This window comes from Phacochoerus africanus, chromosome 16 (genome assembly GCF_016906955.1).
Source record: "Phacochoerus africanus isolate WHEZ1 chromosome 16, ROS_Pafr_v1, whole genome shotgun sequence".
NCBI lineage: Eukaryota > Metazoa > Chordata > Mammalia > Artiodactyla > Suidae > Phacochoerus > Phacochoerus africanus.
The window spans coordinates 7258705-7488737 of record NC_062559.1 but is presented as its reverse complement, the minus strand read 5'-3'; the positions used below and the strand labels follow the sequence as shown (position 1 = coordinate 7488737).

Genomic DNA, 230033 nt, shown 5'->3' with positions numbered 1-230033 from the left:
GATGGAAATGCTATAAAATTCGGTTGTGATGATCATTGTGCAACGATAAATGTAACACAATTCATTGAGTAGTGAAAAAAAGAAATGAAAGTGTTTTTATTCAGGGATTATGAGGAAGCAGAACTTGAAGTTGACTGTGTATTTCCCTAAAGGAGGGTGTTGGGTAATAACCAACAGTGTGAGTTTTCTATGTAGGTAACAAATCATTGCATAGTAGGTCAAACCAATGCCTATTTATACTATCATGGTTCTCTGTGTCAGAAGTCTAGGATGGGGGGGATGGAGGACTGGGTTCTCTGCTCAAGGTCTCATGATGTTAAAATCAAGGTGTCATCCTGTGACATTCTCTTCTAGAGGCTGGCTCGTCTGTGCTCATCCCTATTATTGGCGGAATTCAGTTCCTTGGGGTGGAAATACTAAAGACCTGGTGTTCCCATTGGCTGTCAAGGGGTGGGGGTTGCCCTCAGTTCCTCACAGTCTCTCCCTGGTCCCTTTATCTTCAAAGATAGAAGTGCACATCCTGTTTATGCTTCAAAAGATGCTCTGTCCTCCCCTTCAGCTACCGGCTGGAGAAAACAGCTTTTAAAATCCTTGTGTCATCACACAATGCTTGTATGTGGAGTTCCTTTTGTGGCTCAGGAATGAACCTGACTAGTATCCATAAGGGCGTGGGTTTGATCCCTGGCCTCTATCAATGGGTTAAGGACCCATCATTGCCTTGAGCTGTGGTTGTAGGTTGCAGATGTGGCTCTGATCTGGTGCTGCTGTGGCTGTGGTATAGGCCAGCAGCTGCAGCTCCAATGTAACCCCCAGCTTGAGAACTTCCATACGCCATGAGTGTGGCCCTAAAAAAAAGTAAAAATAAAAAAATAAAAGCCTTGTGTGATTAGACTAGGATAAGCCCACATGGATAATATCCCTTTGGCCAAATAATGTAATAATTGTAGAAGCGATATTTCATCATATTCATTGGTTCCAGACACACCCAAAGGGGAGGAGATTAACCACAGGCAAGGATCACTGGGGAAATTATGCCAAGAAAATCAGGACATGAAATTCAGAGAGCAGTTATTCAGTTAATTGCATTAAGTTAGAATTCAAAGCTGCTCCAGTCTTGGCCATGCAGTAGGTCAAGTTCTTAACCTACTGTTTTATCAGGGACATGATATGAAGGTGGAATGAAGTGGCTCTTGGTAAAGGGACCATTGGGGGGGGGCTGGTTTAGAAGGGGCAGGTGAGGAGGTGAAATAGATCCAGTTCCTACTGAAAGGATATCAAAAATATAAAATTAGCTTTGTCCTTATGAATTTTGAAGCAATCTAACACAGAAATCATTTATCAGTTGTTTAATTATTGGGGAAGAAAGCACAATCCTTTGATATTCCAATGAGTCAGAAAAGCAATGACTTCAAGGTGAAACCTCAGGAAAACAACACGTATTAGGATGCAGCTCATAGGATGATATTTAATGTGATCAGCAAGTTTGTGAAAGTTTCCTAGAGAAGAAGTTTGGGATAATCTGGATATCGCGGAGTCTTTTTTTTAAAATTTATTATAATTGATTTACAATGTTCTGTCAATTTCTGCTGTACAGAAAAGTTACCCAGTCGTACATATAATATAGACATTCTTTTCCTCACATTATCCTCCATCATGTTCCATCACAAGTGTCTAGATATAGTTCCATCCATGTTGCTGCAAATGGCATTATTTTGTCCTTTTTTATGGCTCAGTAGTATTCCATTGTGTATATGCACTATGTTTTCCTAATTCATTCATCTGTTGGTGGCATTTAATTTGTTCCATGTCTTGGCTATTGTGAATAGCGCTGCAATGAACATATGGGTGCATGTATCTTTTTCTTTCTACTTTTTTTTTTTTGGTCTTTTTAGGGCTGCACCCATGGCATATGGAAGTTCCCAGGCTAGGGGTCAAATTGGAGCTGTAGCTGCTGGCCTAAACCACAGCCACAGCAACATAGGATCTGAGCTGCATCTGTGACCTACACCACAGCTCACCTGCAATGCCGGATCCTTAACCCATTTATCGAGGCCAAGGATCGAAACTGTGTCCTCATGGATACTAGTCAGATTTGTTTCCACTGGGCCACAATGGGAACTTCCTATGCATCTTTTTCGATGAAAGTTTTGTCTGGATATGCCCAGGAATGGGATTACTGGGTCATATGGTCATTCTATATTTAGTTTTCTCAGGTATTTCCATACTGTTTTCCATAGTGGTGGTACCACTTACATTCCCACCAACAGTGAAGGAGGGTCACCTTTTCTCCACATCCTCTCCAGCATTTGTTCTTTGTTGACTTGTTAATGATGGCCATTCTGACTAAAAATACGGAATGCTTCACGAATTTGCGTGTCATCCGTGCTAATCTCCTCTGTATTGTTCCAATTTTAGTATATGTGCTGCCAAAGTGAGCACTGGCTCAGAGTCTTGAGAGGCAAATTGTCCTTGCGAAATGACCTACTCTTCCATGAGGAGACAACAGGGAAACAAATATTCATGAGTGAAGCAGGACTGAGTTGCCACATGCTGTCATAGATGGAAAAAGTGAGAACGATGAGAAGAGGAGAGAAAAGATCCTTTCCTAGAGAGAGAGAGAAGAATTCTTGAAATGGTATTTGTCTTTTCTCTTTCTCTCTCTGTAAATTAGTCACTGTTCATTATTCCAAGATGGGGACTGAGGGCACAAGAATCCCACCAATTAAGTAATGAATCCTAGATCTGTACTCTCCACCAGGATTCCTAATTTGAACTTAGATCCACTCGAGACATCAACTGAAAGCTTCGCCCTGGAGGTTAAATGCAACATCATCTTTTCCCCACAAGCTATATTTCTGGTTTCCTGATTTGTCGAAAGGAAGTAGGAATTATTTACATACATGAGACTGAAAATGGAATTATACCACTTTTCTTTCCCTCCATGACCCTGGACATAATCCATACTCAAGTGCTTTTATTTCTAACTCCTATAAATGTTTTCTTATCTATTCTTAATGAAACCACTGCCATGTTTACATGCTCTCTCTCTTTTTTTAGCCAGTTTTGCAGATCAATGTACTACCTCCTGGAGCTCCTGCTGTGGCATAGTGGGATAGGCAGTGCCTCTGCAGTGCCAGGACACAGGTTTGATCCCAGCCAGGCACAGGGGGTTAAAAAGGATCCAGTGTTGCCACAGCTGCGGCTTAGTCCGCAGCTGTGGCTCAGATCTGATCCCTGGCCTGGGGAATTCCATTTGCTGAGGGGTGTCAAAAAAGAAGAAAAAAGTACTACCCCTCTATTCATCTCTGGCTCCAGCCTCATACCATCCAATGCGATGTCAGCATTGAACTGAAGTGCAACTTTCCTAATTGCAAAAATCTGACCTTGTCACTTGCTTCTACAACATCCTCAAATACCTCTCTATAGGCCACCAACATCAAAGCTAAACTTAATAGCATGGTAACATGTATGACTCTCCCTGCGATATTTTGAAAAGACAGAAATTACAGTCCTTTACCAGGAAGATATCTTTGTAGTAGAAAGCCAAGTTCTCACTAGTGTCTAGGCTAATGATACGCAGGCTTCTATGTTTCCTCTTGAGTCACCAATCTCTTTCCATGGCAAGCCCATCACAGTTGGCATTGGGAAGACATACCCATGTGTTGTGAGTAGCAGGAACGGGTCAGGGCTTGAGAATCTTCAGGTCTTTCCATAGGAGGAAGCAAAGAAAAAACCCAAAAGACCTGACCAGATCCAGCCTCTGATTGACACACAAGATCAATACCCCCTTTGTCTCTGCAGTTTACCAGCTCTTCAAGAACAGCACCTATATGTATTATGCTGATAAGTTCTCTTTTTTCTTCGATCCATTAAATCTTTTTTTTTTTTTGTCTTTTTGTCTTTTCTGGGGCCACTGCCGTGGCATATAGAGGTTCCCAGGCTAGGGGCCTAGGGGTCTAATTGGAGCTACAGCTGTCGGCCTACGCCACAGCAGCGTAGGATCCAAGCCGCATCTGAGACCTACACCACAGCTCATGGCAACGCCAGGTCCTCAACCCACTGAGCAAGGCCAGGGATCGAACCCGCAACCTCATGGTTCCTAGTGGATTTGTTAACCACTGTGCCACGACGGGAACTCCCCATTAAATCTTTTTCTAGTTTCCAAACTTGACATGGGCCAGGAGAGCCCTGGACATGGATGTGAGTTTTTGGAAGAAATATAAGCAAACCAACCGGAGGGGTAATGTGGGGTGGTGAGGAAAACTTCCTATATAGTTAAGGCTTTCTGTGATCACAACCTAACTAGAAAATCCAGCCACACTTTCTTTCATTACATTCTTTCTTGACTAGAATTCTGTGTTGCTCAAGTAATCTTCGAACATGCAGCACATCCTATTTACCTTGGAAATAAGGCATGTTTGACAAACCCATGTTGATCTTCCAATCAAAATATTACTTAAAACAATGGCCCAATGTGAAATGCATTCTGTTTTCCCAAGAAGACTATGGGTTCCTTCTCCTGTATTCTCACTATACTTTACCCATCCTCCCTTTTTGCAGACACAAATTATAATATTTATTGGACAGAGGAGTGGATAAAGAAGATGTGGTACATATATACAATAGAATATTACTCAGCCATAAAAAGAAATGACATAGTGGCATTTGCAGCAACATGGACAGACTTAGGAATTATCATGCTAAGTGAAGTTAGTCAATGAGACATCAGCAACAGATGCTATCACTTATCCGTGGAATCTAAATAAAGGATACAATGAACTTCTTAGCAGAACAGATACTGACTCAGAGACTTTGAAAAACTTAGGGTTTCCAAAGGAGACAGGTGGGGAAAAGGGATGGGCTGAGGGTTTGGGATGGAAATGCTGTAAAATTGCATTGCTAGGATTGTTGTACAACTACAAATGTAATAAAATTCATTCGGTTAAAAAAATTTAAAAAAAGACAAGTGAATAAAAGTGTTTATTTGGTATGGTGATCTTTCCATGGAGCTCTAACATCTTTAGGGTGAGAAGACAGGTCTCTCCTGCATTCCTTCCTCAGTATCGTCCTCTGGACAAGACACACAGGTTCAATGAATAGTCGAACTTAATCAGCATGTCTTTGGTGTTCGTGTCTGTATTCTCATGGTCTGAAAGAGCATCGCCACGTAATCTATATTCGTGATACGTCCATTAAGCGATAAAGAATTCAGCAATGTCTAAAAGGATTTGATCTTGGGCTTTCCTCCTCTCCTCCCCTGAAAAAAAATTACATTTCGTAAGTATGATCAGTTTCCAGCCTTATCTTCCTTCTCTGGCTAAAGGTCCCTGAGGGCGCAATCATGACCCCCTACCCCATCCCCAGCATCCTCATCCTAATCCTTGGAACCTGTGAATGTGTCACTTCGTGTGGCAAAAGAGAATTGCGTTTGCACATGTGAGTAAATTTGCTCATCAGCTGACCTCGAGAGAGGGAGAAAAGCCTGGCTTTTTCCAGGTGGAACCAATTTAACACAGGCGTCTTTAGAAATGGCTGGCGGCAGTGAGATGTGGGGAGGGTTTTACTGCTGCTGACCTTGAAGATGGAGCAAGGGGGCCAAGGAACGTGGGTAGTCTGCAGGAGTTGAAAAAGACAAAGGAATTATTCTCCCTGAAAGCCTCCAGAACATCACATGCAGCCTTGCATGCCTTGATTTCAACCCAAGTAGAACCGTGTGTCGAACTTCAGACCTACGGTAAGACAATTCATTTGCGTTGTCTTGAGCCACTAAGTCGGTGATAGTTTGTCATAGTCAAAAACTAGAAAGCTAATACAGAACCCTACCTCCAAGCTGCTGGAGACAGGCGGGCGATGAAGAGAAGCGTAGGAGCCAAGGGCTAAGGACTGGGTTTTGAATCGGATGAGGCCTTATTTATTTATTTTTATTTTTTTGTCTTTTTAGGGCCGCATCCATGGCATATGGAGATTCCCAGGCTAGGGGTTAAATTGGAGCTGTAGCTGCTGGCCTACACCACAGCCACAGCAATGCCAGATCCCAGGCGCCTCTGCAACCTACACTGCAGCTCACGGCAACACTGGATCCTTAACCAACTGAGTGAGGTGCATTCTTATGGATGCTAGTCAGAGTTGTTTCCACTGAACCATGAAGGGAATTCCATCTTTTTATTTTTTAATTGAGATATAGTCAATTTATAATGTGTTAACTTCTGGTGTACAGAAAAATGATTCAATTAGATCTATTTACAAATTCTTTTCTATTATAGTTTATTAAAAGATATTGAATATAGTTCCCTGTGCTATACAGTAGGATTTTTTTTCTATTTTATATATAGTAGGGTGTTAATCCCAGATTCTAAATTTATCCCTTTCCCTCTCTTTCCTTTTTAGTAACCAGAAGTTTATTTTCTATGTCTGAATCTGTATGTTTTATAAAAAAAATAATTTGTACCTTCTTTTAGATTCCCACATATGTGACATCATATGATATTTATCTTTTTCTGTCTGACTGACTGCACTTAGTATGATAATCTCTAGGTCCATCCATGTTGCTACAAATGGCATTATTTTGTTCTTTTCTACGGCTGAGTAATGTTCCATTGTACACATGTACCACATCTTCTTTATCCATTCATCTGTCAATGGACACTTAGGTTGCTTCCATGTCTTGCCTATTGTAAATAGTGATGATATGAATATTGGGGTGCATGTATCTTTCCAAATTAGAGATTTCTCCCAGGACATGTATACCCAGGACTGGGATTGCTGGGTCATATGGTAACTGTAGTTTTTGAAGAAACCCCCATACTGTTCTCCAAAGTGGCTGCACCAATTTACATTCCCACTAACTTTTCTCCACATTTTCTTTAGCACTTGTTATTTGTATAGTTTTTGATGATGAGCATTCTGAGGTGATAGTTTTATTTTTTAAAATTTATTTTATTTATTTTTTTGCCAGACCTGCAGCAATCGGAAGTTCCTAGGCCATGGATCAAACCCCCACCACAGCAGCTGCTGCAGTGACAATGCCAAATCCTTAACCCTCTGTGCCACAAGAGGACTCCTGACTGGTGTGAGGTGATATCTTATAGTTTTGATTTGTGTTTTGCTAAAAATTAGCAATGCTGAGTATCTTCTCATGTGCCTGATGGCCATCCAGATGTCTTCTTTTGGAGAAATGTCTATTTAGGTCTTTTGCCTGTTTTTTGGTTGAGTTATTAGGTTTTTTGTTTGTTTGTTTGTTTTGATGTGGAGTTGTATGAGCTGTTTGTGCATTTTAGAAATTAATCCCTTTTTTGTTGCACATTTGCACATATGTTCTTCCATTCTGTAGGTTGTTTTTTGGTTTATGATTTGCTTGCTTTTCTCAACTGCTTTCTTAACACATCTTGCCACAGATTTTTAATATTGGTGATTGTATTTATTTTCTGTTGCTTCTGTAACAAGTTACTATACACTTAATGGCTTAAACAATACAAATTTATTATCTTATAGTTCTGGGGGGCAGAAGTTCAATCTGGGTCTCACTCAGCTAAAATCAGAATATTGACAAGGCTCCATTTCTCTCTGAAGGCTCTTAGGGAGAATCGGATCTCCTGGTAACTCCCTTCCTCCAGCTTCAGAGTCAGCAGTTTCCGGCTCTCTGACCCTTCTTAGGGACGCTAAACACAGCTGGGAAGTGTTCTCTGTTATTAAGGACCCATGTGATTAGATTAGGCCCACCTGGATGGTCCAGGCGCCTGTCTGTAGCTCAAGGCCAGCTGATTAGCAATCTTAATTGCATCCACAAACTTAATTCCCTTTTCCAACATAAACATTCACAGAATGTGGGGGATTTGGACTTGAGCATTTTTAAGGGGCCATTACATTGCCTACTGTAGTAATATTCCACTAGAAAGCACTAGTATATCCCATAATATAAACGTACATTTCAGATAATGATAAGAGAAGTTGATAAAATTGAATATGAGGAGTTCCCGTCGTGGCTCAGTGGTTAATGAATCCGACTAGGAACCATGAGGTTGCGGGTTCGATCCCCGGCCTTGCTCAGCAGGTTAAGGATCTGGCATTGCCGTGAGCTGTGGTGTAGGTTGCAGACGTGGCTCGGATCCCACGTTGCGTGGCTCTGGCTTAGGCTGGCAGCTATAGCTCTGATTCGACCCCTAGCCTGGGAACCTCCATTTGCCGTGGGAGCGGCCCAAGAAAATGGCAAAAAGACCAAAAAAAAAAAAAAAAACTGAATACGATATCACCAATGAAAAGAAAACTCAATACACAATTATCTCTCATGAAGTTTTCTGAAGGTTCATCATAAAACATAGAAAAATATACAGGATAGCGGAGTTCCCGTCGTGGCGCAGTGGTTAACGAATCCGACTAGGAACCATGAGGTTGCGGGTTCGATCCCTGCCCTTGCTCAGTGGGTTAATGATCCGGCGTTGCCGTGAGCTGTGGTGTAGGTTGCAGACGCGGCTCGGATCCTGCGTTGCTGTGGCTCTGGCGTAGGCTAGCGGCCACAGCTCCGATTAGACCCCTAGCCTGGGAACCTCCATATGCCGCAGGAGCGGCCCAAGAAATAGCAAAAAAAAAAAAAAAAGACAAAAAAAAAAGAAAAATATACAGGATAGGGTGACTTCCTCAGAACCGAAATGGCCTGAGAATAAGTAAAATAGGATTTGAAGTATGATGAAAATTCTGTAGTCTATATCTGAGCTCAGGATCACCCATAGAAAAAAATATTGCCATACACTTAAAGAGATAAAGGTATTCTACTTGCAGGGGGGTTAAAGAAATGGTTCCTCTGGAGTTCCCTGGTGGCCTAGTGGTTAAGGGCCTGGTGTTGGCACTGCTGTGGCACAGGTTCAATACCTGGAAAGAAAGAAAGAAAGAAAGAAAGAAGGAAAGAAAGAGGAGAGAAAGAAGGGAAAAAGAGAGAAAGGAAGAAAGAATAGGAAGACAGAAAAGAAGAAAGAAATAGTTCCTCAGTTGGGTAGAAGTAGCTAAATTATTGTTGTCAAGAGACTGTCTCCCTGGAAGGATGGATGAGAGATGCAGCAGATTGAGTGGTGCTAGAGGAGAGGCTAAGACCAAGGCTGAAGAGGCACAGGGAAAGACAAAGATGGATTGTGTAGAGTGAAATGTATTAAAGTGCAAAAATGGAGGAGGTGTTTCAGAGCTCCTGGCCATGTACAGGATGCTGTTCCCCCCGCCTCCCTGAGTCTCTGCATTAGGGATACAGAAATCTGGCCCTCACTGGGGAAGTGAAGGTCCCCAAACTCTTGAATGTGGTGGCCTTGGGAAGGAGTGATCCAAGGGAACGTTCCAGGAAGGAAGGATGGGAAGGTACAGGAACTGGCTCCTAGTTCAAGGGTAACAGGGGCTGAGGTCAATAGTATCACTCTAGTATCTTGGTTGATTTGAGAAAGAAGGGGCCGGAGCAGTCTCATAGTCAACAGGAGGGGGCGGGGGAGGAGAAGCATGTGCTGAAGGAGAGTGAATTTGCTGGTAGGGACATGGAAATATAGAATGCGGCTGCCTCCTAAGTCTTGGCTTAATCTAATGTGGAAAGTGCTTGGGATAAACTATAAATCTCTGAGCTGTAGTTGTTCACCTCTCTGATGTTAGAAGCACCATGGAACCTGGGAAAATCCAATGGACAGGGTATAACTAGATAGTTTGGTTTTGTGGATATGGGTAAACTATGAAAGATTTCTAAAGATAAAATTTGGGGTGACAAGTTTCACGAGACAATACAAATTATTTACTTGGGGCAGGTTCTTGAGAATGAAAACTACTTTTTTTTTTTCTTTGAGAACCCCCATACCCATAGCTAGGACTTGGCGAACTTGCTAAGACAACACAGTTAGGGCTGAAGCAGAGCCAAGTTTGCTCCCATCGTCTTTTCCAGAAAGAGATGGCACAGAAATATAAAACAAGAACACTCCTCTTTAGAGCCGAATGAATGTCATGGCAGCAACCGTGTTCCCCTCACTCCATGGAATAGGGACCGTTGGAGCTGAACCTCCACTGTGAAAGGGGTTGGGGGCAGAAAGCTCTCTCTGAGGTTTGATGAGGACCCACTTTTTGTCTGGAAATGATAATGATTTGCAAAATACAGGAGGCTCTGCAAAGCTCAGCTGTGGCCAGAAGCAATTAGAAGGATGGGGCAGCCGTCTTCCCTCTCTCCCGCTCCCCCAAGAATAATTTGGTCCCAACAAAACCTAAGAAGACCGCCAAGATGTTCTAAGGGGGAAATATTCTGGGCAACTCCAGGGAGGTTATCTCAACGCAGGAAAGACAGAGTGACCCAGAAAAGGGAGAAATATGTGAGCTGCTGGAGGAGCTAGGAAGATGCCGTGACACCCCGGGAACTGGCAGAGCTCCCTGTGACTGGACCCAGAGCAGGAGACACAGCCTGGCTGCAAAGCAATACCCAGGGACAGAACCCTTTCGAGTGGAACCCCATCTGGTGACAAGCAGCAAAGGAGCAGTTGGCTGGTAAAAACGTGAGGTTATTCAAGAAGGCAGATGTTGGAGTTCCCGTCGTGGCGCAGTGGTTAACGAATCCGACTAGGAACCATGAGGTTGCGGGTTCGGTCCCTGCCCTTGCTCAGTGGGTTAACGATCCGGTGTTGCCGTGAGCTGTGGTGTAGGTCTCAGACGCGGCTCGGATCCCGAGTTGCTGTGGCTCTGGCGTAGGCCGGTGGCTACAGCTCCGATTCAACCCCTAGCCTGGGAACCTCCATATGCCGCGAGAGCAGCCCACAAAATAGCAACAACAACAACAACAAAAAAGACAAAAAAAAAAAAAAGAAGGCAGATGTTGACCTCTACCTTTCACACTTCCTTTAAGAGGCGAGAGAAGAGGAAAAAATACATCCAACACCAGTCTTGAGGAAAGCAGCTACCCATACCCATGGCTAAGTTTAATCTGCTAAGGAGAGAGCCCTGAGTCTAGGATCTTGAACTGGATACAGACCAAAAAGTAATCATGATGGGGATTTGGCTAAGTTTTTTACATGGCACTCGTTTATAAGCTAGTGGCTAAAAAAAAATATATATCTGTGGATAGACTAAGACAGGAACAGATTTGTAGTTTTTCCTACAGAATAGATAGGAAGACTTCTAAAATAGGAAAGGTGTAGTTTTGATGACAAGGTGAGTTTCATATTCTCACATTTCTAAGTGATAATCAAGATATATCATGCCAATTTTCATAAAGATCCAAAATGAAATATTTTTCAGTTTTGACGCAAGTGTGCTAAAAAGCCACTGTCAAATGTATAGAAACAAGCAGCCTTAAGGGAAGGCAAGGAAAACTGCAATGACCACAAGCCACTCCAGCAAGCCTCTAAGGAAAGGGGTGTGGTTTCTTGCTGAAAAGGGGGGCGGAGTAGCTGCAGAAAGATTTCAAGGAAACTTAAGGGCACCAGGGCTGACAGAGCCTGAGTGTCACAGCCATGGGCCCCCCGCTTCTGGGCTGGGTCCAAAGCTGATCTACTTTTCAAGGAACGTTGATTTGGTTGAAAAGGGAGATATTCCTGATGGCTACAATGTCTCTCGGAAAGAGAAGCCAAATTTCCCCTTGATCCTGGAGTCGGCCAGCGCCAACCAGACTTCCCTGTACCTCTGCGCCAGCAGTGTATCCACAGTGTGGCACAGCCAGCTGCTCTCTGCACAAAAAGGGCAGCCACAAGAGCAAGGAGGCTCAACCCCACCAAGAGGAAAACTTCCCCCACTATGAGCACCCTCAGAAGACCTTCCTGGACTCCCCCAGCTGTGGGAACTCTCAGCAAGGCAGCTCTGAGATGCGCCAATGTGCCATTCTTGTACTGCGGGTACCAAGGAGCTTTTCCAAGTTCAGGCAGGACAAGCTACCTGGATTAGGGTCTAGACCAAAGATGGTCAATTCCTTTCCTAGAAAAGGCACTTTAGGGAGTTCCTGCTGTGGCTCAGTGGAAACGAACCCAACTAGTATCCCTGAGGATGCAGGTTGGATCCCTGGACTTTCTCAGTGGGTTAAGAAGCTAGCATTGTAGTGAGCTGCAGTGTGGGTTGCAGATATGGTTCAGATGTGTGTTGCTGGCTGTTGTTGTGCCTGGGAACTTCTATAGGCCCCAGAAAAAAGAAAAAAAAGGCACTTCACACAGGAAGCAATCCTCTTTCCTTACTGACCAGCATTGTTGCCCAAACTGAATATTTAATTTTCAATCCAATGGCTCAACAAATTCCATCCTACATTCCAGGTCCTATTCCTTGATGTTTCTGAGTTGTTCACTAGATCTCATACCTCCCATTCTCTTCATCTCTGAGCATGGTCTGCCACCCACCCAAAAGCTCCAGCTGGGATGTAGGAGGCGTCCTCGGCACCTCTCAGATAGTTTCCTTTCACGGCTAATCCAGCACCATCCCCTGCACACTTCTCAGCATTAAATTTCTTGCAAATTCCACTATTTTTTTTTCTTCTGCTTTTAAGGGCCACACCTGCAGCACATGGAAGTTCCCAGACTAGGGGTTGAACTGGAGCTAAAACTGCCGGCCTATGCTACAGCCACAGCAAGATGGGATCTGAGCTGCTTCCGTGACCTCACTGCAGCTCACTGGCAATACTGGATCTTTAACCCACCGAGCAAGGCCAGGGATCGAACCTCCACCCGTATGGATACTAATCAGATTCATTTCCTCTGTGCCACAGTAGGAACTCCTTATTATTATTACTATTTCAACTTCACTGATGACACTGGTCCAGAAAAATGTTGTCTCTTACCTGGATTCCTTAACCACCTTCAGATTTACTATCTGTCCACCCACAATCCACTCCCAAGCTTAAAACCCATCAGTGTCTCATTAACTGAGCTAAAGTCTCAAGTTTATGTTACTTTACAAGGCACTCAGCACCCGCCAGGATGTGGTCCTTGTACCTGTCTCTCTTCCAGTTTCATCCAGCTACCTAACTGCTTTCCATTCTATCAGACATGGCCCACCTCCCTCAGGTCCCCAAATATGTCCTTTGTTGACTCACTCCTGGGTCCTCACCAACCATCTTTACACTGCCTAGAGCACCCTTCCTCTCCCCCCTACCTGGATTTCTAACAATTTTTCCTCATACCAATTCATAAATCATTTCCATCAGGAAGGTTTCCTTGAATCCCCAACTGGCTTAGTTCTTCTGCTATGGGCTCTTGAGGCAGCCTGCACTTTTGTCCAAAGGGCAATTAACACAGTCTATTTTTTGTTATTAAAATGTACGTTGAGGGAGTTCCCAATGCGGTGCAGTGGAAACAAATAGGCTAATATCCATGGGGATGCAGGTTCAATCTCTAGCCTGGCTCAGTGGGCCAGGGATCCAGCATTGCTGTGAGCTGTGGTGTAGGTGAAGTGGGAAGGGGCCATGCCCTCCCAGATCAAAGGGAAGGAGACCTGCAGCACTGCCAGCATCTGTGCTCACATGCAAGTTCTGTAGTGATGAGGCATAGTCTATACCCTTGAGCACAGGCGCATCTATAGTTATCTGCTTAAAATTTATAGCATACCTGACTGGGGGACAAAAAACTTAGATATAGTGGGAAAACAAGTGGGATACATAAGGCGGTGCCCTGCTGTGTTTGGGGCTCAGCCTCTGGATGCTAATTGGCTGAGCCAGTACTGGTACAAAAAATGCTGCTTCCTGGGAAAAAGCCTTGGTGTCTTGTTTCTCTGTACCTAAGCCCCGCTGCAGATTCGGCTTGGATCTGGCATCACTGTGGCTGTGGTGTAGGCTGGCAGCTGTAGCTCCAAATGGACCCCTAGCCTGGGAACTTCCATATGCCTTGGGTGTGCCTAAAAAGCACAAAAAAAGACAAAAATGTTGAAGTTAATGAGAGCGGGGACCATGCCTATATTGGTTACTTTTTTGTCTCCATACAAACCAGAGGGACTGAGGAGCTGTGTTCACTGACTAAAGGAATCAGTCTTAGATCATCTTCCCAATACCCCTCCAAATAATCCAGGATCCAAGCCTCCTGCAAAGTCTTCTTCCACACACACTTTGGGGGGATGCCAGGGGTTTTCACATGGGTGTGTAAACAAGATAAATCCTGTACTCTCATAGAGTTTTATTCTTCCTCTACTCTAGCCACTGTTTACTCCATGCTACATGTCACCCTGACAAGGATGTTGCCTCTCTTAGGTACCACCATATCCAAGGATGTTGCCTCTCTTAGGTACCACCGTACCCATGGAATTCTTTTCTTTTTCTGCGAGGCCCTGAAATACATGCCAGCCACTGCAATTGCTTCTGCTCTGTATCACTTACCAAGCGATGCAATAAGCAGACCCTATTACTGCTCCCAGCTGGGTCCCATCATCGCCCTGGATGTATTTTCCTGCAGAGTGGCACCTAGTGATGAAGGACCAGAGGAAGCATCTTGTTCACCCGTTCCCTTCCCCTTCCAGGTGCTGGAAAGGCAAGACTGCAGGTCTCAATGTCTTACTTAGATTTAGCTCAAAGGTTGATTCAATTACATACCTTCCCCACCAACCACTAAGATAGTCATTATAACCTGGGATGAGGCAACACAGAGAGCGTCATCCAAGACACAAATTCGGGCAAAAAAACCCAGCTGAGCTTAGAATCTGCTCATCTTTCCAAGAAATGTGGCTGTATTTCTGGGTCAGTCTACTCTGCCAGGACCTGATCCCACTCTTACTCCAAGCTCAGCTCTCTCCTGGGAGCATCCCATGTGGTCATACACGTGGACTTTTAGGGACCATTCGCTCCTTTTTGGTCCAAGCTGGGTTTTCATTACACCTTTATCATAGTCTCAATATAATAGAATTCTAACTAAATCAAAGATGTCAGTGGAGGTGTTAAGACCAAGGACTGTTCCTGTGAAATAGAGCCTGTGTCCAACAACTTAGTCTTAGTTCCTGGAAGTCATCATGAGTGACCCCCATCCTGGAGGAGCCTCTGAGAAAATGATGGAGACAGCCCCCTTCATACTTCTGCAGAACCCACAAATCTAGTGCCCTCCATCACATCTGGGCCTAGAGCTAGAATACCTTCTTTCTCCACTTAGACTTGCCTGAGGCACCAGGTTTCTCTGCCCTTTGTTTTCCAGGACCAAGAGAGCTGTGGTTTTAAACTTTCTTTTTTTTTTTTAACTTTTTAATTTTTTTTATTATTCTTCAATGAATTTATCACATCTGTATTTATGTAATGATCATCAAACTCTTTCTTAAAGGAATCCGGTCTCAGTCTTCTTTGTGGAATCTTTCTTTCCCCTTAAGGCCTAACTTCCACCTCAGTCTCACACATGCTAAAAAACCCACAAAATTTAGTGATTTTTGGAGTTTGCATTGTGGCTCAGGGGAAACAAATCTGACTAGCATCCATGAGGATGCAGGTTCAATCCCTAGCTTTACTCTGTGTGTTAAGGATCTGGCATTGCTGTGAGCTGTGGTGTAGGCTCGGATCTGGTGTGGTGTGGCTGTGGTGTAGGCTGGTAGCTGTAGCTCTGATTTGACCCCTAGCCTGAACATCCATATGCCATGGGTGTGGCCCTAAAAAGCAAAAAAAAAAAAAAAAAAATTAGCGATTATTTTTCTACAGTTAAAACATGCTATGGTCTGGATGTTTATACGCCCTCCCAAATGTGTGTTGAAATTCTAATTGCAGGTGTGGTGGCATTTAGGAGACGGGGCCTTTGGGAGGTGATTAGGTCATAGGGGTGGATCCCTCATGAATGGGATTACTGCCCTTATAAAGAGATCCCACTGATCTCCCTGGCCCCCTCCTCAAAGTGAGATTACAACCTGAAAAACGCCCCTATCAGATAAGGTAGTCACTCTGATCTCAAACTTCCAGCCTCCAGAACTGTGAGAAATACATTTCTGTTGTTTATAAGCTACCTGATCTGTAGTATTTTGTTACAGCAGCCAAACAGACTAAGACAGAACACTAGCCACAATTTTTCAAATCTTCATTTTCGGTTCATTTACTGTCCATGTCCTTGGTAGGCTTCTATTTCTATACTGTTCCATTAAAAATGGTTTTCGTCAGTATTCCCTCCTTTTCCCTCTTCTTATTACTTTATAGACTTGCCTTGAACAACAGCATCTACATTCATCACTTTAATAACAATCTCTCTTCCAATAACTCTCAAATTAAGTAATCTAGCCAGATACCCAATCTGAGCTTCAGCCCAGTTTCCGCAACTTTCTACATGGTAACATCACTTGAAATTTCCATCATGTTGTGCAAACTTAATCCCCCTGCTAGTCTTCATGAAAGCCAATTCGTCCAGGTTTTTTTGTTTGTTTGTTTGTTTTCCCCATTTCCAGGGCCGCTCCTGCGGCATATGGAGGTTCCCAGGCTAGGGGTCTAATTGGAGATGTAGCTGCCGGCCTACACCACAGCCACATCAACTGGGGATCTGAGCTTCATCTGCGACCTACGCCACAGTTCACGGCAACCCCGGATCCTTAACCACTGAGTAAGGCCAGGGATTGAACCCACAACCTCATGGTTCCTAGTCAGATTCATTAACCACTGAACCATGACGGGAACTCCTTTTTTATTTTTTATTTATTTATTTTTTGCATCCAGTTTTTCATGTGAGTAACCGAAGAGTTTTGGAGGACAGTCAGGAAGTACTGTTCTGCAGCAATCCTTAAAAACTGGTTCCTGAATATAATTTTGATGTGCTTCATAGTCAAGAAAAAAAGAAAAATGATTAAAAGTAAATATACCCAAATTGCATGCAAAAATTTTAAAAAAGACTATGCATACATAGAATGACACACAGTACATGAACACACATGCACATGCATACACACACACACACACACACACACACACATGAAATGTTAGATTCTCCTAGACCATCCGGGAATCCAGGTCTCTCTACCTTCAGGTGAAGAAGCCACAGTTTTCTCCCAGTTCCTTTGGAATTGGCTACATGTTCCCCAAGTGGAAGAAACAGACACGAGCTGTGCCCTTAGAAACATCTGTAGGAAAAAAGTGAAAGGGAATTTATAAAAGATGCAAGTATGAAACAGAAAATATAGTGTAGACCTGGGTTCAGCTGGGTGGACAAAGGCATCTCAGTGTTAAGACAAATTTAAGGAAGGTAAAGAGAGCACAAGTGTCACACAGCAGGATGGGTGGGCAGAATAACGGTGTGTAAATGAAGAAAGAATTAGCGCTCCCTTCAGGAGCTCAGCTGGTAGAGCGAGGACTGTAAATGAAAGAATTAAAGAGAACAGGGTATGGAATTTATGGCCATTTCCCTTCTACATCATAGTTTCCCACAGCAGGTTGACTTCATCGTCCAGAGCTGCAGGGGGTCGGGCAGTCAGTGCAAGGTCAGGGTGAGGGAAGCTCTGGCGTCCCTCTCGTAAGTAGTATCATCGACGGTGGAAATCTTCATTTTATTTTATTTTTTGCTTTTTAGGGCTGCACCCCTAGCATATGGAAAGTTCCCAGCCTAGGGGTTGAATGGGGGCTACAGCTGCTGACCTGCACCACAGCCACAGCAACACGGGATCCAAGCCACATCTGTGACCTACACCACAGCTCACAGCAATGCCAGATTCTTAACCCACTGAGCAAGGTCAGGGATCAAACCCACATCCTCATTGATACTAGTTGGGTTTTTAACCCACTGAGCCACAATAGGAACTTCTGAAGGTGGAAATCTTTATAACAGGAAAGTCAGTGGAATGAATATAAACTTGCAGATTTGGGTTAATTGGTAAAAGCAATTTTGAGGAGGAGTTCAGGGAAACACTAAGAATGATGAAGCTTCATTCATTCTAAGGATCTAAACTCTGGGAATGATTAGAAAATTCAATCCTCATACATTAATGAAAATTTGTGGTGCTGAAAAATAATGTTGTGTAGAGACGTAAGAAGTTGAAGCAAAAGATCAGGATACACCACTACAGCCTGTGCAAACAGAGGCCACCAGTTACACTGCATTCCGAGTTGACCAGTTGTACATAAAAATCCCTTTCAGGGCTATGGAGAAAAGGAGCATGCCTTCCAGTCTTCAGAAGGGGCTTTTAAGTGCAGGCAACTGGCAGACATACCATCACAGGCTTACCCCCTAGGACCTGGGTCTTATTTCAATAACACCAGATCTAACACAGATACCCCACCATGAACTCACTTGCCATGAGCACTGGGGCTCCTCTGTTGTGTAGCCCTTTGTATCCTTAGAAAAGCAGCACAGGTAGAATGTCCTCGAGCTTGTTTGGCAGACCCCCCACATTCAACTGGTCTCTGGTGGTTGTACGTTGACTCTCTGGAGCTCTCTCTCCAAGTACCATCCCTCTTTATCTGCCATGTCCATGGACACTGATGCCACTAAAATCCCAGTTTATCAGGTTTCAAGATCAGGAAAGGAGGTAACTGAAATACGTACTATGACCAATATATAATGATCCAAACAAGAGCCAGGAATGGGGCTACAACTTTAACTCCCTTGGTGCCAAAAGTACCAACAAATCGGAGTCCCTAAGAGACATGGTGTCTTTTAACATAAGGCTGCACGTTTCTCCCAACCTGCAGGCATCCAGTCCCTCTTAGACACTTTTGCCAGGAGTTAACACACAACCCTGCACAGCCGCTTCCTCTCTGTCCCGAAAGGCTGTCACAGGGGAGAGGTGACTCTGCCTTCCTGGGCCCTGCCCCCACCAGGGGAAGCTACCACCCACAGAAGCTTTTCTCACTGCTCCCCCCCCCCACCCCAACACACCTGGGAGACATTTGGAACTCCAGGCACCCAGTCAGCTGGAGTCCAGCCCCAGGTCACATACAGGACAACACCTGTGGGTGAGCTGTCACTGTCCTCTTTCCTTTCTTCTCTTCTGCCATTTCCATAGGGCTGATAAAAGGAGTCTTTTATTACCAAAATTGTGTAGAATTTCTGGTGCATGGTGATAATAAAATTAGAACAACTTTTAATTGGGTTTTATTATTTTTTTACATCAGTGTATATTACTTTATTCATATTTGGCAAGTCCAGATAAGATCCTTTGTAATAAAAAGGGAAAAAAAGATTCTGGACCATGGTCTAATCCAAAATTACATTTTGCATTTAGTTATTATGTCCCTTTACTCTTTAATCTGGACTGTTCTTCAGTCTGTCATTATGTGGCGCAGCTGGAATAAATCTGGCTAGTAACTATGAGGTTGCAGGTTCAATCCCTGGCCTCGCTCAGTGAGTTAAGGATCCAGCGTTGCCATGAGCCATGGTATTTTGCAACTTTTTATCTCTACATGAATGAGAAGTCTTATACCTTTAAAGGTCAAACCTGGGAGGAAGAGCCTTGAGAAACAGCTATTACTTATAAGTCAGGCTATAGGCAACATTCTTTTACAAAGATGCAGAGCCAGCTTGACTAAGCACAGGCAACAAAGCACAAAGGTTAGAGCTAAAGGAATAGATGTAATGTACAGTCAGGTTTGTTCTTGATTGCAATATTCTGCAATACAAAATGTCAACCTCAATACAATGATGTCTGCAGGATGGCTGGGAGCTACTAGAAATCTGATAAAAATCTCATAACTGCTAAAGCCAATCATTTCAAAAGCAGAGGGAAGCACAACAGGAAGACAGAACTTGAACCAAAACACAAAGCCAGACATATTTCTTCTGAGCACGTCTGGTTAAGAGATTCACCAGGAATCCAAGGCAAAGGAATTGATGGTTAATGTTGGAATTGCACAGGAGTTTTTTGCTTTTCCTTCCCAGCAGATAAGCTGAGCCTGATGTATTTAGGTGAGGTACCTTTTACAAAAGTATTACAAAGCTTAAGAGAAGAAAACAATAGAGATGATATAGGATGCTCGATAATGAAGGAAAGTTTAATATTCATGATAGTTAAAGAGAGCATTTTAGTTTTGTAGGTTGGAACCCATTGAAAAAGAATTCCAGCAGAAATATTTTGAAAGGCAAATATAAAAAGACAAAGACTTACATAAGCCTGATAAGTAAAAGAAATCTTATACCTATGAAGAATTTTAACATAGTGCCTGAGACAAAATTAGTCCTCAGTAGGTAATGGTAGTTGTTAAAATAGTCAATGCTTTTAAGGGCTACATTTACTGCATGGTTATGACCAGTTTATGTATCCTCTTGTTGCCTTCTTCCATAACCCTGCGAAACTGGTACTTTTAGTCCCATTACACATATAAGGATGCTGAGGCCCAGAATTTGCCCACAGCCACAGCCAATAAGTCAAAGAGCAGATATGAAATCCAACCAGTTGAGCTCCAACATCTGAACCAATACACTAACTCTAAAAGTTACTGTTATTAAATAATATTGTATAAATAACTATACCTGCTGTGAAGGAAGTATATGTTGAGAGAGAGAAGACAGTAAGTATTCCTAATCAGAGTTGGTCAGGAAAAAACCCCGACTTTGGAGGGTTATTTTCAGAGACTTATGGGAGGACTCATGGGTCTCAGCATATGGTCGTGCTCACAGCTAAGATTATTACGCAGACCTCATAAGGATTCACAACTAGATCATAAGGGGAAGAAGACCCAGGTGGAGTTTGGAAGAATCCTTGTGAAATGTCCTTATGCTCTTATGCCATCCTAGCAACGTGCACACTTTCACCCCAGCAATGACAATGCAGCAAACTGTGTGTATTGTTTCTGCCCAAAGAAGTCCATTAGAGACTCAGCATCCCAGATATTTTGGGTGGCTGATACTAGGGGCTGAATCGTGTCCCCTTAAAATTCATGTGATGAAGTTCCTAGCCCCAGGATCTCAGACTGTGGTTATATTTGTAGATCAAGTTGTTAAAGCAAAAATGAATATCAAGTGGAGTCATTGGAATGGTCCTTTTTCAATATGACTTGTGTCCTTATAAGAAAAGGAAATTAGGTCACAGACACACTCATACAGAAGAAAGACAATATGAGGACAAGGGGAGAAGACGGCCACCTACCATCCAAGGAGAAAGGCCTCAGAAGAAACCAGCCCTGCCAACACCTTGATCTTGAAATTCTAGCTTCCTGAACAGTGAGAAAATAAATTTCTGTGGAGTGGCCCAGTCTACAGTGCTTTAGGATGGCAGCCCTATCAGATGAATCCAGCTCAGCCACATAGACACCACCTGCCTAGCACATACTGAATTCCAGACTCAAAGAAACAAAGCAGGATTTGGCATAAACTGTTTTGCCTGTGCAAGCAGTCTAGGCAGAATGAACCACACTCACCTGTTAAGAAATGGTGAGCAAACTCTCAAAATCCAAGTTCCCAGATCAAGTCAAAGGCCTATCTTGTAAACAAGTCCTTCTACAGATCACCGCTAGAGACAGAGTATGGTAACTTTTTTCTACACACACACACACACACACACACACACACACACACACTCCCAAGAAGAAAGGGGCTGGGTCTCACTTTAGCACGTCTGCACTCTCTAGAATCTAGAGGGTAGTGGAGGGATAATGACGGAGGGCGGGACAATGACTTCTTAGCCGGTCCGTCTATAGCCTGGACCTGGGAGAAGACTCATTCAGGCCTTGAACCTGCCATGGGAACCAGGCTCCTCTGTGACTTTTGTTAACTGGGAGTCGGTGAGTCTGGAGAGTTGGTGACAAAGCCCTGTCCTATTAGTTCTAGAGCTTGGATACAAGATTTTTCCCTTATCAGGCTTCTTGGTAGCCTCTTTTTTTTTTTTTTTTTTAAACTCCTTCATCCCTCTTTCACAGGCCTCATGGATGCTAAAGTAACTCAAACTCCAAGATATCTGGTCAAAAGAATGGGAGAGAAAGTTTCGATAGAATGTGTACAGGACATGAACCACGAGAGAATGTTCTGGTATCGACAAGACCTGGCTCTGGGGCTGCAGCTGCTCCATTTGTCATATGATGCTAACCTTGTTGAGAAAGGAAATGCTTCCTATGGTTACAGTGTCTCTAGGAAGAAGAGGGAGGGTTTCCTCCTGACCCTGGAGTCTGCCAGCACCAACCAGACATCTGTGTACCTCTGCACCAGCAGTGAATCCATAGCACTGCACCACCACATCCTTTCTGTACAAAAAGACAGGTGCAGGAGGGGAATGACTCGGGGCTGAGTCTTGCTGCTCCTATAGCAGGTGTGTGCCTATGAAAAGGCAGGTAGACCATAAGGAGGAACCAAGCCCACGAGCCCTCATCTTGACCAGGACAGCAGGAGCTATATCTCAGGCTCCACTCACCGTGCTTTCCAAATTCCAAGTTGGGGGCCATTCAGCGTTAACCTGCCCAACCAATGTGTTGTCCCCAACCTAAATTCTTTTTTTTTTTTGCCTTTTCTAGGGCCTCTTCTGCGGCATATGGAAGTTCCCAGGCTAGGGGTCGAATTAGAGCCATAGCCACCGGCCTATGCCAGAGCCACAGCAATGCAGGATCCGAGCCGTGTCTGCAACCTTCACCACAGCTCAGGGCAATGCCTGGTCCTTTTAACCCACTGAGCAAGGCCAGGGATCGAACCCTCAACCTCATTGTTCCTAGTCAGATTCATTAACCACTGCGCCACAACGTGAACTCCCCCAACCTAAATTCTTAAGACTCTACTGTGAGCCAGGAGGGGGAGGCCTCTCTCAGATTCACGCTGAGGAGCCCCCGCCATGCCAGTGGTTTCCTTTCCTTCCTTTTTCTTTCCTTTCCTTGTCCCTCTGACTGCACATTTGCTACTGGGCTCTGTACTTCTGCTCTTGAGGAAGGCACTCACCAGATGGCAGCCACACATTTCTAAACCCTTTCTTTATTTTTATTTTTATTTATTTTTTTGATTTTTGTTTCGTTTTGTTTTTGCTTTTTAGGGCCACACCCGCGGCATATGGAGGTTCCCAGGCTAGGGAATCCAATCAGAGCTGCAGCTGCCAGCCTACACCACAGCTCACGCAATGCCAGATCCTTTACCTACTGAGCGAGGCCAGGGATCGAACACTCAACCTCATGGCTCCTAGTCGGAGTCAGTTCCCCTGCACCATGACGGGAACTCCTCTAAACCCTTTCTTTAGATGAACTTGAGTGTCCATGTGCTGACTCCAGAGAGAGTTTGTGGAATTTGAATTCTAGCCTTTCAATCAAAAAGCGAGAAACAGTTCCCATCGTGGCTAAGTGGAAACGAATCTGACTAGCACCCATGAGGATGCCAGTTCAATCTCTGGCCTCGCCCAGTGGGTTAAGGATCTGGCATTGCTATGAGCTGTGGTGTAGGTTGCAGATGTGGCTCAGATCCTGTGTTGCTGTGGCCTTGGGGTAGACTGGCCGCTACGGCTCTGATTTGACCCCTAAGCTCTGATTTGACCCCTAATCGGGGAACCTCCACATGCTGTGGGTGTGGCCCAAAAAAGACAAAAGACCAAAGAATAAAATAAAATAAAATAGTAAAATAAAAGAGGGAAACTGATAAAAACAAATTTTTCTTGAGGTTCTCTGAATGGTCAGTAATGTTTCACTGGAAAATTCTGATCAGGGAAGGAATAAACTATATGATGCAGGAGGTGGTCAGAATCAGGCTGCACCTGTACTCACAACCATCTGGAAAACATCTGCATTTTTTTCCTTTTTTCTTTTTTTTTTAAGAGGAAGCATCCTCTTAGTAAATATTAAGTGACCCTGTTCTGTTTGGGAGACCAAAGGAAATGTAAAGGGATTAGAAATTCTAAACCGCAGGGAATTTGCAGGACCATTAATGAGACAAAACAGGCATATGAAAATGTATTTTGATGCAGTGCTAAATTGTTATGCAAAGATACTACTTAGTAGGGTTTATTTTGCACCACTACCTGTAGCATTTCCCACAGAGGTAGAGCAGCGTGCACGTGCGTGCACACACACACTCACACACACCCCATAGAAAGGGGTTGCTGAAATACTGCTATCCCCAGCATACCGCATTTCCTCTATTATAAGGTAAATTGTTTTTCACAATTTAATTTTTCTAAAATACTGGCAAATCCTCTAATCAACATTCATTTCCATCGCCCCAAAATAAAAAGTATGTTTTTAACAATACATCTTAGATGGAATCTCAGAATCTAAGAAATAAGGAAAGTTAGTCTTGCAAGAATTATTTTCTAGAGGTCCCTCTAGAAAGACCTCTAGAGTGTATTTTCTTTGGGGTATTAGGCTTATATTCCTCGGCCTTCCACCTGCTTTTAGTCTACTAAGGCATAAGAAATTGCAAAAGCAAGGCAATCCTTAATGGTCCTGGTATTAGCTTTTGAGCTTTGGGGTCACATGGCCATGGACTTGAGTCCTGGCTCTGTCGCTTACTCTCAGATCATATGAACTGGCCTAGGTTATATAAGATATTTGTGTCTATTCCATACAATTTCTTTCCTTCCTTTCCTTTCCTTCCTTCCTTTCTTTCTTTCTTTCTTTCTTTCTTTCTTTCTTTCTTTCTTTCTTTCTTTCTTTCTTTCTTTCTTTCTTTCTTTCTTTCTTCTTTCTTTTTCTTTCTTTTTCTTTCTTTCTTTCTTTCTTTCTTTTACTTTCTTTCTTTTTCTTTCTTTCCTTCCTTCCTTCCTTTCTTCCTTCCTTCTTTCTTTTCTTTTCTTTTTTTTCCTTTCTTTCTTTGCTTTTTAGGGCTGCACTGGGGGCATATGGAAGTTCCCAGGCTAGGGGTTGTATCAGAGCTACTACTTCCAGCCTATGCCACAGCCACAGCAACTCAGGATCCAAGCCTCATCTTCGACCCACACCACAGCTCATGGTAATGCCAATCCCCAATCCACTGAGCAAGGCCAGGGATCAAACCTGCACCCTCATGGATACTAGTCAGATTCCTTTCTGCTACACCACAATGGGAACTCTTGTAAAATCTCTTTATCTGTAAAAGTGGAATAATAGTTGCATAAGTAGCCTGATTCATAGATAGACTGAAATAACATGCATAAAGTACAGAGTAAGTGCTCAAAAATTATCTCAGCTTTTATGCATGTATAAGCTGTTTCAGGAAGCTACCCGAGAGAGGAAGTCAACTGGAAGATGAAAAAGGACCAGAGGGATGATCTGTCCCACAGTCCATGTTGAGCAATTGCATTAGAATAGAAGAAACCAGAGTTCTGTTGTGGTGCAAGCGGAAACAAATCCGACTAGGAACCATGAGGTTTCCGGTTCGATCCCTGGCCTCACTCAGTGGGTTAAGGATCTGGCGTTACCATGAAGTGTGGTGTAGGTTGCAGATGCGGCTTGGATCTGGCATTGCTGTGACTCTGGTGTAGACTGGCAGGAACAGCCTGGGAACCTCCATATGCCACAGGTGTGGCCCTAAAAGGACAAAAGACAAAAAAAAAAGAAAAAAAAAGAATAGAAGAAACCTTATTACAAATATCCAGGGGTCAAGTAAAGAGGAACCAAACAGTGACGACTGTGGAGACCAAAATGAAGGAGGAGATGTGAGAAATAATGGAGATAAAATGCATGTAAATTGTGAACTGATAAATGAAGCAGGTGAGAAGAAAAGAGGCAATAAAGAGGAATCTCTGAGCCTAGACAACGAGAAGGGTGAGGATACCATTTATTGGAGGAATGAATTCAGGAGCAGGACTGGTTTATTGGAGTACATGTTGGGGAAGAATTATGAGTTCAGTCTGGGACCAGTTCAGACTGAATTATGAGTTCAGTCTTCAGTGAAGACTCAGCAGATGGTTGAAATTCTGAGTTATAAATTTCCCTTATAATCTAAAATTTACCTTTAGTTACCTGAGATCAATACTGCATCCCATTCTTGCTTTATACCCAGAGAGTGGCACACCTATGGTGCTTGCTAACGATGGATGAGGAGGTGGCTGGTATGGACGGATGGCAGTTGCCCACTGGGAGTCTCCTGAATGAAGATGGAGCCTAAGTGAAGGACCACCCTTCTCCACCAGGGGGCAGACAAAGTTTCCTCACTTTCTGCAGAAACTCAACTTCCTCTAACGGGAGGGGAGCCCAGAGCCAGCAGGGATGAACTACACTGCCTGTGAGAATACAGGAACTTGAATTTGGCTTCTTGGTGTCTTTTCTCAGGGAAGAGGGGAGGCTGTCACCTGAAGATGTTGACTCTCCTGCTACTTCTCCTGGGACTAGGTATGGCCTTCTCTGGCGGGAAAGTCTGGGGTCAATGCTGATGCTGTGGAGAGGAGTAGAGGGTCTGAGGCCATCAGTCAGAGGATGGGGGAATTGTTGAATTAAAGGATGCTGACACAGGAACAGCTGGAAAAATAGGGGGAAAAAACAAAGGAGGTAGTGCTGTAGGGTTCTTTGGGAGCCAAGGAAATATTGGAGCGAATAGTAAAAGACTTTCCTGCCTGGGGACAAACTTGTCTGCCCTCATGGGTTTCTCTGTCTCTCTGAAACTAGGCTCTGGATTCGGTGTTCTCCTCTCTCAAAACCCAAGCAGAGACATCTGCCAACGCGGGACCTCTGTGACGATCCAGTGTCAGGTCGATAGCGAGTTCACCTACATGTACTGGTACCGTCAGCTTCTAGGACAAAGCTTGACACTGATGGCAGCTGTGAGTCGGGACTCCGAGGCCACTTATGAGAGTGGATTTACCAAGCAAAAGTTTCCCATTAGCCGCCCAAACCTGATGTTCTCAATTCTGACCGTGAGCAACGTGAGCTCTGAAGACAGCAGCTCCTACTTCTGCAGCGCTGGAGACACAGTGCTGGGCACAGATCAAAGGTCTCAACAAGAATGCCAGCTCCCTGCTATGTGCCTCCCCTCTAGGTGGGCCCGAGAAGCCTGAGAGGCAGGCTGGAGGGAGGAAACCACAGCTCTCGGGCAGATGCAGCTGCTTGTGTGCAGGTGGAGAGGAATGGGTGTGAGAAGTAAGCTGGGGATGGGGAGAAATTCTATAGGACCAGCTGCAGGGCCGTATCCACAGACAGGAAGGATGGCTACTGGAAGCTGAGAACAAAACTCCTTCCAGAGGAGTGTTTAGAAATAGTAACAACCAGATACAGTTTGTCTCCAGGTGACAGCAGTACTCTGAGTATTTTATCTCAAGCTATCTTCAGCCTGATCTCCATCAGTATAATTCAGAAAGCCTTAGTTATCTTGTTATCATATGGGTCCATGACGCTGATGGCATGATGCTGATTGTTCTTGCTGAGTAGAAATTCAGAAGCCCTCTAGATGCCTCAGTATGACACATACATACCAATCCAATGAAAAATCTGCAACCAGAAACTAACGCAGTATTGTAAATCGGCTCTCCTTCAATTAAAAAAACAAAAACAAAACAGCCCTACAAAAATTCCAAGGTCAGCCACCTTGGTGAGCTTCTCAGCAGTCCAGAGGTATGGAACATGTTAGAATCGCCTCTCCAAAGGGCGAGACATGCTGCTGCATCTTAAGTCATCCACCATGAAGAAAGAGGGATGATGCTTTATGGAACTCTGGATTCTGGAATTAACGCACACTACCGCTCTTCAGGTCCAGTTTTGTCACAGAACAAGGCTCGCATGAAAGCTGCTCAGCTGCCTGGGCCATGGACCAAGCAGGCTCAGTTGCTCTTGAAGAGGCCATTGCTAATAGGGACCTCCTGTGGAGTCCATGGCAGTCCCCAGCAAGAGATTCACAAGGCAGATGCAAAGAGTTTTGGTGTAATGCCATACTCTCTGCTACCTGCCAATGACTGTTCTTAGTTTGAAAAGCCCCTTTTGGGAATTCCTATTGTGGCGCAGCAGAAATGAATCTGACTAGTATCCATGAGGATAAAGGTTCGATCCCTGGCCTCACTCAGTGGGTTAAACAAATGGGTGTTGCCGTGAGCTGTGGTATATGTCACAGATATGGCTCAGATCCTGCATTGCTGAGGCTGTGGCATAGGCCAGCATCTGTAGCTCCGATTTGACCCCTAGCCTGGGAATTTACATATGCCGCAGGTGCAGCCCAAAAAGGCAACAAGAAAAGAAAAAAGAAAAAGACAAGTCCCCTTTTACGAAATGCCTTATCACGGCATTCGTAACTGGATGCTCTCTGATCTGCAAAACTGTCAAGTTGGACTCAGCCAGAGTATTCTCTTATCAAGAGGAAAATGTGTGATTTAGTCCAGATTCAAGCACAGCAGGAAGAAGGTACAGTTTGATTTCAAGAGTAAGACCCAGTTTCACGGCACACACTCCTATTCCACTTCCACTTCCACCTTATCCTCAATCCACACTCAAGATTTCATGAATTCCCTACTTTCAGGTGAAAAAATCATGGGCGTGTTTTCTGGGTAGGGTTGCACTTTATTCCGGAATGATCATCATAGTTTAACACAAATTTGCTGCTTCTTTTATATATATATATATATATATATATATATATATATATATATATATATATATATACACACACACATATATATATATAATGATTTTTATTTTTTCCATTATAGCTGGTTTACAGTGTTCTGTCAATTTTTCACTGTACAGCAGGTGACCCAGTTACACATACATGTATACATTCTTTTTTCTCACCTTATCATGCTCCATCATCAGTGACCAAACATAGTTCCCAGTGCTATACAGCAGGATCTCATTGTTAATCCATTCCAAAGGCAATAATTTGCATCTATTAACCCCAAGCTCCTCAACCACCCCATCCCTCCCCCTCCCCCTTGGCAACCAAAAGTCTATTCTCCAAGTCCATGATTTTCTCCTCTGTGGAAAGGTTTCATTGTGCTGTGTATTAGATTCCAGATATAAGTGATATCATATGGTATTTGTCTTTCTCTTTCTGACTTGCTTCACTCAGTAGAGAGTTCCATTCATGTTGCTGCAAATGGCATTCTTTTGCTCTTTTTATGGCTGAGTAGTATTCCATTGTGTATATATACACCACATCTTCCTAATCCAATCATCTGTCGATGGACATTTGGGTTGTTCCCATGTCTTGGCTATTGTGAATAGAGCTCCAATGAACATGCAGGTGCATGTGTCTCTTTTAAGTAGAGTTTTGTCTGGATATATGCCCAAGAGTGGGATTGCGGGGTCATATGGAAGTTCTATGTATAGATTCTAAGGTATCTCCAAACTGTTCTCCATAGTGGCTGTACTAGCTTACATTCCCATTGTGCAGGAGGGTTCCCTTTTCTCCACAGCCCCTCCAGCATTTATATGTGACTTGATGGTGGCCATTCTGACTGGTGTGAGGTGGTACCTCATAGTAGTTTTTATTTGCGTGTCTCTAATAATAAGCGATGTTGAGCATTTTTTCATGTGCTTGTTGGCCAAGTGTACTTCTGAAAGGCAGTGGTGAAGGAAAATCTTCACCTGGGCCAGAACTTCAGTCTGTAAATCTAGAGGCCTATGTTTTATAGGTAAAATGGCCTGAAGTATAGATCAAGCTTGTGTTCAACTTCCTTTCCCAGTTTCATCTAGACTCTAGCTATTCATTCATATTTTCCCTCTTCTTTGCTTCTCTGTGCTGTGTTAGGGGTAATTCCTTTATACACTCTGTCCAGCTTGCTAATTCACACCTCAGCTCCAATAAGCCGTATCACCTTTCAACTGACTTTTGGTTTTTTTTTTGGGGGGGGGCACTCTGGCGACATATGGAAGTTCCCAGGCTAGGGGTCAAATCAGAGCTACAGGTACCAGCCTATACAGCATCCACAGCAATGCAGGATGCGGCCGCATCTGCAACATGCACCACAGGTCACCGCAACGCTGGATTCTTAACCCACTGTGGCGAGGCCAGGGATCAAACTTGCATCCTCATGGATACTAGTTGGATTGTTTCCATTGTGCCACAACAAGAACTCCTCAATTGACTTTTTTTTTTTGTCTTTTTTGTCCTTTTAGGGCCACACCAAGGCATATGGAGGTCCAAAGGCTAGGGGTCTAATCGGAGCTAAAGCTGCCAGCCTATGCTGGAGTCACAGCAACACCAGATCTGAGCCGTGTTCTGCGACCTACACCACAGCTCATGGCAATGCCAGATCCCACTGAGTGAGGTTGAGTACAGTTGACTTGTAACGTTGTATTAGTTTCAAGTAAACAGCAAAATAATTCAGATATATATAATCAGATATATGTATATGAGTATATATGAATCATATATATGTGAATAGATATATGAATAGATACACACACACACACACACACAGACATACACACACTTCCCCATTCTCTTTTTCCATGTAGATTATTACAGAATATCAGGTAGATTTCCCTGTGCTATACAGTAGGGCCTTGTTAGTCATCTATTTTATTTTATTTATTTATTTATTTTGTCTTTTGTCTTTTTTAGGGCCACACCTGTGGCATATGGAGGTTCCCAGGCTAGGGGTCTAATCGGAGCTGTTGCTGCTGGCCTACACCACAGCCACAGCAATGCCAGATCCTTAACCCAAGGAGGGAGGCCAGGGATCGAACCTGCAACCTCATGGTTCCCAGTCGGATTCGTTTCTGCTGCGCCACGACGGGAACTCCAGTCATCTGTTTTATATACCATCATGTGCGTATGTTATTCCCATCCTCCCAATTTTATCCCTTCCACCATGGTTTCCCCTACAGTAACCAAAAATTTTATTTTATTTTTTTGTTGTTGTCTTTTTAGGGCTGCGCCCATGGCATATAGAGGTTCCCAGGCTTAGGGCTGAATCAGAGCTGTAGCCGCTGGCCTACACCACAGCCACAGTAACGCCAGATTCCAGCCGTGTCTGTGATCTACACCACAGCTCATGGCAATGCTGGGTCCTCAACCCACTGAGCGAGGGCCAGGGATCAAACCCGTGTCCTCATGGATCCTACTCAGATTCATTTCTGCTGAGCCATGATGGGAACTCCCAAAGGTTTGATTTTGAAATCTGTGTGTGTTTCTGTTTTATAAATAAGTTCTTTTGTATTATTTTTTATTAGATTCCACATATAAGTGATATCATCTGATATTTGTATACCTTACTCCCTTGACCCAATAGTATTTCACAAATATTATTTCGTGTCAAAAATTATACTTTACATTAACTTATGAGACTATTTCAATGTATTGATGGCCATCCTTTAAAGATCAGTTTCTATAATAAAAATTGATAGCAAGGTAAATATTCACATGCTAGGCGACAGGGTCATTTCATTTAAAAATCAGTGGTTGTATGTGTCAATTTATTTCCATTAGAGATTCAGCAAGGAATGATAAATGCCCTCTGTAACCCCTTCAGAGGGCTGGCATCTTCTTTATTCAGGTCTCAACTCAAATACCATCTCCCCAGTGAGAGCTTTCTTGACCTTCTTACCTAACATGGCACTTGTGGACGCAGCCACTAGTCACTCACATCTATTATCACTTTATCCTATTTTAATAACACCTAATCACCATAGTCTGATATGAACGATTTATTCTTGACAATATGGGGATTGGGGCATTAACCCTCTGCACAGTCAAAAATCCATGTGTAAATTTATCCGTGGCCCTCTGTATCCATCTATGCATGCAACCAACCCCAGATAGTGGATATTTATTGAAAAAAAAAATCTGTGTATAAATAGACTGGTTCAGTTCAAACTCCCTGTTGTTCAAGGGTCAGCTTATATACTGTATACACTCTCTCTATGTGTGTGTGTATATATATATATATATGTTATTTTTTCCACTACATTTATTAAACTTACAGATTAAATTTACTGTCTGACTCTCACAGCTATACCTCCTTACAAGTGTGTGGACACCCACACAAATATACATAAACGCCATGAAATCCAAGACCTTTGGATCCTCTTCATTGCTCTCTCCATGCAGCTTAGAAAAACTGCAGGAACAGGAATTCCCTTCGTGGCTCGGCGGTTAATGAACCCGACTGGTGTCCATGAGGATGCGGGTTCTATCCATGGCCTGGCTCAGTGGGTTAAGGATCTGTTGTTGCCGTGAACTACAGTGTAGGTTGCAGATGTGGCTTGGATCTGGTGTTGCTGTGGCTGTGGCGTAGGCCAGCAGCTGCAGCTCTGATTTGCCCCCTAGCCTGGGAACCTCCATGTGCAGCACATGTGGCCAAGAAAGAAAGAAAGAAAGAAAGAAGGAAGGAAGGAAGGAAAGAAGGAAGGAAGGAAGGAAGGAAGGAAAGGAAGGAAAGGAAGGAAGGAAGGAAGGAAAGAAAAAAGAAAAAAGAAAGAAAGAAAAGGAGGAAACGAGATCATGACAATGAGGCCGTTAGGGTGGGCTTTAGTCCAAACTGTCTGTGCCTTATTGAAGGGATTGGGACACACAAGGAGAGACACCAGGGTTGTGCCCACGAGGAAAAGCCACATGAAGATACAGTGAGAAGAAAGCCATCTGCTAGCCAAGGAGAGAGGCCTCAGGAGAAACCAAGCCTGTTGACACTGTTGACAAGAACAATCAATACACAATCTGCAACAGGAATAAAAACAAGTTTTACCTGAGCCAAACTGAGGACTATAGCCTGTATCTTGTCTGAACAAAGAACATGACACAAGTGAGGGGTACATTCCTTCAAAGTTTAAAAAAAAAAAACAACCCAAAACAGATGAGCACGTACACAGAGTCGGGATGGCTTTGGCACCTGGGAAGGGAGTCTTCATCGAAGGAGTCCAAGTTTACGTCCCAGGAAGGGAGGTATTTAATCTTTATTTTTAACATGGACATTCTTTACTGCTGGTTGATGTGCCCTTTTCTTTAATAATTAGAGCAGATGTCCAATGTATGTTAGGCCACAAATGGGCTGTTTAAGTTAGCATAAAATTCAAGTTAACTCATGTATAAGCCAGAATGACTTCCCTATACCTTAATATGTGAAAATTTCTTTTATCAACATGTTCGTGGACTTCTACCTCCCAGAACGGTGAGAAACATCGTGGACTTCTACCTTCCAGAATGGTGAGAAAATAGATTTCTGTTATTTTTTAATTTTTTTGTTTTTTGGTCTTTTTAGGGCTACACACGCTGCATATGGAGGTTCCCAGGCTAGGGGTCCACTCGGAGCTGTAGCTGATGGCCTACAGCACAGCCACAGCAACACAGGATCCGAGCCTCGTCTGCGACCTACACCACAGCTCATGGCAATGCCAGATCCTTAACCCATTAGGGGAGGCCAGGGATCGAACCCGCAGCCTCATGGTTACTAGTCTGGTTTGTTAATCTCTGAGCCACAACGGGAACTCTGATTTCTGTTGTTTAAGACACCTGGACTGCAGTATTTTGTTATGGCAGCCCTAGCAAACTAATACATTGAGTACATAAATATGATGCAAAAGAATATTTAGAAACATTCGCCAAAGCAATTCAGACTTTCCTGGAGGAAAACTCTACAAAAGCCTTTGAATTTACATGTTGGAAGCCCATTAAAATATGAACCAGGAGTTTCGTGGTGGCCTAACAGGTAAGGATTTGGGGATTCTGCATTTTCACACCGTGGCTCATGTTCGATTCCTAGCTCCGGAACTTTTGCTGGCCACGGGCGAGGCCAAAAGAATAAAAGAAATGAACTAGGGAGTTCCCACTGTGGTGCAGTGGGTTAAGGATCCAGCATTGCTGCAGATGTGGAATAGGTCACAGGTCTGGCTCAGATTGGATCCCTGGTCTGGGACCTTCCATATACCGTGGGTATGGCTGAAAAAGATTAAAAAAAGAAGAAGAAGAAGAAGAAAGAAATGAACTAGATTGTTCTAACGGGGAAGGGAACTCAGGCTTTCACCTTTCTATTTAAGTAGAATGGTGGCCCCAAAACATGTGCCTGTCCCTCTACTTCCCCTACCCCAGGCCAGGAAAGGGCACAGATATGATGGGTTCTAGAGAGGCAAGCTCAGAACCTGCTCAAACAAAGCGGCCCTGAACTTGGATGGTCCTCACATTGGAGCTGCATTGGTGCCTGTGTGGACTGAACCCTCAATTCCAAGCCTTGGGAGCCTTTGAAGATCCTCTTGGACAGGTCAGCCCACAGGATTGACTAGGTGGCTGCCTTCCAAATGGAGAACTCAGTCTAGAGTTTTTGAAAGCCAAATAAAGTGGAGGAAGCTCCGTTGACCCGGCTTATCACTGAACTTGGCTTGTGGGGCTCAATCTGGATCTAATGTGATTTAGAAAAATAATTACACATGCTGTTTATTGAACTCTAAGTATCATGGAGCAAGTCATGGCTGCTCCAGTAAGAACAGCCCACATGGGTATTCCTCCTGCACTCTTTACTGGCTTTCTTCTGCTTATTCTTCAGTAGAATCTGGAGTTACTTAATAAGCCCAGGGACAAGACAAGGAGTGGCTAAAATGTGAGCAGAGAGATCATTATGTTATAGAAACCAATCTTTTTTTTTTTTTGGCCTTTTTAGGGCTGCATCCTCGGCATATGGAAGTTCCCAGGCTACGGGTTGAATTGGAGCTGCAGCTGCCAGCCTACATCACAGCCACAGTAACACAGGATCCTAGCTGGGTTTGCAACCTACGCCACAGGTCACAGCAACACTGGATCCTTAACCCACTGAGCAAAGCCAGGGATCAAACCCATGTCCTCTTGGATACTAGTTGGGTTTGTTACCACTGAGACATGATGGGAACTTCTATATTATTTTTTTTTTTAATTTTTAATTTTGGGGGGACCATTTTATCTTTAGATAAAAAGTTTTAAGTTCTAGAAGTTTCCCCATTTACCCCTCTATATCAACCTGAAGAACAGATAAAATATGCAAATGGACTCCCCCCTGACCTCCCGCCGGGCATAAAATTGTGTGTCTTCCTTGCTTCAAGGTGGGGCACATGACGGGGGTGGTAGGAGGTGGGGGGAGCTACTCTGTGTAGCCAATGAGCCAATGACCAGTCTGTGCCTCTAGCCTCTGTCTCACCCTTCAGTTTTTCTAGATTACACAGATCACTCCTTCACCTTTCAGATTCAGTGATTTCCAGGCTGAGATAGTCAAGAAAATAGTTCTTATTGGATAAAGAGAAATTGAGCATTGGGAAAATATGTAGTACAGAAAAAACATAGTGGAGAGGGAAGGAACTGAGAGTTTGGAGGAAAGACAGCCGAGAACTTGACAATCTAGGTTAAGAATCAGGGGCGGGGCTTAAGGGGGAAGTGACGAAGAGCTGAGGAGAAACACCTGAGCTGAAGCAGGGAGACCTGGGACTCAATTAGAAGCTATTGATTTGGAATTTGGCAAAACTCTGCCTTCCAGACCAATGGGAGGTCAGAAAGACTCCACTATGTAGCAACCTGGTGGGAAATGAACTTATCGTTCATAGGAAAAAGTTCTGGCATCACTTATGGATTCCTTAACCAGGTGATCCTGGAACATACACATAACGTCTTAGCCTTAGATTTTTCTTCAGTAAAGAGGAAAAAAATGGTATCTGCTGCCCACCTCATGAGGCTGTGTGAGCATCAAAGAGGAGGAAGGGACGCCAAACGTTCTTCGGTGGAGAAGTCAGGCTGCCACGCTTAAATCCTCTCCCTACAACTCATAGGCTGTATGACCGTGATAAAGTTACTTCACCTCTCTAAAGCTCATCTTGTCATCTCTGAAATGGCCAATGCCCTGGGCAGCTGGGATAATAAGAGAAAAAAAGGTCCATGCAACATTTGGTGGAGTAAGCTCACAGAAACTCTTCACTATTGTCATAATTAAAAGGCAGTGGCTTCGGATGCTTAAGTGCTACATGTGAACCAGGAGAATGTCTTAGAGAAATAGACAAAGAAATCCAAAGTTCAGAGTGAAGAGTGCCAGGCACTGCATAGACTTATTCAAGTTGAATTTGGGCAAAGGTGGATCTGAATCCACCTTCCACATCTGAGCCTAGAGGATGAGCCAAGAGTTTCTACCCATCTCTCTCTTCTCTGCCTGCTAAGGTGATTCCTACTACTTTGATGAAACCTCTCACACTGTGCTGGGGTGTGATAGTTTATTCTAAGGAGGTGTGGAAAGCCTCAGGAGAAGGCTAGTCTTAAGGATTTAGACACTGAAAGCCTGAGAACATGGGGGTTCCCTTTTAGACAGGGTCAGAGCCACAAACACCAATCCAAACATTCTCTCCCTTTTCCTAAGATAATTTCCTACCTTCTACCAAGGCTCACCTCCCCATACCTGCCCAGGGCATGCTGGTATCTACAAGAAGTTTCCTTCTAATCCTCTAGGGCAGGACTTCCTATGAGGACCCCACAATAAGAGGACAAAATAAAATAGCATATTTGGTGATATTTCAGAAAAAGACCCTATTATGGAGGCTACACAACCTGGCTTAGCTCCCCGTGGCCACAGAGAGGTACGTCACCCGTGCCTTCGATCTGACCTTAGACGGGCCCAAGGCCATGGCAAGTTAGGGCTGGTGAGGCCAGGTGCCAGGTGGAAGATTAATTCAATCCTCTATTTCTGCCAGAAAGACAAGCATCCAGAGGGGTCAGGATGTAGTTTGTCCCCTGGCTTGATCCTTCAGCTGCCATCTGCAGCGATTCCCACACTTTTCAACAATTTGCCCAGTCTTCCTGTACCCTTGATGCCATTTATACATCTGTATTCTTGGGCAAGTCCGAACCTTTCCATAATCCTCAGTCTCATTTTTAAATGGAAATCATGGCGTTCTGCCCCCCACACGACAAAAATATGTACGAAAAGTTAAACTTGAAACTCAACATAAATGAAAACCAGCAGACTGCTGCAGTTTTGCGTGGGAAAACTCTTTAATCTACAGAGCTGTCAGGCACTGGAAGAACATAGCAGTGTTTCCACCTAGATATGAGCCCCTCAGGAATTAGAGGGTGTGCAGTGGGGAAAGGGGGGAGCTCTGAACAGTGGGTGTTCTGTCGTGGAGAAACTGGCTTCCAGTTGGGCAGACACTGGCCAGGAAGACACCCCATGGGTCTCCCTCCACCACGAGCCCTACCCTGCCTTTCCCCTGGTTCACTCTATTTCCACTTACTCCATCCCTCCAACCTACTTCTGCTCTTACCACTAGACTTCTGAGTTTTCTCACTTTGTTCATCTCCAGTATATCCACTCATTTTTACCTTTCTGAGAATTCACATTCCAAGTCTGCTTGTCATGGACCCTGAGCTCCGAGGAGCTGGGACGAAGTCTCTTCATAAGAAACCTCCTCCATCTGGCTCATATCATTAGACTCAGGCCCAGACACCAGTTCCATCTCTATATCCTTCTGGCCAGGCCGTACCTCAATACATTACAGGGCCGTGTCTTAATGGCCATAGCAGGTTGCAAATTGACATCCTTTCTGGGAAAATTCACTCTGCCCTGAGCCTAGAGAAAGAGTCCCACAGCATCAAAAATAGAAAATTCCAGAATTCCTCCCCCCCACACACTTCAACTTGGTTATTAACTGCCCAACACTCAACCTGTATTGTGTGCCAGTCTCTCTACCTACTGCTGATTCTCTGGTCAGGACCCAAATTCATCATGGTTCAAACTTTTTCTATTATCCAAGGTGGGTGTGTATTTCTAGCTCGGGCTGTCAGCTCCTAGGTGGGGACAATTTTCATCACTCGTAGTGCCGTTTCCTAGGGTGACCGTGAGGCAGTTGGAGGAGAGCCCACCACGTAGGCGTTAAGACCAGTGTCTTGATAGTGAGGACGAGGAGGAATGTGCTATTGGTCTTCCAGATGCAGCAGATCAACCCCTACTTCACCTTTGGCCCCTCCTCCTGCCAAAAGCTCCCCTTCACAAGCCTGAGTAGGAAGCAGAGCCAGCTGCAAACCCCCAAGAAACTGCCTCTGCCATTGCATCACCTTTGGATGTTGGGATCCTGGTTCCCCAAGGCTTTGTATTTGACCTTCCTACCCAGGGCTGTAGACTTGAGAAGTGTCTCATGCTCACAGGTATGGCATCATGAGGATGCATCTCCTTTCATGGGACTCCAGGGCACTGAGCAGCCAAGTGCCCAGATGTCAGCCCCTCCTTAAAGTCAGCTGAGTCAGTCTCCTTGAGGTCAGAGGGTTCCTAGGGGCGCAGGTCATTCTCCTTCCTCCTGACCCTCATCTCAGCTTAAGAAGATCCAGCTGCGAAACGAGACGTCTTGGCATCCCCTGTTTTCCTCATCCCAGAATCCTCCTGGGAATCAGCTAGTCTTCCTCCCTGTCCTCAGAAGGTAAGTCTCCTTATCACCGGTAGTCATGAATCCACAGAGTGGCCAAACATAGCAGACCTGATGCAAGACCCCGGAAAGGGAAAGCTGCAGGTGTGTTTGTACTGGCAGGAGTGGTGACCCTCCGCCCTCCACTCGAGAAGTATAAAGGCTCTCCATCACCCACTCGCCCACACATCTGCCACCATGAATCCACTGCTGATCCTTGCTTGCATTGGAGCTGCGGGTGAGTCCCAGGCATGGCTTCAGGCCCCACTCGCCCTGTCCTGTCAGAGATCCATGCTCCACCGTTCCTGCTGCCTCTCCAATCCTACCTGTGCTTGGAAAGGCTATCTTCCTGCTCTGGGGTTCTCTGAGCCTTACTTCTCTCACCTTCTGCCCAACTCCATCCACTTCAGGGCTTTGTTGTGAGAGACCCAGAAGGGAGACCAGGTGGAGATGGTCTGTGAACTGAGACAGGACCTGAGGCTGGGCTGGCTCTAGGATAGCTCCACTCTAGCTGTCCATAGCCAGGGAGGCACCTGGGGGGACTGAAAGATGACTCACGCCAGAGTCCTGTTGATTGTCCAGGGGTGTGCATTGAATTGTTAAGCTTCCCAGGTGATTTCAAGATGCCCAGGTATACAGCCTTCGTGGCAAATCACTCTTCTATTGGCCAATAACAATAACACCTTTATCCTGCATGATGGGACCCTGGCCTCCCGGTGCAAATTTGAGCTATGGGAGAAGCTGGCTACAGCCAGGGCTACGCCACCAGGAGATTTTCCTGCTTAGGCCAACCCATCTTGACAAGCTGGGGCTGTAATTGCAGTGGGGAGGGAGGAGCGTTCAGTGGGTGAGAGGACTGCGCTCAGACCCTACCACATTGAGAGCACTGGGGGGTGGATACATTTCCAGTCCTTGCCCTCGTGCCCCCACCAGAAATCTGGTCCTGCAGTCCCCAGCTCTGTGCCCTGCAGGCACACAGAGTGACTGGGGAGATTTACCTCCTCCGAGAAAGCTGCGGATGCTCCCTGGTATCCCTGGGCTTGTTCCAGAATCCTAATTAACTCCGGGCTCCCCACCCCCCACCCACCTGCTGAATTGGCTTCTCCCTTCCCATCTCCACTCCAGTTGCTTTCCCCACGGATGACGATGACAAGATCGTCGGGGGCTACACGTGTGCACAGAATTCCGTTCCCTACCAGGTATCCCTGAACTCTGGCTACCACTTCTGCGGCGGGTCCCTCATCAGTGACCAGTGGGTGGTGTCCGCCGCTCACTGCTACAAGAGGTAAGTGCTGGGCCCCCGACTGTAAAGCCCACCTCCTGGGACCCTCACAGAGAGCTGGGGTTGGTCCAGGGATTTGCTGAGGCTGGGTATGATGATAGGGAAGAGAAGCAGCTATGGGAAGGGAAATCACAGGATAGGAAGCGTCTCACGCCCTAGATCCAGAGATCAAGCAGTGAGAGCTGCAAGTCATAAAAGCAAGGAGGGGCTGTTTTGGGGGTGGGAACCCCCAGTGGGAAAAGCAGCCAAGGACCTCACACAGTTAACTTTTGCCAGCTGGTTACACTTTGAAACCACCTAAGTTATGTTCAGACTTTACGGCTGCTTAGTTCCCATTTAATTCAATTTTTAGGAAGAGGGTCTGAATATTGGTGAGTTTTTAATACTCTTGCCTCTGGCAAATCCACTCTCCGGGCAGAGCTGAGAATCACTGCTTGAGACCAAGGGTTCTCAAGAACCTGTGCACCCGGAACAACCTGGAGAGCCTGTGAAAACACAGATTGCTGGGTCCTGCCCCCAGAGTGTCTGATGCCGTACGTCTGGGGTGGGGACTGAGCATCTGGATTGCTAACAAGGTCCCGGGTGATGCTGATGCTCGAGGGTCTGGGGGCCACACTCGAGAAGCACGAGGCTGGATCATAGAGGAGGATGGCCCTTAACAGAATAAGGCAGGAGGGATAAAAGTCACTGTGGGTAGGTCACGAGGTTACAGAGGATGGGGAAGTTTGTGCCCCTGGTGCAGAATGCAGGGGGGGGGGGCTTTGGGAAGAAAGGTGGCTGGAGAGGCAGATGGAAGAGCATCCCCAAGTGGATGCCTTCAGGGAGAAGGTGGCATGGGGACGTGGACAAAAGGCCTTCCCTGTGCTTCCCCTGCCCCACTAGCCGCATCCAGGTGAGGCTGGGAGAGAACAACATTGACGTCCTGGAGGGCGGCGAGCAGTTCATCGATGCGGCCAAGAGCATCCGCCACCCCAAGTACAACAGCTGGACCCTGGACAATGACATCTTGCTGATCAAGCTCTCCTCACCTGCGGTCCTCAATTCCCGGGTGTCCACCTTAGCCCTGCCCAGCGCCTGTGCACCTGCGGGCACCCTGTGCCTCATCTCTGGCTGGGGCAACACCCTGAGCTCCGGCGGTGAGTAGGACCCTCCCAACTCCATCGCTATTGCCCCTGAGCTCAGACCCCTTTGCTTTCAGTCTGCAAATTCATGCCAAGTGTCTACCACATGCAGGGATCTGTGCTGGGTGCCAGAGAGGTGGCAAAAGGTCGGGGAGTTGATCCCCAGAAGCAAGACAGGACAGATGTAGCCCTTGCTATGATCACCTCTAGGGAGGGGTCTGCAGTGAGCTTTCTGGGAGCTCACGGAGAGCTGGGGCTGGTCCAGGGGTCTGCTGAGGTTGGGTATGATGATGGGGAAGAGAAGAAGCTACGGGTGATGGAAGGTCCCTTGTTCCTTACTGGGGGGGGGGGGCGCAGGTGGAGGAAGGTGGCCTCTTCCAGCCACCTTCAGGGTTCGGCACTGACTAACCATCCCCCATCCGGGCCGGACTCACGTGTTACCTTTCCTGGATCTCTGCCTGCTCCTCAAAGTCAACTACCCGGAGCTGCTGCAGTGCCTGGACGCCCCGCTGCTGAGCCAGGCCGAGTGTGAAGCCTCGTACCCTGGAGAAATCACCAGTAACATGGTCTGCGCCGGCTTCCTCGAGGGAGGCAAGGATTCCTGCCAGGTGACTCACCCCTGCCGCCATGCCAAGACCCCTGCCCCGACATGCAGCCTCCCCTGGGAGCAGGATTTGAAAGCCCAGGGCCGTGGGGCTGGTAGAGGAGAAAACCTGGCCGTGGTCCTGCGGAGAAAGGAGGGAGGCGAGTGTGTGGCATCTCATCACGGGGACAAGGATGCAGAGGCACAGAGCTGACGGGAACGGGGTCTGCTGAGGCTCAGAACGCATGTGGCTCTAGTCCCCCTTTGCTCTCTCTTTATAAAGCTCATCCCACCTCTTCCTCCTCAGGGTGACTCTGGCGGCCCCGTGGCCTGCAATGGGCAGCTCCAGGGCATCGTCTCCTGGGGCTATGGCTGCGCCCAGAAAAACAGGCCTGGAGTCTACACCAAGGTCTGCAACTACGTGGACTGGATCCAGCAGACCATCGCTGCCAACAGCTAGAACCCCCGCCCTCTGCCATCATCATGCTAGTAAACCGACTGTCCCCGCCGTCCCGTCTGTGCCTGTTTCCTCCTCCTCTGGCCCTCCCTCACTTCAGGAGACCCCCCTCCACCCACCCATTCTGAGGTCAGGGCTCTCTTCTCCTTACAGGGGAGCGGAGTGCTGCACCTCTCAAGCGATGTTCAAGCTACATGCACCCTGGTGTAGCAGCATGTAAAGAGATGGAATCCAGAAGATAATAAGCAGGGAACAAGCGGGCTATTTTCTAGGAGTAAATGCATTTCACAGAGGCCGCCTTGGCCTCAGTGCCTCCTGGTCTTGAGTGCAGTGCTGAGGTGTGCCCCATAGGGCACTGTCTACAGCACCCACTACCTCCTCTCACTGGTACCCGTGCCTAGAGAAGCACCTTAGCCTAGTGAGTCCCTTCCACGCCCCCAGCTTGAGCTCCGTCCCGGCAGCAGGCAGCAGGCCCCACAGACTCCACTTTCCCAACCACCTCATGTGTCTGTGGAGCGGTCCCTGGGTCTCCACCCCTCTGGCTCCTCTGTCCTCTGTTCCTCCCATGTGATGGTCCTGACATGCACAAGCCGTATCGGGTACTTGAGGAGCCCGGAATTTAAGTGCGGAAGCCTGGGTGCTGGTTCCAGCCCTGCCTCTTCATCCTTTGCCACTTAGGGGACCCATTTATCCTCTTCAGTTGTCAGTTTCATCTGGGGGAATTAGGAGACAATTTGGGGGTTAACTGGAGTCTGTTAACGTGCTTAAAGGTTTCGAAAATTACCCATAGATGTTTTTGGCATATCGCCTCCCTACATCCCAACACACTCCTTGAGAAAAGCACACATGTAACCCGCCGTGCCCTGGGCCCTAGCCACATTCTTCTTGCCCCCTCAAGTGGCCGCGCTGAGAGTGCAGCGGTTTAGGTGGGTCTAAAAAAATAAGGAAAGGCTGCCCTCTGCTGTCCAAGAGGTTGAATGACTCTACTTGGCACAAGGTCTGTACTTATTTTAGCAAAGGGGCGCGAGCCGGGATGGGGATGAGGGATTGGAGGGGGATACAGCTTCAGCGGCTCTTGGGCTACTGTCAGTGTGACAGAGAGACAAAGCTGGAAAACTTCCCATCAGGATTAAAAGTAGCTATGCAACCAAGACAGGGTGGTGTTATTCTTTGTAAGGCCAGTTGAGAAGAATCCCCCAGCTAGTTGGTCAAAAAGAAAACTCTTCAGGAGTTCCCATTGTGGCGTAGCGAAACGAATCCGACTTGGACCATGAGGTTGCACGTTCGATCCCTGGCCTTGCTCGGTGGGTTAAGGATCTGGAGTTGCTGTGAGCTGTGATGTAGTTCGCAGACGCGGTTGAATCTGGCATTGCTGTGGCTGGCGCGTAGGCAGGCACCTGTAGCCCCAGTTGGACCCCTAGCCTGGGACCCACCATATGCTTGGAGTGCAGCCTTAAAAACAAAAAGCAAAAAAACAAAACCCCTCTTCTTTAGTGAGTAAATTACTGACAGGCGAAAAAGGGTGACTAAGACAGGAAAATATACGGAACTAGATCAAAGTCAGCTGCTGCTTTGATGAAAATGTACCTCCTTGTGCAAAGGGAAGAAAGACAGGGGCTTGCCAACTTCTGACTGGTAAAAGCAATCCTTGACCTTTTATTCAGGCTATAGTAGAGTATTGTGGGATGTCCTTATTCCTGAGATAAAAACACAGTCTCTCCTTTTTCCCTAAATTCTAAGAGCTGAGCCTTTGCAGCCAGCCCATGTCACCGCTAGATGGCACTTTACTGTTCTTCCTTCTGACAGCTGCCCTTTTGGGGCAAGGGACCAGCAGTGGGTCCCAGGCCTGGTGCACAAGTGGAAAGATTCAGGGTAATTTTGTGCTTAAGTGTTTATTTAAATGCTAACTAACAAACCAATCCTAAAGATTCTGAACTCAAAATATCCTGGGGACTGCTCAGAAATGTGTGTTTTCCACAAGCCTCCTAGGTAATTGGAGATTTAATTGACGCCCCTAGGTCAGTTTCTTCTATAAACTGATCGTCTCTGAAAAAAAGAGTTTGTGAATAAAACAAGTATTTTTTTTTTCAGTAGCAGATTTCAAAATATTCCTTAAAGCAGTATTTTGTTGTTTTTCTTTAAATTTTTATTAAGGCTTATTTTAAATAGCTAATATGGCTATATGGCTCAAAAATGAAAACAACACAATAAAGTTGACACAGAGAAATGTTCATTTTACTTACACTCTTTTTCCATCTGCTCTGCTCATTCTTAACAAGTGATAACTTTTATGCATACATCTCTTTTGTAAATTTCCAGCGTTTCTTTATCAGCATCAAGCAAACTAAAACATAATTCTTATCTTCCCCCTTTGTTAGACAAACAGAGCCTACAGGAACGTTATTCTACAGCTTGCTTTTAGCCAGTTAGCAATATATCTTAAAAAGCCTTCCACAAAGACGTGAAACATCTTCATTTGTGTTTAGTGTTGAATAATATTCTGTTTCATGAATGTATCACAATACACTTATCAATACCTATTCCAAATAATGCCAATATTTTATATATACTCTTTTTCATTGTATGCAAGAATAATCACAGGTTAAATTCCATAGGTGGGATTTCTGGATAAAAAAGTAAGTGCATTCAGGAGTTCCTGTCGTGGTGCAGCGGAAACGAATCTGACTGGGAACCATGAGGTTGTGGGTTCGATCACTGGCCTTGCTCAGTGGGTTAAGGAGCTGTGGTGTAGGTCACAGACACGTCTTAGATATGGTGTTGCAGCGGCTGTGGTGTAGGCCAGCAGCTACAGATCCCATTAGACCCCAGCCCGGGAACCTTCATATGCCACAGGTGTGGCTCTCAAAAGACAAAAAAAAACTGCATTTGTAATTTTTATAGACATTTCCAAATTGCTCCCATTAAGAGTTGTATTATTTTGCATACCTAGCAGCAATCAATGTGTAAAATGCACATTTGACCAGAAGCTAGCCAATGGAATGATCTTCCATAATTCAATTTTGTCAATCGAACTGATGAAAAGTGACATTTCAGTGCAATTTTACAGGGCATTTATCGTTGCAAGATTTTTTTTCATATGGTTAAGCACTATTTGGATTTTTTTTTTCTTACCTCTGTTTTTTGCCATTTTTATTGGGCTGCTGGATTATTTTCTTATTGCTTTCTAGGAGTTTATCATAACAAGGAGATCATCTCTGATGGTGAGAATCACTGATGTTTCCCCCTTATTGCCACTTACCTTTTTTTTTTTTTTCCTTTTCGCCATTTCTTGGGCCGCTCCCATGGCATATGGAGGTTCCCAGGCTAGGGGTCCAATCGGAGCTGTAGCCCCCAGCCTATACCAGAGCCACAGCAACGCGGGATCCAAGCCACGTCTGCAACCTACACCACAGCTCACAGCAACACTGGATCCTTAACCCACTGAGCAAGGCCAGGGACCGAACCCGCAACCTCATGGTTCCTAGTCGGATTCATTAACCACTGCGCCGCGACGGGAACTCCTGCCACTTATCTTTTGATTCCACATTTATTTTCCTATTTAAGCGTCTCATCATTCTGTAGGCAAGTTTGTCTTTTTTTTTTTTCTCCTAGATGTTAGGTCATAGTTTGAAAAGTAACAAAAGGAAGTGCCATCTAGTGAAATGGGAGCTGGGCTACTCAACTGGAGGTTCAATTTCAAGGTCGTCTTGTGCCGGGAAAACAAAATATCTACCGAAAACTTAACGTGTTTCTACACTTGAGGAAGAAGCGGGAGAAGACCTTGACCGTGATCACGTGGCCGTCGTGCGATTGCATTTGCAAGTTCCTGAGACTGGATTCATCTAGCTCTCCAGATCTGTGTCCCCCAGCTCTGCACCGAACTCTGCTGCCTGAGGTCCAGCTGATGGCATATGTGGTCCGCCTTCATCTCACACCTGGTGAGAAGTACAGCTCTCAGCTGTCACCTTATTACCACTAGGAAGGCCATGCCTCCACGTGGCCCATGGTCAGTGCTCCTCCAGGCCACCTTGGAAGTTCAGAGGGGGGCCAAAGAGACAGTCTAGGTACCGAGGGATTTCATTCTCGGATGGAAGGTGTGGCCTCTGAGTGACCGGCCCCGGGGCGGGCCTGGGGTAGGAGGGGCTGCTAGTGTGAAGGCATCTTGCAGAGCTGCGGATGCTGGGGAAACTGGGCCATGATGCAGAGACACACAGCTCTGGGGAGCTCAGAAATTCCCAGAGAAAGAGCGTGGCACAAGGAGGGAGCCCCACCACCTCGCACAGGGCTGGTGATGTCACCACCTCACCCTCCAGCACCCCCAAAGGAGCAGCTGCTCTGGTGGTTTCTCACAGACCCCAACTCTGAGGGGCGGACCTGTGGGAGGGGCCGTTTTTGTATAAAGCTGTAATGCTGTGGGGACTGGGGGGGCCACGGTGATTCAATCCTACGGAGAATCTTTACAAAAACCTTTCTGCCTGTCTCAATGCCCACTGTCCCTCCACCCTTCTCCCGCCTCACAGGCCCAAGAGGGGCTTGGGTTAGCACGCTTCTGTCTCACCCCATCCACGTGGCAAGCCAATGGCAGTGCACAGGCCCAGATCAGAGCTGAGGCTTCCAGGCAGAAAAGCCAGATGAAAGAAGATGCCTCTGTGGCTTCATGGGTGAAGGATTCCGAGAGACCCTTTACTCCAACCCCACTGCAGCCCCCAGCCAGGACAAGGTCAGTGGGAAGGTACATGGGAGGTGACTGTTCTATAAAGGAAGAAGCCAGCGCTATCCCAGTCCTCCACGGCCACTCACAGGCCTCTTAGACCCACCCCCCCAGGCCCACATCCCACTGATGGACCCTCCAAAGGAATCATAAAAGGGGTACAGGGCCCTCTGGGTGGACTCTGGTCATGCTCCAAGGCCCCAAGTGTCAAAAGTCAGCAATACTCTCCTGTGCAGTGTCTATAAAGCCACCAGACACCAGCTGACGTGCCCTCCGCTCTGAGCACCTCACAGCTGTTTGTCTCCTTTGTGTCACTGTGCAAACACTGAAGTCTTCTTTGGAGGAGGCACCAGGCTCACGGTTGTGGGTAAGACGTGGTGCAGGCCTTTCCTGACCCCTCGTAGGGGAAGGCGGGTTCCCAGGGCACTTTTTAGGGTGGCTGTATTCTGATGTGCTATGACTATAACTTCGGCCCAGGGACCAAGCTGACGGTTGTAGGTAAGGCCAACGTCTCCAGGGTGGGTACCACGAGGGAGGACTCTATCCTGTCGAATGTGGGGGAAAACGGATGACCCAGGCCCCAGGTCCTGGGGCCCCAGACCAGCCCTGGAAGGGTAGATGGGGTGTTTGAAGGGGGCTGCTGTCTCTGCGAGGGAAGGGAGCCACGAACACCCGCAACCTCTCCCTGAATCCCGACGGCCAAGGGTGGGTTTTGAAGTGAATCTGGGAGGCTGTGCTTTGCAGACACCTACTTTTTCGGGGAGGGAAGCCGGCTCACTGTCGTAGGTAAGCCAGTCAAAGCTGGAGGGCTGGGAACCTCTAAGGAGAGGCAGGGTCCATCTATCTCAGGTGCCTAGGGCAAAGCATGTTTTTATCAGAAAGATCTGAATTCTTGTTTTCCCCGTTCCCCAGTGGACTCTGGGGCCACTCCGCAGTGGACTCTCTTTGGTCCAGGCAGGCAAAGGGGACTACCCCTGTCTCAAGGAGCTAAGACTTGGGCACTGGTGGAGGTGGAGAGCCTCCATCCCCAATAATTTCATGGACTGGCTGTGCCAAGCCTGGCTTCCCCTACCCGGAGGCAGGTAGTATCCGCTAGAAAGGGGTCACCTTGTCCATCTCCCCTCTCCTTGGAGGGTGACTGTCACAGCCAAGGTAGATGCCAGAGCCTCTGGCCTTGGATCTGTCAGTCCTGCTAACTTCTCCCTCATGCAGAAAGGAGATGGACACAGGAGAGGAGGGTGTGGGGAGTCACGTGGGACCAAATTGGTCCTCTGACCACAGCATCAACCCCTCTGCCTTTGAAGACTTAAAATTTTGCTAAGGAAAGGGATAGGAGGGCTGCAGATAGACTTGGGGAGGAAACCATGGGAGGTGGCAGGTGCAGTTTCCCTCCCAGGCTTTAGTGTTGTGTGACCAATGAAAAGCTCATTTTCGGCAGTGGAACAAAGCTTTCTGTCTTGGGTAAGTGACGGTCTTCCCTGGGGATGGTACGTGGTGGACGCTGGAGTATCCCTTTGAGAAGGCAGGGGTCGAGAACACAGCAGAGAAGGGGCTCAGAGAGTGTGGGTGGCCAGAGAAGGTGCTAGAACCCCGAGTGGCTCTGAAGGGAAGCTAGCTTCTGGAAAGAAGGGCCCCACACCAGCCACCCTGGGGTGTTGCACTGTGGAGCAACCAGGCTCAGCATTTTGGAGATGGGACTCGAGTCTCTGTCCTAGGTGAGGCACAGGACCTGGAGGCAGGGCCATTGTCCCTGGACCGCCCTCCTTCTCTCCTCCTGGTCCTGGTGGAGGAGTGTTGAGGAAAATCCCTGATCCCTGTGGGGCTTCCGGGGAGCTGAATCTGCCACCGCTGTCGATGGCCCTCCATTCGCTTCTCTGTTTATCCTCCCTGAGTCTTCAGCGCATAATCCGCCTCCTCACTCTTTGGTGGGCTCCTCCTTCTGCTTATGTACATGGATCTGCCCTCTTCTCCTTCCACTCTTTCCCCAGAGTGTGCTGAGGCTGTTTCCCAGTGGACCCGCTTTGGTCCAGACAGGCAAAGAGGGGGCCACCCCACCTCAAGGAGCTAAGACGTGGGTGCTGGCGGAGGCCTCTGGGGGTTTTGCCACAGCTGTCTGCAGCCGTGTTCCTATAATTCGCCCCTCCACTTCGGGCTGGGCACCAGGCTCACGGCGACAGGTAAAGGGCCGCTCCCGACAAGGGTGGCCACGTCCTGGGAGGGGAGTGGGGTGTAAAGACGGGTCAGAACCTCCCCTGCCAGGGCATCACCCGCTCACTCCGCTGTGTTTGAGGAGGCTCCTCGGCAGAGGGCTCCGAGCGGGGCTTGGTCTCCAGGCTGTGCTTTCTTGCTCTTCTCACTGTTCTCCAGAAATCCTCTCATCTCTACTGTTTTAGCAGGTGTGCTGTTTAATTTATTTTCCCTTTCTTATCAGATCTCCATCCCCCCAGCCCCCATTCCAACCCCAGTCCTGCTCTATTGGCCCTGCTTTGGTGAATAGCTCTGTCTCTGTGAAAATCCTTCCCGATGCCTACCTCTGGCTCAGACCACTGCCCTGGTCTTTTTGTCTTCCTTCTCTATTGCGACTAGTGTTCCAGGTCTCTGTGTGTCTTCCCCAGCTGGTTTGAGGGCTCAGGAGGCAGTGGGGGCCGCAGCTTGATGAGATTGAGGTGGCTTGAAGGGGGCTTCTGAGCCAGCCCTAAGGGCAGAGGTCATGGCATCCTGCGTGCTGTGGCGGGGGGGTGGGGGTTCTCTGGGGGCACTGGGCTTGGGGTGCGGGTGGTGGTCAGAGGTGACAGGTCTGAATGAGCTGTTACAGGTGGAAACTTCCACCATCTCGGCAACTGACAAGCTAGAAAAAGAATAAATAGATCGGAGGTCCCATCTTCTGGAACCTCAGGATCTACACTGAGATAATAGAGGCAGGGGCCCTTCAGGAAAACCCTAACACACCATGACGACCCTGCAGACAAAACAGGCAGGCGAGGAGCAGGGCATGGACCAGATGGGTCTGGGCTGGACTCAGCCCCAGAGGGCCTACCAGACTGGCTGTCTGGGGCAGGCTGTGTCCTGCAGATGGGAGCATGTGCCAGGGATCACCATGGCCACTGGAAGGGACACAGCACTGGGATTCAAAATGCCTGGCTTCTGGGGAAGGAGAGGTTCCTGCAATTTGCAAAGAGACCTCAACTGTCCCAGGGCCACAGATTGGTGTAAAATAGAGATAACCCTGCCAGTCTCTGGAGGTCCTGAATGTGTAAGGGACTAAATTATGTGAAAATCCTTGATAAAGGACCCCTCTCGCGGTAGCCACCCTTTTCATGCCACTGTTACCACCCCTGTGCCGTGGTTTGTCTTTTTCCAAACCTATGTCTCAATTTTCCCCATGAGAAATCTTGTCCAAACTTAGATCACGTGGCGACATCTGGGTTTGCCACATTTCTGATCCACAAACTCATTCCCATAGCCGGAACAGAGCCAAAGGGAGGGCACACTACATTCTAGCAACAAGGAGGCTGCTTGAAAGGTGGACGCGCTTGTTTGTTTGTTTGTTTGTTTGTGCCATCCCTCCATGTCTTCACCTGAGAGCCAGCCTTCCAACAATTCCAGAAATTCTCTCTCTCTGCCAGGCATGTCAAAGGGCCTGGGACTTTATGAAATGATCCCTACCATAAACTGACCCTTGGACTCTGAGATTTGTTTATTCCTACTGCTGTTATGAATATCAAGTGTGGCTAGAACTAGGATTCCAAAGCAGGTGGGGAAGTTTGCTCAGCACTGGGAAGAAGAGAGGGTTCAACCCAGAAAAGTTTCTTTCATGGGATTCTAGCTATCCCGGCAAGCGACAACACAGCCTGAGTGCCTGTGAGGAGACTGTGTGAACTTTGGAAAGGGTAACAGCAAGAGGCACCTGGGCTCCTGAAAACAGGTTACACATGAAAAACAAAACAAAAGTGAGCTGGGTATCGTAGAGAAAAAAGAACTGTATCAGATGCAATAGAAAGGTCTCTCTTCTACGCAAGCATGGTGACTTCTTTTTTAAAAAATTCTATAATGGTTTTTATTTTTTCCATTGTAGCTGGTTTACAGTCTTCTGTCAATTTTCTACTGTAGAGCAAGGTGACCCAGTTACACATACACATATACATTCCTTTTTCTCACATTATCTTGTTCCATCCTAAGAGACCAGGTATAGTTCCCAGTGCTATGCAGCAGGATCTCAATGCTTATCCATTCCAAAGGCAATAGTTTGCATCTATTAACCCCAAATTCCATTCCATCAAAGTGGCATAAAGACTTAAATGTAAGACAAGACACCATCAAACTCCCAGAAGAGAACATAGGCAAAACCTTCTCTGACATCAACCTTATGAATGTTTTCTCAGGTCAGTCTCCCAAAGCAACAGAAATAAAAGCACAAATAAACCAATGGGAACTATTCAAATGGACAAGCTTTTACATGACAAAGGAAACCATTAAAAAAAATGAAAAGACAACTTACCGAAGGGGAGAAAATAGTTTCAAAATATGCAACTGACAAGGGCATGGCTACGTCTAATAGATATGTGCTAGCACTCCAAGAAACACCTACACCTTGCAAAACAGGACAATAATAATTAGGAAAAGGCAATATGGTTGCCAAGATCATGGTGCTAGGAGGAATTTTCAGTCTGCCTCGAATTCCAGGCTCATCCAAATCTACTATGGCTTCTAAGTCGGAAAAATTAGATAGGCACCAAAGAAGGCTTTGAACTAGGGAAAAAAATACAGACAGATGCATGTATTTAATAGAGAATCCCACAAGGCCCCAAGTAGAAGATACTGCAAAAAGTCAAAAATATCAGGAAATAATAACACATGAGGAAGATGTAGGCAGCAGCCAGCATGTGCACCCAAGGGGTGACCTAGAAAAGGGGGCTAAGTCGAGAGAGGAAAACAACAGAGAATAGGGATTGTGACCCCTAAAAACAGTTTCTATTACTATATAATGTTATTTCATGATGACTGGGTAACCTCCTTCCCTGTCCTCTCCACACACACACACACACACACACACACACACACACAGCCATAACACACCTCCCAGCCCTCAGAGCAGCCCTGGCCCCAACCCCCCTTCCTTGCAGAGGACCTGCAGCAGGTGAGACCACCCAAGGTGGCCGTGTTTGAACCATCGGAGGCGGAGATCTCCCGGACCCAGAAGGCCACCCTCGTGTGCCTGGCCACAGGCTTCTACCCCGACCACGTGGAGCTGAGCTGGTGGGTGAACGGGAAGCAGGTCCAGAGCGGGGTCAGCACGGACCTTCAGCCCCACAGGGAGGACTCCAGCCGCAATGACTCCAGCTACTGTCTGAGCAGCCGGCTGAGGGTCACCGCCGCCTTCTGGCGCAACCCCCGCAACCACTTCCGCTGCCAAGTCCAGTTCTACGGGCTCACGGAGGAGGACGAGTGGGAGTACAACTGGACCAAGCCCATCACCCAGAACATCAGTGCGGAGGCCTGGGGCAAAGCCGGTGAGCAGCGGGGCCTGGGCGGCTTCTGCACAGAGGGCGTCAGAGCAGAGGAAGGGAGAGACCCAGGGAGAGGGCCGGACTGTCTAGATCCGGACCAAAGGGGTGGGGCGGGAAGGCCAGAGGCAGCACGAGGGTGGACGGGGCACATGGGGCTCGTTCCTCCCCCAGGTGCTCGGTGCAACTCAGCTGTGCTGCTGGGTCCCTTCACTGCCCACCTGCACAGCTCAGGTCTGAGTGCTGGCCCTCATCCTCTTCAGGGCTGCCCTGAGTCATGAATTCCAAGGATGCTCTGGGCACAGGGGCACATGGGCACAAGAGAAGGAAGGCAGTGCTAGGACTGACCTGAGGCTGCTCTGAGCCTGGGCTGACTGTAAGGCTGGCTTAGATTTGGGAGATGGGGAGGGCATTTTGTTCTGCTTAGTTTTTAAGCACCACAACCCCCCATACATTTATTATCACATAGTTCTGATGGGTCAGGAAACTGGGAAGAGTTTATTTTATTTTGGTGTTCTTTGATGTTTTTTTAAGGCTGCCTCCATGGCATATGGAGGTTCCCAGGCTAGGGGTTCAATTGGAGCTGTAGCCGAAGGGGTACTCCACAGTGCCAGTGATGTGGGATCTGAGCCATGTCTTCGACCTACACCACAGCTCAGAGCAACACCAGATCCTTAACTCAATGAGTGAGGGCAGGGATCGAACCCGCAACCCCATGGATGCTAGTTGGGTTTGTTAACTGCTGAGCCACGATGGGAACTTTAATTTGGGCAGAGTTAAGCCGGGTCCTCTCCCTCAAGAGGTTGCAGTCAGGTGTCAGGCAAAGCTGGGGTCTAATCTGAAGGCTCAACTGGGAAAGGAGCCACACCCAAGCTCACAGAGGTGCTGGCAAGATTTAGCAGCTGGCCTGCTGAAGGACTGAGGAAGGCTGGCTTTGCCATCGGTCTGCTCTAGAAGACGGAGTCTCTCACCCGTTTCCCTCCTCTGTTTTCTTTCAGACTGTGGCTTCAGCTCGGGTAAGTGTTCCTCTCCTGCTTTCTGTCCATCTCCCATGACCTTGGCTCTGGAAGCAGAGACTGAAGAACCCACGGACCATGCTGGGGAGCAGGGGAGGGGTGCAAAAATCCCAGGGCAACATGCTCAGTGGGACCCACCCGCTTCCCCTTCCTGCCCCCAGCGTCCTATCAGCAAGGGGTCCTGTCTGCCACCCTCCTCTATGAGATCCTGCTGGGGAAGGCCACCCTGTACGCTGTGCTGGTCAGCGCCCTGGTGCTGATGGCCACGGTAAGGAGGAGGGCAGGAGGGGGCAGGCAGGGTGGAGGCGACCCTTGAAACAGAGCAACTCAGACCCAGGAGCATGTGGACCCCAGCAGGGGCTCAGAGTGAAGAGGGGGGTCACCCATCTGCCTCACAAGGCACGGCGTGCCTCTGGGAAGGACCACGGCAGGGCCACGTGGGGAAGGAGAACCGGGCTCCCTGAAAGCCCCATGTTGTTGGGAAGAGCCCTGCCCTTTGCTACTGGTCTCATCAGGGGGCCATTCGACTCCTCTCAGTCCCCACCACTCCTGGCTAGTGGCCGTCTCCCAAACCGTCTCTCTTCCAGGTCAAGAGAAAGGGTGCCTGAAGCCGGCTCTGACGTGGAGCCAGGAGCTTCCAGCCTGGTGTGGGCCTGGTGTGACTCTCCTCTCTCCATTCCTCCCAGTGCTTCTGAGGAGCTGCTCTCATCTCTCTCCTCATCCTCGGCTCTCCCCCATGGGCAGGCACCCCTGCCCACTCCTGACTGCCATCTCCCTAGCCCAGGGGGGACCCCAGCCTGCCTGAGCTGACCCAACCAATAAAAACAGCCTCTTCTGCCCGAATGCTGCCTCGCGAGTGTCTAGCGAGCTCTCGGTTCACCTCTGAACTGCCATGTGACTCCAGCCAGGGTGGAAACCAGAGGCACTCAAGGACAGTGCAGTCCCCTTGGCTCAGAGGGGCGAGGGGCCCTGCCGGTGGCTGGCACGGCTCCTCCTTGTCAGAGGAATGTAGGGATGTGTGAATTGTGGTGATGGGCGAAGAGGGAGGCTTACCCTGATCAGCTTAGCAAAACGGGGATGTCACCTAGAGGGATGTCCTGTCCTACCTGGACACAGGTGCTCAGAGGGAGAGCCCACCTACACAGGTGCGGCCACCTGCCAAGTGGTCCTGTCCCCAAGGCCAGCAAAGCTCAGTGACCCAGGTGTCTGCCTTGCTCCTTAACACTGTCTCCCTGAGAACAATGCTGGGCCTCCTTCGTCACTGTGTGATGCCTCCAGCTGAGAAAAGTCACGGACTTGGAACTCTCTCCTCAGTAGCACATGCATCTTCCAGGTGAAGAAACAACCCTGGTTGTAAACTGCACTGCAGTGAGTTGAACGGGTTTGAAAATGTCTGCTGAGCCCTCTCGGGAGGATAGAAGATACGGGTTCCTGAACCCGAGGATCAGCCCGATGGCTACCTCTAGAAATCCCTCCCAAGCTCTTTATGGCATCATTGTCACCAGGGGGACGCAATGCATGGTCCTCAGGATGGCAGGAAAGGTCCACTGTGGTCCTCCACCTCCGTAGTCGGTACCCATCCTCACTCCCGTCGCCCTGGCCCCTGAGCCCCTGGCTTGGAGGCCATTTTGCAGCCGTCTCTCTTTGGATGGACATAGGCGTCAACCCCCAGGCATCCTTGAAGACTTAGTGCTGACGCCTTCCTCCAAGAAGCATCCTTGCCTCTTCCCCCACCCCTTCAGGGCTGGATGAGATGCAGGCGGTAGTTTGTGTGCCCTCCTTCATCCTGTCACTGACCCTGCTTGGTGGAAACCACCTCTATAGCATCTACACCCCCACTTGAAGATGACAGAATTGTGTTTTGAGATAACACCCTTGGGATATGTCATCGGACCTTGGCTCAGTGTTGAGCCCAACAAGATCTCCTGGAGGAAATGAATGAATCAATGAGTGAACCACAAATGACCCAATTCCAGAGCATATGTCACCCTAAGGCCTGCCTGAAATAGCCAGCTGCCCTTCCACTCACAGGCCTAAAACCGCTGTCTCTCTGTTGCAACACACACATGCATTCTGACCTGTGTGTCTACATACCCACACACGTGCATGCATGCGTGTGCACAGTCCCCACTCACTAGGCACCTATCCTTGCAACATTTGCTATTGACATTCAGAACAATAAAGACATCCAAGTCACAGTCCCTGAGAGGTCCCTGTTCCTCACGGGAATAATTTCCCAATAGAAAGAGTTGACATAGAAGGTGCTGCTTTGAATAGCAATGCAAGCTGGCTACTGCAGTGCAGACAGAGGCTAGCACCCAGTTTCTGCTGTGATCATCTGGGGAGCGTCTGAGAAAGGGGCAGGCTCTTCAAGGGAAGAACTGGGGAGTTCCCGTTGTGGCTCAGTGGACACAAATCTGACTAGCATCCACGAGGACGCAGGTTCCATCCCTGATCTCGCTCAGTGGGTTAAGGATCTGGCATTGCACTGAGCCGTGGTGTGGGTCCCAGTCGTGGCTCAGATCTGGCATTGCTGTGACGGGCGTAGGCTAGCATCTCCAGCCCCCATTCGACCTCTAGCCTGGGAACCTCCATGTGCCACAGGTGCAGCCCTAAAAAGACCAAGATTTTAAAAAAGGAAGAATTGGTATCATTTATCCAGGCAGGACAGGAGTCAGGACAGTCAGAGACATGAAGGGGGGTTAAAAGTGCCCGGTCGGGTACCTCTTGGTAGTTCCACTCAGCTGGGCATAGGGTTCCAAGATGGAAGTTATCAAAAGTAAGGCTCGGAGTTCCCACCGTGGCTCAGCGTGCTAAGGGTGCGACTAGTGTCCCTGAGGATGGGAGTTCGATCCCTTGCCTCGCTCAGTGGGTTAGGATGAAGCATTGCCCTGAGCTGCTGAGTAGGTTGCCAAAGCAGCTTGGATCCCAGGTCCTCTGGCTGTGGTGTAGACTGGCAGCTGCAACTCTTATTCGACCCCTAGCCTGAGAACTTCCATATGCTGCAGGTGCAGCCCTAAAAAGACAATAATCAAGCAAATAAAGTAACCCGATTCTCCGTTTTCCTAGAAGCCCTCTCCGTGGTAGAGTGTTCACTGAGACATCAAGGGGTGGAATAGCGTGATGGTTGTGCTACCCCTGCGTTCTGGAAGGAAAAGTGCAGGGTTGTATTGGCTTGTACTTACATGGTTTATTTCTGGAGGGATACACAAGAACATGATAAAAATGGTTGTTTCCAAGTATCAAACATAGGATTGAACTGCGATGCGTGCATGGTTTTCGTCTGTTTATTTCGCTAGCGTTTCTCTAGTGTCTAGAAAAGAGCCTGGCACATTGCAGGCACTCAATAGTATTCATGGAGTCAACACATGAGTTTTGAAAAGGAGGGCTGAAAAGGCATGTCAGTGCATCCCACTCTGAGAGTGGACCCCATCCTTGCTACTGCCAGGAGGCCTGGCCCGTGGTCGATGTGCGTTAAATATTTGAGGAATAAATGAATGGACGTGAGCTTGGCTCTCTCTCAGGAGGCAATGGGGAGGTTCAGAGCGCTCAGGCTGTGTCCTCCTGCCCTAAGTGGCCACCTGCTCTGTGGATGCTCCTCCCACTCCGCCTCACTATAAATGTCCTTCTGTGCAGGTGGGCACACTGAGTCCCCCAGGGGAGACCTCATGACCTAGGTGATCTCCACAGAGCTGCCCGGGTTGCAGCGAGGGGCTTCCCTCCCCCCACCGCTTGCCTTTCCCCAAGCCCCTCCCCACTGTCAAGGTACCCTGACTTGGGCTTTTCCCAGCCCCACTCTGCCACCTGCACTTCCTGCCTCTGCCCATGAGGTTGAGGGAAGGGGACCCAGGGGAGAAAACATTTTTGTATCCTGCTGTAACATTGTGGGAGCTATGGGGGGGGGGGGGGGCACGGTGATACAGGTGGAGGAGTTGCTTTTACAAAAAGCCCTGCCTCAGAAATAGCTCCACGGAGCCCAGGGGGAGACACCCCCGGCTCCAGCTGGGGAGAAGAGCTGGGAGCGGGCTGTGGAGCTGCTCCTGGACATGGTCTCCCAGGGAGAGACCAGGACTCAGGGAACATCTCTGCCTGCCCGCTCTGCATTCAGCTTCCAGCTTCCAGCCAAGAATCAAGGCATCCAAGTGGGCTCATCATCCAGCGCTTTTCATCCAAGGGCCCTCTGACAAAGCACTTGCAGGTGTGGTACTTGTTAAGCACTCACAACCACCCCGGGGCAAGGAGATGACCCCATCCAGGTGGAGCGACTGAGGCCTGAGAGGTTGCAGGTCTCAGAAGCAGTAAGAGGCAGGGTCTGGCCTGGAACCCTTCCCAACCCCACCCTCCATCACCAGTATCCCTTCTGATTTCCCACCCATGGTGTTGTCCCCAAGCCGAGTTGGTTCTCTGCAGACTGGGGGTGAGCTCGAGCAGTGTCCAGATTCCTGAGTGCAGCTGGTTCTGGAGGTAGGTGGGAAGAGAGACGCTGCAGGGAGAAGGAGGGTGGTCCTCAGTCTGTGCCAGGGGATGTGGGGCAGCCAGGAGGAATTGAGGGCAGCCCCTTTGCACTGTGCTACGCTGAGCAGCATTTCGGACCAGGAACCAGGCTCACTGTGCTGGGTAAGACAGCCTCTCCAGTGGGTGAGTGAGAGTGGGCTGCCCAGCTGGGTGACCCCCTGGACCCTGGCTTCCAGGGAGTGGACTTCAGACCCTCCAGGCTGTACTCAGGGAAGGCTCAGTTTGTGCCTGAGTCCCCAGAGCTGTGTGAATGCGGCACCGCTGTACTTTGGGGATGGTTCCAGGCTGACTGTGCTGGGTAAGGTGGGCAGCTGGATTCCCTGGGGCAGGAGGGAGAGAGGGGGCAGCTGCCCAACTACATTTGGAGCTGTGCTCAGGGTTAGTGGGACTTGGGTTTGAGTCTTGGGCTTCAGGAGGGGAGAGCGCTGGTTTTTGTCCTGGGCCTCAGGGCTGTGAGCACAGACCCTCTGTATTTCGGCGAGGGCACCCGCCTGACAGTGCTAGGTGAGCAAGGTGGTGTCCTGGGGCTCCACGGAGGGGAGTGAGGCTCTTGCAAAGGGTGCTGGGTGGCAGGACCCGTTTTTGTGCTGCTAACTTTGGTTGTGAGTCAAAACACTCAGCACTTTGGCCCAGGCACCTGGCTGACTGTGCTAGGTGAGAGGGGACGCCAGGACAGGGCGGGATGCAGGGAGGGGAGGGATTTTGCACGGGGTTGGGGGGCCGTGACTCAGAGACCCAGTACTTCGGGCCGGGCACCCGGCTCCTGGTGCTAGGTGAGCGTGGGCAGCGCGGCTGGGGTTTCGTGGGTAGACCCAGGGCTGTGTTCTGCAGGTGCCCCCCAGAGCTTTGGGGCTGGCAGGCAGCTGACTGTGCTGGGTGAGTGTCTGTGAGCCAGGGAGCCGGTGGCAGGGTGGGATGGAAGGCGGCAGTAGTGCAGGGCGGGCAGATCTGAGCACCAGGTCCCCTCCCTGCGCTGGAGCCAGGCACTGGGACCCAGGAGCCTGAGGGCTGAGCACTGGCGAGTTTGCCTGCTGGGCTGGGACTGTGTGCTCTCAGGAGCGGTATTTTGGCCCAGGCACCAGGCTCACCATCATAGGTGAGATTTGCTTTCTTCTTGCTTTCCACTTGGGGTCCCTGCATCTCCTGAGAAAGGTAGGGTGGGCTGGAGGTGGGACACTTGGACAGTTGTCCATCAGTGGGGCCAGCTCTGCAAGGGATAAGGGGTGAGGGGGGGGCGGATTGTATACTAGAACAGAGACAGAGGGCAAGAGGGGCTTTGGTCTTTTTTTCTCTGAGGTATTCAGGGGCAGCGGGAGCCATAGTGAAAAGAGGATTTATGGGGAATCTGTGAGCCCCTTGATTGGAGAAAAAGACTGAGGAGGCAACCCTGGGCAGTAGGAAGGGTTGCAGGGCTGTAGCGCCTGCAGAGGGACAGGGAGCTAGAGGAACAGCCAAAAGCAGAGATGGTGGCTCCCCTGCAGAGCCAGCTCTTGGGAGGTAGGAGGAGGGTTTGACTGAACAGAGGAGGAGGAATAGGATGATGAACAAGAGTGGAACAGAGAGAGGTTAACTAGTGAGAGAGAGAGAGAGAGAGGGAGAGAGAGAGAGAGAGGGAGAGAGAGAGAGAGCGAGGGAGAGAGAGAGAGAGAGAGAGAGAGAGACACCAGGCAGTGAGGAAAAGAATCCTAACAAGCAGGGTTTGTGGATTGACTCTGGAAGCTGGGATTTAAAATTAGGTTTTAGGAGTTCCCGTTGTGGATCTGGGTTTGATCCCTGGCTTCGCTCAGTGAGTTAAGGATCCAGCATTGCCCTGAGCTGTGGTGTAGGTCGCAGAGCGGCTGGGGTCCCGCATTGCCATTGCCGTGGCTGTGATGTAGGTCAGCGGCTATGGTTCCAATTGGACCCCTAACCTGGGAACCTCCATGTGCCCCAGGGACAGCAGTAAAAATAAATAAATAAGAGATTTGAACCCCCTGCCCCTCCTGCTGAGCCCCAGACCCCTGAGTGCCAGGCTGTGTGTACAGCATACATGGGCTTGATGGGACATCCCCACTGAGGTGGAGCCACTCCCCAGGTACATCCTGCCTGCCCCCCCAGCCCCCAATCTCCCTCCTCAAACTAGGTATTCGAGTGGAACAAGGTTGAACAGCCAGCTGATGAAGGAGGTATATTAAAATGCAGATATTGGCAAGGAATTCTCCCAGGAGAACCTCAGGCCCTTATTTCTGGAAAGGGGACCTTAAAGACCCCCTGGGAGTTCCACTGTGGCTCCGTGGGTTGGGAATCAGACTGCAGCAGCTCAGCTCTCTGTGGAGCCACTAGGCTTGATCCCCAGGCAGGCCACCGTGAGGTAAGGGATCAGGCGTTGCCACAGCTGCAGCATAGGTCTCAGCAGGAGCTCAAATTCAATCCCTGGCCTGAGAAACAGCTTTCACGAACAGACATTAAAAATAATAATAATAACATCAACAAAGGCCTCATGGTGATGAGAACATGAGACCCCAGAGTGTCTACCCTCAGCAAGCGTATATTTACCTGGATTATTGGACAAGAGTAGGCTCTGTTTGTAGTTAGTCCCATTAAGATGGAGCCAGTGTGGCTCCGCTGAGCTGTTCCCAGAGGCAGTCAGGGCTCCTATGACAGACAGGCTGGAGAAAAGACAGAGATCTTTGATGCAGGTGAACTTGGGTTCTAAGCGTGGCCCTTTAATGAACTGGGACAGGTGAATCTGTGTACGGCTTCCCTCTGCTATGCAGAGTCATCAACCAACCTGCTGCTAAATCTGCTATGAAGAACAATACCAGCTCCATGTGGAGTATGCAGCAGAGTTGGATCGTAATTCCGAGGTTATGGGGAGGGAGGGGAGACCAGTGACAAAGGGGGGGGTGGGCCAGGGTTGGCGTGTGGATGAGGGATGAAGAGCTGGGTATGTGACAGAGGGGGGCTGGAATAAGAAAAGGTTGCTAATTCTGTCTGAGCCTAGGCCACCCCCCAGCCATGCACACAGCACAGAAGCTTGCCAGGACAGGCGGTCACACCCACTTGGGGAGGCCTGCTGCTCATACCCCACAGGGACTCACAAACAGGGAGGCAAGCTCGCTTTGCCCTCCCCAGGGAGCCCTGTAGTCAGAAGATGCTCTGATGATCTCAGGGCCACTTTTAGGCAGCTTGCTGGTGGGGAAAGGGTGAACATGTGGAAGCCAGGGGGCAAAGAGGGTTGAAGATGAGTGTCTGTCAGAGGCCAGGAGGCTCAGGTGTACCCAGAGGCAGAAGAACGGCTAGGATGGCCTCCTGAAGCACCCAAAAGTCAGAAAACCCCCCATTCTCATGAGCATACCCCAATCCAAAGGATGTCCTCACAGGAGCCCACAAAATATGCCACCTCTATACTGTCCTCTGCAGCAAACCCCCAGAGGCCCTTCTTAGGCCCAAGTTGCCTTCGCTGCTCAGCCCCTCCAACTCACATACATGTAACCCAGCTGAGGGCAGGGGCTTTCTGAACCCTTATGTGTGTAATCTCTACCACCCCCCCCCCCCCCCGACAGTCAGTGTGGAGATTTTCTCTTCCCAAGCAAAGAGCGATGCAAGGAAACTGAGAGACCATCTGAACTCACACTGGTGGGCAAATCAGATTTGAACTCTTGTCTTGTTCCTTCTTTTCTTTCTTTCTTTCTCTCGTTCTCTCTCTCTTTCTTTCTTCTTTTAGGGCCATACCCAGGACACATGGAGGTTTCCAGGCTAAGGGTCGACTCCGAGCTGTAGCCTCTGGCTTGCACCACAGCCACAGCAATGTGGGATCTGAGCTGCATCTTCGACCTACATCACAGCTCACAGCAACAATGGATCCTTAACCTACTGAGGGAGGCTAGGGATTGAACCTGCATCCTCATGGATACTAGTCGGGTTCATTACTGCTGAGCCATGATGAGAACTCCTGAACTCTGTCTTTCTGATTCCAATCCAGTGATCTATTTACATAATGACAGCATATCACAGTGAGGAGTAGACAGGCAGGTCTGTATGGCTGGATAAGAACTCAAATAATGTGAAAGGAGAGCCATGACTCAGGATGTTGGGCAGTGCCATTTGTAATGCCACCTTCAGGGATGGAGACACAGTAGCCAGGCCTGTCATAGGGTGAGTACACAGGATGGGCACGTGGAGGTAGAAAGATCACAGGGGAGTGGGGTGGTGACCCCCCAAAACACAGCTACATAATTTGGCCTCATGATAAGCTCCTGCCCTGCCCTCTCTCACATGCACACACTCACACACTCTGTCTGACACACACACACACACACACGCACACACACACACACACGGCCATAACACACCTCCCAGCCCTCAGAGCAGCCCTGGCCCCAACCCCCCTTCCTTGCAGAGGACCTGCAGCAGGTGAGACCACCCAAGGTGGCCGTGTTTGAACCATCGGAGGCGGAGATCTCCCGGACCCAGAAGGCCACCCTCGTGTGCCTGGCCACAGGCTTCTACCCCGACCACGTGGAGCTGAGCTGGTGGGTGAACGGGAAGCAGGTCCAGAGCGGGGTCAGCACGGACCTTCAGCCCCACAGGGAGGACTCCAGCCGCAATGACTCCAGCTACTGTCTGAGCAGCCGGCTGAGGGTCACCGCCGCCTTCTGGCACAACCCCCGCAACCACTTCCGCTGCCAAGTCCAGTTCTACGGGCTCACGGAGGAGGACGAGTGGGAGTACAACTGGACCAAGCCCATCACCCAGAACATCAGTGCGGAGGCCTGGGGCAAAGCCGGTGAGCAGCGGGGCCTGGGCGGCTTCTGCATGGAGGGCGTCAGAGCAGAGGAAGGGAGAGACCCAGGGAGAGGGCCAGGCTGTCTAGATCCGGACCAAAGGGGTGGGGCGGGAAGGCCAGAGGCAGCACGAGGGTGGACGGGGCACATGGGGCTCGTTCCTTCCCCAGGTGCTCGGTGCAACTCAGCTGTGCTGCTGGGTCCCTTCACTGCCCACCTGCACAGCTCAGGTCTGAGTGCTGGCCCTCATCCTCTTCAGGGCTGCCCTGAGTCATGAATTCCAAGGATGCTCTGGGCACAGGGGCACATGGGCACAAGAGAAGGAAGGCAGTGCTAGGACTGACCTGAGGCTGCTCTGAGCCTGGGCTGACTGTAAGGCTGGCTTAGATTTGGGAGATGGGGAGGGCATTTTGTTCTGCTTAGTTTTTAAGCACCACAACCCCCCATACATTTATTATCACATAGTTCTGATGGGGAGGGCATTTTGTTCTGCTTAGTTTTTAAGCCCCTCAACCCCCCATACATTTATTATCACATAGTTCTGATGGGTCAGGAAACTGGGAAGAGTTTATTTTATTTTGGTGTTCTTTGATGTTTTTTTAAGGCTGCCTCCATGGCATATGGAGGTTCCCAGGCTAGGGGTTCAATTGGAGCTGTAGCCGAAGGGGTACACCACAGTGCCAGTGATGCGGGAATCTGAGCCATGTCTTCGACCTACACCACAGCTCAGAGCAACACCAGATCCTTAACTCAATGAGGGAGAGCAGGGATCGAACCCGCAACCCCATGGATGCTAGTTGGGCTCGTTAACTGCTGAGCCACGATGGGAACTTTAATTTGGGCAGAGTTAAGCCGGGTCCTCTCCCTCAAGAGGTTGCAGTCAGGTGTCAGGCAAAGCTGGGGTCTAATCTGAAGGCTCAACTGGGAAAGGAGCCACACCCAAGCTCACAGAGGTGCTGGCAAGATTTAGCAGCTGGCCTGCTGAAGGACTGAGGAAGGCTGGCTTTGCCATCGGTCTGCTCTAGAAGACGGAGTCTCTCACCCGTTTCCCTCCTCTGTTTTCTTTCAGACTGTGGCTTCAGCTCGGGTAAGTGTTCCTCTCCTGCTTTCTGTCCATCTCCCATGACCTTGGCTCTGGAAGCAGAGACTGAAGAACCCACGGACCATGCTGGGGAGCAGGGGAGGGGTGCAAAAATCCCAGGGCAACATGCTCAGTGGGACCCACCCGCTTCCCCTTCCTGCCCCCAGCGTCCTATCAGCAAGGGGTCCTGTCTGCCACCCTCCTCTATGAGATCCTGCTGGGGAAGGCCACCCTGTACGCTGTGCTGGTCAGCGCCCTGGTGCTGATGGCCACGGTAAGGAGGAGGGCAGGAGGGGGCAGGCAGGGTGGAGGCGACCCTTGAAACAGAGCAACTCAGACCCAGGAGCATGTGGACCCCAGCAGGGGCTCAGAGTGAAGAGGGGGGTCACCCATCTGCCTCACAAGGCACGGCGTGCCTCTGGGAAGGACCACGGCAGGGCCACGTGGGGAAGGAGAACCGGGCTCCCTGAAAGCCCCATGTTGTTGGGAAGAGCCCTGCCCTTTGCTACTGGTCTCATCAGGGGGCCATTCGACTCCTGTCAGTCCCCAGCACTCCTGGCTAGTGGCCGTCTCCCAAACCGTCTCTCCTCCAGGTCAAGAGAAAGGGTGCCTGAGGCCGGCTCTGACGTGGAGCCAGGAGCTTCCAGCCTGGTGTGGGCCTGGTGTGACTCTCCTCTTTCCATTCCTCCCAGTGCTTCTGAGGAGCTGCTCTCATCTCTCTCCTCATCCTCGGCTCTCCCCCATGGGCAGGCACCCCTGCCCACTCCTGACTGCCATCTCCCTAGCCCAGGGGGGACCCCAGCCTGCCTGAGCTGACCCAACCAATAAAAACAGCCTCTTCTGCCCGAATGCTGCCTGGCGAGTGTCTAGCGAGCTCTCGGTTCACCTCTGAACTGCCATGTGACTCCAGCCAGGGTGGAAACCAGAGGCACTCAAGGACAGTGCAGTCCCCTTGGCTCAGAGGGGCGAGGGGCCCTGCCGGTGGCTGGCACGGCTCCTCCTTGTCAGAGGAATGTAGGGATGTGTGAATTGTGGTGATGGGCGAAGAGGGAGGCTTACCCTGATCAGCTTAGCAAAACGGGGATGTCACCTAGAGGGATGTCCTGTCCTACCTGGACACAGGTGCTCAGAGGGCGAGCCCACCTACACAGGTGCGGCCACCTGCCAAGTGGTCCTGTCCCCAAGGCCAGCAAAGCTCAGTGACCCAGGTGTCTGCCTTGCTCCTTAACACTGTCTCCCTGAGAACAATGCTGGGCCTCCTTCGTCACCGTGTGATGCCTCCAGCTGAGAAAAGTCACGGACTTGGAACTCTCTCCTCAGTAGCACATGCATCTTCCAGGTGAAGAAACAACCCTGGTTGTAAACTGCACTGCAGTGAGTTGAACGAGTTTGAAAATGTCTGCTGAGCCCTCTCGGGAGGATAGAAGATACGGGTTCCTGAACCCGAGGATCAGCCCGATGGCTACCTCTAGAAATCCCTCCCAAGCTCTTTATGGCATCATTGTCACCAGGGGGACGCAATGCATGGTCCTCAGGATGGCAGGAAAGGTCCACTGTGGTCCTCCACCTCCTTAGTCTGTACCCATCCTCACTCCCGTCGCCCTGGCCCCTGAGCCCCTGGCTTGGAGGCCATCCTGCAGCCGTCTCTCTTTGGATGGACATAGGCGTCAACCCCCAGGCATCCTTGAAGACTTAGTGCTGACGCCTTCCTCCAAGAAGCATCCTTGCCTCTTCCCCCACCCCTTCAGGGCTGGATGAGATGCAGGCTGTAGTTTGCTTTCACAAGACTGTGTGCCCTCCTTCTTCCTGTCACTGACCCTGCTTGGTGGAAACCACCTCTATAGCATCTACACCCCCACTTGAAGATGACAGAATTGTGTTTTGAGATAACACCCCTGGGATATGTCATCGGACCTTGGCTCAGTGTTGAGCCCAACAAGATCTCCTGGAGGAAATGAATGAATCAATGAGTGAACCACAAATGACCCAATTCCAGAGCATATGTCACCCTAAGGCCTGCCTGAAATAGCCAGCCGCCCTTCCACTCACAGGCCTAAAACCGCTGTCTCTCTGTTGCAACACACACATGCATTCTGACCTGTGTGTCTACATACCCACACACGTGCATGCATGCGTGTGCACAGTCCCCACTCACTAGGCACCTATCCTTGCAACATTTGCTATTGACATTCAGAACAATAAAGACATCCAAGTCACAGTCCCTGAGAGGTCCCTGTTCCTCATAGAGATAATTTCCCAATAGAAAGAGTTGACATAGAAGGTGCTGCTTTGAATAGCAATGCAAGCTGGCTACTGCAGTGCAGACAGAGAGGCTAGCACCCAGTTTCTGCTGTGATCATCTGGGGAGCGTCTGAGAAAGGGGCAGGCTCTTCAAGGGAAGAATTGGGGAGTTCCGGTTGTGGCTCAGTGGACACAAATCTGACTAGCATCCACGAGGACGCAGGTTCCATCCCTGTTCTCGCTCAGTGGGTTAAGGATCTGGCATTGCACTGAGCCGTGGTGTGGGTCCCAGTCGTGGCTCAGATCTGGCATTGCTGTGACGGGCGTAGGCTAGCATCTACAGCCCCCATTCGACCTCTAGCCTGGGAACCTCCATGTGCCACAGGTGCAGCCCTAAAAAGACCAAGATTTTAAAAAAGGAAGAATTGGTATCATTTATCCAGGCAGGACAGGAGTCAGGACAGTCAGAGACATGAAGGGGGGCTGAAAGTGCCCGGTCGGGTACCTCTTGGTAGTTCCACTCAGCTGGGCATAGGGTTCCAAGATGGAAGTTATCAAAAGTAAGGCTCGGAGTTCCCACCGTGGCTCAGCGTGCTAAGGGTGCGACTAGTGTCCCTGAGGATGGGAGTTCGATCCCTTGCCTCGCTCAGTGGGTTAGGATGAAGCATTGCCCTGAGCTGCTGAGTAGGTTGCCAAAGCAGCTTGGATCCCAGGTCCCCTGGCTGTGGTGTAGACTGGCAGCTGCAACTCTTATTCGACCCCTAGCCTGAGAACTTCCATATGCTGCAGGTGCAGCCCTAAAAAGACAATAATTAAGCAAATAAAGTAACCCGATTCTCCGTTTTCCTAGAAGCCCTCTCCGTGGTAGAGTGTTCACTGAGACATCAAGGGGTGGAATAGCGTGATGGTTGTGCTACCCCTGCGTTCTGGAAGGAAAAGTGCAGGGTTGTATTGGCTTGTACTTACATGGTTTATTTCTGGAGGGATACACAAGAACATGATAAAAATGGTTGTTTCCAAGTATCAAACATAGGATTGAACTGCGATGCGTGCATGGTTTTTGTCTGTTTATTTCGCTAGCGTTTCTCTAGTGTCTAGAAAAGAGCCTGGCACATTGCAGGCACTCAATAGTATTTATGGAGTCAACACATGAGTTTTGAAAAGGAGGGCTGAAAAGGCACGTCAGTGCATCCCACTCTGAGAGTGGACCCCATCCTTGCCACTGCCAGGAGGCCTGGCCCGTGGTCGATGTGCGTTAAATATTTGAGGAATAAATGAATGGACGTGAGCTTGGCGCTCTCTCAGGAGGCAATGGGGAGGTTCAGAGCGCTCAGGCTGTGTCCTCCTGCCCTAAGTGGCCACCTGCTCTGTGGATGCTCCTCCCACTCCGCCTCACTATAAATGTCCTTCCGTGCAGGTGGGCACGCTGAGTCCCCCAGGGGAGACCTCATGACCTAGGTGATCTCCACAGAGCTGCCCGGGTTGCAGCGAGGGGCTTCCCTCCCCCCACCGCTTGCCTTTCCCCAAGCCCCTCCCCACTGTCAAGGTACCCTGACTTGGGCTTTTCCCAGCCCCACTCTGCCACCTGCACTTCCTGCCTCTGCCCATGCGGTTGAGGGAAGGGGACCCAGGGGAGAAAACATTTTTGTATCCTGCTGTAACATTGTGGGAGCTATGGGGGGGGGGGGCCACGGTGATACAGGTGGAGGAGGCGTTTTTACAAAAAGCCCTGCCTCAGAAATAGCTCCACGGAGCCCAGGGGGAGACACCCCCGGCTCCAGCTGGGGAGAGGAGCTGGGAGCGGGCTGTGGAGCTGCTCCTGGACATGGTCTCCCAGGGAGAGACCGGGACTCAGGGAACATCTCTGCCTGCCCGCTCTGCATTCAGCTTCCAGCTTCCAGCCAAGGGAAGAATCAAGGCATCCAAGTGGGCTCATCATCCAGCGCTTTTCATCCAAGGGCCCTCTGACAAAGCACTTGCAGGTGTGGTACTTGTTAAGCACTCACAACCACCCCAGGGCAAGGAGATGACCCCATCCAGGTGGAGCGACTGAGGCCTGAGAGGTTGCAGGTCTCAGAAGCAGTAAGAGGCAGGGTCTGGCCTGGAACCCTTCCCAACCCCACCCTCCATCACCAGTATCCCTTCTGATTTCCCACCCACGGTGTTGTCCCCAAGCCGAGTTGGTTCTCTGCAGACTGGGGATGAGCTCGGGCAGTGTCCAGATTCCTGAGTGCAGCTGGTTCTGGAGGTAGGTGGGAAGAGAGACGCTGCAGGGAGAAGGAGGGTGGTCCTCAGTCTGTGCCAGGGGATGTGGGGCAGCCAGGAGGAATTGAGGGCAGCCACTTCCCACTGTGCTCCTACAATGACCTGCATTTCGGACCAGGAACCAGGCTCACTGTGCTGGGTAAGAAAATTGCTCTAGAAGGGTGAGAGAATGGGCTGCTCAGTCTGGGTGACCCCTTGGGCTCTGGCTTTCTGGGAAAGGATTTTGGATCCCACCAGGCTTCATGGACCCAGCCAAGGCTCAGTTTATGCCTGAGTCCCCGGGGCTGTGGAAACACGGGGCAGCTGTATTTTGGGGACGGTTCCAAGCTGACTGTGCTGGGTAAGGAGCGAAGATGGGGTACAGGATTTGGGGAGGGGAGAAGCTGGAAAGAGAGAGGTGGGCAGCTGCCCAACTCCACTGGGGGCTACGCTAGGGGTTTGTGGGACCTGGGCTGAGTCCAGGGCGTCAGGAGAGGATACAGCTGGTTTTTGATCTGGGCTGAGTCCAGGGCGTCAGGAGAGGATACAGCTGGTTTTTGTCCTGGGCCTCTGGGCTGTGAGCAAGACATTCAGTATTTTGGCCCAGGCACACGGCTGACCGTGCTAGGTGAGCTTAGACGCCTGGACAGGGCGGGATGCAGGGCGGGTTTTTGCGCGGAGCTGGGGGGCCGTGACTCACAGACCCAGTACTTTGGGCCAGGCACGCGGCTGCTGGTGCTAGGTGAGCACGGGCAGTGCGGCTGGGTTTTTGTGGGCAGCGCCGGGGCTGTGCTTAACAGGGGCCGCCCTGACCTTTGGGGCTGGCAGCCGGCTGACCGTGGTGGGTGAGTGTCTAAAGGACCGGCAGCTGGCGGCGAGCGGGATGGAAGGCGGGGGCGGCACAGGGCGGTCGGATCCGGGCACCTTGTCCCCTCCCTGCGCTGGAGCCCGGCGCTTGGACCCAGAAGCCAGAGCCTTTGGGCGTCGCGTGGTTTGAGTGCGGGGCTTCTCCCCTGTGTTCCTATGAGCAGATTTTCGGCCCGGGCACCAGGCTCACGGTCATAGGTGAGATTTGACCTTCTTCTAGCCTCCCATTCGCGGCCCACTGGGGTCCCCGGAGAAGGGGTGGGCTGAAGCTGGGGCCCTTGGCCAGTTGTTCATCAGTGCAGCCAAAGCTGCAAGGGAGGGGGCTGGTGTGGCGTGGGGAACTCCTGGTCTCAGAACTCGGATAGAGGGCAAGGGGGGCTTTGGTTTCTTTTTTTTTTTCTGCAGTCCTTACGGACAGGGCGAGCCTTGAGAAAGAATTATTATTAGGACTAGGATTGCTGCTTGATTGGAGACAGACTGATGGGAGGAGGGGGCATCCTGGCCTCCAGGCAGGGTAGGAGAGGGTGCAGTTGCTGCAAAGGGGAAAATGCTCTGGAGAGGCACGAAAAAATCAGGGGTGAGCACAGGATGGCTGGCCTCTGGCAGAGCCAGCTTCTGGAAGTAGATGGAGGGTTCCACTGAACAGAGAAGGAGGAAAAGAATGGCAAAGGAGAGTGGAGCAGGGAGGTGAAAGAGACAGACAAGTGGGAGTTCCTGAGGAAAAGAATCCAAGCAAGCAGAGTTTGTTGATTGACTGCTAGATTGAAAACTTCTTCCTCACCAACTAAGCCCCAGACCCCTGAGGGCCAGGCTGTGTGTACATGGGCTGACTAGGAACCTGCTCCACTTACAGGGAATTTATCCCTAGAAATTACCTCCCCTCCCCCCAGCCCGAAAGCTCCCCCCTCACACAAGGTATTCTAGGTTAAACAGCCAGAGTGCAGATATTTTGCTTGTGAGATAAGGAAAGTTCCAGGGAAGATCTTAGGCTCTTAGTGTTTGAAAGGGACCTGAAAGGTCACCTGAGGATGACAGCATGAGGCCCAGGAGGGGAAGACACCCTCGCTGCTGCTATATTTACCTGGATTATTGCACAACAGCAAGGGCTGTTTGTAGTTAGTCTCATTAAGATGGAGCCAATGGGTCAACTGGGCTGTTCTCAGAGGCAAAGCTGGGTTCCTGGGATCAGCCATGGTAGAGACAAGCAGGTAAACTTGGGTCCCAAGCCCTGGCCTTTTCATGATTTGTGGCCTTAAGCAAGGGAATCTGTGGGCTCAGGTCACACACCCAAGAAGCCAGCGGTGAAGTCAGGGCACATCCATGGAAACGGGAAGAGTCAGTTAGAAGAACATTTTCTCCATCTTCTGGGATAAACTAGACCTCTCCAGAATGAGATGTCTTCCTGGTAACAGAAGTGCTCAGAAATAAATCAACCTATAATAAACAGCAGGATAAAATGAATGTACTGGGGGCCCAGAAGCAATGAGGCAGCCAGATGAGAAGGCTGCATGGGCAGTAAATGATGCCCTAGCCCAGGCCTTCGAAGGGGCTGCAGGCCACAAGCTCAGGACCAAAGTTGTATCAAGACAACAGGGCAGAAGATGCTCTGATGATCTCTGGGCCACTTTTAGGCAGCTTGCTGGTAGGGAAAGGGTTAACATGTGGAAGCAGGGGGCAAAGAAGGTTGAAGATGCCTGAATTGGAAACACAGGGAGATGAGAGTCTGTCAGAGGCCAGGAGGCTCAGGTGTACCCAGAGGCAGAAGAACGGCTAGGATGGCCTCCTGAAGCACCCAAAAGTCAGAAAACCCCCCATTCTCATGAGCACACCCCAATCCAAAGGATGTCCTCACAGGAGCCCACAGAATATGCCACCTCTATACTGTCCTCTGCAGCAAACCCCCAGAGGCCCTTCTTAGGCCCAAGTTGCCTTCGCTGCTCAGCCCCTCCAACTCACATACATGTAACCCAGCTGAGGGCAGGGGCTTTCTGAACCCTTATGTTGTGTAATCTCTACCCCCCCCCCCCACCCAGACAGTCAGTGTGGAGATTTTCTCTTCCCAAGCAAAGAGCGATGCAAGGAAACTGAGAGACCATCTGAACTCACACTGGTGGGCAAATCAGATTTGAACTCTTGTCTTGTTCCTTCTTTTCTTTCTTTCTCTCTTTCCTTCCTTCTTTCTTCCTTCCTTCCTTCCTTCCTTTCTTCCTTTCTTCCTTTCTATCTTTCTTCCTCTCTTCCTTTCTTTCTTTCTTCCTCTCTTTCTCTCTCTCTCTCTTTCTTTCTTTCTTTTTAGGGCCATACCCAGGACACATGGAGGTTTCCAGGCTAAGGGTCGACTCCGAGCTGTAGCCTCTGGCTTGCACCACAGCCACAGCAATGTGGGATCTGAGCTGCATCTTCGACCTACATCACAGCTCACAGCAACAATGGATCCTTAACCTACTGAGGGAGGCTAGGGATTGAACCTGCATCCTCATGGATACTAGTCGGGTTCATTACTGCTGAGCCATGATGAGAACTCCTGAACTCTGTCTTTCTGATTCCAATCCAGTGATCTATTTACATAATGACAGCATATCACAGTGAGGAGTAGACAGGCAGGTCTGTATGGCTGGATAAGAACTCAAATAATGTGAAAGGAGAGCCATGACTCAGGATGTTGGGCAGTGCCATTTGTAATGCCACCTTCAGGGATGGAGACACAGTAGCCAGGCCTGTCATAGGGTGAGTACACAGGATGGGCACGTGGAGGTAGAAAGATCACAGGGGAGTGGGGTGGTGACCCCCCAAAACACAGCTACATAATTTGGCCTCATGATAAGCTCCTGCCCTGCCCTCTCTCACATGCACACACTCACACACTCTGTCTGACACACACACACACACGCACACACACACACACACACACACACGGCCATAACACACCTCCCAGCCCTCAGAGCAGCCCTGGCCCCAACCCCCCTTCCTTGCAGAGGACCTGCAGCAGGTGAGACCACCCAAGGTGGCCGTGTTTGAACCATCGGAGGCGGAGATCTCCCGGACCCAGAAGGCCACCCTCGTGTGCCTGGCCACAGGCTTCTACCCCGACCACGTGGAGCTGAGCTGGTGGGTGAACGGGAAGCAGGTCCAGAGCGGGGTCAGCACGGACCTTCAGCCCCACAGGGAGGACTCCAGCCGCAATGACTCCAGCTACTGTCTGAGCAGCCGGCTGAGGGTCACCGCCGCCTTCTGGCACAACCCCCGCAACCACTTCCGCTGCCAAGTCCAGTTCTACGGGCTCACGGAGGAGGACGAGTGGGAGTACAACTGGACCAAGCCCATCACCCAGAACATCAGTGCGGAGGCCTGGGGCAAAGCCGGTGAGCAGCGGGGCCTGGGCGGCTTCTGCATGGAGGGCGTCAGAGCAGAGGAAGGGAGAGACCCAGGGAGAGGGCCGGACTGTCTAGATCCGGACCAAAGGGGTGGGGTGGGAAGGCCAGAGGCAGCACGAGGGTGGACGGGGCACATGGGGCTCGTTCCTCCCCCAGGTGCTCGGTGCAACTCAGCTGTGCTGCTGGGTCCCTTCACTGCCCACCTGCACAGCTCAGGTCTGAGTGCTGGTCCTAGTTTCCCAAGATCATGATGGCAGTGCTGCTGACATAGGAGGGCTGTGTCTTACCACATGACTGGCTTTTCTTTGGGCTATGGGCCGATGCCTTTAAAGGCTGTGACTTAAGCTCAGTCTCTTTCAGAAGTGGAATTCCCTACTCATCCATTTCCCTCTTCCTTTTTTCTTTCAGACTGTGGCTTCACCTCTGGTAAGTAGCCCTCTTTTCGTTTGTCTCCATCTTTCATGGTCTTTGCTCTAGAACCAGAGGGTGCCGGGGGGGGGCGGGGGCGGATGGGGCATGGAGAGGAGCCCAGAGATAATGGGCTCCAAGGTATCCACCATCTCCTCCTTTCTGTCCCCAGCGTCCTATCAGCAAGGGGTCCTGTCTGCCACCCTCCTCTATGAGATCCTGCTGGGGAAGGCCACCCTGTACGCTGTGCTGGTCAGCGCCCTGGTGCTGATGGCCACGGTAAGCAGGAGGGCAGGAGGGGGCAGTGATTGAAGGGAGGGGTGGAACCTCATACCAGGTAACTTGGGGTCAGTTCCTGGCAACTCAGTGGAATTATAATGGGCTTGCCAGACTGGGGGGAAAGTGCAAGCACCATTACAGAATGTAGCTTTGGAGGCTGGGAAGAATCAGCCTAAAATCCGGCCCCAGAGTCAGCCTCCTCTGACCCACTCCTACTCTCCCATGGCCCCTGACACCCTGACTGTGTCCTCTCTTCCCCAGGTAAAGAAAAAGGATTCCTGAGACCAGCTCTGAAAGTGCATCCTGAGTCGTTCTTTATCTTCACCCTAGATTCACTGTAACATGTTTCCAATTAGTGTTTCTTAAGAGTCTCTCTCTTTCTCTGCACCTCTTATCTCCTTCCTACATGGATATGTTGCTCTTCTCCCAGCTTCCCTGAAGGCTGAGCTCCTCCACACTGAACGTGAACTAGACTAACTCAATAAAATGTCATGATTGCATCCTAGGAGTGTCCGTGGAGTTCTATCCTCTGCTGATCTACCTCTGATTTAGGGAAGGCACCACCTCTCGGGCATAGGGAGTGACTAACCCTCTTCTCTGACCCATGCTACTTTCTCCTAGTCTCCTGATGGAGGCTGGACCCGTGTGGTCCCTTCTTGAGCATTCCAGCTCCCATTATGTAGTCTGAGTCTGAGAGGCAAGGAGCTGGGCTCTGGAAAACTTGCATACTGAGGACAGATAAGGATGAATGCCAGTGAACCACAACCCCCCCCCCCCCCACCTCAGTGTACAGAGTGACCAGTGGGCTAGAATGTCTGGTCGTTTCTTAATTCCCAGGTTCAAGTTTCACTTGTTATGTATTTAGGGCTTGTCTCTATCTGTTCTTAGTACTTCCATCTTGTCTGGTTTCAGAATTTGGGCATAATATTTCGTTCTACTCAGCCTGCCATGGTTAGGATTCTAAAGAAGGCACAGGTTGAAAACACCAAGGTATAAAACCTGGAGATTTCACAGAGAGAGGTTGCCTGGTGTCAGGCCCTGGGGAGGGTTGGAGAAGAAAGGGAGAAGGGTCCAGTGGCTGCTGGGGTACTACGCTTGAGTAGCCCTTTCAACAGGCTCCTACACTTGATGGGATGGAGACCAGGCCACCCCAAACGTAGTGTGTTGAATGCACCCCCTTGGGTGGAGACCGTTCTCTTGCTGTGAACGGTCAGGTTAACACCACGAGCAGGTTATAACCATTGTTGTAGAGAACAGCACCCAGAGGCAGAGGAAATACCATCAGATGACAAAGGACATAGACCAGTGAGATATGCCCTGGGGTAGGTTAGTTGAGGCAGAATGTCAAGTCTGAGGAAGGAGCTCTGAAAGCTGGGAGGGGATGAGAAAGATGGAGTCCTTATACTAGCTTGCTTCATTCTAGGCTTCTAGCTGGGCACTGGCACACACACATGGTCCCAGCCAATCCCCACAACAATCTCAGAAGCAGGTATTTTTCTCCCAACTTCCTAGGTGAAGAAACCACAGTTCATAGGTCCAATGAGTGGTATGCTGTGAAGCCGTGACACATTCTTCTGAGGATGGTCAGTTTGGGGAGCTTTGCCCACGTGGTGACCAGGAAGGTATGATTGCTCACAAAATTGCTGGGTGACACTAAAGTAGCTGCTCCCACACTCTGGGGTAGAACCCACAGGAACAGACTGAGGATACCTTCTTGATTCCTGAGTGTATTTCTTTCCCAGCACTGCTGTAATGAAGGGACACACACTTCATGGTTTAAAGCACTGGAAGTGTAGTCTCTCATAGTTCTGGGGCCAAAAACCAGAATCAAGGTCTCGGCAGGACCACACACCCTTCCAAACTCTAGGGGAGCATCCTCCCTTGCATCTTCCCACTTCTGCTGGCTGCTGGCTTCACTGGCTCGAGGCAGCATCACCCCAACCTTATGATCTGTCTTCACATCTTCTCCCCCATATCTCTGCATGGAAGTTTCCATTTCTTTGCTCTTACCAAGTCACAAGTCATTGGGTTTAGGACACATGTTCATTCAGAAGGATTTCATCCTGAGATTCTAAACCAATTCCATCTGCAAAGACCCTGTTTCTAAAAGAGGTCACAGTCTGAAGTTCTGGGCTGGTGTGAATTCATCCCACTACACCGAGAATCCAGGACCTGGAGATGAGGGGTTCTCGAGACCCAACACACACAGGCCAGGAGAGGGCATGGCCCAGGGCAGAGGCAGCCTGGGACCCATCATGTGCCTGCACCTTCCCATCAGTCATGAGTATCTCTAGGTTTCTTAGGCCACAGGCATTTTTTTCATTTGTTATTGCTATTGGTGTTTATTTGGGGATGACCCCAAAAATCCCCAAACAAACGAGGCAGAGTTTAGACTCTAAACCAACAGAGCAGTGCCTCGTAATCTTTAAGGATTCTTCACACGGATGGGGCGGGGAGATGAGCAGCTCAAGGGACAAGTAAAACATTCCAGAGAAGACAGGGCATTGTGTGGGCCAGGAGTGGACCAGGGAAAGGGGTGTTGGAAGCAGGGGGGTTTGTGTGAGCAGAGCTATGAGGAAGAAACTGAGCAAATGTGGGGCCAAGATCGGGGTGGGGGTGGGGAGAGGAGCGTCTGCAGGCTCAGTGGTATCATCTCTGGGATGCTAAGAGCAGAGACATTAGCAGGTGGGTGGAAGTGGGAGGTGTTGCTGGTGGGCACCTGGGGTCTGTCAAGGTGAGGACTAAAGGAACAAACATCCTCTAGAGGATGGGTGGCTTGGTACATGTCCCCCTCTCCGGGAAACATGCAAGTGATGGAGAAACTCCACTTGGTCCCTGGCCCTCCTTGACCCTTGCCCCTCTTCCCAAATCTTTACAGCCCTTTCCTGTCTCCCTTGGACAACCCTGCCCCCAACATGCAATTCACAGGCACTGGCAAGTTTATCTCTTCCGCCTATGCGTCTTTCTCCAGAATCTAACTAGATCCTCCTGGGGCATTCCCATTGTGGCTCAGTGGTAACAAATTCAACTAGCATACGTGAGGATGCAGATTTGGTCCCTGGCCTCTCTTAGTGGCCAGGGTTAAGGATCTGGTGTTGTCATGAGCTGTGGTACAGGCCGAAGATCTGGCTCAACTCAGACCCCACGTTGCTGTGGCTGTGATGTAGGCTGGCAGCGACCCCTAGCCCAGGAGCTTTCATATGCTGCAGGTGCGGCCCTAAAAATTAAAAATACTACTACTAATAAAAAATAGATCCTCCTGGACCAATTTTAGCCATCCTATCCATTCTTCCTCAGGTGAAACTGAGCAAAAATGGGTTAGATGTAGAGCAGTCATATCATTTATTGTGTGAATGGGGAGACTATTGAGAGTGAAAAATAAGATACAGGGACTAGAGGAGTAGACCAGGATTGTCCTGACAAACCAGGGCATGTGGCCACTCCAGTCCCAGGAATGAGAAGCACTAAAGTAACCCCTCCTTGACCTGGGCTTGTTGACCTATCCCAATGTCAAGGCTAATCTAATCTAAGCTTCATCCCATTAAAGAAATCTATGGGCGGAATGTAGTCCAGGGGAAAACTCCACCAGGGGGAACACAGTGCAGGGATAAATCATACTTTCTGATTGAAGAGACCTAGAAGCCGAGCATCTCAGGGGAAGGCCGGTGGTCCCCCATGTTCTTGCCATTCCAAGGGGCAGAGCTGGACCCAGTGTGGTTAGGCATCCAAGAGAGGAACCTCAACTCTGTGATCTTTAGAGAGTGATTCAGAAATTAAGAGGGGAAAGGAAGCATCCAACTGACCAGTCATCCAACTGGTCATGTTGAGTGACATCCTGGTGGGGGAACGGAACTTCCATGGGAAAGGGCTGCTCCAGTCCCTGTTACTTGCCCAGGAGAAGGACATTCCTATCAACACCAGTATCCATTAGAGACCTGCAGCCTCTCCTACCGCACAGCTCAGGACGAAGCTGTACAAGGCTGGGGAGAGGAGATGCCAGGGCAGGGGACAGGGAGGGAGAGCAGGTAGAGGACCATCCAAGAGACAAAGACTTTCTCTCTCTTCAGTAAGTGAATATGAGAGAGCAGGGAAATAAGAAGGATTTGGGAACAAGAGGGTTGGGATAAGAGTGATGGCTTTTAGAGTTCCCTGGCGGACTAGCAGTTAAGGATCCAGCATTGCCCTGCTGTGGCTTGGGGTGCTACTCTGGCCTGGGTTCTATCCCTAGACCTGGAACTTCTGCCTGACACTGGTGTAGCCAGAAAAAAAATGAAACATGAAAAAAGAAAGAAGAATGATGGCTCTTGATAGATCCATTCCCTGCTCTGAGCCATTTCCCTGTTTCTTCTTCCATAGTGACCCAGAAAAGGGGAGCCTGATTAACTTCAGCTCCTAACAGTCTGTGGGACAGACAGGCCCAAGGGTCCTACATAGGAAGAGTCTCTTGCAAATGATCTGCTTAGAGACAGGTGTGGGGATGGAGAATGGGTACTAGAGACCGCTCTTGAAGTTCTATGTGTGTACAGCAAAAACATGCTCATACCGAGATGTATCACCTTTAGGGACATTAGGAGATGCTGACGTAGATGAAAAAATGGCTAAAGACCCCAGGTCAGGTTTTTTTCTTCCTTTCTTTTTTTTTTTTTTTTTTTTTTTTTGCAGGGGGCAGGGAACACATCTTTTTTATTTTATTTAAAAAATTTTTTATTAAAGTATAGTTGATTTAAAATGTTCTGACAGTTCTGGTGTACAGCAAAGAAACCCAATCAAATACACACACACACACACACACACACACACAATTCCTTTCTTATATTACATTCCATCATGGTCTATCCCAAGAGACTGGATATAGTTTCCCATGCTATACAGCAGGATCTCATTGTTTATCCACTCCAATGCAATAGTTTGCCTCTACTAACCCCAAACTCCCAGTCCATCCCACTCCCCCACTCCCCCTTGGCAACCATAAGTCTATTCTCTTTGTCTATGAATCTGTTTCTGTTTTATAGATAGGTTTATTTGTGCCATATTTTAGATTCCGCATATAAGTGACACATACGGTATTTGTCTTTTTCTTTATGACTTTACTGACTATGAGAATCTGTAGTTGCATCCATATTGCCTGAAATAGCTTTGTTTCATTCTTTTTTATGTCTGAGTAGTATTCCATTGTGTATGTGTACCATATCTTAATCCATTCATCTGTCGATGGACATTTAGGTTGCGTCCATGTCCTGGCTATTGTGAATAGTGTTGCTATGAACTTAGGGGTGCATGTGTCTTTTTAAATTATAGTTTTGTCTGGATATATGCCCAGGAGTGGGAGTGCTTGATCACGTGGTAGTTTTATATCTGGTTTTCTGAGTAACCTCCATACTGTCTGTCATAGTGGTTGTACCCAGGTCTGGTCTTAGCATTGCTCCTAAATATGGATAAATCTTTCATTTTCAGCCCTGATGACCTCTTCTTAAACTTTCATCACCCAGTTCCCTTTATTTGTGTCCATGGAAATTGCCCTATAGCCATCTAAACCTCACCATACGGAAGGCCACCAAGCTTGGGCAGCAATGGTAACTACCGTTCATTCTCATTGCTTGTGGTAGACTCCCAGAATTTCCAGAAAGGTGATTTCTGGGCTTCATGACCCCATAATGGGAAATGTCATCCACCCCACATCAGACCCTAACCTAAAGCACATCTTGCCTCAGTCTGGGGTTGGATATCCTCTCAACCTATCCTGAGGATGGTTTTTTCTCTCTTTATATTTGTGGCTCTAAAGTCCCCAGGTTCTTAGCATGCCATGCCTTTCCATCCCTCCTTGGGATTTATTGTGACAATACTTGGTCGTGCCCTGAATCATCTCCCTCCAACTGATGACATAGTCTCTGCTCATCACGGCCCTCTTCTACCCCAACTGCAGGTCTTTCTCCTTCATCTCCCTCTGTTTTGCACTTGAATTCCTAGGAGGGCTTCCTAGGGAAGGTGGAATCCCAGAGATGAGTGGATGGATCAGTACCTCAAAAAGGAGCTGAAAATGAGCCAGCAATTGTGACTTACTTCCACTGGAGTACCGTCAGTGCTAACTTAGTTGTGGAGTTCCCTTTGTGGCTCAGTGGTAACAAACCCACCTAGTATCCATGAAGACGCAGGTTCAATCTCTGGCCTTGCTCAGTGGGTTAAGGATCCAGCATTGCCATGAGCTGTGTATAGGTTGCAGATGTGGCTGGGATTTGGCATGGCTGTGGCTGTGGTGTAGGCTGGCAGCTACAGCTCTGATTTGACCCCTAGTCTGGGAACTTCCATATGCCAAGGGTGTAGTCCTAAAAAGGCAAAAAAAACAAACAAACAAAAAAAAAAAAACGAAAAAAACACTCAAAACCTTAGCTGTCTTCAGTCGGTAAGAGGAGTGGTCTTGACAGGGAGTCTTCCCATAGGCCCAGCCCCCCAACTACATCCTGATCTTTCTCTCTGACATAAGGAAGTGGGTTTTAAAACTTGAGTTTCTGTCATGGTGCAGCAGAAGCGAATCGACTAGGCACCATGAGGTTGTGGGTTCGATCCCTGGCCTTGATCAGTGGGTTAAGGATCCAGTGTTCCAGTGTTGCCATGAGCTGTGGTGTAGGTCACAGATGCAGCTCGGATCTGGCATTGCTGTGGCTCTGGCGTAGGCTGGCAGCTATAGCTCTGATTCGACCCCTAGCCTGGGAACCTCCATATGCCACGGGTGTGGCCCTAAAAGACAAATAGACAAAAAATAAAATAAAATAGTGACTTGACAGGTGATCTTGGGCTTGACCCCTTCTACCCAAGTTCTAGGCCATGCCAGAAGTTAGAGCTCACCCCTCAGTCCCTCACTCCCACAATGGGACTTGACCTTGACTGGATCTTGGAATCATAGACACTCTGAGTGGTCAAGTGGCATACATTGCAGAGCCTTGAGCCCCCTTGCCCCCATAACTGGGGCCTGTCCTGGGACAAGGACTCCCTGCCTGTCTGGGGTAGATCATTTAGTGCCTTAACAGCTCTATGAAGAATTTTGTTCCCTTTAGGTTTCCACAAATCTCATTGTAAACCACACATTAGTTTTTTTTTTTCTCAATGAATTTATTACATTTGTAGTTGTACAATGATCATCACAATCCAGTTTTATAGGATTTCCATCCCACAACCCCAGCACATTCCCCCACCCCCCAAACTGTCTCCTTTGGGAACCGTAAGTTTTTCAAAGTCTGTGAGTCAGCATCTGTTCTGCAAAGAAGTTCAGTCTGTCCTTTTTCCAGATCCCACATGTCAGAGAAAGCATTTGATGTTTGTGTCTCATTGTATGGCTGACTTCACTTATCATGATAATTTCTAGGTCCATCCATGTTGCTAAAACTGCCAGTATTTCATTCCTTTTAATGGCTGAGTAATATTCTGTTGTCTATATGTACCACATCTTCTGGATCCACTCCTATGTCAATGGACATTTAGGTTGTTTCCGTGTCTTGGCTATTGAACTACACATTAGTTCTAATTACACTCCTATGAGAGTCCTTCTTAAGACAGCCAGCATGCCCACCCCCAACCAAGAGTCTGCAAATCTATGAGAGAATAAGCAGAACCTTTAAAAGCCTGAGCTTGCACAAAGGAAAAAGCATGCAATAGGTATGAGAACTTTATGATAGCAAAGAATATGGGCTTTAAAGACAAAGAGGCATAGTTTCAAGCCTTAGATCTGCCCTCATCAGCTGTATGACCTTGGATCGGTGACCACCTCTGAGACTCATCTTTCCTTCCTATAAAATGGGTCAATCGCAAACCCGACTTAATAAGGTAGTTTCACCTTTAATTCACACAACATCAATAAACATTAGGCTTATAAAATTATTATGAGCCTAACTTTTTTCAGGCTAATCATTTCCAGCTCTCTCATTTTTTTTTTTTCACTCACAAGGCACAGTTTTGAACACTTCCTCCTCTCCACAGCCCAGCTGCTCTCTTCTAAAACATTTACATTTGTTTCTGTGCTTGCACTTTTCTAAAAGCCTGGTCTTCAGCACAGGACAGGGCACCAGGTGGGTTCTGACCTAAAAAGGGAGAGTCACCTGCTGATCTCCATACTTTCTACCTTGGTCCCATAAGGACCCCTCTTCCAGGTCTGGATCCAGAGCATCCCACTGACTCACAGAGCTCACTCTCAACTCAGTCCCCGGGTCTTTGCCACACTCACTGCTTATGGGCCTCATAGCCCCATTCCTGAGTTCAGACAGGTGGTTTTCTCTCCTTGCAGGGAGGGGTAGGGGCAGGAGCAGGGAGCGCCTGTTGAATGTTCTGTTTCTTCAGCTTATCTCTCCAACTCTCTAGTTTCTGCAGAATTCAGATTCTGCAGCTCATCTGAGTTACCCTCCATCCTCACCATTAATTTCTCTCTTCTTAAACACCCAGTTCATAAACTTCACAGCAAAAGCACAATGCAACCTCCAGCCCACATTCCCCTAAGCGTTGCCCGAGGTCCAGGAGCTACTAAAACACAGGGAACTGGTTTCTGGTCCTCCTCTGTCCACAGCTTGGACAAGTTGGACAGCTTGTTTTTCTCCTCTGGGCTGCTCTAGCCTCTTCTGTGATGGGAGGGTACTGGCTAATGCGGTCTCTGAGGAATTGTCAAGTTCTGCCCTTCGGATTCAGTGATTCAAAGTCTGCAGGCCCCAAATCACGTAACTCAGGGATTTTAAACTCTTTCCAGATGCACATCATCCACCCCTATGACACAGCCTCAGAGGCTGTCTGTGGTGTAAGGGGGTCAGTGTTGACCCCGGAACCCCAGCTAACAAGAGGCACCTGGAACCCCACACCTGGAAAGAGGTCCAGGGCTTTGAACGAAGAGAAGAAAATAGTGTTTGAAGGAGGGTGGCCTTGAATCAAAGGCCAGGAAGTGAAAGAGAAGTGGGTTGGGGCCTTTGAGAAGACAACCAGGGAAGGGATGGTGGGGTCTGAGCCCAAAGCCGGCTGTCAAGCTGTTTATCTCTGTGTGCCATCAATACAAGCAGCAACAGCCACGCACCTGCCCTTGCCCCATCTTGGGGATGCACAACAGGATGCGGTTTGACATTTACCAGGTCCTGTATCTGGGGCGCCTGTGAAAGTCCCTCCCCCCTCTCCCACCTTTGGTGCTCTGTGAATACCAGTCTGACCACATCCTGCCCCAGCTTCTTCCACGCTGCCCTTTCAACGTGGGCCTTGGGTGAGCACCCTGGTGGTGGAAATAGAACCACAGAAGAGGCTAGGGTCTCTGGAAGGGGAGCCAGGCATCTCGGCTGCACGTGCAGACCACCCCACCCCCCCAGCATAACACCCACACCTGCTGGAGGTCACTCCCTAGATCAGAGGCTGCAGGGAGCACCTTGGAGGTGGTGTAGAAGACAAAGCAGCTGCTGTAACTGCTGTGACCCCATTGGGGTCCCTGCTGGCTCCACATCACTCAGGCAACTCCCTCCCCCCACCCTCCACACAGAGCCTCCCACTTCCTTCCACTCATCTAGTGAGTGGGTGCTAATGAGTCACAGGAAAGGGAGCCCCAGATAGTCAACAGGCTGAGAAACGGCCAGTCCCCGGATATCTGAGCTGGCGTCTGTGTGCTGTCCCCGCTGGTTTCTCTAAGCATCATCCCTACCACTAAGGCCTATGAGGATGCGTGAAGGGCAAGGTCGATTCCATCTGTCGAGAAGAGGGAGAAGGAATAATGCAAGAGAGGCTAGACAAGCAGAAGGCCTGAATAAGTAGCTAGGAAGCGGGAAGCCACAGGGCAAATTTGCTTTGCCGCAGCTCAGGGAGCCATAGCATCCTCGGCTCAAAGCAGAGACTCCTGCACACAACTAGGAAGTTACCCAAATTTAGTGTCAACCAGCTTCCCATCCTGGGAGTTTCCTGAGCTTCCTTCAGCTGCCTGGAGGCCCCCGGGTCTCTTCCTAGACATCCCATGAGTGGCTAAGATCCAGACTTGAAGTTCTGGCCACGAGCATATGGCCCTGGATCTTCCATGCGCCAGTGGCCAGGGAATGACAGGAATGGGAACCATTGTCCGGGCACATCTGCAAAGTCAGAGCCGGTAACAGGGTCCTGGAAGGTCTCCTAGGAAAGACATAGCCTCATCTCCCCAAAGGGGTTTGTGAGGTTGATGAGCTCCTGGCAAGAAATAGCATACCTGAGCCATATCCCCCCTGAACAGCTGGTTTCTTTTTCTCCTGAGATTAAAGACAAATGTAGATTTCTGATTCTAGATGCTATGGGAGCTGTTATGGGAAAAAGATGCTTATTCATGAGTAGAGCAGATATCATGGCAGATAATAACTTTTTTTTAAAATAGAGGTTTCCAGACTAGGAGTCAAATAGGAGCTGTAGCCTCTGGCCTACACCACAGCCTCAGCAATGCCAGATTCTTAACCCACTGAGTAAGGATAGGGATCGAACCTGCATCTTCGTGGATACCAGTTGGGTTCATTACTACTGTGCCATGACAGGAACTCCCTGGATAGTAACTTGTTTTGATGAATTCAGATGGCTTTCAAGCCTCTCCTTAATTAGCCTGCCCTTACCTGTCAATGCCTTCCTGTCTATCTATTGCCTTAATGATCAGGACCATTTGCTCACTGCCTTTCTGGAACTTAGAATATTCATGGGGACCTCCTCATTTCTACTCATATTGACTCCTCTGTGGAGAAGTGCATTTTCAAATTTCAATACTAGCCTCCGAGTTGTGGCACAGCAGAAACAAATCCAACTAGTGCCCATGAGGATGCTGGTTCGATCCCTGGCCTTGATCAGTGAGTTAAGGATCTGGCGTTGCTGTGGCTGTGGTGGCTACAGCTCCAATTCGACCCCTAGCCTGGGAACCTCCATATGCTGCACCTGCAGCCCTAAAAAGCAAAATACGTACATACATACATACATACTAGCCTCCCCAAAACTCAACCTCACCAAAATTCTCTTGCCTTCTTTAGTTTTCCAGAACTTTCCTGAAATTCTTACAGCAGTGAAAATTCTGTTTTAACTCTCCTACCAGCTCCCCTTGAAGAGTCATGATTCCTTGGAACAGAGTTCTGTTTAAGAAGGATTCTGAGAATGTGTAAAGGCCCAACAGAAAAGATTAATATCTAAACAAGCACAACGTACAGGTGTCATGGGTTTGCCATCCAAGTATACTCAGCATTTTAGAAGGTTTACTAGAGTTTACATTTAATTTAAAAAACAAACACACAAGGATTTCATTTGGGTAAGCTGTAATCCAAATATCTTGTAAACTTAGAGAGGAAAATAATATTTGTTGAAAATTAGACCCTGTAATAGGGCTTTATAACATAAAGACGATCTCACCAAACACACTTAATCCAACAAGACAAGTTTCACAGGTGAGGAAAATAAGGCCCAGAGAGATTAGATAATTAGCCCAAGGTCACAATGGCTAGTAAGTTTAAACTAAAAGACCACGTGCCTAAAAATATAGAGACAGATCTGAAAAGGAATGGACACGTATAACTGATTTACTCTGCTATACGTCTGAAATTAACACAACTTTGTAAGTCAACTTTAAAATACATATAGAAAGTAAAAGATCAGTGGCTGCCAGTGTTTGTGAAGAAGAAAGAACTAAGTAGATGAAACACAGGGTGTTTGTAGGGCTGTGAAACTAGTCTGCATGACAGTAATGGTTAATACAAGACGTGATACATTTGTCAAATACCACAGAAATGCACAATGCAATGAATAAATTTTAATGTAAACCATGGACTTTAGTTACTAATAACATACCCATATTGGTTCAATAATAAATATACCATACCCACGAAAGGTGTTAATAAGAGCAAAGGCTGGGGAAGAAAGGGGCATATACGGAAACTTTATCTACTCAATTTTCATCTTACTCTAAAATACCAAAATCTATTAACTGAAAATAACCTGACAGCCCTGTTTCAGGGGAGATCTATTTCTGCTTATGTTCGATAACCAGCTAACATCCACACGTTAGCTTGAGACATTCTTTACTATTAAATAAATGTGAGCCAAACTTGAGTTGTAATGCATTTTTATTTCTATGGTTGTAGCACTGCTGATTGACTGCGCAAATTTAAATTTTCACACATGGAGGAAAAATAAACTTAGTGCCTTGATTTTTTTTTTCCTGCAATTAAAAAAAAAATTGTTTTTAATTGAAGTCTAGGAGTCCCCACTGTGGCACAATGGAATTGGTGGTGTCTCCACAGCTCCAGGATACATGTTCGGTCCTGGGCTCCACACAGTGAGTTAAAGGATCTGGTGTTGCCACTACTGTGGAGTAGGTTGCAACTGATCTCTGGCCCGGGAACTCCATATGCCATGCAGCAGCCAAAGAAAAAATATTGACGTCTAGTTGATTTACAATGTTATGTTAGTGTCTGGTGTACAGCAGAGTGATCCAGTTATACACACACACACACACACACGCAATTGCACACACATATATTTTTTATATACACACACATATATTTCATATTCTTTTTTTATAATGGTTTATTATAGGATATTGAATATAGTTCCCTATGCTATACAGTAGGACCTTGTTGTTTATCTACTTTACTAAAATTTTTTTCCCAGGTTGTCTCCTGGATTATCTCTCTTTTTATTTTTAAAAAGCATAGTTGATTTACAAGGTGGCGCCATTTCCTGCTGTACAGCAAAGTGACTCAGTCATAAATATATATACATTTTAATATTATTTTACATCACAGTCTGATCTATGTTATATATAGTAGTTTTTATCTGCTAATCCCAAGCTCCAAGGGCCTTGACTATTTCCTGTTGTGACCATGCCCGGCACCATCTTGAGTGTACTTCATTTTTCTTTTTAATCCCTGTGACGGCTCAGAATGCCCAGCACGTAACTGCTTAATATATAGTTGACCTTAAAGTGCAACAGGGACTCTTGAGCCTTATTCAATACTGTCTTGATTGCTTTGTGTCTCTGTCTCAGATTTTCCTCTGCAGATTAATGATACTGAAAGAAACAAATGGCTGAATTGTTCCAAAGGAAATAATGCCAGGAACAGAGTATTTTAGGACTTCTTGTGCCCCCTCGTGGAACAGAAGGGACATTAAAAAAGAAAATCTTTTGAGGAATAAGGAGGAGGAGGAGGGAGGGCTCAGGGGGTGGGAGATGAGGAAGGATGCTCAGTTGCCAAGGTAACCACAGTGTCTCTTCCCAGACATCCCCATAAGCCTTTTCCTCACCTACATTTCCATCCAAGTAATTTCTCTTTTTAGGGTTTTACCATTACATATGCCTGCCCTCTTTATCCTGTCTCTTGTATCTCTTGGATCACCATCTGCTTCTCTGCTCCCTCTGTTGCTATAAAGGAAGGAATGAGACACAGTAGAACAGGCATTAAAAAAAAAATTGAAACCCCCAAACAATAATCAACATTCCTGAGTGCATGTTTCTGATGCTAATAAAACCACACTTGTAGCCCCTACGATAACCATCCACCTTGCCCCCCCTCCCTGGCTCGAAACCTCATCCAAGCTTTCACAAGTTGTCCAGTCTCTGCAGAAAGAGCAAAGATGATGAAAATTAACTAGTTAAGTAACTGGTGTTGGGGCATCCTGCCCTTCTCATTGGCAAATGCACAACCTCGATCACCAGGGTACCCATAGGCATGTGAAAGAATAGGGGGTTAGGCAAGGAATAGCACAGTCGGAGGGCTGGAGTATGAGAACCTCAGATTAGACTTCCACATATGGTGAAATTGACTGTGTATCTGCCATTCACAGCTTCAACACACATACGTCTTTTTGTTGTTGTTGTTCTTCCTGGGAACTTCACAAAGTTCTTTTGGAGAATCTGGCTGGTTCAGTTGCCCTCACATTGGCTGCCAGTCAGAAACTCAATGACAAACACATCCTCTAGCCAGTCCTTAAGTGAGGGCTCCTGGAGAGGGTGGTGAGAACTTGGGAGAGGGCGGGGTTTTTGCACAGATGTCTGCCCCACCGGACTCAGTGTGAGACTCCAGGCGCAGAGGTAGAAGCCAGAGTTGCTGAGCAGGAGCTTCTTAGAACTCAGGATGAACAGTCCATCCTGGGGCCTGGAGGCGTTGAAGTCCTGGAGCTTTTCAGGCTCTCTCTGGTGAGTGCCAGTGGAGTAGAAGAGCAGCTGAAGGTCCCTCCCGCCGGTGGCCTGCCTGTACCAGTATAGGCTGGGGTTTGATACCCCCTTCACAGTGCACTCCAGGGAGAGGGCGCTGCCCACAAGCTGCACCCTGGTAGCTGGCCATTGATGGATGGTCTGAGCGATGACACCTGTGGGAAGCATGAAAAGCCTTTGAGAAGGAAGAACCCCAGCCCAGCTTGCCCTCCATCCCAAGAGAAGGTAGGATCAAGCCCTTCCATGGCTCAGGCATGGGGCACCATCATGGGGAGCAGACCATGAGGGCCAAGTGGTCAGTGGTCAAGGGGAGACCGAGGGCACACTCCTTCCTAGGGACTTAGGAACCCAAGGCCAGTGTACCAGCCACCAAGACTAAACTCCCATATTCATTCAACAACTGAAGGAATGTACCAAAGAGTCAAACCAACACCCGAGGTTCTTCAGAGGGTTGTGGTGAGGGTGAGTTCTGGAGAGGAGGACCCACCTAAGAAAGTTCCCAGGAGAAGGGCAAGGAGATGGCAGGGCATAGTTCCAAACAGCCCGAAGTGCAGCTAGTGTGGTTGACCTCCTCTCTGAGCAAGAGAGGTGGCCAGGCTCCTCCCACTTGGAGATCCGCCATAGCAGAATGAGCCACGTATCTCTCAGGCTGGGGAGGAAATGAGGCTTGTCTTTTTTTAAGTATCATCCCCACCCTCCCTGGGAACCGGCTTTACCCTGCACGAGTTATCTCTATTGCAATCCTGCTGAAGGACCTGTATGTAAATATACTTAATAATGACTCATTGATTTACCTGTAAGTGAGAGATGGCTATCTGGCGCCCCCTGGAGGCCATCTCTGTAACCTCCAGAGAAACGGATCCTGGTGGGGATGACCAAAGGGATTTTAGTCTATCTGAAGCTGGAAACCAGCTAAAGGACATGTCACCTGGGTAGCTGAAAGCGGGATAAAAGCAGATCAGAGATGAAGAGATTTAGGTCTTCAGGGTTGTCACAGCAAAAATAAAGCCCAGCTCTGAGGGAAGGAATCTGCTCTAACAGCCAATCAAGGGAGCAGCATCCTCTTCAACCCCAGCAGACAGGATTTGGGACCTGGACAGGCAGAATCAACGATTCAATTGAAAGCCGGCCTCTGTGGTCCACGTGCCTCTAACGGTCTCATTAGGTCTAATTTGTCCTCTAAATGCAACATGAGATTGAAGAAAATTGAGGCCTTGAAATCAAATCTGGGTTCTATTCATAGCTCTGCTTCTTAGGAACCCTCAGTGAACTCTCATCCCCAACTTTCTCATCTGTAAAATGAAAAGAAGGATTGTAATACCTACAAATGGCTGAAGATGCATTTTTTCCTAGTGCACTTACAAGTGGCTGTTGGTTTGTTTTTGTTGTTGTTGTTGTTGTTGTTGTTGTTTGGACTCCAAGGAAAGCTTGTGCCAGCAGGAAAGGTGTACCATGGGATGGTATGGAGGGTGAGGCTGGAGGATGACAGAGGCACAAAAAGCATTGCCAAGCCATCAACTCATAGTAGCTAAGGATGAGAGTCTGCTGGGCAGCTGGTGTAACCTCATCCGGCTCAAATGAGACAGAGGACCCCAAGACGCCAGGAGGACAGCCAACGGGTCCTGTGGAACCTCCCCTCCACTTTGCCTTTGCCAAGCCCTGAACTTTGAAGGATTTATTTTTCAAAACAATTATTCCATTTGAGTTGGATGTGGTGAAGTGGTTTATGATGAGTGCCTGGAAAAGGGAGCAGTAGAAGTGGCTTAACAGGGAGAATAAGCCTGAAGCAAGTCAAGCCTTTGTGATGCTTTCCCATTTCATCGGGGTCTAGTGATATAAGAGATTTGCTATACTTGCTGATGCTGCAGTAAGACAATTCAAGGTTAATGTTGGGGTTCTTGCTTCTAACAGAGCTTAGGCTGTAATGCCTGTTTTTTTGTTTGCATTTGAATGCCCCATACTTGTCAGAGAGTGTTCGGGGATTTGATCCTTTCCAAATGTGATGAATCCATTCGTGCCATTAATTTAAATAATGGTAAACCAAGGGGTAAGCATAGTGTACATTTCAGGAACACTTAGAACATATGATGAAAAATAGATATAGCCAACTGTAATTGTTCAAGCTCAGTGTTTATAAACCTGTTCATAGAACCCAATATGCCTCTATACCTGTCAGATTGGAGGGATTGAACCCAAGATGGATAGTGTAAACATGCACACACATAGCCTTTCTTCTTTTCCTTCCCTTTCTGTCCTCCATCTTTGCTCCTAGGATTTGTATTGAGTTAGTCCTGTGTGGGATGCGGTCGAGGGAGGGTGGCAGCAGATACAGGGAGGAGATATATAGACACATGTTCTTGCTCTTGATGGGAACACGTCATGCTCTCATTCGGCTGGCAGCCTTGAGCAAAAGCAGTGTGGATCCTGCAGAGCCCCTGGGAGCTGATGTAACTCATGGGCTGCCTTGGCTCAGCGCCACCACCAAGCAGAGAAAGCAATGTGATCCTCCTCCCTCAGGATGGCATGGCAGATTGGAGAATGACGAGACATAGCAGTCACATCAGAGTAACCAGCTGGCTCCTGATTCCCTAATCGTTGTCACAACTCAGTAGCTTGAAGCTACTTCCATATGGCTGATGCCATAGAAAAATATCTCCCCGTTCTCCACTCCCATCTGCAATATTGCTTATTCATTCAATTCATTCAAGTCATTCACATGTTGAAATGAGGATGAGGATATGATCCCTCTGCTCTACAGATCTCCAAGAGGGAGGAGCTTTATCTTTGGCCCAAAGACAAGCTGAACTGATGGCTGACTGGAGCTATGGCACCTCTCCCATTGCCCTTGCCCTGGACACTTTCTTAGGTGGGTGCTCTTCTCTCTGGCAAGTCTCTCTCAAACCCTTCAGTTACCATGTTGGGTTTCCCTCTCTACACTGAATTCTTAAGGGAGCAAGAAAATGTACAGAGGCTAAAAGTATAGAACATAAGTGAAGAAAAGAAATATTTGTTTGGGGGAGTGGGAAAATAATGCACTTAGATAGGTTACATTAAAATTCCCTAAAGGTGAAATATCAATGTACGGGGGAAATTTTAAGATGAAGTAACAGGGATTGGATTTACCCTCAAACCCCAAAGAACTAAATGTACAAAATGTAAAAAATGATGTTTGTTAGCCATTGGACCACAGATGACACAAAATAGTGATCCCTGAGAGAAGTGGAATGGAAGTTGATCCTACAATGGCCCCACCTTACCACCTTGAGAAGCATTTCAGGTAGTGCTGGAAAATAGAGCCTGCCTGTCTCTCTGAGTTGAGGAGTTCATAGTTCAAGGAATGGCTAAAATTCCAGAGCAGAGAGAAGAAAGCTGCAGATTAAAAGAGCTCCAGAAGCCACAGAGGGCTTTCAGCAACTCCTTCATTGTTGTGATGAGTACGTTCATGTGAGGAAACTGCCTTCGAATAGGAAAGACCAGTGGAAATGATTAAGCAGAACCATCCCGTGCTGGCTCACACAGTGCTTGGAATAGATGGTGTTTCTACCAGCCAGATGGGAGAGACCTCTTGACGTAGTGAGCATTGAGTAGAATTCTCGGAAGAGTATTCCCTCAGTAGTGGAGGCAAGTTAGCTTTAGGCTAAAGGTGATATTACACACAACTTACAAAGTTTCAAAGCAAGACTTGGAAATATCAAATTGTTTCCACAGAATTTAACTGTGTCACAAAACAAAGCTAAGAAATTTTTAAGGGGTGCAACTATCCCAGCGCCTAGCAGCATAAAACTCAAATATCTGACATCAAATTTTTAAAAATCAGGAGTTCCCATATGGTGCAATGGAGAGGAATCTGAATAGGAACCATGGGGTTGTGGGTTCAATCCCTGGCCTCACTCAGTGGGTTAAGGATCTGGCATTGCCATAAGCTGTGGTGTAGGTCGCAGATGCGGCTCGGATCTGGAGTTGCTGTGGCTGTGGCGTAGGCTGACAGCTGTAGCTCTGATTAGACCCCTAGCCCAGGAACCTCCATATGCTGTGGGTGCGGCCCTAAAAATTTTTTTAATAAAAATCAGATGTGGAAGAAAAGAGAAAATACGGTCCACAAAGTGGAGAAAATCTGCCCAATAAAAATAGATCAGGAAAGGATACAGATGATGGAATTAGTAGCCAAGGGTATAAAAAGACATGTTATATACATTCCATGTGCTCAATAAGGTAGAGGAGAGTATGCTAAAAAGAGACATGGAAGACATAACAAAGTCTGAAATACAATTTCTTCAGATGAAGGATACAGTGAGTGTGCTGAAAGATACATTCAATGGGGTTAGCAGCAGATTAGACATCTCAGAATGAAATTAAAGATAGGGCAACAGAAATCATCCAGGATGAAAACAGAAAGAAAAAGACTTTAAAAATGAAGAGTAGGAGTTACCATCGTGGCTCAGTGGTTAACGAATCTGACTAGGAACCATGAGGTTTCGGGTTTGATCCGTGGCCTTGCTCAGTGGGTTAACGATCCAGCGTTGCCCTGAGCTGTGGTGTAGGTTGCAGGCACGGCTCGGATCCCGCGTTGCTGTGGCTCTGGCATAGGCCAGCTGCTACAGCTCCAATTCGACCCCTAGCCTGGGAACCTCCATATGCCATGGGAGCGGCCCAAGAAATGGCAAAAAGACCAAAAAAAAAAAAAAAGAAGAGTAGTAGTGAGTTGGAGGACATCAGGCAGCCTGAGTTCTATAAAACTGAACAGAAAAGGAATGAATAACTAAGAGCAAAACATATCCAAATTTGATGAAAATTAGGAAGCTACAGATCCAAGAAGCTCAATGAAATCTTAGCACAAGTAACAGAAAGAACACTCTAAGAAGATACATTATCATTATCTTTTTTTTTTTGGCCACACCCATGGCTCGTGGATGTACAGTGTCAGGGATTGAACCCGTACCAACGGCAGCAACACAAGCCACAGTAGTGACAGCACCAGACATTTATCTTGCTGAGCCACCAAGGATGAAAAAAAAAAAAAAACTTATAAGCATCTAGAGAGTAAAAGTCTAACTAGGCACAAATGAACAGATCCGTGAATGACAACAGTCCTCTTATAAGAAACTGCACAGGTGAGAGGCTGGAGACAAATGCTTTAAAGTGTTGACAAGAAAATAAAAAAAACTGTCAACCTTGAATTCCATAACCAGTGAAAATATCTTTCAAAAACTTTGCAGAATAAAGGGTTCCTCGGGCATACAAAAAGTAAAATAAATCATCACCAGGAGACACACACTGTAAGAAATGTTAAAGGATATCTTTCAAGAAAAATGAAAAAAAAAAGTCCAAATGGAATTGGTAATCCAGCTGGGTGGGAAATATATAAAGAAGGAAAAAGAAAAACCTTGAACTGACAGAACATTGCAAATCAACAATAATAATAAAAAATTTTTAAATAAAAAAAACTTAAAAAAGGAAAAAGCTTGGACCTATAGTTCTGACAAATTTCATAAATATAAATATTCCCATAATGGTCAAATTCAAGTTACCAACAGTATAATAACCAGCTTATGAAATTTATGAATATGTAATAATTGGGTCTCATGAGCTGCTACATACCAACTACAGAATACTACTGATGGATGATCAATAGTAAATATGTGATAAATATAAAAACACATTTCATTTTTGTTTTTTCAAACTCTTTAAAAATAATGGATCTTTTACTTCCAGCCAAAATGAAGGACAAAATATACAAAACAATGGTTGTGAAGACATTAGACATTGAGCAACGAATGACAGGAAAAAAATGAAGTGAGCTTCATCATTGCCTAAATTAGGACCAGGTGAACTCACTGGTATTGATTTGAAGAGCAGGTATGGAGTGTTCATCTGTCAAGCACAGGAGTGGAGAGAATAAGGCAGGGGTTTAAAGTACGGGTGAGTAAAGTGTTTTTCTTTTTCTTTTTTTTGGCTCTACCTGTGGCCAGGGATCTAAGAGTAAAGCCTTTTATCCCCAAATAATTGCATCTGATTATGTTTGCAAGCCAAGAGGAATAATCTGTGAAGACAGGAAAATTGAAGATGCTAAAGAGAAAAGTTATTTGAGAAACAAGGGAAGCCTGGAGTTCCTGCTGTCACTCAGCATGTTACAAACACGACCAGTATCCATGAAGACAAGGGTTCGATCCCTGGCCTTGATCAGTGGGTTAAGGATCCGGGTGTTGCAGTGATCTGTGATGTAGGTTGAAGACATGGCTTGGATCTCATGTTGTGTGGCTGTGGCGTAGGCTGGCAACTGCAGCTCCAATTCAACACCTAGGCTGGGAACTTCCATATGCCACTGGTGCAGCCCTGAAAGAAAAAAAAAAAAAAAAAAGAAAGAAAGAAAAAAAAGAAAAAAGCATATGATGGAGTTCCTGTTGTGGCTCATAGGGTTAAGAACCCCACATAGTGTCCATGAGGATGTGAGTTTGATCCCTGGCCTCTCTCGATGGGTTAAGGATCGTGAGTTGCCACAAGCTGCCACATAGGTCGAAGATGCATCTTGGATCATGTGTTGCCCTGGCTGTGGTGTAGACCTCAGCTGCAGCTCAGATTTGACCCCTAGCCCGGGAACTTCCATATGCTGCAGGTGCAGCCTTAAACAAAAAAATGCACATAACATTTTGCTTAACAATTAACTTCAAAGAAAAAATTTCATAAAAATACATGTACATAGAGGAAGAAAATTTTGCCTGGATTTATGCGATAGTGTTGTTTATAAATGGTAAAATGTAGGAAAGATGTAAATGCCCATCAATAAAGGAATGGACAAATAAGAGTTCCCTTGTGGTGCAGAGGGTTAGGGATCCAGAGTTGTCACTGCTGAGGCTCCGGTCACTGCTGTGGTGTGGGTTGGATCCCTGGCTCAGGAACTTCAGCAGGCCATGGGCGCAGCCAAACAAAAAAAGAATGGACACATAAGTATCCATAACATAATTCCATGCATCAGTATTGAATGAAATCGAGTAGTAGGTATGTGGTACCATGGAAATCCTCCCAAGATACCCTGTTAAGTAAAAAAAAGCAAGCTGCCAAATAATATGTATAAATCAATATGACTTATATCAAAACACATTCACAGCCCCATATGCAAAGCAGTTTATGTGTATGTATGTGTTACACACACACACTCATTCATTTTTTCATCTAGTGGTAATTAGGTGCCCGTTATGCATTCCCACATAGTTATTTTGGTGAGGGATGTAAATACAGAGAGATAAAAAGGGCTGGAAAAAGCACACTGGGTTGATAATAATGGTTATTTATGAGAAATAAAGCAGGGGAGGGAAGCATCAAGAGAGCCTTTGTATGATCGGCAGTGTTGTATTTTTGAGATAAATGTATTTGTATAATGTGTATGGAGTACCATCAACTGAGCCTGACTCTCCCTCCACTTAGTTTGAGCAGGTAGCTAAGTGAATTTCGGTCATTAGCCTCTAACCCCATCTTCTTTTCTTCAGTTCCTAGTAAACAGCCTATTGAGAAGGACATCAATAAAAGTGCCTGAGTAGTTCAGACAGACGGAAAGTGAGGAGGCAGAGTGGCAGATGGATACGTGAAAGACAGAGAAGGAACAGCATGAGGGAATGAGTATGGGTCTGCAGGGGATGCAACAAGCTGTAGATTTCAGGAGGGCTGTGGACATAAGGCAAAGACTTCAAATAAGGAGGAGCAGGGAAGGGTGGTAAAAATGGTCCAAAGTACGGTGGGTCCTACCCCACCCCCGCCGTGGCTCCTCTTATGATGCTGGATTGGGGGAGCTTTCAGCGGGATAAAAAGTAGAAGGAGCAGTATTGAAGTGGGGGTGGGGGAGTTTAGTAGGACAAAGATGTCAATCGAGGAAAAAGTTGAGAAAAAATTAAAGAGTAGGTACGACAGAGCAGATACTGTATAATGTGAACAGCAATGAGGATGGGACCAGGTGCTACCAATGGAATGGCTAACACGAACCCAGTCCAAGCAGCCAGGGAGAAAGGACAGCACCCTGAGCTCCGAGTGTAGTTAATTTGGGGTAATGGAGGCACTTGGGCAGGTGGCAAAAATGAGTCGGGGAAAGTCAGAATGAGAACCGGAATGTCTGCTTGCCATCACTCCCAGAGCAAGTGCCTCAAAGCAGGAAAATCAAGGTCAAGAGAGGAGAGGCCAATGACCACACACCCACACCCACACATGCACACACATATGCATACATGCACACTTTCTTTCATACACACGCCATAAGATTCCAAATGCAAGATCTGTAATGAGTCACATCAATAGCAACCTTTATTTGACCTGTCAGGTGTGTTTATTCTTGACAGCACTACTGAGAGCGGTGAGGATATGAGAAATCTTCATTTATATCTCCCTTTAAAATCTTGCTGTGCTCTGTTCAAAGGTATGCACTTGATTATAATTGTGTCATTGTTTACTGTGGGAAGTTGAGACCGAAACAGGTTGGAAAAATTTTAGGAAAGGGAAGAGTTGTTTTAAAAAAAAAAAAAAAGAAAGATGTCTTAGGAGAAAGCAGCAAACTTCACTTGCCACTTGAAAATAAGGGACAAAGAAATTCCCAAAAGAAATTTATCAAGTAGTGGACTAAAGAGACATAAGAAATAGGCTACCTCTTCTAACAGATAATGTGTTGTATTTGCTGTGTCCGGGTGCAATCGATTTGTTTTCACATCTTCTCATCCTTAAACTAAAGCCCCCACCATCCTGACAGGTGCTTTGACTTGTTCTCTTTAACAAAGGAGGGCACTGAGGCTTGGGGAAACTAAGTCATGTGGCCCAGGTCGAACTCCATGGGCGGCATCTGGACTCCATCTAGGGCTGACCGACCTCCAAACTCCTGTGTTTAATCGTCCACACAGCTCACAGAGCGAGAGACTCACACTGCTGCTGTGCAGAGAGGTATGGCATTTCCCCCAATAGTTACTGGCTTTTACACCCTCCCTGGGTGCCGTTCTTAGCGGTGAAATATTTAACAACTTAATCCAAGACCCTATGCTGCTAGGCGCCCCCTTCTCTGCAGATAAGAAAGCCCTGGGCCAGATGAATTCGATAATTCTGCCCACGCTCCCAAGATTAGCAAGTAGATGAGCCAAGAGACCAAGCCAGGCAGCCTGGCTCTGGAGCTCTCCGTGGCGGTGGGGATGCCGAGACAGGGTAAGTGACTGATTTTGCTTCCCCTGTGGATAGGGAAACAAAAAGCTAGGTTTGGAGGCAAGAGATGAAATATGTTTTTAATTTTCCTCCTCACAAGAGTGTTGAGGAGACAAAAGAAAAACAAAATTGCATTTTCTGTTAACATATACATTTGCCGCCTAAGGATTTCAGGTATTTGAAAGCCAATGGGGATTTCACAGACTTTGCAAAGTTCAGGATTCCCAAATGAGTCCATGAACTGAGGGCCTCTAAGCAAAGCCAGACGTACTCAAAGGAGAAGTTGTGATAGCATCAGGGAATATGAGAAAAAGAAGGAAAATCAAAAATTGAATTAAAGTAAAAATAATACTAATAATAATTATAATAAACATTTATTACTTACTCTGTGCCAGACAGTGTTGTAGATAACATGCTCCTCTGGGCTGGCTGGTTAATAAATGCCCTTAAAACCTCCTTTAGAGCATAGCATCAGCAGTGCATGGATAAAAGATCAGATTAAATGACCAATAATATCTCTGTAAAGGCAGTTCGTTTAAAAATGTACTAAGAAAATTGGAATTCCCCTTGTGGTACAGCAGCAACAAATCTGACTGGTATCCATGAGGATGCGGGTTAGATTCCTGGCCTTGCTGAGTGGGTTGGGGATCTAGTGTAGCCAGTGAGTTGTAGTGTAGGTCGCAGACATGGCTCAGATTCAGCGTTGCTGTGGCTGTGGTGCAGGCCAGTGGCAACAGCTCAGATTTGACCCCTAGCCTGGGAACTTCCTTATGCCTCGGGTGTGGCCTTAAAAAGCAAAAAGCAAAAAAAGTTACTAAGAAAATACAGAAAAAAAAAAAAAAAAAGGAGTTCCCAACGTGGTGCAGTGGTTGGTGAATCTGACTAGGAACCATGAGGTTGCGGGTTCGATCCCTGCCCTTGCTCAGTGGGTTGACGATCCGGCGTTGCCGTGAGCTGTGGTGTAGGTCGCAGATGTGGCTCGGATTCCGCATTGCTGTGGCTCTGGCATGGGCTGGAGGCTGTAGCTCCGATTGGACCCCTAGCCCGGGAGCCTCCACATGCCTCAGGAGCTGCCCAAGAGATGGCAAAAGAGACCAAAAAAAAAAAAAAAAAAAGAAAAGAAAATACAGGCCTACTCTTTGAATGATTCTAGATTCTAAGATTCTAGAAAGGAAACAAGATGCAAAGGACATAACCAGTGATGCAAATTGCTTGAAGAGCTGATTAAAATAAAGTAAGGCAAACAAGTACACACACACACACACACACACACACACACACATATCTAGGTAAAAGATATCCACTTATGTAGAATTATGTGCTTATGGAGAATTTAGGAAAAAACACACAAGATTACACCAAGGAGAGGAAACAAAATTTCTAGGAACACTGTCCAAGGAATACTAGCTGATTTAATGAAGCACAAGATGGAGCTAAGGGTCAGTAAGAGATATATACTCAGGGCTCTGAAGGGGGCCTAAGAATAAAGAACCTTCCTCCACTTTTTTTCTTAAACTGGAGGTCTCCTAAAAATGTCATTACTTCATTCAATCATGTAGCCAAAAATCGGGCCTCTGTACACCTGCACCAGTTAAATCAGACTTTGAGGAAGAGAAAGAACAGCTTTATTGGTCTGCCAGGCAAAGGAGGACACAGCAGGCGAGTGCCTCAAAATTATGTCCTGTCTTAAGAGGGGGATAACAAGGGGTTTTATAGGTTTGGCTCAGAAGACAGGGTTATTGATTAAGGTGTCTGTATTAGTCTTCATCCATAGATCATTTCAGAGCCATCAAATCTGGCGTCAGTGGGTCTGTAATGGTTTCTGGTTGTCTTTGGGGTTATCATTCCTTGACCTTCTCTCTGGAAGGAAGATGGCTTACAGGGAAGGGGTGTTAGGGAGTCTTTCAACTTCTAACTAGAAAGTAAACATTAGTAATAAATTAGTGGGCCAAGGCAGGACTTAACATAGTGGAGACTGTTTTACCTAGTTTTAAGCTGTACCAATATTTCCTAATCATTAACTCTTGAGTCAGCCTTTTGAGACTGAGGGGAGGCTAAAGAAAAGGTCTTTGACTTCAAAACACAAAGATTTAGGGTCTGGTACGTGGTTTTGATCACAGTGGTGTAAGTATCTCAGCATGTCTGTGAAGCCTGAAAATGTCTATACTGGTAAGATATGTCACTGTAACCTCTCTCTTACCTGTAGACATAAATATACATTGAATATGACCCAATGTTTGGTGGAAGCAAAATGCAAAACAATTAGAGTAAGCTAGGTGTTCCTGCATTGCTAGGGTGGTGGTCTTTGGGAGAGTAAAACTCCATACTTCCCTAAGAATTTTGAAAGGTAAGCAGTTAAGATGAGGTGTGGTCCCCTAATGGGTGAATAAGGCAATAAGATATTAGTGATAAGGTCTTCCTCCTCCAGTTCTCCAAACCACCCCTCAGGTCCTTGGTGAAACAGCTGAGACAAGCTCTGAAGTAGAAGGCTGTGTCACCAAATGGAAAATACACACACACACACCCAAGAGCAAAGGAGAGGGTTGATTTCTGCATATTCTATAAAAGCCCTAGGTGTGGCCACTGCCTCTAGGTTTAATGAAGCTATAATTATGATAGAAAAATAAAACATTAAGAAGCCCCAATTGTGGTATTTTTACTAATAGCAAAGGCTTGTCGCAGTCAGGTGAACTCCCATATTTCTTCGTAGCCATGGGAGTCCAGGGAAAGAAAAGGATAAGAAGATAAAGATGAAAGAAAAAAAACTGGGACTATCCAACTTGTCTAGACTTCAAACATTTTAATGTAGTGAAAAACCGAGGAAGAAGGAACTTAAAATATTTATGTGCATATGGCATCTATCTAACGTTTATATATGGGACATAGCTGATATTATGAGAATGTTAGAATCTGTTATAGCGACAAGATAGCAAATAAAGAGGGTAAAAAAAAAAAAACTAAGCGTAGAGGCAAGTAGCTCCTGAGACATTGGCAGCATTAAGATGTGCTAAATATAGATAAATAAGTCAATAACCTCTGAGATGCATACAGCTAGATACAATGCAGCCTGAATGTGCCAAACAAATATAGAAAACGATGGAGAATAGGGAAAGGGAGGAAGGGAAGGAAGGAGGAAGGGAAGGAAGGAGGAAGGGAGAGCGAGAAGGAGGAAAGGAGGGAGAGAGGAAGGAAGGAAGGAGCTGGTTTAAGTGATACTGAAACATCAGCAGAGGGCAGAGAGGCAGGCCTTAGGAGCCGTTCCCAACCAAAGACAGAGCAGCAAACACAGGCATATAGAGGAGTGATTATGAGAATCTTATTAAAGGTGTGGCCCTGATCTACAGGGCTTAGGAGAGGGAGGGCAGCTGGATCTCAACACAGGACATTATTACAGCATTAACTATTGTCTCTAGACTGAATAAAATAATATAATTACTATCATTTTCAAACTCGAATTATATTTACGTAAAAGATGAAATCATGTTTTTCATTGATTGCATTGGGAACTGTGGGTCTAGGGGAATCCTTCCAGTCCAGCCACAAGTCCACAGACTGATTAATTGCCCACCATGGGATGTCCTTGTATTTCATGAAAGTCAACCCATTACACTTATGGATGAAAATAATGAGTTCTCAAGTTGCTAAATAATTTCCCTCACTTGATACTCTCAGCTGGGTAGTGGTAGAGCCAAGATTTGAACCCAAGGACTCCTGGAGTGAAAAAAATAGGACTTGAGAACCTGATCTGAGGGATGGTTGGAACAGGAGCTGGCAAGGAAGGGTGAGGACCACATCCTCCTTGGACCACAATGGACCTCATTCCTCCGTGGAGGGAAGATTTGGGCACAAAGAAACATAAGGAGAACAAAAAAGGTCCAAGCAGCACAGGCAGAGGATCAGCTGGTCAATAGTGGAAGATAACTTCAATGAAGTCCAGCTGTCCCCAGTTTTATAAGTGAGGGTTAATCCCCTCAAATAATCATTATGTAGCTGAGAGGAAGCCAAGTAAGGGAGTAGGGACAGCTGCAGGATCTGCTCTGCTGACCACTGGAGCTTCCTCTGTGATGTCACACACTTCGGTCAAGCCAATACGCCCAAGTTGCAGCCTTTAGCTTCCCAGGCTCAGAAACTCATACTATGACAGAAAAGATGGATCAGTCTCTCATGGATTATTCGGGTTCAAAGAAAAGGTTGCTCTATAAATTAGAATGCCAGTTTATAAATTTAAAATTCACTAAGGACAAAATGTACTTGTTCACAGGTCCTGGGGAGATGCTCTCAAGCCCGCACATCCTTTCCCTTGGGAAAAGGGCAAACAAGAAGGCTAAGTGGAAGGTCATTTGGTGAGTACAGGAGGCTCAAATAGTTTATTACGTCCTGCTGGGTTATCTTGATGCACCTGCTTATGTAAAGGAATTGTGTTAAGGACCACAAATTTATTTGTGTGCATTCCTCCATCCCTCCAATGTATTACCTTTTATTTCATCTACTCCTGCCACAGCGACATCCTCTTAGCTGTCTCCCAAGACCACAGAATCCCCCCCTGCATCCCTGTAGTCATATTAAACACAGGACACCACTCCACTGGGAAGGGGAAGCTAATCAGTGCATAGTGGCACAGTCTTAATGGATGAGTACCTAGGTCATTTATTTCTCCTGATTAAGTCCAGTAGACCCACGTAACTGTACCACTATTTATATAAAGTCTCTATTAATTACTTTTGTACCTCTAAGCAATAGTCACACTCCACACATCCTCAAATCTTTATTCCTTTAACCTTAAAAATTCATTCCTCGATTTGTAATATGATGATATTGGTACCCTAAATCTTTTCTTGTTTCTTTTCCCTTCTTCCATGCACCAAATTTGTCATCCATAATTTTCCTTCTACACTGTCCAGGTCGATATAATTCACCTTCTCTTTCGTAGCATAATCAACTGCATCGTGCTTTGTCTGTAAATCGCCTCTAAAAGTTGAAAATTAAAACTGTGTTTATAGTATTATGACTTCATAAATACTTGTTTATTGCTAAGTCACACAGGTATAGTTACAGTTATCTTCTTGTGTAACTCTTACTGATTTCCCTGGAGTTAACATTCTTCTTTCCTTAAGTAGTTATGACTTTATCAGATCAAGGATTTATTTGTCCAAGTTCTCCACCAAGTAAAATATTCTACTGTAGCAGAAACTGCTAATTGTTCCCCAGTATCAATTCTATAATTCTTCTGCTCTAATAAACCACAATTAAATTTAGTTGGGTACTGGAAATTTGGAATACATTTTTCCCCCCAGCTTTGCTTATAGAAAGGCATAGTCAAGTGACTTTATTCTAGTTACAGGACGTAAGGTCTGGCATTGCGTGCAACTTGCGCTACAAGCCCTAAAAAGAAGTTCATGTGTCCATTCTGTCCCCCTTCCTCTAGTCTGCTCCTCGGTACCTGCGTGGAATGCCTTTTACTCAGTCTTGGGTACCAGTCCTCTAGGGAGCAAAACAGAAAGTTGATTTGGGTCTTAGATCATTGCGCACGGCTTCTCCAACCACCCTGAACTACTTATATTCTTGCCTTTATGTGAAAGAGAAATGAACTGTCTTGCCAAGACCACTTTACAGCCTTTTTACCAGCTCTAGACTACCCCACTCTGGACTTCTTTTATGTAAATTAAAAAAAAAAAAAGTTCCCGTTGTGGTTCCAACTGGTATCCGTGAGGTTGCAGGTTCTATCTCTGGTCTTGCTTAGTGAGTTAAGTATCTGGCGTTGCCATGAGCTGTGGTGTAGGTCGTAGACACAGCTTGGATCCCTGTGTTGCTGTGGCACTGGCTGGCAGCTGCAGCTCCGATTCCACCCCTAGCCTGGGAACTTCCTTACGCTGCACATGTGGCCCTAAAAAGCAAAACTAAATGAAGAAATAACTTAAAAAAAAAAACCTGGTTACTTTTAAAGCCACGATTATTTAATACCTGTTACCAGCAGAAGCATGCATGACTGCAATGATATAAACTCAGAAAGGACCGCCTTGTTTTAGACACCTGCCTCGAGCATTGCCTCCCTAAAACAACACCACACTGTCCCTGCTCAGAGCTGACTTCAGGGCACAGATGTGGAAAACAAAGCAGGACACAAGGACTGCTTGAATGGGTCTGGTGACAATTACTCCTGATCAAATGTATTATAGAGCTGGATGTCAGTGTAAAACAATGACTGCCTTTAACTGACGAGGGTATATGTACTCCAGGACAGGAAGGGCAGAGGGAGAGGAAGAAAAGGGGAAGAAGAAAATAAGGCTCCTAGTGTAAAATATTCTGTGTAGCCCGCACTTCATCCCAAAGATCCTAAATTTACAGGAAAAATCAAGGCAGAGACACATCTGGGACAATTGTTTCACTTGTCCAACCCAAGTTCTCTTTGTTGCATAATTTCTGGACCTAACTTTCTAATAATTGTAATAGTGGAGCTCCCATCATGGCTCAGTGGTAACAAACCTGACTAGTATCCATGAGGACTTGGGTTCGATCCCTGGCCTCACTCACTGGGTTAAGGATTCAGTGTTGCCATGGGCTCTGGTATAGGTCACAGATGCAGCTCAGATGTGGCATTGCTGTGGCTGTGGTGTAGGCTGACAGCTTCAGCTCCAATTTGACCCCTAGCCTGGAAACTTCTACATGCCATGGATTCAGCCCTAAAAAGCAAAAAAAAAAAAAAAAAAAAAAAAAAGAATCACCTATCCACATGCAAGGTTTAAATCCATTTAAATACCCATAGCGTTTATTAAGCTAGTTCTTTCCTCTTATTCTTTCCAAAGCTCTGTCCTTTCCTTCCTGCCAACCCCAAAGCTCTGGAGGGAACCAGAAGTGTGTCCTTTCTATACCTGGCTCGTATTCCTACAAAGACTCAGTGAGAATGGGGGTGAGCAGAAAATCCCTTAGCCACAGGGATGGTGCAGGAAGGAGGTGATCGGCAGTCTTCTGGATAAATTGCTCACACACAGATGCTCAGATAAATCTGTAATTAAAAGGGAATCTGGCCAAGGGAAAATAAATTCCCTGAGGCCAGTCCTTTGTTGGTCTCTTTGATCTTCTTCAGTAATGGGTCAATCACACCACCTGCCGGAAGCTTAGCTGCTGTCCCTGTGATGTGCTTGCTTTCCTGTGTCCTAGCTAGGGCCTGGGGATTTAGCTGACTCTTGCATTCAAGAGGCCTGGATTAGGAGAGAGAACAATCATACTTAATACTTACATACTACATGTATATCATGTAGGATATACATGTAGTACGCATGGACACTGCATATATAGTATAGTATATATACTATATATAAGAAAGTGTATATAGAAGTACTTTTCCCTTCTATTCTAGGCTTTTCCCTTTTATCCTAGGGGAAAAAAAATCTGTTCTATGCTAGGCTCTTTGGCTGGTTTAGTAATTAAAATTGGCATTGGACAGATTAACAGAAGAAAAATAAATACATCTCATACATATGGGAACCCTAAAGATACGAGGCTGTAAGGCAGTCAGACGACTGATGCTGATATGCCTTCTGAGAAAAGAAGGGGGTAAGAGTTTGGGGACTTCACAGTGAAAGAAAGCAATTCACAGGAAGGCATGAAGGGCTGATATTGGCCATGACCTGAAGATAAGTCTTTCTGAAATAAAAAGTTATATCTGGTATTAGCTCTCTTCCTGTACAGGCCCTCTATCTAAATGTTAGGCAGTTAAGGGAGATATGAAACAAACAAAAACACCTCTTCCTCAGTCTGTTAGGCTTTGATCATCATCAGCCCAAAACAGTCCATATGACAAAGTGGCATAATTGGGTGTCACATAAGCCACGCCCCCTCAGTCACATCTGTGTATTTTTACATATATTATCTCATTTTACCCTTTTAATGATCCTGAGAAACAGACAGCTGGCTCTTTTGTTTTTTTCCCAATAATTCATTATTTTTAAAAACAAAAGTTATTGTATATTTAGATTGTAGGTGCCTATGAAGTATATGTTTAATGTTTACAAGACTCTAATTCCTAGGCTATATTTTACAGTTGAGGACATAAAGGCATCCAGGAGAAAGTGCTAGTGGTAAGAAAATATATTTAATGATAACACCTCCTGCGAAAAGCCTTATAAGACAGTATGGTGTTTCAGTAGGGCAATTTGTCATACATACATAAAAAAGTCACAAAAAAGCAATTCCACTTTGAGGAATTTTATCTAAGAAAATCATCAAGCATTTAACATCCCAGGTATAAGAATGTCAATTGCAGGGTTGCTTTTAATTATCAAAAAGAAGCTAAATATTCAACCAGTGAACGTTAGTAACTTAGGGTATACTATAAAATGGAATCTTTTTTGCACTTCGAAATTTGTTTTAGGAGATTATTTAATGATACAGAAAATGGCTATATCGGCATGGATAATCATTTATTGCTAAGTGAACACACAGAGCTTTTAGTTCAGGAGGAGAGTTTGAACAAAATCATGTACCTCCTCTTCAAAAAAAAAAAAATCCAGAAACTATTGAAATATAAATTTTTGGTAAAGAGCAAAAAGGAGAAGAGGTTAATATGATTGCTGAATAATAGAAGGAAAGTACTGTCAAAACAAGATTTTATGAATTGCTGAAAGATCAAAAATAGCTGCGGCCAAAGTGATATGTAAATGAGAGTGGAGAGAAACACGGCTCAGTGCAGGTACAGGAGAAAGAGCAGCTATGGACGGAGTTCCTTAAGTCCGCAGGGATATAGTCAGAATATGAGAACAACTTTAATGCAAGACAATTGGTTTAACAGTTATGTGTTCAATGGCTGCCAAGTCAAAGCCTTCTTTCCGACCTCCACACCTATGAACCTGTTTAAGGAAAATGCCTCTGACGTGGAGCTGTAAAAATGCCTTTCACAGGAGTTAAAACTGTCAGCCTAAGAGGGGCAATGGCTTCCAGGGAAGAGACTACCAGCTTCCTTATCTTTGAGCAAAGTCTGCCAGTCCACACACCATGCCCACAAAGAACATGTGCAGTCAGTCTTCTCCTGTAGGGAAGAGGCCACACTATCAGGAGAAATATGGTCAGTTACAGGTCATTCATATGTACTTCGTGAATATGCTTGGAGACTAAGTATCAGCTAATATTTGGCTTTCGAAAAATAAAAATAAAAAACAGCTGTGGCAAAGAAAATGCTATAGATTCATCAAACTATTTGTTAACATCTTGGGGGTCCTGGAAAATTACATTTCCCAGCTCCCTTGCATCTAGGTGCAGCCAGACAACTAGTTCTGAATAGTGGAATGTAAGCAGAAACATGCCATTTCCAGGCTTAGCCTCAAATCTCCCACCTGTGATCCTTCTCTCTCACATGTTGTAACAACAATCAGCAGCTTTGGATAGCTGTGTCCTGGATCTCAGAGTCACTTCTCATAGAAGAGCTATCCAAGTAAGCTTCCTCACCAGACAGACAGGCACTGGCCTTTAGGTGAAGAGAAAACTGAGGGGCTCAAGTGCTAAGAATTGGGTGATTGTTTGTTCTAACAGGTATGATTAATTACTCCTATATAGTAACATAAAGGAAAAGACTAAAATCATCAAAACAGAATATTGACTCAAGGAAACAGATAATGCAGGGTATTAATACCACTAATCAATAAACAATCTATCATAAGAATAGAAAAGAATTTTATTTGAGTCAAACCGAGGACGATAGCCTGTGAAATATCTTCTTGGTAGCACCGAGGAGAATGAGCCAGTACATGAATGAATTTTCTTTGGCTGGGAAAAACAAACATCTTAGTAAAAATTACTGCTAATCACAAAGAACAGAGATCTCAAGTTAGTGATTTTCATGTTTTTCTATGTATGGGAAGATGCAAGCATCTGCGGTCATTGAAATTCTTCCTTAGATATGCATCGTAACAGTGTAGGAGCCCAGCATGTTAATCCAAAGCATAGAATGCTTCATCCTCTTTTCCTGTCTGAATTCCCATTAAGGCACACTGTTGGTGGGTGACTGCAGTGGGACGCAACTTATCCCTTTGTATAACTGGATGAGTGACTCTTTAATGATTAAAGCAGATGTACAATGGATATTTGACAGACCATAACACAGGCTGATTTATTTGGCATAAAGTTCAAGCCAACGTATGTATAAGCCAGAATGACTTCCCCATAACTCAATTGTGAAAATTTCTTCCATCAAGGGCAAAGATGAGGACCTCAGATGAGTTTTAGGTCTCTTTTTTCTTTTCAGAAAAGTTTGAGGATATATTGCATTCGTTGATTAGCAAAAGGATAGATGAACACAATCAAAGAATATGAGAGTCATTGGCACTTAAGAACTATTATTTCAATGAGAATTTCAGGAAAAAAGCTGGAAAATGTAGACAACCCCCGCCAAGGGAAAAAAAAAAGCACACAAAGCAGATGAAAAGCATGAAGGGAAAAGTTAAACAGTAATGGGTACATCTTCTTGAAGTATACGCATAAAGACGCCGCTGTATTAGCTGAAGTGAACGATCCCCGTGATCAAAGGGAAGTAGGGTGGCTGTTGCATATCCATGTCCAGCAGGACTGCGCCTAGAACTCAGAGCATCCCCTGGGCTGCCTCTTAGCATTCCTCTGCCCAGTATTCCTATTCAAAACTTCAGCATCCCGGTGAAGCCAGGACCCCATGGACTCAGATCCTCTGGGAATGGAGGTGTGGTGCCTCCAATGAAAAAGAGAACTCTGCCTTGCTAAGGTGCTGGTGGAGGGTAGAGGGAAAGTGGAATGGGAGGTGTAAGAAGGATGCAGTGACGATTCCTTTAGATTTCATGACGAGCTGCAGAAGCAGGGACTGAGGTAGCCATGTTTTACGTTATTCAGTGCTTTCTTTTCCTCCATTCTCTGCAGCATACACATAGTGGGAAGAGCCCTGGGATAGTGGCTGCCATGTTAGTTTTCGAGAATGTCTCACTCAAACCACTGTTCCATCTGCCAACAATCAGACAACTGTCGTCTTTGATCCTTGGACTCTAACACCCCCATGAACCATCTCTGATTTCTCCATACACCAACAGAGTATATCAGTTAGGCTAGCATTAGCGGCTGTAACAAGCAAACTCTAAACTTCCTAAGGGTACAGCCATGGTAGAAGTTTATTTCTCCCTCATGTAAAGTCCTAAATCAGTGTTCCTGGTAGGTGGCAATTATCTCTCCAAGGAATAATTCAGAGACCTGGTGGTGGTTTATATTTTTAGCACCTGCCTATTAAGAAGATGTAATTTCCAAGATCCTTCTCCTCGCCTATATCAAGTCAATAAGAAGAAAAAACATAAAGTACACCTACCTATTAAGCTTCTAGATCTGGAAGTGACACAGGTTACATTTCATTACAAATGCTGAGGGAGGGACTCATCGCATGATTTCCATCCCCCACCCCCCAACCTGGGACTCCCTCTCCCCAGCTTTACTCTGCCTTTTCTTTCTCCCTGATCCTCCTCTTTCTAGCTCAGCATGCACTTGAACATCTCCAGGTGGGCCTCCAGGAAAAGTTAAGTGGTGATTTTTACATGCATGGAAAAGGAATACAGGTACTAACAGACAAGGACCATAATCTAAAGAAAGGTAACTCAGGGTCCCTGCATCCTGCTCTTAAAGATACATGCCTGTCAGTATTGTAATAAGCAATGAGCCTTACCCACCAAGTGGTTCCTTAAGGAATCTGGTTTGTTTGCACATTTGCTTCATTAGTAGCTTAGAAAGAAAGTTTTGTTGTTGTTGTTGTTGTTTTGTCTTTTTAGGGCTGCACCCGTGGCATATGGAAGTTCTCAGGCTAAGGATCTAATCGGAGCTATAGCTGCCGGCCTACACCACAGCCACAGCAACTCAGGATCCGAGCTGCGTCTGCGACCTACACCACAGCTCACAGCAACGCCACATCCTTAACCCACTGAGAAAGGCCAGGGATCGAACCTGCATCTTCACAGATGCTGGTCAGATTTGTTTCCCCTGAGCCACAACGGGAACACCCGAAAGTTATGCTTTAATACCTCAAATAAGACAAAAATAATTGTTCATGGGCTTCCCCGTGAGATTCCTGGGAAACAAACAGAAGGGTCCTGCCCAGGGAGGGTTACATTTACCACGATGATACAACTTCTTTCTTGGTAGATTGGGAGTCTATGGAGATCTGGCTCTGGGGCCAAGGCCTCTGGTGTCATTACCCACCCCACCCTCACTGAGGAAGTCAGAAGCCTGAAGTAGTGTTGCTGACAGCTGCATCTCTTTTGATTTTATTTGACATTTTATTGAGAAGAAAGTATGGTTTCCTTTAACTGCTCTCCCCCAACTCCCCTTTGGTATCCTGACATTTCCTTCTAATGGCTATTTTAAAAACAATTAAACAACCCAATTGAAAAATGGGCAGAAGACCTGAATAGACATTTCCAACAGGCACAGGAAAAAAATGCTCAACATCACTAATTATCGGAGAAATGCAAATCAAAACTACAATGAGGTACCACCTCACACCAGTCAGAATGGCCATCCTTAGTAAGTCTACAAATAACTTGGAAAGGGTGTGGAGAAAAGAGTACCCTCCTTTACTGTCGGTGGGACTATAAATCCGTACAACTACTGTGGAAAACGGTATGGAGGTACCTCAGAAAACTACATGTAGAACTACCAGATGACCCAGTAATCCCACTCCTTCGCATATATCCAGACAACACTTTCATTGAAAAATATACATGTACCCCTATGTTCATAGCAGCACGATTCACAATAGGCGAAACATGGAAACAACCTAAATGCCCACCCACAGATGAATGGATTACAAAGATGTGGTACATATACGCAATGGAATACAACTCAGCTATATAAAATAATAATAATAATGCCATTTGCAGCAACATGGATGGAACTAGGGATTCTCATACTAAGTGAGATAAGTCAGAAAGAGAAAGACAAATACCATATGACATGACTTATATCTGGAATCTAATGTATGGCACAAATGAATCTATCTACAGTAAAGAAACTCTTGGCCATGGAGAACAGACTTGTGGTTGCCGAGGGGGAGGGGGTGGGGGAGGGAGTGGGATGGACTAGGAGTTTGGGGTTAGTAGATGCAAACTATTGCATTTAGAGTGGTTAAGCAATGAGATCCTGCTGTATAGCACAGGGAACTATATCTAGTTACTTGTGATGGAACATGTGATGGAGGATAATGTGAAAAAAAGTATGTAAATATAACTGGGTTACTTTGTTGTACAGCAAAAATTGACAAAACCTTGTAAATCAACTATAATTTTAAAAAAAATTAAAAAAGAAACAAAATAAAAACAAACACAAACACCTCAACACTCACCCCTTTAATATGTGAAGCAATTTAGCCCCGCTGTCGCCTCTACACCCAAAATTACATATGCATATAATACCCAGCAAGAAAAAGAAAAATGACAGCCCACCTGATTTAAGGCCTGGATTTAGAGGGCAGCATGGGAGTAACTTGCAGTATCTGAGCATGCACATAGCAGTCGCTCTTGCCCCAAATAGCTTACCAACAGATTTCCTCCAAATACAACAAAACAAAACAACTTTCCCCAAGGAGAATTTTCAAACCAGCTGCTTAAGAGGAAAAAAACAAAACAAAACATTCTCTATCATATTCAACGAATTTCTACTGCTCGAATGTTTTTTCTCTGCCAACCAGTTTCTTAGCCTTTTTTTTTTTTTTTGAAACTCTTCAATGGCATTTAGCAGATGGAAAACTCCTAGATCACAGAGAAAGACACACATCATAAGCACACGCAGACTTATCAGAGTCCCAACAAAAACAGTCATAAAGGCCTTAATCATTTATTTACAAAGACATGAAATTATTTCTGTGTGGAGGAATAGACTACATAACACAATTGGAGAACACACTCATCCATAACAAAGTGCATTAAGAAGGAATATGTAATAACTTCAGGAGTTGCCATCATGGCTCAGTGGAACTGAATCTGACTAGCATCCATGAGGAAATTGGAAAACAGTATGGAGGTTGGATCGGTTTTCCAGGTTTTCCAAGTTGGATCCCTGGCCTTGCTCAGTGAGTTAAGGATCTGGTGTTGCTGTGAGCTGTGGTATCGGTTGCAGGTGCAGCTTAGGATCCTGTGTGGCTGTGGCTGTGGCTGTGGCGTTGTGTGGCAGCTACAGCTGTGATGGGACCCCTAGGCTGGGAAACTCCATGTGCCCTGGACGTGTCCCTAAGAAGACAAATTTTATATATATACACACATATATATAATAACATCAATATAGTTAGCATCCTATATAGCACCCTAAAAATATTTTAAGTAGCATTAAATCCACTGTCCTCACCACCACCATTACTACTAAAAAAGGAAACGTGACTAGAAGGAGAAATGCTTTTTCAATATGCTTATAGAATGATTTTGTCAATACTCTGCCAGGTGTTCAGAATCTAAAGCATTCATCAAAGAAGTTATTCTGAAAACATTAAACTTTCTAGGCGAATGAGAAAAGAAAAAGAAAAATAGGAGCAAACTTCCCTTTTTGGTTATTCATCATCCCTAGAACTATTAACAACTGCATGAAACGCTCTTGCGAATTATTAGGTGTTTAAGTCCGTAATACTTTGTTCATCTTTTCAAGCCCATCACAAGATAGTAAATTCTCATAGGAAAGGTTGTTTACTTCCAAGATTATCAGTCTTTGGGTGAATTACGGAAAATCAGAATGTGTTGCCACATCACTTTCTAATACTTTGCTCAATCCTCCCAAATTCAGATAAAAGCAAATGATGACTCTTGGAGACCATTAGGAGTAATTATCCCTTCTACAATCTATAATTTGACCACAGATAATTATGTGATGTGACAATAGAATAATTAGACTTGTTTCTCTGTGTTTGTGTGTGGCCTAGTCAAGCCACGTTTGCTAAATAATGTTTTTAAGTGATCTATTAAAATTAGTCAGCTCTATAAATGTCGTGGCTAGAAAAGATTTAGGTAATTGCTATGCATGTGGTACTCAAGATTGTATTTTAGTTTCCTCCCTTCCTACTGGAGAAAGGAATTCAGTAAAAACTTTTCTCTGGAATTATTTCAATGGGCTAGACCGGGCTGGGAGAGAAGTAAGCAAACCTGAAAACATCATGGATCACACCGCCCTGAAGAAGAGAACGCTGTTCCTCGAAAACCACACAAATCAATATATATTTACAAACGAGGATAAATATGATGAAAGAAAATGCATAGGCTTCTGCGAGTGAGGATAATAGGATTTCAGAAATTTCCCCTGAAACAGCCATCTGTGAGCTGAGACGTTTTTAGAAATTTTTTAAAGATTTTTATTTTTTCTATCATACCTGATTAGCCATGTTCTGTCATTTTCTGCTGTACAGCAAAGTGACCCAATGGTATATATATATATATATATATATATATATATATATGTACATATGTGTGTGTGTATGCGTGTGTGTATATATATATATATATATATATATACACATATATATATATACACACACACATTCTTTTTCTCCATCATGTTCCATCACAAGTGAGGTTTTTAATTATTATAAAATATACATACTCCACATTTGTCATTTTAACCACAATTCAGTGACATTGAATATATTCACAATGCTGTGTAACCATCACCCACTATTGATGCCCCCAAATTTTTCACCTAAGTAATACACATGTACAGAGTGTTTGCTGTAATTAAGCTCCTTCCCTCCCAGCCCCTGGCAGCCTCTGTTCAATTTTCTGTCTCTATGAATTTGCCTCTTCTAGATACCTTATTAAATGAGAAACATACAATATTTGTCCATCTATACCTTATTTCACTAAACATAATATTTTCAAGGTCCATCCATGGAGCACACATCAAAATGTCATTCCTTTTTCAGGTTGAATAATATTTCATTATATGTATATACCACCTTTTGTTAATCTGTTTGTAGATGACACTTGGATGGTTCCCATGTTTTGGTTATTGTAAGTAATGCTGCTATGAAAATGGATGTAGGAATATCTGTTCTAGTCCTTGCTTTCCGTCCTTCTGGGTATCTACTCAATGGTGAAATTGCTGGATCGTGTGGCAGTTCTGTGTATAACTTGTTAGAAAACTGTCCAACTCTTTTCCACAGCGGCCACACCCTTTTCCATTCCCACCAGCAATACACAAGAAGTCCAGTTTCTCCACATCCTCACCAACGCTTGTTATTTTCCATGTTTTAAATTATAGCCATCTTAGGAAGTGCAAAGTAGTCTCTCATTGTGGCTTTGATTTGCATGTCCCTAATAGCAAATGATGTTGAGTTTCTTTTCATGCACTTCTTGGACATTTGAATATCATCTTTGGGTAGATGTTCATTTATGTCCTTTGCCCATTTTTGAATGGGGGTGTTGGTTGTTATGGTTGAGTTTTAGGAGTCCTTTATATATTCTAGATGTGAAAAACTTACCAGATATATAATTGGCAAATATTTTCTTCCATTCTTTGCATTGTCATCTTGGTATCTTACTATTACTCCTCAATGTACAAAAGTTCCTAATTTTGATAAAGTCCAGTTATTTGTGTGCGTGTATGTTTACCTGTGCTTTTGCCGTCATGTTCTTGAAATCATTGCCAAATCCTATGTCATTAACATTTTTCCTCAGTGTTTTCTTCTAAGAGTTTGACAGTTTTAGCTCTTTGATCTATTTTAAGTTATTGTTTTGCATATAGTGTAAAGTAAGGGTCCAACTTCAGTCCTTGACATGTAGCTAACCAGCTTGCCCAGTACCATTTGTTGCAAAGACTGTTCTTGCCTTGTTTGGTGGTCTTGGCACACGTCTCAAAAATCATTGACTGTACAGGTAAGGGTTGATTTCTGTGCTGTGACCTGAGGTTTTAAGAGTAAATAGAAGTTACCTAGAGGACAAAAGAGAGAAAAAAAGCCCTCTTAATAGAAAGATTACTTTGAACAACAGTAAACGCTGCCTTTCATTTCAAGGAATGTGGCACTGATACCTCATTTTTCTACTCCTCTTATGTGTACTACATTAAATTGATTTGGTATCTAAAAATCTCTTTGGGGGGATATTCTGAGTTCTTTACTTTACTCTGGACTCCCCAGCAGAACAATACAAGGTAGCACTAAATCTGCTCTCTCTTGTCTTGCAACCAATGTGAGTCATAAACATGCCACTTTTTTTTCTTTCTAGTACCCAACGGGTAGTAGTGATTCAGAAAAGCACAACTCACAAGACTAGACATTAATTCTTATAAAAAGTGCAAAACAAAATCATAAGGAGGAAGAACCTAATTATCTAACAGTAAAGCCCACCTTGCCCGTAATAAAATTAGTAATTACACTATTATGAAATGCAGTGTTAGAAAAGCTCCTTCTAGGGTGTTTATGCTGTGGTGCAATGGGTTAAGGATCCAGCATTGCTGTTGCCATAGTTGTGGTATAGGTTTCAGTTGCAGCTCAGATTCTATCCCTGGCCCAGGAACTTCCATATGCTGTGGGTGCAGCAGTAAGAAGGAAGGAAGGAGAAGGAGAAGAAGGATGAAGAGAAGGAGAAAAAAAGGAAGAAAGAATGGAGGGAAGGAAGGAAGGAAAGCTCCTTCTAGGCAATTAAAAAAATTGTGGCAGGGAAGAAAGGGAAAGAGGTTTGTGGTGTCTTGTTGGTGGGGATTTAATAAGAGTTAACCCAGAAAAGTTCCCTAATTTACCCTAGTTCTGTTGAACATTTTACATTGTCTATCAAATGTCTCCTCTTCATTAATCTATTTTGAATGCAAAGAATGAATATGATCCAGTTAAGAAATGTACTCTGTTTTCCAATATGGAAAATAACATTTTTGTGTTTTCACTTAAAGTGAGGAAAGTCTTTAAGCCTATATTTTTGTTGAATTTGAAAGTGACAATCCCACGATTTTTAAAGAAATCATCTCCTCTTTTCACACGGCATCCTGTTGGGTTTATAATAAATAAAAAGCTCGTTTCTAAGTTTTATCCTTTTTCATGATTGAGGCTTTAGCTATGCAAAGATTCAGATTAAGCTTTGAAATTATTGTTTCTAAGAGCCTGGTCAGTTTTGCAGACAAGCCAACATCATTTGGGATCTCTACTTGGGTTGTGAAGTGCAGGGAAAGAGAGGGGTAGAAGAAGAAAAAAGGTGGGAAATGGGAAGGGTACCAGTGTTCTTTAAACTCCATGGTTTATGTATTTCAAAACTATATGTTAAGTATTATTTTGTACTGTTACTGATGGTTCCATTTTTATTTGAGAAATTAGAGTCAAGTGCCCCCCAAATACCATCTCATTTATTTTTTTATTTTATTTTTTCCATTATAGTTGGTTTGCAGTGTTCCATCAATTTCTACTCTATAGCAAAGTGACCCAGTTTATATGACATTTCTAGAAATGCAAACAAAAACAGTTCCTTTAAGTATATGACAAAATGTGAAAGAGACTTTTTGTTACTCGCTACGTGAAGAGATTTCACAATGTGCTTATCCCACTGACTTACCCTAGAAATTGTTCTAGAATATTATGCTTATTAGGACATTGTACTTGGTTCGACATCTGTCACTTTAATTGTATTTTCTATATTTTAATGTTTCCTTGTTATCTTTTATATATGTCATCTCTACCTGAATGAACTATATCCATTTGCTTTTACCTTTGATTGTAAGGTTAACACCCAATTTTACAGTGAATCTCACACCTTAAAACATTAAAATTCTTTTTACCTAATTATGTCAACAATAACCATTGATCTCCTTTGGTGGCGCCAAGGAAGTTCACACTGAAGACACTCCAATCTTTGCTATTTCCCTCTTGTACGTTGGATTATACGAATCTGGAGTTTAAAATCTCCTTTCAAAAAAATACTTTTTATATTTACATTGAATACTTTGTCCCCATAATTACTCTGAATTACTTAATTTTCCTTTTTTATTGCTTAGCAATTTGCAGGTTGGTATTTCGTTTTGTATTTTATTTGTCCTTCAATTTTGGATGGCTTCAGTGATTATAACCACTTTTTCTCAATCACAGCTTCTCTAATGGAGAATGCAATTGCTTACTCATCTCTTAATTGTTCTGAGTACATTTCTAGTGTGCCTCACTGGAAAACAGACTTGAGTGGTAAATGTTCTAAGAACATTACAGATCTGAGAATGAACATATCTTGCCTTTTGAAAAGAATAAGCCCTTGGCTGGGGATGCATAATATTTGAGTCTGTATTCAAGAGAGAAGCATGAAGCTGCATGTAAGAAAAATCATGATTACAGGTGTTTATTTTTCTCATGTAACAAGACATGTATGTAGTTGCTGGCTTTGGCTCATCTGCCAATAGGGAAACTGCAGTTCCAGCCATCATGTCTGTGGTAGGCAGAATAATGGTCCCCAAAATATTCCATTCTAATTCTTGGAATGTATTATGCCAATACATATGGCAAGGGGGGATTAAGATTGTGGATAGAATTAAGTTTGCTAATCTGACCTGGAGATGGAGAGAATTATCCTGGATTATCTGGGTGTATCCAGTCTAATCACACAAGATCCGGTATAAAGTAGAAGAGCAAGACCAAAGAGAATCAATGAGAAAGATCAACTCAGAATTGCTGGCTTTAAAGACACAAAAGGTCATAAGTTAAGGAATGCAGTGGCCTCCAGACCTTGTGCTAGAAAAGTTAAGGAAAGAGATTATCCCCAGCACTTCCAGAAAGAATTTGGCTCTTTCTATACCTTGATTTTTCTTTTTAGCCCAGTTAGACTTATTTCAGGCTTCTGACCCCCAGAACTGTAAAATAATACCTTTGTGTTGTTTTCAGCCACTAAGGTTTTCTGTGGCATTTGATAGGAAACCAGTACAATGTCCAAGGGAAGATTTCAAAGCAGAGGAGAAAGGACTACATCAGCCAAATCTGTGTCTTTTTATCAAAAATCTAAAAGTTTTCTCAGAACTGCCTCCAGCAAAAACCTCTTTTCTTCTCATGAACCAGAATTAGGTCTAGAATCATCTCCTAACTGTAAGAAAGACTGGGAAGCCGAGTATTTAAGTTTGCAGCCTCACCATGTCAGGTAGCTAAGGAGGAGAGTTGGGAATGGCTTTTTAAAAGGTGATCAATAGTGTTTTAGCATTTTCTTCAGAACACTCTGAAGGTATTAGTCTACTAACTTCTCATTAATCAATGTCCTAAGGAAGAAATATGAACATATTCGAATCTGACTCTTGCTAAAAGTAAACTGGGGGGGAGGGGGGGAGGGAAAGAGAGTAAATGAATAAGGTACTGACTAGAAAAATTTTACCAGAATATATCTTGGCATTGATTTCTGCTTATCATTTTTGCTTAGAAGATGATAAAATCTCTAAATGTTCAGTGTCTGACTTTTTAAAAAGTTAATTCAACTATGTAATAAATATTTAAGTAGTTAATATGTGCCCGATACTAAAATCAACATCATTAATTTTGCCCTTTTTTTTTTCTCTTGTATTCTTGATCTATCTTCTTATTCTGGTATTATTGTCATTTTAAGGTTAGAATCCCCTTTTATATTTTCCAGATGTCTTTCCTTCTGTTACTGAAAAAAAAAAAATCTATTTATGTCTCACATTGAATGTCCACCCAGGTTCATGTTATATTTCATTGGTTTGTTTTTCCTGGAGTTTTAAGTCATTTCTTTCTTTCTGCATGACTGAGATTTTATTTTGGCTTTTGTGCCTTTCTTTTTTTCCCCACTCTCTTTTCATCCCAGCCTTTTAAAATAGTTTCTGTATCTGCTTTTAACTCACTAAGAATATAAAGTGAAAATTTTTTCTTCAAACTTTTACATTGTTACACCTTTTTCACTTTGCCTCAGATGTTTAAAAGATCTCAAGTTTTGTTGTGGTTTATTCTTTTTTTTTTTTTTGTCTTTTTTGCCTTTTCTAGGGTCACTCCTGTGGCACATGGAGGTTCCCAGGCTAGGGGTCGAATCAGAGCTGTAGCCACCAGCCTATGCCACAGCCACAGCAACGTGGGATCCGAGCCATGTCTGTGACCTACACCACAGCTCAGGGCAATGCGGGATCCTTAACCCACTGATCGAGGCCAGGGATTGAACCTGCAACCTCATGGTTCCTAGTCGGATTCGTTAGCCACTGAGCCGTGCTGGGAACTCCTGTTGTTGTTTATTCTTTTTTTTTTTTGTCTTTTTGTCTTTTTGTTGTTGTTGTTGCTATTTCTTGGGCCGCTCCCGCGGCATATGGAGGTTCCCAGGCTAGGGGTCGAATCGGAGCTGTAGCCACCAGCCTACGCCAGAGCCACAGCAACGGGGGATCCGAGCCGCGTCTGCAACCTACACCACAGCTCATGGCAACGCCGGATCGTTAACCCTCTGAGCAAGGGCAGGGACCGAACCCGCAACCTCATGGTTCCTAGTCGGATTCGTTAACCACTGCGCCACGACGGTAACTCCTGTTGTTTATTCTTAATGTTGACTTGCTCTCTTTGTTATTGGTCTGATGGGCCAGTTTCCAGAATGCATTATGAATGCTGTGAGAGAGAGAGAGCAAGAGAGCGCGGGAGAGAGAGAGCAGCGCGCTAGCTATCGTCTAAGACAAGGGCACATCCAGGAGCAGGAGGACCAGGAAATGCTCCAGCCACCTCTAGAGCTAGAGGCAAGTCTTTCTGCCTTCCTTTTAGGGAGGTGGGGATGTGGATGTTTTTCAGAGAACGTGGTCTGGGACCAGAGCTGGGGGACAAGACTGCATTTGACTGGGAGAGTGGACCCTGGACCCTCTGCTCCATCTTTGCAGGTCATCCCATCCTGTCTGGATCCCAAGGGAGAAGACAGAGCATAGACCAGGGAAGGGACAGTGGGGTGGCACCCTTATCAACCCTGTCCTGTCCAGGGGCACTGACCCCTCTTATTGATATCTAGGATGTTTTCAATTCATTGTTTATATGAGTGACAGCAGAGGAGTGATTTTTCTTTTGAGATGGTGTCATAGTTACTCTAGTGAGAGGAGGCTTCTAGTGTTTCAAGTCACTCCACTAACTTCTTAGAAATCATCTTTGAACATTAAAACTATGTTTTAAAGGGGATGACCTGGGGGAGGGGAGTGGGGCTGCACTGTTATCCTATGAAAAGCCTCCATCTTCATAGACTGAAAGGAAAAGTAGATCAGTGGGATAATTTTCCCTCATTTGTGATGGAGACTGTTGGTTGCCTAATATTCTTTATCTCCTCCTCTACCAATAACAGAAATTTTTTTTCTTTTTTTGGATGTGCCCATGGCATTCAGAAGTTCCCAGGTGAGGGATGGAACCCACACTACAGTAGTGACAAAGCCAGGTCCTTAACTGGCGAGGCCACCAGGGAACTCCCAGGACTTTAATTTTATTTGGGGCACATGCACTCCCCTGTCCCTGGCACGTAGGGTGTCTCAGGTGGCACGCTCCTGGCCAATAATATATAAGGAAAAGTCAGTGAGTGGAGCATTCTTACTGGGTCGTTGGCTGATGTGCTGAGATCTGAGAACAAGGCCTCACCCCAAAGATGGAGGGGCAGAAACCTAAGTCTTTGACCTGGGATGTCCACACATTTCTGGATTCCTTGATTTGTCTAGTTTAGAACTTTCCTCTTACGTGTAGCTAATGTCAGTCTCTAACTGATTGAGCATCCTGTTAGGAGAGAAGAGCTTTTCTTTTTCCCTCTATGTGCTGATGCCTTCAAATATCTTTTTACTATTACCTGGTTAAAGCAATGCCCAAGTGTAAGACTCTGATGGGTAAATTTTGTAGATCACTCATATCCAAAGAGTATTCAGGTTTATCAATCACCACTGGTAGACAGATCACCTGCAAACTAGGTTTGTCTTTCAAATAAACCAGTACTATGGGTTTACTCTAGAAGTTTCTAAACAGGGGAAAAAAAAAAAGTTGTAGAAATTGGGCTTTTGACACATCTCCTGGGCAAAATGTTTGGAGACCAGGCTCCAGCTTTGGGGAAGATTGCACTTAGGGGGCCATAGGGTCTGGAGATGGTTCAGGGAAATGCCTGGGACCCTGTGAAATTGTGCACCTGGGGCTATAACTCATGTCTTGGAATAAGAGATCTGGGCAGCTCAGCCAGTTCCTTTATTGCTTTTTCCCAGAATTCTTATCACTGAAATTACTTATGAAGCTCTTTGTTTATAATAACACCAGCTTGCATGAGCTGTCCTAAAGGGAAATAAGAAAGAAGAAAACTGCACATCCTTGGGGAGTGTTAGATGTTGACGAGAGAAAAGCCCAAGAAGGAGGCAAAAACGGGGGAAAAAAACAACAGCAAAACAGACAGAACCAATCAAAAAGCCATCCTAAACCAACTGGAGTTTTCCACTTAGACTTCCTTTGGCTCCAAGTTTACACTGTAGATAGCTGTGTCCCAAGATAATGAATTCTGTGAGACTCAGGCTTTCGTAGGTCCTGCCCTTCAGCACAGAGCAAATTTAAATATTATTTTTATCCACTTATTCTAAAACACTTCTAAGCGCCTAATGTGTGCCAGGCACTGAACGCATTGTAGAAAAGATTTATGTCCAGCTTTAAGAAGGAATTTATTACTTTGCCTTTTAATAGCTGCAGATGGCAGCATAAGTTAACCATGAATTCTGTGCTATCACCTGCTTTTAAAATTGTTGGATAACACAGAGATTATGATCCAGGTCAATTGTCGTCACACATTCAAACCTCTTTAAATGTACAATGGAGTACAATGGAGCTTCCCTTGACGACTGGATGCCTCTCAAATTTTATTGAGGAAAGAAAAAACTTAATTTCATATTATAGGCACCTATTGGGCAATATAAACAATGAGATACAGCGTTCCCTGGTGGCGTAGTGATAAGGATCTGGTGTTGTCACTGCTGTGGTGTGGGTTTGATCCCCGGCCTGGGAACTTCCCATGGGCATGGCAGAGAGAGAGAGGGAGATGACAGGCAGTAAAAAGTAATAGAGATATTTTCCCTATAACATCAATACCTAAGGGATTGTGGGTTACTACTGGAATTTCCACATTTTATAAAGTCACTTCTATGTTTTTGTTTGATTTATGTCTTTATTTTTAACGTAATATAATTATATGCTCTTTAAAAAAGTTTCCAATATACCCATCACTTTTTGACAATCAGTCAAATTTGTTACTGTATCATGAGTTACATAATACTGCATACATTATAAAGTCAGGTTTCTTGGAAGAGCTTTTCAAGGCCTTGGAGGGAACTGATTTGGAAAGGAAGGCAATTCTCTACCACTGAGTTTCAGAGCAAAAGGAAGAAACAAATCATCCATGTAAGTGGACTTATTATCTCCATGTCCAAATGCAGAATTCCTCAGCATCATTAGGCTTATTAATTGACCTGAGAGTTAACAACCCCTTTGCCCAGTGGGGGCTCGTTGAGTTGCCTTGACGGTTCTCCACATGGCTCATTCGGCCAATTCATTAGAGCCTGTTTCTCCCAGGTGCTTGCAATGAGTTGCCTTGTTTGGCCTCTTGTGCTTTGCTTCTCATGGACCTCGTTCACAATGTTACCTAGTTTCTGATGCTCCTTAAGTGCTGTGTTTGACCAGCCCACTTGCAGCTAGTGGTTTAATACAGATGTCTCGAAGAAAGGAAGAAAGCCAGGAATGAGGTGGGACAGGGGAGTTGGAGGTGAGGGAAGCCAGATTCCTCCCTCCCACCCACCCCCTTGCCTGTGATCCTGGAAAGAGCCAGCAGGTGGTAGCAATACTTCGCGGGAAAGCCTCAGCTCAGCACTGGTAGGACAGGAACAATAGACCCCCCAATCCTGTCCCGGCTTTGAGAGGAGGTGGGCGGAAATATATATATTTTTCCCCCTCGCGGTGTCCCCTCCGTTCCTTAACACTTCCAGGCACCCGCTGCGAGTACCTCCCACCGCCTCCCACCCGTGTGGGTTGGCTCCCTCTGGGGAGCGGGCAGGGAGGAGGCACCCGGGGGTTCAGCGACTTGCCGGAGCAGTGTAAGCGCCTGGCACCGACCTCAGGACTTCCCCTTTCAGACCTAGGCTTCCTTGTCCTTGGGGAGGGTGGAGGGAGGGAGGGAGGGGGGTCAGTCCCAATAGTGGTCAAGATCCGGGGTCACAGGCGCTGAGAAGAATTTAAGCCTCCATCAGAGCCACTTTCCTGCATCGGGTGCCTATCCACCCCCCATCCCACCCCCGCACCCTCCAGATTTCTCAGTTTGTCTTTCCCTCCACCCCCTTATCTTTTCTCTTTTCTCTTTTTCTCAGCTCACGCCCACCTTAGTTCAAATCTGAGTAGGAACTAAAACGGTGGGTTTAGTTCCTAGAGTTGAAGCAGAAAAACAGGAGAGGCGAGGGCGCGCGGGTGTCCCTGCTTGGTCCTGGGCACCAGCCGCTGGCCAGAAAGAGCTGCGCCGCTCTCCCGGTGCCGGGGCCCGCGCCCGCCCGGGGGGCTTTCGACACGGCTCCCCCAGGGCCCCGCACGCGCGCCGTCCTCCGCGCCCACGTCCCTTGCCCGGCGCACGGCCGGGCCCCAGGCGAGCCCCGCGCCGCCACCCCGCTCTCCCTGGCGCGCCGGGCCCGCGGAGCGGGGGCCGCGCACTCGCCGCCGAGGCCGGAGGGCGGGCTTGGCTCCCCGGAAGAGGGGAAAGGGAGGGCGGCCGAAGGGGCCGGAGAGGGGCGGGCCGGGCGGGGAGGGACGCGGAGGGGGCGGGCCGGGCTGCGCTCGCTCCAGCCGCCGCACGGGAGCTGAGGAGCGGGCGGCAGGACCCGCGACCCGGCGTGGCGACGGCGGGCGCGACGCGGGCCCCGCACGAACCCCCGCGCGCCCCGCCTCCGGAGCAGTCTCTGCCTCCTGCCGCCCAGACCGCGAGGACCCCGGCTGCGGGGTGCGGGATCCCGGCACCCGAGCGAAGACGCGGGCAGCGCCCGGCAACCGCCGGGAGCCGCCGCTCCGGCGCGGGGCCTCGGGGGGCGCAGACCTGCGGAGCCTGAGGTCGGCGCGAAGGTGAGCCCTGGGGTCGCAGGCGGTGTGGAGGGCCGGGGGTCGGCGTGCCTGGGGACAGAGGGATTAAGCTTTGCAGAAGTAGAGCGGCCCTCCAGAAAGGGCCTTTGCAGATCTGGGGGTCCTTGTTGGGGAGTGTTTCATATCCCCCAACCCAATGCGAGATCGAGGTCTGTGAGGGGTGCGGACGGAACTGGCCAACCTGGCTCCCACCGCATTCATGCCTGTGACCAGCCGTCAGTGACACCCCCATTACCCTGCGCTCCCACCCCCCCCCCCACTGTGTTTCCAGAGACACTCCGTTGGCGCTGATATAGGGGGTCCTGAACTAGGGTCCTCGCGGAGGCTGGGCTCCCAGCCTTCCCAAGAGGATTGCCCACCCCTCTGACTCCAGTGGCATCTCTCCAATCCCGGTGGAGCTGGGAGGAGCCAGGAGGTGGGTGCACACCTGCCCCCAGCTCCCCCACCTCCATCAGGGGATGCTCCCCAGTTCCCGCTCCCCAGCCCTGAGCCCCAACTTGAAGCCAAAAGTCTGCTGCTGGTTGCTGCCCCAACTCCACCCCCTGTCTTTACATCTGGGTGCTTGGCCCTGCCTGCCCGACACCCCCACCCACCATTCTTGGCTGTCTGGCACCCTCTCTCCTCCCATCCCTGGGGGAGCTGGCACCAGCCCAGCATAGCCGATGTTGTAATGTCCCTGGCAGTGCCCATGGAGAGAAGCGGCTGGGCCTGTTCCCAATCAGTTCACCCCAGGCCCTCTCCTGCCAGGGAACTTGACTCAGGCTCTAGAAGAAGAGATGCTGGTTCAGTGGGAAAGAAGCTGTGGGATTTAGGCAGCCAGGGAAACTGCCCAGATCCTGGACGTCGGGGTGTTGAGAGTTGCCAGGTGCTCTTCAGAGGGGCCTCTCGGCTCTTGGAGGCCACTGGAGCTTTTTTGTTGCAGGAAGACTAGGGTGATGGCTCCTGTGTACTCAGATCTGGGAAAGAGGACTCCTGTGGAGTCTGTTGGTTCGTTCTGGGTGCAAGAAGATGGCTGGCCATGGCCGCTCTGTCATTAGAATACTGGGGAGCAGCAGGCGGTGATGGGCTGAGTGTGGAAGGGCCGGCTGCTCTCCCAGCTCATCTCCGTCTCCTGAGCTTGGCCCTGTGTCCCCACCACACTCCTCACTAGGTGGAAGGGGGAGGCTGGTGTTATGGGGCTTTGAGCCTGCGGTTTCCCCCTCTCCCAGCCCAGGTGTTTCTGCAGAAGGACCTCCCAGGGCAGAGCGTGGTTCCCAGCCTGACTAGGGGTGGAGTAGGGACAGACCCAGGGTGAGGGAGGAGGACGCGTGGGCATCTGCCACCAGCATGAGGACCACTAGGGATCTGCATGGATGCGCCTGCTGTCACATGCACCCCAGCACGCACTCTCTTGCTCCACACCTGTCTCACCTCATGCACCCTCCCTTACACACTTGCTCTCGCAGGCACTGGTCCTGGCACTCGTGGGCTTTCTTCCACCATCCTCCACTTCCTCATCTTTCCTGCATATGCACCCACTACCCCAGCACCCTTCCTTATGCCCTTTTCCAGAGACAAGCCTGTCCTCTGTTAGTGCACAGCCAGAGTGGCTCATTCTAAGTGGCTGTCTGGCTAGATCCAGACACTGCCTGCATCTTAAAAGCCTCTCCCAGCTCCCCAGTCAGCCGGGGAGTGGGAGGCACATTTGTGTGCCTCTGCGTGCTCTGGGGGACATTCTCAGGGGCTGGAGGCCTCCAGGGACTCAGGACTGTCCTCTGTTAGGTAATCCACAAATTGGCTTCTCCAGCCAAGGCAGAAGCACTGGAGGAAAGCCACCTCCTCACTGTCTGCTCTGGATGCCTCCTTAAAGGCCATGGGCATCCTTTTCAAGGCAGGTGGCCAGCGCTTGAAGAGAGAGCTACCGAGACTGTGTCCAGGGTGGAGTTTAGAGGGCAGAGCCTGCGGCATTAAGCTAAGCAAGGATTATCATGGAATTTCCTGGGCCTTTAGCAGCTGCAGAACACGACAGAGGACACAGGGCCTGTGATGCTGACCCCTCCCACGCTGACCTTGTGGCTAACAGGTGTGATCACCAGCTCAGCAATCACACCAGACACACCGGACACTTAAAACCACCGGCCCCTTTGCCAGGCCCCCCCCCCAGGCTGCTCTGCCTCCCTCTCTGGGCTCAGTTTGCAGTGAAGCCCCGTGCAGGTTCTAAGTGTGTAACTCTCTCTGCTCCCCGTCTTTGAAGTTGCAGGCCTTTCCTTGACATCACATAAGAGAAGCATGGTGTTATCAGTGGGACACTTTGAACTTCTCGGGAGAGAAGCTTAAAGACTCTCTAGGAATAAAAGTTATTCTGCTTTTATTGTTGACATGATTTCACTCGTTTATTCCTGGGTCCTCCTGCCTCTCCACTCTGCTTTCTTCTTGTAGATGAAAATTTCTAGATATTTTGAAACCCAGAGGGAAAGATGGGGATGGGGGAAGGCAGGGCAGAGGATACAATGTAACCATGCTGCCTAGGTTTTATGAATATTTTCCATTTAGATTTTAATTATGAGATTTTGTTTTAATTATACAAATAAGATATGCTCATTGCAACAAGAGAAACAATTTATGTATGTATGAGACAAAGTTAATAACTTCCCCCCCATCCTCCATTTCTGCCTTCTACAGTAACCAATCTTAATGGGCCATTATGTCTTTTGCCAGTCCTTCCTCTAGGCTTATTTGGCTTTTGTTATTTAATTTTAAAAATCCGCTTTGTGACTCGAGGTGCATAAATTATATGTAAGTCAGCTTGGCTTGTTCATAAATTATCATGTTAAGCATTTTAATTTGAGCACAGTTAACTTTTTCAATTCTTACAGATTTACTCATTTATTTTTAAACCTCTCATTTTTATAGAAAACAGAACTCATAAGCCATGATTTATACGCGAAGAGTCTACACATCTTTAATCTTTGCCAGTTTGTGAAAGCAAAATACAGTCCCAACGCCTATGAAACTGTCATGCTTTTGTAAATTACAGAAATGTAGCAAGCTTGTGGATGTAGTGTCACTGCTGTATCAAAAAGACATACAATGATATAACCAGAAAAAGGAGTTGAGAAAAAAAAAAAAATCTGGTCATAGCATGCAGTTTTTATCATGTGAAACTTTGCCTCATCAGTGTCATTTTCTGAGCTGTCATTGAGCATTCACATTTCTGCTGCTTCTGTTGCTTTATATTTTTAAAACCATGCACACATCCGAAATGTGACTATTTTCCTGGTTGAGGTAAGTTTTCTGCTTTTTCAGGGGTCAGAGGATTCTAAACTCTGACTGATTCCTTTTATGAGCTGGAGAAGACAAGGCATCTCAAGCCGGCCACAGGGAGGAGGGTAAAAGGCCTGGCCTGTCTCCCTCTGTGTGGCAGCAGAGATGTGATTGGCTGTTCCCAGGGCACACTCCTGGACCAAATGTGGAAAGACGTCCTAGGCTTCAGCCATTGAAGGCACCTTTGAAAATCAGGTTCTGAGTTCCTGCTTGTTTTGTATTCCAGGCATGTGATGGAGCTGCGTGTTCTTGTCCCTTATATTTTTGCCTTTGGATCTTATTTCAAAAGAATCTGCAGTGGTAGGAATTAGTTGACAGCAATTTCTTCCCTATCTTAATAAAGTTCCCTCTATCCTTATTTTTATCCTTGTCCCAGAGGTACACTCAGTTTCTTTTATATATTAAAGAATAAAAGACTTGGATTTATCTGGTTTGTTTGATATGCAAGAACTGACCTCGCTTCCTGGTCTCATTCAGCAATAATTTTTTTTCTAAAGAAACCTGTTTATCACCTTTGTCTTCTGGAGCCAAATCTAAAAGAGGTTCTCAACAAACAGCAAAAGTACATTTCTGGGCCCTTGAAGATCCTCATCCATTTCTTTTCAGTGAATATCTTTTTGTTCTTAAGACAATTTCAAAAAATTACCTGTGGTCTCCATTGCGTTCTTAGTTTCCTGATTCCTCTTGTTGACAGAAGCGGGATGACTTTAACATGTTTTTAATTGCTTTTGCTCTTTTCTGGACCTTCTAGAGACAGGCCAGCTTCACGTCATCATCAAGAGGCAATACTCAGGTGATGCACGAGCACCCTGTTGTAGCCACAAGCCACTGTGCCACTTGTATTGTGGGTCATCAAAGCAAATGCTTTGCCATTCATCTTCCGGAATGTTCCATATTACACAGCTGATATGATCTGCAGTGCATCTTTTCCTCTTACTTTTCTCTGTCTCTGGAAAAAAAAATTCACTGGGATATACCGAAAATGTTCATTATTCCTTCCCTATGGTTATTTGTCTAGTTAGACGTTTGGGAAGATAACAGTTCTTAGAGTTTCTTCTTTGTACAGATTCCAGAATTCATCCATGTCCTGCCTGAAAGAGGCTGTTCTAAAGAATATCTGCTGGGCAAATGGTATACTAGCCTTCATTGTTTTAAGAGTTTTGCTGGCATCTTCAGTTCTGGATAATAGCATTCCGAAAGACTCTGTGACTCTGGACAGAATCTGTTCTGCACTAGTGCGTCAAGCATGTTGAGCCATTGAGAGTTTGAGGGTTGTACCTACAAGGTGAATTACCTTAGCATGTTTCTTAAGCAGCCACTGTTAACGGGGCCATGGTTTTTATTTCTCCATCTCCCTGTTCTTTGAAACATAGATTTGATCTGGGAATGAGTCTGGTAGCATTGGGGACAGAATTTGCAAAGAACTCTGTTTCTTAGGGATAATCCGCCATATGAAAATGCTTCTCCCCCCCAGCTCCAGCTTTATTGAGATACAATTGACATGATATTGTGTAAGTTTAAGGGGTACAATGTGAAGATTTGGCAAAGCTGCTTCCTTGTCTGCTCTCTGTTGAACTCTCATAAATAGGGTTCTAGAAGCATGAAAGGTAGATTTCAGTGGCTAGTTGGCAGATATCCGATGCATGCCAGCCCATGCGGATGTAGAAATGGTGTCTTTTCATGAGAACAACGTGGAGATAACACTGAAGGCTTTATCTTGCAGCACAGCCAGCATTGTCAGAAAGAAAAATAGATTAGTAGGAATCGAATCATGATTATCAAAGTGAAATATAGTTTAATAGTTTGGTTTCAGCTTCATTGTGAAATGTATAATTTTTAGCTTCTAACTTCCAACTGGCTTTTAAAAAAACTTTCAATCTCTTGTCTTTTGAGTGATGTGCCTTTTGTTTTCTTCCCAGCAGAAATAAATGGCATTGACTGCTCTTGTCCATGCAACTTGGGGACTTTTGAGACTCGGTCACGAGGACAGAGATAGCTCCTCACTAATCTTAGACCAACAAACAAGGTCTGAGCCCCTTTGTCTTCACCGTGACCCCCTGGAGGCAGCCATGGCTCCTGGTCACGTGCTTGTGAGCTGCAGTGCTGTGCTTCTAAAGGCGCAGAAATGTTTTATATAAAGGGGTAGCTTATCATACAGTCCCGACAGATCATTTTGAGGACATGACACTATTTTGATTCATTTTACTAAACAGCTATTATTTACAGATTTAAATGAGATGTTAATGATTTCATTGAAAAATAGTACCTATTCAAGATTTTTAAATATAAAAACTGAAGGGGGAGTTCCCATCATGGCTCAGGAGAAATGAATCTGACCAGCCTCCATGCGGACACAGGTTCGATCCCTGGCCTCGCTCAGGGGGTTAAGGATCTGGTGTTGCCATGAGCCATGGATTAGGTCGCAGATGTGGCTCAGATCTGGCGTGGCTGTGGCTGTGGCCAGCAGCTGCAGCTCTGATTTGACCCCTAGCCTGGGAACCTCCATATGCCTCGGGTTCGGACCTAAAAAAAAAAAAAAAACAACTAAAGGGAATAGAGTGAGAGTAAAGGCACTAGCCCCATGCCCTCCTCCCTCTACCTTTTTCCCCAGGTCTTGTCTACCTTTCTTAAAGATTCTTCCATACGTATTATGTACATGCACATCCTTCTTAAGTTACCAGTCAGGAGAATATTGTATACAGCTCTGCAGTGGACAGTGTAATTTCACTTGGGAATTCTTTTCTTTTTTTTAAAATTATTTTTGTCTTATGTTCTTGTTCTTTCTTTTTTTCTCTTTTTTGCCACCCTTTGGCATATGAAGTTCCTGGGCCCACTGTGCCAGGCCGGGGATGGAACCTGAGTCCTGGCACTGCAGAGACACCTGTTGTGCCACAGCTGGAACTCCAGGAATTATTTTCATGTCAGTAACTAAACACTAGCCCTTATTCCTTTTTTGATTTGATTTTGATTTTATATGGGAGTATAGTTGATTTACAATGTGAGTTTCAGGAGTGCAACAGAGTGATTCAGCTCTGCATACGTATATATCCATTCTTTTTCAGATTCTTTTCCCATATGGGTTATTATAGAATATCGAGTAGAGTTCCCTGTGCTATACAGCAGGTCCTGGTTGATTCTCTGTTTTACATATAGTAGCGTCTATATCTCAATCCCAGACTCCTCATTAGTGCCCCCTCCCCACCTTTCCCCTTTGGTAACCCTGAGTTTGTTGTTGAAGCCTGTGAGTCTGTTTCTGTTTTGTAAATAAGTTCATTTGCTTCCCCCTTATTCCTTTTTAAGGTTGTGCCATGAACTTTTAACCACCATCCTTTTGATGAACAGTGACTTTAGAGTCTTTTCCTTTATAAACAATGCTGCAATGAATATTCTTGTTCAGACATCTGTGCAAAGGGATCCAAGCCTAAGGTCCCTAAATGACGCATTCTTAGAAGCGAAGCTCCCAGGTAGACATTGCCAACTGTCCCTTTAAGAGGATACGCCAACTTGAACCCATAAGCACAGTGAATATCGGGGAGCCTATTTCTCACACTTTCTCCTAGCCAGTGCATTATTAACCTCCTAGGAGAAAAAGGCATGCACTGTTGTTTGCACATGCCTGCCTTTCGCTGTGAGCAAACTACGGAGCATCTTTTCCTGTATATACCGAGGACACTTATTTTTCTGAAAGCCAGAGAAGAAAAAGTGCCCCTTGTAGAGAGAGGACCTTTGCTGGGGAAACGTAGGGATGCGGGACCTCCGCAGCGGCGCTCTCCCTCCTCTGTCCTGGTTCCTTTATCCAGCAGGATCTTTCCGCCTGCGTTCTTTGCATCTCCACTGGCACCCTCCCTCCCGTCATGCCCACAGCTCTCCTTCTGCAGTCCCCTCTCGCTTCACTGGCTCTCTGAAATGTCTAGAGTGTCCCAGTCTGATGGGGGTTGGGAGGTGTTGGGGAGGGGGGGACCATGTGTCCCCAGGGAAGAAGTTGCTTCTAACTCGCCTGCTTTTAAGGAGAAGAATCTTCTGACTTTCAATACAGGGTGGCTGTAGGAGGAAGGGAGGAGAGTAAATGGAGAAAGAACTTGAATAGTGCCTTCTGGAAGAAAGGGGAAAATTGGCCCTGTGCTCTAAGAGGGAGGGCATGAAAAACAGATGCTCAGATGGGTCGCCTGAAGGATATAGCAGGGGGAGCGACCCGGTGCATGGCCCTCCACGATGGCTGACTTGGCATAGGTCAGGCAAGAGTCTGCTTCCTCCTGGCCCCGCCCGTGGTTGGTGCTGGGGCAGTTTGAAAGCTCTAAGGGGAGACACAGGGCCAGGTTTTGAAGCAATACAGTCACCTCCTACTTGTTTCTTCTGGTCCTGCGTGTCTCCCTAGGAAGCAAGCGTGGCTGCCAACCTCAGTCTTGCAAAGCAGCAGCCCCGCCTGGGAGCAGGGTGGTGGCCAGGGCAATGGTGGAAGCCCTGAAGATACCTCATGGCTGCTGAGGGGCCTGCCCCATCAGGGAGCGGAGTCGCGGGCATGGTGTGCAGCCTGTGGGTCCTGGTGCTGGTGTCCTCAGTCCTGGCTCTAGAAGGTAAGAGGGTGAGGAGACCAGAGAACCCTCACCTGCTGGCAGAGACTCAGCCAACATGGGAAGTGGGAAAGAGGAAAAGGCAGGAAGGAGTGGAGACATCAAAAGGTGGGAAGGAAGGGGGCAGGTTTCAGAGAAAGGCTCTGGACAGACAGCTGTGTTCCTGCTGGTCAGTTAAATGACCCTGGGAGGGCAATTCTTTTTTCTCTAATGAAAATGGGGTGGGGTTCTCTGTGCCGGTAGAAGGCCTGGCCACTGGATGCCCCTTCTTATCTCTGGGCAGAGGTATTGCTGGACACCACAGGAGAGACTTCGGAGATTGGCTGGCTCACCTACCCACCAGGGGGGGTGAGTGTCCCTCTTTCATTCTGAGCCCAAGGCCTGTCCCCTCCCCTGCTCCCTAGAGCCATGAGTTGGGGAAAGAAACCCCAAGATGGGTGGCCTGAGAGGCCTGCCCTCCGGCATGTTCTCAGCTGTTTTGCGTGTCAATTCTAACTTTCACTGGAAGAGACATGCCCCTGCCTCCCAGCCCAGAGCCCGCAATGCCTTCTGTGCTCTTCCCTGCAGTGGGATGAAGTGAGTGTTCTGGATGATCAGCGCCGCCTGACTCGGACCTTCGAGGCATGTCACGTGGCCGGCGCCCCTCCAGGCTCCGGGCAGGACAACTGGCTGCAGACACACTTCGTGGAAAGGAGAGGAGCCCAAAGGGCACACATCCGGCTGCACTTCTCCGTGCGGGCATGCTCCAGCCTGGGCGTGGCTGGCGGCACCTGCCGGGAGACCTTCACGCTTTACTACCGCCAGGCCGAGGAGCCCGATGGCCCCGACAGCATCTCTGCCTGGCATCTCAAGCGCTGGACCAAGGTGGACACCATCGCGGCAGATGAGAGCTTCCCGGCCTCCTCGGCGTGGGCGGTGGGCCCCCGAGGGGCCGGACCGCGGGCAGGGCTCCAGCTGAATGTCAAAGAGCGGAGCTTCGGGCCCTTGACCCAGCGCGGCTTCTACGTGGCCTTCCAGGACACGGGGGCCTGCCTGGCCCTCGTGGCGGTCAAGCTCTTCTCCTACGCCTGCCCCTCAGTGCTCCGCGCCTTTGCCTCCTTTCCTGAGACACAGGCCAGTGGGGCCGGGGGCGCCTCCCTCGTGGCAGCCATGGGCACCTGTGTGGCTCACGCCGAGCCAGAGGAGGATGGAGGAGGGGGCCAGGCAGGGGGCAGTCCCCCTAGACTGCACTGCAACGGGGAGGGCAAGTGGATGGTAGCCGTGGGGGGCTGCCGCTGCCAGCCAGGGTACCAGCCTGTGCGTGGAGACAAAGCCTGCCAAGGTGAGACACCCCCCCCACACACACTTCCCTTGCACTTGACCCTGCCCCCACCTTTAGGCTCCTCTCCTGAAGTGCCCACAAGTCATTTCTTTCCCAGAAGGTCAGGAATAAGCTATTTTAGGAAAGGACCCCTCTTTTCTCCAGATTTAGGTCCTAAAGCACACAGACTTGCTCTCCTCCACTCATCTGAAACTTCTGGAAACTTCCATGGCAATCACAGGGGGTCCTAGGGCTGCAACCCTGAGAAGGAATGGAAATGAGGAATTTAAACTCCCGGGCTATCTTGGCATGGGGTCCTTTGTCTGATTTTTGCCATTTAGCTGGGCTGGACCATCCCAGGGCCAGGTGACCTGGAGGCAGGTGGAAGATATGCATACAGCTAAAGAGAATGGTGCTGCTGCTGGGTGGAGGCTGCTGGAGGCTTCTACAGAGGGAGGTTATGCAATCAAGCCAGGCACCTACATCTGGTGCTAGGCCTGCTTGTAGCCTCCACCACACCTCACTTTTTCCATCAATGGAAATGCAATTCCGCCCCAGCAAAACAGCAGAAGTAATCTCTGCCTGAAGGAGGGAAAAAGGGAGGAGAGCAGTGAAGAAAAGATGGCTCTCAGGAGGAAAGGAGGATGGGAAGGTGGGGGGCTCAGGAGGGGGTGGGCAGCATGGGCCTGAGGCCTCTACCCTCCTCTGCCCCTCAGCCTGCCCTGGGGGGTCCTACAAGGCCTTGGCTGCGAATGCCCCCTGCTCACCATGCCCTGCCCGCAGCCACGCCCCTGACCCTGCAGCCCCTGTCTGCCCCTGCCTGAAGGGCTTCTACCGGGCCACTTCCGACCCCCCAGAGGCTGCCTGCACTGGTGAGTCCCTCACTCACCCCAGGGGTGGAAATGGGATGGGAGTGGGGCCAGGAGCGGGGGAGGAGCCTAAGGGCAACAGGTGCAGCCGGTTTGCCTTTGCCCTGACGTCTTTCTCCTGTGCCCTTGCTTTCCCTTTCCCCGCTGCTCTTTTCCAACCTCACCCTCACCTGGCCCACCTCCTTCCTCTCCCATCCCACCTGAGCCTCTGCTTCCTCCCTCCTCCCCTCTGGCCCCTCCTTCCTTCCCCGATCATCTTCGCCCCACCCCCCACCGGCCGGCACTTCCCAGGTCCTCCGTCGGCTCCCCGGGAGCTGTGGTTCGAGGTGCAGGGCTCAGCGCTCATGCTGCACTGGCGCCTGCCTCAGGAGCTGGGGGGCCGAGGGGACCTGCTCTTCAATGTCGTGTGCAAGGAGTGCGGAGCGGGAGGCAAGGGCCCTTGTCGCCGCTGCAGGGATGAGGTGCATTTCGACCCCCGCCAGAGGGGCCTGACCGAGAGCCGCGTGCTAGTCGGGGGGCTCCGGGCACATGTGCCCTACATCTTGGAGGTGCAGGCTGTCAACGGGGTGTCGGAGCTCAGCCCGGACCCTCCACAGGCCACAGCCATCAACGTGAGCACCAGCCACGCAGGTGAGCCTTGTCCTTCCCTAAGCTTCCCTCACTCAGAACCCACCGCCCCCCCCCACCACCTGGAAACCCATGCTAACCCCCCCCCCCCACGCCAGTTCCCTCGGCAGTCCCTGCGGTGCACCAGGTGAGCCGGGCTGCCAACAGCATCACCGTGTCCTGGCCGCAGCCTGACCAGACCAACGGGAACATCCTGGACTATCAGCTCCGCTACTATGACCAGGTAAGGAGCAGAGAGGGTGCCTGGCAGGGCTGGTGGAAGCCAGAAGTGCCCCCACGGTGGGGGCTGGAGGTGGGGGGCCAGAAGAGGTGCCTAGGAGCCCTGCAGCAGGGGGCTGTGAGCAATGTGGGTGGGAGCTGGGGTGAGAGGGGACCCCAGCAGCAGACAGGGAGTGAGTGGCTGTCACCCCCAGGCAGAAGATGAATCCCGCTCCGTCACCTTGACCAGCGAGACTAACACGGCCACCGTGACCCAGCTGAGCCCCGGCCACATCTATGGCTTCCAGGTGCGGGCGCGGACTGCTGCAGGCCATGGCCCCTTCGGGGGTAAGGTCTACTTCCAGACTCTGCCTCAAGGTGAGAGGAGACCCAGATGGGATGGGAGGGGCCCAGAGACCATCCAGGCCTTGAACCTGCCCCCCCACCCCAAATCCTCCAGACAGCAGAGTGGCTGCCCTTTGACCCCGGGCTCTGTGTGGGGAGGGTGGTGGGTAGGTGCGTGGGGGAGGGGTATGGCTGCACTGGCACGTGGGGTCTTAACCCATCTGTGACTCTGCCCTGCTGGTTTTCCAGGTGAGCTGGCCACCCAGCTTCCCGAGAGACTCTCCTTGGTGATCGGGTCCATCCTGGGGGCACTGGCCTTCCTTCTGCTGGCGGCCATCACCGTGCTGGCTCTCGTCTTTCAGAGGTAGCCCCCCCTTTGCCGTGGCTCAACTCCACGTACTCATGATCCCCAGTCCTTGGCAGCCCCAGAGTCCGCTGCAGAGAGCCCCCCAGGAACGCCCTGCACCACCACCCAGACCCTGGGCCCGGCTCCCTCACACCACTGAGCCCTGGCAGGACATGCTGGGAGCAGACCAGGGAGGAGACGGGAGGGTCATTCCAGGACTCTGGTCTGTCCCTCAGGAAGAGGCGTGGAACTGGCTACATGGAGCAGCTGCAGCAGTACAGCAGCCCAGGTGGGGGTGGGACAGGGCTCTGGGCATGGGGGCGGGGCCCTGGGCATGGGGGCGGGGCCAGAAGTACACCAGACCAAGGCTGAGTCCCCCAGGGCTGAGGGCAGCTCCTGGGCACCACCTTCGGAAGTGAGAGAGCATGCGCAAGGTGTGTGGGCAGCCCCTGCCCCATCCCCTGATAACGGACCCCCTGCACCTGCAGGGCTCGGGGTGAAGTACTACATTGACCCCTCCACATACGAGGACCCCTGCCAGGCCCTCCGAGAATTCACCCGGGAGATCGATCCCACATATATCAAGATCGAGGAGGTCATTGGGGCAGGTACCACGGGAGCTGAGGGAGGAATCGGGGAGGGGTCCTGGGAGGGTCCCTCCTAAGTAGGGCGGGGCACCTCGAGTCCTTCCTGGACGCTCCCCAGCCTCCACCTGCTCTCCCAGGCTCCTTCGGGGAGGTGCGTCGGGGCCGCCTGCAGCCCCGGGGCCGGCGGGAGCAGGCTGTGGCCATCCAGGCCCTGTGGACCGGAGGTGCTGAGAGTCTCCAGATGACCTTTCTAGGCCAGGCTGCGGTGCTGGGCCAGTTTCAGCACCCCAACATTCTGCGGCTGGAGGGCGTGGTCACCAAGAGCCGGCCCCTCATGGTGCTGACCGAGCTCATGGAGCTGGGCCCCCTGGACAGCTTCCTCAGGGTCAGTCGGGGCCTGGCGGCTCCGTGGGGCCGGGGGCTTGTGCCGGGAAAGTGGGCCGTTCTCAGCTGTCCCAGAGACAGAGCTGTCTGCCTTTGGTCCCTCCTGCCCCACCTCCGGGGGCTTCATCCTTCATTCCCAGGCTGTTCTGGTCCTCGAAGCACCCCACCCCCACCCCGCCCTCTGGCACCAGTGTGCGCTCTGCTATGTGTCGGGGTCCTCCAACCTTTGCTGACCTCTGTTCCCTGTCCCTCAGCAGCGGGAGGGCCAGTTCAGCAGCCTGCAACTGGTGGCCATGCAGCGTGGAGTGGCCGCCGCCATGCAGTACCTGTCCAGCTTTGCCTTCGTCCACCGCGCGCTCTCTGCCCACAGTGTGCTGGTAAACAGCCACCTGGTGTGCAAAGTGGCGCGTCTTGGCCACACTCCTCAGGTGAGAGTGCAGCCTTGGGGCCCCACATCCCTCGGGCTGAGCTGGAACCTGGGGTGGGTGGATACCCCAGGTGGTGTATCTTAGTGTCTGAAGGGGCAGAGGTCACCTGTGTGATGGAGGGGTTCCAGGGACCCAGGACAGTGGGGCCGAGAGGGTGGGAGACCATCCAGAACCACCTCCTGCCCTTCCCTAATGCTGACTAGTGTCAGAGCCACTGGATCCAACTCTGTAGCGTTGCACAGATTGTAATTCTCTGTGCTTCGGCCTCTGCATCTCTTAAATGGAGGTAAGGTCATCTATGGGACAGAGTTATTTTGGGATTAAACGAGGTACTTGATATGAAACCCCTGACATACATCTGAGCACGTAGTAGCTGCTCAGTAAACCTGACCACCACTCTGATGGCTGCTATTGCCACTTTCAACCCCACCCCTCAGGGCCCAAGTTGTATGCTTCGCTGGGCAGCCCCAGAGGTCATTGCGCACGGGAAATATACAACGTCCAGTGACGTTTGGAGCTTTGGGATCGTGATGTGGGAAGTGATGAGTTATGGAGAACGGCCCTACTGGGACATGAGTGACCAGGAGGTGAGCTTTGACCCAGACACTGTCTAATTCCCCACTGCTCTTCCCCTCCAAGCCACCAGTCTTGCAGTACTCGCACATCCTAAGCCCTCCATTCTGTGATGCGTTCACATTCTAAAATCTCGTGGGTCTTGTTTTCCATATTTTTGGTTTTTTGGTTTTTTTTTTTTTTGTCTTTTTGCCTTTTCTAGGGTCATTCCTGTGGCATTCCTAGGGGTCTAATCGGAGCTGTAGCCTCCAGCCCATGCCAGAGCCACAGCAACATGGGATCTGAGCCCTGTCTGCGACCTACACCGCAGCTCACGGCAATGCCGGATCCTTAACCCACTGAGCGAGGCCAGGGATAGAACCCTCATCCTCATGGTTCCCAGTCAGATTCGTTAACCGCTGAGCCACGACAGGAACTCCTTGTTGTCCATATTTTTAAGTTCCTTCCCCACCCCACACTCATGCTCCACCTGATCCCTTATAATACAATCCCTTCCAGTAGCACCACGTTCTTCCTCTCAACCCCAGGTACTAAATGCAATAGAGCAGGAGTTCCCGGCTGCCCCCGCCTCCAGGCTGTCCGCCAGGACTCCACCTGCTCATGCTGGACACTTGGCAGAAGGAGCGCACCCAGCGACCTCACTTTGACCAGCTGGTGGCTGCATTTGACAAGATGATCCGCAAGCCGGACACTCTGCAGGCTGGCGGGAGCCCCGGGGACAGGTCTGGAGCTTGGGACTAAGAAGCCTGAGAAGGGCCCGGGTAAAGCAAACTCCGGGGAGGGGGGGGCCCTAGGGTGAAGATGGGACTTTGACCTGCCTGCCCCTCCCCCTCAGGCCTTCCCAGGCCCTTCTGAACCCCGTGGCCCTGGACTTTCCGTCTCTGGACTCCCCCCAGGCCTGGCTCTCGGCCATCGGCCTGGAGTGCTACCAGGACACCTTCTCCCAGTCCGGCCTCTGCACCTTTAGTGAAGTGGCTCAGCTCAGCCTGGAGTAAGCAGGGAGAGGCAGGGGAGGGGAGCCCAGGCCCCGGGTCCGCCCTGGGATCTTGGGGACCCCGGCCCCCTTTGATCTGCTCCTTCCCCACCCAGAGACCTGCCTGCCCTGGGCATCACCCTGGCCGGCCACCAAAAGAAGCTGCTGCACCACATCCAGCTCCTGAAGCAGCACCTGCGGCCACCGGGCTCTGTGGAGGTCTGACGCCCGGCCAGGCAGCTGTGAATGGACGATGCCTGTGACCCGGTCCTGGACTGGGTCCAAGGAGGGACACGGGAGACGTGAGCCAGTCTCCACCTTGACCTCTGTGCGAGGTGCCTGCCGCACTTAAGCAACCTCTGGGACGTCTCGTGCCTGGTCCTCTGCCCCTCCACTGCCCCCCACCCCCCATTAAGGGAAAGAAGGGATTTGTTGGCCAGTCGGACGTGTGGGGAGGCCTCCGTCTACAGCGAAAGTGGTGGGAAGGCCTTGGCACAGAGGGGCGGGGCTGGGAAGACCTCTGCAGAGGCGGATGGACAAGGGGACGGAGCAGGCAATGACTTTATTGGAAGGTAGGAGGTGGCTTCACCCCCAGGGGGCACCCATTCCCTCATTTACAACACCCTTTCCACAGCCGCCTCAGCTGTCTGCAGCTGTGACACCGGGGTAGCGGCTGGTGCCTGGGCAGCAAGCCTCTCCTAAAGTGCTTTGCTCAGACAGTGCAGCCGCATTCGCTAAGGGCCAGCGTGGGTGAGGCGGGGTCCTCCTCGTGAGGCCCTGGCTTTGGGGTGAGACGTGGGCCCCACTCCTGGGCTTCCATTTGTTCTCCTCTGCTCCCTTGACCTGGCAGATGGGAGGTCTGGGGCGTTTTGGTTTGTGGGTGCCGCTGGGCTCCACAGTGGCAGGAGGCGCTCAGATCTGATATTCCCAGCTGTCCCCGTCCTCCAGGGCCCTGTTGACCACTCCCATCAGCTCTGACTTCATGGTCCCTTGCCGAAGCCTCTCCCAGTTGGTGCTGCTGCGGGAGGTACTTCGAGACACTGAGGGGGGATGAAGGGACTGGGGGGCGTTGAAGGGGCCGCCCAGACATGGTTTCTCCATGTCATCGTCAGAGTCCGAGTTGTAGAAGGCCTGGGCATAGCGCTGGACACGCTGCCGGTTGATATCCTGTCTGTCTTCCACCCTGTGGGGACAGAGGACTTGGAGAGGCTGACCTCAGACCAGCCCTGTCTCTGGGCCCCGCCCCATCTCCCCTGCTATTGGCCTTGGTCCTTGTCTGCAGCCCGAGTGGGCACAAGGGGTGCCAGAGCTCAGGAAGCAGCTCCCTGGGGTGCAGAGGCCCTGCGGATGCCTTCGGGGCCTGGGCACTTAGCAGACCCCTCCCCAAGGAGCCCACAGGCCTGTGTGGGACCCTGAGGGGGCAGGAAGCTGAGCAGAGGGATGCCAGCCCGCTTTGCTGTCACTCACCGCAGGAACCAGCGGTCCCCCAGCCCAAACTTGTACCCGCAGATCCCGGAGCGAGGCCACAGGCAGCGAGGCAGCTTCCGTTCCAGCATCACTGTGGTGGCCACGACCTGCATGTGGGGAGAGAAGGGACATCAGAGGCTGGGTGCAGAGCAGAAGAGGACAGCAGGCAGAGTGACAACAGTTTAGCAACAGCTAGGACACTCATGGTTTCCTAGAGGTGACGACATGCCTGAGCTGGGAATGGTGGGGTCAGCCCTCTTCTGCGGGAGAGTTAATGGGCCTTAAGCCCCCAAAGCGCTTCACCCCGTGACCTGACATCCAGTCCAGGCTGGTCCTGCCAGAGGTTGCGAGACCTTGCTCCAAGGAGAGGAAGTAATAGGGCAAAGAGAAGAGGGTTCTGTAGGGCTACAGAAGATCTTGACCCTATAGATGTAAAGGCCATTGAGAAATGCAAATATCCTTTGAGAAATCTCCCATCAGTACATTTGCATGGGGGAAAAAAAAAAAATACTTCCATGAGCAAACCCTGTTTTAAGCCACCTTACGGGGGGTTTAAGATCCATTTTCTACAGGACACAGTTAAGGACCATCCAGTTTGAGGGATGTCCGCTTCTATTTTGCTAAAGTTATTTTTAAGTATATTTCTAAATGATAATTTGATCCCATCAATTCCTTCTTTTGGCCCCATCACAATGACCCGACTGAAGATCGCCTCTGCTGCTATCGGGAGTTTTTTTCTAGCATTTTTAACATGTCCAGTTTTTCTGGGTCAGATTTTGCAAACTGAAAAAGCTGTGATACTCCAGTTTTTATTCAGTAACACAATCTACTGACTGATGGTCTAGCCACTACTAAGCTTCCTGTTGATTATGCTAGAAAAGACAGATTTGAATTTTTGAGAAAACTGAGGAATTCTTTTATCGCTCCGTTGTAGTGCTAAGCCCGTCCTTCTGTACACTTTGGCATTGCTTTGTGTACAGTGTAATCATGGTCCAAACGGGTGGATGGTGAGGTCACGATATCCTGAGTGGGCCGGGCCCCTGGCAGGAAGGGAATGACTTGCGCTAACCCTCCCAGCCACCAGGGGGCTCACCTGGGCCCGCCAGAGCTCATCCCGCTCGTGGGCCACCCGCCAGTGCGTGTCACCCATCATGGCGATAAGGAGGTTGAGCATGAGCAGAGCGGCAATGATGGCGAAGGCGGCGTAGGTGACGCTGTACATGAAGGGCAGATCCACATCGTAGTTGGCGGGGCCATCGATGATGGTGAGAAACAGCTCAAAGGTGCTGAAGAGCGCCATGGGGTAACTGTAGAAATGGCCCAGGCTGTTAGGGTCCTCTGTCTGGAAGATGATAAAGAAAGCTGCTCCACCCAAGGGGGTGAGAGGTATATGTGATTAAACCACAGCCAGCTCTTTGCTGCCCCTTTCAGTCCTGTTGCCTGCCTCTCCAGGAGCACCATCCCAGCCCTCCGTGGCTCCCTACTTTGGGTTCTTATATTCCCACGCTTTCCATATGGCCCACCGGCCTGAGCCCAAGGGCTGCCTCTCCCCAGCCCTTTCGAGGGACATCTCATCCTCACACACGGTGGCCTCTGCATCCCTTTCCACCTCCCCCAGGTTTACCCAGAGGCCTTTTGGGCTGGTTTGCTCCAGCCTCTCCAGCCCGGGGGCCCCCGTCTTAATCGATTTACCTGAGGCAAAACCCAGGATGACCACAGCCATCAGCCAGCAGAATCGCATCAGATCGCCAAAAATCATCTAGAGGGAGGAGACGGAGGAGGGGACAGCTCCACACCAGTCCCTTGAGCAGCTACCCCTTCCAGCCTTGGCGAAGTCTACAGTTGCACCCTCCAGGAGAGGGCTGGAAAACGACAGCAGGCCAAGTCTATGTGGTTGGTTTCGGTAGGGCCCTTGAAGGAGAACTTGACTTTTTTTTAAAGGATTGAAAAAAGAGGAAAATCCAAGAGAGCGTAGGGGGCTCTCCAAGCCTGAGACCTCTGTCACATGACCCTTTACAGAACTGTTTGCAGCCCCTGCTCTAGGATCTTTCTCTAGGAAGCTTGGGAGGAGGTACTGACCTTCTGGATCATGACGGTGAAGGGACCCAGCATGTGGAATCCTCGGGCGAAGTACATGACATTGCACCAGCCCAGCACCAGGGCAAAGGACATGGGTACCACCTCGCCGTCGGTGTTGGAAAGCCGCATCACCATGGTGCCCAGCACCATGCAGGCATAGGTGATGCTGGGGAGGGAGCAGAGAGGGAGATCGGGATGGTCCTGGGGGTCTAAAAGCAAGGGGGTGGTGGAGATGGGACCCATGCCCCCCATATTTTGCATCTGCGATCCCCCACACAGGGTCACACACCCATCAGAGAGGGGTCTCTGGAGTCGGGCTTCTCCGGAGGTCAGGGACCCAGGGGAGGGAAATGGTGAAACCAGAGCGGTGGTGAGGAAAGGGATGGGGCGACAGGGAGAACACTCACAAGAGGACGTGGAACGGCCCGCCAAGGATGGTCTGTCCAAAGAAGCGAATGACCCCCACGCGGAAGATGTCTGGAATCTGGAGGGGAAGCCAGGGAGACACAAAGGCCCATGGGGACCGAAGCTCGGGCCGGAACCCCAGGGCCGACAGCAGCATCCCACCCAATCATGCCCACACCACACCTCTATGAGCAGAATGATCACGGCTCCACAGATGGACACCAGCTCCCCCACCAGCCGGAGGTGGTCCCCGGATGTCACATAGGCCTCCTGAGGGGAGAACCAAGGTCAGAGGGCTCAGGGCTCCCCCTGGGTACAAATCCGTGGCCCTGTTCAAGGGCTCCCCGCCAGTCACATTCTTTTTTAATCTGTTTGGTTTGGCAATGCCACATGCTGCTCTTAGGGCCCATGTGTGTCTCCATGTGCATGTGTTTCAAGTGTGCGCCTGTGTATTTAAGGCCGGGTTGAGGGGAGAAATGCGGGGGTGGGGGGGGTGGTAAGTCAGGAAGGTGAGACGTGTCTGCCAAGGGCAGGGTGCTGGCTCCTGTCCAGAGCTCTGCCACTCCTGGGGTGTCACCTGAAGTAGCTTCTGCTGCAGGAGGGTGTTGTCTCGGGGGTCAGTTTGGTTGTTGGTCCAGGGCTTGAGGGGGCGGTAGACACAGCACATGGTGAAGCAGATGATGTACAGCAGGTACCCAGCAGCCAGCCCCCAGAAGTACGGCCGCCCGTATCTCTTCCACTTGAGGCTCACCAGCTCCTTCACTGGCGTCTGGTCCAGGATCTGGCGAGCCTGCCACAGAAGGAGCAGCAGGCGAGCAGCTTAGAGACCCTGACTTCCCTCCCTGGTGGCCCCCTACCCTGAAGGCCACACTCCTGTACCTCCCGCTTCTTGGAGGTAGCAATAAGTTCCAGCAGGGACTGCTCATCCTCCGAGGAGTCGATCTCCGTCAGGTCGTAGAGAGTGGAGGTCAGGGGCCCGAGGGTCCACTGGATGTACTTCCGTTTCTGCACCAGATGCTGGAACATCTGAGATGGGAGCAGGGGAAGCGCAAAGGGGATTGTCACAGGGTGTGCGTGGGGACCTTTCTCAGAAGGAGAGCACCCCTGAAAGAGTGGTTGCCTTTCGCTCAAAGACTGGCCTTTGGGCCAGAAGAACCCCTCTCCACACCTAGCTCGTCCTCTTGCCCAGTAACTCCCTCCAGAGCTTGGGTGGAAGGAGGAGGTGAGGGGATGCAGGGCTGTTGCTCTGGGGGCTGAAAGGACCAGAGGATGTAGGCATTACAAGCCACCCTGGGGTGGGATCTAGACCTGGTGGCCCCCAACCCCTTAGAAAGTGGGCAAGAAAGGGGACAAGAGAGAGGCTGAAAAAGAAATTGCAATCGAAGCTGAAAGCAGGACCTCAGCATCAGAGATGCTGGTGGAACCTGTTCCCGTGAAAGGCCAGAAGGATAAGATGAAGGTCAGGAGAAGGACAATGTGGGATTCGGGGAGCATCCCTCACCACGGTGTTGCCCTGCACTCCGGCCAGCTTGAAGGGGGTGAGACCCTCGTGATTGGGCACGAGCTCCAGGGACTGTAGGTGGTCCCCACGCCCGTCATAGGACAGCAGCAGGTTGTACATCTGGCAGGCAAAGGTTTTGTTGGGCTGGAGGACGAGGATGTGCAACACTGTGTTTCCTGGGGGAGGACATGTGGTGTCACGTAGCCACTGGGACCAGAGTCCCTGAGGCTCCCCATGGGCTCTGCCCCAGGGTGGGGGGGCCCAAGGGCTGCTCCAGCCCCTCCGCTCACACCCCCGCATCCCCGCTCCCCCTCCAGCCCAGCTCTTACCCAGGGAGTCCTGGGCCCGGATGTCAGCTCCATGATCAATGAGTAGCCTCACCATCTCCTCACTGCCCATGCAGGCAGCAAAAGACAAAGGATGCTCCCCTGGGGATGCAGAGGGCACCAGGCATGAGAGTGCAGCTGGGGTGGGCAGCCTCTTGCTCCCCCTTTCTCAGCTCTGGGCCGGAAACACTTGTCAGCAGAGGCAGGGCTGGTGCAGAGGGTCATGGGGTGGGCAGTTGGCTCTGGCCCTCAGCCCTCTAAGGGCTGCCCTCTGCCAGCTTCCCTAAGCCTGGAGCCCCCCTCAGAGCTCCCCCACCCTGATTTGCTCCTGCCCACGTGCCCGCCCTCCAAGCCTTGGGCCTGGCTCTCACCAAAGTAGATGAGGTTCTGGGGACTGAGGCGGAACTTGAGGCCTGTAACTCTTGCAGAGACGCTGGCCCCGTGGGTGAGCAGGGCTTTCACCAAGTTCATGTTCTGGTTCATGATGGCTATGTGCAGTGCCGTCTGACCTGGACATGAGAGCTCTTTCATCTTTGGGTCTGTCCCCAGGGTCCTGCAGGGGGACCCTCCCATAGCACTATATGGTCCTCGTCACCAGGGCAGCTTTGAGGGGGGAGGGTGGGATGGGGGACTGGGCCTGGCAGGGGTCTCCAGGAATCCCACTGCTGCCTGCCTCTTCCCACTCTATGCCTCTCCAGGTAGGGCTTGATGCTCTTAGCTGCACGGAGGATGCCAAAGAAGAAGGGAGATAAAGAGGGGAATAAAAAGTTGAGGGCTCAGATCCTCTCTCGGGTTCCCCAAGTCCTCCGGCACAAAGACCAAACGCTCAGTCAGCTTTCCCTGCATCCCAGGCCCCTTGGCCCCTCACCTTCACACAGCTCACATGTGATGGGCTCCTTGACCAGCTCCGGGGCAGCCTCCATCAGCACCAGGGCAGCCTCCAGGTTGTCATAGAGGGCAGCGATGTGCAGCGCTGTCTCCCCCAGGGCTCCTGGCATTGACACAAAGGAGCGTCACATGGCTTCTCTGGAGCAGGGGAATGGGGACCACAAAGATTCGCCGCCCCCCCCCCCCAGCACACAGTCCCAGGCTACACAGTGGGGGTAGGGGTGGGAGCCATGTGCACAGGGTGGGTCCGGAGGGTTCTACTCCCTACCTTTCTGGTGGACATCGCAGGCCTCAGACTTGAGCAGCTTGGTAAGAGCCTGGACGTCATTCTCTTTGGCAGCGAGGAGGAGCGGCAACTCCCAGATCCTATGAGGGAGTGGGAGCGTGCACAGTTGAGGAGCACGGGGAGCCAGCTTGCTGCAATGGCCAGGAACCCCAGGGTCCCTCATCCGGAGAGGTGGGGCCGAGGGGGTGGTACTGAGGGCTGCCTGGTCTCTTTTCTCACCAGGTAGCTGACCTAAACCAACTCTGTCCCCTTTGAGCTTGTGTGGGAGAATGTCAGGGGCCACTTTCCTTTCCCCTGGGTGCTAGGACCAGTGTGTGTGTCTGTGTGTGCATGTCTGATCTATGCACACCAGGTATAGAGGGAGGAGTTTTATTGTTATTTTTTGTCTTTTTGGATTTTTCTAGGGCCACACCTGCAGCATATGGAGGTTCCCAGGCCTACACCAGAGCCACAGCAACACCAGATCCAAGCCGTGTCTGCGACCTACACCACAGCTCAACGGCAACGCCGGATCCTTAACCCACTGAGTGAGGCCAGGGACGGAACCCGCAACCTCATGGTTCCTAGTCGGATTCGTTTCCACTGCACCACGATGGGAACTCCTAGAGGGATGAGTTTTAGTTAAGCACTCATTCACTTACTGACCTTTGTCCTCTGGAGCAACTCTGCTTTCGCTTCACTCGAAGTCTTGAGATTACCTTCCAAGATAAGCCTGTTTTCATAGACTAAGGGTACAAGCAATTCCTCCTTCATATTTGTGGAGGAGGCGGACATGCAGAGGCTGGCAGATCTGTTCCTGCTGTGTGATGCGCCCCTTCTTGACCTCAGCAATTCCCTTTGGTCTTGGAACCTCCCTCCCTCCAACCGTGTTTTTGGGGCTCCATCGAAAAGCAACCACGGGGAGATCCCATTGTGGTGCAGCAGAAATGAACCTGACTAGTATCCTTGACGATGCAGGTTTGATCCCTGGCCTTGCTCAGTGGGTAAAGGATCTGGTGTTGCTGTGGCTGTGGTGTAGGTCAGCAGCTGTAGCTCAGATTTGCCCCCTAGCCTGGGAATTTCCACATGCTGCAGATGTGGCCCTAAAAAAAAAGGGGGGGGGGGGAAAAAAGCAACCATGGATTGTTTTTTTCTTTTTCCTGGCCCTACATCGTATTACAGTCTCTTCCTCCTTCCTACCTACTTCGCATTTATTTTAGTCCAAGAATCATCTTCTCTGACTTTCAAGTTTGGTACCTATGGTGGACTACACATCTTTTACAATATCAAAACTGACCCCAACTAAGACCCAAGGGGTCCCTACAGTTTTTTTTTTAAGTTTGCTCTCCTGGCCCAGAGCCCCTTGGTCCTTGGACAGGAGTGAATGAAGTTAACACTGAGGATCCAGAGATGGCCAGTGACGTGAACAGTAGCTCACACAGGGATAAGCCACTGTCGCAGGAACTCGGACTCCAGGAGCTGGGGGGCGGGGGGGGGGGGTGTTGATCAGAAGAGGAATGAGTGTGATGCATCCACCTCCCTGAACGCTGGCCCCAGCTCCCTGCATCAGGCCATGTAGGCAGCCACAGGCCCCATGGATTCAACGTCTCCCTCCATTCAGTCCCCTCCTCCTCATTCCTGCGGACGCTCCTCAGTCTTTGTCCTCCAGGATGAGCAAAATATTCCAACTAGTTTCCCTACCCCTGATGTGCCCCCCATCCATGCTCCTGGATGCTGTCAAGGTATTCTCTCTGAATGGCAAGGGCAATCACAATTCACAAAGTCTGGTGGGTCCTCAAACGCCCAAGGAGAAGAAGCGCCAAAGTCATCCACAGCCGCTGCGCAACTACTCCTCCACGGTCCCTTCCTCCCACGCTCAGCATCTGGGCCTCAGCGCCCCAGGACACACCATTCTCCCCATAACCTGTGCTGTGACTCTCCTTCCACCTGGAAACCACTCTGCCACCCCACCCTAGCCTATCTGTGCTCCCGATGCCCAGGAATAGGCCCGGCATGGGGCAGACGCGCATGACCGCTATCTGCAGAATGAATGAACTGTAGCCACGCCAGGCGGCGGTTTGGCTTTACGGCCCCTCCTTTTTATCTCCGTCAGCCACCCCTGAGCCAACCTTCGACAAACACATAATCTAAGTAGAAAAGAGTATGCTTGGTATGCGCGCACAGCTGCAAAACAAGCTCGCTAGGCCTCACCCCCCCACTACCCCCATCATCACCGCCACCCCTGCCCCCCCCCCGTCGCCATCCCCACCCCCCATCATCACCACTATCTTTTCCAACAATTTGCCAAACCTCTCCTTTAGAGACATTCTAGAGCAAGCACGTTGCCCCAGCACACATGCCAGGGAGTTTTCTACCCTCTCCTCTGGCCTTATTTTAACATTTTTACTGGGTGCTCTGATTAGTATCTGTCTCTTCCTTCACACTAGGAGTCCTTGAAGGCAGAGAGCAGTCACTCTATCATCTTTTTTTTTTTTTGTATTTTTAGGGTGGCACCTGCGGCATATGGAGGTGCCCAGGCTAGGGGTCAAATCGAGGCTGTTGCTTCTGGCCTACACCACAGCCACAACCACACCAGATCTAAGCCGCATCTGCAACCTACACCACCTCTCTCGGCAACGCCGGATCCTCAACCCACTGAGCGAGGCCAGGGATCGATCTGTTTCTGCTGTGCCACAATAGGAACTCCCTTTATCATCTTTTTAAACTTTCTCTGCCCTCCTCTAATTAGCTTCTAGTTCTGTGCCCATTTCAACTAAAGGTCAATGGCAAAGCCATTGGAAATGGGTCCAAGGTGGCTTCTGACCCAAGTGCACAGCCCTGCTCCCTGCTTCCTAAGACCTGAGAGGGAAGACTAGTCAGTGGCAAGCCCAAAGAGATCCCTCTTGGTCCCAACACATCTCTGATGCCCATAAATCTCCTCATAAACCTCCATTCCCTACGTGTTCTGTTTCTGGCCTCTGCCCTAGTGGCCTGGGAAGGGCAGGGAGCTACTGTTTGGACTAGGCTTGCCAGATTTACCAGCTAAAATCAAGTAGAGTTGAAGCTTAGATATACAACATATTTTTTTTTGGCCGCACTCATGGCATGTGAAAGTTCCAGGGCCAGGGATCAAACCCGCACCACACCAATGACTAGAGCTGCTGCAGTGACAACACCAGGTTACCAGATTCTTAACCCTCTGCACCACCAGGGAACTCCTAACCTTTTTTTTAAAAAAAGTAAGTATGTTCCATGCAATACTAGGGACATACTTATACTGACAACTTATTTGTTGTGTATCTGAAATTCAAATTTAACTCAGCGTCTTGGATTTTTTTTTTTGAAAACCCCAATCAGACCACACTCTGGGTAAGGAACCAGCTTATGACTCAAGCCAATGAGGATTGTAGAGACCTGGCCTCTGGGTGGCCAACTCCAGAATCCAGCAAAAATCCTTCCCGGGGAACCAGGCAGAGCCATGACTTGCAATAGCACCAGAGCGTCACAAGGGGGCAGCTGAGAAAGCCTTTGCCGGCATTCTTGGCAGTAAGGCAGACCGCCCCCCGCCCCCAAACATCTGACTTCCCTGGGGCCCTGAGCCCACCCATCCAAAGATTCTTGCAAAGCAAGCCAGCACAGAAATTGAGAACTGGAAGAAAGATCTACACATCTTCACCAGCTGTCTTCCAGACACATCCCTAGGGCTAGAAGAAGATAGAGACAAAGTATCTTGTGATTAGTGGTTAAATCATACCCACTCCCTTCCAGGAAAGAGTTTCACTTTATTTAGCAGAATCCTTAACATTACCACCAGAATCTCTTGTTTACAAACACTGGTTTAGAGCAGTGGGGCTTAACCAGGGGTGACTACCCCCTGCCGCCTCCCAGGGAATTTGACAATGTCTGGACACATTTTTTGGTGGTTATCACATGAGGGGACAGAGTGCTACTCGCATCTAGTGGGTAGAAGGCAGGGGTGCTACTAAGCTTCTTACCCAAGGCAGCCTTCCGCAACAGAGAATTATCTGCGCAACGTGTCAAAAACGCCAAGGGAGAAAAACCCTGACTTGGAGGTATAATTATGCATAATCTATCCTTTAAGGAAGGATTTTTCACACTAAAAAGAATGAGAAATTCCCTCTGAGGGTTTTCTAACGAATCATTAAAAGCTAAAACAAAAAGGTGAAGGTGCTGAAGGGCACACTGATTAAGTACTTAATGAAAGACTTAATAAAGGAAATTATAGAGCAGGTCTGAAATTGTATATAATAAGGTGTTTCCAGGATCTAGAATGTCTTATTTTGCTGGACAATCATAAAATGGAACAGTCTGTTTCAATCCTGCACTGGCGGAAACCCCTCTGTGCAATTTCTGGCATAAAACCGACTCCATTTTTATAGCATAAACAAGCTGTTGACCTTCCCCCCGGGTGACCTCTGGGCCCCAAGTGAGGATCTGTCACAGTCCTTCTCTCCCTGTCCCCTCCACCCATCCTCTCGGCCTCCATTCTTATGGATGTGTTTGCGTCGTTGCCCTCACATGTGTGTACCTCCTCACGGGTGTGCTGTGTGCACGAGTGGAATTTTGCATGTGGTTGCTGGGAAACAAGGCAGGCTCGAGAGTGTGAGGAGGAGAATTCAAATCTGAACTGTGGCTCTAGGAAGCCCCTAGAAACCTCATCGAATCAGTTCATGTAACAGATGGAGAAAGAAGCCTGGAGTCCCGAGGTGATTTGCTCAAACAAGAGGGGGGCAGCGCTGGGACCCTTTCTCGGTCCCTGTTCTTTGTGTTAATCAGTCTCTGAAGAGTGATGAGAGGCGGCAAAGGGTACTGTATTAACATGTTTGGGTCCCACTGGTTTCCCCACAAGCCCCTCTCAGAGGAGCGTGCCGACGGGGGGGAGGGGAGGGCACACATGTTCTGAAAGCTCCGAGTCTGGTCCCAGGCAGATCCAGTTCTGAGAGGAGAAAGCTCAGAGCCCCTGGACCTCCGGCTGCCACTGGAAGCTGCCTTTTGACTGTGGTCATATCCTCTTTCATCACAAGAGCCCCATGTGTTATATGTGCCTTTCAGCTTCCAAAGCAGCATCTCTTGTCCTGTTGCGTTTGCTCTTTACAACCCTGTGCCATAGGCTGAGTGGTTCGCTCATTTTCTGCAAAGGAAACCAAGGCAGCCTGGCCAAATCATTGCCAGCAGTTCACAGAGTTAAAGGCAGAATGATTGGTTGGCTAAGAACCTAGCCTCAGGCTCTCAGCACTCGATTATGCGGTTCTTCTAGTTTTATGGCTCTTCCCAAGTTTTCTGGGGTTTGGGTGGGGTTGGCAGGGGACAGCTAGATCAGTGACCACAGATGGAGGAAAGTGCAGCCAGGAGCTAGGAGGAGGCGCCCATAGGCCACTGGAAGCCACCTCCCTCCAGCTCTGGCTCTGGGCAATGGGAGGAGGAAGCCACAGCTCAGGAAAGTGGCTAATTCCAGGCTTGGAGCTGGCTGCCTTTCTAAACTCCAGAACCACATCCTGCATGTAGAAGACGCATGGGCCTGCAGGTGCACCTGTGTATGTGTGTGTGTGTGTGTGTGTATTTCTGGAGGCAGGGAGTCCCAGTGTGCTGCAGAGCCCCAGTGCTTACTTTTTTGTTTATTTTTTTAGGGCTGCACCCACAGCATTTGGAAGTTTCCAGGCCAGGGGTTGAATTGGAGCTGTAGCCGCCAGCCTACACCACAGCCACTGAAATGTGGGATCCGAGCTGCGTCTGCAACCTACACCACGGCTCACAGCAATGCTGGATCCTTTAACCCACTGAGCAAGGTCAGGGATCCAATCTGCATCCTCACAAATATTAGTCGGATTCTTAATGCACTGAGCCAACAATGGGAATTCCCTATTTTTTATAGACATGCCAGTTCACGTATATGAATACAGGAATCCATCAAAACAGAAGAAAACCCCCAGTGTTCCCTGTCTTTTGCCAGCTGCTGGGAGGGTGACCATGCCAGCAAGGAGTTCAGGGGGAGGGCTAGTTTAGGCAGTCCTGGAAGCTGCCCAGCACACCCCACACCACCCAAAATCAGAGTCTGCACTGTCCTCCTGAAAGATCCCTGGTGCTTGTTTACAGCCTCCCTAGAACACTGGCTAAGCACTTTTAACCCAAGTCAGTGCCTAGGGGTACGTTGTGCCCCATGAGCCTCCAGAGAGCAGAGAATGTCACGATCATTTCTGCGAAGCTAGCTGAGTGCTTTACACTCAGGGTCGAGTCCATCCCATCTTAGGAAATGATACAATTCAAGGCCGAGAGAGATGAGGCAGAGGAAGTGGGAGAAGGGCGCCAGTTCCACTTGGATCCCAGTCACAACGATTTAGGCAGAGAGAGCGGTGACGAGAAGCCCAGAAAAGATTTCCAGAGAGAGAGGGGCATGCTGGGCACTCCGTATTCCAGGAGAGACCAGAATGCCTTTCCTTCTCGTTGGACCCTGCCACCCCACCCCACCCCACCCCACCCTGGAATCTCCCCAACCCAACAGAGTCCCCTGTGAGCCGTGGTACACATTCCGAATTCACCCCTAGTTCATTCCAGCTCTGCCTCATTCACGGGGGTATCAGGCCCTACCTACCTTCCAGCTGTCCCCCAGCCAGTCTGGGGACAACATGAAATAAGAAGGTGCGGGTAAGAACCGAGAAGACTCTGCCCAGCAAAGGTCTCATTCAGATCGGACGGAGAGATCAAGGGCTTTGGAGACAAGCAAAAGCTAAGAGAACTCAGCACCTCCAGCTCTGCATCAGCTCCTCAAAGAACTTCTCTAAACAGGAAATGAAAAACCACAATTCGAAACAAGAAGAGTACAAATGACTAAGCTCACCAGTAAAGGCAAAGATAATCTATTCTTGTTTTATTGTTTTTGTTTTGTCTTTTCTAGAGCTGCACCCTCGGTGTATGGAGGGGGTCCAATCAGAGCTGTAGCCGCTGGTCTATGCCAGAGCCCCAGCAACACTGAATCCAAGCCGCGTCTGTGACCTACACCACAGCTCACAGCAACGCCAGATCCTTAACCCACTGAGCAAGGCCAGGGATCGAACCCACAACCTATGGTTCCTAGTCAGATTGATTAACCACTGAGCCATGACAGGAACTCCAACAAAGATAATCTAAAAGTAGGAAATCACCCATTACCAATATGATATCTAAACCAGCAAGCATGAGAAGAGGACAAACGTTGAACACTGAAAATGCATTGGAAAGGAAGAGACCAGCAAGCAGAAACAATTCTGCACACACAGAGACGGATATATCCAAATATACTGGGAACCACAGATCCAGAAGGTGTGTTTGCTTTCTTCCATTGGCTCTTTGCTCGCACGATTAGCTCGTGTGTGTCTAGCTGCCCACAGACCTTCCCTTAGGCTGGTGGACATGTTCAGGTCCTTCTGGGGAGCACCCGCCCAGAGGGGAATCAATAATCCAGGCCCCTGAGGTCCAGGAAGAAGAGGACCAAGAAACTGTGGAATCGGAGGATATGAGGAAGAGGAGGAGGGAATCCTTCAAAAAGTGTTGACATCAGGCCTTCTCAGCTCAAGCCCGTGAGACAAAGGCTTACCAGATGCCTCTACGTAATAGGGCAGAAAAGACACAGGGGGAGCCGCTCAGGGCTCCAGCCCAGGTCTGTGGCTCTGTCTCTGCCACACAGAGGCACACAGGGAGCTTCTGCCATGGCTGTCAAGCCCCCAGGCCTTTCCTGGCTCCCCCAGCCCTGGAGTCCTGAGAGTGAGATGGGAAGGGTGGACCAGGCTCCAACAACAATACCACTCTGTTGCCTCGAGATGTCATCAGCCAAACATGTGCTCAGCCCCCACTCTCCCAGGCCTGGGGGGAGAGAGGTGGGTGGCTGGTGGGAGAGCCAGGAAGCCAGAACTCAAAAAAAAAAAAAAAAAAAAAAAGCAGCCCAGCCCCAGCCCCAAATCCTTGAACAAAACAAGGAAAGCTACAGAGGCTCCAAAGAGCCTCCAGCCCTCTCCCAGGCAGGCTCAGGCACTTGGAGATGGAGAACGACCCTCGGACATAAAACCTTTAGCTCTTCCCTCTGAACACAGGTTAACCTGCCTCTTAGGGGCTCGGGCAAGGCCTCAAGAGGAGCACTTCCTTCCAGCCGGCCAGCCCCTCGGTGGGGAGAGATGCCTCAAGCCTCCTCCCCTCCTCTCCAGCTCCCAATTCTAAGCTACCCTGGAGATGGGGGGGGGAGCGCAAGGGGAGTTGAGGGCAGTTTCCAGGGGCTGGAAGCCTCAAGTGAGATTTACTTTGGACTCAAGCTCGGACTCAGGGTTGAGATCCCAAATTCCTCAACCTGCATCGGACGGCGGATTCTAAGCACATCTGGTATTTGAACCCGTGGCCCATGTCCCTCTCCCCCAGTAATAAATTCCAGGACTGGGTCCCAGCTTTGTCTCCATACCACCCCCCCCCCCAACGCAGAGTAACACAGAGCGGGGCCTCCTCAGTCAGCGGCTGCTGGGATGAAGGCACAGGGATGCGGAGGATCGCAGTTTGCCTTCTTTTGTGGCTACTGGTGTCTGCAGCTCCCCCCTGGACCCAGTCATTCATTCATTCGCACATGTGTAGCTATTTATATGTGCTATGTGTTTCTGCCCCCGAGACTGGTCTGGGGCCAGGGAGTAGAGACAGAAGGCATGGTTCTGACCCACCAGCCCCTCCGGGGGCAGGTCCATGATACCGGGCTCCTTCCAGGGCCCGGCAAGGTGCCTCGCCTTCAGGGCTCACAAGAGACTTGCCGAAGTAATGGGATCTTAAAGATGATGAACACCTGTGCCCTTACCCGCCCCCTCCCCTTCCACCTGGCCTCCCGGGGGCCTCGCCCCACAGGCCAAGACTCTCGAGACAAAATGCTCCCAGGGAGCCAGGCCTGAAAGAACAGTTTGCCCAGACAGAGGTGCCAAGCAAAGCCTGAAGAGGGGAAGCGGGGGAGAGGGAGGGGAGCGGAGGGGGTGAAGAGCAAGCCTGGGGTTGCCGGGTTGGCGGAGCAAGCAGCTTGAGGCTTACCGCTTCTGCTGCAGCAGGTTCTGCTCATCTTGGCTCTGAGCCCATGACTCCTGTCTCTGGAACCATCTACACAACTTTCTCCACAGGCAGAGAATGAGCCCCTTCTCCTTGGGCAGCGGCAACCCCATGGAGTGTAGGGCCGGCTCCTTGGGAGGCTGGGGCCCAGGCCAGACCCAGCCTGGACTCAGCCTTGGGGCCACATCGGCAGCCCCTAGGGCCGGCCCTCCCTCTCCCCGTAGAGGTCCCGTCTCAGGCCTCCTGGGCCCCGAAGGAGTCTCCCTGAGGTGCACTGGCCAGACGCAGAGACTCTGAGTGGGTTACACTTGGCAGAGCTGGGACTCCCGCCGGGCTCCGAGGCAGGAGCTCCACCTGGGAGTAGCAGGAGCCCTGCAGACACTCCCTCCTCCTCCCAAATTACCTGAGATTTAAAGAGACAGGCCAGCAGGTCTGCCTGCTGTCTGGGGCCCGGCTCAACTCCCTCTGCACCAGGGTCACCCCGCCCCACCCCCGCCCCCAGCCAGTCCAGGGAGGGGAGGCCTTCAGAGAGACTGGACAGGCCGCCTTGGACTTTGGGACACCCAGTGACCTTTCACAGAAAGACCTGGACAGGCCAGTCGAGCCCGAGAGGCTCAAGGCAGTGAGGGGAGGGTGGGAGGAGTCAGGTATGGTGCTGGGTTGGAATGTCCAGTGAGCGCCCAGGGTGCCCTGTGATTCCTCACAGGGCCTCTCTGCCCACCCCCAACCCCGTCCCGGACACCTAGCTTTGCTGGACTCTCCCAGTTTCATCTCTCACCTGGCCCAGAAGAGGTACATAAATATTGAAAACTCTTAGTCCCTCACCAACGGTGGGGCAGCGACTTTTTCTATAAAGGGCCAAAGGTAAATATTTTAGGCTCTGCAAGCTGCACACAGGCCTATAGACTCCTGACACACATGCTTTGTTTTTTTAGCCCCTTAACAGATGAGATGGAAAATCCATTCTGAGCTCCTGGGTTGGGGCACAGACTGGCGCTGTGGGTAGGATTTGGGCCCCTGGACAGAGTTGGCAGACTGCTACTCTGGAACCCTGGAGACCATCCCCCAATGCAATGTATACGGAGAGGATTTTGCCAAATAAAATACAAGGTGTTTGATTCACTTTGTGTTTCAGATAAACGGCAAAGAATTCTTTTAGTATAAATATGCCGCAAATATTGCAAATATTTTCTCTGGCAAGCTCCACAGAAAACGGCATTTATTCACCAGCTCCTGCCTGCTGGACCCTTGACTAAGTCTCCCCAAGTCCACTCACATCAAACCTGTGGGGCAGGTATCATTATTACATACGTGTTACTAATGACGGGGAAAAAAACTGAGCTCCAAGTGGTGAAGTTAATCACTCAAGGTCATAGAGCTGATTAGTAGCAAAGGCCAGATTCAGGCCCACTCCCCTCAGGTCAAGGTCAGCATCCCTGTCTTTCTGCCCTACCACCCTACTGCATCCCGTCCAGCAAAGAGCATTCCAGAAAGAAGGGACTTGCACACGGAAGAGCGATGCCAGGAAGCACAGCCCATCCTGGTCCCACAGCACAGAACTCTGAAGAGAGCAGGCTGGGCAGCGGGCGACGATCACCCTTCCCACTGGAAAAGGACTGAGGCCCTGGCTTCTGCCCAGCCCACAGCGAGCCAGGGACTCGACGGCCTGGGGCGTGGGTGGCTGGGCCCGTAGAGTCACAGGTATGTGTGGGTCACTCCCAGGCTTCAGAGTCTGTTTTCTCCTACCTGTATCTGATTCAGAAAGCTGGAAGATGCGGCAAGGAGTGTGTGGGCGCGCGCACACGTCTGTGCGCGTCCGTGTGCATCTGAGCGCGCACGTGCACCTGCGCTGTGTGTAGGCACAGGGGTGGCGTGTCTCTGTGGGCGGGGCGGAGGAGGGTCACCCTCAAATCGAAAAGGAAATTTCTGCCTTTCGTCCCTTGCCAGGCAGTAGCTCCTGTGTAAACAGTGAAGTCTGATTAGCTACCGTCCCCACCCACCCAGGGGTCAGTGGGTTCAGGCTGGGTGGGGGGAAGGTGCTGGAACCCAAACCTTGAACCCAGGAACTTTGTGCCCATTAAGACAGTGTTTGCCTGCCTGCTGTCCCACCCACCTCCTCCGTCCTGCTCTCTGGCCTCCAGGCAAAGACCCCAGTTCTGTTCCTGTGAAGGCGAGGATAAAGCACTGGGGTATTTGTTCTCTGGGGGAGGGAGGCTGCAGGAGGACCCAGCCATCATTCCCAGCTTTCCTTCCTCGGCTTTGCCCCCCCCCCTCCCCAGTGCTAGCTTTGCAGAGTCATGTGGACAGGTGGGACATTGAGAACAGACTCAGAGTGGGTGTGGAGGGCTGCAGACCAGCCTCAGTTGGGAGCGTAGGAGCTGCTGGAGGCTGATTTCTCTCTTTGGGGCCCTGTTCCTCCACCTGGGCATGACTGATATTTTGAAGCAAAGAATTCTTGAGGGTGGGGGGCTGTCCTGTGCATGGTAGGATCCTAGCGGCCACTCACCAGGTGCCAGTGGCCTCCCCTCTGCTCAGTTGCAACTATCAAAAGCATCTTTTGGGCAGAATCACTCTTCCTTGAGAACAACCAATTTAGGGCAAAAAGGTGTATATATATTTTCTTCTGGTTTTGTCCCTCTTGGTCTGTGTTCTATGTCTTTCTCTGTTTCCCTCCAGTTTTTCTCTCTCACTGCTTCTTGGTGATGGCATCCGCTCCCTTTGGTCTTAGCCTCTGCGCTGGTGAGTGTGGGGTCTGTGTGCTTGTGTGTGAGCTGTGTATGTGTGCACATGCATGTGTGTGTGTATATATATGCCATGGGTGGGGGTGTGTGTCTGTGGCCGTGACTTTGAGTGGTCTCTCTCTGGAAACTTTCAGTGTTTTTTCCCTTCTTTCTCTTCACCCCTGTGTCTGTCTCCCTGTCTAGTATCCTCCCAGCATCCTCCTGGGAGTGGGGTGGCATCCATTTAGCTGGCTTGTCGTGGCTGGGCGGACCAAGAGGCAGCAAGGATGGTGCCAGCCTGGGGCAGCGCGGTCAAAAGTACCATTCACTCAGCTTGGAGTTTGTTCCAGTCACTGGGTTCACAAGCCCTTGTGTGCCAACTCATAAAGGCCACACACCATCAAATGGCAGGTAAGCAGGTGAACACACACACACACACACACACGTCACAAGCACCACCCAGGATGGTGCTCTGCTGCGATGTGTAACTGGTGCTGGATCTCAGGCTGCATAAAAAACTTCTAAGGTCCTTTCGACCAAACATCCTGTGATTCTGAAGAATTATGAGTCCCCTGTGGTCCCATATGAACATAGTCCATCAGCCGCCACCGGTCAGGAGATCTGAGTTGTGGCAGAGCCCTCGTGCACTCTTCCCTACCAGGTGGCCTTAGAGCCTAGACCCCTTTCCTCATTCCAGGTGCTAACTGTAGCGTCATCCCTTTGCCTTTGTTTCTCACAATCTCTCCTCAACCTGGAGCCGCATCCGCACCTGAGCACTGGCACCACGGGAGACCTGGGGCCATTGTTGACTCTGACGCTATCTGATTTCTGGAAGAGACCTGGGATTGCCCTGCGGCTCCTTCCACCTCCCCGACGAGCACGTTCACCTTATTCGATGTATGTTTCCTTTTACGTCAACTGACTCGGCGCGTCATAGCAGTAGTTCAGAATTGTTTTTTGTGTGCTCATGTGTCTGTTTCCTGGTGCCCTCGTAATTGTCTGTAGACTTAACACGTCATGGGTATTGGTCCTCCTGGATGCTTACCTCTTGGCAGAGGGGGTCCCAAGGGCCGAGATGAGCCTGTGGACGTGAGCATCTTTCGCTGCCCTTGTCTAAATACCTCCACCACCGTCCCACCGCCATGCCTCTGCATGGAAGTAAGATGGATCCAGCCGTGAGAGGTCTCACTTGATTTGCAGCCTCAGAGAGTCTGAACATCTCATTTCCAAAATCCTCCATCTAGGAGGTGACCGGGAAGGGACTGGGTTCTGGTCTGGGGAGACATGGGTGTTGGCTCTCATAGTTTGCAAGAGGCCTGAAGTTTTAGAGGGAGCCCCTTGGCGCTCTAATTCGACCCTTGGGAGTTCCCATCGTGGCTCATGGGAAACAAATTTGACTGGTATCCGTGAGGATGCAGGTTCAATCCCTGTCCTCACTCCGTGGGTTAAGGATCCAGAATTGCCACGAGCTGTGGTGTAGGTCACAGACATGACTCGGATCTGGCATTGCTGTGGCTGTGAAGTAAGACGGCAGCAGGAGTTCCAAGTTGACCCCTAGCCTGGAAACCTCCATATACCTCAGGTGCGGCCCTAGAAAGACAAATATATACATCTGGACCCTCACTCTCTCCTGAGGTCTCTGCAGGCTGAGGTGAGGACTTGCAGCCCCAGTGTGGCCCCTCTGGAATAAAGCAGGATGCAAGAGGATGTCGAGACCACAGGCTTCCCAGGGCAGAACCTCTGGTCCTGCGCGCTGGGCTTCCTGGAGCCTCTTTTTCCTCTCTCCTTCCCTCTCTCTTCCTGCACAGACCCCGGGGCTCCTCCCTTCCTCAGCCAGACCCCTCTGCTCTGCCACCTCTTTTCATCTGCTTTCACCCACGTTACCTGCTCTGAGGCGCCCTGCTCGCAAGCCAGGAAGTCAACCAGGAACGCAGCTGCTGAAGTGTGCACAGCTCCCGGAGAACTTTCCAAATATGCCCAAGTGATCTTGGCTTCTGCAGGAGGCAGAGAGAGCAACTCATATGTAATCAGAACAGCTGTGTTCCAGTTCCTGCAGAAATCACAGCGGGAGCCTGGCCAAGTCACTTACCTTTTCGTGTCCTGATCTACAGAAATAAGAACTCTTAAGTCTGTGAGATTTCCTGTTCCTTTTAAGGCTCTTTCCGCCCCCCCCCCCCCCCAGCGACTCCCCTCCACTTCCACATGCAGAGTCGAACGAAGGAACTCAGAAGGGACTCCTTATCAGGAAGGACTCATCTCTCAGGTGAGATCAGTTCAACTCTGAATCATGGGCACAGATCTCTGCCAAGCAGAGTGGAGAGGGGAAAGGAGGCAGAACATGGGGACACGTGACTTTCCCCCCACCCCGCTGGCCTTATGCATGGCAGGATCCTCTTGTCCCCAGTGGAGGCAGAATGAAGCTCTGGACAGCCAGAGACAGACGGGCCTGGGGACCAGGTCTGGGGTCGTTCCGACCAGGCAGGAGTGGCTGGCACTCCACCCTGCTCTGCTCTGGGCAGTGTCCTGAGGCGCTGGGCTCTGCGTGTGAGGCCACTAAGCCTCCAGGGAACAGCAACAGTGTGGGGCTCAGGAGACAGGATCTAGCCATTATCTTAGATCATTGCTATTAAAAACCTGAGCCCAAAGCAAACCCCATTTCCAAAAGCAGGTGTTCAGACCAGAAACCAAAGCCTTTCTAGCAGCCTTGTAGTGGCAGCATTTCATTGGTCATCTTCCCCTAATTGGTCCGCACCTGCTCTTTTGTGTCTCCATCTTCCCCCACCTGAACAAACTCAATGAAAGGGCAACTGGGGCCAGTGATAAGAACTCTCAAATTCTATTTATTTAGCACAAGTGCTCACCCAAATACTCCACCACCTTTGTCATAAAAACCAAGCAAAATGCCAGACTTGGTATAAAAGTAGCAACCGTGGGGGAGGAAAAGGAAGGGCCGAGGTGAAGGCACAGAGTCTCAGCAGAACAGGGATGGAGGGAGTGCACGGGGGGCCCCTGTCTGAGGCAAACCTGACCTGGAAGGAGCTCTGTGCCACCTGCCTCTTCACCCCTTGATGGAGCGGCTGCTGGGAGAGCAGACTCTAAGGCAGATCCCAGAGGAGGGGCAGGGCGCAGCGGGAGGCTGAGAGGAGCCGGGAGAGACCAGACCAGGGGCCAGGAGGTGGTGTCCCGACTGGGAACAATGGAGAGGCTGATGCCAAACACTTTGTTCTCCAGAGAGACGGCTGTTGGGCAATTCTGGACCTAAGGAGGTAGGTCCCTGGTTAGCCACTTGCAATGACAAGAACTCAGAAATAGAGAAAAGGACCTTAGCTAGTTCACGCCTTTCCTGACTCCCCCGCCCACTGCCTAGGCTCAGAGCCCTCCTGGGTGTAAGGCCCCTGTGCAAGCGGAGTGTGGCAGCAGGGGGCTCTGCTTCTGCACATGTGGGACGTGCCTGGGGACCCTGGCAGAGCACGTGAGCTCCGATCTGCTCAGCCCCCAGGGAGGAGTCAGCACAGCACCCACAGGCTCTGCCCTGGGGGCAGTTCTCAGGCTACTGGCTCCCCTCCCTGACTCCTCCCCCTTCTCCAGGACAGGCTGAATTCCCAACTCATCAAAGCTGACTTTGATGGCTCCCCAAGCCAGGGGGAAGTTCAAAACCCAGTATGCAGTCATGGCTCGGCCTAAAATGCTTGCTCATAGGCCAGAGTGCAGCAGATGTCAGCGCCCAGGGCTGCCTGTTGGAGTGTACCTTGGAGGTGCCCGGGTGTGATTCTGTGGCCAAGGTCGTGCCCATCATCGAAGGTGGCAGATGGATGTCCTAAAATGTTTGCCGTCAGAGGTACACGAGTGCCCATGAGCTAGAACCCAGCCAAGGCAGCCCTGGGTTCCACCCTCTGTGTGGGCCCTTGCTGCAGTCTTCCTGTAGAGGGTAGCCCCCTACCCACGAAGGGCTGCATTGGTCCACCCGTCCACACAGATAGGACAGGAAACCACCAAAGGCCGGGCCTCTCTAGGAGCCCAGAAGCCTTGTCCCGCTCTGTACCGGGAACCCTTTGACCTCAATCACACAGCCTCTGAGAGAATCGGCTTCCTCGTTTGTTACATGAGGATAACAACCCTGCCGTGTTTACTCTGTAGGGCTGTTGTTAGGATGAAAGGAGATAATGAGCATTAAAAGACTTTATATGGTGAACGGTGCCATAGGAACGGTGCCATAGGAATGACTGAGAGTCATTTGCTTATCATCTTGATTTGGGTGGACATGTTTGAACCCATCCGGGAAAGAACTTTCAGACCTCAGAACTGTCTTGTCTCGGGGCCTTGAATCTCTCCATGGAAGGAGCACTGGCCTTGGAGCCAGGTACCTCTGGGTTCGAAGTCAGACTCTGCGAATGACTAGTGGAATGACCTCGTGCAGTTAAACCCACCCCTCTGAGCCTCAGTTTCCCGTCTACAAAAGGAACACAGGCACAGTCCCTTGATCTTAGCACAAGGAACTCACCCAGGCTGGGCTTCAGTAACCTGCTATAGAAGGAGAACAAGAGCTAACCTGCAGGCCTGTTGTGAGCATCAGATGAGGCAGGTATGGGAGGTCCCGGCCGTGGTAAATGCACAGTAACAACCTCTGTTCCTGTTCCTATTCCCTCAGGCCTCCCTTCTGCTGCTGCTTTTGTGTCTCAGAGCCCTTCTGGTGACCACCTTTCCCTCCGGTGGTCAAAACCCCTTATGGGACCAGAGCACAGCTAGCCTCTATTACCTCTGCACAGGGTGGGTTTCTGCATCATTCATCCCATGGACCTCACCCCCTCTCCCTCCCAAAGAGGCCATTTAAATCATTGACGAACTAAGTAGGGAGGAATCAGGACCTGTGGCCTTTTCCTGACACCAGGTGCATAACGGAGTCCATCCCGCCCCTGGTTTGGGAAAATGATGCATGTCGATGACCTGGTTCATAAGCTCCAGCTCATTCCTTGAAGCTCCACTCCAAGGTCCTCTCTTTTCTTCCCTCGACACCATCCTCACGCTGCCGGGTGAGCTGCAGCCCATCTCCCTCCCTTCTTGCCAAGAATATCACTGAATGAACACTGACCCTTTTACCTGCCCCTCCCCCACTGTGCCCCCGTCCTGCTCGCAGAGCCTCAGAGAAAAAGGCTAAGCCACCTCTCGTGGTCCTCTCTCCCATCCCAGTACCCGGCCCAGGGTACCTGTCAAACTCTCTTTTACAGAGCATCATCTGCACCAAGGAAACAGCAAGCTGTGTGGTGGGTGTGTTTCCTTTCCTAGTCCCCCAAGGCTAAGGTGGGGCCTAATGAGGGGCCCAAAGGTGACAGTGAAACAAAGGAAGGTGGCAGGGAACTGGGCTTGTGTCGGTAGTGTTATGTCCTGGGAGCAGGGGAGGGTGTTTGTCAAAACCCGGCCCGCAAAAAAAGGCTTTCGCCCTTAAAAGGTGCAGAAAGTGGGTGATGCAGGGCAGCTCAGATGAAGAGGCGTGGTGTGCGTGCAGCAGAGGGACCTGTTGCTGCAGCCACGTCCTCCATCCACCGCTGGCCCTGAGCCCCAGTCCCTGGCTGCCCTGGGGCCCAGGACAAGGCTTGATCACTGGCCGAAGCCATGGGGTTCGGGGGCTCTCCCCTTTCTTGGCCCCCAGGTTGACCCTCTGAGGGAGGGGGAGGATGGAGAGCAGAGATTTGGGGGAAAGGAGGCATGGTTTGCAGCTGTTCCTTCTAGACCTGTTTCTGTGAGGTAAGGGTGGGGTGGGGTCTGAGAGTCCCCGGGAGAAGAGATTAGCCATCCACTGGGGGCTGCGGGCTCTGACCCAGGGGCAAGAGACCGGCGCCAGAGATCAGCATCACGGAACCACAGCCTGATCTGTCTGTCTGTCTCCCTTCACCTTCTTATCTCAGAAGCTGAAAGCCTTGCCTGGAGAGAGATGAGGAAGCACAGAGGGAAGGCCTGAGAAAGGAGATGGAGGGAGAGCAGAGAGACTGCAGGAATGACTCCTTCTGTCAGTGAAACTTGAAGGGCTTCCACGCTACTTCACTGTCACCACCATGGCAGTTAGACAAGTCCAAAATCATGGCAGAGGAGGAAATGGAAACTGGGGTTTGACTTGTACCCATATCCCCGAAGGGCCCTGGCTCTCCAGTGGGGATACCCAAGGGGATGGGGAGGTTGGCAGAGCGCAGCTGAGTGCCCCTCGGGTTAGCCCAGAACCCAAGGTAGCTCCCGGCCAATGAAGTCAGAGGTGGTGGATGCTCCGAGGGGGGCACTGATGGTGTCTCTTGGAGGGACCTTGTGCCAGTCCAGCTCAGTGGACTCCACAGCCTCATCATGAAGGAGCTGGATGAGCATCCAGCAGAAGAAGAGCAAACCATTGGTACCTGTGCATTCCCACAAGGTACCCGGCACTGCACAGGTGAGTGGGGGCCCACGCATTTGTCCCTCCAGCTGCAGCCTGGCTGTGCACACCCCTCTTCCAGCCCTGTGGCCATAATTGCCGCCTCCTCAATGCTAACAAAGAAGTGGTGCAGGTGAAGGGAAAACAGGTACATCCAGTCCCACCCAGGTGGCTCTTGCCTAGCTGCTCCCCTAGGGCAGAGGGGGGGTGCTGCTTGACGTACCCTCCCCATCAGTGTGGCACCACTTGCTATTATCTGGTCAAAGTCATTCTTTCCTGGCACATCTCTCTCTCTCTCTCTCTCTCTCTCTCTTTTTTTTTTTTTTCTCATTTTCTCGTTAAGAAATAGGTGAGCTTGGCCCTGAGAAGTCAATGATCCCGGCCTCCACATCAAGGTCAAGGCATTATCGCTGCTTTTATCTCGGCCATGCGAGGCGCCTTTCGAGGCCCCATGTGCACCCTGTCTGTGCACAGGGACCCACAGAGGCAGCCCTGTCTCCACTCAGCCTATCCTTTCCCCTCTTCCTCCAACAGATGCAGCGCCCCAGAGTTCAGCTGGCATTTCTCCAGCCAGCCCCAGACTGGGGAAGGGAGCCCCGGCCCCTGCCCTTCCTTCCCTGGGCTGCGGACAGAGCAGGTTCTCAGGGGCTGCACCACCATTGCCACCGGCACCCAGAACCTTGTCCATAAAATATTTTGCAAACAGCTAGGAGGCAACCCATTTTTAAAGTCCACAGGCATTTGTGAGAATATGGAACCTTCCATCACCTCCTTGCCTCTGGCCAGTGAGGCACACAGGAGTCAGAACGTCATGATTCTCCATCCTGAAGAAGTCAAGAAAGGAGGAAGATGGCAGAGGAGAATGGGAAGTGTTTGCAGGTACCTGAAGTCTTCCTGATGTGGGAACAGCAGGATTTCTGTTATTCTGTTCCCAGGTCCCTTTCTCAGCAGCCTCTTAAATGAGCCGGGTGGCCACCGCTCAGAACAAAACTATCTGCCAGCTACTTGAACTCTTCAGCACCTGCTTCACTTACGTCACTTGCCTCGTTGCACCGCAATGCCTGGGCATCTTTCTTTTCATTTCTCACTGGGGCTTCAGCAGGCAGACCTGGAAGCTTGTGGTGGACTGCCTTCAGTGCTTCTTTGAGTGGGTACCACATGCCGGCCAGTTTCGTGAGCTTCGCCCCAGAGTCTTGCTGTTGGGATCCTCTTCGTAATATTTCAGACCCATTAAGCCAAGACCGAAGCTTTTCTCTTTCTGTCCCTTGCACACTCCAACATATATTGAAGCTGAGCAAACTTCCCAATGATGACTGAGCTTTGCATGGGTTTTTATCCTTTGCAACCTGTTTCTGCCTCTATTATGTCCTCATCTTTCATCATTGCAACCCCACACAAAAGCAGGTATTTTTTTTTTTTACCACCTTTGACAGGGAAAAAAATTTGAAATATGTCCATTGGGAGAATTACAACAAAAACAGGTCAATCATTCATAGATTTTGTTAATGAATATGTATCACACGCTACGTGTACCGGGAGTTATGCCAAGCCCTGGGAACACGATGATAAATAAGACGGTCATCACAGTCCCTTTATGGAACTTACAGTCTGTTAAGGGAAACAGACATTTAAAAAAGTAAGCATGGGGAGTTCCCGTCCTGGCTCAGTGGTAATGAACCGGACTAGGATCCATGAGGACACAGGTTTGATCGTGGCTTTGATCAGTGAGTTAAGGATCCGGCACTGCTGTGAGCTGTGGTGTCGGTCACAGATGCGGCTTGGGTCCTGAGTTGCTGTGTCAGTGGTGTAGGCTGTCAGCTGCAGCTCTGATTCGACCCCTAGCCTGGGAACTTCCATATGCTACAGGTGTGTCCCTAAAACACACACACACACACACACACACACACACACGCACACAAAGGTAAGTAAAGGAGTTCCCTCTGTAATGCAGCAGGTTAAGGATCTGACATTGTTTCTGTGGTGGCACAGGTTTGATCCCCAGCCTGGTGCAGTGGGTTAAGGATTCACTGTGACTGCAGCTGTGGTATAGTTCCCAGGGTCTTTTTCTGGCCTGGGAACTTCCATTTGCCACAGGTGCAGCCAAGAAAAAAAAAATAGGTAAGTAGAATAAAGTGCTGGACATGTTATTTAAAAAGAAAATAGGGAGTTCCCATTGTCGTTGCGCAGCAGAAACGAATCCGACTAGGAACCATGAAGTTGCGGGTTCGATCCCTGGCCTTGCTCAGTGGGTTAAGGATGTGGCGTTGCTGTGAGCTGTGGTGTAGGTCACAGATGAGGCTCAGATCGGGCGTTATTGTGGCTGTGGTATAGACTGGCAGCTGTAGCTCCACTTCAACCCCTAGTCTGGTAACCTCCATATGCCGTGGGTGTAGCCCCAAAAAGCAAAAAAGAAAGAAGGAAGGAAGGAAGAAAAAACATAAGTGGCTTGGAAACAGGACAGGCAGACTCTAACCTGGCCTGTGGGAAAGGGACCCCTTACACACACACACACACACACACACACACACTCTGTACGAGTGTTAAGCTGAGACTAACAGGATGAACTGAAGTTACAGAGCTGGAAGGGAGGCTGGGCGGAGATGTAGAAAGGTCTAGAAATTGTGAAGGCTGAACAGAAGGAAAAGAAAACAGGAACTAATAATTCATCTCAGTGAAACCGAGGCTGAAAGGAAGCAGGTATGAGGAGGCTCATGGCAGAGCATCTAGATCACAGCTTGAGGCACGAGTTGCATCTTACAAAGATGAGTCTGGCTCTAGTGTGCACTGGAGATCTGAGCAAACCAAGCCTGTGAGCAAGTGCAAAGAGAGCGGGTCGGAACCCACTTCCAGGATGGAGGGCAGAGGCCCGGTTTGGAAGAATGGCAGTCGTGTCTGGGGAGGTAGAGACGGATGAGACGGCCTTCAAAAATATATTAAATGAAAAAAGCAAGAACTGTTTTCCTGGAGTTCCCGTCGTGGTGCAGTAGTTAACGAATCCGACTAGGAACCATGAGGTTGCGGGTTCTGTCCCTGGCCTTGCTCAGTGGGTTAACGATCCGGTGTTGCCGTGAGCTGTGGTGTAGGTCACAGACACAGCTCGGATCCCGTGTTGCTGTGGCTCTGGCATAGGCTGGTGGCTACAGCTCCGATTCGACCCCTAGCCTGGGAACCTCCATATGCTGCGGGAGCGGCCCAAGAAACAGCAAAAAGACAAAAAAAACAAAACAAAACAAAACAAAACAAAAAACTGTTTTCCTAATGTGCTTTCTGATTACTGTGTTTTTCAAGGAATATATACATATCTATGTTCAAATATGCATAGAGTATTTTTCAAAGGATAAAGAGCAGTTATTAGTGAATGTTCCTGGTTGCAGGGGGGGGCTGGGGCAGTGCAGGGGGGGGGGAACCTATGGGGCTGGAAGAGAGAGAGATAGGGGTACTTTTTTTTCTCTTTGAATTTTGTGCCATGTGATGTATTACCTAATCACAAGTGATTCTTGGGAAGTTTGCTGTGGTGCAGCAGAAACGAATCCAACTAGTATCCACGAGGATGCAGGTTCAATCCTTGGCCTCGCTCAGTGGGTTAAAGATCTGGCATTGCCGTGAGCTGCTGTGTAGGTTGCAGATGCAGCTTGGATCTGGTGCTGCTGTGGCTGTGGTGTAGGCCGGCAGCTATGGCTCCGATTCTACCCCTGGCCTGGGAACTTCCATATGCTGCACCTTTGGCCCTAAAAAAAGCAAGTAAAAAAAAAAAAAGAAGGGATTCTTTTTCAAAGGAGATGTTTTGGGGACTAGGCTCCACAAGACCTGAGACTGACCACATCTGAAAGTTGGGACAGCTGTTGAGGATGACTCCTGAGACTCTGGTGAGGCAATTTTGCCTACTTACATGGTTGGAAGCACCAGTGGAGGAGCAGGTTTGGGAGGAAGAAAAGCTGTTCAGTTTGGGACATGTTGCCTTCGAGGTGTCTATAAAATATCCGGGTAGAGCTGTCCAATAGGCAGGTGTCTAGGCTGTTCGTGCCTGGAGCTCAGGAGACAGATCTAGGGTGGAGATAAGGAGTCAGGATTATGAGTGTGTGCGTGTGTGTGTGTGTGTGTGTGAATACTATCTACGGAGGTTGCTGGATCTTTCCAGGTGGTGAGGAAAACAGCCTGTAGACTAAAACATAGTGAAGGGGTTGGTAGGAGAGGAGCAGGCAGAGCAGTAGGAGTGCGTGGGAGTACACCAGGCGTATGCAGAGAGGGGGTGAATGATCCACTAGTTTCCCAATGCTACAGGGAGTTTGTGCAAGACTCAGATTATTCAGTGGGTTTAGCTACAGGTAGATAAAATCAATGAGAGTGCTATCAGCAGCACGGAGGGCACAAGGTCACATCATAATGGGGTGAGCCCTCAATGTGAGGCCAGTAGACAGTGGAGTCTTTTCTTAAGAAGTTTGGCCTTGAAGAGAGAGTAAAAAAGACAAGGCAGGAGCTAAAAGGAGGAATGGGAGTTGATGGAGGGTGACTGCAATGTCTTTGAAGAGGGAAAGAGCAGAGCATGGCTGTGTGCTGACTAGTGCGCTGGTGGCGGGAGAGAGACATGGAAGATACAAGAATGAGAAGGGTTGGTGGGTTGGGGGGACAGACAGAAAGAAAACGGCCTTGGAGCACAGATGGGAGTTTGGCTTTCCCAAGAGAGGGAACACGTCCACTGTGGAAGAGAATCAGAGAAATCATGCTGACCAAGCGGGTTTACTTATTTTTTATTTTGGCGTATGGAAGTTGCCAGGCCAGGGATCAAACCCATGCCATAGCAGCAACCAGGGCCACGGCAGTGACAATGCCAGATCCTTAACCTGCTGCTACGGAAGAGAACTCCTGAGCAGGCTTAGAAACCAAACCACCTATGTTCCTCTGTGTGTGTGTGTGTTTGTGCACACATGCATGTGTGCATATTTCTGTGATTGCTTACCTTTCCACACTCATCTGTATTTTGAGTATCTAGATGAACCTGTCTGCAGCATCACAAATCCCACTTACTTCTGTGCTAGTCTAGACCACAGGCCTCTTAAAAGTTGTTATGGCTTTTTGGTGAGGGTGATGATAGGGCTGGGATGAGAAGGGCTGGAGACAAAAGCAAAGCTGTAATGGGTGCCCTGGACACCCAGCTCCCAGTTTCCTTCCTGGAAAGGGATGGCCCATGCTCTGTTACTGCTGTCACTCAGCAGCTCAGCGCAAGGGCCAGCGCAGATGGAGGTAGAAGAAGGCTATTGCAGGAGACATAGTTGGGAGCCTGCCTCCTCCAGACAGAGGATGAATAGCTGCTAACAGACAACCTCAGGGATAGTCCAGGAATGGTCCCATAAAAGAAATGATGGTGTCATCCAAGCACAGAAAGGAATAATTAATCTGACTAGTATCCACGAGGGCGCCAGTTCAATCCCTGGCCTTGCTCAGTGGGTTATGGATCCAGCATTGCCACGAGCTGTAGTGTAGGGTCTAGACATAGCTTGGATCCTTCATTGCTATGACTGTGGCATAGACCCGCAGCTGTAGCTCTGATTCAACCCCTAGCCTGGGATCTTCCATATGCCGCAGATGCGGCCGTAAAAAAAAAAAAAAAGAAAAAAAAGAAAAAAAAGGAATAATTTACCACATATATTTAAAAACACACCAGGATGCAAATGAGATACACACACTTTAGACTCAGTCTCAAAAAACAAGGCTAAGACAACTCAAAAATTACAACCCCCCCAAACAATTCAAAAGTGGGCAAAGGACTCGAAAAGACATTTCTCCAAGGATATACAAATGGCCAATAAGCACGTGAAAAGATGCTCAAAGTTGTTCGTCACTGGGGAAATGCAAATCAAAGTCACAATGGGATACCACTTCATAAGGATGGCGATTATCACAAAAACAGAAAGAGACAAGTGCTGGTGAGGATGTGGGGAAATGGGAATCCTGTGTAATTGCTGAGGAAATGTAAAAGAGTCCAGCTGCTGTGGAAAACAGTATGGCAGTTTCTCAAAAAATTAATCAGAGACTTGCCACAAGACCCAGCCAAATGGGAATGTGGAATCACTTCTGGTTACAAACCCAAAGACGTCGAATGCAGGAATTGGAACAAATAATTGTATACCAATGGCCCTAGCAATATTACTCACACTAGCCAAAAACAGTAACAACACAAACGTCCATCAATGGATGGATGGATAAACACAATGTGGTGGTACATACATAGAACGAAATATTAGTTGACCTTTAAAAGGAATTAAATTTTGACTCATACTACAGCATGGATGAATCTTGAAAACATTATGCAATGTCAAATGAGCCAGACACGACAGGACTCGCACTGTGTGATTCTCCATTCGTGACGTAACGCGAGTAGTCAAAGTCATAGAACGTAGAATGTTGGTTTATCAGGGGCCGTGGGGATGGGATGATGTGGAATGAATATCTAATGGGTACAAGAGTTTAGGTTTAAAAAATTCCATAGATGAACGTTGGTGACTGTTGCCCAACAATATGAATATAAGTAATGCCACGGAAGGGTACACTCACAAATAGTTAAAATGGCAAATGTTATGTATATCGCAATGCATTTCTTTTTTAAATAAAGGAAAGATAAAGAATCTTTCTTCTCGCAGTTTTTTAGCTGGGTTTTGGTTGGTTAGGTGAGTAAGAATCCTATGGGCTTCAGGGAAAGGTGAGAGGTTGCAACCTCAGTGCCCAGCCTGGCTCTTCCCACGTGAAGCCCGAGAGAACCAGGGAGTCTTTCACAGCTTGCAATCTAGTGCCTCAGGGGGCAGAAAGGAGATGACCCAGTCATTGGTGTAGCATCCCTACCTCAGGTCTTTAGTGGCCAGGTCTGACTTAGCTCGAAAAGATACCTTCGTTTCCTAAGACGTGGGACTTCCAAGAAGTCAGAAGGCTACGTAAGGCCCTTGGATCATCCCTGGAAATGCTGATGTGAAGAGCAAGCCTTGGTCTGTCAGAATTATTCTGTCCATCCCACCCAGGATTAACAGGCATGGAAGCCAGGTACTGGCAAAGGCAGTGTCTCCATCTCCGCCCCTCCGCAGGCCTACCTGGAGTCAGGACAAGAGTAACAGCGTCCTAATCACAGGTGATAGACGCTTTCTTCTCCATCCCCCTCCCCAAGGTCCAGTCCGAGATTCAAGTGTCCCAGGGTGTTGCGACGAAGGATCTCCCAACCTCGGTGACTGCTGCTGCTGCGAGATGTGGTCCGGGACAGGGAGGGGGTGGGGAGGGCCAGGGAGGCCCTGGCTAGCGTCCCACTTTCCACCACAGAGGGCTGTTTCTCAGAGAGACGCTCTTGTCCTTCCTCTTTGTCTGAGCCCTTGAAAGCTTCCACATAGCGACGTACTCGCAGCGCATTCTGATCTTGGTTGGTTTCAACCCTGAGGAGGGGGAGAGAAGAGGGCTCAGCCAAGGTGGACCGAGATGGGCCATGGGGAGAAGCAGAGGTGAATGGGGCCCAGAAGGAAACAGGAGCAAGAGGAAAGGGGGAGGGAGTTGGCAGAGTTGAAGCCAGAAGAACGTCTAGGATTAAATAAAGGGACGTGGAGGGAGATGAAGGATCACCTGGGGTAGAGATTGGGAAGGCTGTGCGTTCAGGGTTTGGAGGGGAGTGGGGCCTGTGTGTGGGTGTGACGGGGAATGGGGTGCGCATGGAAGGGAAAACAGCACTGATTAAAAAATAAATGTGAGGGAAGGATGAGGAGATGCTTTTTAGGAAATAAATGAGGGAAGAAAGTCAGGAGGAGCTGAAGGTAGAGAATGAAGGAGCAGGTTAGCGTCAAGGTGACAATATGCTACAAGAGGGGGTCAGGTGGAAACAATACTAGACCAGGTTGGGTAACCCATGCCCACAGCTGAGCACAGACACATGCTCGCAGCTGGTCCTGCAGGACTACCCCTATGTACTCACAGCCTGGCATCGGCTCTCAGCATTCTTTGCACCCCTCCACTTCAGCTCCAGCCCCTCCCCCCAAAGGCTAACGGTTTCACTTCATAGGGCAATGACGTTCCCTTTGGGTCCCGTGTGGGGTCTCAAGAATGGAGAAAAGGGTCGGAAATGTGGAACTGGTCACCCTTGTTCCCGCAGCCTCGCACAGGGGGACGGTTCACATGACAACACTGTCACTCACCTCAGGAACCAGCGGTCCCCCAGCCCGTACTTGTACCCACAGATGCCAGAGCGAGGCCACAGGGCTCGAGGCATCTTCCTCTCCAGCATCACCGTGGTGGCTACAACCTAGAAGAGTCAAGAGACAGAGGAAGAACTCAGAAAGAGCCATGAGGCGTTCTTGTTATGACTCAGCTGTAATGAGTCCGACTGGTAGCCATGAGAATGCAGGTTCGATCCCTGGCGTTGCTCAGTGGGTTAAGGATCTGGCATTGCTGTGAGCTGTGGTGTGGGTCATAGATGTGGCTCAGATCCTGTGCGGCTGTGGCTGTGGCTGTGGTGTAGGCCGGCAGCTACAGCTCTGGTTTGACACCTAGCCTGGGAACGTCCATAGGCTGCAGGTATGGCCCTAAAAAGACAACAACAACAACAATGAAAAGAAAAGAAAGAAAAAAAAAGTATCAAGTTTCAGAAAACGTGGTGGCTACTAACAGAGGGAAGCAAAAGGAGCCTGTAAGAGGAGGACGCCAGAGACCGGTGGAGATGACAGCAGGTACCCATCCCTGGCCTGTGTGTGGCACCATGCTACCTGCCTTCCTCGTCATTCACCACAAAGGAGAGAATAGTTTATGAGTGTTTTGAACAGAAGAATGACCCTGACATTGCTGTTCAGATTCACGGAAAATGAATCACTCTGAACTAGTCTCGTTTCCTTTTTCCAAGGAAAAGCCTTAGACCAGTTATCTTGAGTTAAATAAAATGATTAAATAGTATCTCTATGATCTGGGGGGTGAAATGATGTTGCTTGTATTCAGGGACTTTGCAGCAAATTCAATATATACCTGTATCCTAGGAAGGAAAACTATGGGTTAATGACTGCAGACTTGGCAGGCAAAATTCTAGTGGCATGTCACGTGTTCTGTCCTTTGCCCAGTCTTCATTAATTACTTAGATGAAACATAAAAGACAAGCTTATCAAATATGTCTGTGACACAAAACTGGGAGGGATACATAATATGCCAAGATGACAAAACAATATAAAAATGACCTCACCAGTCTAGAATGCTGGTCAAAACCCACTAAATCAATTTTAAGAAAACAAATGCAATGTCCTAGATTTATGTAGAAGACTAAAGTAGCACATTGAGTACAGGAGAAATGGCAAAAGAGTTTAGCTAAGTCAGTCATGCTGCAAAAATGTGGGGGTTTTAGTTGCTCAGAGGCCTAATATGGGCCGATTGCATATTTGCTAAAAGACCTGACTCCATTTTCGGTGCTACTTATAGTGAAGAATCCCACACGAGGAAAGGCATGACCCCTCTTTACCCTGCATTCTTCCCATCAGAGCAAGACCTTTTGGAGTTCCCGTTGTGGTTAAGAACGGAACTAGTATCCATGAGGACGTGGGCTCACTCCCTGGCCTTGCTCAGTGGGTTGAGGATCCAGGGTTGCCGCAAGCTGCGGTGTAGGTCACAGATGCAGCTCAGATCTGGCATTGCTGTGACTGTGATGTAGGCTGGCAGCTGTAGCTCCGATTAGACCTCTAGCCTGGGAACCTCCATATGCCACAGGTTCAGCCCTTAAAATAAATAAATAAAGAAATAAATGAAAGACCTTTTGAGGGGTCCACAAGGTTCATGATCTATTAGGCCTGAGCAGAGGGGTCAGTCAGGATGGATTGGGTCCGGAAGCTTGATTAACCAGAGGAACTAACAATTCCCCAAGTAGCTCCACTCTCTATTTTGTCTTCACCCACTCACCATCTTTCTCAGCAGGCCAGGCTCCTCTCGGCCTTCTCTCTGTTTCTTAGTCACCCCAAGCTCCCTTCAACCTCAGAGCTTTCCATCCTCTTCCCTTTCCCTGGATAGCCTTTTGTCTTTATCTTAAAAAGGATGTTTGTTATTTCTCCTTGTGCCATCATTCAGCCCCTACCCTCCCCTGGTAACAGAGCCCAGCCTCCATTTAGAGAGTCACTTCTCCTCCTCTCTCAAACCATCAGTTAGAGCATACTGGACTTCACCCAGGCCTGGTTAATGAGTCTAGTCTCCCCCAGACTCCACCACTTCCACTTCCACCATTCCCCGAGCTTTGGCCTTAACCTTAAATTCAAGGATGCGCCTCTGTGCATGGTGTGAGGGTGTGTTCTAATTTCATTGCTTTGCATGCAGCTGTCCAGGTTTCCCAGCAATGCTTGCTGAATAGACTTTCTTTTTCCCTTTCTTTTTTTTTTGTTTGTCTTTTTTTTGCTATTTCTTTGGGCCGCTCCTGCGGCATATGGAGATTCCCAGGTGAGGGGTCGAATTGGAGCTGTAGCCGGTGGCCACAGCACCGCGGGATCCAAGCTGCGTCTGCAACCTATACCACAGCTCACGGCAATGCCGGATCGTTAACCCACTGAGCAAGGGCAGGGACCGAACCCACAACCTCATGGTTCCTAGTCGGATTCGTTAACCACTGCACCACGAAGGGAACTCCTCTTTTCCCCCTTTTATGTTCTTGCCTCCCTTGTCAAAGATTAATTGACCATAGGTGTCAGGGTTTATCTCTGGGTTCTCTATTCTGTTCCATTGGTCTGTCTGTCTGTTTTGATACCAGTACCACACTGTTTTGACGACTGTGGCTTTGTAATATTGCTTGAAGTCTGGGAGAGCTATGCCCCCTGCTTGGTTTTTGTTTCTCAGGATTGCTTTGGCAACTGGAATCTAATGTACAGCACAAATGAACATTTCCACAGAAAAGAAAATCATGGACCTGGAGAATAGACTTGTGGCTGCCTCGGGGGAGAGGGAGGGAATGGGAGAGATCAGGAGCTTGGGGTTATCATATACAACTTGGAATGGATTTACAATGAGATTCTGCTGAGTAGCATTGAGAACTATGTCTAGATATATTGTAACGGAATGAAGGGTGAGAAAAAATGTATACATGTAAGTGTATCTTGGCCCCCATGCTGTACAGCAGAAAAATTAATTAATTAATTAAAAAAAAGATGCACCTCTGATCAGACTTGTTGCAATGAGGTGGGTTCTGGAGGAAGAGGCACTTTCAAGGGCTGTTATCCACAGCATCGAGAGGCGCACAGGATCCCGTAAGAAAGGGGCCCTCAGAATTTGGAACACAGAGCACCTGCTCTTTCCTTTGGGAATTTAGAGCTTCCTGATGTGATGCAAGCAAGGGACTTAGAAGAGGACAGAAGAGAGAAGAACAGAGAAACGGATATAATGTGTAGAATGGAGATCCAGGCTCTGGCCAGACGTTCCTAAAGCTAGTTTGATTCCTTAAACTTTCCCGAGATGAGGATCAACATACCCTCCCCCTCACAGTCCCCCCCACCTTTTATTTTTTTGTCTTTTTGGGGTCATACCCACAGCCTATGGAAATGCCCAGGCTAGGGGTCGAATTGGAGCTGCATGGGTGACCTACACCACAACCACAGCAATGCTGGATCCTTAACTCACTGAGCGAGGCCAGGGATCGAACCTGCATCCTCATGGATCCTAGTCGGGTTTGTTACCGCTGAGTCTCCACAGGAACTCCCCCCAACCCTTTTAAAGCTTATTTGAGTTTGGTTTCCTATCCCTAGAGTCAAGAGTCCCAACTGTTACAAATCCTGGCACCCTCTCCCTTCCTTCTTCTTAATGGACTAATTAGTACCCATCTTAAATGTCACTCCATCAAGAAATCATTTCCTCACTTTCCAGTTGTGCCCTGTTCTTAGCACGTTCTACTTCTCTATGGCACGTTTGCTGCCGTAATTGTGCAGTTTTCTGAAGCCGTTTGTTTGGTGTCTGTCTTCCCAGCCAGCCTGTAAGCTGCAAGAGGACACAGACTCCATCCATGTGTATTGTATCCCTGCTCCTAGACACTGCCCAACACAGAGCAGGCTCTACATCATTATTGCGCATGAATGAAAAGTCTGAGGGGCTTCATGATGGCTGTCTTCAAATATCTGAATGGTGCTCGTATGCAAGATGGAGGAGGGGTCTGCATGCTACGAGAACTGGGGCCAGTTCTAGTCCAAGAATAGAATTATAGAAAGATAAGCTTCAGGTTAAGGCACTACAGACTTTTCTAAAAACAAAACTTTTGACCTATGACAAAGGTCTCTCCTCCCAACCTTGACCCAAATCTGCATGATAATCAGGTCCTTATCAACATTTAAAAAGTATTGACTGACCCTCCGGTCAATAAGTGGGTGTATGCTGGGTCCTGACCAGAGGACCACTAGAGGCACTTCCAACTCTAAAATGTTATTAGCCTATTATGATATAAAGAAGATATCATAGAGGAAACAGGAAGTTGCAGAAGCAAATAGAAGATAAGTTCCAAATTAAAAACTAGAATATATATGAATAAGACAGTTTCTAGTTCCCACTGGATTCAAGGAGGACTCTGGGAGCTACCCTTCCCCTGTGATCAAGACCCAGCTCCTCTCCCACCATCCCACCCTCTTTTGTCCCCTCCATCTATCCCAAAGTACCTCTCTTGGGGTGACAGCTTCACTGGGTTATTCTAAGAGTCACCTGCCACAACATGTTCCACTTTGATGTTTCTCTCCCTCCCCGGCCCCTATCGTAAGACTAACATCGGTGGACACACCTGGGCTCGCCAGAGCTCGTCCTGCTCGTGGGCCACCCGCCAGTGTGTGTCACCCATCATGGCGATGAGCAGGTTGAGCATCAGCAGAGTGGCAATGATGGCGAAGGCGAAGTAGACGATGCTGAACATGAAGGGCAGATCCACGTCATAGTTGGCGGGGCCATCGATGATGGTGAGGAACAGCTCAAAGGTGCTGAAGAGCGCCATGGGGTAGTCATAGAACTGTCCCAGTTTGGATGGATCCTCTGTCTGGAAAATGATAAAAAACGCTGCTCCGCCCAGGAAGGGAGCATGGAGATCAGGAAACCGGAAGTTATCACAATAAGCATGGGCCTGGTCAGCAGTCATTCAACCTGCACGTACATCCCTACTCATTTACACACAGGCACACGCGCACACATACATGGAGATGCGTGAATTACACACGGAGGTCACATTTTGAACTGTGGACCTGGCTGACTCTGACCAAGTCCTATGACCAAGCTCATCACACTGGATAATGGTAATACTCAGAATTTAGCAAAACATATATATGTAATAAGTCACTTTACATAGTGGCTCAGTGGTAAGGAACCCAACCAGCATCCATGAGGACTTGGGTTCGATCCCTGGCCTTGCTTGGTGGGTTACAGGATCCAGCATTGCCATGAACTGTGGTGTAGGTCTCAGATGCTGCTTGGATCCTGCATTGCTGTGGCTGTGGCTATGACCGGCGGCTACAGCTCCAATTAGACCTCTAGCCTGGGAACTTCCATATGCTGCAGATGCAGCCATAAAATCAAAATAAATAAATATGTAAGTCACTTTACTGGTTTTTACATTTCAGAAAACCAGATATTTAAAAGGCAAGTTGTTATAAGAATGCATGGACTCTCCAACAATTTTAAAGAACTGAGTACATGAAAAGGCTAAAAGAAAAGTGCCTTAAAAAAAAATCTACTTGGCATTCCCACTGTGGCTCAGCGGGTCGAGACCCCAACTAGTATCCATGAGGATGCCGGTTTGACCCCTAGCCTTGCACAGTAGGTTAAGGCTATGGCATTGCTGAAAGTTATGGCGCAGGTTGCAGATGGGGCTCAGATCTGGTGTTGCTGTGGCTGAGGTGTAGGATGGCAGCTATAGCTCCGATTCAACCCCTAGCCTGGGAACTTCCTTATGCTGCAGGCATGGCCCTATGGAAAAAAGACAAAACAAAACAAAACAACAACAACAAAAAAAACTCACTGGCCTCTAGATAACCATCTATCACTCAGAGATTTCCTGGGTGAGCTTGGATCTTCAGGAAAAAGATTTCCCTGCTCAACACATAGCTTACTGGATGGTACTGGGCATCCTGGAAACTAATTTCAGCACTGGAACCTCTAAAAGACTCCTCATTGTGTATATGTGTAGATACAGCTGGGGATGGTGGAGAGGAAGAAGGATGAGGAATACTCCATACAGGCTGCCTACCACAGTTTTACCCTCTCAGAGTTCAGATCTTGGTGTATTTATTTTGGGGCCGCTGTTTTGGGCAAACCTCCATTATGCAGGGAAATGCCTAGCCCAAGAGTTGCATCCTTTGTCCTCATGGTCTTTAAGGTTGGGGTCTTCACACACACATCAAACCATTCATCTACCCATCTGGAGGTTCAGCTTCAGACACAGAGGAGTGGTTTCAGTTTCAGCTTCAGTCACGGAGGACTGGTTTTGAGTTGCCATTTTTCGCCCTTCCTTCCTCTCCCCATCTTTCCCTAAGAACGTCCACTTTGTCTCCATGTGTTCCCTTCTCCCTTCCTCTCTCCTCTCCCCGGCCCTCTCCCCCTGTGCCTTGGCCCAGAACTGGGTCCCCACTTGTCTCTCTTCTCCCAGCCTCTCTTGGGAGGCTCAGACTCTTCTGCTTTCCTCTTTCATTCTTCAAGCTCTCCAAACCCCTTTTCTGTATTTCCTTCTGCAAATTCCTTTCTTTCAACTTTGGCCACACATAGAAAAAACAAAAAAGGCACTTGATGTATTATTGACTGTTTTTTGTTTCTTCTTCTGAAGTGTCAACACAGAGCAGTTACGTACTGGACGGTCTGTTTGCCTCTAGCACTTTTCACGACTGGCCAGTCTTTCCTGTTTAATATCCTGCTCACCTCAAAGCCCTTTAAAGATCTTGAATGTTATTGGCCTCAAAATTCAGAGCACATGGGTCTACTTTCTAGGCCAACCTGAGTGACCCTGATCCTACAGATATGAGTGGTTTTTGATGCACTTTCCACCAGGCGGGAAGAAAAAGCAGAGAGGCAAATGAGGATTGAGAAAGGAGAGCAAGAGTGAGAGAGAATTTCCTGGAGAGCTGGGTTGGATGATCTGGTGGAGGAGAGAGTGGTGCTCTCACCTGAGGCAAATCCCAGAGTAACCACAGCCATCAGCCAGCAAAAACGCAACAGGTCTCCAAAAATCATCTATAAAAAACAGAGAGGAGGGTGAGGGCAGGGGAGAATCCTTTTTCCACCTGTCTCTCCGAAGCCATTGCTGATAGAGCAGAAGTCACCGTAGTTTCACCAGACCCACTCCCAGCATTTTCCTTTTTGCCCCTACTCCCTCCCTCTGTCTGAGAAGGTCCAATGTCTGAAGCCAGAGGAAAGTGTGGGGAAGGCACTGACCTTCTGGATCATGATGGTGAAGGGACCCAGCATCTGGAATCCTCGGGCAAAGTACATGACACTGCACCAGCCTAGCACCAGGGCGAAGGACATGGGTACCACCTCGCCATCAGTGTTGGAAAGCCGCATCACCATGGTCACCAGCACCAGGGAGGCATAGGTGATGCTGTGGGGAGAGCAGCGAGGGCAGAGTGAGAGGAGGACTGGAAATATGCTAGGTCCCCTCCAGCACGGCATTGACTTGCATGGGCCTCCCACACTCAGCTTAGTCTTTATACCTAAGCACACGGTCACACATATAAATCCCCTGGAGAAAACTCCCTGGAAGTGAGGGTCCCAGAGAGGGGATGGGAGACCTGGGACATTTCCGGCAAGGGAAGGTAGGGGGCTGGAAGCAAAGACACTCACGTGATGACATGGAATGGTCCCCCAAGGACAGTCTGTCCGAAATAGCGAGAGAAACCGACCCTGAAGATATCTGGGATCTGGGAAAAGGTCAGGAAAAAACAAACAAATAATAACGATGTGGACGGCAGTTCAGGTCGAGGCCCCAGGGGGTTGGCCTCAGCCTGGATCCGGCTGCAACCTTTACCTCTAGAAACAGGATGATCACAGCCCCGAAGACGGTCATCAGCTCCCCCGCCAACCGGATTTTATCTTGGTGAGTCACATAGGCCTCCTGTGGCAAGAAGTTGAGGATAAGAAGTGCCTTCTGATGGATTGAGAGGCAAATCCTTTTGAGCGAGTGATCTAATGCAGCTCAAGTCTGTCCAAGTCAAAGAAAATCTCCCCCTGCCACCTGCATCACCACCACCACCCGCCTTGTATTTGCCCCTGTGGCTCAGTCTCTGACCATGGCATTAGTCTATGTACCCAAAGCATAATATTCCTATAGAGTGTACACTAATAAGCTGAGTTATCATCTAGCAAGTCACTTTTTATATAAGGGTTGTGAGCAATACTTTGCAGTGTGTATACTGAGGGGCTGAGGTCACATTTCAGAGCGTCAGGTTAATAAGGCTAAACTAACAGGAAGAGGTCTTAGTGGCTTGGGATGGTTTCAGCTATGCTGAAAGGCCAGCTTTTCCCATCACACTGTGGTTCTTGGTAGGTAGAATATAATCATATCATAGAATTCAGGTCCTGGAATGGACCCAGAATTTGCCAGCTCTAGAGAAACCCTGAATCAGTCACTGCAACTCCTTGAGCTGGTGTTTTTCCTCTGTGAAATGGAGACTGCAATGCTTACCTCCCAGGGTTACTGTGAAGACCAAATCAGATAATGTATTTGGACATAGTTTATAAACCATAGAGCACTATAGATATGCATTGTGGGTTTTTCGTTTTGTTTTGTTTTGTTTGTTTGTTTGTTTTGTCTTTTTAGGGCTGCACCCAAAGCATATGCAAATTCCCAGGCTAGGGGTCGAGTCGGAGCTGTAGCTACCAGCCCACACCACAGCCACAGCAGCACAGGATCCACAGCCACAGCCACACAGCTGGTCTGCAGCTGTCAGACCTACACCACAGTTCATGGCAAAGCTGGATCCTTAAGCCACTGAGCAAGGCCAGGGATTGAACCCACATCCTCATGGATACTAGTCAGGTTCATCACCACTGAGCCACAACGGGAACTCCTTCCTCATTGTGGTTTTATTATGACTTGGCAATATAGAAGAAGGCTTGAGACATGCTATGGATTTCAACTCTAACGAAGGACTCTGCCTTATTCCGGACAGTAGGTGTAGACGACAAAGTCCTAAGGTCAGGATGGAATAAAACCTAGCTTCCTTCTGCACAGTGAAAGGCTTGAAAGATTACTCAAAGGCAGCAGTAGAAGTCCACAGTAATGCTCCTTAATTTTTTTGAAGTTATGATCCCATCTGAGATTATCATAAAGACCACAGAGCCTATGTGCAGAACTCTATTCACATATAACATAATTCCCACATGAAATTATACAGATAATTTCAACACACTTGAGGACCCTTTAGACTTTGGGGACCTCTGTTCCCAAGGTCACATCTCTGCACCATACACCCAAGGCAGTAGCTGAGAGGCCCTGGCAATAATCTCAAATGGGGAAGATGTGATTCCCTCATTAGGACTGAAAAATGCTAACCCTCTCTGTTCTGCTAGTCACCTGGGACCTCTAGTCATCCTTCTGCAGGCTGCTTCAGCAGTGTGCTTGCTGGCCCAATGAGAGGCACAGCTTTTCAAAGAGGAAGAGATGCTCTGTCATAGGAGAGGATCTAGGAGATAAAGAAGGCACTTGCCAAGCATCCTGTAGCTGCTCAGTGTGTGTGTGTCATACTGAAGAAGCCAAGGACATAGACTTTAGGGGACAGTAGGACCAGACTTACCAAGAGATGGTGGAAATGTGTTGGGTAAATTACATGGAGCAGAGAAGACCAGGAAAGGAGTTGGTGACCAATATGCCTAGTGAACAATGTGATCTAACAACCTGTGACTAGACTCCAGTTCCCTTGCTGTTGTTGCTTAAAGGACTAATGTTCTGTAAACCTCTCTGATGTTTATCTCTCCTGAGAAACTGGCAAATTTTATCATATGTGGGACTTTTTGCTTTTGTCTTGCTCCCAAAGAAGCTCAGAATTCTTTTTTTTTTTTTAATCTCCAGTTCTAACAACTATCTTTGAGTGCCCTTTCCACCATCCTAAAATTCAGATCATGGATCCTTTATCTTAATGTTCCTATAGTGTCTGTCTTTCAAGCTAACTCTTTTTGATCAGGTAGTAAGTAGCATGAGAAATAAATACATTAACTATAGAAATGAAATAACATTAAATACAGAAATGAAATAACTGCATCTATGCCATATATGTGCCTGTATGACTTTTTTTGAGTTTTTAAAAGAGCTTTCTTTGCACCTTGGTTGGGTATGTCTGGAAAAACTGCCACCACCATTTCCTGAGAAAATTGGCTCAACAGAGATGCAATGAACTGTGCACTAGTTGGCTGGGAGAGTTGTGAGGATTGGGGTGCCCCTTGAGGACAGCAGGAGAGTAGCATGAGCTATTCCACCAGGTGATGAACAAGTGAAACTCCAGCTAAAGGAGAATAGTGACAACCTAAATGTCCATTGACAGATGAATGGATTAAGAAGATGTGGTTTGCATACACAAGGGAATACTACACAGCCATAGAAAGAACAAAATAATGCCATTTGCAGCAACATGGATGGAACTAGAGGCTCTCATAGTAAGTGAAGTCAGTTAGAAAGAGAAAGACAAATACCATACGATATCACTTATATCTGGAATCTACTATATGGCACACATGAACCTTCCCACAGAAAAGAAAATTATGGACATAGAGAACAGACTTGTGGTTGCCATGGGGGAGGGGGAGGGATTGGGATGGACTAGGAATTTGGGGTTAATAGATGCAAAGCATTGCCTTGTAATGGATAAGCAATGAGATGGTGCTGTATAACACTGGGAACTATATCTAGTCACCTATGATGGAGCATGATAGTGTGAGAAAAAGGAACGTATGTGTAACAGAGTCATCTTGCTGTGCAGTAGGAAAATTGACATAACACGGTAAACCAGCTATGATGGAAAATATAAAAATCATTAAATAAAAATAAATAAATGAAAACTAAAGGAGAACATTGGACAAAGTTCTGGTTACCGCAACCTCCTTTTGGGGCCACCCCTCATGTATGTCTTTGTTTGTTCAACAGATTCCTATATGAGTAGGAGTTCCACTGCTCAAATTCAACAGTGAGTAACAGAGGTGTCCAGAGACCCCAGAATTTTGCCTCTGCTCCACCTGGAATCTGACTTCCCTGAAATAACTGTCTCCACCACTCTGTCCCCAAAGGTCCCCTCCCTTAAAGCAGGTTGGGGAGTGCCACGGTCTCCTGAGAGACTTCCTTGCTGCTCTCCAAGACCACCATGCAGACCCTTTTATAAGGCTTTTATTTGTTTGCTTAAAAAAAAAACCCTGCTTTCTCTGGAAAACAAAAGGTAATATACATGTGTGAAAGTTGCTGTAAAATAATGGTACCTCATACAACTCAATAGCATGAAATACAAACAATCCGATTTTAAAAAATGGACTTGAATACACATTTTCCCAAAGAAGACATATACAGGTTGACAGGTACACAAAAAGGTGCCAACATCACTAGTCATCAGGGAAATGCAAATCTAAACTACAACGAGGTATCACCTCATACCTGTTAGGATGGCTATTATCAGAGAGACAGGCAATAACAAGTGTTGGCAAGGATGTGGAGAAAAGGAACCACTGTACAATGCTGGTAGGAATGTAAATTGAAAACAGAATAGAAAGTTGCTCAAAAATTAACAATGGAACCCCCACATGATCCAGCAATTCTATTTCTGGGTATACATCCAAAGGAAATGAAAACAGAATCTGGAAGACATAGCCACATGTTAACTGCAACATGGTTTGCAGTAGCAAAGATATAGGAACAACCTAAGTGCCCATCAATGGATAATGGATAAAGAAGATGAAAGGTATGTATGTATACACAATGGAATATTATTCAGCCATGAGAAAAAAAGAAATCCTGTCATTTGTGACAATAGAGATGGACCTTGAGGGCATTAGGCTGAGTGAAATAAGTTCCAACAGGTTAAGGCAAATACTGCATGGTATCACTTATATGTGGAATTTTTTTTTTTTTAAGTCAAACGCCCAGAAACAGAGAGCAGAAAAGTGATTGGCAGGGTGGTGGATGAAATAGGAAGAAATTGGTTAAAGGGTACAAACCTTCAGCTATAAGATGAATGAGGTTTGAGGAGTTAATGGTAACACATGGTAACTATAGGTATTGCATTGTATTGTACAATTAGTATTTGCTAAGAGAGTAGAATTTAATTGTTCTAACTTTAAAAAAGATAAATATGTGAGATGATGGATATATAACTAGACAGGAAGCCTTTTACAATGTATATTAATTGCGATGAACAGGTTTTTTTTTTTTTTTTTTGTCTTTTTCCTATTTCTTGGGCCGCCCCCGCGGCATGTGGAGATTCCCAGGCTAGGGGTCCAATCGGAGCTGTAGCCACCGGCCTACACCAGAGCCACAGCAACGCGGGATCCAAACCGCGTCTGCAACCTACACCACAGCTCACGGCAACGCCGGATCGTTAACCCACTGAGCAAGGGCAGGGATCGAACCCGCAACCTCATGGTTCCTAGTTGGATTCGTTAACCACTGCACCACTGCGCCACGACGGGAACTCCGTGATGAACAGTTTAAATACAATTTCATTTGTCAGTTATGCCTCAATTGAGCAAATAATGATAGCGGTGGCCTATAAAAAAAGCTTTCTTTTCTTTTGATTTCAAGAATTCTAGTGTTTCACACTGATGTGTAAGGTTGGCTGTTTGTAAGAGATTCTTTTCAAAGTTGAGAAAGATTTTAGTGTTTTAAAAATGGACAGGGGCTTGGAATGGATAAGCAATGAGATCCTGCTGTATACCACTGGGAACTATATCTAGTCACTTATGATGGAGGATAATGTGAGAAAAAGAATGTATGTATGTATGTATGTATGTATGTATGACTGGGTCACTTTACCATACAGTAGACAATTGACAGAACACTGTAAACCAAATATAATGGAAAAAATAAAAATCATTTTAAAAAATAAAAAATAAAAATGGACAAAGGCATTGAATTTTTTTTTTTTTTTGTCCTTTTAAGGGGCACATCCATAGCATATGGAGGTTCCCAGGCTAGGGGTCTAATAGGAGCTATTGCCCCCGGCCTACACCACAGCCACAGCAACACCAGATCAAAGCCATGTCTGCGAACTACACCACAGCTCATAGCAACGTCAGATCCTTAACCCACTGAGCGAGGCCAGGGATCGAACCACAACCTCATGATTCCTAGTCGGATTCATTTCCACTGTGCCATGACGGGAACTCTGCATTGAATTTTAATGACAGACTTTCTGATGTCTGTTGAGCTGATAAGAATTCCCCCTTAATCGACCACATTTGCATCTTTAGAGTTAAACTCTAAACTCAAAGTGGTAATGAGTTTTTCTTTGCATTTTTAAGAATTTTATTCCTTGGGAATTGTACTCAAGATTTCCTATCTCCACTGAGAGGCTGACCCACAGTTTTCCAGATATGTGGTTCATATGAAAAGGTTTTGGGATCAAGGGTATATTTGGTGAAGTGAATTAATAGAGACACATTCTCAAGGTCCAGTTCATTCAGCCTCTCAGTTCCCTCATATGCTCCCCTGGCCTTCAAACCCACATTGCCTAATGCAAACCCATACCACCCAATCTACCCTGTACCCTCACCCCCCTCATTAAACCCATTCTTCACTTCGCTTTTGAACCAACATTTCCCAAAGGCAAATATCACCACGTGGCTTCTCTGGATTAGGAAGATGTGGTATATATACACAATGGAAAACTACTCAGCCATAAAAAGAATGACATAATGCCATTTGCAGCAACATGGATGGAACTAGAGAATCTCATGTTGAGTGAAATAAGCCAGACAGACAAAGACAAATACCATACGATATCACTTATAACTGGAATCTAATATCCAGCACAAATGAACATCTCCTCAGAAAAGAAAATCATGGACTTGGAGAAAAGACTTGTGGCTGCCTGATGGGAGGGGGAGGGAGTGGGAGGGAGTGGGAGCTTGGGCTTATCAGACACAACTTAGAATAGATTTACAAGGAGATCCTGCTGAGTAGCATTGAGAACTTTGTCTAGATACTCATGTTGCAACAGAAGAAAGGCTGGGGAAAAAATGTAATTGTAATGTATACATGTAAGGATAACTTGATTCCCTTGCTGTACAGTGAGAAAATTAAAAAAAAAAAAACCTTTCCTAGCAGTTTCCATTGTGGCTCAGTGGAAATGAACTCGACTAGTGTTCATGAGGATGTGGGTTCGACCCCTGGCCTTGCTCAGTGGGTTGAGGATCTGACATTGCTGTGAGCTGTGATGTAGGTCACAGATGTGGCTCAGATCTCGTGTTGCTATGGCTGTGGTGTAGGCTGGCAGCTGTAGCTCCTATTTGACCCCTAGCCTGGGAACTTCCATATGTTGTGGGTGCAGCCCTAAAAAAAAAAAAAAAATTTAAAATAAAAATGAGAAGGAAATGGGACTGGCAGATATTCTTTAAATCTTTATCATATTAGATTCAATAGATAAAGTCTACATTTAATTAATAACTATTAATAGAGTCCTACTACTCAGCAACGCATAGGTAACAACAGGAATGAAACTTAAAGAGGTGAAAACTGGTTGCCTCCTCTTTTTTTTGCGGGGGGGGGAAGTAAGCCATAGGTGAGGAAGGGCCAGCCAGCACACTGTGGCTCTTCATTACACCTGCCATTTGAATTTTAAATCATGAACATGTATTCTTTTGCTTAGAAGTGGTGATTGTAAGGTAGGATTAAAAAAATAAGACTCAGAGCATCAAGCATGAGGTACAGAATTCTTGTTGGTTGCACACATGTTCTTTTAGCAGGACGTGTGCATTGTGAGATAAGAATAACAAATCAAACTCAGACTACCGATGTGAGGTTCAGAACCCTTGCTGGTCTGTCTCCTGCCCTGTGTCCCCATCCTCTGTGGGACCTCCAGCCATGTTGAATGATTGGGGTCTTCAGTGGTTAAGTCAGGCCTCCGCATGAACTGTGCCTTTTTCTTCTTCTTCTTCTTATTTTGTTTTTTTTGGCCTTTTCTTGAGCTGCTCCCTCAGCATATGGAGGTTCCCAGGCTAGGGGTCTAATCGGAGCTGCAGCCACAGGCCTATGCCAGAACCACAGAAGTGCGGGATCCAAGCCACATCTGCGACCCACACCACAGCTCACGGCAACGCTGGATCCTTAACCCATGGACCAAGGCCAGGGAACGAACCCGCAACCTCATGGCTCCTAGTTGGATTCATTAACCACTATGCCACGAAGGGAACTCTTGTGTGCCCTTTTCTTAAAATGCGTTCCTCCACCACATTTTTCTGGTTCACCCTTAACCCTCAAAACTCAGGTCACAGTGCTGCTCCCGGGTCTCCCTTCCTGCCCCTCCACACCCAGGTCAGGTGTCTCTCTGTAGGAACAGAATGTTGGATTCTGCCTTCTCTGGGACAACGCATGTCTGGACATTCCATGGCTCACCAGGAATCTTAGGGCTCCCTAAGGGCAGGGACCTCTAACTCCTACTTTGTATCCATTGTGCACATATAGTAGATGCTGCATTCATGAGTAAGGAAAGGAGAAAGGAGGGAGGGAGGGGGTAGAAGGCAGGTGCAGCTGAGTGTGACCTGAGAGTTGTAGAAGGGTGGTAAAGAGGTAGAGGGGGCTCAGAAAGCGGGAATGGCAGGGGTATGGGGGGCTGCAAACAGGGAAAAGGATGACAAGGAACTGGGCTTGTCTGGAATTTCCAGATTCCTAGCTCAAGGTCACCTAAGCAGGCTTAGCTAATAATACACTGAGAAAATGCTCCCCCCAACCCCTTGAAAAATAAATGTCTTTCAACAATGACTGGAATTCCTTACATCTTTACATGTCAGATCCCCTGTGAAGGCTGGCCATTCCTCCTTTGTTGAGAATTGGCTTCAAGAGATTACTCTCACTTACCAACTGGCTGCCCCCATTGTCAGAAGGGACCGGCATGGCAGAGCCTGAGTACCACCCTGTGGGGCAGGGTGGGGAGCATGCACTACCACTAGGAAGAGGAGAAGGCACTGGATACCACTGTCGAGCCCCATCCTAGATGCTCTCTTCCTCCTCAAGACTCTTGCAGAGGAATTAAGCACCCAGAAAGCAACCTGTGGGCTCATAATGAAGGGTTACTTTCATCCTTAAAGTTGGGCAGGGACTCCTAAGCAGGTTGCCTATCAGAATGAGCTGGGAAATTGTGTCAATTTTGTCACAAGTTACATGCCCTGGCCAACCCTGGGGACTCCAATCCAATTCATTTGGAGCGGGGACCTGGCATCTTCTTTTTTAGATAAAATTGTTTCTGCTATGTACTCAAACTTTGAGAACCACTGGGCCAAAGAGAGAGGAAGATCTGATTCCCATCTAAGTCTACCTTCCAAGGGCTTATTTCAAGCCCTAGGCTCTGTGTTTTCTAAGAAAGATGAACTTGGGAAACATCTGCTCTCTACAGAGGAGTCCTTATTCATCCGCAAGGAAGTCTGACTTACCCTATATCAGCAAAGTTTAATCACACTGAAAACGGGGACTATTATCAAAATTAGAGAAGAGTCACTAGTTCAGTAGCTAGAGGTGGGAAGTAATTCCATGTCTGAGTCTCGCCCCTTTACCCCAGCTTCCTTATCTCAGCAGGTGTGCCCAGGGACAGGTGAGTGTCACCGGCCCCGGCTGGCTCACAAAGCCTGGAGACATGAGTTTCTCTCGCCATGGGTCCAAGAAAGAAGACTGGGATCCGGCACATCATTCTAGAGGGAGAAATGTCCTGGCTTCGCATTAAAGGTGAAGGTTTTTGAAGCAAAGCCAACCAGAACCCTAACCTCAGCACAGCCCTTACTGGCTGAGTGTCTTTGCCAACATACTTAACCTCTGTGGACTTCAGGTTCACCATCTTTGAAACGGTAATTACCATTTAATTTACTAATTAGTATGTCCATGAGGACCAAATGGTGTGATGAATGCCTTATCATCTGAAATGTGGGCCACAGAATCACAACATGGGCATCGCCCAGCAGCGAGTCGGAGACACGGGACTTCAGCCTTCCTGTCAAAATCCACATTGTAACAAAATTTCAGAAGCTTTGGCAAATGCGTATAAAGTGCAGAAAACAAGCACCCAGTCAAAGTTATTTTTACTTGCTTCTCCTCTTCTCTGTCCCATGTCTGACTTGTGCTATTTCCAGCTGGTTTAGGACCCCTGAGCAAGATAGTGTAGCACTGGAGTTCAGCTGGGTTTTCAAATAACTGTGGTGCTTTGGTTTGTTGAGAGCTTTTGAGGAATTGTGCTGTGTAGAAAAAGCAACCCACTGACCACGATAGGTAGTGGATGATTTAAAACAAATGGAACCCATGAGTCACTCCTGCCATGACCTCTCCCATCCCACCCACTGTGGAACAATGATGGTTTTACCTTCAGTAAGTCCCCTGACACCAACCACTTCTCTCTGTCTCCCCATCACTTCCTGAGGCCAACCCACCAATGGCTTGCTGCACTGTAATAGCCCCTTAACTGGTCTCCCCACATCTTTGCTAGCCCCTTCAAGCCTGTCTTCCACCCTCCAAACAAAGACATTCTTCTAAAACAAAAGTGTTATTAAGTGTCTCCCCTGTGTCAAATCCTTGTGAGCCTCCCATTACCTTTGAGATAAAGAATAAATCCTCAGTCTGGCCTGCAAGGTCCTGTATGATCTGGGAAAGATCTGCCTGGACAACCTCATCTGGAGGCTCCTGCCCCAGCTCCCTATGGCCAGTCTTCCTTTAGCTCCTGGACATCGGTGAGCGTCTGCTGCCTCAGGGCCTTTGCATATGCATCTTCTCTGCCTGGAACTCACGTTCCACCTTTAATTCATAACCCGATCTGAGCTCTGTTACATTCCTCAGGGAAGCCTTCTCTGGCCTCTCAGAGTGCCCAGGCCTCTGTTATAAGCACTCTCAGCACTCTCTTTTCTAATTATAGGAAAAAATAATGTGAATTGTAACAATCACAGGTTGCAATGAAATATCTATTCATTTCCTGAACATCAGTCTGTAAGCTCCAAAAGGGGAGAGGTTACATGCATTTGGCTCAGACCAGGTTGAGTTTCCAACACCTTCAGCAACGTTCAGGGCCCCACAAGGCTTTTGGTGATTCTACACAAAAATGTCACAAAACAATATTGAATGAATTAGGCAAGTGATGTGGAGGAAAGGGCAGTGGGGAGAACAAGGAAATCTTCAAAACACAGAAAGAAAATCTGGTGATGGGAGATTAATGCCCTGTGGCTGAACAGCACGTCAAGAATCTCAATGATCAGAGTGGTGGACTTCACACTGAAAAGTGGGAGCTACTTGGACCTCAAAGACAGAAACCACCAACTCTCAGCCCAAGTGAGTGTTAAAATCGCTCAAGGAATTTCCTAAAAATACAATTGCAGGAGCCTCAGCTTCAGACACGCTGATGTATTTGGTGTGGGGTAGCTTAGGAATCAGTATTTTTACCAGCTTCCCATGTTTTTAATATGTAGTCTTGGTTAAAAACTACTGATACAAAACTTATGGTTTCCAAATGAGACAGGTTGGGGGGTGAGGGGAAGCATTGAGGGTTTAGAATGGAAATGCTATAAAATTTGGTTGTGATGATAGTTATATACTTATAAATGTAATAAAATTTCAAAAATGGGCAGAAGATATAAACAGACAGTTCTCCAAAGAAGACATACAGATGGCCAAAAACACATGAAAAGATGTTCAACATCACTCATTACTAGAGAAATGCAAATCAAAACCACTATGAGGTACCACCTTACACCAGCCAGAATGGCCATCATCCAAAAGTCTACAAACAATAAGGGCTGGAGAGGGTGTAGAGAAAAAGGAACCCTATGACACTGTTGATGGGATTGTAAATTGGTGCAACCACTGTGGAAAACAGTGTGGAGATTCCTCAGAAAAACTAAACATAGAACTACCATTGACCCAGCAATCCCACTCCTGGGCATCTCAAAGATACATGTACTCCAATGTTTATTGCAGCACTATTTTCAATAGCCAAGACATGGAAACAACCTAAATGTCCATCGACAGAGGAGTGAATCAAGAAGATGTGGTACATATAGGCAACAGAATATTACTCAGCCATTAAAAGGAATGAAATAACCAGCATTTTCAGCAACATGGATGGACCTGGAAATTATCATGCTAAGTGAAGCCAGTCAGACAATGAGACACCAACATCAAATGCTTTCACTGACATGTGGAATCTGAAAAAAGGACAGAATGAACTTCTTTGCAGAACAGATACTGACTCACAGACTTTGAAAAACTTATGGTTCCCAAAGGAAACAGTTTGGGGGTGGGGGATGTGCTGGGGTTGTGGGATGGAAATCCTATAAAGTTGGATTGTGATGATCATTGTACAACTACAAATGTAATAAATGTATTGAGTAATAAGAAAAATAAAATAAAATGCAAAAAAAAATTTCATTAAGTTATTAAAAGCAAAACCAAAACCAAAACAAAACTAAAAACTACTGATACAGCAAGTGACAGGATCTGCCCAAGGTCAAACAGCTATTTGGTTTCAGAGTTAGGTTGAGATTTTTGGTAACAAAATCTAGGCCTCCTAATCCCAGACTTTGAACTTTCCGCTCATCTGGAAACCTAAGAGAACCAGGGCTAGCATGTGTGTTGTTCTGCCTCAACCAAGTGGACTTTGAATGGAGACAGAAAATTAACGCAATTGAGTTCCTAAGAAATCCTAGACAAGTATAACTTTTATGGTTGAACAAGGAGGCAGTCAGAGTGAAGACATTTATTGGAATTTCTCCAAAACTGCACAGAGATAAACTAACTCCAACCTCATCTATGTCTACTTTTGGGTAGTTTGTGCCATGTCATATAAACAAATAGTACTTATTTCATCTGTCTTGAGACGGTGCTCTGGGCTGCTCTCCTGGAGCCCAGTGACTTTTCTAGATCCCATGAGACCCACAGAGGAAGTCCTACACAGAGAGTTCTGTCTCTCTAGATTATTAATATAATTGGATATAAAAGTGTTCATTCATCTGAGAAAAAGCTCCATGGGCTAACTAATACAGCAGCAATGGCATTCATCAAGTCAAGACTCTCTATTGGTAACTTTTCATTTTCCTAAGACTTGCAAGTAATAAAAAAAAGTAGAAAGAAATAATTTCCTATTATTTAACAGATGTGGTGCCTAATGAAAGCAGAATCTTTCAAATCATGCTGATAATTTGGGGAGCTCTTGATTGAATACACTACTGAATAAGAGGAACACAGGCATTCCATTAACTCAGGACAAAGCCTCAATGTGTAATGTCTAAAAACACAGATCTTCAACGGTATTCTTCACTACTCAAACTCTTTACAGCAGAGGTACCCCTACCCCCCCAAGGAAGGGGTCGAATCAGAGCTACAGCTGCCAGCCTATGCCAAAGCCATAGCAACGTGGGATCCAAGCCGAGTCTGCAACCTATACCACAGCTCACAGCAATGCCAGATCCCCAACCAACTGAGTGAGGCCAGGGATCGAACCCACATCCTCATGGATCCTAGTCTGGTTCTTAGCTGCTCAGCCACAAAGGGAACTCCTCACAGCGGCATTCTTAAGTCCCCTCTCCCACCAAGAAAAGAATATTCAAAAGTCAGGAATTTTCTATTTGGGCCAAAATGGTTTTTATCAAAGTAGAAGACAAAAAGAGTTAAAATGCCAAAGGGGGAAAAGGAAGAGTAGCAGAGAAAATAGAAGGACACAGATCATGCACTCAGCTATAATTATGCTTCACCTGGTCCTGAGGCAAGGGGAGGGATCGCCTAATAATAATTCTGACTATCTGGGTCAAAGGAACATGTCTGTACATAATGAGTCAAGCCCTAAAAAGGAAGAGACACAGAGGGAGGAGCCTCAGTGCTAATCAGTTGCTCAGCAACACCCACCTCTTAGGCTGGAAGGCTATCTCTGTTTTAGATCTGGAAACTCTGCCAAGTCAGTTTGAACAAAGGAAGATTAGAAAAGAATGGTCACCTACGAACATCAAGTGAACTCAGGGTTAAATGTATATGCACAGAAGCACTTACTTATGAGAGTCTGCTCATTCTGTTGCACCAGGAGTTTGCTCCCTCTACAGGGAGATACATCTAACCCCTCCCTTCTACTCAGCCACCCTCACCTCAGAAGGACATCAGAGAATGGTAAGGCCACGAGAGTGAAAGGGACCTCAGAGGGGATTTCCTTCCACCTGCTACCCAGCCCCAGCATCCTTCTGCAGCACATCTGACGGGTGGGCAGACAGCTGACACACCCCTGCCAATGTGCTCCTCTTGGTAGCACTTGGAAGCGAATGCAGACCAGAAGGATGTCTGTGTCACCCCAACAGCCCAGAAGCAGACTCAGAGATGGACCTGGAGTACAATTTTCCTCCCGTTAGGACAATAGGGTTTTCGTTGAAGGTCACATTATAAAAGCCTGGTCCTCTTTGTAAATGACAAGGAATTTGACGAATGTGTGGCATTTTTAATACCAAGCATTCTTTGAAAGTTAACAAGAAAGCCATTGCTCCCTGGACAAGTCCACTTTGACTCATTAAGCCCCATCTCTGGCCCCCTTATCTCCTGGCTAATTTCTATCTGGGCCATCAGGAGCCAGCCCCTGCTGGAGCCAAGTGAATGGTATGTTTCCCAAGTGGTTTGGCTCTGGTTTCCAGCACCATCATCCAGTGCTACCATTCCCTCCATTCCCTTAGTATTATTAATTTTAGAGCTGCACCTGTAGCATATGGAAGTTCCCAGTCTAGGAATCAAATTTGGGCTGCAGCTGTGCCTACATCACTGCCATGCCATAGCAATTTGGGACTGAGCCACATCTGTGACTTACACTACAGCTCATGGCAGTGCTGGATCCTTAACCCACTGAGTGAGGCCAGGGGTGGAACCCGCATCCTCATGGATACTACCACTGAGGCATGATGGGAACTCCCCTTCCATCCCGTTCTGAGAAGAGTTACCTGGAGCAGTTTCTGCTGGAAGATGGTGATGTCTCGGGGACTTGTGCAGTTGCGATTACGGGGCTTGAGGGGGCGGTGGATGCAGCACATGGTGAAGCAGACCATGTAGAGCACATACAAGGTGCCCAGGATGCAGAAGTACGGCCGCCCGTACCGCCTCCACTTGAAGCTCACCAGCTGCTTTACTGGTGTCTGTTCCAGGATCTGGCGAGCCTGCCATGGAAGAAGGGTACAGCTTGAGGTGACCACCGGAGCGAGGAGTTCTGGGTTTCCCACTGGGTCCCAGATGGGCAGGGTCACAGTCCACGTGAGCATCATTCATTCACTCTGCCTGCCATTTCTTTTACCATTAGTAAATCTCCACTGTCTTCCAGGCCTCATGCTGGTGCTAGAGATGAGCAGTGACCACAGTAAACACAGGACATATAGTACCACAGAGACTCTGAAAGATGAGCCATTGATGGTTGAGTGAAGGGAGAGGGATGAAGGATCACTCGGTAGAGTAGCCACAGCTCCCGCTGAGGCAGGGTGGTATGAGAAGATGGCAGATGCGGTGTGGATTGGGGACATGGCAGAACCTAGGGAGGGGTGGGCATGAGTTAGCCCATGTGAAGTAGCAATGGGCCAGATCATACCTTGTGAATGCCAAGGTAAGGAGTTTGACTTTGTTTTCCAACACAGTGGGAGACAATTGGCGGGGGTAGGTTCAAGCAAGAAGGTAGTCAGATTTGCCCTAAAAGTGTTGAAAGGAGTAACAGATGACATGAGGAGTAGGGTGTGGCCATAGTCTAAGCCAGGCGGTCAGTGCTCAGATGTGAGTAGATAGTGAGCAGTTAAAGACACTCATGGAAGTGGATGATGAATGGCATGGGGCATCAGAGGAAGCAGGACAAGGCAAGGCTAGAGCAGAGCTGAAAGGACTAACCCCTAGCAGAAAGACCATCTTTTCCATTGAACCTAGAGGGAAGGAGAGGAAGAATGGGCAGTTTCCAGATTCAGTGGGAAGAAGTGGAAAGCTGAAGGAGCTCCAGCTAGATAGCCTCTCTTCATCATGAGGTAGGAATCTGGGTCTCCCAACAGAACTGCAAGTGAAGGTGGTGAGGGATAGAAAGGGGGCTGGAAAGGAATTTCGAGGGAATAAAAAAGTAACTGTCCAAAGACAAGAATAAAATCTGTAGGAGAAGCTTGAGAGCTAGCTGAAATCAGAGACCAAGGATTCAAGGTGGCACAAGATCCAAGGGGCTGGAGTTCCAATTCCTAAGAAATCCTGATTGAAGCTTATTTGTTTCCAGGGACAGTCTCACGTTTTCCTCTACTCATGAATACCAGCAACCATCTGAATTTTATGGCTCTAGAATGATTCCTAGGAAATTGTTGGGTGGCAGATAAACAATGGGAACTAAATTTTGCCACCATCTTGGAGGTTCTAGAAAAAAGGACAAAGTATTTTCTACTCTCCTTAAATCTTCAACGAACGTTCCTTTCCCTCATATCGTTCAACCCACTATTGTCTGAATGAGCCATGCGTTTTTCCCTCTCTTGGAAAACTCTCTCTTTCCTCATCTTCCTGGTGACTCCCACCTCCCCCCTGGAAGCCCAGTTCCAGCATGACCTCTGAGACACCTTCTCTGGTCCAACCAAGCCAAGGTAACCTCGTTCTGCTGCCCCTGTGCATAGTACAGACCCTATGATGGCTTATGCTGTACTCTAAGACAATTACTGAGGACAGGGATGGGCAATTGGCAACACTGACTGACAGGAACTGCATTTTAATGATTTCTGTATTCTCAGTTCCTGCTAGAGTGCCTGGGATGCAGCAAAGAAGCTCAGTATGCTGAATGAATGAATGATAGGGAGCAATTTCTATTTGGAGAGTTCCTCTTCCATAAGTTTAGTATGAGAAAGGAAGAGGGAGGGAACAGAGCTAAGCAGAGGAAGAGTAGAGTTAGGAATGAGGTAGTGACTGGAATTTTCTCCCATAGGTCCCATCACTCTGTCCTCAATTCCATCTGTTTTACAGGGCAGGGCAGTATCTGGAGCCCAGAATCTTAGCAAATGGACATGTTCTGCACAGACACCTGACAGCACCTAAACCCTCATGGTATCCATACCTCCCGCTTCTTAGAAGAGACCACAAGCTCTAGAAAGGACACGTCTTCTCCCAGGAGTCAATCTCCGTCAGGTCATAGAGAGTGGAGGTGAGCGGGCCACACGTCCACTGGATGTGCTTCCGCTTCTGCATCAGGTGCTGGAACATCTGAGAGAACACAGGGGTGAGCTGGAGGGCCAGTGTGCAAGGATCTGTCCAAGGGGAACCACACAATTGAAGAGGAATTAACAAGACTCTGTTTACATGAACGCTCTTTTAATTTTGTGTCTATCTCTCCTTCCCACAAAACCTATAAAGATCTGAAAGAAGGGAATAGACAAAGGGAGCAGAACTTTGGGTACCACAGCAGAAATCCTCAAGTAAGATTCTCCAATCCACCCGAGTCCTGAGGCTGAGGGTGTTAGAGATGGGGTCAGAAGTAAGGGACCACCACCCTTTTGGGGAATTTGGGAAGAAGAGTCAGGAGAAGGACAATGTGGGATTCGGGGAGCATCCCTCACCACGGTGTTGCCCTGCACTCCGGCCAGCTTGAAGGGGGTGAGACCCTCGTGATTGGGCACGAGCTCCAGGGACTGTAGGTGGTCCCCACGCCCGTCATAGGACAGCAGCAGGTTGTACATCTGGCAGGCAAAGGTTTTGTTGGGCTGGAGGACGAGGATGTGCAACACTGTGTTTCCTGGGGGAGGACATGTGGTGTCACGTAGCCACTGGGACCAGAGTCCCTGAGGCTACCCATGGACTCTGCCCCAGGGTGGGGGGGCCCAAGGGCTGCTCCAGCCCCTCCGCTCACACCCCCGCATCCCCGCTCCCCCTCCAGCCCAGCTCTTACCCAGGGAGTCCTGGGCCCGGATGTCAGCTCCATGATCAATGAGTAGCCTCACCATCTCCTCACTGCCCATGCAGGCAGCAAAAGACAAAGGATACTCTCCTGGGGATGCAGAGGACACCAGGCATGAGAGTGCAGCTGGGGTGGGCAGCCTCTTGCTCCCCCTTTCTCAACTCTGGGCCGGAAACACTTGTCAGCAGAGGCAGGGCTGGTGCAGAGGGTCGTGGGGTAGGCAGTTGGCTCTGGCCCTCAGCCCTTTAAGGGCTGCCCTCTGCCAGCTTCCCTGAGCCTGGAGCCCCCCTCAGAGCCCCCCCACCCTGATTTGCTCCTGCCCACGTGCCTACCCTCCAAGCCCTGGGCCTGACTCTCACCAAAGTAGATGAGGTTCTGGGGACTGAGGCGGTAGGCTGAGCCTACAGCTCTTGCAGAAACATTGGCCCCGTGGGCGAGCAGGGCTTTCACCAAGTTCACGTTCTGATTCATGATGGCTATGTGCAGTGCCGTCTGACCTGGACAAGAGAGTCGGTCATGTGATCTATTCCCAGTTCTTTCAGAGACACAGCATTCCCTGGCTGATGGGGGTCCCTGACAGATCCTTGCGTGGATTTCTGCCCTTTACTGGGCAGAATGGTGTGAGACTGAGGACAGTTGGCTCACTCAGCTATCCTACCTCTCAGGTACTGGGGGCGGCAGATAAAAGTAATCACTCTAGAGCTTCTTTGAAAGCCATAGAGTTCTGTCCTTCATGGCACATAGAAAGAGTTGAAGGAAAATAAGAAATGGCTCAATTAACAAGTCAACAAATAACAAATACTGGAGAGGATGTAGGGAAAAGGGAACCCTCCTAACTGTTGGTGGAAATTTACCACAACCACTATGGAAAACAGTATAGAGATTCCTCAGAAAACTAAATATAGAACAACCACATGATCCAGTAATCCCAGTCCTAGGCATATATCAACACAAAACTTTCCCTGAAAAAGATACATGCACCCCTATGTTCATTGCAGCACTATTCACAATAGCCAAGACATGGAAACAACCTAAACGTCCATTGACAGATGGAAGGATTAAGAAGATGTGGTACATATACACAATGGAATACTACTTAGCCAGCAAAAAAGAACAAAAGAGGAGTTCCCTTTTTGGCTGTCTTAGTAGTTAATGAGCCCTACTAGGATCCATGAGGATGTGGGTTCCATCCCTGGCCTCACTCAGTGGGTTAAGGATCTGGCATTGCCATGAGCTGTGGTGTAGGTCACAGACTTGACTCAGATCCCACATTGCTGTGGCTGTGGCCAGCAGCTGTAGCTCTGATTCTACCCCTAGAATGGGAACTTCCATATGCCATGAGTGCAGCCCTAAAAAGCAAAAAAAAAAAAAAAAAAGGAAAAAAATATTGCCATTTGCAGCAACATGGATGGAACTAGAGACTCTCATACTAAGTGAAGTAAGTCAGAAAGAGAAAGACATACCATATCTGGAATCTAATATATGGCACAAATGAACCTTTCCACAGAAAAGAAAATCATGGACTTGGAGAACAGACTTGTGGTTGCCAAGAGGGAGAGGGAGGGAGTGGGATGGACTGGGAGTTTGGGGTTAGTAGACGCAGACTATTGCATTTGGAGTGGATAAGCAATGAGAACCTGCTGTACAGCAGAGGGAACTATATCCAGCCACCTGTGATGGAACATGATGGAGGATAATGTGAGAAAAATAAGGTATATATACACTGATCACTTAGTATATATATATGTATATATATATATGTGTGTGTGTGTGTATATATAATATATATATATGTATTAGTTGGGTCACTTTGTTGTACCACAGAAATTGATAGAACATTGTAAATCAACTATAATAAAAAATTTGAAAAAAAAAGAAAAACTGGCTCAAGGAGGTCATGGATATTCAGAGTTCAGACTAGAACCTTTGCATTCCTCTCAACTCAAGGGAGTCCTTCTTGAACCCTCCGCCACACCTTCCCAACCTACTCTCAGATGCCCCCCTACCTGTGTTCACCTTGAAAGATCGTTCAGGCTCCTCACCTACACATGGCTCACATATGGTGGGCTCCTTGACCAGCTCCGGGGCAGCCTCCATCAGCACGGTGGCAGCCTCCAGGTTGTCGTAGAGGGCAGCTACGTGCAGTGCTGTCTCCCCCAGGGCTCCTGGAGCGGAGTGAGACAGGAGCATCAAACATTCCCCACAGACACTGTCCAGGGCCCCTTGGCAGAACCTTTCTGAGTCCCAGAGTGGGGGGCGGGGACTTCTGTCCCTTCTCCATCACAGCAAACTCGGATCCCACCTCGTTGCCGAAAGTCACAGGTTCGGTCCAGCAGGAGTTTCTTCAGGACACACAAGTCATTCTCCTTGGCTGCCCGAAGCAGAGGTGATTCTCGAATCCTGGGAGAGGATGAACAGGAGTCAGAGACAGACAGGATGGCAGGGAGGCCAAGAGCAGAGAGGTACAAAGACAGCTCCTGCCCAGGACACACCAAGTAGGCGGTGACACCCTGGATCGTGGCTTCCCAGACTCAAGCTGAGGGTCAGACTGGGGTGAGAGCCTGGTTCAGCTTCTCCCATGTGGTGGCATCTTGTCTCCTCTTCCCATGGGTCCTTGTGGCTCGGCTGAATGAGGGAGGCTGCCCAGACCGTGGAACCAGTGGTCATGCTGGCCCTGGCCGGGTCAATCTAAGATGAGTAAATGCTTTGAGGACTTGGGAATCTAGAGCAGATGGAGGAGAGGGGCTTTCTGCCTGGGTTTCCTCCCTGCACACAGGCCTGCAGAACCAGCTCTGTTTAGATCATGAGCTGCTTAAGTTCTGCCTACCTACCTCAGGGGCTATTCAGATACACAGATACACATTCCTGCTGGGCTGAGGGCGGGGGATGGACGGGGAAGGCTCTGTCTCTCCTCTAGTTTACCCTTGGACTCAAGTTTCTAAATACTTTGTTAAGTGAAGAGGAGCACGGCTCAGGGCTTCTCTGAGCATGTGCAGCTCGGAGTGGGAGGAAGGAACTCTGGGGACACATCCATCCTGTAGGACCTCTGCCGGTTAATCTTTGCTTCTCCCCTGCCTGGACGAGCCAAACAAGAGATAGAGCTGATTCCTGCTGGGCAAGTATGTGTTGTCTCTGAAGGTGAACACAGAGCCTGGTAGGTTGAGGGTTGCGAGGCGAGAGGTAAAAGGCAGATAAACAGATTGACTGGGGTTCCCCTGAGTTTGCCAGCCCCAAATGTTTCTCTTCCAATGGCCCCCTGAACCCAAGAGAGAAGTTTTATTCTTTTTCTTTTTTTCTGCACTTGCAGCATATGGAGGTTCCCAGGAGAGGGGTCGAATCTGAGCTGTAGCTGCTGGCCTACACCACAGCCACAGCAACACCAGATTTGAGCTGCGTCTGCAACCTACACCAGCACATGGCAAGGTCTGATCCTTAATACACTGAGCAAGGCCAGGGATTGAGCTGATGTCCTCATAGATATAAGTTGGGTTCATTTTTACTGTGCCATAATGGAAACTCTGAAGTTTCATTATTTCAAGAAATAGCTTTTGGAAGTTCCCATTGTAGTGCAGGGGAAACGAATCTGAATAGTATCCCTGAGGATGTGGGTTCGATCCCTGGCCTCACTCAGTGGGTCAGGGATCTGGTGTGTTGTGAGCTGTGGTGTAGGTCACAGATGCGGCTCGGATCCCATGTTGCTGTGGCTGTGGTGTAGGCCGGCAGCTGTAGCTCCGATTGGACCCCTAACCTGCCATCCTCCATATGCCTCGGGCGCGGCCCTAAACACCCCCCCCCCCAAAAAAAAGAAGTAGCTTTTGACTTCCAGGCTGAGCTTGCATCTGCCCCTCAAGGAAGCGTGCTCAGGAGGGACCGGCAGAGTGCAGGCCAGCCCCCCACCCAACTCACCTAGACTCCCGGTGTGAGCGTGCCCAGCTCAGGACAACCTGGGCCAGGACTCCAGGCTTCTGGCCCATGGCCCTCTGGAGAGGGGTCCAGGAACCAGCTCTTTCCTGGCTAGGACCTTAGTCCCACTCAAGTGCAGGAGGATGGAGGGAGACTAAAGTTTCTGCAGCAGGGCCTGAGACGGGGGTTGGTAAGCACGCAAGGAGCTCTTTCCCGAACGGGGGCTCAGACGGCACTCAGGGCCTGCTTCACAATGCATGAGACCCAGTGCCAAATTAAAACGCCAGCCCCCTTGTCCAAAAAGTATTAGGAATTTCAAGGTCATGATGACCTGACGCATTAAACCAAGTGTGGGCCCCTGTGCAACTGAAGATCCCCCTGCCCATGAGCCCAGCCCTGGCTGCCCCCCGTCCCCCCCCCAGTCTGCTAACAGCAGCTCTTGTGGATGAGAGACAAGCCCTGCAGACACCCCGAGGCAGAGGCTCATCTTCCAGGGTCTGGACCTCGGGGCTGGCCGTGATATGTTCTGACCCCAGGAGCGCCAGCCCTGCCTGAACAGCCACCTTCCCAGGAGCAGGCCCAGGCCTTTCTCAATCTCTGTCTCCTCAGGACCTGGCACAGCCCTGCACCCAGGAGACTCAGTAAAAGGTAGACGGACCCTATGAGTCAGCACTGGGACTCCCCCGTGTCACCTGGGCTTCCCTGGTCAGCAGGTCAGCTCCAGGTATTATATAGACGAGAGCTCTCCTCCCTGTTCCCCTGCTCACGACTCTCATTCTCGTCAGTGATAATTCCTCACTCCCTCTTAAATCAGCAAGTGTCCTAAAACCCACAGGATCGCAGGCCTTCCCGGCAAGTTGCTCCCTGCTCGCCTGTACTCCTGCACCCACCTGTCCCTGCTCCTCCCCTGGATGCTCCTCTCTGGTACCTGGGACATGAGCTCTGGCACTGAGCTCTGGGCTGCTCCAGGGAGGGGACAGACCCAAGAGGGCAGAGGGCTCGTAGCTCAGGGACGGGGGGCCAGGGAGCAGCCTTACCTCTTCTGTTGCAGCATGTGGGCTTCATCCAGTTGCTGATCCCAGTCTTGCTGTCCCACCAGCCAGGAGGTCAGAAGTTTCTGCAGCTGGATCCAGAACCCTCTGGCCTTGGGCGGCGGAGCCCCCATGTCTCCTCCTTGTAGGCACTGGCAAGTTATAGGGCTGTGGTTCAAGGGAGCCAGGCTAGGACTCAGCAGCAACTGCAGTGGAGGCAGGGGGGTTGGGGCTGGGGTGGGGAGTGAGCGTTTCTCCAGGGTGGCGTGTGCGGTGTGCAGTCTGTGGCTGTGGGGTGTGGGGATGTGTGCACGTGCACCCAGGGGACTGAAGGCCCAGCCAGGAGAGAGAGGCTTTAACTGGAGGGGGAGGAGCTCTTTCTAGAGCAAGCCCCTGGGGCCCTGACCCTGCCCTGGAGCCTGAAGGGGCGGGAGGAGGGAGCTGGTTCCTATCAGTGGGCTAGGGCGGCTGAGACTGGGAGCGGAGAGGGGAGGGGCGGAGGAATCTGGACTGGGAGCTTCTGGAGAGGGCCCAGAGATGGGTCCCGCAAGCGAGGGGAGCAATTACCTGGGATGCAGGAGTGTGCAGAAGCAAAGCCCTCCAGCTCAGCAATCAGGCAGGTCCGGGTTTGAATCTGGGCCCTGAGTCCTTGCACATCAGTTAGGTGAGCTTTCTGGGCCTCAGTCTCCTAATCTGTGAAATCTGTAACACCTGCCCAGTCTCAGGACAATGAAAGGCACAATCAATTGTGACAGCTTGACAACCGTGGCTTCTCCTTCCTTAGATGGGCTCCAGCCCCCCCAGGACTGCTTCTCTGAGCTGTGGTCCCCTCTGCCCTCCCCACCCACAGCCCTGCCTCAGAGGACCTTTCCTGGCTGCCCCTCCTCTAGAGGAAGCCCAGTGACTCCTCTTCCCTTCCAGCTCCTCCCTTCCAGTTAGAGGAGACCCCAGAGAGGCCTGTGCTTCTACAGAGGTTGAACAGCAGGAACTGAGCGGAGGTGGAGGAAATCATGGGACTCTCCAGGAATGAGTCAACAGGAGGAGTTTGGGTAAAGATAAGACAGTTTTAAATTAATTTATGATATGAGAGTTTCTAGTTCTCTTCCTGATTGTTTTCAAACAGGAGTGTCCATAGTATTGAATTGCAGTCACTCAAAAGACCTATGAGGTACCTGGAAACAGGAACAAGGTACCTCCTTATTGGCTAAGTGAGAACATACAGCAGAAAGGGGTTCCTGTGACTTCCTGGGGCTGGTGGCACAGTTGGAGATGGCTTGCAAGGTCCACGTCACACAGGAGATCCCCTTGCCTCTTGGGAAGCTTCTGCCTACAGAAAGATGAGAGGCTGGAGTGGAGATAAGCTGGGGACCCTTCCCCCTGTCCCTTGGGGGTTCTTTGGGAGCAGGGACTCCTCCCTTCTTTGGCTGTAAGAAAGAGAGTCCTCCTCCAGTGATTGGATGGACAAAAGAACCCTTAGGGAAGGATGGAAATTGAAAGGAAAATAAATAAGGAAAGGAAGAGGAGGTGCCTGAGATGGGAGGAAGCGTGCTGCCCCTGCCCCCCTGCCTGGGAGGGGGGAGATACTGGCTGGGAAGGGGGAGGGGTCACCTTGTGGGGCATTTTTCTGCTTTGCTGGGGGTTGGGGCAGTGTGCGGTTGTAATGACCTCCGAAGCCTTGGGACTTCCAGTCTAAGGAGATGGAGGGAGCGATAAGGGTGAGGTGGGGGGTGTAGATGTGCTGATAAGCAGGGGCCAGCTGAGGAAAGGAGCACCTGCCCAGGAAACATTCAACCCATAAAGTTAGTCCTGGGGGCGGTGGGGGCGGGAGGGCCCGGTCAGAGCCGCACAGAGCAGGTGTTGCAGGGGTTGGCCACCAAGGGCACGGTCCTTGGGTCTTGGCGGCGGCGGGGGGGGGGTCTCCCACGCTCAGTCCATGCACTGTCTTCTCCACAGGAAGGGCAGAAGCCAGTTGCCTGAAGGGAACCAGGTTGTCCCACCTGTCCCAGCTGGGAGGAAGCTGGAGATGAAGAAATGGCTTCCTAATCCTTGAGTTCTCTCCTCCTCTGCCCTCTGGCTCCCCTTCGCCACCCGATCCCGCCATCCCCTTGGTCACGTCCTGCATGGCCACTCCATTCTCCCTTCTCTCCATCCTCCCATGGCTTTCTGCAGGCAGGGACACTGTAACAGCTCTGCCTCAGGCAGCAGCTTCCTAGCCCAATGATGCCTCAAGATCTAACATGAGTCTGTAAGCGCAGGTCGGGCCCCTCACCCCACCATCTTGTCCCAGAGAACCTTGGCACCAAAGCAGCTAGACCTCTTCTTCTGATGTGATAAAGAGGAGGAAAACATATTAATCTGGATTTCAATTTTCAGGTGATCCATCCCCACCCTGGCTGCCTATAGCCATGTAGGGAAATAATTTGAACACTATACTTTTTTTTTTTTGTCTTTTGTTGTTGTTGTTATTGTTGTTGTTGTTGTTGTTGCCATTTCTTGGGCCGCTCCTGCGGCATATGGAGGTTCCCAGGCTAGGGATCGAATCGGAGCTGTAGCCACCGGCCTATGCCAGAGCCACAGCAATGCGGGATCCGAGCCGAGTCTGCAACCTACACCACAGCTCACGGCAACGCCGGATCGTTAACCCACTGAGCAAGGGCAGGGACCGAACCCGCAACCTCATGGTTCCTAGTCGGATTCGTTAACCACTGCGCCACGACGGGAACTCCTGAACACTATACTTTTTTAAAAAAAATTTTTTAAGATTTTAATTTTTTCTATTACAGTTGATTTACAATGTTCTGTCAATTTCTGCTGTACAGAACATTATCCTCCATCATATCCTCCATCATATTCCATCATATTCCTTGACAGGTGACTAGATATATTTCCCTGTGCTATATGGCAGGATCTCATTGCTTATGCACTCCAAATGCAATTGTTAATCTATTAACCCCAGATTCCCAGTCTGTCTCACTCCCTCTCCCTCCCCCTTGGCAACCACGAGTCTGTTCTCCAAGTCCATGATTTTCTTTTCTGGGGAAAAGTTCCTTTATGCCATATATTAGATTCCAGGTATAAGTGATACCATATGGTATTTGTCTTTCTCTTTCTGACTTACTTCACTTAGTGTGAGAGTCTCTAGTTCCATTCATGTTGCCACAAATGGCATTATTTTGTTCTTTCTTATGGCTGATAACAGCATAGTATTCCATTGTGTATATATACCACATCTTCTTAATCCATCTGTTGATGGACACTTAGGTTGTTTCCATGTCTTGGCTATTATGAATAGTGTTGCTATGAACATAGGGGTGCATGTATCTTTTTCAATGAAATTTTTGTCCTGATAAATGCCCAGGAGTGGGATTGCCTGGACAGTATATTTTAAAACGCCAATGGCGATCGTCATTGGATGGTGGAATTCTTAGCCTTTTATGTTTTTCAGACTTTGACAAATAATTCTGGAGTGAGAAACAAAGGTAAAGGGACCCCTAGTCTCCTAGGAGCATGTACACCACTGCACAGGGCGTCAGGTGGGTAGGTGGGGAGAAAACTGAAGCAGTGACAGTCAGGATTGCCCCATAAGACACCCCCGCCCCAGCCCCCAGCAACCCATACTTAAAGAGCTGGAGATGGCTTCTCAGTTTGTTAGCAACCAAGAGGCTCCTCTCCCAAAATAGCCAGGAGGAGGTGAGCAATTTTTTTTTTCCATGCAAACATCATTTCCTGGGCCTGCAAGTCAATGAGTGCAAGGAAGGGGTGACAGAATCACCTGCTAACTTAATCTTGCCTCTCCCATCCTCAAGTGACCTCCTGTAATACTCCCCGGTCACCCTGCCACCTGGCTTGGATCACCTGGAGGAACACAGCAAGCAGCAACTGCTGTCCTGTCCAGGGGGCAGCCTTGGGGTATCCGTGGGAGGAAAGTGCCCCAGGCCCTTCCATTTATGCAACCCCCCTCTTTCAGGAAGTGTGCGTGTCTCTGAGCACATCCTCACCGCTGCATTAGGTGGTTCATTCAGGTGTCAAGTGCATGGCTGCCAGGAGAGGTGTGAGCTGGTGGTGACAGTTTCAGCCTGTCTAAAGTGTCCTCCCTCCTGTCACTCAGGGCTTGTATCAATCTCTGGCTTTCCAGGGCAGGCCTGTCTCCCTGAAGCCACCCTACCCTACCCTGCCCCCAACCACCTCTGCTCCAGGTAGCAGATGCTAATTAGCCACAACCCATTCCTCCCTGCAGATCTGTGCCCACCAGGGTCAAGGGCAGGGCCAGCCTGGGGATATGAAGGCCGGTTTTTTGAGACCCCTTATGTGGGATCCTTGCCTCTACCACACTGTTTTTTCTCTCCGGGCTCTAACTCCTCTGACCCTTTAGAGCCTGAGCCTCTAGCAGCTCCCCCTCTGTATCTTGAGTACAAAAGGATGTGCACTTCTATTAGCACAAGAGGGCAAAGGCTAGGAAAAGGGAAAGCTAGGAAAAGATGGGGGAAGGACGAGGAACGAGAGCACAGGTTCCACTTGGGTCCAGGGTCGTCTTCTCCCTGTCTCTGTCTGTCTCTCACTCAGAGTGGGTACCTTGTCCTCCCTCCACACTGCCCTCCCCCTCCCTCATTTTTGATGGATCCAAGTTTCATGCACAGCTCAGGACCTGAATATCTGCATTTCAACATCCAGTCTCGGCCTCAGCTTCCGCAAGTAGCTTCCCTTCAAGAAAGGCGGCACAGAGGCCTGAGAAGGTGTGATATTTAGACTCTAAAGAATAGTTGAGAGGCCTACTCTGCCCTTTTTTATCAATATGATCTTCAGTGAGCAGGTCATTTACTGTGAGAGCCTCAGTTTCCTCATCTAGATAATGGGTACAGCAATACTATGATTCTGAGTCCTGGTTGCCATGGGGATCTGACGATATAATGGACAGTAAAGACTCCACAAACTCTGAAGTCAACAGAGGATGGCCCCCTATGGTCACCCAGAAGCCTCTGCTGTCCCCTGCCAGCTACTCTCCACGCTCCTGCCTGCCTGTGGAATTCTCCCTCCAGTGAGGCAGGGTGAAGGTGGAGCCCACGGCTGTGATGTCACAGAGCTCATGACATCAGAAGTCCTGCGGAAGGGAAAGGGAGAAGAGGGTTCTGGGAAGAGGTAAGGGCAGGGACAACGGACCAGGGAGGGCAGAGGGGGAGCCTTCTGGGCACTGGGGACCAGGGAAAGCCAACAGCAGCAAATGGGCAGGCCCATGACTTCCCTGGGCTCCCAGCTCTGCAGGACAGTGTTCCTGGCAACCATTCTGCTGCTGCTGCAGTGGGTGAAGGGGGTGAAGCCTCAGAAAGGGAGCCTGGGCCCTTATGAGAGGAGTCAGAAGGAGAAAACACCCTCGACAGGTGGGTGGAGAAGGCAGATGAGCTTGGAGTCACAGATCAGAGCTCTTTGGAGCCAGAGCATCATGCCTCAGGCCAAAGTGAAAGCTGGGATAGGTTTTGGAGTTCCTGTCGTGGCTCAGCAGAAAACGAGCCTGACTAGTATCCATGAGGACACATGTTCGATCCCTGGCCTCGCTCAGTGGGTTAAGGATCTGGCATTGCTGTGAGCTGTGGTGTAGGTTGCAGACGGGGCTCAGACCCTGTGGCTGTGCTGTAGGCCAGCAGCTATAGCTCTGATTCGACCCCTAGCATGGGAATCTCCATATGCCATGGATGTGGCCCTAAACAGATAAAAAGAAAGAAAGAAAGCTGGGATAGGTTTGGGTTCTGGGTGGTCACCCCAGACCCCACTACTGCAGCAAGAGTGTCATGGGAAGGGAGCTGGAACGGAGGGTCCTTGCCAGGGCCGTACTCAGGGAGGACGAGGGTGGCAGGAAGTGAATGGGGCTGTGTGAATGCTGGACCAGGGTCTCCTAAGTTCTTCCTTCTCTAAGATGGTCCCTCACCTCAGATGATGTAACACTTTGGAGGCAATCTGAGTTGGCAATGGGGCATGTGTGAACTTGAGTTGGGGCGACTGTTGCACACAGACCGGAAGAGACCTCCGGATGAGTGTCACCTCTGCAGTCACAGACAAGGGGGTGGGTGGATGGGCTCTCAGGTTCCCCAGCTCCTTCCCCTTCCTGGTGCGGGCCAGTGGCAGGGTGGGGGCAGTTAGAACCAGTCCTTTCATGCCATCCCCTCTCCCCTGTTCCAGACCCAGAGCAAGAGCAGTTCGAAGAGCACTTTGTGGCCTCTTCCGTGGGTGAGATGTGGCAGATGGTGGACATGGCCCAGCAAGAGGACAAGAGATCAGAGACAGCAGCCATCCGTGACCACCTGTTTGACCTCGCCTTCTGCTTGAACCTGGCCAGCATCATGGTTTTTTTATGAGGGATGTTGAGGCAGAGGCGGTGGGCTGGTTCCTGGTGGAGGAGCTGGACATCTACCTCCGCTTCATGATAGCGTACTGACCCTCTCTCTCTGTGAGGCTCCAGGGCTCTTCTCCCTGGACGCAGCTTCAGAGAGATCTTTTCAGCCATCCACAGCCACCACCCAACTGCCTCCCCATGCCCCGAGTGCCATCCCCTAGACCCCAGACCCCTGCCCTTCTCCCTTCCAGCCTCTCCTGGATTTGTTCAGGACAACAGACTTGGGGAAGGAGGCAGCAACAATGAAAGTAATAACAAACCCTGAAAACCACTGGGGGCCACTTAATTTTGTCCCTACCTCTGCTTAATCACCCAACCTCTGGCCCACCAACCTTCAGACCAACTACTGGTTCTTTCTTTGTCTCATGTCCATGGAACTCTGCTTGGCATTTTCTCCTCCTTTTCAGTCTGACTTCTAGGTGGAGCACATATCAGGAAAGAGTCTTTATGAGACAAGCAGAAGCCAAGGACCAGGTTTTATTTGGGGAGCAGAATGGGAGAGAAGTCCATCCTGATTTCATGGACAGGTCAAGGAGACAATGATACGTCCATACTGAGGGCTCTTTGGCAACTGGCCAGCTTACCAGAGTTGGCAGCGGGTGGAGGGGTTCATGGGAGCACCAGGGGGGCAGTGGAAGTGTCTGGCGAAGGCTGGGCTGTTGCTCACGGGCCCGTGGGTTCGGAGGATAGCAGGGCTGTGAGTATCTCGAGGATCCTGGAAGTTGGGGTCCTTACACATGACCTGGGGGGAAAGAGAGGTCCACACAAGCTAAGGAGAAGAGCAGGGTCAGAGTTCCCATTGTGGCACAGCGGAAACGAATCCAACCAGGAACCATGAGGTTGTGGGTTCGATCCCTGGCCTTGCTCAGTGGGTTAAGGATCTGGCATTGCTGTGAGCTGTGGTGTAGGCTGACAGCTACAACTCCAATTAGATCCCTAGTCTGGGAACCTCCATATGCCGTAGGTGCAGCCCTAAAAAGAGAAGAAAAAAAAAAAAAGAGCAGAGCAGGGTTGATGAGGGTTAAGAGGACCCGGCAGAGCTGGTGACCAGGTGGTGATGAGGGATAGCAGACAGAGGCAAAGACGGGGACAGGAACATTCCAAGGACCACACGAAGACAAGATATTTGCCACTTGTAGGTCATTTAATCTGGCAGTGGGTACTCAGGGGAGGGCTGTGCTACGTAATCTTACCATTTATAAGTCACCTGGAGGTGGTCTATTGTAAACTCTGCAGGGGTCTTTGCACGTTCTGAGGAATTGGGGGCCATGTATGTTGAGGGAGCATGTGGCCCTTGGGGGGGGTTATGTCAAGTGGGGACCACTTGACACCTGAGGGTGAAATTGCAGAAGCGGAATGCGGTCTGTGGACCTTCTGTTAAGGCTTTTGTTGAGGGATGTGTATTTCCAGGAGAAGAAGCGAAAGAAGAAAAATGTTGGGCTCATTCCAAGGAGGGATTTGGGAGAAGAGGTTCTGAGGGTTATTCGTGTTATTATTATCATTGCTGAATTTGGTGGAAGAATTGGCAGTAACCTGAACGGATGGTCCCAATGAGACATGAGTGAAAGGATGAGAGTGGGGATGTGGGCAGAAGAGGGTGGGGAGCTTTGAGGGAAGATGATCAAGGGGAGGAGAGAGCCTTGGGGTGTTAACACTCAGGTATTTATCGGATGCGGGGTGAGCCCTGGTGGGAGGGGTCAGCCGCTTACCTGGGCATAGCTTCGGAAGAAGAGCTGCTGGGGGCTCAGGTCCTGGTTGGGTAGGGTGGTCTCCCCATGGTACCATAACAGCCTCTGGTTGTATGCCTGGATGTAGGAGTGGGATGGAGAGCAGCCCTCAGAACCCAGACCCGTGGCCATTCAGAAGTCCGATGCCTCACCCGCAATACCCAACGCCAGTTCCTGGCCCTTCTTCCCAAGTTCTACCCCGACGCACTGGTCTGAGCTGGGAGAAAATATACTTGTCGTTAGATCTATGGATATCATAGAAAACAGGGCCCTGTGGAGTAGGAAGGGGGGATCCTCACATTGCCATCTATTCAGTGGGGACGTGAAGGGCAGAAAGCTTTGCTTATTTGCATCAGGGATGGAGGAAGGAAACACTGGGGACAGGCTGTCTAGCCTGCTGGTAAATACAGGTCCTGGCCCTTGGGATGTGAGTTACCTGCAGTGCAATGGCCAGCCCCCCTGTGTCTGCGGCATCCTCCAGGAATGAGCAGGAGCCATTGAAGGAGATTCCACTGGGTAGTGGAAAGCCAGCATAGTGGCGCTCCAGGCACTGCAGCGCCTCCTGTAGGGCATGGGAGTCACAGGCCGGGCAGCCCCCAGGGAGTACTGTTGAAAATGGGACAAGGGCATGAAATGGTGAGGCAGGATGCAAAGGTGAGGACATGGGGGTACCGCAAAGCGAGCTGGCTCCCAGGAGCATGGTGGAGGCTTCAGGACCATCCCACCCGGAGCCCTCACACAGCCTCCCTTTCTCCTCCTCTAGGCCCCCCTTTGGGACCTTCACCTGGGTTCCTGATAGCCGAGGCTTACTCACACAGCTGGTAGAAGATGTGCAAGAGCTCATGGGCCATGATGCTGCCAGCAGCGCCGTAGTTCACGGCTCTAGGGAAACAGGCTTGTCTTACCCCCAGAATCCTTCCAGGTTTTTGGCCCCAATTCTCTCGCCACAATTCCCACCCATCACTCATCATAACATGGTGACTCTTGGGAAACAGCCTTCCCACCCTCACAGAATGGCTTGTACCTGGGGTAGTCAGGGTGGAAGAATGGGGGTTGGAGGAGTCCAGCTGGAAAGACTACCACATGGTCAGATATTGAATAGTAAGCATTGACCCTCCAGGGGGACACGTGCCACCTGTGGGAAGAGTAGCTCCATCATTTACTGTCCCCCCCACCCCCACCCAGATACATGTGGCCCTTCCCAAATACTGTTACTGCTCCTGCTCCCCCGGCGTTCTTTCCTACTCATTTTGGATGGCTAGCTCTAGGATGCCATGTCTTGTGCCCATACCTGTGGCTGGGGAAAGGCTGCAAGAAACTCCGGGTGATTCTAGCTCGGCTGGATCGGATGCCGCTCAGGAAGGATTGTAGGAAGCTGGGTCCTAGTTGCATCTGGGAGGAGGCAGGAGGTGACTCGGATACACAGAGACAAATGAAGACGCACACTCTTGTGCCCTGACGGGGGTGTGTGAACCCAGACAGATAAGCCCGGACACACAACCATTCCAAGAATAATGGAAAACCAACTCTGTGACACCACCACATGCTCGTGCAAATAGGCTTCACGCATACCAGCACACACACTCAAGCAAGTCACACAAATGCATGGGGCCATGTGTCCACACATATGCATCATGAACTGAAAAGATTCTATTCTTCTGCTGGCAAGACCCACAGTGTGACTCTTTGCCCATCAATCCCTGGCAGCACCAGGGCAAGGGCAGTGCTGGTTAGGATCAACCAGGGAAAAGGACCTTCTGCCCCTCAGTGGGACAGGGATGGTGAGGAAGTTGAGAACAAAAAGAGGAGCTGGCAAGGGCAGGGACCCACATCGTCGTATTCCTGCGTGGCTGGGTCTGGCTTCAGGGCCCATTCTGGGGCCCCCATCTTCACCTGAAGTTTGGTGATCTGGGAGGAGACAAAAAGGTAGAGGGAACCTAGCCACCCCAAGTCTAGCTGAAGGAAGGGCTCCTGCTCACTGCCCTGTCACTGCTGTGTGTGCAGCACATTGGTGTTTATACTTGCTCTGTACCCTGCGCCTTTAGCACCCTATTGAATGCTGGATCAAGAGATCACCCAGGCACTGTGATCTCTTAATCCAATATTCAATTTACACCTGCTGCACGTTCCCACGCTGTCTCCTTCCAGCCTTACCCTGTCCTGGGCCTCTCTCTGGGTCTCTTCATCCATCCAGGGAAGGCTTTGGAGGCGAGCAATGAGGGCATCCTTGATTGCAGTGAATAATTCCATGGCCTGGGGGCAGGAGGGGCAGGATAGAGAAATAGGATCAGGCTCAGCCTTGGTCCTGGGTCCTGCCCTCTAGGAAGTGGCCTTGGCCCTGAGGAGCTTCCAGAAAGAAAAAATGGAAAGTGATATTTACTAGTGACCAAAACCCAGGGTACAGAGAGCTGTGGAGATAGGATGAAGGTATTAAGGACAGAAGGGAAGGTGGGAACTGGTCTTTCATGGTGGGGGAGGCAGTTCCTTCCAGTGGGGAGAGCTTAGCCTTTCTCTTGGCCAGGCAACCCGCTCAGAAAGTGGAGGGAGGAAGAGGGCCACCGTGCCCTTCCCTGCTCTCCTGGGCCCTTGTCCTCATGCCCTCTTTCTTAAGGCCTGCATTTCCTCCTCCATCTCCCTGGGTTCTTCAGCTTCCCAGCAGCTGAAATCATCCCAGCTTCACACCCTGACAGTGTAGTTACTGCCTTCTCAGCTATCTACCATCTTGGATAGTTCCCTTCTTGATGGAAAAGAGAGGACAACATCAGGAGCCTGAGTTCAAACCCTAAGGCTGTTTATTCAGTAGCTGCGTGACTGTGGGCAGGTTACTTAACCCCTCTGTGCTTTAAAATTAGAATGATACTAAGAATTAAAGTAGTCCATGTAAAGGGCTTGCAAGAGTATCAGGCACATGGTAGCACTAAAAAGTATTCGGTAGTTATTCATTTGCATGTCTCAAGATGATAGCATTCTATTTTCACATGGTTTAAAAAAAATTGCATAAACAGGGGTTCCCACTGTGGCACAGGGGGTTAAGGATCTGACTGCAGCAGCTTGGGTTGCTGTGGAGGTGCAGGTTAGATCCCAGCCTGTAGCAGTGGGTTAAAGGATCCTGCGTTGCCGCAGCTGTGGCTGGATTCAATCCCTGGCCCAGGAATTCCATATGCCCTGAGTGCAGCCATAAAATAAAAAATCGTAAACAAGGAGTAGCCTTAGAGGTCATGGAATTCAATTTTCTCATTTTATGGTTGAAGAAACACAACGTGCAGGCAAGTCGGGTGACCTGGTTAGTGCGTGTCGTGTAGACTTTGTGTCCACAGCTAAACCGTGCAGCCCTCCCAACAGCGTGTCCCTCCCTGGGTTCTCTTTCTGTAACTGCCCGATTCCCTGACCACGGAGACCACTGAGAAGGGCAAAGTCAAGACAATTCGGAGGAGCTGGGTGGGGAGGGAAGGGGGCTGGGGAAGAGCCCTCACGTACAGCGCTCTGCGTGCTCGGGCTGAAGACCTCCTGGACAAACAAGGCTGCCAGTGTAGGCTCGAATAAAGCCTCCATCTCCTCCATGCACGTCATCCAGCGGGGCCGGGTGGGCTACAGAGACAAAGCTGAATGAATGGCTCCCGTCAAGGGTTCTTTCTCATCTACTTTCCCAAGTCCATCTTGTCTAGTCCTCCACCCCAGAGGATGCTCCCTTTCCTATGCTTTATGGGTTTGGCTTCCTTTGCCTATAAGCTCTTTTGGTGACACCTGGGGTTAACTGCTGCTCAGCAAAAAGGGGCCCCCATTTCCAGGATTAATCTCATGGGCTGGGCAAATTATTTTCCTTACTGCCTACTGGATTAGAAAGCCAGGCCTCTGGGAGGCATCCTTCTGAACAAAGGAAGGGCTCCTGGGTAGGAGAGGACTAGAGCTAACCCTCTTCTTTTAGTAGGTCTGCATCCCCACCCAACACATGCCCCACTACGCACTCAGCCCAGGGATCCCGGAGGTGAAGACCACCGCCAGCCCCACCCCGCCCCCCAAACTTCTTTTCTTAAAATGGAATTTGAAGGAGGTAATTTCTCCCTGGCTTCCACCTTCCTTCCCCACTCCTCAGATGGTTCTTGTGGATCATATAAGACCTTATCTTTTAAAGAAGAAAATTATCAGGGTGAAATTGGGTTTTGTTTGCTATATTGTTAGGAGAAGAGGCCAAAAGAAAAGACGAGATATATGAATTCAGAGGACTAAGAAGCTTCCTATCAAAGCCGGGAAGAGACTGGAGGATAGGTAGACACACTTCTTCAACTTCAAAGGCGGAGAGACAAAAACTCAAAGTGGGCCTTGACACATCAGGTGGTTTTTAACAGCAGAATGGAAAGTATAAGAAATGTAAGAAAGATGGGAGTTCTCACTGTGGCTCAGCAGAAACGAATCTGACTAGTATCCCTGAGGACGTGGGTTTGATTCCTGGCCTCGCTTAGCGGGTTAAAGGATCCGGCATTGACGTGAGCTGTGGTGTAGGTTGCAGATGTGGCTCAGATCCCGCATTGCTATGGCTGTGGCATAGACCAGCAGCTGCAGCTCCAATTCGACCCCTAGCCTGGGAACCTCCATATGCCATGGGTGTGGTGAAAGAAAGAGAGAGAGAGGATGGATGGAAGGAAGGAAGGAAGGAAGGAAGGAAGGAAGGAAGGAAGGAAGGGAGGGAGGGAGGGAGGGAGGGAGGGAGGGAGGGAAAGGAGAGGAGAGGAGAGGAAAGGAAAGGAAAGGAAGGAAGGAAGGAAGGAAGGCAGTAGAGAAAGAGGAGAGCGAGATGCTGGGGAGGTTTGGCAATGGGCGTGTATGGCTTTGAAGAGATGACCAAGGTCAGGCCCGGAGACGACACAGGGAGGACAAGAAACACATTCAGGGAACCAAAGGTGGGAATGAGAGCTGGCCCAAAGGAAAGCTGACCTGGGCCTTAGGAAAAACCAGCCGACCTGCTCATTTGGGTTGAGTGGGATGAAGTCACAAGACTGCAATCCTGTAACTCGTGTCCTCCCACAGATCTCACAGAGAAAGCAGTTAGGCTGCTACGAGGCACAGTGGCCTGGAGACTGGACAGAGTTTATGGGGCTTCCCACAAAAGAGGAAAGAGAAAGGGAAGCCAGTATCGCTGGGGCTGGAGACACTGCTGAGGCTGCCTATTGGGATGTTTACCACTTTGGAAGTTGTCCCAGACCTGGGTGCCCACATTTGTGTGTTCTGATCTGCCCCTTTTCCCTGAGGCCTATTAAGGATGTCCTCCTGGTGAGAGAGGGCTCAGATCCTTTTGACAGTGTATTAGCTGGAGCTCTGAGATACAAACATGAAAAGCAAATGCAGGTAGAAAGGAAATCTGGGTCTGACAGCAATGCCTGGGTCAAGGGCAGATTTGGCTGGCCACCCTCAGTGTCTTTCCCCCACAGGTCCCATGACAGGCTCGGCTCTAAGACTGCAGGGTCGCGTGGTGGAAGGCATCACCTCGGACAGCAGCAAATGCATTGGCCTTGAGCTTGGTAATGTGGACCTGCCTACTCTTTCCACGCCTCCTGGCTCCTGGGTTGTTCCCTGCTCCCTTTTGGGGCTGCCTGCCCTTTTTTCCACCAGCCTTTGCCTGCCCCATGCTGGTGCCCAAAGCCTGGGCCCCAGCAGGCCTGGACCAGGATACTGGAGAGTGTAGACACCACCTCGGCCTACACATGGCATGCCCCCCACCCCGGCCCATGCCCCTCGGATTCTTTTGTCATGATTGTGCTGGGTCCTTTGTTCCACGAGCAGAAAAGTGACTTTCAGAAGCAGTAAATAAATATAAGCCTCAGAGGGGGAGGTTGACAGGTTATATATTCATCTGCCATCTCTCAAGAAGTAGGGTGATACTTCTTGAGACAGTGATTGAAAATAGAGAAAGAGGGGGAAAAATCATTGCTAAAATATAAAGGATGGAAAAGATACTTCAAACCCAGGATAATGAGTCTCAGCAGACATTTTAAAGAACAGAAAAAAGTCGCAGATAGAACCTTAGAAACGCGAGGAATGATCGAAATCAGGAAAAAAAAATCCCAAGAGTCTGGAGGGAAACAAATGTGTGCGTAACTTTCGGTAATAAGGGGAAAGTAGATTTAGAGATTACAGGCCAGCCAGGCATCCTTAATGGTAATTTCTAAACGAAATCCTGGAACGAATCATTAAACCGACTATTTTTGAACGCTTGGAAAATAATGTGTAACTACGAAAGGGCCTCAGTGTGGGATCACGGAGGACAAATAACGTCAGAACCATTCAAAAAATTCCCTGGTTTAAGGGGTCACTCAGGATAAATCATAAATCAAGAGCCACAGATTAAAATAGGGGCCATGCGGTAATGTAACTGAGAGAAGCAGTCCAACCTCTGAACCCCAGCATGTGGATGGCAAACCAGAGACAGAGGGGCATCCCTCCCAGCCGCCGGCATCACTCAGCTCCAGACATCTGCTGCCCCTGGAAAGGGCTCAGCACTGCCTGAACCTCACATTTACAATAGCAAGAACAACAAAGCCTGGAAATATGACTATTGATGTGCCATTGCCTAATTTTTGAAGGTTGGCCATTAACGAAAGGTTTGTAAAAAGCTTTAAAGGCCAACAAAACACACCTCAAGGCCAGATTCATCCTGAAGGAGCACCGCAGGGCTTCCTCTGAACAAAGAGTCCCGTCTTTACTAAACATGGATTATTAACTTCAACCCTTGTACTTCAATTACACCAGCTCTAAAAATGAGCCTAATAGCTGTTCCACCTTCCTCCCAGAGCTGCTTGGAAAAGCAGGTGAACTAATACATGGAGAATGTTCTGTAAATTTCTACCCCACTCTGTGGGCATTATTTTGATTTCAGGAAGGCGTTTGGTAAAAACATGAATTACATCTTTGTGAATCAGCAGGAGATAACAACATTAGGTGACAGTGTGACTTGTGTGGCTTCTCGGCTGGCTGATCCATAGGGAACAGCACTGCTTAATGATTCCAAGTTAATATAAGCTTCTCCTATTGCCCCCACCAAACCTTGTGATATACCCTCACCTCTTTCCTGACTTATTTCTCTGTAACACTTAACTCAGCCGCATATACTTTATTTAGTTTAGTGTCTTCCTGCCTCCATTAGAATATTAAGATTTTTATCTAGTTTATTCATGAAACATCCCGTGGGCCTAGGGAAGTGTCTGGCGTAGAATAGATGCTCATTAAATAATTGCTACATAAATGAATAGAGGACCCTAGAGCCAGGTCTTCAATAAACTGACCTGATACTTCCCCTCCTCCCTGCAGAATTTTACCAGTAATCTAGATGAAGATACACTAAATTAAACCACCAAGGACCCAAGGAAGAAATAGCAGATGATTGAAACAAAGGCTAAAATTACTGAATAAATTGCGATGTTGGGCTGAATATCAGTGGTTCCTATCTAACAGGCACATATGGAAAGTTCTGCTTTTCATTCCCAAAAATATGCTTTTCAAGTTTAATAAGAGAAAGACCTTTTTCATTGACTATATATTCAAAATTAATACACTAAATATGGTCTAAGAAGGAGACCTAGACGTCCTTCTGAATAAAGACACTGTAAATCAGAATTCATTCAGAATATGATGAGAAATTTGTAAACAACGATCATTGGATATAAATACAATTTGGGGTCAAATCAAGGCCAAAATCTTGGTGGTATCTTTGACTCCACTCTGCCTTTCATACCACACATCCATCCAGAAACACCACTGCTTATTGTCCAAATACATTCTTTTAAAGCACAACACAGACAGGAGTTCCTGCTGTGACTCAGCAGAAATGAATCTGACTAGCATCCATGAGGACGCAGGTTCGATCCCTGGCCCCGCTCAGTGGGTTAAGGATCTGGCATTGCCATGAGCTGTGATGTAGGTTGCAGACGCAGCTCAGATCTAGTGTTGCTGTGGCTGTGGTGTAGGCTAGCAGCTGGAGCTCTGATTCGACCCCAGTTTGGGAACCTCTATACGCCATGAGTGCGGCCCTAAAAAGACAAAGCAAAAACAAAAACAAACGAAAACCAAATAAAGCACAACATAGATAAATCCTTCTATGGGCCCCTGTTTCATGCCAAGAAAAGCCCAAGTCCTTACACTGACCTCCCAGGCCCTGGATAACCCCCTGACTTCCCTGTCCTATTTCCTCCCTATTCTTATCCCCTGTGCTTTCTCTCTTCCAGCTGTGCTGGCTTCCTGGCTGATTCTCAAATCCCAGGCCAGGCTCCAGCAGCAGCAGGACAGCCTCCCATAAGCCCAGAGCCTCCGGGAGGACCCTTCATTCTGCACCCAGCCTTCGCCAGCCTGCACCATGCCTCCTTGCAATGAAATGATACCCCCTTTCTTTGCCAGAAAACCCCCTTCCCCTCCCTAGATACCACTTTTGTCCTTCCTCCAACACAGACAGCCCACTGGATCACTTAAACCCACCCCAATCTCTCCTTCTTGGTAATTCCAAGTGTATCTGTTATCTACACAAGAGTTTTCTCGGAACACAGCTATGCCCAGCCATTTACTTAGTGTATGATGGCTTTTTTGCAACAAGGAGAGTTGCATGGTTGCAACACCTATCACATAGACTGCAAAGCCAAAAATATTTGCTATCTTGACCTTTATAGAAAGAATTTGCCAATGCAATGTTTGTACCACCCACGATTTCTCAATCCCGCAGAGTACGTGGTAAAAAAACATGGTCTCATGGGTCAGACAGACATGTTTTGGAGTCTGTTCCTTAACTTAGCAGCTGTGTGGTCTTGGGAAAGTTACTTGTCCTTTCTGAGGACCTCAGAGTTCTTCTGGGAGGAGTAGATAATCTAAGCAAGGCCTGATGTAGAGTGACCACTAGGGGTCTTTCAGCCGTTATTACTGTGTGTCATATTTGGTGTTATTCTAGGCAGGTGAAAGGGCTCCACCAAGTCCCAGAACAATTTGTTGGTAGAGCTAGATTTAGACTTTATGCCCAAGGAGAATAATATGTCCGAAAGGATATATACGGATGTATAGAATACAAATATATAAAGGATATACATGTATATAAAGGGTAGGAACTTCAGCAATTCGTAAACCTACTGCTTTTTGAGTGTGAGTTTCAGTGCTGGCACCCATACGCCCTTCAAGAAGTGCCACTAGGATTCTGGGATTTACATAAAGTTGTTTTTTACCAGGGATTTTGTAGCAGCCCCAACTAAGAGGAGTTGGGGCTCTGCTCCACTCCACCTGAGTCAAGAAAAAAGGTGGGCACAAGGTTCTTGGGGACTAGGCCACCTGAGTGAACATTCTAAGGAGTATTTTAAAACAACAACAACAATAATGGTTAAGCACACAGACACTGGCGCCAGACTGCCAGAGTGCAAATCCTAGAGCTCTAGCAAATTCCTAGCTATATGGCCTCAAGGGAGATCCTCAACTGTGTGGTCTCAATTTACCCATCAATCAAAGAGGAACACAAGAATTTGCCCATCTCCTAGAATTATTGGGATCAAATTAGCTCTTATATCTAAAGGGTTTAGAAAAATGCCTGGCACATTATAAATTCTCAGTGTTGGCAATAATTACATTCCAGCCCCTGTGTATATTCCCCTCTCTGGATGCCACAGCTATTTCAGGTAGTCAAAGCAATGAGCTTCTCCAGGACCAAGGAATGGCCCACAGATTACTAAGCAAAGAAACTGCACTGATTTTCAAGACTACCCTGAGGCCTTGACTGAGGTTGGAGGGCATCTAATGTTCAGGATGCCTCCTCTGGCATTTAGATGTGTCAACCTAGGATTTCAAAATTCTCAGGAACCTATGAACAGAGCAGACTTTGGTTGGTGAAATGCATTTGGCACACAGCCCCTCCAACACATGGAGATTTTGTACCATGAAGCAGCCGGGGTGGTGAATAGATCCTGCAGGATGTCAGAAATGAGCTCTTTGTGAAGCACATTTGGACACCAAACATTGGAGTCACCTGGACAGAGGCGAGGCCACTGCTTGCTACACCTGTCTCTCACTCCACTGCACCCTAGGCTGTAGGTCTGGGTTCTCAAACCACAGTGCTCCAGATAATCAGAAAACAGTCCAGTGCTTATGACAAAGGAAAAGCAGGTCTTGATCATTTTAGAGCTTTATGTCTAAACTTTCCTACTCGGCAAAAGGCCCTAGATGTAGCCAGACACCTGCCTAAAGGTCCAGCCTGGTACATTAACTTTCAAGGTAAGTGTCCTGTGCTCCAGCTCTCTGCTCCCATAGGGAGCCCAGACACTGAGGGACCCTCTCCTCATAACCCTGCCTGCGAGAGAGATGCCCACATTTATCCCCCTAGACGGCAGTTGCTTTTCTAGCCCCTGATCTAGGAGAGTCCCTCCCCTGCTCTCCTCACCACGGGTGGTCCTCCTGTCAGCTCTCCCAATTTCTGGCTCAGTGATCGGCGTGCCTCTTGGAATTTACTGTCCAGGGCTGGAGAGAGGGTTCCCACGAGACCCAAGATCATGTGGCTCTGTAGAAATTCCCTGTGAAGAGAAAAGAGACCCACACATATACTCCAGGGCTGTGGGGAAGCCACAAGAAGAGCTTCCTCATGAGTAGATCCCCATGATGCTTCCTTCTCTGTATTTATAGAGAACGACTACTCGACATGTGCACCTGTCAAGAAGAGCTTGTCTTGAAGTGGGTTGGAATAGGGGTGGAGAAGGACAGAAGGAAGAACCAGATGAAGTCACAGGGCAAGAAGGGTCTGGGCTAGATGAAGGCCAGACTTAGATGTAACAAAACAGATTCCATGACTTCCACGACCACGAAAACTTAGCTCATCTTAAGATGCATCTTCTATGGAGTTCCCATTGTGGCTCAGCGGGTTAAGAACCCGACATAGTGTCTGTGAGGACACTGGATTGATCCCTGGTCTTGCTCAGTGGGTTAAGGATCCAGCACTGCCGCAAGCTGCAGTGTAGATCGCAAATGCTGTTTGGATCTGGCGATGCTATGGCTGTGGCGGTGGACAGCAGCTGCTGCTCCCATTTGAACCCTGGCCTAGGAACTTCCATAGGCCAAACTGCAGCAGTGAAAAGGGGAAACAAATGATGCGCCTTCCAAGCAGAGCAAAGCTGCGATCCAGGACCTTTCTCTGGCCCAGTGGCCACTCTCTTGCAGGGATTTAATTTGTAATCCTACAGAAAGCTGCTCACATCTGCATGGATGGCTGTGTGCTTCCCTCTTAAGAATTTCTACTTGTTGCTGCCACTGAGTTACCACAGAGAGGGCCCTGGAAGAAAGCCACTGCCTTTGAGCCATGGGCACACAGTAGCAGGGACAGAGGTGAGCCCAATATAGAGCCTCGACCTCACGTCCCCCACCTCCTTCAACGTCCTGGTCTTTCCCGCAAGGGCCCCTGAATCCTTTCACCTGAGAATCTGAGAACTGGACTTTCCCTGAACTGTTTCCCAGCCTTCACTTCCTCCATTGACTCTGCTGACTCATACCCTTCAGCTGCTGACAAGACATAATGCCCTGGCTGTCCCCAGCAGCTAGCCTTCCAGCTTCTCCTGCAGCTCAGAAGGGGCTTCCCGGGCTGAGGGTTACTCCCAGCAAAGCCCATGTCGTGTCAGCTATGGGAATCCCTCATTTTATGGGTTTTCCCTGCCCCATGCCTTCCAAGTCTCTTTTCCTGTTTCCTCCGTGCCTCCCGGGCCATCCGTCCCAACCCTTCTCTGGCCCCATGTGGCCCTGCACCCTTCCCATCTTCCTGGGAGGCCCTTACTAGCCTGCTTTGTCCAATAACCTTTGTCCCTGAGACCTCTGGGTCCTTACACTCTCTTTCCATCACCCTCCCACGTGGAGCAAACCTGTGTTTTGACAGCTCCTTTTCAATCAGTCGCGACATGTTTTCCAAATACTCCAGGTCATGGACGGCAATGAAATGGGAGGAGTTCAGGGACATCGGTGTGAATATTGCTTGCAAGCAGGACAACCAGTCGATGACAGGGGCCATTTCCTTAAAGGAGGGATACAAAGGCTGAGGAGGCAGGACAGGGGTCTTCCTCTCCCTCAGGCGGGAAGGGATGGAGCCAGGAAAGCTAGGGGTGGAAAGGAATTAAGGAAAGGAGGAGAAAGAAGACAAGGAGGTCAAAGAAGTTTGGGACAGAGACCCTCGGGCCCAAATCCTCTGGTCCCTGGGATCAGGGCACCTGCAGTTGGCCGATTGTGACCACTTGGAAGAGCTTTCCCTGTGCTCGCCGCTGCTCCTGGGGCCTCAGGAACTGTAACAGCTGCGAGGTGATGGAGATGGACATGGAGGCGTGTTGTTGCACCTGGCTTGGGTCTCCTCCCAGCAAAGTTCCCAGTTGGTTCAGGTAAGTCAGGTATTCCCGCACGATCTGGGGAGAGGCAACCTTAGTCACAGCCGCCATCGGCCCCTGCCTTTCTCTAGTGTCTGAGGTCAGGACCTTGGTTCCCGGCACCAGCTTACCTGCGCATAGATCTTCATTTCCTGCTTTTGCTTGAGGGGAACATCAAACTCTGGCTGGTCTATCTGGACACAAGAGAGACTGAGAGAAGTGGGGAATGTGGAGGAAGGAGAGGACAGCTGTGGGGAGATGGGGATGGACCAGGAAGACGGCCCTAGGAGACAGACTAAAGAGGATGCAGAGGATTGAGAGGGGAAGGAAGGGAGGGATTGAGGGACAGGAGCATGGGGGAAAACAGTCCAGATGTGGAAATGTGAAAGAGGGTGGGCAATTCCACTGGTTTGGGGGTGCTCAGCACGAGAGAAGCATGATAACCCATGTCCTGAAGGGACCCATTCCCTGCGTCAGGGCTAGGTCTGGGGTAAAGGACATGAGATACCTGTCTCAGGTATAAAATTTAAGATCAATAATATCTTAATTGATATTTTAAAATCAAAATTCACGCTAAGAGTTCTCTTGTGGCTCAGCCGGTTAAGGATTCGATTTTGTCACTGTAGCAGCTCCCGTCACTGCTGTGGCGCAGGTTCAGTCCCTGGCCTGGGAACTTCCACTTACCATGAGTGTGGCCAAAAAAGAAAAAAAAAAAATGCTAAAACTCCATCCAAAATAAATAGCAAAACTGCTCATCATTTACTTTTCCCAAAAATCCACAATGTGTTTGGATCAATTTTTGAAAATCAAAGATGTTTCTTAAAATGTCTCCAATAGAGGTTTGATCCATTTTGGGGCAGAGGGAAGCTTTTTTTCCAAAAAAAATCCGTAATGAATAAAAATTCAATATTTTGTTCATCATGAATTTTGCATTCATTTTGACATTAAAAAAATATTCTTTGAAATACTATTTATCTTGATGAGTGAGTTTTTAGTACCCACTGAAATTTTGCACCCCAGGCACGTGGCCCAGTCACCTCATTTGTTCCATCCTACTTCCGGCACTGATGTGTCCTTATTTCTCCTCTGAAGATCTTTGCTCCATATTTTTTGTTTTCCTTCTCTGATTTCATTATCCTGCTTCTACCCAGAGCTATGTATTTTTACCCTATCTTGAAGAAAAAAAAAAAAAAACAACTTTCTCCTGACTTCTTTGTTACATTTTATGTCCAAACTTTAAAGAACCAAAAGTCATCTATGCCTTTGCTTCAACTTCCTTAACTTCCTCTCAAGTTCATACAATCCAAGTCTATTTCCATGACTATTTTAATGATGTCTCTAGGAGGTTCCCAATGATGTCTTCTCAGTCCTTATTTTCTGAGCACATAAGTCTCTAGAATCAAAGATAACCCCTCCCTCCAGGGCTGGCTTCTCCCCTGAACTCCGTGGGTCACGTGAGCCAGTCTGACCTCCTCCTCCTGACCATTCTTACCCTTCTCACTGGGGTGCTCCCTCTGTGGTTCACTCTCCCCATAGGGAGTCCATCTAATCTCAAGGTGATGTAACCATCTCCCTCCCATTCATACCAGATCAACTCTGGGGTCATTCGCCAATTTCCCCATTTCTTTCACTAATATTCAATCGGTCACCAGGTCCTCTAGAATCACCATGGACCAATGCGATAAGAATGGAGTTGCCTAAATCCTCACGCCTGGCCTCACTGTCCATTTCTACCACAACTGTCTTAGTTCAGAGCCTCACGTTTGCTCATCTAGGTTCCTCAGCACCTCCAGGTTGACCTTGAAGACTGCTGACTCTGCTTAGGCTCTATGTACAGCCACCACACTTGAGAGGCCTCAGGAGCCCTTTGTTGTTTTTTGCCTATTATGTCAAAAGTTTTCACCTCAGTCTGGTGTCATAGGCTGAGAATAATCAGGCTCAACCTCAAGTCTTCAGCTTTATTTTTACCTCCCACTGCACCCCATCCCCACCCCAAATCCTCTGTTCAACAGACTAGCCTTCTCACTGACCCAAAAGGGTCACACCACTCCAGGCTCTCCCTTTAGCGCAGGACTTCCCTGAAGCCCTTTTAAAACCTTTTAGCTTCATTGTCACCTGCATGAATCAACCACGCTTCTGGGCTCAGCCTGCATTCTTACCCTCCTGAGCTTTTCTTTACCTGCTTCAGATCTTAATTTCCAAAGGTCACACCAGTTAAATTCCTGAGCACACCCTTTAGGACCGAATTTGAGGATGCCTTACCCGGATTATTAGTTCCTTATATCCACTCTCGTATAATTTCATGGAATTTCTGAAGGTAGGAGACAAATATACAGCATCAAATTCCCTACTACAATACCAATACCTCCAGGGTGTTTATGGATTTATCCGCTCAACAAACACCTGGTGTGGGTCTCTAGGTACCCAGCCCTGTGCTGGGTCCTAGGACCAGAGATGACTAAGGTGTGAGCTTGTTCATAAAAGGCTGAGTTTTCCAGGCTGAGTGTGGGATGAGGAATAGTGCCTCAGGCAGAGGGAGCCATATATGTAAGGAACTGAGAAACATCCTTGGAGCTAGAAGTGAGTGCGGATGGCCTGGGGTGGAAGGAGGCAGTATGGCTGGAAGAGTGTATTAGGGTCAGACCTTCAAGGCTTTGCAAAGGACAAAGAACCAGATCCAGCTGACCCCTTGAGCCGTTGGAGGCATTTAAACAGACAACAGCATTAGCTCTTGGTTTAGAAAGGTTTCTCTGGGGAAAATGCAATACAAAGATGGGGAACTAGTTAAGAGTCCTGGGGGTAATTCAGATGAGCCTCAAGGAAGACCAGAACTAATCTGCCTTCCCAGAACTGGCCCTGCTCCTTTTCCTAATCTTACCTGAAGTCTCCGACTCTCACATCAGTTATTTCCCCCAAATTCAGTCTCTTCCTTCATTGCACATCTGTCCTATCCCCCCAACCTGCAGCCTTCCTCTAAGAGAGGAGAGCCTAGAATTTGAGGCAGTCCCCCCTCCCCCATCCCCTCCCAGGTATCCCTGCATTTTGGCCAGTGCTTCCCTCACCTGGATGACCGGCGTGTGGGGAGGGATGGGAAGAGGTCGCAAATAGGCTCTGAAGAATGGGAAGTGACCATATTGACTCATCAGAAGGCTCAGAGTTTGGTTAAAGTCTAAGGGTATCCAATTACCAGAGACTGGCCAGCCTCCGAGCTGGGAAGAAGAGAGACAGGGTTTAGCACAGGGGTGTAGTCTCTGAGCCCATCCTACTGCTCAGATAGCTACTTCCTGACCTTGGCCCCTCTAGGGCTCCACCTTCATCCCTCTTTCCCTACCCTCATCCAAGGTCCTAATACTGCCACAGGGCACTGCCATTTCTACTTCCCTCCCAAATCCCTAGGAAAGAGACACATCCTCTAAGGGAAAATGGCAGCCCTGGAGCACACACTGGTCCTACATCCAGAAAAGTGGATGCCCAGGTCTCACCTCCTCAATAACTTGTCTGAGGGGACCAGCCCCTGCAGCCTCAATGGCACCTGTGTCCATGCAGGAGTTGTAGAATTGGAAGGCTTTCTCCTTCCCGGGGACCAGGTGCCAGGAACCCGGGGCTTCTAGAAAGGAAGGGAGGGAGAATTAAAGGAGTGGAGATGCACGGAGTGGAGATGCACAGAGATAAGCAGGGAAGGTGGGAGACAGAAAGAGCTGAAGAAGAAAGGCAAGACTCCCAAGAATGGAGGGAAGGGGAGGAAGAGAGGGATGAGGAAGCCTGGGAAGATGGGAGGACCTGGGTCCACTTGCTGAAAGAATAAGAGCAGGGAATGGGAGCGTGGAGATGACAAGGAGGAAGATTAAGGAAAGGTGAGAAAGGAAAGGAGGAGGGAAAGAAAGGCGAGGAAACTAAAAGAGGTGGAATAAGTGGAATATGGAAAAAAAAAGAGAAAGGGTAGAGATGAGAGGCAGGAGGGAGATAAGCAAAGGAATTAGGAAAAATGGGGAAATTAGAGAATTTTGGAGGGATCAGAGAGAGGAAAAAAATGAGGAAAGTTTATTAGCAAAGAGAAGAAACAGGGCCAGGCTCTCCTAGTCCAGACTCCCTCCCTTTTTCATCCCAGGAAAAAACACACAGGACAAAAGTCCAAATGCATATCCATTTGAATCCTTCGCTCTCTAGTATCTATCACCGTCTCTCCATCTCCTGACATCCTTCCATTTTATTGTGGGCCACAGAATGTGTCTGAATCATATTTTCTCTTTCCATCTTGGTGCCTTAACTTAAAGCCTGGCTCTCTATCATGTACGGAATACCCACCTCCACTCTTTTCCCATCAAAAGAAGGAGTGCAGCAGGACACATTTATTTCTTCCAAATTCCAGTTGATACTATCAACAGGTTCTCTAGGTTCCCTGACACTGGAAATATATTCCTTTTGTTACATTCTTACTCCCAAATCCTCACCACCATCCACCAACTTCCTGGGACTGACTTCCTACTTCCTACATGGCCTCAGTTCCTCCCTCACAGTTTTCCTCTCAGGTTTTTTCTCTTCTCCATAGGTACCATCTTTAGGAAACTACTTATTTCCAGGGTCTTTGGCCCTCTCCTTTCTCCAGCATATCTTCCATGCCCATCTATGTTCATTCCCTCATGCACAACCAGAAGAGCTCCCTCCATCACTTCTACCCACTCTCTCACTTCCTTCCTTCCATCATCATTTCCAAACTCCCATCTCCTTTATTCCAGTTCAGCTTCTTCCAGTTCAACATGCTTGCCATGATTGGTTCAAGGTTTCAGTAGTGAAATGAGATAATGGTGAGAGAAGAGGGCTGGGAGGTGATGGAAGGGAAGGGAAAATACCAGCAAGGGGATATATGAAGACAAGAAAGTTTTGAAGGCTAGAGAATGAGAATGATGGAGAGAAGGTGCAACAGGTGTTGAGATGCCAATGGGGGAAGCCCACTTGGCTTAGAGTAGAAATTGAAAATTTAAGGGAGATAACATAAGAGACAGAGCTTGGTAAAAGGGAGAACTTGGAGAGACGAATGATGGATGAATGGGAAAGGGAAAAGGAGGGGGGTTAGGTAAAGATGAAGGGGGGGGGACCAGAAGCAATGGAAGTAGGGAGGTACATGCAGTGAAATGTACAGTAATGGAGAAGTTGCCTGAGAGCCAGCTGAGAATGATGTCAACCAGATATCCCACAGCCACATGGGCCTGGGTCAGGGGCGTCGGTTCTAGGCTCAGTGTCACCCAGGGCACAGAGAATCTTGTACCCTGTTTCCCTTACCCAGTATCCTCCGAAGCCGGTTCTTGTTCTCCTCTGCAAGTTCCTGAAAAGAATTCCTGGTCCTGTTGTTGTTTCCACAGGCAAAGCTAAAGAAGTCAGTGCAGGGGGCCACATTTCGGTTCTCAGAGGCCAGGTAATGTTCCAGGAGATTCCGGCACACAAGTGTCTCACAGGGGCCTGTGGGGAAAAGCTCTGAGCTGGGACAGAGAAAGCGAGGAAGGCCTGGGGCAGGGGTCGGGGTGGGAGGGACAGACACCCTGCTGCGGAGGAGGTGGCCTGACTGTGGCCAGGAGCAGGAGACAGGGAGGACGAGGTCATGAACCTGGGCTCGCAGGGTTGGGATGAAGTAAGTCAGTGGGCACAGAACCTTGGGAGGATGGACAGATGGACGGGGTCCATGATTGAGGGAGGGCTGACTAGGTGGCCATGTGCTAGGATCTTGCTTACGAGGGCGACAGCCTGGGATGTAGGCCCAAAGCACCAGAGAAGAACCGAGGATTAGACTGAAAAGCAGGACTGTCGTTAGTGCCCGCAATGCCATCGCCCACTGTCTGCTCTGGACAGCGGGCAGCCCCTCTTCTGGAGGTCTCTGTGTGGAGAACCAGGAGGTGAGAAACACAAGATGGAGAGGGGTAGGAGAGAAGGGCGGGAAAAGGGGGGGAGAGGGGAAGAATGAACAGTTAGTGCCAGGGTCCCTCCAGACAGAGATAATGCCCCCTGTTTTTATGGACCAACCCCACCCTGGACCCCTGGGAGCTGGGAAGGTTATCCTACATCTGCCCCGTGCCCCCCGCAGGTCAAAGAGGTCCCTTACCTCCAGCCTCCAGGGAGTCCCCACTCCACTGGCTCGCTCAGACCCCATGCTTCTCCCCAACTCTTGTCTCCCCGCTCTGGAACTAAATGAGGAGGAGGAAGAAGAGAGAAGCTGGTTCGGGAAGGTGGGTAGATGAAAGAGAGTTCTAGCTGGTCACTGACAGCGCCTGCTGCCCATCCCCCACCCAACACGTGTATTTTCATCCCAGATGGGGGTCAGAATGAATTGTTCTAGCAGGTCATTGACACCTCCTACTGCCCCCTCTCCCCTCCCCCCAACACACGTATTTTCATCCCAGATGGGGTTCGGAATGAACCTCTCCCCTCATGGGATCCCCACCTCTCCCCCTCTCCCATCACCTCCCTTGCCTTTCTTGCTTCTGCCTCAGAGCCTCACAGTCTCTCTTCTCCACTGGGGAGCCCGGGGATTCTCACGAAGCAGTGAACCCCCGCCTCTCACCCCAGGCACCAGACTCTAGAAGGAAATGTCTTTCCCCAGGGGACTTGCCGGCTCTCTGCCCTTCTCTCTGGCTCACAGATTCCTTCCTGGTTCCGCTCTAGGAGGAAGTACTGAGTCTGAGGACAAGTATTCATGCAGCAGCTCCCTCCTACCCCCACCCCAGTTCCCTTTTCCTAGAGAAAGAGCACTTCTGCCACCTGACCCTCCTGTCCCCACTCACACTATTGGCCTCCGAGTAGAGCCTGTTTATCAGTCAGGGAACACCAGCTCCCCCTCCCCCTTTATCTCAGCCTCTCAGGGGAGCTGAGGGAGTGATCCTTCTCTCCCCAAGCAATCCCGCCCTGGTGGCTCCTCTTGCCCTGTTCTGTGTCTTTGTTCCCAGGGTTTATTTCTGGGATATTCTTTCTTCTCTCCTGTCTTCTAGGATTGAAACCTCTTGAATCCTTCAATTCTCAGGTCCAATGCCACCCTACTCAGGAGGTCTCCCAGCTCCATGCCCATTTGCCCTGCCCCCAAGCATGCTTGATGGCCCTGGTGTGTGTCACAGCCCTGCTGGCTGCAGGCAGAGCAGCCCATGAAAAGGATCCACCCCCTCATCTCATTATTAGCCCCATGACAAGGAATAAGCCACTTAGCTCTCAGGCAGCTAAGTTTTGTCATTTGGAAAATGAGGACAATATTTGCTTTTGAATACCTCCCGGGGTCTCATACCTTCTAGGAAGGAATAAAGTGTGGCTGAGGATGTCACATCACCTGCTGCATCCATGGACCAAAGGTGTTGCAGCCATAAAGCCATCAGCCACTGCACCTGGCCCCAAAGGTGCACCTGAGAGGATTCAGGGTAGGAAAATCAGGATACTGGCCCTAAATAGTAAAGCATGTATCAAGAGGATAATTTCAATAAGTCTAGACTCTTGCATCTTCTCACACATGGAAAAGCACTAAATTCATTAACTTGAGATGTCTTGTTTTTCTCTAATTCCCAGTGATCCCTTGATGTTCTACTACTTGTTTCTTTATTGTTGTATTTTTGTGTTTGTTTTGTTTTGTTTTCATTTGTTGTTTGGGGGGGGTTGTTTTTATTTTTGTTTTGCAGAAGCTCCAATATATATCCTGGCTCCTCTCTTACCTCTTTGGAGGAAGAGCCCCCTCGTGGTGTTCCTGTCATGGCTCATTGGTAATGAACCTGACTAGTATCCGTGAGGATATGGGTTTGATCCCTGACCTTGCTCAGTGGGTTAAGGAACCAGCATTGCCACAAGCTGTGGTGTAGTTTGCAGATGTGGCTCAGATCTCATGTGGCTGTGGTGTAGGCTGGTGGCTACAGCTCTGATTTGACCCCTGGCCTGGAACTTCTCTATGCTGCAGGTGCTGCCTTAAAAAGAAAAAAAAAAAAAAAAGAAGAAGAAGAAGAGAAAGAAAGAGCCCCTCAGAGCCACCTGAGAGGCTGTACTTTGGGCTTAAGTTCTCAGTAAGTCTGCTAAAACATATTCTCAACCTCAAGGTTGTCTAATTTTTTTTTCAGTCTGCAAAGGCATGACTGACTGCCTTGTTCTGCATTCTATTACACAGATGGCTTGTATCTTCATCTCCCTGTTGACTGCAAACTTTTGGTAGCAGAGACAGCACAGCCTTTCCTTCACACTGCCTAAGGTGCTTCCTAAGTGTCTATAGGAATGAGGTGCATTCTAAGCCAGAAACCTTCTTTCCCGTGTCATACCAAATCCTCAGCTGCGGACTCAGTGAACACATTTCTGAAAGAAATCATTTTTACCTCTTTCCCTTGTTTCTCCATCCCAGGCAAAATGGGGTTTACTAGGGTAGTCTCACTAATGATCCCTTGAGGTATTTACTCATCAGCAGTGTGCTCTGTGCATTTGCTGGGATGGGGGAAGGACAGCCCCACAGCCAGACAAGTGGAATCAAGCTCCTACACTGACGGACGCCATACTGTAGAGCATCATGAATGTGAAGAGAAGTCAGGATTTCACATGTTAGAAAAAAAGGGACTGAAAGCTTTTGAGGAAGAGTTTGACATGATGAAAATAACATCTACAAAAGGCTGGTGGGGTCCTTGGGGATCTGGATTGATAAGATAAAAGACAAGAGACATGGTGGCTATTTTGGTGGTTTAGGGGTGGTGAAGGGAGGCCTGGCCCTGGGTGATGGCAGAGGGGAGGGGAATATATGGAAAGAAAAAATGTATAGAAGAAAATAAAGTCATGGAAACTGATAGAACAGAGGTGGTAGGGCAGGGTAGAACAGCCACAGATAGGCTTCCAAGTTCATTTCTGGATGACAATGAGAACACTGACGCCGGATGGTTAAGGACTGAGAGCAAAATGATGATTCAGGATTGGTCTATTTGGATACAAATCTATTGGGCCTTCTCTAGTCCCTTCCCCTCCCCCAAAGTCCAGTACTCTGCCCATGGACATCTAGCTTCCTGCACATCAGCTCCCCTCCTCTCCCAGCTCCTTTCCACCAACCAAATCCTCTGAGCTGAGCTCTCTAGGAAACTGATAATGGGACAATTCAGATTAGATCAGAGCAAGCTGAGGCACAAATGCACTGTGGGGCATTATTAGCCCAGTCCAAAACAGGACTTGGGCTCTCTCCCTGTTGGAGATTTGGCTTCCAGGCTACCCCTCCCTACCCCACTGCCGCCTGAAGGCAGAATAACCTCTATTGTCATTGCTTGCTCTGCAGCACGACGCCCCTTATCTCCCACGTCCTCCTCTGCAGTGTCATCACCACCACCGCCATGCCCAGTCTCCCTGCACCTCCAGGGTATCATTCTAAGGCAGCTCCAGCTCACGGCCAACCTCAGGCTCGGGGAGACGACACACACTTACCTTCGCTGACACCACCTCCTGGTTGCTTTAACTATTCTGTCCAGTCTAATTCCAAGATCTATTGTTTGATACCATAACCATGTCAAAATTACAGTAATAACAATATTTATAACAAAATGTTTACCGGGCACTTCTTGATGTGGGGACTGACACAAATGCTTTGTTTATGTATTTTTTCCCCATTCAGTCTTCAAAGTCACTCTAGGAAGGAGATAAGATCTATTTTCCCCATTTTATGGATAAGAGAACTAAGAGACATGGAAGTACAGCAAACGTATCCACAGTTAGAAAGTCAGTCATTATCAGAGCTGGGAATGGAAACAAAGCCTTCACAACTGAGCCTCTTGGTCTTTAAGATTTGGTTTTTGGAAGTCTCTTACCACTCAGAATCTTTTCGTCTAAACTCTTTAAATGATCCTTGACCTTGCTATGGGACTGCCTTGGGGGCCGCTATTCTCCAAACACTCAAATATGCAATTTCCCCTTTTGAAGATCAAGGCCCTTCCTTGTTATCGGTCCATAATCAGCCACTATCTACACTGGTTAAGGTGTCAGAATCAAGAATGGAACATGTATCTACATATTGCGGGGCTCTCAGGTGTGTACATGAGGGACAATTTACTTCTAAGTGCCCTCGACTTTGGTGATTACAACAAAGAAGCTACCTCCTAATAAGCAATAACCCTGGTTCTGAATGAACCAGAGCGAGCCTTGATGTCACAGGCAATGCTGGGGACTTTGACAAGAAGAGCTCTGGGTCAGTCTGGGGAGCATCCTAACTGCTCTTTCAAAAGATTGTAAGTTGGCAGTCATATTGG

The 230033-nt window shown here is 48.6% G+C and overlaps 6 protein-coding genes, 1 pseudogene and 3 gene segments (V, D, J or C); 5 read left to right on the top strand and 5 right to left on the bottom strand.

The window, feature by feature from the left end:
- Positions 1–2345: 2345 nt before the first annotated feature.
- On the bottom strand, positions 2346–2439 carry LOC125117839 (uncharacterized; annotated as a pseudogene).
- A 19092-nt stretch (positions 2440–21531) lies between these two features.
- On the top strand, positions 21532–72942 carry LOC125117459 (T cell receptor beta constant 2-like). The segment is given in 8 exon segments: positions 21532–21574; positions 21710–21997; positions 60029–60052; positions 68101–68142; positions 71357–71743; positions 72164–72181; positions 72336–72442; positions 72704–72942. Coding segments are annotated over 8 exon segments (930 nt in total).
- LOC125117475 (T cell receptor beta constant 1-like) lies at positions 25944–53510 on the top strand. The segment is given in 7 exon segments: positions 25944–26065; positions 26339–26643; positions 46582–46645; positions 51271–51657; positions 52650–52667; positions 52829–52935; positions 53255–53510. Coding segments are annotated over 7 exon segments (936 nt in total).
- Positions 38184–41492, top strand: LOC125117461 (anionic trypsin). Its single transcript, XM_047763361.1, has 5 exons — positions 38184–38231; positions 39119–39278; positions 40158–40411; positions 40868–41004; positions 41287–41492. Exons 1-5 carry the CDS (start codon positions 38192–38194, stop codon positions 41437–41439), a joined length of 744 nt encoding a protein of 247 aa, XP_047619317.1. The 5' UTR covers positions 38184–38191; the 3' UTR covers positions 41440–41492.
- Positions 72943–85170: 12228 nt separating the features above from the next.
- Positions 85171–87248, bottom strand: LOC125117467 (T cell receptor beta variable 30-like). The segment is given in 2 exon segments: positions 85171–86752; positions 87085–87248. Coding segments are annotated over 2 exon segments (489 nt in total).
- A 6529-nt stretch (positions 87249–93777) lies between these two features.
- EPHB6 (EPH receptor B6) lies at positions 93778–136714 on the top strand. The gene is given in 19 exon segments (XM_047763351.1): positions 93778–95513; positions 100027–100108; positions 129461–129659; positions 129940–130004; positions 130224–130977; positions 131673–131828; positions 132117–132455; positions 132551–132675; positions 132866–133028; positions 133245–133359; positions 133578–133630; positions 133830–133949; positions 134066–134313; positions 134567–134740; positions 135178–135327; positions 135841–135867; positions 135869–136035; positions 136149–136304; positions 136403–136714. Coding segments are annotated over 17 exon segments (3021 nt in total). The 5' UTR covers positions 93778–95513; positions 100027–100108; positions 129461–129559; the 3' UTR covers positions 136512–136714.
- A 115-nt stretch (positions 136715–136829) lies between these two features.
- TRPV6 (transient receptor potential cation channel subfamily V member 6) lies at positions 136830–157165 on the bottom strand. 9 transcript variants are annotated; one of them, XM_047763353.1, is made up of 15 exons: positions 157090–157165; positions 156885–156994; positions 154027–154237; positions 143221–143318; positions 142933–143055; positions 142436–142573; positions 142068–142166; positions 141739–141914; positions 141117–141263; positions 140815–141027; positions 139833–140507; positions 139446–139512; positions 138847–139115; positions 137754–137860; positions 136830–137469 (listed from the first exon to the last, which is right to left on the bottom strand). In XM_047763353.1, exons 5-15 carry the CDS (start codon positions 142985–142987, stop codon positions 137199–137201), a joined length of 2217 nt encoding a protein of 738 aa, XP_047619309.1. In that variant the 5' UTR covers positions 142988–143055; positions 143221–143318; positions 154027–154237; positions 156885–156994; positions 157090–157165; the 3' UTR covers positions 136830–137198. The 9 variants fall into 9 exon arrangements, 8 of the variants coding, with proteins under 8 accessions (XP_047619309.1, XP_047619312.1, XP_047619311.1 ...); XM_047763356.1 differs by lacking the exons at positions 154027–154237; positions 156885–156994; positions 157090–157165 and adding an exon at positions 152266–152681 and having other exon boundaries at positions 139833–139998; positions 140240–140316; positions 140421–140507; XM_047763355.1 differs by lacking the exon at positions 154027–154237 and having other exon boundaries at positions 157090–157159.
- A 10044-nt stretch (positions 157166–167209) lies between these two features.
- TRPV5 (transient receptor potential cation channel subfamily V member 5) lies at positions 167210–200758 on the bottom strand. Its single transcript, XM_047763663.1, is given in 17 exon segments — positions 167210–168809; positions 169560–169666; positions 174137–174405; positions 176499–176565; positions 176767–176932; positions 177175–177251; positions 177359–177445; positions 191464–191676; positions 193575–193627; positions 193630–193720; positions 194074–194249; positions 194403–194501; positions 194771–194908; positions 196454–196576; positions 196714–196811; positions 199352–199551; positions 199913–200758. Coding segments are annotated over 16 exon segments (2193 nt in total). The 5' UTR covers positions 199480–199551; positions 199913–200758; the 3' UTR covers positions 167210–168508.
- Positions 200759–204265: 3507 nt separating this feature from the next.
- On the top strand, positions 204266–205761 carry LLCFC1 (LLLL and CFNLAS motif containing 1). The gene is given in 2 exon segments (XM_047763861.1): positions 204266–204720; positions 205517–205761. Coding segments are annotated over 2 exon segments (402 nt in total). The 5' UTR covers positions 204266–204563.
- A 428-nt stretch (positions 205762–206189) lies between these two features.
- Positions 206190–226507, bottom strand: KEL (Kell metallo-endopeptidase (Kell blood group)). 4 transcript variants are annotated; one of them, XM_047763473.1, is made up of 19 exons: positions 226361–226507; positions 225902–225983; positions 225535–225676; positions 225088–225264; positions 223290–223414; positions 222870–223016; positions 219939–220001; positions 219658–219846; positions 219316–219464; positions 217854–217983; positions 210935–211045; positions 209612–209710; positions 209288–209365; positions 208749–208849; positions 208482–208592; positions 208272–208339; positions 207894–208063; positions 207440–207535; positions 206190–206472 (listed from the first exon to the last, which is right to left on the bottom strand). In XM_047763473.1, exons 1-19 carry the CDS (start codon positions 226492–226494, stop codon positions 206311–206313), a joined length of 2334 nt encoding a protein of 777 aa, XP_047619429.1. In that variant the 5' UTR covers positions 226495–226507; the 3' UTR covers positions 206190–206310. The 4 variants fall into 4 exon arrangements, with proteins under 4 accessions (XP_047619429.1, XP_047619430.1, XP_047619432.1 ...); XM_047763474.1 differs by having other exon boundaries at positions 226409–226507; XM_047763476.1 differs by having other exon boundaries at positions 226270–226450.
- Between the last annotated feature and the right edge of the window lie 3526 nt (positions 226508–230033).

Bases quoted from the DNA above. Each gene is read 5' to 3' on its own strand.
- TRPV6 (XM_047763352.1), bottom strand. From the start codon at position 152,393: ATGGGGTTGCCGCTGCCCAAGGAGAAGGGGCTCATTCTCTGCCTGTGG. The intron at 141,264-141,738 runs GTGAGGGATGCT...CTCCCATCTCAG, and splicing joins GAGTGCAGGGCAACACCGTG to ATGTTCCAGCATCTGGTGCA. The intron at 140,508-140,814 runs GTGACACCCCAG...TTCTCCCCTCAG, and splicing joins TGCAGCAGAAGCTACTTCAG to GAGGCCTATGTGACATCCGG.
- LOC125117461 (XM_047763361.1), top strand. From the start codon at position 38,192: ATGAATCCACTGCTGATCCTTGCTTGCATTGGAGCTGCGG. The intron at 38,232-39,118 runs GTGAGTCCCAGG...TCTCCACTCCAG, and splicing joins TGCTTGCATTGGAGCTGCGG to TTGCTTTCCCCACGGATGAC. The intron at 39,279-40,157 runs GTAAGTGCTGGG...CTGCCCCACTAG, and splicing joins GCCGCTCACTGCTACAAGAG to CCGCATCCAGGTGAGGCTGG.
- KEL (XM_047763473.1), bottom strand. From the start codon at position 226,494: ATGAATACTTGTCCTCAGACTCAGTACTTCCTCCTAGAGCGGAACCAG. The intron at 225,265-225,534 runs GTAAGCAAGATC...TTTTCCCCACAG, and splicing joins CATCCCAGGCTGTCGCCCTC to GCCCCTGTGAGACACTTGTG. The intron at 223,415-225,087 runs GTAAGGGAAACA...CTTCCTTTCTAG, and splicing joins CCGGCTTCGGAGGATACTGG to AAGCCCCGGGTTCCTGGCAC.